Consider the following 288,358-nt stretch of genomic DNA (forward strand, 5'->3'; position numbering starts at 1 on the left):
ATTTACTGAACATACATTTCATTAGGCCAACATTTCGGATTTTAACCCCTTTCTGCCATTAGACGTACTATTCCGTCCATGTGGGGTGGGCTTTACTTCCCAAGGACGGAATAGTACGTCATAGGCGATCGGCCGCGTTCACGGGGGGAGCGCGGCCGGGTGTCAGCTGCTTATCGCAGCTGACATCCGGCACTATGTGCCAGGTGCGGTCACGGACCGCCCCTGGCACATTAGCCCCCGGCACACCGCGATCAAACATGATCGTGATGTGCCGGCGGTGCAGGGAAGCATCGCGCAGGGAGGGGGGCTTCCCTGAGACCCCCGCAGCAACGCGATGTGATCGCGTTGCTCCGGGGGTCTCCTACCTCCTTCCTGCAGCAAGTCCCGGATCCAAAATGGCCGCGGATCCGGGTCCTGCAGGGAGGGAGGTGGCTTACCAAGTGCCTGCTCAGAGCAGGCACTTGGTAACGCTGCAGCGCTCTGAGACAGATCGGTGATCTGTCAGAGTGCTGTGCAAACTGGCAGATCACCAATCTGTATTGTCCCCCCCTGGGACAAAGTAAAAGGGTTAACAAAAATTTTTACAAATGTGTAAAAAAAAAAAAAAAATCCTAAATAATGAAAAAAAATATATATATATTATTCCCATAAATACATTTCTTTAAATAAAAAAAAAAAAAACAATAAAAGTACACATATTTAGTATCGCCGCGTCCGTAACGACCCGACCTATAAAACTGTCCCACTAGTTAACCCCTTCAGTAAACACCGTAAGAAAAAAAGAGACAAAAAACAACGCTTTATTATCATACCGCCGAACAAAAAGTGGAATAACACGCGATCAAAAAGACGGATATAAATAACCATGGTACCGCTGAAAGCGTCATCTTGTCCCGCAAAAACATTAAAAAAATGATATAAATGAGGTATCGCTGTAATCGTACTGACCCGAAGAATAAAACTGCTTTATCAATTTTACCAAACGCGGTATAAACGCCTCCCCCAAAAGAAATTCATGAATAGCTGGTTTTTGGTAATTCTGCCTCACAAAAATCGGAATAAAAAGCGATCAAAAAATGTCACGTGCCCGAAAATGTTACCAATAAAAACGTCAACTCGTCCCGCAAAAAACAAGACCTCACATGACTCTGTGGACTCAAATATGGAAAAATTATAGCTCTCAAAATGTGGTAACGCAAAAAATATTTTTTGCAATAAAAAGCGTCTTTCAGTGTGTGACGGCTGCCAATCATAAAAATCCGCTAAAAAACTCGCTATAAAAGTAAATCAAACCCCCCTTCATCACCCCCTTAGTTAGAGAAAAATAAAAAAATTAAAAAAATGTATTTATTTCCATTTTCCCATTAGGGTTAGGGCTAGGGTTATGGTTAGGGTTAGGGCTACGGTTAGGGTTAAGGCTACAGTTAGGGTTGGGGCTAAAGTTAGGGGTAGGGTTTGGATTACATTTGCGGTTGGGAATAGGGTTGGGATTAGGGTTAGGGGTGTGTCTGGGTTAGAGGTGTGGTTAGGGTTACCGTTTGGATTAGGGTTAGGGGTGTGTTTGGATTAGGGTTTCAGTTATAATTGGGGGGTTTCCACTGTTTAGGCACATCAGGTGCTCTCCAAACGCGACATGGCGTCCGATCTCAATTCCAGCCAATTCTGCGTTGAAAAAGTAAAACAGTGATCCTTCCCTTCCGAGCTCTCCCGTGTGTCCAAACAGGAGTTTACCCCAACATATGGGGTATCAGCGTACTCAGGACAAATTGGACAACAACTTTTGGGGTCCAATTTCTCCTGTTACCCTTGGGAAAATACAAAACTGGGGGCTAAAAAATAATTTTTGTGGGGAAAAATTTTTGTTTTATTTTCACGGCTCTGCGTTATAAACTGTAGTGAAACACTTGGGGGCTCAAAGTTCTCACAACACATCTAGATAAGTTCCTTGGGGGGTCTAGTTTCCAATATGGGGTCACTTGTGGGGGGTTTCTACTGTTTAGGTACATTAGGGGTTCTGCAAACGCAATGTGACGCCTGCAGACCATTCCATCTAAGTCTGTATTCCAAATGGCACTCCTTCCCTTCCGAGCCCTCCCATGCGCCCAAACGGTGGTTCCCCCCCACATATGGGGTATCAGCGCACTCAGGACAAATTGCACAACAACTTTTGGGGTCCAATTTCTCCTGTTACCCTCGGGAAAATACAAAACTGGGGACTAAAAAATAATTTTTGTGGGAAAAAATTTTTGTTTTATTTTTACGGCTCTGCATTATAAACTTCTGTGAAGCTCTTGGTGGGTCAAAGTGCTCACCACACATCTAGATAAGTTCCTTAGGGGGTCTACTTTCCAAAATGGGGTCACTTGTGGGGGGTTTCAATGTTTAGGCACATCAGTGGCTCTTCAAACGCAACATGGCGTCCCATCTCAATTCCTGTCAATTTTGCATTGAAAGGTCAAACGGCGCTCCTTCCCTTCCGAGCTCTCCCATGTGCCCAAACAGTGGTTTACCCCCACATATGGGGTATCAGAGTACTCAGGACAAATTGTGCAACAACTTTTTGGTTCCAATTTCTTCTCTTACCATTGGGAAAATAAAAAATTGTGGGCGAAAAGATAATTTTTGTGAAAAAAAAATGATTTTTTATTTTTACGGTTCTGCATTATAAACTTCTGTGAAGCACTTGGTGGGTCAAAGTGCTCACCACACCTCTAGATAAGTTCCTTAGGGGGTCTACTTTCCAAAATGGTGTCACTTGTGGGGGGATTCAATGTTTAGGCACATCAGTGGCTCTCCAAACGCAACATGGCGTCCCATCTCAATTCCAGTCAATTTTGCATTGAGAAGTCAAATGGCGCTCCTTCGCTTCCAAGCTCTGTCATGCGCCCAAACAGTGGTTTACCTCCACTTATGGGGTATCGGCGTACTCAGGACAAATTGTACAACAAGGTTTGGGGTCCATTTTCTCCTGTAACCCTTGGTAACATAAAACAAATTGGAGCTGAAGTAAATTTTTTGTGAAAAAAAGTTAAATGTTAATTTTTATTTAAACATTGCAAAAATTCCTGTGAAACACCTGAAGGGTTAATAAACTTCTTGAATGTGGTTTTGAGAACCTTGAGGGGTGCAGTTTTTAGAATGGTGTCACACTTGGGTATTTTCTATCATATAGACCCCTCAAAATGACTTCAAATGAGATGTGGTCCCTAAAATAAAATGGTGTTGTAAAAATGAGAAATTGCTGGTCAACCTTTAACCCTTATAACTCCCTAACAAAAAAAAATTTGGTTCCAAAATTGTGCTGATGTAAAGTAGACATGTGGGAAATGTTACTTATTAAGTATTTTGTGTGACATATCTCTGTGATTTAATTGCATAAAAATTCAAAGTTGGAAAATTGCGAAATTTTCAAAATTTTCGCCATATTTCCGTTTTTTTCACAAATAAACGCAGGTAATATCAAAGAAATTTTACCACTATCATGAAGTACAATATGTCACGAGAAAACAGTGTCAGAATCACCGGGATCCGTTGAAGCGTTCCAGAGTTATAACCTCATAAAGGGACAGTGGTAAAAATTGGCCCGGTCCATAACGTGCAAACCACCCTTGGGGGTAAAGGGGTTAAAATCATTTTTCAAGCTGGTGTTATAAAGTATTCTAATTTACTGAGATAATGACTTTGGGTTTTCATTGGCTGCAAGCCATAACCATCAACATTAACAGAAATAAACACTTGAAATAGATCACTCTGTTTGTAATGACTCTATAATGAGTTTCGCTTTTTGTATTGAAGAACTGAAATAAATGGAGTTGATGATATTCTAATTTTGTGAGAAGCACCTGTATGTCGTACGTTTGCGTCTGTATATTATGTAGTTTTTGATGCATAGTGGACTTTTTGGTTCTGAATGTTGTCATCAATGCCACACTTTAAACACTCTGACCCCAGAAATGTAATGACCCGACCAGGGCAATCTCTCATTCCATCCACCCGTGTTAATTAATATTAGAGAACAACACTATAAATGTACGAATAATTGATAAAGCCTTAAAGGGGTTGTCCCATGAACAAAAGTTAATTTTATTCATTAGATCTTGAAATACAAATTTCCACAATTGAATGTGATTAAAAAAAATTGTTCCTCTGCTAAGATAATCTTATAAATGTACCTCTGCTGTGTACTGTGTAATGTCTGTTTCTTACCGTGCAGGGGCATGGTCTGATCATACTACATCTCCAGGGCATGGGAGGACACAAGAGAGTATACAGTTAATGGGACAGCACGGGATCACAGATTATTCTGTGAGGTAAAACATATTTTAAAAATAGGCAGAGAAATGTTTTACATCACAAAAAGAATCAGCTGTGATCCTGTGTTGTCCCGTCTGTATACTCTCTGTTGCATATTCCCCCGCCCAGGAGCTGTGGTATGATCCGACCATGTCCCTGTACGGTCAGACACAGCTATTACACAGCACACAGCAGGGGCACATTTATAAGATTATCTCGGCATAGGAACATTTTATTTAATCACTTCCTATTGTGGAACTTATTAATATTCCAAGATCTAGTGAATAAAATGTACTTTTGTTCATGAGAAAACCCTTTTAATGAATGCATGATCCTTCATAAGGAGAGCTCTAGATATATTGGCTTTAAATTCACCATGTGCAGTTACATTTTTCATTTTTACTGGGGGGTCACTTATACAGACCCAGTACGACAGTGATGAGATGTTTGTCTCCATTCTTTACTTGTACTAACCCGGTACCTTACAGTATTGGAGACGCGCCCACCCTATCATGTTTTATGACCTATTTTATTGATTTCAGGAATGAAAAAAGCAGTCAGCAGCACTCTTATCAACAGGTGCAAATTGCCTGCTTTAGGGGTGCTAAAGGTACTTTGTGTCAGGGTCCTTAAAGGTCCAAACTCTAATTTCACCATCCTATCCTTTAAATTTCGACCACGCCTATACGATAACAAGGGTCAGGGTATAAAATCATTAATAGAGAGGTGTTCACTATGTAGCAGGGGCCAATAATTAATCAGTATGCCCAATATTTGTCTACTAATAGGGCAGAAAGTGGACTCAAAAGGGATCCTCTTAGGGTTCTTTCACACTTCCATCGGCTGGCGGCCGTCAGAATGCGTCATTGCGACGTATTGATGGATGTTGGAAAAATAGTGGAAAATGGATGTAACGCATCCAGTTTTTTGACGGAAGCGTTACATGTGTTGAATTAGGCGCTGCCTGAATTTGGAGAGAGAGATAAAGAGATAAAAGATGGAAGTGTGAAAGAGGCCTGGTGTCTGTGAGGGATATATACTCCTGGTGAGATCCTCTTTTCAATTCTAGTGCTCTCCAGCTACGTCTACATACCGCAGAAGTACGATAACTCCTCTGCTAAATTTAGCACACACACAGTGCCTTGCAAAAGTATTCGGCCCCCTGAAACTTTACAACCTTTTCCCACATATCATGCTTCAAACATAAAGATACCAAATGTAAATTTTTGGTGAAGAATCAACAACAAGTGGAACACAATTGTGAAGTTGAATGAAATTTATTGGTTATTTTAAATTTTTTCATCAACATACTAGCCAACCATATAGTAATTAAACTAAGCCGACTCAAAGAAGTGTAATTATTCTTTTTGATAAAAAGTTATAATTTTATTAAACCAGACGTACAACATATAATAAAATAGTGCCTCTGAACCACAGAAATCATAATAATGACAGGTAGATACATACAACACGCAAAAAATAGAAAAATTCCAGATATGTGAGTTTCAAAATAGTTATAAGTATATTCTGTATTGCCATCAAAATTAGCCCCCAGGAGGAAGCTGTCGCGAAACGCGCGTCGGGGTTTGTGACAGGTGGAGTACGCCACGCCGCTACACACAGAGTGCATCACGCTCGTCAGGTAATATGTGTTGTTGAGTTTCGGTAGTTTTTACTTGTACATTTCAGCAATGTCTAGCGCCAGTAACACTGGGCTGTAAGAGCTGTGCTGAGGGAATGTAGGTGTCATTAGACTTGAACAATTGATGGTAATAAGGACATACATGGATCAGGTGCCTTAAATTGAGTGTGCATTGTAGGTATTCTCCGGTTAGCTGGCACAGTTTGTTATGCATTTGGGCTAATTTTGATGGCTATTGATGCCAGGTACAATAAAGGTGCGTTTGCATAATAGTGAGTATTTTTGGACTATTTCTTAGCACTAAACGCATTACATGCTATATTGACATAATTAAAATCCACACATGATGATGCTGGTCTGAATTGGCAGCTACGGTATTTGGGCTGACACAGAACCCTGGGACGTACCATCAACCTTTGAGTATTTATCCCCATGAGATTGTATAGGATTATTCCAAGTGAGATATTATTATGGTTTAAAATTTGCACAAATGTGTGCTATTTTTTGACTAGTTTCGGTTACCAGGTGGTGATATATGTGTTAGTAATTAGTGATAGCCCAATTTTCGCTCTAGCTGTGAAATGTTAGGATTTAAGTATTTTCTCAGCATGCTCTCCGCACAAAGCGCAGTATATTATGGGGATTTTTTTGTTTGGAAATTCTTCCTAGCCTAAATTAGGTCTAAGGCTTCTATGGGCTCTTAAGGAGTCCACTATGCAATGATGTTTTCTACCTAATATATTTGCCTATAAACAGAATATACTTATAACTATTTTGAAACTCACATATCTGGAATTTTTCTATTTTTTGCGTGTTGTATGTATCTACCTGTCATTATGATTTCTGTGGTTCAGAGGCACTATTTTATTATATGTTGTACATCTGGTTTAATAAAATTATAACTTTTTATCAAAAAGAATAATTCTTTGAATCGGCTTAGTATAATTACTATATGGTTGGCTAGTATGTTGATACAGTTATAAGAGTGTTACCCTTTCCAGTGTAGAGGAAATGGGTTTGGGTTATATGTTTACATATTTTACACTTTTGTGGTAATTCAAAAACTGAAAAGTGGGGCGTGCAATATTATTTGGCCCCTTTAACTTAATACTTTGTTGCACCACCTTTTGCTGCGCTTACAGCTGCAAGTCACTTGGGATATGTCTCTATCAGTTTTGTACATCAAGAGACTGAAATTCTTGCCCGTTCTTCCTTGGCAAACAGCTCGAGCTCAGTGAGGTTTGATGGAGATCGTTTGTGAACAGCAGTTTTCAGCTCTTTCCACAGATTCTCGATTGGATTGAGGTCTGGACTTTGACTTGGCCATTCTAACACCTGGATACGTTTATTTGTGAACCATTCCATTGTAGATTTTGCTTTATGTTTGGGATCATTGTTTTGTTGGAAAACAAATCTCTGTCCCAGTCTCAGGTCTTTTGCAGATTCCAACAGGTTTTCTTCAAGAATGGTGTCCTGTATTTGGCTCCATCTATCTTCCCAGCAATTTTAACCATCTTCCCTGTCCCTGCTGAAGAAAAGCAGGCCCAAACCATGATGCTGTCACCACCATGTTTGATAGTGGGGATGGTGTGTTCAGGCTGGATGAGCTGTGCTGCCTTTACACCAAACATATCGTTTGGGATTGTTCCCAAAAAGTTCGATTTTGGTTTCATCTGGCCAGAGCACCTTCTTCCTCATGTTTGGTGGGTCTCCCAGGTGGCTTGTTGCAACCTTTAAACAACACGTTTTATGGATATCTTTAAGAAATGGCTTTCTTCTTGCCACTCTTCCATAAAAGCCAGATTTGTGCGGTGTACTACTGATTGTTGTCCTATGGACAGACTGTCCCACCTCAGCTGTAGATCTCTGCAGTTCATCCAGAGTGATCATGGGCCTCTTGGCTGCATCTATGATCAGTCTTCTTGTTTGAGATGAAAGTTTAGAGGGATGGCCGGGTCTTGGTAGATTTGCAGTGGTATGATACTCCTTCCATTTCAATATGATCGGATGTTAAAGTTTTGGAAATCATTTTGTATCCAAATCCGGCTTTAAACTTTTCCACAACAGTATCACGGACCTGCCTGTTGTGTTCCTTGGTTTTCACGATGCTCTCTGTGCTTCAAACAACCCTGAGACTACCACAGAGCAGGTGCATTTATACGGAGACTTGATTACACACAGGTGGATTATATTTCTCCTACGCCTCATTGGGGGACACAGGACCATGGGTGTTATGCTGCTGCCACTAAGAGGACACTAAGTTAACACAGAAAGAATAGCTCCTCCCCTGCAATATACACCCTCCTGCTGGCTCTAAGTGAACCAGTTCTTGCTTAGTGTCTGTAGGAGGCACTTGGGTCTGCTTTCAGACCCCACCGTTTTTATTTTCATTTTTTATTTTGATTCTATTTTTTTCCTTAACGGAGCGAATGGGGGCGACGGACCCTTTCTAGGTTCCGATCTCCCCCAAACCATCAACAGGAAAGTACACGGAGCGTCCCTTCCGTATCCTTTCCTGCAACGTTGGATGCCAGCCCTGAGCTCGCCTTACGGGCGACGGTTCCTTCGCGTTCCGATCTCCCCCCTCCATAGCAGGCGACTACATGGAGTAGCGCTCCATCTACCTCTCCTGGAGCCAGGTGGATAGCCGGACATTATATGAATGGCATCCGTGCAGCCCCCCACTGCATCACCACTGATATAGCGGCTGATGGAAGGCGGCAGAAGCTCTCCACCCTCCCTGACTATGGCGACGTGGATTGAGCACTGGCCCACCGCACCTACTGTGAGTACATCAGCGGGGGCCGAGGCGTAGGGGGTCCTGGTCCCTGGGATAGGGGAGGTCCGCACACATACCGCAGAAGCCCCTGGTCGATGGGTCATGTTGGTCCGCAAACGGTGGTCGCGATCAGAGCGGCGGGCATCCGTGCGTGCATACAGCAGTCGCAGTGCTGCAGGCTGCAACCGGCTGTTATAAATTTAGTCCCCGGCTTTTTCAGGTATACAAGCCGCAAAGTTGGCTTCGCCCGCCATCAGTTAGCGCCGCCAACCTCTTTCTGGCACATCTCAATCCATGAGAAGCGCCTTTACTTCCTGATCTCGGTGGCCATGTTTATCCACCTGCAGGGCTGATACCGCAGCGCCTACTCCAGCAATTGGTCACAGCCTTCACATGCCCTGGCGATTTTCTGTGGACATATTGCGGCACCTCCCCTGGGGACTCAAGACACAGAACCTGGGTAAGCTGCAGAAATATAGCTTAACCCTTCTCCTGCTACTACGCTATCTTTTCAAGGCGACACTATGTCTCAATCTAAGCCTTCCAAAAAGACTGGCAAAACGCACAGTGTTTTTTGCTGCTTGTACCACTTGTAAGGTTACTTTACCCTGGGGTGACAATAGTGCGTTCTGCACAGCTTGTGAACCGGTGACCACTCAGGAACTACCTATTACTGATACTGTACCCAGTGAGCCTAGTCCCCCTGAGTGGGCTACCTCCCTTTCCTGGCTATGGCATCCCTGGTCAAAGCGATAGACTCTCTCCGGGACCCCTCCTCTATCCGGGGCGCTCACCTATCATTTACGGATGACGCTTCCGATGGACAGAACCCGCTGTCCATTAGGGGTCGTACCTTACCATAGGGTTCTCGTGCTTCCAGGAAAAGGACCCATGCCATTTCCCCAGATCATCACCGGGATTCGGGTTCTGGGAGTTCAATTTCTCGTTCCCCCCTCTCCTGGGGCTAGTAGAGAACCTGTTTCAGAGGACAATTCTGACACGTCCTTAGAGCAGGAATTCCAACACGATCAGGAGACACTCGACTCCCTCATTGACTCAGTGAATAAAGCCCTGAAACTAGATGAGGAACCCTCATCTAAAACGGATCATGCTGTGTCCTTTAAGAGGACCAAGCGAGCTCACAGAGTGTTCGCGAATCATCCCGAATTTACCGAAATTGTTGACTCACAGGATCCGTCCAGATAAACGTTTCACAGGGCAGAAGCTCATGGAGTCCAAATATCCCTTTGCCCCTGATCTAAGGAAAGATTGGTCACAGTCTCCCACGGTAGATCCTCCGGTATCGTGGAGCACCCCCAGACACAGGGCCATGAGTTCTCGATACCGGGCCCCTCAGTCTCTGTATTAGGGTCGTCATGGTGGCTAGACCCGGTCCGTGACCCTGCTAAGGGGCGCCCAATGAAAGGTGATGGTGTGATGCGTGGTGCGAGGCGCGATGAATAACAAGGACACAGGGTTGCAGTCTCTTTACCTCTTTACTGAAGGCTTTGGGATCCGCAATCCAGAGCACTGCTAACAGGGCTGGCTGAGACCGGCTGGTCCGAAGGCACATCCAGAGTTTCCTTTGCAGGTGGAAATCAGTGCCTACCCACTAGCGCCTGTGTGTTGTAGTCCTTCCCTGCTGAGCACCACGGGATAGTCCTCACAACTATTGTCTGTGTTCGTTGTTCTTTCTCTCTCTCTTCGTCCCCCAGATGATATGGTTAGGACGCACCCATATGACGGGTAGGCCTGGAGTTATTCTGGGACCCTAGAGATGCCCCTCTCCCACAGTTGCCTCCCTTGTCTGCTTAGGTGATTTAGGTGAGACAGCCAACCTATAATTAATTAACTGTCCTGCCGTGCTGAAGTAATGCGTAAAGTCTCTTACTTTCTCGGTGCTCCGGCCACCGCTATGCACCTCAGAAGGATGTTGCCTCGGTCTCACGGCACGACTCCTACTGCCTCTATCTCCTTTACACTGTGATCCCGCTTCTCACTTCTCCACAATCAACTTCGTGTCCTTTCTTAGAATACCGCCGCAAGGTTGTGCAGGCGCGGCTCCGTTACGATCTGTTCTCTTTCTAGACCGCTGTCAGGATCCCACCCCTGACAGGTCCTCTCCCAAACTCTCCCGGGCTCTTTCTGTCTAACTTCCTGTCCAACCCCCAGTTTTACCAGAGTGTGAGGAGTGGCCTACTAGATAGAACCACTCCCCCTGGTGGCCGGAGTGTGAAGTGTCATGTGTGTTTGTGATACCTGGTCAGAACTCCTTTAGCGCCATCAGACGTACCATCACTCCCCTTAGCGGCAGAGTGTCATACTGCAGCGACCAGATTTCTGGGGCGCTTCAATCGCATTTAGCTACTAAATCTATTTTGTCGTCTTCCGAGGGCGCCTCAGTTAAAAATCCCACTGATCGTCTATCTCGCTCAGCCTTTGAAGCTTCAGCAGCCACACTCTTTCCATCTTTCGCCGCTACTTGGGTGGCTATGGCTATTGCTCATTGGGCTGAAGTCTTATCTTCAGCTGTTCTAGACACCAATCTTCCCCCCGAGGTAGCAGACCCCGCTACTCAGCCAGAGTCGGGGATTTTGTGGTGTCTGCTTCCTTGGATGCTGCTAACTGCGCTTCACAAGCAGCAGCAAACGCTATCACCATTAGGAGGTCTCTATGGCTCAGAGACTGGCGTGCGGATTCGGCTTCCAAAAAGTCGTTAACCTCCTTACCATATCAGAGTGGTTGCCTTTTCATCGAAAAGCTCGATCAGCTTATCTCCGACGCCACTGGAGGGAAGAGCAAATTTCTACCACAGCAGAGACTCTCTCGGCCCTTTCGGAACCAGCAACAGCAGGCTCGGTCCTGATTTTTTTTCATTACAACACAAACTGGTCCTCTACTTCCACATCTTCCGGACCCGGCCGGGCACAATGCAGGGACAGAGGCCCACAGGCCTCATATAAACCTTCCCCTTCATGGAGAGGCAGGCCTAGGCAGACGGGATCCAGAGGGTCCAGACCAGGCAGATCTTCCACACAATGACACCCTGTGGTATCTGGGGGACACCCTCAAAGTAGGCGGCCGCCTGCTTTCCTTCAGCCATGCATGGCTCTCGGTCATTCACGACGAGTGGGTCCGAGACCTAGTGTCCTCTGGATACAAGATAGAATTTTCATCTCGCCCTCCAAATCATTTTTTCCTGTCCTCTCCTCCCAGAGCAAAAGCATCAGCGTTCTTCCACGCCATAAGCACTCTAAAAGAGGACAGGGTTATTACCCCGTTTCCTCAAAGTGAAAGGTTTCAAGGTTTTTATTCAAACCTGTTCATTGTTCCAAAGGACGGTTCGGTACGGCCCATACTGGACCTAAAGCTGTTGAACAAGTCCGTCAGGGTGCGACTGTTCCGAATGGAATCGCTTCGCTCTGTCATCGCTTCAATGGAAAAAGGCGAGTTCCTGGCGTCTATAGACATCCAGGACGCGTACCTTCATATTCCGATTTTTCCATCTCCCCAAAGGTTTCTTCGTTTCGCAGTTCAGGAAGAACATTTTCAATTAGTTGCTCTGCCCTTCGGCCTCGCCACCGCCCCCATCCCGGGAGTGGAAAATTGGGAGGCAGATGTCCTCAGCCGTCAAGGTCTCGACTCCGGGGAGTGGTCTCCATCCAGAGATCTTCTACCAGATCTGCTGTCGCTGGGGAACCCCAGACGTGGATCTGATGGCCTCACGGCTAAATTCCAAGGTTCCCGACTTCATAGCTCGATCCCACAACCCGGCTGCCATCGGGGCAGATGCACTCGTTCACTCGTGGCATCAATTCTGGCTTCCGTACATATTTCCCCCGCTTCCCTTACTGCCGATAGTCATCAAGAAGATCAGAGCGGAGGGGATACCAGTAATCCTGATTGTGCCCGATTGGCCGCGCAGGGCCTGGTACGCCGAACTAGTTCAACTAGTCGCCGATGTCCCCTGACGATTACCGAATCGCGCAGACCTGTTGTCTCAGGGCCCCATTTACCACCAGAACTCCGAAGCCCTGTGCTAGAAAGCCTACATTTATGCGTATTTTATCATCGCATTTGGAAGACCTCATGGTGCGAAGACCGGGGACGTTCTCTTGAATTTTCCATTCCTTCCATCCTCGAATTCCTTCAGTCGGGATTGGACTTAGGTCTCGCCCTTAGTTCTCTCAAGGGGCAGATTTCAACCTTGTCCGTTCTGTTCCAACGCAAGATTGCCAACAGATTACAGGTAAAGACGTTCATTCAGGGAGTCTCCCATGTGGTGCCACCCCATAAGATGCCGTTGGAACCATGGGACCTTAATTTGGTCCTCGGAGTTTTACAGGAGGTTTCCCTATTTTTTCTTGGAAAGTTGCCTTCCTGGTTGCGGTCATGTCCATCAGACGAGTCTCAGCTGGCGGCTTTGTCTTGTCAAGTTCCTTTCCTCATTTTTCATCAAGATCAGGTGGTTTTGAGAACATCCCCGTCTTTTCTACCGAAAGTTGTCTCATCTTTCCACCTTAATGAGGAAATTGTCTTGCCTTCACTCTGTCCGGCACCAGTACATCGCACCGAGAGGGCTCTTCACAAACTGAATTTAGTGAGAGCTCTTAGAAGATACGTCTCGCGGACGGCGTCTTTCCGCAGGTCAGATGCCCTGTTTGTGCTCCCGGAAGGGCCAAGGAAAGGTCTAGCCGCTTCCAAGGCTACGATAGCCAAGTGGATTCGTTCAGTTATCCAGGAGTCGTACCGAGTTAGAGGTCATCCCGCCCCAGCAGGGATTAAGGCTCATTCTACTTGGTCAGTGGGTGGCGTCTTGGGCCATCCAGAACCAGGCATCGGCAGCACAAGTCTGCAGAGCTGCGACTTGGTCCAGCCTGCATACATTTACAAAACATTACCATATCCATTCTCCGGCCTCGGCAGATGCGTCCGTCGGCAGACGAATTTTGCAGGCGGCAGTGCCGCATCTGTAACTTGTTGGTACAAGGAGCAATTCCAGTTGGTTGTTCCCCACCCAGGGACTGCTTTAGGACGTCCCATGGTTCTGTGTCCCCCAATGAGGCGTAGGAGAAATAGGGATTTTTGTGTACTCACCTTTTCTCCGAGCCAATCATTGGGGGACACAGCACCCACCCTGTTAGGCTAACGGCTTTGGTTTTTTCTGTGTTGGCTTGGTTTTGACATAGTTCATCCTTGTTAAATGTTTAAGCTCCTACTGCTTGTTACCAAACTGGTTCACTTAGAGCCAGCAGGAGGGTGTATACTGCAGGGGAGGAGCTATTCTTTCTGTGTTAACTTAGTGTCCTCCTAGTGGCAGCAGCATAACACCCATGGTCCTGTGTCCCCCAATGATTGGCTCGGAGAAAAGGATTTTACGGTGAGTACACAAAAATCACTATTTATCATCATTAGGCATTTAGGACAACATTGGATCATTCAGAGATCCACAATTAACTTCTGGAGTGAGTTTGCTGCACTGAAAGTAAAGGGGCCGAATAATATTGCACGCCCCACTTTTCAGTTTTTGAATTTCCACAAAAATTTAACTTCACAATTGTGTTCCACTTGTTGTTAACACATGATCGCTATTCACATTGCGATCCCGTGACTGAAGTTCTCATGACAACATGTAGCTGTGACCAGGATTGGTCATCGCCAAGTTGCAGTCATGTGACTGCTTATATGATGATGTCATGAACATCTGCCCTGTGATCTGCCCAATAGTTTTGTCCATATCGTTAATGTGTAATTGAGTTACTTTCTGGCTAAGTGATTGGAATCAGGTCACTGTTAACAATGGGGTACAACAGAGATATTAAATAATGACCTTGTGGGTGTATAAAGCAGAATTTCAGTATTTGCAGATTATGCTAAACTCGGGCTGGGTCATTAGTGTCACACAGATCAGTAGGCCTCTGACATCCACTACCCAATTGATCAGCTGTTACCAACCACAGCGGTGGTCAGTCGTAAACTATTGAGCTGGACACCTCAGCTCTTTACATTATTTAGTGGAGATTCATTCATATTTATTTACAGAGTCAACTCCAAAAATAAAGTACAGTGTGCACATGGCCTTCAAACATTTTTTAAATTATATTTTCAATGAATGAAATGTTTTTGAAAAACCACTATACTAGATTTTCTTGCATACATTCAAAATTTTATTCCAAATATTGCTATAAAGGTAACAAAAAAAAGCGAACATAATTCTTTTGCATCAACTAAAATCAATGGTAAATATGCTTTACGGATCATGGCACCTTAAAAATAACCACATGGAATTACTACCAAGACTACCTGAACCCATGTATATGTATATAATAAGGCAGGAGGGAATGCCTTTACTGAAGTTTGACACGCAAGTAAAGCTCCCAGGAATAGGAGAGGATTGCTCAGTCTATGCACAATCAATAGCATCTCAGGACTCGTACATTATGCTATATTTTAATTCACGTGTCATCTCTAACACGGTGGTAGAGAAGAGAGTGCAGTTGCATGATACGATCTTGTGTATTGTGTTATTCTGGCAGTAGTGTGTTCCCCCTGTATGTGTTGTGCTCTAAAACACACAGATGGTCTTTGGTAATTCCCGGGACATCATGGTCGTGCAGGATGGAGGGAAGTTTAGAACAGTCCAAGCTTCTTTTTTATATTCAGTTGTTTCCATGAAGGTAATGCAGAAAATTCTCCTCTGGTCATCCCAAAAACGGAGATAAAATCCCGATCGGAGAGATAAGTCTGTGATAGAAGCAGAAATGAGCTGTTATAGGGATCTATAATATTTGAAGCTGGGTACACTGGTGAGAAAACGCCTGTATGGGGAATTAACAAGAGTAGGGTGGGAGGCATCTTATGTCACAGGCTAAAAAGAAGCCTCAAGCACACTGTCGCAAAATGGCTCCAAATTACTTTGTGTGTTCACATCAAGATGTTCCCTTCTCCCGATAGGAAAAAATAAAGGAAGTACTGCACTCCAGTATTGGTAGGTGCACGGATAGGGTCCCAAACCTTGAAAACATGTACAAAAATGGAATCAGTTACTCAATTAATTGCGATTTATTCACTCCAAGAATTGTGTATAAACAGATTTTTTTTTTTACGTTTCGATATCACTGACCTTCATCAGATATACACATCTATGTATGCTTGTGCAGGAACCCAGGAGTAGAGAAGCAGTAAGACACCACCAGGAGTAATAAGCTGGTAAGCCTAATACTCCTGGTGACGGATGTCGCGATTAGCTTACTACCGCTTATCTACACCTAGGGTTCCCGCACTTGGAAACTTAGATGTGTATATCCGATAAAGGTCAGTGATACCGAAATGTTAAAAAAATTGCAATTAGCTGAGTATCGGATTCCATTTTTTCTATGTTTTCAAGGCTTGGGACCCTATCCGTGCACCTTCCAATACTGGAGTGCACTACTTCATTATATTTTTTCCTATCGGGAGAAGGGAACAGCTGCATGTGAACACACATGCCTTTATACGACAGTGTGCTTGAGGCTTCTTTTAGTCTGACCTAAGGCCGGGCATTGCCGTCTGTATACGGACTGTGAAACGTGGAGTCTTGCCAATATAAACATGCCTACTTGGCCTTTTTAACAATTCTGGCCCAGATAATAAGTACGGTAATACTATCGACTCTCCAGTGTCAGTTTACCAGGCAGTAGCAATTACATATCTTGTCAACACGCTACCACTGAAGCCAATCATTGATTGTAGCAGTGACAGGGTTGATGGAACTACTCAGGTCCCCACACAGCCAGTGACATTGCTGGAGCTCGTAGACCATAGACTGATGGGGTACAGGAAAGAGACGGGACTGGTTAAGTATTACTCTTTTTATTGCCATATTTTAAACTATTAAAAATCATGAGGTATTTTAATCACTACATTAAACATAATTATACCAGCAGCAAAAGTGATAAAGATCTCAGTATTTCAGAATAGTTTATTAGGCAGAAGTAGTCAATCTGTCAATAAATAATTTCGTACTATGGTTAGTAACCATAGTGTCCACTTAATTGTGATCTCACCCCTTTACCGAGCCTTCTCACCTCTTTCCTGGTGGGATCTACTCCCTCTGGTAGTTCATGCTTCTGCTTTCCTTTTAGGTCCTCAAATGGGAAGCATTGGAAGGTATTGCTTGGGCTTGGTGTACTGGGAGATACGGCCATTCCATTGACATCCTGCAAGAGAAAGTGCAATGAACTGCAGTGCCAGACTGAGAAATGCGAGACTTATGTTTTATAGTTTAGTTGCTATAAAAAGCAACCAAGGTTCATGATGGAAATACTGGATACACTGTACAATCATGAGGGAAAGCCACTCGATTGTTCAGAAATGTAATACTTTAAAATATTTTCTAAAGTTATTATGCAAGAAAAAAAGATACCCGAGTAATTCTCTGGATGGCTGTGGCGTCACCGAGCTCCTTCTTCATCTCCTCATAGGACTTTCCATTCTAGAAAGGGATTAGAGATGGAAATAAATGAGTTCTTCTAATGTTACATTATTCCTAGAGTTGACGATGATGACAAAAAGTTTACAGCAAATCTCTAGAAGTGGTCTACTATCTACAATCTAATTGCCATGACATTATTCTATTAGCTCTGATGTCTAAATTTGACTGTCTACGAAGCAGATGTTTTGAGAAATATTCCCCAGAAACAGGCAACGTGTTTTTTGCCATAGTATTTAGAAATAAAAAATGGATGGGCACTGTTATAATTAACAGAGAGACTGGGTGCAGCTAATGTGCAACAAGACCACATGAAATTAATCAAAGAACCAAACATACACTCCTCAATATTGAAATTGAAACACCAAAAAGGAAAAGTTGTGGAATTATGGAATTCGCAGGATGGATAGACATGTTAGTGATATGCAAATGATGAAAAATGGAAATCAATTTTTCAAAACATCTTGATGTATCCAGTATAAATGAGTACGAGTGCCACATGCAGAAATACACACACTTCCCTCGGCTGCTATGAATCAGGTTATATTAATGGTTGTCTGCACTTGGACAAATCATCAAGATCTGCTGTTGGCACCTCCCTTTTGCAATTGCCGACAGAGGATGTCCAGATGTGCCTGATGGGAGACAAGTCCGGAGAAGCTGTAGACTTTGGTAGTTCGATTGAGCCATGCAGGCTGCCCACAGTAGCACAAGCAACATGCAGCCTGCAAACGTCATGTTGAAAAAAAGAAAAGGCTCTTGTGACGTTTGGAGAAATGGCTGTACCACCGGTTCTATGACCATATGACCAAAGGTAACACCGAGATGATAGTGTTGGTGAAATGAAAACTAAAGGTGTCCAGCTGTAATCCTGGGAGTAGGACCAGAGTGACACTGCCTGTTGAACGCCTCTTCATGGTGTTGCCCACTTTGTCATAAGACCAATTACCAGCTATCACTGCATCCAAGACAAAAGCGGGATTCATTCCTGAAGAGGATAGATCTCCATTGATGTCTTGATCTGTACCATAATAGCCTTTGAGAGAGGTGGCGTGAGGTAATGAAACATCTGTAGCTGGACGTCTGGCTTCTCATTATTGTGCAAATACCTTCTGATGTGTTGTGTAGATGCTGTTTGACTCCTTAAGCTTAATTTTTGACGATTAATTTCTTTTGCAGTACTGAATGGATCACTTCCTATTATTATTACTCTGACGATCTGTCCGCTTAGAACTTCACTTCTGTTCCCCTCTTTCTGTCATTTTTCTCCCAACCACTGGGAATCGTACCATTGAACAGTGCTGACAGCTCGGCTTATGCACATAGTGATCTGGCCGAGTGATAAACCAAGGTGTCCAAGTTCAAGGATTTTGTTCCTCTTCGTTTCAGACAAGTAGTTGACAAACTGGAGGCATCACATAATCATACCAGAAGACTTGATCAGATTTTTGAGTCTTCATGTGGCTAAAAAATTTGCTTTCAGCCTGTCTTTTAGGCCACATCAACATGCGAGAGAGTGGAGCGAAGTGCTTAAAAATGTGATTATTTGCAAATCTTAAGGACACCTGCCACTTTGATTTGCAATGTCAATGTTGAGGAGAGTGTATATAGTCAAAAGTAATGTAAAAAAGCTACAATTACGAATCTGTACAGCATACTGTATTTCAATCTTTTTTTGTAAGCAAAAAATGTTAGTAGGTAATTTATGTATTTTTGGGAAGGGAGAGTCATGAGGTTTTATTGCTTTTTTTGTGATTTTTTTTTTTCCTCTGCATTTTTATAGGAAAAAACCATAGTATACGTTCAAACAAAAAATATTAAATTCATTACAATTATTACAACCACCCAAAAAGCCAATAAAATTGGGATATGTGTCAAAAAAGACTAGGGTAAATTGTGTGTTCTGTTATAAAATGACTCATGAAGCAGGAGCTTAGAATTGTATGATATCTCACACTCCATTTCTGTGGATCCCAAGCCAAGAACCATCCGGTGAAGTTTGGTGGCTCATATCCTTGTTTGATGACGAGTATTGGAGTATCTGGATCTCGGGCGCTGGGATGAGTCTTTAGGTAATCTATAGCAGTTGCCACCGCTTCCTTCTTTTCTACATCATTGGCCTCCACTCCAATCCACAGGAATATCTTGATGAGGAAAGGAAATAAAAATTAGTGACTAACATAACTATAGTTTCTTTGGTTAATTAAAGAAATGATGAATCAAGTTTATTACAGAAACACAACACAAAATATACTAAAATTTGTATTACTTTGCTAAGGGGAATGTCGAATACTTTCATACTGATGTCCCATACCCGGCACCCCCAATGATCAGCTTTATTACCTCCGGCAATAGCCAAATATAAACAGTTTATGGAGCGCAACCTCACTTCTCCATAGTGGTTTAGTGGCTTCTTCAGGGTACTGCAGGTCAGCTCATTTTCTATACCCCTGACGAAGGATTCCTTCTGAAACACGTCGGGGCGCGTTCCTGGATCCACTCACCAGACCGCCCAGGTAACCCCTCCATTAAGCCTTGTTACGCTAGCTATTTATTATTGTGCCTGTCACTGTATATACCTCTCTTTTATCCCACAGTCTGGGACAGGTGGTCTATACTCGGATAACCTGCTTTTTTTATACTTTCGCACTGTGCATATTACACCCATAGTGGATTTATACTTATACAAGTTTTTACTTCTAACTACCTCTCGGCCATATACTATCTGTATCTCAGTACTGTTTGCCTAATTACTACTTAATTACTTTTGTGCACAGGCACATTTTCATTCAGTGGCTTCCTCCTTTTTTCTATTGATCTCCTTGTTTACATGAGTGTACTATACAGCTCTGGCAAAAATTAAGAGACCACTGCAAACTGTTCAGTTTGTCTGATTTTTCTCTTTATAGATATATTTTTGAGTAAAATATATTTTTTCATTTATTCTATAAACTTCTGACAACATGTCTCCGAATTTCCAAGCAATACGTTTTGTTTTTGTTTTTTTTTCTGAAAAGTAGAAATGGTCAAAATTACAAAAAAAAACCCAGTGCTTTCAGACCTCCAATAATGCAAAGAAAACAAGTTCATAATCATTTAGAAACAACAATACTAATGTTTTAACTCCGGAAGAGTCCAGAAATCAATATTTTGTGGAATAACCATGATTTGTAATCACAGCTTTCCTGCGTCTTGGCATGCTTTCCTCCAGTCTTTCACACTGCTCCTGGCGCAAAAATGTAAGCAGTTCTTCTATGGCTGATGACTTGTGACTATCCATCATCCTCCTGATTACATTCCAGAGGTTTTCGATGGAGCTCAAGTCTGGAGATTGGGCTGCCCATGACCGGGTTTTGATGTGGTGGTCTCTTAATTTTTGCCATAGCTGTATAAGCACTTGGACTTATTTCTATGATGGACCTAACTGTGACTGTCTGCACAAAGATTTGTTTGATATTTAATTGGCTTTTTGCCCTTTAGCTTCCCGTCTCGCATATCTCATGTAATTTTCACTTTTCATGTTTGTGGTCTCACCTGTGGTTGCAGGTGTTTTTTTTGTGTGTTGTAAGTTCCATTACTTGCCCATTTTTATTTTTTGTCTCAATAAAAATTAAATTTTATATTTTCGACCTTTGTTTTACTATTTTTTATGACCTTTTTGTTCGGTTTTTCCTCCTCATTATCATATTCTATTCAGTAGATGCTGAGCCACAGTACCTGGCAGTGAGCACTACACGGTGAATGGAGCTGCGCTTTCTGCTCTATACACTGTATTTGGCCACTGCTGGACGTCTGTGGATACTGGGTGTCGGATGCTCACCTATCTGTCTGCTGAGGATAGATCTTCAATATCAAAGTAGAGGAAATCCCTTTCATTTTTTTACTACTTTTAACAGCATTTCACTTTATGAATGTGTGAAGCTGCCAAATGCCAACAGCTCTTCCTCTCTGGTCTTATCCTGGTATTCCCAATATCCACTGCAGGGAAAATGTAGCATTACATGGCTGCCAACACAATGAATGGCCATTCATGTAATGCGTAGATGGGTAGGTCTCTAGGGCAGGAGGCTTTCTTCTGCATTTCATCTCCGCTCTGGTTCATAAAGAAGAATCCTGTTGCTTGTTTTGTTCATTATCCCTACTGTTTCCTATAATGATTGCCTTGTGATGTATTTCTATATTTGTTTCCATCTGACCTGATCCCATGTGTCCAAGAGCATGACATCAGATGGATCAAGGTCATCTTGGTTGAAGTCGGTGACTTCGGTAACCACAAAGCGCCCAGTCTTGTTGGAGCACTCAAATAGCCGGGGATGGACATCTGCTACGACTTGCTGAAGCCTGAAATGAACATCGGACAAAATTGCATGACAAGCCAAGGGCAGTATTGATACAGGGATTTATTTATTTACACATTTTCACAGTTAGAATTTGAATATAATTGATTATTATTGAAGATAATGGTGATTATTAAAGGGATTCTGTCACCAGGTTTTTGCTACCCCTTCTGAGAGCAGCATGATGTAGGGGCAGATAGTCCAATTCCAGTCATGTATCACTTACTGGGTTACTTGCTGCAGTTTTCATAAAATCTCTGTTTTGCCTGCTGCAGATCTATCAGTTCTCTGAATGCTGAGCTCTGTATAACCCCGCCCACAACATTGCTTGGCTGCTTTATGTGTACACTGTGCATAGGCAGAAATCTGAAACCAGTGTTAGAGTCATGGTTATACAGAGCTCATGGATATGGAGGACTAACTGGCATCAGGTTTACTAGTCCTCTAGTTATAGTCTACTGCTGATAAAACTGTAATTGTACCAAAACAATTACAGCAAGCAGCTCAGTAAGTGATACAGCACTGGAATCAGAGTCTCTGGCCCTACATTATGTTGCTCTGAAATGGGATAGAAAAACCCGGTGACAGATCCAGTTTAAGCTAAATGTGCCAGAATCGTAGCGCAATTTGCGGCAAAACTGCCTTTCATGACTGGCACCATATACAATGCGCTCCCAAGAAATATAATCTTTTGCTCTTTTGTGTGATCGGCAGCCTGTTTACACTGGAAGATTATCGGAGTACGAGTGTTTTTAAGAATGGTTGTTCACAGTTATCTTTCAGTGTAAAGGCCGCTTTAGTTTGCAGTGTCTAAATTATTATTATTTATTATTATAGCGCCATTTATTCCATGGCGCTTTACATGTGAGGAGGGGTGTCAGATAATATTAATGAATATGTCCCAGTGCTTTATTAGCTTTCTCAAATATGTTTCAGAATCTGTTGTGCAGCCAGACTATTTCCTTGTTTTTTCGTAATGATTGCACATCTCGCACATCTAGACATTCACAGACTCTCAAACTCTCTCCTACCCCTGTCCTTCACTCCACGACACGGACAGCGCCACCGCTTTTTATAACTCCACCCTCACATCAGCCATAGACTCAGTCGCCCCTCTCATGCATGGCACAGTGCGACGAACCAATAGGCAACCTTGGCATAACAATCTCACAAAAAAACTTCGACAAGCATCCAGGGTTGCGGAGCGGCGTTGGAAGAAAACACGCCTGCCAGACGACTTCACTGCTTTCAAACAAGCTACATTTGACTTCAAATTAGCCCTCACCTCCGCTAAACAGACCTATTTCACAAACCTTGTATCTTCACTATCCTACAACCCAAAACAACTATTCAGCACATTTACCTCCCTCCTCCGCCCACCACTGCCACCTCCAACTCCCCTCATCTCTTCCAAGGACTTTGCCACCTACTTCAAAAACAAGATCGACCAAACAAGGCAAACCCTAACTGTTCCACGACCCCAACCACTCCATATACCAGACCTCTGCCCTTCCCTAATAACCTCCCTCTCCAACATCACTGAAGGAGAGCTTTCTCGCCTCTTTTCCAAATCGCACCTCACCACCTGTGCACTTGACCCCATCCCTTCCCACCTGCTCCACAACCTTACTAACATGCTCATTCCAGCCCTAACCCATCTCTTCAACCTATCGCTATCTTCTGGTACCTTCCCCTCTGCCTTCAAACATGCCACCATCACACCCATCCTCAAAAAAACTAACCTTGACCCAACTGCTATGCCCAGATACCGCCCCATATCACTGCTCCCGTTTGCTTCAAAACTCCTTGAGCAGCATGTCCATGCTCAAATTTCCTCCCACCTCTCATCTAACTCTCTCCTTGACAACCTCCAATCTGGCTTTTGCCCCCACCACTCCACTGAAACTGCCCTGACAAAAATTACTAATGACTTACAGCCAAAGCTGACAGTTCTCCATCCTCCTCCTTCTTGACCTGTCCTCTGCTTTCGACACAGTCGATCACTGCCTACTGCTACAGATTCTTACTTCCCTTGGCATCAAAGACCTTGCCCTTTCCTGGATTGCCTCATACCTTTCTGACCGCATATTTAGCGTTTCCCACTCCCACACCACCTCCTCATCCCGCCCCCTCTCTGTCGGAGTCCCTCAAGGCTCTGTCCTAGGGCCCCTACTTTTTTCCATCTATACTCTTGGCCTAGGACAACTCAAAGTCCCACGGCTTCCAGTACCACCTGTATGCGGACGACACTCAGATCTACTTCTCTGCTGTCCAGAATCCCGAAGTGTCTGTCAGCCATATCCTCCTTCTTCACCTCTCGCTTCCTAAAACTCAATGTAGACAAAACCGAACTCATCATCTTTCCCCCATCTCACATATCCCCCCTACCTGACCTATCTATTATGGTAAACGGCATCACGCTCTCTCCCGCAACTGAAATCCGCTGCCTCGGGGTAACTCTCGATTCTGCCCTGTCCTTCAAATCGCACGTCCAAACTCTTGCCACCTCCTGTCGCCTCCAACTCAAAAATATTGCCAGAATCCGTTCCTTCCTCAGGCCACAATCTACCAAAATTCTTGTGCATGCCCTCATCATCTCCCGCCTCGACTACTGCAACACCCTCCTCTGTGGCCTCCCCGCTAACTCTCTTGCATCACTCCAGTCTGTCATCAACTCTGCTGCCCGGCTAATCCACCCCTCTCCTCGCTACTCCCCTGCTTCTTCCCTCTGCAAATCCCTCCAATGGCTCCCAATTCCCCAACGAATCCAGTGCAAACTACTAACACTGATCTACAAAGCCATTCACAACCTGTCCCCTCCCTATATCTCTGAACTAATCTCCCAATATCTTCCCTCACGTAATCTTCGATCCTCCCAAGACCTCCTACGCTCCTCCACACTTATTCGTTCCTCACACAACCGCCTCCAAGATTTCTCCCGAATATCCCCCATCCTCTGGAATTCCACGCCTCAACACGTCCGATTATCCACCACCCTCGGATCCTTCAGACGGAACCTGAAAACCCATCTCTTCAAGAAAGCCTACAGCCTGCAATAACCATTCTGATGCCTCGCTATCGCCAGAGCCGCCGTCTCGCCGTCGCCAGAGCCGCCGCCTCGCCATCGCCAGAGCCGCCGCCTCGCCCCTACCTTCTGTCTCTTCCCCACTATCCCATAGAACAGTGGTCCCCAACTCCAGGCCTCGAGGACCGCCAACAGTGCAGGTTTTCAGGATTTCCTTAGTATTGCATAGGGTTTGGAATCATTACCTGTGCAGATGATCACATTACCACCGATGCAATACTAAAGAAATCCTGAAAACCTGCACTGTTGGCGGCCCTCGAGGCCTGGAGTTGAGGACCCCTGCCATAGAATGTAAGTCCGCAAGGACAGGGTCCTCTCCTCTTTGTACCAGTCTGTCACTGTAAACTTGTTTACTCTAAAAGATATCTATAAGGCTACGTTCACATTGGCGTTGCGCCGCCCTGAGTCGGTGACGCAACGCGCGACGCATGTTAAAACGCGCGCAAACGCGCGCGTTTTGCGACGCATGCGCCGTTTTTGACGAAAATCGGACGCACAGAAAATGCAACTTGTTGCATTTTCTTGCGTCCGACGCTAGCGTCGGAAACGACGCACGTGGCGAAAAACGCCACCCAAAAAACGCATGCGTCCCCTATGTTAAACATTATTGTCTCAAATTTTCTCTTCTCTGTGGGCGTGTGGTAGTTCAGCGGCGCAACGCTAATGTGAACGTAGCCTAACTCTGTATGTAACCCCTTTCTCATGTACAGCACCATGGAATTAATGGTGCTATATAAATAAATAATAATAATAATAAAAACATGGATCTTTGTGAAGCCCAAATTAAAAATACAGAGAGAGATTTACTGAAGTAAATGTGGCTGAATTCTGACTTAATTTTAGCTACAGATTTGGTGCGTGTGCCTGACACCAGATTTTGTTAAGTGTTTTCGATACTCTTTGCTTCTCAATAAACAGTTTCAAAAAGTGTTTAGAAAAAGGGGAGTCGTGAACTGAATCGGATACAATGTATGACACCCGATCAACAGGCAGCGTGTATCAGATCATTGGCTCCACGATTTCATCCATATACGTTTATCTCTGAAACGCTGCAGCATTTCAGAGCACAACATAGTTTATTAGCTGCCGTGGACCGAGCCGAGCAGGAGAGTAGTCACATAGGCAGGTTCCCGGCAGCTTCTCCCCGCCCAGCGCCCAGGAGTGATCGCTCTCTGCCTATTCACGTGTGCAGGGAGAGACTTGTCACTCCAGGGCTGTGGGGAGGAACCGCAAGGGGACCCGCCTGTCCGACAAGTCTATCCTGCGCCCATTAAACGTTTTTTCTCTGAAATGGCGCAGTGTTACAGAGTTAGACAAATATGGGTGAAATCTTACAGCCAGCGTCTGATGCTGCCTGTGGATCGGTCAGCATGTATTCGATTATATCACAGCCACGCATGACAATATTTGCTCTAAGTTTGAGATGTTACATTGATGGACTGAGCGTGCATTATTATACATTGATCAGGACCAGCAATGTCTAATATTGCACTAAATCATGCACATAATGACAACTGGCATATTTTAGTTTTGCAATAGTTATTACAAAATGGAAATATTTAATGAAAAGATCATCAACTTTTGATTAGTTATAAAGAGATCCTCAGTCTACAAATATTTATAGTAAAATCTGATTGGTGACACAAAAGGAAGGAGCATGAGTTGACTTTTGTGCTTTTCCCCTGTTATGTAATACATGTAGGTAGAGAACATTTAGACCCTAAGTACCATTTTAAGTAGCATTCATGTGTCATGTAAGTTCTTTTTATATTTGGCCCTTTATACTCATAAGTGAAAAGGTTAGTGGAGGAAAAAAATGCTAAATGGTTTTGTACCAAGCACAGAACTGTTTCTTAGCATTGCTTTAAAATAACGTAATACCTCTTGTCATTAGCATATGGTGCTTTTCCACCTAGAATCTCCCAAAACTGCAATGTCTCCTGTCCTTCCGCTAAGGTCTCTTCGTTGCCATCAACTAAAATGATTGCCAGCTGCTTGGCCATTTCTCGTTCATCTCCACTTGATCCCTGTTACATAAAGTGAAATGAATGGTAATATCTGAATATACTGATATAAATATAGGAATGGTGTAGACCTGGTTCACTCACCTTGCCATACCACAAGAAATAATCTGCCTGTGTCTTCAAGAGAAACACATCATTGGAGTTGAGAGAAGAAGCGTATGCAGGAACTTCCACAGCTTTGGTATTGGAAGGTTCTGTCCCATGAATCTGGAACAGTCTGACTGGCGGCTCAGGCGCCTCATTGTCCTTCCGGGATGTACCACCCTGCACAACCAAGCAGCTGACAACAGTAAAGCTGATAAAATGCAGATCACATTCTGTGTTTCTTAGGTGACTTTTTAATTGCTTTTTTTCTCGCGTTAGATACAAAAATATAGTACTGGTTAAGAGTTAGGACACAACTGTTCATGAAATTGTTTTCTTTCTTCTTATTGGAACGTGCATATTGTAGGTTCAGTCTGGAGGCAGCAAAACCATGAAGGAACATATGAAAACAAGTAGTGAAGAGACAAGTGTAAAACAAACCAGAATAATGTGTTACACCTTAGACTCCTCACAATCCCCCCTTTTATTCTTATGACCGCTTTTTACCACCTTAACACTCTCTGCAACAGCTTCATCAGGTAGTCAAGTCAAATGGCTTCCAATGAACAGGTATGCCTCGCTAAAGATTGCCTTGTGCAGGCATGTACTACGGAGAGAGAGAATGAACTTCAATCCAATATTGCAGCCAGCGGGTAAGGAAAGGGTGAATCAAACACCCAAAAACCCCGCCCCTATGGCTGAAGATTATTCCCTTCCAAATTAAGGTGACAGAGTCCCTTTAACCCTGTCATGACTTTTTTCAGTTTTACGTTTTCGTTTTTCTCTCCCCTCCTTCCCAGAGCCATAACTTTTTTATTTTTCCGTCAATATGGCCATGTGAGGGCTTATTTACATTAGGCATAGAAGAGACCAGAGTATTCTCGAAAGCTTGCAATTTGTTACCATCTTTTCAGTTAGCCATTAAAAGGTATGAACCACTGAGGACTCAATTCTAAATATTTTTCTATCCACTGGCTAACACGGTACAAGATATATATCTTTCCTGCATTGCTATGAGCGCCGACCACAGGGTGGCGCTCAGAGCAATCTGGCATCAACAACCATAGAGGTCTGAAGGAGACCTCTGGTTGTCATGCCAATGCACTGCTGACCCTCGATCACGTGACGGGGGTCAGCAGTGCGTGTATTTCCAGACCGAAATCGCTTGTTAAATGCCGCTGTCAGAGATTGACAGCGGCATTTAACTAGTTAAAAACAACTAGTTAACTAGTTGAAAACAGCTGACATGTCGCAGCTTTGAGGTGGGCTCACCGCCGGAGCCCACCTCAAAGCGGTACTTCTGGTGTCGGATGTACTATCCCGTCCAACGTCAGAAAGGGGTTAAAGGTATCCTCAAGTGAAGTCATGAAAACATCAATTGCTATCATAAAACTAATTCTCATGAGGGCTGCTTCAGGAAAGGAATACCAAGAATTGCCTCTGCTGCATAGGATAAGGTCATAAGATTTACAAACTGGCAGTGCCGCAGATAACAGACCTCATAAAATATGCACAGACGTCAAGTAGCAGACACATCTTAACATCAACTGTCCAGAAAAGACTGTGACAAGCAGTCTTTATGCTCAAATTGCAGCAATAAAGCCAGTACTGATGACTGCACACAAGAAGAAACTTATTTGGGTCAAGCAAAAAGAGGACTAAATATTAGATCAGTGGGAATCTATACTATAGTCTGATAAGGCACAGAAAAGGTGAGCGAATGGTTTCTACTTTCCAAGACTTCTCCTGTGCTGCTCCAATCCCTGGAATGCTCTACCCCAAGATAATAGGACCATTCACAATTTGCATAGTTTTAGACGCTCGCTCAAAACACATTTGTTCAGAGCGGCCTATCACGTTCCCTAATCAAAGTAATTTTATGTTTGTGTGTGTGTAGCCCATTCACTATCTCCATCTATCCCCCACCCCCTGAAGATGGCTGGACCATCATTGTAAATACATCATTGTAAATACACACCTGTACTTTGTATCTCCCCCACCTCATTGTAGATTGTAAGTTCTCACGAGCAGGGTTGTCTTATTTTGCTTATTGTATTGTTAACATTGTTACTTATGTTATGACTGTTGTTTTGAAACTGTTAAACTGTAAAGCGCTGCGGAATATGTTGGCGCGCCGCTATATAAATAAAGATTATTATTATTATTATTACTATGTTACTATGTATATGTAAAGCAGTTAATACAAGAGAAGATAGTATTCTGCTACAGATGGATCTGGATAAGTTGGAAACTTGGGCTGAAAGGTGGCAGATGAGGTTTAACAATGATAAATGTAAGGTTATACACATGGGAAGAAGGAATCAATGTCACCATTACACACTGAATGGGAAACCACTGGGTAAATCTGACAGGGAGAAGGACTTGGGGATCCTAGTTAATGATAAACTTACCTGGGGGATGGGAGAACTACAATACCCAGATAGATTAGCGAAATTAGGATTATTTAGTCTAGAAAAAAGACGACTGAGGGGCGATCTAATAACCATGTATAAGTATATAAGGGGACAATACAAATATCTCGCTGAGGATCTGTTTATACCAAGGAAGGTGACGGGCACAAGGGGGCATTCTTTGCGTCTGGAGGAGAGAAGGTTTTTCCACCAACATAGAAGAGGATTCTTTACTGTTAGGGCAGTGAGAATCTGGAATTGCTTGCCTGAGGAGGTGGTGATGGCGAACTCAGTCGAGGGGTTCAAGAGAGGCCTGGATGTCTTCCTGGAGCAGAACAATATTGTATCATACAATTATTAGGTTCTGTAGAAGGACGTAGATCTGGGTATTTATTATGATGGAATATAGGCTGAACTGGATGGACAAATGTCTTTTTTCGGCCTTACTAACTATGTTACTATGTTACTATGTTACTATGTTACCTGGAGCAGCCAGTGCCAGGCAGCAGCTGCCAAGGCAAACAGGATCATGGGGTGCATTAAAAGAGGTCTGGATACACATGATGAGAGCATTATACTGCCTCTGTACAAATCCCTAGTTAGACCGCACATGGAGTACTGTGTCCAGTTTTGGGCACCGGTGCTCAGGAAGGATATAATGGAACTAGAGAGAGTACAAAGGAGGGCAACAAAATTAATAAAGGGGATGGGAGAACTACAATACCCAGATAGATTAGCGAAATTAGGATTATTTAGTCTAGAAAAAAGACGACTGAGGGGCGATCTAATAACCATGTATAAGTATATAAGGGGACAATACAAATATCTCGCTGAGGATCTGTTTATACCAAGGAAGGTGACGGGCACAAGGGGGCGTTCTTTGCGTCTGGAGGAGAGAAGGTTTTTCCACCAACATAGAAGAGGATTCTTTACTGTCAGGGCAGTGAGAATCTGGAATTGCTTGCCTGAGGAGGTGGTGATGGCGAACTCAGTCGAGGGGTTCAAGAGAGGCCTGGATGTCTTCCTGGAGCAGAACAATATTGTATCATACAATTATTAGGTTCTGTAGAAGGACGTAGATCTGGGGATTTATTATGATGGAATATAGGCTGAACTGGATGGACAAATGTCTTTTTTCGGCCTTACTAACTATGTTACTATGTTACTATGTTGTGTGGTGCTGACGTGAAGCATGAATGGAGAGCTTTTATGGTGTGGGTGAACTTTATTGGTGACACTATTAGTGATTTATTCCAAACTAAAGTTTACACAGCATGGCTACCACAGCATTGTGCAACCACATGCCATCCTATCTGGTTTGCTTTTAGTGGGCCAATCATTTGCCTTGCAACAGTACCATGACCCAAAACACACCTCCAGGCTATGGGCTATGTAATGGATGTGTGACCAAAGAGAAGAGGGAGGGATGGAGTCCTGCATCAGGTGACATGGTGTCATGGGGTTACCGCAATGGAGCAGAGCCAGAAGACCGCAGCGTCTGGTTGCTCCTACTCCGCCGCTTAGAAGAAGCACTTCTCCGGTTTATTAAATGTGTTTATTTCTTCCAGCAGAACAGGGGTTAATCGGCCATGTTGGAAATCCCCATGCTCTGTTAGCCACTCCTTTTCCCTATAAAATCTGGGCTCTATTACCTAGTCCTTGTCAGAGTTAGCTCTTGCTGCATGACAAAAAGAGGGAGAGAAGTTGGTATGAGAAGGAATGCTGGAGGAATTATAAGCGACTGTTTGTTTTGTACACTTGATAATCCCTTATCCTTCCCCGATTAGCTTTCTTCCCCATCCTGCACACCCTTCACCATCTGAAGTATCACAGAGAACAGGGCGAACTAGGGCGACCCCTAGTGTTAGGGCCAGGAAAGGAGCCCCTGGTCCCAGGTCACTCGGCAGCTGCTTTGTGACACATGGCCTCCACAATTAACCAAAATCAACCCAACTGAGATGGTTTGGGATGATTTGGACTGCAGAGTGAAGGCAAAAGACTTTAAGTGCTCAGCAACTCTAGGAACTACTTGAAGACTCTTGGAAAACCACTTCAGGTGACCACCAGATGAAGCTGCTGAGAGAATGGCAAGGAGGTGTAAAGCTGTTATCAGCGTAAAAGGGGGCAATATGAGGGATCTAAGGTTTAACACATATTCTAGCTTTGTTTCACATGTGTTTCTTTACTTTCCATATTGCTCCTTGGTGGATTTGCGGCCTTCAGTATGAATCTACAATGTGCATATTCCAATAAGAACAAGTAAAAACATTGCATGAACAGGTGTCCAAAGGTTCGACTGTACTGTAGGTGTTGATGAGACTTTTCTTTTTGCTTTTTTTTTGCATTTTTCTCATTACATTTCATGTGGTTGTATGGAAAATCAGTAAATGACCTTATTGCAGAAAAAAGGTCACAGTGTTTTTTAAATAAATTTTTCAGAAAAAGAGAACATAAACTTGTGTATGAAGATAACCCATTGCAAGTATATTATAAAACATACAGCTCCAGGAAAGGTAAGGGCACCTTCAATGTTCCTCCTTAGCGTAAAATAAAGATCCTAGAACAGGAAAGATTTGCCTGGTCCCAAATTCGAAAACAATGGAAGGCTTACCTCAAATAGGACAAGCTTTCCTTTAAATATGGCCATAAAGTGTCGAGGTTCCTTTCCCATGCAAACTCGCACTTGCACAGGTTCACCATTAAAATCTTGATCAAGCTGAACAGCCAAGAAAGCAGAGGCTGCTAGCTCATCCTGCGATGCATGGCGCCCCTGGAGGGAAGATGTCAGTATTAGTTTATCAGGGCAATACACAGTAAAGTCTGCTTAATATTTTCATAAATTATTTTTTTTTCTAAATTCATGGTGCCTATAGAGAAACATGGTGGTGGCAGTGTCCTTATGTGGAGCAGCATGGGTGCTCCTGCTGTCTTGGAGATTAATTTCATGAATTCACAGATGTACTGCTTTATATTGAAAGAGAATATTCTCCATCACTCCATGCCCTTGGTAGACGTGCAGTTTTCCAACATGACACTGATCCAAAATACACATTTGTTGAATTTCTGCAGAAGCACAGGATGAAAGAGATTCAGTGGCCAAGTATGTCTTCTGACCTGAACTCAACTGAACACCTATGGGGAATTCTGAAGCGTCAAGATGAGCATCACTCTCCTTCCAGCATCCAGGCTCTAAAAGAGGTCGCTCATGAAGAATGGAAAAAGACACATATTGCAATATGTCGTCAACTTGTTCATTTCATGGCTAGAAGACTTGGTGCGGCCCTTAAAAATCATGGAGGTCATACAAAATACTAGAATAAGTGTTTTCATTTTTGCATCAACTAATTTGAGTAAAACTGAAGATTTTGTAATGAAAATTATTGTCACATACGGATAAAGGGATTAAGGAAGACTTAATACCCAGAGAAGTCACACCTACGCACAACTGGTGCCTGTACAAAAAAAGAAGAGAATGTCCAGCTTCACCAAATCCGTAAAAAAAAAGTTTTCTGGTCATGATTAAGGGAGCCTAGTCTCCAGAAACGTGTTGAGATTCTTACCCATATGGTTTGTGCTGAAGTCTGTATCCTCTATGTTTAAAGTTTGTGAATAAAGAAAACTCTTTTTTACGGATTCGGTGAAGCTGGACATTCTCTTCTTTTTTGGACTTTATACGCCTGGACACAGCGGGTCCGTGCTCCCGAGGTTTGGTTTATGCATCACGGGTGAGCTGGTTTATATTCTTGGTCCCTGTACAGACTAGTAAATCCCTAGCCATATAACTAAAAACACCACCTTGGACCTGACTCCCAAAAAGGCCGTCGAGGAGTTTCTCTTGCCTCCTGATGAACCAGAGGGGAGGCAGCAACACACTGACAACAAGGGGAGCGGAAGGTGTGCAGGTGGACACGAAGACCCAGGGTAAAGCACTTTCATAAAAAGAGAGAGAGGGAATGGAAAGGAGAACCAAAAAATAAATGAAACTACAACTCTGGCAAAAATTAAGAGACCACCACATCAAAACCCTGTCATGGACAGCCCAATCTCCAGATCTGAACCCCATTGAAAACCTTTGGAATGTAATCAAGAGGATGATGGATAGTCACAAGCCATCAAACGAACAACTGCCTAAATTTTTGCTCCAGAATCAGTGTGAAAGACTGGTGGAAAGCATGCCAAGACGCATGAAAGATGTGATTAAAATCATGGTTATTCCACAAAATATTGATTTCTGAACTCTTCCGGAGTTAAAACATTAGTATTGTTGTTTCTAAATGATTATGAACTTGTTTTCTTTGCATTATTTGAGGTCTGAAAGCACTGTTTTGTTTTGTTTTTATTCCGACCATTTTTCTTTGTCAGAAAAAAAATACCAAAACTATTGCTTGGAAATTCAAAGACATGTTGTTAGGGCTAGCGGAACGCACCAAATTATAAGAGAGATGGTATAAGGTGTGTTCGCAGCCCGGGGTCCACCGTGCAGAGATGGAACCTGCTGCTGAGTAATGACGGAATATATGGCGGTACAATGTGGATGCACACACGGGTTAACTTCACCCTGTGTGAAGGAAGCAAACTCTGTTGTGTCACAGGGCCGCAGTACCGCAACAAGAGCGCAAGCAAGGAGTCTCAGGACTCTATCCCAAGACAACAGATTAGAGAACGTTCAGACCACTTGCGCTCGACACTGCAACTGGGGTGTCAGAGTAACTGAAAATATAATTTAGATGCACAAGAGTGTGTGCTGTGCCGCTTTGGCGGACGCCACTAACCATCCAGACTTGGGATAGGAAAGCGCTCCAATAGCGCACGGCACCGCACTGGCCGTCACAGCAATTGATGCTGTATCGTGTGTTTAGTACTGATGGCTCTGTGGGGCGCTAGATAGCAAACATCTACCTTACACGAGCAGTCATACACAAGAGAGGGGATGAATAATGAGCGACTTTCACACATCAACACACACATGATTTCAAGTATACACTAGTGCATGGCCGTGCGGTTATGTGAACCTTTTATAGCTGCAGCAAGTACAGGACCTTCCCAGAAGGACCAATGGGAGGCTGCCACAAAAGTTGAGCACCTTCAGGACCTTTCTAGAGGACCAATGGGATTTGCTGCAGTATCTAAGCATGTGACCCTTGATCTCCAACGAGAGATCTTACCCTGAGTCCCAGAAAGACCTGCTCGCTGCTGAACATTGCTGGCTACAAGGACAGAGGCTGGAAGGGCAGTAGTAACCAGTCGTCCAGTATCAGCCCGAGCTAGATGCTGGGACCGACGTCTCCGCTGAGCAGACTCCACTGCGGCTAGAGAAGAATGGGAGACCGCAGCGGAGATGGTTCGAGATTTCCCCTGTGTAGAGGTGGGAACTCGACACCTAACACATGTTGTCAGGAGTTTATAGACAAAAAAACATTTACATTTTACTCAAAAATATACCTATAAAGAGAAAAATCAGACAAACTGAACATTTTGCTTGCAGTCTCTTAATTTTTGCCAGAGTTGTAGAATAACCTCCCAGAAATCTTACATTGGTAAAAGGAAAAGGTTCTGGGAAGGAAGACAAACAGTCACAGCATGAATATAAGCAGTGTTAGCCTAGTAGGGTAAATCCCTTAGCTAAAGGGCTGATCCTCTTTAGCACAAATCCACCTTGGAAGTATAGCCAGCAAGTAAGTGCAGTGAAGGGATTATATATATATATATATATAAATAAAGCCCCACCCAGAACATGATAGGGCAAACCAAAATGGGAAAGTGGAAACCACCTGGAGAGGACCACACCAACAAGGGAGAATGAAGACAATAGGAAAAATCAACATTTGAACCAGGGAAGAAAGCAATAGCTCAACAGACAGAAGAACCAACTATGAAGCAACATGTCACCAAATCAAATCCCCAAACTGAGCCATGACAGTTATGTTATTAACCTTAAAGGGAACCTGTCACCCGCAAAATTGAGGGTGAGTTAAGCCCACCAACATCAGAGGCTTAGCTACAGCATTCTGGAATGCTGTAGCTAAGCCTCCGATGTATCCTAAAAGATGAGAAAAACAAGTTATATTATAATCACCAAGGGGCGTTCTGTTGTGAATTCTGCTCTTGGGCTCCCTCCGGTGGTTATGAGTGGTAGTGCTGCTGTCTTTGGATCGCAGCATTTATCAGGTGTGTTCACTTATTGCAATTTGGGCTGGGCTATTTAGTCTTCCTTGATCCTTTAGTCAGTGCCAGTTGTCCATTGTTTTTGGAGGATTCACATCCATACCTGGTCTCTCCTGTTTTGCTGTTCATTTCTTCAAAGATAAGTTCTGGCTTTGTTTTTGCTGTCCACATGCTGTGGACCTTATAGTTCAGTGCATTTTCATGTATTGTCTTGTCCAGCTTTGTCTGTGAAGGATTTTTTGCAGCCTAGCTGTGTCTCTGGAGATGCAGATATACCCTCCATGTCTTTAGTCAGATGTGGAGATTTGTATTTTCTGTGGTGGATATTTTCTAGTGTTTTAATACTGACCGCATAGTATTCTGTCCTATTCTTTCTTTTTAGCTAGAATGGCCTCCTTTGCTAATTCCTGATTTCAGTCTGCGTATGTCATTTCCCTCTCCTCTCACAGTCAATATTTGTGGGGGGCTGTCTATCCTTTGGGGATTTTCTCTGAGGCAAGATAGTTTTCCCGTTTCTATCTTTAGGGGAAGTTAATTCTCAGGCTGTGTCGAGGTGTCTAGGGAGCGTTAGGTACATCCCACGGCTACTTCTAGTTGCGGTGCTAAGTTCAGGTTTGCGGTCAGTACAGGTACCACCTTCTCCAGAGTACGTCTCATGCTGCTCCTCGGCCACCAGATCATAACAGCGTTCCCGCTGCTGGTCCGGTCCGATGGGTGTCACGGTTCGGTCCGGCGCCTCCTATCTTCATCAGATGACGTCCTCTTCTGGTCTTCACGCTGCGGTGCCGGCGCAGGCGTACTTTGTCTGCCCTGTTGAGGGCAGAGCAAAGTACTGCATTGCGCAGGTGCTGGGCCTCTCAGACCTTTCCCGGCGCCTGCGCATTGCAGTACTTTGCTCTGCCCAGAACAGGGCAAACAAAGTACACCTGCGCCAGAGCCGCAGCATGAAGACCAGAAGAGGACATCATCCTATGAAGATGGGAGGCCCCGATCCGGACCGCGACGCCCATCAGATGGGACCGCCCGCCCAGGTGAGTATAATCTAACCTGTTTTTCTCATCTTTTAGGATACATCGGGGGCTTATCTACAGCATTCCAAAATGCGGTAGATAAGCCCCTGATGCCGGTGGGCTTAGCTCACTGTCGATTTTGGGGGTGACAGGTTCCCTTTAATTTCATGTTATTGGTTAAAAATTGTTCTATGAATCAAAGCCTTATCAAAATTTTGGAAATTGCCCCTGTGTTCAGTGAGATAATTATTTAAATCTTATTTTTCAAAGGGTGTGCAATATACATACACATATATATAATTATATATGTATAGTGTATGTATGTATGTATACATTAATAGATTTACATACACACACATATATATATACATGAACGTTAGATACATTTATGACTATTATCTATTGTATGTAGCGAACATTATCTGAATATCTGACGTCCTCCATGTATTTGGGTCACACTTACTTGCCAGATATAGAGAATATAATGTGGCTTCTTGTTGACGTGGTATGTATAAAGCACCAGATAACAGTCGCCACCATAGAAGAATCCATACCACTCGGCCTCCACTGGTACTAACTCCAGATTCTCAATCCTCCAAACCTGAGAAGACATCCATGTTACTGGTAGTAAAATAACTATAAAATTATTTTTTATTATTATTATTATTATACATTTTTATAGCGCCATTTATTCCATGGCGCTTTACATGTGAATACGAGGCAAATATAGACAAATACATTAAACATGAGCAGATAACAGGCACATGGGTACATAAGGAGGGAGGACCCTGCCCGCGAGGGCTCACAGTCTGTAGGGGATGGGTGATGAAACACTAGGAGAGGGTAGGGCAGGTTGCGCGGCGGTTCTGTCTATCCTTTGGGGATTTTCTCTGAGGCAAGATAGTTTTCCCGTTTCTATCTTTAGGGGAAGTTAATTCTCAGGCTGTGTCGAGGTGTCTAGGGAGCGTTAGGTACATCCCACGGCTACTTCTAGTTGCGGTGCTAAGTTCAGGTTTGCGGTCAGTACAGGTACCATAAAATTGACAATATTGCAAAAAAAAAAAATCTGTGGGTTCCAAGTTTGCTGAACAAAGTCACACCACAAATGTGTATATAAAAAGATAGTAATCATGGCACATGAGTTTTTTGGCCCTGTAAGAGCTAGAATTCTGGTGCCCAGCAGTAATAAATCTGTTCCGCCGTGTATAATACTACGGCCTACAGTAGATTTTGTGTTGATGCCATTTTGTGCCCTCTTCAATAGACAGTTGGGTGCAGATCCACATAAATACAATGGTGGGTGTACTGAGGAAAAAGGAGAGTACAATAACATATGGTGGTGGTAATTTTGGTAAAACAGTAGTCTATTACCTCAACACTGCCGCTTCCATCATCTACCATGCGCTCCTGGGCAGCCATCGCCGGCTTAGCATGGAGTAATGAGGCATCAAATTTCTCTTGACTGACTTTCGCTGTAATACACAGTGACATTATATTCAGAATATATTCACTTTCCAATCCTTTGTAAATAACACAAGTTTTCTAAGTTTGCAGTATCAGATAGAAGTTCACAGAAGAATCAGACTAAGTGCTAACAAAAAGTATATATTATGGTAATGATGCAAAAGGCTTTATATGACGTCAGTCACAAAAGAGTTTTACAAATGTCCAATAATAGAGAAAATGTTATGTCCCTCTGCTCCAAAGCCTTTCTAAAATTAAGATGAAAACTGAGCTAGTTGTCAAATAGTCCTGGGTAATAAAGAATCTAATGATTTGTGTACACAGCTCCTATGTAGACATGTGTGTTTCCAAGGTTACCGACTAACATGCAACAAAATATGCTGCTGACGGATAACAGTCACCGACAAATGAGCATATTTTTGTTTCATTACTTTTCAGTACGTAATAAAAATGCCTTAAAACATTCTCTCTCTCTTATTATTCTGGCATTTGGCAAATATTAATAACTAGATGGTGGCCTGATTCTAACGCATCGGGTATTCAAGAATATGTATGTATGTATGTATGTATATAGCAGCCACATAGTATATAGCACAGGCCACGTAGTATATAGGAGCCATGTAGTATATAGCAGACAAATACGACGTGGCCTGTGCTATATATTATGTGGCTGCTTTATACAAACATACATACATATTGTAGAATACCTGATGCGTTAATACAGGCCACGCAATATATAACAGTGGCCACGCAGTATATAACACAGCCCAAACAGTATATAACACAGCCCACGTACTATATAACACAGCCCACGCAGTATATAGCAGACACGTAGTATATAACCCAGGCGACGTAGTATATAACACAGGCCACGCAGTATATAACACTGGCCACGTAATATATAACACAGCCCACTCAGTATATAACACTGGCCACATAATATATAACACAGCACACATAGCATCTAACACTAGCCAGGTAGTATATAGCAGCCACATGGTATATTACACAGCCCACGCAGTATATAATACTGGCCACGTAATATATAGCACAGCACACGCAGTATATAACACCGGCCAGGTAGTATATAGCAGCCACGCGGTATATTACACAGCCCACGCAGTATATAACACTGGCCATGTAATATATAACACAGCCCACGCAGTATATAACACTGGCCACGTAATATATAGCACAGCACACGCAGTATATAACACTGGCCAGGTAGTATATAGCAGCCACGCGGTATATTACACAGCCCACGCAGTATATAACACTGGCCACGTAATATATAGCACAGCCCACGCAGTATATAACACTGGCCAGGTAGTATATAGCAGCCACGCGTATTACACAGCCCACGCAGTATATAACACTGGCCACGTAATATACAGCACAGCACACACAGTATATAACACTGGCTAGGTAGTATATAGCAGCCACGCGGTATATTACACAGCCCACGCAGTATATAACACTGGCCACGTAATATATAGCACAGCACACGCAGTATCTAACACTGGCCAGGTAGTATATAGCAGCCACACGGTATATTACACAGCCCACGCAGTATATAACACTGGCCATGTAATATATAACACAGCCCACGCAGTATATAACACTGGCCACGTAATATATAGCACAGCACACGCAGTATATAACACTGGCCACGTAATATATAGCACAGCACACACAGTATATAACACTGGCTAGGTAGTATATAGCAGCCACGCGGTATATTACACAGCCCACGCAGTATATAACACTGGCCATGTAATATATAACACAGCCCACGCAGTATATAACACTGGCCACGTAATATATAGCACAGCACACACAGTATATAACACTGGCTAGGTAGTATATAGCAGCCACGCGGTATATTACACAGCCCACGCAGTATATAACACTGGCCATGTAATATATAACACAGCCCACGCAGTATATAACACTGGCCACGTAATATATAGCACAGCACACGCAGTATATAACACTGGCCAGGTAGTATATAGCAGCCACGCGGTATATTACACAGCCCACGCAGTATATAACACTGTCCACGTAATATATAGCAGCCACGTGGTAGATAACACAGCCCACATAGCATCTAACACTGGCCAGGTAGTATATAGCAACCATGCAGTATATTACACAGCCCACATAGTATACAGCAGTGTGGGCATCATATCCCTGTTAAAAAACATAATTAAAATAAAAAATAGTTATATACTCACCTGCCGGGATCCAATCCAGCGAGGCTCTGGCGCAGGCAATGAGCGCGCGGCTGCCGCCATCTTCTGTTCCCGGGATGCATTGCGAAATTACCCACATGATTTAGCGGTCTCACGAGACTGCTAAGTCTTCTGGGTAATTTTGCAATGCATCTATGGAAACGGAAGATGGCGGCAGCCGCGAGCGGCTCGGCGGACTACGGAGGGCGAGTATAGCAGGTTTTTTGTGTTTTTTTAATTATTTTTAACATTACATTTTTTTACTACTGATGCTGCGTAGGCAGCATCAATAGTAAAAAGTTGGGGACACACAGGGTTAATAGCAGCGATAACGGAGTGCGTTACCCGTGGCATAACGCGGTCCGTTAGCGCTGGCATTAACCCTGTGTTAGCGGCGACCGGAGGGGAGTATGCGGGCGCCGGGCACTGACTGCGGGGAGTAAGGAGGGACTAATCGGACTGTGCCCGTCGCTGATTGGTCACGGCAGCCATGACAGGCAGATGGCGAGACCAATTAGCGACGCGGGATTTCCGGGACAGAAAGACGGAAGTACCCCTTAGACAAATATATATATAGATTATGGTAATCCTAATTGACCTAAAACAGGAAAGATTTATTCTTATTTCATGTCAGATATTGAGAAAAACATGCAGATGTGTATGTAAACTTCTGGTTTCATCTGTAGGTGTGCCTGGGAGCTGTATACACAAAACAGCTGAAATGTGGCAGTGAAGCTTGTTAGCAAAATAGCTGTTTTTTTTCTACTTTAGATATATTAGCGCCAGTTAAAAAACCTGGTTGCAAAAGTTGACAAAGCCAGACCAAGAGATAACCCAAGTTGTAATGTTAGCTGACAGATATTCGCCTGAATACTTCTAGGTCTTCCATTGATAGATTAATATATAGGAGTGAACGATTTGCACAATATCACATCATTAAAACATAAATGGAATGTCAATGGTGAAAACCAGGAAGCTTATACGCACCAATCTTACTGGCACTGTAGGCCTTTCCCATTCCCACAGCTTGGTCTTTCACCGACCATTTCTGGAAGAGTTGTTTGAACATGGCAGACTCGGCCCCATCATTAACAGTTTCCACGTTGGTGCTGTGCGGGTAGGATTTCATCTTAATGAACTCCTGTTATATGCAGCACCAAAACAGTTAGTATTTTAGACATTTGTCACATTTCTTCACCAAGTCCAAGTCATGCTTAAATAGTATCCATTGTGAAACTAAGAAATGTTGTAATATATCTTATTAGGGAAATCTGCGTCTTCCTCCTTCTGGACTGTACATTCATATTCAAAATTCTTAATTTGGGGGTAAAATGTTTCTTCGGTGAATACAGATTTCAGCTTTACTGAGATAGGAGATGGCAGTTAGTGCTCATGTTCTATGGAAAGCTGTAACTGTTATTTCAGTAGAACTTGTGCAGAATGTCTGTGGATGTCTCGAGTTCTTCATCCTTACTTTGTAATATTAAACAATTACAGCAGATGGAGGGCACACTGACGTCAGCCGTGTGCTGTACGTGTTTCACATGGACCCAGAGACTTGTATTGGCCCTTTTAATCCGTGCTGGCGGTAAAAAACAGACATGTCTCTATGTAGTTTACACGGACATATGGTCTGTGTAAAAACATGGAGATGTGACCAGCCCCATAGGTTATAATGGGTACGTGTGCGATCCGTGAAAAGAATGGATACTACATGTACCAGAAACACGGACGCGTGAAGGAGGCCTAATGCAAATGTTACCCACGAATTAAGAGTGAAAGATCAATTTATTTTTGTAACGTCGCTGATTAGCAAGAGGGAGTCAAATTTATGATAGTATGATAGTAAACACATAAGCCCTATAAAAACTAATATTTTATTGATTATATTAAAAACATCAAAATATTGTGCAACAAAGACAAAATTAAATAACACAGGATATTCAGTCTGGTGGACCTATATTAGAATATTGTAGTTCAAGAAATAATAGATATAACTAGGTCCACTTACAAAAGTACATAGATATACTATCTCGGTCAATACCCTAATCTGATACCTTAGACTGGTACTGCGTAGCTGCGGAGGTTGGCATACTATATGAAATGAGTTGTGGTGCCCCGCTCATCGGTGGCTCTCCCTAGCTCTCCCTAACCATCACTGCTACAACCAAGTCATTAAAGCGAACCTGTCGCCAGATTTGGCCGATATAAGATACAGCCTCACCTTTCAGGGCTGATATACAGTATTCTATAATGCTGTGGATAAGCACCCGATCCCAGATGAAAGATAAGAAAAATACGTTTTATTATACTCACACGGTGGAGGTCCGGTCTGATGGGTGTCGCAGGTCTTATTACGATGCCACCCTCCTGCTTGCTTCATGGCTCCCTGTTATCACGCTACTGCGCAGGCGTACTTATGTGCCCTGTTGAGGGCAGTCCAAAGTACTGCAGTGTGCAGGCACCGAGAAAGGTCAGAGAGGCCCAGCGCCTGCGCACTGCAGTACTTTACTCTGCCCTCAACAGGGCAGATAAGTACACCTGCGCAGGAGCGCAATGGCGGCGAGCCTGTGAAGCAAGCAGGAGGGCGGTATCACAAGAAGATGGGAGGCACCGGACCCGAACCTGCGACACCCATTGGACAGGACCACCTCCAGGTGAGTATAATAAAAGTTATTTTTCTTCTCTTACAGGTCGGGTTGGGGCTTTTCTACAACATTATAGAATGCTGTATATACAGTAAGCCCTGAAAGGCGGTAGCCATATCTTATACTGGCCAAACCTGGTGGCAGGTTCCCTTTAAACATGAATTAGATAATGGATATTTATAGCAGTGTTGTGGGATATGTATGTAGATAACTGGGAGATCACAGTAATAAACTACAGCAGTGTTCCCAACTCCAAACCTCAAGACAAACCAACAGATCATGTTTTCAGGATTTCCTTACTATGGCATAGATAATGGACTTATAACCACAACAATATTATGGAAATCCTAAAAACATTATACACTGCTCGAAAAATAAAGGGAACACTTAAACAACAGAATATAACTCCAAGTAAATCAAACTTCTGTGAAATCAAACTGTCCACTTAGGAAGCAACACTGTTAGACAATCAATTTCACATGCTGTTGTGCAAATGGAATAGACAACAGAGTGAAATTATTGGCAATTATCAAGACACGCTTATTAAAGGAGTGGTTCTGCAGGTGGGGACCACAGACCACATCTCAGTACCAATGCTCTCTGGATGATGTTTTGGTCACTTTTGAATGTTGGTTGTGCTTTCACACTCGTGGTAGAATGAGACGGACTCTACAACCCACACAAGAAGCTCAGGTAGTGCAGCTCATCCAGGATGGCACATCAATGCAAACTGTGGCAAGAAGGTTTGCTGTGTCTGTCAGTGTAGTGTTCAGAGGCTGGAGGCACTACCAGGACACAGGCCAGTACACCAGGAGACGTGGAGGGGACCGTAGGAGGGCAACAACCCAGCAGCAGGACTGCTACCTCAGCCTTTGTGCTAGGAGGAACAGAAGGAGCACGGCCAGAGCCCTGCTAAATGACCTCCAGCAGTCCACAAATGTGCATGTGTCTGCACAAGCGGTTAGAAACCGACTCCATGAGGATAGTCTGAGTGCCCGACGTCCACAGATGGGGGTTGTGCTCACAGCCCAACACCATGCAGAACATTTGGCATTTGCCACAGAACACCAGGATTGGCAAATTCGTCACTGGTGCCCTGTGCTCTTCACAGATGAAAGCAGGTTCACACTGAGGACATGTGACAGACATGACAGAGTCTGGAGACGCCATGGAGAGTGATCTGCTGCCTGCAACATCCTTCAGAATGACCAGTTTGGCAGTGGTCAGTAATGGTGTGGGGTGGAATTTCCTTGGAGGGCCGTAGAACCCTCCATGTGCTCGCTAGAGGTAGCCTGACTGCCATTAGGTACCAATATGAGATCCTCAGACCCCTTGTGAGACCATATGCTGGTGCGGTTGGTGCTGGGTTCCTCCTAATGCAGAACAATGCCAGACCTCAGGTAGCTGGAGTGTGACAGCAGTTCCTGCAAGATGAAGGCATTGAAGCTATGGACTGTCCCACCCGTTCCCCAGACCTGAATCCGATTGTACACATCTGGGACATCATGTCTCATGCTTTAGTCCAGGTCTGGGAGGAGATCCCTCAGGAGACCATCTGCCGCCTTATCAGGAGCATGCCCAGGTATTGTAGGGAGGTCATACAGGCACGTGGTGGCCACACACACTACTGAGCATCATTTCCTTAACTTGAGGCATTTCCACTGAAGTTGGATCAGGCTATAACTTCATTTTCCACGTTGATTTTGAGCATCATTACAACTCCAGACCTCCGTGGGATATTAGTTGTGATTTACGTTGATAATTTTTAGGTTTTATTGTTCTCAACACATTCCACTATGTAATGAAAAAAGATTTACAACTGGAATATTTCATTCAGTGATATCTAGGATGTGGGATTTTAGTGTTCCCTTTATTTTTTTTGAGCAGTGTATATTGGTGGCTCTTGAGGACTGGAGTTGGGGAACACTGTGCTACAGAAGAAACATGTCATGACACCTTAGTCAAAGATACAGGAACAGTTCTTAGTAACATGCAATGCTACTTACCAAAGCTCTAGACATTGCAGTCTGCCGTTCCGCTTTTGTGGCCCCTTTTCCTTTCCAAACATATATTTTGGTCCCACCCTGATCCAAGATGTAACAGTCCTAGAGAAGGAGTATGGAAATGATACATACTGTAATCTTTCACTAATATTGATCAAGCAACAAAATGTATACATTTAAAAAGCAAACTGCCTATAAAAAAATATCCATTTTCCTTCCCTCTTCATAGTTTCTGTGATTGTTATTTTTTCTATATAACTGCATGGAGGTCCTACGCTCAATGCATTCTTAGGAACGGAGGCTGCCGCTTGCAACGATGAGAGCCAGGGGCTGTCAGAGCGTGAGTATATCCATATTTTTTTATTTTTATTCTTTATTTTTTACATGAATATGGATCCCAGGGCCTGAAGGAGAGTCTCCTCTCCTTCAGACCCTGGGAACCATCCAGGATCGCTCCCTGCACACGCAGTACCTGGCGTATAAGACGACCCCCGACTTTTGAGACGATTTTCAGGGGTTAAAAAGTCATTTTATACGCCGAAAAATACGGTACTTTTAGCAAAAATATTCTATAATAATAATAATAATAATAATAATTTTTATTTATATAGCGCCAACATATTCCGCAGCGCTTTACAAATTCTAGAGGGGACTTGTACAGACAATAGACATTACAGAATAACAGAAATACAGTTCAAAACAGATACCAGGAGGAATGAGGGCCCTGCTCGCAAGCTTACAAACTATGAGGAAAAGGGGAGACACGAGAGGTGGATGGTAACAATTGCTTTAGTTATTTGGACCAGCCATAGTGTAAGGCTCGGGTGTTCATGTAAAGCTGCATGAACCAGTTAACTGCCTAAGTATGTAGCAGTACAGACACAGAGGGCTAATACTGCATAAAGTGAATGAGAACATAATGCGAGGAACCTGATTTTTTTTTTTTTTTTAAATAGGCCACACAGGGATCGTTAGGTTAATGCATTGAGGCGGTAGGCCAGTCTGAACAAATGCGTTTTTAGGGTACGCTTAAAGCTGTGGGGATTGGGGATTAATCGTATTAACCTAGGTAGTGCATTCCAAAGAATCGGCGCAGCACGTGTAAAGTCTTGGAGACGGGAGTGGGAGGTTCTGATTATTGAGGATGCTAACCTGAGGTCATTAGCGGAGCGGAGGGCACGGGTAGGGTGGTAGACTGAGACCAGAGAGGAGATGTAGGGTGGTGCTGAGCCATGGAGTGCTTTGTGGATGAGGGTAGTAGTTTTGTACTGGATTCTGGAGTGGATGGGTAGCCAGTGTAATGACTGGCACAAGGTAGAGGCATCGGTGTAACGGTTGGTGAGGAATATGATCCCGGCAGCAGCATTCAGGACAGATTGGAGCGGGGAAAGTTTGGTAAGAGGGAGGCCGATTAGTAGAGAGTTACAATAGTCCAGACGAGAATGAATAAGTGAAACAGTAAGAGTTTTTGCAGAGTCGAAAGTAAGAAAAGGGCGAATTCTAGAAATGTTTTTGAGATGCAGGTAAGAAGAGTGAGCCAGTGATCGGATGTGGGGGGTGAATGAAAGGTCAGAATCAAGGATAACCCCAAGGCAGCGGGCATGTTGCTTTGGAGTAATGGTGGAACCGCACACGGAGATGGCAATGTCAGGCAAAGGTAGGTTAATAGAGGGAGAGAACACGAGGAGTTCAGTTTTTGACAGGTTTAGTTTCAGATAGAGGGAGGACATGATGTTAGAGACAGCAGTAAGACAATCACTGGTGTTTTCTAAAAAGGTCGGCGTGACAACAGGAGAAGAGGTGTATAATTGGGTGTCGTCAGCATAGAGATGGTACTGGAAACCAAATCTACTGATTGTTTGTCCAATAGGAGCATGATACAACGAGAAGAGGAGGGGGCCTAGGACTGATCCTTGAGGAACCCCAACAGTAAGGGGAAGGTGAGAGGAGGAGGAACCAGCAAAACATACAGTGAAGGATCGGTCAGAGAGATAGGACACGTATAAACGACACGTGACATTTCCAGCAAGGCAATATGAAGTATCATTTAGCATCTGCTATTACCTGGTGATTCAACATTTCTTGAACTAATGGACGTGCTGCAATTTCTTTCACCTCCATTTGTCCAGCAGCATCTGAAACACTAGCACAAGAGTAAATTGCATGTTATTAGGTGCACTGAGAAGTTGGATAATATAGTTTTCTTTATTGTCCAATGAGTGTGTGCCTCGACAAAAAAAATCACATACAATAGATATAGTGACAGTAGGTGTGAGTCAATTACAAGGTAATAGTAGGGCCTCATTCAGACATCCGATTTTTGCATACGAGTGCTATCAATGATTTTATTATATAGCACTCGTACCTGTGAACGTCTATGGGGCCATACACTTGTGCAGAAAATGTTGGATCAAAATCAGAAATGCAAATCTATTGGTCCATGATAAAATTGGACCGCACTCTGATAACATTCAAGTGAGGTCCAATTTTCACAGACTGTTAGGACACATTTACACATAGTATTTGGTCAGTATTTTAAATCAGTATTTCTAAGCAAAAATCAGGGGAGGGTGAAGTGGTGACGTGTTTCTATTATAGTTTTCCTCTGATTTCCACTGATTTTGGTTTACAAATACTGATGTAAAATACTAACCAAATACTGAATGTGTGAATATGGCCTTAGAAAGGTGTAGAAACTTTTTTTTCTCCAAAAAACTGGTGACGTTAGGACCGCACTCTGATCAAACTCTGATCAGAGTCTGATCAAAATAATCGGTCTGTTTTTGTCACATATGAGACTCAAACGTTTGAATGAGTCTAACTTAGGCCACATTCGCATGTTTGGTCAGTATTTTACCTCAATATGTGAAAGCCAAAACCAGTAGTGGAACAATCAGAGAAAAAGTACAATAGAAACACGTCATCACTTCTGTATTTATCATCTACTTTTGGCTTACAAATACTGATGTAAAATACTGACTTAGGTCGGTTTCACATGTCAGTGCCTCCGGTACGTGTAGTGACAGTTTTCACACATACCGGAGACACTGACACACGTAGACCCATTCGAATGAATGAGTCTATACAGATGTCAGCGTATTTTGATGGACCAATGCGACCGCTCCTAGCTGTAAACTACTGGGGAATGAATGAAATGCTGGGAGCGGAGCTGCAGTGACTAGCGGTGACGTCACCGAAGCTGCGCTCCCTGCTGGCCTGAACTAAAATGAACTCTTCAGCATGCCAGCTGATTTTCCCACGCTGAAGCATTCATTTTAGTTCAGGCTGGCAGGGAGCGCAGCTTCGGTGATGTCACCGCTAGCCACTGAAGCTCCGCTCCCAGCATTTAATTAATTCCCCTGCAGTTTACAGCTGGGAGAGGTCGCATTGGCAGCGCTCCCGGTTGTAAACTGTACATTCCCCTAGAAATGGATTACTGCGTGGGACTGACTGTACGCCGGACAGGTATGGGTATATTGTTGGTTTATTATTTTGACATTTTTTCCAAGAGATCGAGGGCTTCGCTTGGAATGGCAGACTAATAAAGATGGAAAAACTGTGTATATTGTTTATTTCATTAAAAGACTTTTTTTCTTACTGTGTGGTGTTTGATTAACCCTTTAACTACTATAGGATTAGTAATGGATAGGTGTCTTACTGACACCTCTCCATTACTAAGCTGGCTTAATGTCACCTTACAATAGGAAGGTGACATTAACCCCTCATTACCCCACTTGCCACCGCAACGGGGCAAGTGGGAAGAACCTAGCAAAGCTCTAGAATTGGGGCATCTAATAGCTGCGGGCTGCTTTTTTTAGGCTGGGGTGCCCATATCCATGGCCCCTTACCAGCCTGAGAATAGCAGCCTACACCTGTGAGTTTTGACAGGTTGGTTTCTAAATATAGGGGGACCCCACTTCGTTTTTCTCTTTCATTCATTCTCCCCTCAAGTTTTCACAGAAAATCTGCAAAAAAATAGCAAAAGCCAAATGAGCAGCATTGCTACAGACTCTTTGTGAGAGAGGCCCTTGGAGATTCCCACACATTACCTTTTGTGTTTTGGAATATTTTTATCATTTCTAATATCACACTTGCTGTACAAATAATTAAATACATACATATTGTATGTGTGCTTAAATGGAACCACTCACTCAATTCATACTGCCCAAACCATAGGCAGCATTAATCAGAGCCTGGCTGCATATTTTCAGCCAAGTATGTTTTTCCCTGAAGCATTCTAGAGAAAACATAGTGTGAGAAGCCGGCTGGCGACCATAGAATAGATGTGACTAGTCTGGTGCGACCCCCAGCGTGCTACCACCACTCTAGTTGATTGACAGGTCTCACCCATTGTGGAGACACGGGGGCAGTGGGTTCTCTTGTCCTCTGGCCCAAGAACGCATGGACCAAGGCTCATGCCACTGAATGCCCGTAGGCCTAATACTACTCAGACAACACAGGGTGAGGGTATGTTGCAATAATGTGTGGAAATAATTTATTGAACCACGTCAATAATAGAACAGTCCCAGTAAATTCCCAAGATGGTGCAAATTACAGAGTCTAACCCTTCTGTTGTCTCGACGTGATTAGAGAGGCTGCACCTTTGGGGCTTCCAGGGCCGACTACCCCTACCAGTGGCACCCTGCTTTTGGTGAGCACTCACAGAGAGGAGTTAACGACAAGTTTAGGAAGCTGACAGTCCATTGAGGTACATGGCCTGGTGACTGGAGGGTCCCAACCTGGCTTCTCAGAAAATCTCATGGAGCCAGGTGACCAGAGGGTCCCAACCTGGCTTCTCTGAACATCTACACGGAGCCCGATGACCGGTAAGTCCCAATCCTGGCTTCCCCAAACTTATCCATGGGGCCAGGTGACCAGATGGTCCCAATCCTGGCTTTCTCAAATGTATCCATGGGCTCAGTGATGTTCAATCGAGCAGATCTGTATTACTCCAGCTAGGGCTGAAGTTCCTTAAGCTGCCATCCTGTAGAATTTTGAAATCTGTGTTCCCCTTGATGGTGCCATGGTACCTTGGCTGTAGTTCTGTAGAGTCTCTCCTCTGATTCCATCTTGCAGAATGATAGAAATCTTTTTTTTATATATATCCACATCTGTGGTTCAGATCATCATCAAATCATCCACAGGTCAGGGGGGAGGTGGGATGAGTTTAGCCATCATTGTTTGAGTATTTAATCAATCTGCATACTTTTTCTCTTCACTGCTCTTCAGGTCAACAAGCCACACAGACCCACACAATGGTCAATCAACATATTAACAAACATTAATTGTTCAATGACCATGGGTTCCTGCCCTCCAAAGATAGTAAAACTGTAGGAGCTGATATAAGAGGTAAACAGCAGCCATTCATCAATATCAACTTTAAGACTCATATGACAACAGTCTATGATTCTTGACCTACTGAAAATAGACATCTGGCATAACTAATAGTAAATGCTCTGTCATCACACCCATGTTTCTACTTTAGGAGATACCTGTCAATTAACTGGAGGAGGGGAAATCAGTCGGGGGCCACACCAGACTAGTCACGTCTATTTTTTGTTCCACACTTGGCTTTTCACGCTGACCATGTTTTGGCATGGTTTGACCATGCATCCAATGTCAGGTTCCCTTTGATAATAGTGAGATAAGCACTTACTGGTATAACATGATGTTAGCTTTTTGTGTTTGGTCAGCAACCTCATCAGCACACCCAGGGACAATTCTCTGGGTTCTCTCTCCAAGTGTACTTATAAGAAGTTTCATTAAGTCTTGTGAGGCTTGTTCATTATCTCCTTCAATGACGCCTATTTCCATCCGACCTCCTCTTTCTCGGTCACGTATGTCTTTGGCCAATAACATTCCCTTTTGACAATGCACAGAGATAATCATATTAGTATATGGGTTTATGAAGAATCGGCCCTGTCCTTACTAATCTGGTCCACACAGGGAAGGTGTTGGCTTTATACAGCAGCAATCAGTCTAAGCTCCTATCATTGCTGTGTAATCAATTAAATGCTACAATCCTTTAAAGTGAACCTATCAGGTCCCCCATGCCATTCAACCCAGCAGCATTCACTTATTTATGAGTAAATTCACTGTTTAACAAATCCTGTATAACATTTCTCTCTAAAAATGAGGTCCCCGTTTCTTATGCAATTAGGGCTTTGACTAGTCGATGGGGCGTTACTTGCCTCGTTAGTTGCCCCAGGCCAATCAACCTTCTTTCCATGTTATCACGCCTCAGAACCTGTATAAATAAAAATTATTATTATTATTATTATGGTCATGCGCAGTGCACCTCTGAAGCCGGATAGCGTACACCCGCCAGAAGAGGTGCAGTGATGCTGCCGAATTGTGAGGTGCAGAAGCGCGAGATTTGCAGTAGCTGGCGATGAAGACAACTCCTGCAAATTACGTTATCGGGGACAGTATAAATGATTTCTCTAAATAAGTGAATGCTGCTGGGTTGGAGGGCATGGTGGACCTGACACAATCCCTTTAAGTAACATGATCCTAGTGAGGTGTCCATTTTGGCACTAATCAACCCCCTGCTAATATTTTATTGTGTATTAGCTAAGTCGGAGGATTGCTTCCCTTAAACTGGCAGTTTAAGAAGCTAGCAGTTACCTCATTTCTATTGAGCTGTTATACTTTTATGGCTTACAATTACTGGTAGACTGTAAAGATAGACATAGGGAGCTGTTTTATACTGTTTTGGCAAAAGAACCCTCCTCTATCTGTGACTGTCCATGGCACTGGTCATTGGACACATTGAACAAATTTACCAGGTGCAAGAAAAAGACTGAACCGGATAGATACAGTGGGGCAAAAAAGTATTTAGTCAGTCAGCAATAGTGCAAGTTCCACCACTTAAAAAGATGAGAGGCGTCTGTAATTTACATAATAGGTAGACCTCAACTATGGGAGACAAACTGAAAAAAAAAATCCAGAAAATCACATTGTCTGTTTTTTTTAACATTTTATTTGCATATTATGGTGGAAAATAAGTATTTGGTCAGAAACAAAATTTCATCTCAATACTTTGTAATATATCCTTTGTTGGCAATGACAGAGGTCAAACGTTTTCTGTAAGTCTTCACAAGGTTGCCACACACTGTTGTTGGTATGTTGGCCCATTCCTCCATGCAGATCTCCTCTAGAGCAGTGATGTTTTTGGCTTTTCGCTTGGCAACACGGACTTTCAACTCCCTCCAAAGGTTTTCTATAGGGTTGAGATCTGGAGACTGGCTAGGCCACTCCAGGACCTTGAAATGCTTCTTACGAAGCCACTCCTTCGTTGCCCTGGCGGTGTGCTTTGGATCATTGTCATGTTGAAAGACCCAGCCACGTTTCATCTTCAATGCCCTTGCTGATGGAAGGAGGTTTGCACTCAAAATCTCACGATACATGGCCCCATTCATTCTTTCATGTACCCGGATCAGTCGTCCTGGCCCCTTTGCAGAGAAACAGCTCCAAAGCATGATGTTTCCACCACCAAGCTTTACAGTAGGTATGGTGTTTGATGGATGCAACTCAGTATTCTTTTTCCTCCAAACACGACAAGTTGTGCTTCTACCAAACAGTTCCAGTTTGGTTTCATCAGACCATAGGACATTCTCCCAAAACTCCTCTGGATCATCCAAATGCTCTCTAGCAAACTTCAGATGGGCCCGGACATGTACTGGCTTAAGCAGTGGGACACGTCTGGCACTGCAGGATCTGAGTCCATGGTGGCGTAGTGTGTTACTTATGGTAGGCCTTGTTACATTGGTCCCAGCTCTCTGCAGTTCATTCACTAGGTCCCCCCGCGTGGTTCTGGGATTTTTGCTCACCGTTCTTGTGATCATTCTGACCCCACGGGGTGGGATTTTGCGTGGAGCCCCAGATCGAGGGAGATTATCAGTGGTCTTGTATGTCTTCCATTTTCTAATTATTGCTCCCACTGTTGATTTCTTCACGCCAAGCTGGTTGGCTATTGCAGATTCAGTCTTCCCAGCCTGGAGCAGGGCTACAATTTTGTTTCTGGTGTCCTTTGACAGCTCTTTGGTCTTCACCATAGTGGAGTTTGGAGTCAGACTGTTTGAGGGTGTGCACAGGTGTCTTTTTATACTGATAACAAGTTTAAACAGGTGCCATTACTACAGGTAATGAGTGGAGGAAAGAGGAGACTCTTAAAGAAGAAGTTACAGGTCTGTGAGAGCCAGAAATCTTGATTGTTTGTTTCTGACCAAATACTTATTTTCCACCATAATATGCAAAAAAAATGATAAAAAAACAGACAATGTGATTTTCTGGATTTTTTTTTCTCAGTTTGTCTCCCATAGTTGAGGTCTACCTATGATGTAAATTACAGACGCCTCTCATCTTTTTAAGTGGTGGAACTTGCACTATTGCTGACTGACTAAATACTTTTTGGCCCCACTGTATATCTCTGTCTTCCTTCAATTTTACCATATGGTCAAATACCTTCATTCTCTCTGCTTTGTTGCTGTCAGGCCCATTCCATTGAATAATAACTTTGCCAAGGTCCAATAAGAACACATCACCGAGGTTAAAACTGCTCCAGTTCAGCTCCACCTATGTATAGAGCAGATTTTATGATGTTATAGATGGAGAAAGCCAATGATCCTAGTGTGGAAGAAACATTGCTGGATATTTATTAGATGCATTTGAAATTATCAACTCCTAAATAACTAAATTGCAACACCAAGAAACAAAATTTATGGAAATCACAGAATTGATTGACATGTTAATGATGATATGCAATGCATTAAACAATGGAAACAAATGTTTCAAAACATCTCGATTATTCCGTATTGAGTATATGGGTTTTTGTTTCCTGAAGAAGTGGGCTACACTTCAAAACGTGTAGAAAAATTAAAAAAAATTTTTTTACATTATCTCTTGCATTTGATGTTTCTTCATCACCTGGCAGTGCAGATACAGACCACAAACTTTCCATCTTTTACATATTTCTCTGGTGAAATCACCTGTGGATCTGCAGCAGCCATACAACCTGGGATTAGGTCACTATATATTGATACCATTTTTAGTCATTACTATCGGATAAGACCCTATTTTGCGCTATTCTATCTCCTCAGCTGTTTGTATCCCTTACTACACGCAGAAATACTCACACTTACACACCTTGGCTCCTAACAATGAGGTTATTACTAGTTGTCTGAGGAATGCACTTAGGCAAATCATCAAGATTTTGGCCCACGTAGGCTGCTGATGGTAGCATGGGCCTGGTTTTGCAAAGTAAAAAAAAGGCCCTACTTGGAGAACTGGCCATACCACTAGTTCCACGTCCAAATCAATGTAACGCTAAATTATTAAGGTACCTGCAATGCGGACAAGAGGGGTCTATCTACTGATCATTATGCCACCTTACACCATAATCACGGGATTAGGACTCTTGTGACGTTCCCTCTGAAGGCATAGCATTGCTCACGTAGCCATTAGATCAATATTCGGCCATCATTGTGTCCAAGATGAAAGCATCACTGAAGAGTACAGGCATTCATTCCAGCCTCTAATGTCTTCTTGCTATGCACTATCATAGCCTTTGAGATTGGTGGTCAGATTTACTTGGACGTCTGTCTCAAGGCCCCATGTAATAAAACGCCTTCTGATGGTTTGTGGAGGAACTGTTTGATGCCTTAAGGTACCGTTACACTTAACGATTTACCAACGATCACGACCAGCGATACGACCTGGCCGTGATCGTTGGTAAGTCGTTGTGTGGTCGCTGGAGAGCTGTCACACAGACAGCTCTCCAGAGACCAATGATGCCGAAGTCCCCAGGTAACCGGGGTAAACATCGGGTTACTAAGCGCAGGGCCGCACTTAGTAACCCAATGTTTACCCTGGTTACCATTGTAAATGTAAAAAAAAAAACCAGTACATACTCACATTCCGGTGTCTGTCATGTCCCCCGGCGTCAGCTTCCCGCACTCACTGTGTCAGCGCCGGCCGGCCGTAAAGCAGAGCACAGCGGTGATGTCACTGCTGTGCTTTACGGCCGGCGCTCACAGTCAGTGCGGGAAGCTGAAGGCGGGGGACGTGACAGACACCGGTATGTGAGTACGTACTGTTTTTTTTTACTTTTACAATGGTAACCAGGGTAAATATTGGGTTACTAAGCACAGCCCTGCGCTTAGTAACCCAATATTTACCCTGGTTACCAGTGAAAACATCGCTGGAGCGGCGTCACACATGCCGATTCAGCGATGACAGCGGGTGATCAGCGACCAAAAAAAAGGTCCTGATCATTCCCAGCGACCAACGATCTCCCAGCAAGGGCCTGATCGTTGGTCACTGTCACACAGAACGATTTTGTTAACGATATCGTTGCTACGTCACAAAAAGCAACTATATCATTAAAGAAATCGTTATGTGTGACGGTACCTTTAGGCATAATACCTAAAGGTACCGTTACACTAAACGATTTACCAACGATCACGACCAGTGATACGACCTGGCCGTGATCGTTGGTAAGTCGTTGTGTGGTTGCTGGAGAGCTGTCACACAGACAGCTCTCCAGCGACCAACGATGCCGAAGTCCCCGGGTAACCAGGGTAAACATCGGGTTACTAAGCGCAGGGCCGCGCTTAGTAACCCGATGTTTACCCTGGTTACCATTGTAAATGTAAAAATTCAAACAGTACATACTCACATTCCGATGTCTGTCACGTCCCCTGGCGTCAGCTTCCCGCACTGACTGTGTCAGCGCCGGCCGGCTGTAAAGCAGAGCACAGTGGTGACGTCACCGCTGTGCTTTACGGCCGGCGCTCACAGTTAGTGCGGGAAGCTGAAGGCGGGGGACGTGACAGACACCGGAATGTGAGTATGTACTGTTTTTTTTTTACTTTTACAATGGTAACCAGGGTAAATATCGGGTTACTAAGCGCGGCCCTGCGCTTAGTAACCCGATATTTACCCTGGTTACCAGTGAACACATTGCTGGATCAGCGTCACACACGCCGATTCAGTGATGACAGCGGGTGATTAGCGACCAAAAAAAAGGTCCTGATCATTCCCAGCGACCAACTATCTCCCAGCAAGGGCCTGATTGTTGGTCGCTGTCACACATAACGATTTTGTTAACTATATCATTGCTACGTCACAAAAAGCAACAATATCGTTAAAGAAATCGTTATGTGTGACGGTACCTTAAGACTTGATCAAATTTTTGAGGTTTCATGTGGCTAAAAAAATGTTCTTTCAATCTAATATTAATGCCCCTTCCACATGTCACAGATTGGAGCTAGGTACTTGAATATTTGATCATTTGCAGATCTTAGCGACACCGTCTGCTAGCTCAATGCTCATAATCTTACAGCCTGTACTTCCTGGTATTGCAGACAGATAAATAATAGATAAAATATAGATAAATACCTGATTCTTCCTTAGATACAGGCATCTGCTCTCCACAATGCACCAAGGATGATAATTACTACATTCAAATAATGCTATGCCCACATAAAAGTGCTCAAATATTAGTTTCCAAGTTTACGGATGATTATAAAAGAATTGGTAGTTAGTTTAAAAGGGCAGCAGAGACCAAACATTATTTGCCTCAGTAATATCTAAGTAATAATAATAATAATCTTTATTTATATAGCGCCAACATATTCTGCAGCGCATTACAGTTTAACAGTTTCAAACACAACAGCATAAGTAACAACGTTAACAATACAATAATTAAAGCGACATAAGACGACCCTGCTCGTGAGAGCTTCCAATCTATAAAGTAACACTTTGGCATTATTTTAGTAAAATGCTTTATGTTAAAGGAAGTATCTATTATTTATCTATATTTACCTCAGTAGCAGTGACATTTCTTTTCCCTTTTACATGAAGCAGTCTCTTTACGTCATATGTGTTGGTGGCTACATGTTTCATCCCAGATGCTACTCCTCCTTTCTTATAGCTAAGGGAGACAGAAAGGAAAATTCTGTACATGGACACATTATGGTAAATGGTAAAAATATAGTGAAGTGGTACTTAACAGAGCCTGACAACATGTAGGAACTTGCCTATAATCACAAAATGATCCCACAAAGATGGCATATCTTAAATACACCATACATAAAAATGATATTACCCAAACACACCAATTTTGGCATGACCAGTCTACCATCTGTTAATGGGGATCTCCTGAAAATACCCCGACAGATGATGCTGGCAGAGACAAGGATCTCATAGCTTGAACTTAAGGAGGACCTATCACCAAAAATCTAGTTTTATGAAAAAATATATTTATTTACATGTGTGTGTTTAAAGGCAGAGAGGCAGGAAGAACGCTGCTCGCAAGGCCACAGTGCTGCTTTATTAGAAGACTTTTCCCTGCCTTTCTGACGTCACTACCTGTCATTGTCACACTGGTCTGTGCTGTGATCAGTGTGAAAAAGCTCCAGTAGGAGCAAGACTGGTGTGGTAGAGATAGATAATGAAGCTGATGATAGGCATTGACAAGTGTGATAATAGACCTATGGCTGCTGGAGCGGCGGTGATCGGTCATCTGAATAAGTGCAGCGGTGTCCCCGGGAGCTGTGCGTATTGGAACACGTATTGGTCTCTGTCCTCACTAATGGGTGAGATCTCACAAGTTATTACTGTTTAGTGAAGAGATAGACTAAGAAGTGTTATCGTGGATGTCCCGAGGACATTGCTGCACTTTCTTAGGATACCGATCACCGCTACTGAAGCAGCGATAATTATATTACAGTGGTCCCTGCCTGGGCAGCTTCTCTATCACCATCACACTGGTCTTTGCTCTGAGAAGAGCGGTTTCCCTCCAATCACAGACTAGTGTGACAATGACAGATAGTGAAGCTGCAGACAGGCAGGGAAAAGTCTAAAGGTACCGTCACACTCAGCGACGCTGCAGCGATATAGACAACGAGCCGATCGCTGGAGCGTCGCTGTTTAGGTCGCTGTAGAGACGTCAAACACCGGCAACTCCAGAACGATGCAGGAGCGATCCAGTGACGTAACGGCGACTCACATCGTTCTCGCCGGTTGTTAGCTCCATGTAAAAACATTGCTGGCATCGTTGCTTTTGCTGTCAAACATGACGATAAACGCCGACCTGACGACCAAATAAAGTTCTGGACTTCTAGCTCCGACCAGCGATGGCACAGCGGGATCCAGATCGCTGCTGCGTGTCAAACACAACGAGATCGCTATCCAGGACGCTGCAACGTCACGGATCGTTGTCATTCTCGTTGCAAAGTTGCTGAGTGTGAAGGTACCTTTAGAATAAAGCAGCAGTGTGTTCCTGGGCGCTCACTCCACAACACTGAACACGGTATCTGCTCTGAGCAGTCAGACCACACTATCAGGGCACATACGTCACTTCCCTGCTGTGCAGTGCTAGATATGTCCGAAAATGGGGGTAACTTAACTGACTGTCGGACTTACGTATCATCTGCATATTTTGCCAATCAATAAAAGGCCTTTCCTCCCTGGTTTTTTTTTTAATTAATTTAGAATTCAGTTTATTTATTAGTAACATATTAACATAAAAAAAGGCAGGGGAATTGTTGGTGATAGGTCCTCTTTAAACCCCTTATCCTTTTTTCCCTAGAGTTAAGCCTCGGCCAAAGTGTTCATCAGCAGCTTTCTCCTCTATTTTGCTATTGAAACAAGCGTTCATGTATATGGGGGAGATGGGAAAGACTGTTGTCAGCCGTACAATTGTTGGATCTGCAGCTATCTAAGATTTATGGGCACCTTAAAAGTGCAGAACCCTTTAATTGTTTTACAAAACCAATTCAATGAGTTGCAATGGAGTGAAGGAGAATAATGCTGAAATCATACAAGTGAACAGCTAAGTAATGGAATTGTAAAGATACAATAAAAACGTAGTAAATAATTAATATAAATATGTCACATAAATAGAATGTAAACCTTGAAGCTCCGTTACATATGGCGGCCTACCATAGAACTTAACCAAGATTCGTCCAGCTCATCAATGTCTGGTTCTGCCACTACTCACATGATCCCCTGTTTAAAGTATCCCTTGAATGCCTCTGACTCATGTCCTTGTACCTCCCGGTGTTGGACTGGGCTACCACCCAAAAAGTCATCCAGCTGAATAGTGTATATGGCTGCTGAGCCCTGCTCATCTTGAGACGAGTCGTTTCCAATCCAGTAATGGATATCGTAGAACAAGGAATTGCCAGATTTTCTTGTCTGGAAGTTAAGGATGAACAATCAATGACAGTTTTCACGTGTGACCTTGAAGGTCACATCATTCATGAATCATTTTTAAAGTCAGTAGAGAGGACGTCGGAGTTGACAAAAGCTTGGTATAGTCAGTTTCAGCTCTACATTTACGGGATTCTGTGCCCTGGTAATAGCTTTGCTGGCAGCGTCCTCTGTTTGCTTACCTTGAGGCTCGCCAATTGTCCGTACTGACATCCTATTCGTTTTCTGTTTACATATTGATTATATTGTTTTTACTTCCCTTAGCTACTCAGCATATTGTGTAATGTGTTCCTGATGAAGGCTTAAGCCAAAGGCTAAGTTTTATGGACAGACTGTCTTTATTGAGCCACTTACAGAGAGCAGGAGGTAGCAGTCTCCTTCATAAAAGTTTCCGTAGGCTTTCTGTGGCACCAGCACAAGGTCCATTTTCTAAGGAAATGGGAAATAAAAATGACACTGAATGGAATAAAAGAGGATTTGTCATCATAGTTCACAATAATGAACTGCATACCTTATAGAATAGACTTCTTAGACCTGGCGAGGCCAATGTACTTACTTTGAAAAGATATATCAAATCCTTTTTTAAAGATTTATTTCCCAATTTTAAAATTAAGATCTGGTGACAGACAAGGCCCCAAGGATGAATGTGGGCCCCTCTCTTATGATGTTAAGTTTTGCCTTAGAGGACAGAAGAGCCTTGCGTCTATTTCCACCAAATGGCAAACCATGTAAAATTGCAAAACTCCTCTAGTATTAACACAGTACAAAACTTATGCCCAGGGGATGTCATGGTATGAGTTTCCATGGCCGAGAACCTGCATGCAAAAGCTCCTTTATGTGTAAGGTGTAGGTGCCCCATTACTTTTGGACGGATAAATAATTTTGCTACAGCAAATGTCACTGAGATTTGCATGAAAAGTTGAATTGTAAATTGTAACTTTAGTTTGATTCCTAAAATTAATATTCAAACCACTAACTCATAAGTGATAAGTGGTTGTGGCATTGCACTCGGGCAGCAATGTAGTATAGGCTGCCTATGAAGCCCTAGGTAAAAAAAAACAAGAAAAATACCAAAAGAATACTCACTTATCCACTCTTGTGGTATCAGTAGAGAGAGAGAAGAAAGCTGCTGCCAGGCTCTTCTGGCAGCAGCTTATCTCCGCTGATAACAAAAGGATCGGCCATTGAAATTGCAAGTAGCAGGGAGAATGCATTACTTTCATGGCTGATTTATCTCAAAACCTAGAACCAATTTCAGAGAAGTAATGGGATTTTTTAATTCAGCACCCTCAAATTACCCTAAATCCATTCAAAAACCTAGGAACCTGAAAAATATATATTTTTTGTAAACCTGTGTTATTCAATAAAAGGATTGCCTGACCTTAGGCTACAAGTCTGCAGTCACTTTATATGACTGCAGACTTGTGAATCCTCACATCCGAAGTCGGGGCTGGGTGGTCATGTGACCACAAGTATGTAATTTGCATACTATTGGCCACATTCTCACTAGACTTGCCCTTCCTTGTTCAATACACTTGCACTGAGTGAGACTGCGCCTATCTAGTTGATATGTAACTGTATGCATGCAAATCACATACAAGTCCCGGGCGCTGGCACCACGTAATGCGCTCTATGCGAGGATTCACAAGTATACAGTAACAGAGTGACTACAGACTTGTGGCATAAGGCTGGACAACCCCTTTAAATGCCACAGTAAACTGAGCCAAACGATGTGCCTCATAAAGTGGAAAGTCTGGAGGTTCTCTTTACCTATTTCGAGACAGCCTACCGACTAAATATCCGGGCATATTCTCTATATTCTCTGTCATCATTACCTATTGCTCCATGTTTGACAGGGTATTTTGTAACCCTGTCATCATTATTTAAATTTATCTGGTATATATTGATTTGTATATTATCTAATTTTAAAATATTGTAATAAAACTTTATATATTTTTTAAAATTTGATCCTGTTGGTACTTCAATGTTGCTGTTGGTTACATGTTGTTAAAATTGAAGAGGATCTTTATACCATTAGGTGAGGACTATTTTTGGTTATGTAAATATCCGGGCAGTCCTCACTTTACTTTGCATTCACATTCTAAAATGTCAATGCAGTGTAAAGGTACTGTCACACTAGACGATATCGCTAGCGATCCGTGACGTTGCAGCGTCCTCGCTAGCGATATCGTCCAGTGTGACAGGCAGCAGCGATCAGGCCCCTGCTGGGAGATCGCTGGTCGGGGAAGAAAGTCCAGAACTTTATTTCGTCGCTGGACTCCCCGCAGACATCGCTGAATCGGCGTGTGTGACACCGATTCAGCGATGTCTTTGCTGGTAACCAGGGTAAACATCGGGTAACTAAGCGCAGGGCCGCGCTTAGTAACCCGATGTTTACCCTGGTTACCATCCTAAAAGTAAAAAAACAAACACTACATACTTACCTACCGCTGTCTGTCCTCCAGCGCTGTGCTCTGCTCTCCTCCTGCTCTGGCTGTGAGCGTCGGTCAGCCGGAAAGCAGAGCGGTGACGTCACCGCTCTGCTTTCTGGCTGCCCAGCGCTCACAGCCAGACCAGAGAAGCAGAGCGCCGAGGACAGACAGCGGTAGGTAAGTATGTAGCGTTTGTTTTTTTACTTTTTAGGATGGTAACCAGGGTAAACATCGGGTTACTAAGCGCGGCCCTGCGCTTAGTTACCCGATGTTTACCCTGGTTACCGGGGACCTCGGGATCGTTGGTCGCTGGAGAGCTGTCTGTGTGACAGCTCTCCAGCGACCAAACAGCGACGCTGCAGCGATCCGGATCGTTGTCGGTATCGCTGCAGCGTCGCTATGTGTGACGGTACCTTTAGAAGCTTGCACAACTTCCCACAGAGAAGATAAACACGTTTGTCACCATTTTTATCTTTTCTATTGCTGTATATACAGGGCTGAACCAGCTGATAGTGTTGGGAAAAAAAAAAAAGAGCTGCTGGGTCCTAGGAGAAACACTGCAAGTCCGAATCGCTGTTTCTACCCCTGCCCTTGTAAAAACTAAAGTGAAAAATGAACAGTCATATTTTTCTTTACATCTCTCCCAATATCAGAAACAAATTACAAAAAACTGCACAAACCCATGTATTAAGAAAAAAAAAGACAAAAATTATTGGAATATCCAAATTAGAATTTTTTTTAGAGCTGCAAAAAGCACATATAAGGCTACTTTCACACTAGCGTTAACTGCAATACGTTAAAATGCGTCGTTTTGCACAAAAAACGCATCCTGCAAAAGTGCTTGCAGGATGCGTTTTTTCCCCATAGACTTGTATTGGCGACGCATTGCGATGTATTGTCATCCGCCGTGTACGTCATACGACGTATGCGTCGAAATTTGGCGACACGTCGTCTGGAAAAAATGTAGATTGTAACGTTTTTTGTCTCCGACAAAAAAAGTGTTGTGACGCATCCTGCGGCATGCGTCGTTGGCTACAATGGAAGCCTATGAGCGACGGATCCGTTGAGACACGTCGTACGACGCAATGCAGCGCTGCAATACGTTTTTTTATACTGAGCATGCTCAGAAGCAGGATTTTGTAGCCAATTGGCCAGACACCCCCAAATCTATATAAACCTGGCCTGGGCCTTCAACCCCACATATGCCAACAAGAAGACAGAGAGAGAAGAAGCGTGCCAGCAAGACCCCAGCCTTCCAGCAAGACCCCAGCCTGCCAGCAAGACCCCAGCCTGCCAGCAAGAGCCTAGCCTGCCAGCTACACTCCAACCTGCAAGCTACACTCTTGCCACACCAGACTCTAGCCACCATAGAAACAGTGTGAGTATTGCCATTTTTGTGTGCGTCTGTGTGCATGTGTCTGCATGTCTGTGCGTGTGTGCATTTGTGTCTGTATATGACGTACTGACTACAGCAAGAGCTTAAAACCTGAATACAACCTGAGGCCTGCCGTCGTCCTGCAAGAGCCAGTGCCCTGCTAGAGTCCAGATCCACCCTGAGGCCTGACCTTTTGTGTGTGTGTGTGTGTGTTTGTGCGTGCGTATGCGTTTCGTGTTTGGGTCCGCCTGTGTGCTTTTGTGCATCTGTGTGTATTTGCATAAGCCCTATGTGCTCTTGTGTGTATGTGTGTATTTTCGTACGGCTGTGTGCTTTTGTATGTATGTCTTCACGTGGCTGCACCTTATTAGGCCTTCGCCAATCTTATGCCTGTTCATGTGTTATGCTTGTGTTATGACTGCACCTGTGTGCTTGCAGGCATGTTTGTGTGCGTCTTGTTGATTGCATGTGCATTTGTCCATGCCATATTGGTTAATGGCCTTTTTCTGATGTATTTACTAAGCATAGTGGTCGGTGCAGCCTTTGTTTTAAATGTGTTTTGTTTTTTTTTCTTCTTAAATTTTTTTTTTTTTTTTTTAAATCGGATGTATTTTTGCAAAGTCTAGTGGTCTGCAGCTTGTGGTTAGAATGTGTGAGTGTTTTTTTTTTTAAAGTGTTGATTTTTTCATTGTTGAAACCATTCCCAGTTGATGTACTTGTATTTAAAATAAAGAGCATTTCAGCTCCTAATTGTGATGTAAAAAAAAAAGCGAAAAAAAAAATAAAATAAAATGTTTATTAAAAAAATGTCTGTAGTATAATTTCAGAAAGGTAAATTTAAAACTGGTGTATGTACCAATGGTTACACATGCAATACAGAGTTGGTTGAGGGCTCATTTTTTAATAAAGGTTATCTTTAAAGGTTTTTGGGGGAGGTTATTTTAGAAAATAAAATGTGGTAAAAATATTTTTACATGGTGGGTTCACATTTCAAAATATATTTTTTTGGACATGGAAATGAATGGTATAACGTGCACCTGTTTTTGGGTTTTGGTGTTCACCTTAATGAACATTTCTCACATCATTTTAGCAGGGTGTTTATCGTTAAACGTTACCTAGTTCGGGGGGTGGTCTAACTATAAATACATTATAGTTATTACAGATACACTAGGGACCACATCCACGGACCAGCCCACCATGACCACATCCTCACATCTTTAAAAGTAAGTTTTGAAGACCCCAAATCTGCTACTGCAATGTGTAGAGCAGATTTCAAGTGTCTTTTAACTTACAGAGCCACCAAGACCACAGCCAAAGGCCTTCCCACCAGGACCACAGCCACCGGCCTTCCCACCAGGACCACAGCCACCGGCTATCCCACCAGGACCACAGCCACCGGCTATCCCACCAGGACCACATATTAAAATCTTTAAAAGTAAGTTTTGAAGACCCCAAATCTGCTACTTCAATGTGTAGAGCAGATTTCAAGTGTCTTTTAACTTACAGAGCCACCAGGACCACAGCCACAGGCTATCCCACCAGGACCACAGCCACCGGCTATCCCACCAGGACCACATATTAAAATCTTTAAAAGTAAGTTTTGAAGACCCCAAATCTGCTACTTCAATGTGTAGAGCAGATTGCAAGTGTCTTTTAACTTACAGAGCCACCAGGACCACAGCCAACGGCCTTCCCACCAGAACCACAGCCACCGGCCTTCCCACCAGGACCACAGCCAACGGCCTTCCCACCAGGACCACAGCCAACGGCCATCCCACAGCCACAATGTCCTCTTCTGACAGCCCTCCTCCACAGCAACAGCGTGTATTGATAAGTAAACAAAAAAAATTGTATTTTTTTCTTTAAATTTACATCATTTTTATTCACTACATGCATTTATTATGTTTAAACAGGAATCAGAATCAGATGAGGAGCTGTCAGAAGAGGCCGAGATGGGTGGAGAGATGCAAGTGGAGGAGGAACCAAGTGTAAGTAGTGGCGAAACACTTGCTTCACACATCACACTGCACCATACACAAAACAGATTTTCATATATAACTCAACACAGAAAACATATGCCTACATTAAAGATAATTTTTTTTCCTTTTTTTTCCTTTATTTCAGTCTCCTGCTGCTGCTGCTGAACATTCAGCAAACCGTAACCGTATATTCCTAATAGGTATATACTCACCCTCGGACGCGCCCTGGTTCTAACCCGCAGCCTTCCTTCCTAAGAATCAGCGCTTGAAGGACCTTTCGATGACGTCGCGGCTTGTGATTGGTCGCGTGACGCACATGTGACCGCTCACGCGACCAATCACAAGCCGCGACGTCATCGAAAGGTCCTTCAGGCGCTCATTCTTAGGAAGGAAGGCTCCCGGTTACAACCAGGGCACGTCCGATGGTGAGTATAGCAATATTTTTTTTTTTTATTCTTTATTTTACACTTAAATCTGAATTCCGATACCGATTCCCGATATCTTAAACATATCGGAAATCGGTATCGGAATTCCGATTCCAGTTCAGAAGATCGCCGACCTCATGGCCGACCCCACACAGGGGTCGGGTCGGGTTTCATGAAACCCGACTTTGCCAAAAGTCGGTGACTTCTGAATCTGGCCGACCCATTTCGCTCAACCCTAGTGGCAAGGTTAGGAAGCGGTGGCGGTCACTGACAGATCGCTTTAAGAGGGAATTTAACGAGGAGATGCAGGCCCTGAGTGGCTCAGCAGGAAGGAAGAAGAAGAGCTATCGATACGCCCCTGCCCTCTCCTTCCTGAGGCGAACCATGCTGAGTAGAGTGTAAGTATTCTACAGCCCACTAATAACCATGTTAACCTGTCTAACTAAAGTTTGGTTTCAGTCAGGGCTTTTTTATATCAATATATTAATTGTTTTTGTTTTTTCTTTCACAGCACCTTCTCCAGCCACCGTGCGCCTGCATCTTGCTCTGCGCCCTCTGGAGCGATCCCTCCTGAGTCCGCCACCGAGGGCCATGTCGGTAGGCCTCACACCTCTGACCCCTCTGTCGCCTCCACTTCATCCACCTCAAGCACTGGAGCATTATTGCAGCCTTCGTTACTCGAATGTGATGCTCAACAGATAGCGTTCCCTTTACCCAACCCCTCTGAACCTGCCACCTCTAGACCACCATTAGGTTCGTGGCGGCAGCGACAGAGGGGTCAGGAAAGGAGCTATGCTTACATCTAAATGCATCCTTCCAAAGCTCTTTCAAAATTTTGGGAGAGCAAGTGACTGCTGGTTTCAACATGGTGCAATCACGCATCAGTGAAACAAGCCATGAAACCAGCAGTCGCTTGGATAGGCTGCATTTAGATGTAAGTCAATCTCCGGCCAATCTTTTTTTCCAATCCATGCTCAGGAGCATGGAGAAGCTTTCTTTTGAGCAACAGATGCGGGTAATGAATACCTGCCATAATGCTCTACTTAAGGCCCTCCACGAACCCCAATCTACCCCCACACCTCCCCACACATCCCAGGCCCCATTTCCACACCAGGTCCCACCCCAGGCCCCATTTCCACACCATGCCCCCCATTACCCAACCCAGTCCCAATATCCACGCCAGTCCCAATACCCAACCCAGTCCCAATACCCAACCCAGTCCCAATACCCAACCCAGTCCCAATACCCATCCCGGCCCACAAACCAAATGTCTTCCCCACTGTTTTCTTCCTTGCCCAGCTTTCCTTCCCCATTAAGTTTTCCACCTACCCCAACACCACCCCCTTCTGGTCAGCCTCCTGCTTTTAACCACCCTTCCACTGCACCCCAAACAAGTAGGGTTTCCCCACCTATCGACGTGGTCCAACCTTCCAGCCCCTCCTCCCCTCGTATCTCCACCCCACACTTTGAAGATTTGTAACATTGTACATAAAGTTTCTAAATTTAAAAAAAAAAATGTGAAAAGTTAAGAGAAAAACTATATATGTTTTTTGCAAAGAAAATTTTTTTTAAAAAGAGTTCAAATATAATTCGGTCTGATTAAAATTCTACTCTTTGTGTGTGTGGATTCATTAAGGTAATATAACTATTAAAAAAGGTAAAATAAAAATAAACACCAGACGTTTGAAAGGTATAACATATTGGTTTTATTACCAAGAAAACCACGCTTTTGGAACTTTTTTTTTTTTGGGGAGAAACAAACTTTTTACATAAACAAAACCCATGAAAAACATGTCACACAATGATGTCTTGCCATGGAATCCGCCCAACAGGTGACACAAAATAATCCGTAAACTGGTCCCTCATCCTGGTAACAGAACCTGTGGAGCGAGCAGAGGTACTGCGGTAATCCCACAAGGATGTCTCCAATTCTTCGTCATCCAAGGAAACGGGCTCCTTTGAAAGGACAAAGTTATGGAGCACCACACATGCCTTAACAACATCGTCTACAGTTTTGGTTTGCAGTTTTCTTGCCGTCAGCAGAACTCTCCACTTTGCCGTCAAAATACCAAAAGAACACTCTACTACTCTTCTTGCTCTAGTAAGGCGGTAATTAAATACCCGTTTGGTACGGTTTAAGTCACGGCTACTATATGGTTTAAGTAGGTGCGGCGAGAGTTGAAACGCTTCATCACCTACACAAACATATTGCATGGCTGGTTCACTTGTTCCTGGGAGTGGTCTGGCTGGCAGGAAATCATATGTCTCTCCATACAGGCAACGACCCATTGGAGAGTTTTTAAAAACTTGAGAATCGTTGGACCGGCCATAGGCTCCTATGTCCACAGCAAGGAATCGGCAGTTGGCGTCTGCAATAGCCATAAGTACAATAGAAAAGTATTTCTTATAATTGTAGTACTCAGAGCCTGTTCCTGCCGGTTTAGAAATCCTTATGTGTTTCCCGTCAACGGCACCAACACAATTTGGGAAATTGCAAATTTTCTCAAACTGTTCTGCACTTCTCAACCAGATGTCCATTGATGGTTGGGGGATATAATCCGGCTGAAAAGTGTCCCAAATAGCCCGACATGTGTCCTTCACTATTCCGCCAATAGTGGAAATCCCCAGCCGGAATTGGTAATGGAGCGAAGTCAGAGATTCACCCGTAGCTAGGAAGCTGTAGAAAAAAAAATAAATGTTAGAAAAAATTGCACAGACCAACAACATTTTGATTTTTTTGTTTCCTGGTAAAGTTTCAATAAATGGCACTGTGACAATTTTTTTATGACGGGGCGCACAATAAAACCTGCATGAAACAGGTGTAAAATAGTGGAATGGCCTCAAACAATAAAAAAATTACATGCTGCAGAAAATGGTGCGCAATGTGTCAGCGCAGTATTGTCTGCAGCATGTAATCTAACATTCAATATGAGCAATGACATAAAAAAAAGCAGTGGAATGGCCTCAAACAATAAAAAAATTACATGCTGCAGAAAATGGTACGCAATGTGTCAGCGCAGTATTGTCTGCAGCATGTAATCTAACATTCAATATGAGCAATGACATAAAAAAAAGATGCTTACCGCAGTGTCACCAGGAGCCGCTCCGCCGGTGTGATGGCAAGCCTCATCCTTGTGTCCTGCCTTTGTATGACATCCCCTAGTTTTTCAACCAAATAGTCAAAATGTTCCATCCTCATCCGTACGTAATTGAAGAATTTGTGTGGGTTGTGCCGCAACTCCAGGTAGAGAGTGGACTGGAGACCCCTGGTCATCCGCAGCTCATTGATCGGATGTATCCAGAGTCGTCTCAGTCTCTGTTGCTGCAGAAGCATCCTCCGTCTTTCTGCTGCCGCCTCCTTCTCCCGCACTATAATATCCAGGCGATTCGCCTCAAATATAACGTCAGTTACCAAACTCGCAATCCTACCAAGTACACCTTCCATCTCTGCTACTAAACTAAAACCCTCAAAGATGGGCTGTAAATACAGTCAGTATATAGTTTTCCTTATTTTCCAGTAGCCAATCAAATTTGGGTGCCTCCCATTTTAAAAATGGATCCGTCGTTAAAACGAATGCAACGGATGGTAAAAACGGATGCAACGGATGCAACGTATCCAGTATTTCGACGGAACCGTTTAGCGGATTTGCGACGGATCCGTCGAAATGCTGTATGCGTTGCATACGTTTTCCACTTTTTTTGACGCATCCTTTTTTTGGAAAAAAGACGATTTGTGACGGTTTGCAGTTAACGCTAGTGTGAAAGTAGCCTAAGATTAAAAAAACTGAAAATGTGTGTGGCACCCCTAGGGGTATTTGCCACAAAAATAGTTACTGACAGTAAATGCAAATACTAAAATAGCAAGACTGCACTACCACCTCCGGCCAGAAGGGGGAGCTCCAGAGACTCCCCTTGATCCATTCTGGTCTGAGAGAAGAACTGGCAGTTGGGCTAAGGAGCTGAAAGTGAGAGGTCATACAGTTGAATCTCTAACAGCCCTGTGACTGTTACCAGGCCTAAATCACCGGCCTGAGGAGAAGAGGGATAGAGAAAAAGGACATTGTGAGAACCGGGTAGCATTAATCACTACCCAGAACAGGCGCAAAGATGGATACCGGATCCGTGGCTGTATTCATTACATATAATACAGCAACCGGAAAAACGTGAGGTGATATCAGCTTCACTAGGGTCGGACGCAGCAACAGACACAGAGTTCAGCGGTACTCCTGGAGGGGGTAAGCCGATTAAAGGACTCGGGTTGCCCGTCGAACCAGGACCCGGAGGGGACAGATTGGGCCGGCAGCCAGTTCACATACAGCAGCAGGGCCACACAGATATTGCGTACAATAAGAGGCGAAGACCCCGGCAGGGTCAAAGTAACTCAGAGTTCCCATACAGACTCCGGTGACAGGACTAGTTGTAAATCCTTTTTTGTTAAAGTAAACTGGTTAAACGTTTCAGTGCCTCAGTCTTTCATTTGGACAATAGCCATCTATCCAGGATTGGGATCATCACCGCTGGGAGAACCTGCTGCTGATCAAGTAAGTGCCTGTTCCCTCACGATACCCTTTACACTGTGCATTGCCTGAGGCCACAGCACCGGGTCAAGCCACCCGTGACACCCCCCTCAAGAGACAGACCCCATTGGTCCGGTGCTGGGTACCCCGGTCTCTTGGGCGTCACAATTGGCGTCACGAACAGGATCTAGCCAGCCCGTATACCGGGTATTGTGTGCCGTGATTGGAGCCCAAAACTGTGAAAACTTGGATGAAAAATCTTGAAAATTGACTTTATTAAAGAAAAATCCATTCTCCATTGAAAACTATTGAAAGTGACTTTTCCCCATTGGTTATAATGGAGTAAAGATGGCCGCCATCCCCTGAGGTAATCACTTCATAACCGTTAGGCACGAGACTGTTAATTGAGCTACGCCATCACCTGAGCCCCAGTCTAACTGAAAAACTTCAGAATCCGCCATTACAGAGCGCGGTGGGTGGGAGCAGCAGGGGGCGTGTCATTGTGGGCGGCACCAAGCTGAGCGCTCTGACATCAGAGCAAGGGGAAAATCGATCCTGCTGCACAGCGGAACGAATCTACACTATCCCGACGGAAGCGGAGGACCGGAAGGGTCCGGATTAACTAAGGGGGCACAGTATGTCGCAGCACGGAGACGCCGCAGCACTCGGCGACGCTAATGCAGCTGAAAGACAGAGTGTCAATAGAGAGTCCGGTAGCGCAGCGGTGCAAGGAGTGGCGCCCATCATGCCGGTGCTGATGCCATATACCCCGGGTGGCCCATGGCTTCCAATGTATGAAGGTGAGCCTAATACCCTTGACGATTTCAGAGAAAAGATGCTGGCCCATTTTGACATGTTCCCTGTGGGTGAAGTTCAGCGTGTTAGTCTCCTGATGATGCAGTTAAGTGGCCATGCTAAGCGAGAAGTCACAGCATGGGCAGCTGATCTAAAAGGCACTGTTGAACGCATATTTGCTGGATTAAAAGCTACATTTGAAACCACTGCCAGCAGCAAAGCTAAAGTACGATTCTTTAATTGCAAACAAAAAGTTAATGAGGGCGTGAGAGACTTTGCCTTAAACCTGCAGGAAGCCCTTAAATCACTTACACTGGCTGAACCCATTTTTAACACCGGAGCGGATAAACTGCTAAGAGATCAATTTATTGAGGGATTCTACACCCCTTCTCACCGGGGGCATGTGAGCATGCTTGTTTTTAAGAACCCTGAATTGACATTTGCCCAATTAAAGGAGAGCGTTATACGTCTCCAGCTGGCAGAGGCACCTCGGGATCAGGATCCTGCGCAACTCATGGCAGAGGCTCCTCAACAACATGGAGTACCAGTGACATCAGCTATGTCCGGGGCCATTGCTAAGCCCCTGGGGCCCAGTACTAATGAGGCTCTTCAACAAAAGCTTGACTCTTTAACTGATGTTGCTTCAATGGCTAAAACCATGCAGGAGATGAGAGGACCCAAGATGGAGTTGTCAAACCGTAGAGAAGGTGTTCCATGGATGAGACCCCGGAGATACCCGACATGGAGAGGACGACCCCGCGACCGCTACCAACCGGATGGACAGCCCATTTGCCGCCGTTGCCAGCAGCCAGGCCACTTTGCACGAGATTGTGATTTAAACGGGAATCCCCTGGGAATGCGGGCCGCTTCGCAGGAATGAACTTTCAAGGCCCAACACCCTGGCACGACAGGTACATCGGAGGACGACCCATTATCCCTATCGTGCTGGACGGAATGCCCCTCAACGCTTTGCTGGACACAGGTTCCCAGATTTCATCTATACCGTGTATCCTTTATAAGAGGTACTGGGCTGATGCAGATATTGATAAAGGGCCCTCTGATGTTGAACTAGATATATGGGCCAGTAATGGTAAGTTGGTACCGAAACTAGGATTCAGGGAGATGACCATAAAGATTGGTAAAGTAGAATTGAAGAAACAGGGTATAATTGTTGTTGATGTTGACCGGTGGAACTGTGAACCAACTGTATTGATAGGAATGAATGTGTTAGAGAACTGCTTTTCCGAAGTCATTTCTGTCTTACAGCAAATTGCTGAAACTGCCCAATCCTGCCAGCAGAGAGTTCTCCGGAGGGAAATAAAAGTATTGATGTTAAGGCAACAGGTAGAAGTTGCAGGTAGAGAAATCGGCAGTGTGAGGGTAAGTGATCCAACATCTATTGTAATCCCACCAAAAACAGAAATGCTGGTATGGTGTAGAGCAGCCATTGGTACTAAGGGACGAGATTATCAAGCCTTAATAGAACCAGTGTACACCGACAGCAAGCCCACTATACTCACAGCACGAGGGATAGTCGAGGTACACCGGGGACGAGTGCCGGTACGACTTTTGAACTGTGGAGAGGAAGAGGTCACTTTGCCAAGGTATGCTACAATGGCAAAGCTATATACTGTTGACAACAATGCCATCACAACCATTGAGCCCTTAGAACCAACCTGTCAGGTGGAAGGCAATGGCTCAGATGGAGAAATGGAGGATTGGTGCCAACAGCTACACGTGGGCATAAATTCAACACCTACCCATCAAAAACAAGGGGTGTATAGGCTAGTGACGGAATATGAACAAGTCTTCAGTAAACACCCATTGGACTTCGGACGGATAGAAGGGGTAGAACACACAATCCCCACAGGTGACCATCCCCCAATAAAAGAAAGATATAGACCCATACCGCCCGCTCACTATCAATGTGCAAAAGATATGCTGAGGGAGATGAAACAGGCCGGGGTAATAAGAGACAGCTGTAGCCCCTGGGCGGCCCCTCTAGTGATTGTCAAAAAAAAGGACGGAACCATGAGAATGTGCGTAGACTACCGGAAGATTAATAACATCACCCATAAAGACGCCTACCCCTTGCCTAGGATAGAAGAGTCCTTAACTGCTTTGAAATCTGCTAATTATTTTTCCACCTTAGACTTAACAAGCGGGTATTGGCAAGTCCCTGTGGCTGAGCGAGATAAGGAAAAGACGGCATTCACCACACCAATGGGTCTATGTGAATTTAATCGCATGCCGTTCGGACTCTGCAACGCATCCGGTACCTTCCAGCGGCTGATGGAATGCTGCCTCGGACACAAGAACTTCGAGACCGTCCTCCTGTACCTTGATGATGTGATCGTCTACTCAAAGACTTACGAACAACACTTAATAGACCTGGCAGAAGTGTTCGAAGCCTTATCCAGGTATGGCATGAAAGTCAAGCCATCCAAATGTCACCTTCTCAAGCCAAAGGTACAGTACCTGGGACACATCGTGAGTTCGGAGGGAGTAGCACCAGATCCCGAGAAAATAAGCGCCATAAGGGATTGGCCAAGACCTACCAGCGCAAAAGAAGTGAGACAATTCCTGGGATTGGTGGGTTACTATCGCAGATTTATAAAAGGATTTACCAAGTTGGCAGCACCCTTGCAAGACACCTTGGTAGGGCAGACGAAGAAACCTTCAAACCGAAACCCTCCTTTTCAGTGGAACGACGAAAGGGAAGACTCCTTTGAACAACTAAAGAAGGCACTAACCGGAGAAGAGGTTCTGGCATACCCAGATTACCATCAACCTTTCATCCTCTACACCGATGCCAGTAATGTGGGACTAGGAGCGGTGCTGTCACAAAAGCAAGAAGGTCGGGAGAAAGTCATCGCCTTTGCAAGTAGAAAGCTCCGGCCTACTGAAAGAAATTCAGAAAATTACAGCTCCTTCAAATTGGAACTACTGGCAGTAGTTTGGGCTGTGACTGAACGTTTCAAACACTATCTGGCCGCTGCAGAATTTATTGTCTATACTGACAACAATCCGTTGACCCACCTGGACACAGCCAAATTAGGTGCGTTAGAACAGCGATGGATAGCCCGGTTATCTAATTACAACTTCAAGATCAAGTATCGAGCAGGTCGCAAGAATGGAAATGCCGATGCCCTATCCCGGATGCCACACTTGAGAGATGTAGAAGAAGAAATGGGGGAGCTTGAAGAAATTGAACTACCAGCCTTCCATCATCCCAAGGCAAAACATCATCAGTCAAGTACCTATCAGAAACAACAAGAGGTGAATTTAAATCTGTTAGCACACCATAGATGGGCTGACACCCAAGACAGCAATCCGGCTGTGAAGTTGGTGAAGGAACTGTTAACTGAGCAAAGTGCATATCCCGATGAGGATGCCCCAGAAGAGACGCATCAACTCTGGAAAGAGAGAGGCAAAATGTTCCTGTATCAAGGGAAGCTCTGTAGAAGGTACACCAATCCGAAAACACATGAATTGGTTTGGCAGATTATCGTGCCTAAACAAGATGTCAAGATGGTCCTCGAAGCTTACCATAATGGTGCTGGTCACTTCGGTTGGAAAAAGTTAGAAGTACTTCTAAGAGAAAGATTTTATTGGGTCGGGATGAGAAAATCAATCGAACAGTGGTGCAGAAATTGTGGCCCGTGCAACCTCAGAAGAAACGATCAAAAGAACCAAAGAGCACCACTGCAGCCCATAATCACCAAACAACCACTTGAACTTGTAGCCATGGACCACGTGAAGTTGACACCAAGCCGGTCCGGCTATGTCTATGCCTTGACCATCGTGGACCATTATTCACGCTTCTTGGTAGTAGTACCCGTAAAAGATCTGACAGCAAAAACAGCAGCCAAAGCGTTCCAAACGTACTTTTGTAGACCCCATGGATATCCGGAACAGGTTCTCACCGACCAAGGTACAGCCTTTGAATCAGAGATCTTCAGAGAATTCTGTAATATGTATGGTTGCAAAAAGATCCGGACGACGGCCTATCATCCACAAACAAACGGCTTATGCGAGAAGATGAACCATATTGTAATAGAACTACTAAAGACTTTACCTGAGGCAGAAAGGAATCAATGGCCAGAGAAATTGCCTGACTTGGTGGATCTGTATAATCATGTCCCGGTGAGTTCCACCAATTGCACCCCAGCTTACCTTATGCGTGCAAGACCCGGCCAATTACCAATCGATCTAGAAATGGGAATTCTGAAACCAGACGCAGAAGTCCAAGACTCCAATTGGGATATCATACGGCAAAAGCAGTATCGCCAAGTGCAAGAGAGTGTGGAAAGAAGCCTTCAGCAAACTAGAGAAAGACAAGAGCGAACTTTCAACCAGAATGCTCTAGCGACCCCATTAAGACCAGGTGACCAAGTGCTCAAGAGAAATCGTCGAACCAATAAACTGGACAATCAGTGGGAAGCCGTACTCTACACAGTTTTACCAACAAGAGTGGATAATCCTAAAATGTGTCTCATTAGCAAAAACGGAGGCTTAACATCTGTACTAGTGTCAAGAGACAATCTTAAATTATGTCCGGAAGCATTGAAAGAGCCAGACGTTGTCCAGCCAGAACCAGAAGTTATTCAACCCATACAGGTTCAACCAGTAAAGGAAAAAGAAGAGGAAGTGTATCACACCTGTATAGGAGACTTTCCCAAAACCCTACTAACATACCATGGTGCAGTAGTGGTTCCCATGGTGGCCTTTTACCCAACACCAAACCCAATACCAGAAGTCCCAAGACAGGAAGAGGCTGACCCCGTACTACAGGAGGTTCCAGGCCAGGAAGAACAGATTCCTGGTCAGAGTAATCCCATTCACGGTGGACTTGCCAACTCCATAGTCGTGGAATTATCTTTAGCAGAGCGGGCAGATACTACATCCGCAGTAGACAGTAGTACACCACATGAAGAGACACCGCTATTACGTAGATCACAGCGTAGTACCCAGGGTCAATTACCGGCCAGGTATGCAGATTACCAACTATAAAGCTCATAATGTGAATTGTATATATGTTATGCCGTATATAGTTAAACAGAAAATGTAGTATAGTCATTGTTATCAGTCTGCAACGTTTAAGCCCAGTGCCTACAGAGACTTGTCTGTATGAACTTCTTGCATATTCTTGAACTTTTTATCAGCCCGGAGGCACTAAATCAAAGCTCCGGAAAGACTGCTTTTTGAACTTTGCTCCTCGCTCTTTTTGAACTTTCTTTAGACTTTATATTGATAACTCCGTTGGAAAAATGGAACTAAATTCCTGGACACTAAGTACAGTGCCTTTCCTAATACCTTCAAGGATAGAACTGTATTAATGGAAGCTATTTGAAGTGACTTTGTACAGAACTATATTTTTGTTTCCTCGAGTGGTTTTTGTAACTTTTCATTTTTAAGACTCTGTACATATTAATTGTTATTTCAAAATCTTATTGTCCCACAGTCCCGGAGTACTGTTCTTAACTAAGGGGGAATGTGGCACCCCTAGGGGTATTTGCCACAAAAATAGTTACTGACAGTAAATGCAAATACTAAAATAGCAAGACTGCACTACCACCTCCGGCCAGAAGCTCCAGAGACTCCCCTTGATCCATTCTGGTCTGAGAGAAGAAATGGCAGTTGGGCTAAGGAGCTGAAAGTGAGAGGTCATACAGTTGAATCTCTAACAGCCCTGTGACAGTTTCCAGGCCTAAAGCACCGGCCTGAGGAGAAAAGGGATAGAGAAAAAGGACATTGTGAGAACCGGGTAGCATTAATCACTACCCAGAACAGGCGCAAAGACGGATACCGGATCCGTGGCTGTATTCATTACATATAATACAGCAACCGGAAAAACGTGAGGTGATATCAGCTTCACTAGGGTCGGACGCAGCAACAGACACAGAGTTCAGCGGTACTCCTGGAGGGGGTAAGCCGATAAAAGGACTCGGGTTGCCCGTCGAACCAGGACCCGGAGGGGACAGATTGGGCCGGCAGCCAGTTCACATACAGCAGCAGGGCCACACAGATATTGCGTACAATAAGAGGCGAAGACCCCGGCAGGGTCAAAGTAACTCAGAGTTCCCATACAGACTCCGGTGACAGGACTAGTTGTAAATCCTTTTTTGTTAAAGTAAACTGGTTAAACGTTTCAGTGCCTCAGTCTTTCATTTGGACAATAGCCATCTATCCAGGATTGGGATCATCACCGCTGGGAGAACCTGCTGCTGATCAAGTAAGTGCCTGTTCCCTCACGATACCCTTTACACTGTGCATTGCCTGAGGCCACAGCACCGGGTCAAGCCACCCGTGACACCCCCCTCAAGAGACAGACCCCATTGGTCCGGTGCTGGGTACCCCGGTCTCTTGGGCGTCACATGTGCCTGCTCAGGAATGGGAGAAAATGGCCTAAAAGGGTTACAGAAACTTTCCAAGTAAAGTGAATAATTTGCTTTCTCCCTGAAAAAGACCTTTATTTTTCCATGACCGTTGAATAAATAATAATAATCTTTATTTTTATATGGCGCTAACATATTCCGCAGCGCTTTACAGTTTGCACACATTTTCATTGCTGTCCCCGATGGGGCTCACAATCTAAATTCCCTATCAGTATGTCTTTGGAATGTGGGAGGAAACCAGAGTACCCGGAGGAAACCCACACAAACACGGAGAGAACATACAAACTCCTTGTAGATGTTGTCCTTTTTTGGGATTTGAACCCAGGACTGAGCCAGTCTATTCACTGAGCGACCGTGCTGCCCTATATAAGAAGTTAATACTTATGGACGGATCATAAGATGCATTTTGTAATTTCTGCTTGCAGCTATAAAGCTCATAAAATGTATTTGATCACAGATCACTGGGAATGAGAAAATATTTCAAAACCAATAGTCAAACTAGGGACAGACTAAATGCTATTTTATCAGAGAAATTCCACATTTGAAGTTAGAAATATTTATTTTCTGGACTAGAATATGAAAGCTGCCAAGAGTGGAATTTACAGTAGATGTCAGAACGTACAGTTGGGATTGTATCATCAGCATAAATATGGCACTGACATCTAAGGGTATGTTTCCACGTGCAGGAAACGCTGCGTGTCTGACGCTGCGTCGCCGCAAGATATAGCACAGGGCCCTATGCGATGGGTGCGATGATGCCGGATGTGTGCTGTGAACACATCCGGCATCATCGCGTCCCAGAAGGGGGTGGGGCTTACCGCAGAGCGGCAAAGCCGCTCCGACGATACCGCCGGCCATCCTGATCGTGGACACGCAGCCTTAGGCTGCTTTCACACATCAGTTTTTTGCCGTCAGGCACAATCCAGCAAATTTTGAAAAAAACGGATCCGACAAAAGTTGCTGCCGGATCCATTTTTTTCTCATAGACTTGTTTTAGCGACGGATGGCCTCACGTTTCATTTGTTTTTCGCTGGATCCGTTGAAAATTGGTTTTCCGGCAGCCAGAGAAAACAGACATAGTAACGTTTTTTGTGTCTGTTGAAAAAACGGACAGCGACGGATCCATCGCCGTCTGTCATTTGCTACAATGGAACCCTATGGCGCCGGATCTGTTAAATGATGGAAATCGGATTCCGTTTTTTTAACTGAGCATGCTCTGATTTTTTAGGATCCAATTAGCTGTATCAGCTAGTCGGATCCGTCGCATCAGTTTTTCACAATCTGCAACGGATCTGTTTTTTTCAACATTCGACGGATTGTGCCTGACGGCAAAAAACTGATGTGTGAAAGCAGCCTAAACCAGCTGCTAATATACTAAAACTAAGAAATTGTGTATATATTACAAAGTATCTAGTATATTTGCAATATAATATTATTGTGTGTATATATTTAAAGGGAGCCTGTCAGCAGGATTGTGCACAGTAACCTACATACAGTGTCAGGTCGGTGTTGTTATACTGATTAAAATGATACCTTGGTTGAAGAAATCTGTCTTGGGGTTGTTGTTTAATCTTTATTTTCAGTTTTGAGTTAATGAGATTCTCGTGTTCCGGGGCGGCCTGTGGGGGTCTTCCTGTGGTGCTCTGCTTACATATTCATCTGTATGGCTTATGACAAGTGTTTGATCCCTCAGTGACCTGCCCCTATTTTACATACTGAATCTTATGTAGTACAGACCAAAAGTTTGGACACACCTTCTAATTTAAAGATTTTTCTGTATTTTCATGACTATGAAAATTGTACATTCACACTGAAGGCATCAAAACTATGAATTAACACATGTGGAATTATATACTTAACAAAAAAGTGTGAAACAACCGAAATTATGTCTTATATTCTAGGTTCTTCAAAGTAGGCACCTTTTGCTTTGATGACTGCTTTGCACACTCTTGGCATTCTCTTGATGAGCTTCAAGAGGTAGTCACCGGGAATGGTCTTCCAGCAATCTTGAAGGAGATCCAAGAGATGCGTAGGACTTGTTGGCCCTTTTGCCTTCACTCTGCCGTCCAGCTCACCCCAAACCATCTCGATTGGGTTCAGGTCTGGTGACTGTGGAGGCCAGGTCATCTGGTGAAGCACCCCATCACTCTCCTTCTTGGTCAAATAGCCCTTACACAGCCTGGAGGTGTGTTTGGTGTCATTGACCTGTTGAAAAATAAATGATGGTCCAACTAAACGCAAACCGGATGGAATAGCATGCCGCTGCAAGATGCTGTGGTAGCCATGATGGTTCAGTATGCCTTCAATTTTGAATAAATCCCCAACAGTGTCACCAGCAAAGCACCATCACACCTCCTCCTCCATGCTTCACGGTGGGAACCAGGCATGTAGAGTCCATCCTTTCACCTTTTCTGCAACGCACAAAGACATGGTGGTTGGAACCAAATATCTCAAATTTGGACTCATCAGACCAAAGCACAGATTTCCACTGGTCTAATGTCCATTCCTTGTGTTTTTAGCCCAAACAAGTCTCTTCTGCTTGTTGCCTGTCCTTAGCAGTGGTTTCCTAGCAGCTATTTTACCATGAAGGCCTGCTGCACAAAGTCTCCTCTTAACAGTTGTTGTGGAGATGTGTCTGCTGCTAGAACTCTGTGTGGCATTGACCTGGTCTCTAATCTGAGCCGCTGTTAACCTGCGATTTCTGAGGCTGGTGACTCGGATAAACTTATCCTCAGAAGCAGAGGTGACTCTTGGTCTTCCTTTCCTGTGGCGGTCCTCATGTGAGCCAGTTTCTTTGTAGCACTTGATGGTTTTTGCCACTGCACTTGGGGACACTTTCAAAGATTTCCCAATTTTTCGGACTGACTGACCTTCATTTCTTAAGGTAATGATGGCCACTCGATTTTCTTTACTTAGCTGTTTTTTTCTTACCATAATACAAATTCTAACAGTCTATTCAGTAGGACTATCAGCTGTGTATCCACCAACTGGCACAACTCGATCGCCTCTGCTACATAGCAGCGATCATTAGATCGCTGCTATGCAACAGAAATACAGGTGTGCTATGAGAGCCGAACACAGGGTGGCGCTCACAGCTAGCCGGGATCAGTAACCATAGAGGTCTTAAAGACCTCTATGGTTACTATACAGAAGCATCGCTGACCCCCGATCATGTGATGGGGGTCAGCGATGCGCTCATTTCCGGCCACCCGGCCGGAAGCGCCGGTTAAATGCCGCTGTCAGCGTTTGACAGCGGCATTCAACTAGTTAATAGCGGCGGGTGAATCGCGATTTCACCCGCCACTATTGTGGGCACATGTCAGCTGTTCAAAACAGCTGACATGTCCCGGCTTTGATGCAGGCTCACCGCCAGAGCCCTGCATCAAAGAGGGGGATCTGACCTCGGACGTACTATCCCGTCCGAGGTCAGAAAGGGGTTAAACACACGTAATAATTAGTTTTCCAGGTGATTCTAATTAAAGGAAAACTACTTAAAAATGATGTTCCACATTATTAAGCAGGCCACAGTTTTCAAGTAACATGGGAAAGAAAAAGGATCTCTCTGCTGCCGAAAAGCATCAAATAGTGCAATGTCTTGGTCAAGGGATGAAGACATTAGATATTTCCTGAAAACAAAGCATGATCATCATACTGTTAAGAGATTTGTGGCTGAATCTGAGCGCAGACTTGTTCGTGCTGATAAAGGCATAATGAGGAAGGTTTCTATCAGGCACAGTACTCTATGCAGTGTAAGCAGAGCACCACATAAAGACCTCTCCCCACAGGCCGTCCCGGAACACGAGAATCTCATTAATTGAAAAGTACAAATAAAGATTAAACAACAACCACAAGACAGATTTCATCAACCAAGGTATCATTTTAATCAGTACAACGGCACCAAGCTGACACTGTCTGTAGGTTACTGTGCACAATCCTGCTGACAGGTTCCCTTTAAAATATATTAGGAAATATTGTGCATGAGAGGCCCCAAAATTTTGACTGCCTACGTGTCTCCATTGGGTTTAATCCAGGATCCTGTCTATAACCCAAATTCTTCTGTAAAGTGCTCTTGAAGGGTATTTGCTCACCAAAGTGTAACATCTCTGCTGATTTGTGCCTCTTCTGTTTCCGCTTTGGCAGCTGGGCAGCAGCATGCCTTTGTTGCTTCGGATGCGTGACAGCACCAGTCCTGTTTTGCTCCCTGGGACTTTTGGTGTTGCTTTTTAAAGGAGCTATGGGGTTCATTTGGTCTAGGTTTTGGTCACTCCTTCCTGAGATCCCTGTCGTGGGGCAGTCAGCTATTTAAACCACTGAAGCTGTGACTCTACTGCCGGTCAATGGTATCGCTGTCCTGGTGTTTACTGCTGTGCTCTTGTTTGTTGCTCTGATTTTTCCTGTTCTTTGACCTCAGCTTGACTTTTGACTGCCTACTTGTTTAACGATTTTGTCCCTGACGTGACTTCTTGGCTTTGATCCTGCTTGATGACCTTTCTTGCCTCTGGCCAAACCCATCAATTTTGGAAGGATAAGCCAAGGAGTGTGGGAACTACCCTGCCATTCCCTAACAGCAGCTATGGGAGAAAAGAAGAACTGGGCATGTTGAATTTACACATGATTGGTATGTAGTTCCTGTGGAGGCCTGACAGTAACTTATTTCCCTATCTACATTAACATAAATATGCAAGCTTGGCCAAGTGTCCATGTGTATAGGGAAGTCAGCTGAGATAGCTTTCCACCATGTGTATGCCATTCCTACTTTCCCAGTATGACTCAAAGCCTCATTTTCATTTCTGTGAAATACTTTGGACACAATCACCCACACTGTTTAGAGGATCTGTCCGCTAATTTGTATTTAGCTCACAGAGGATGAGCAGGAGTTAGATGTTCTTTATGTTTGATTTTCTATCAGATGTCAACTTGTTATTTAATGAAACAAATGTCTTAATTTGCACAGTCCAGTAATAGAGATCACGCAGGTTGTGCCACTGACTGTTGTGTAAACACTGTAGTATTGGCACAGGGTCACATTTCATTTGTTTCTCTACACTATCAATTAAAATTTGGCACCCTAGTATTTCATGGAGAAGAAAACCCTGCCTCAGCTGAGAAAAAGCACTGAGGCAAAACGTTATTCTTTGCTATTATCCTGCTGCCCTGAAGATGCAATGTAGGCATAAAAATACATAGTAGTCTGAAGCCCCAAATTAACAAAACCGGGAATCATCCTTCCTCTTCCATTGCTAACATGTATAAAATCTTAAAAAGTACCAATGTAGATATTATCTCTGATAATCCTTACAGTAATGTTACTAGGGCACTATATGTTTATTTTATTTGTGAATTATACACAGTAAGGCTCACTGTTCAATATCTAGCCTACAGCTATCCCTGTCCATTTATATTTTATATACAGTCATTGCCAAAAGTGTTGGCACCCTTGAAATTGTTCCAGAAAATGAAGCGCGTGTGTATGGGAACAACAACAAAAAAGAGGAAAAAAAGGCAAATTGGATGCAATTTCACATAAAAACCCCCAAAATGGGTCAGACAAAATTGTTAGTACCTTTCCAAAAATGTGGGTATGCAACTTTGTTTCAAGCATGTGATGCTCGTTCAAACGCGCCTGTGGCAAGTAACAGGTGTGAGCAATATGAAAATCACACCTGAAACCAGATTAAAAGGGGAGAAAATGACTCAATCTTTCAAGTGTGCGTCTATGTGTGCCACACTAAGCATGGAGAACAGGAAGAGGAGAAGATAACCAAAATTGTTGAAAAATATCAAAAATCGCAAGGTTACAAGTCCATCTCCAGTGCTCTTGATGTTCCTTTGTCCAAAGTGTGAAACATAATTAAGAAGTTTGCAATCCATGGCACTGTAACTAGTCTCCCTGGTCATCGACAGAAGAGAAAGTTGATGAAAAGTTGCTACACAGTGTAGTCCGGATGTTGGATAAACAGCCCCAATCAAGTTCCAAAAAAATTAAAGCTGTCTTGCAGGCACAGGGTGTTTCACTGTCAGCATGAACTCTACGTCGACATTTGAATGAAATGAAATGCTATTGCAGTATACCCAGGAGGACTCCACTGCTGACATACAGACTCAAAAAAGCTAGCAGTTTCCTAAAGTATACGAAAATAAGCCAAAATCCTTCTGCAAAAGCGTCTTGTGGATAGACGAGACCAACATAGAGCTTTTTGGGCAAGCACATCATTGTACTGTTTACAAAAAATGGAATGAGTCCTACAAAGAAAGAACAAAGTACCTACAGTCAAATATGGTGGAGTTTCAAAGATGTTTTCAGAAGAAAAAAAAATTGTTCCAGCTTCTTTAAAAAGTTTGCATTTTATTTGTCAAACTTTAAAAATAAATGATGGCAGACAATAATGCACACATCATGAGTGGCTGCGCGTTTTGAACACTCAAGTGTCCTTTTTCAAAGTTACCATTTGAGTGTTCGAAACGCGTAGCCATGCATGATGTGTGCATTATTGTCTGCCATGATTTATTTTTAAATTTTGACAATAAAATTTGGACTTTTTAAAGAAGCTGGAACAATTTTTTTTTCTTCTGATTGCTGCACGTGTGACTACATGGGTTCCATGCTTCTACCCCCCACATGTCGCTGCAGGTGAGCTGGTGGGTTTCTTTTTCTCTTTTTGCATATATTTCAAAGATGTTTTGTTTGTTTGTGTTTTGCCTCTGGCAATGGGTGACCTTGACATCAGGAGGGCATGACACAGTCATGGCTGAAAGTGTTGGCATCTTTGAAATTGTTCAAGAAAATGACACATAACACTGCAGGTTATAGTTAAATTAGTGACGAAATGTACAATTGGTGGAGAAAGGTTCAACTTGATGGACCTCCGTCTTTTTTCAACCTACTGTATGTAACAATGTATGTCTGACTGATCTGTAGGAATAGACATGCATCATTTTAACCCAATGGTCTATGCTTTGTAAACACCACTGAGGTTGAAACATTGCATGTCTGATGATGAATAAACAACTTGGATGTAGGTGAAGTGCTGCAGTTTACATCTATTTTAGGGCTCGCTCACATGAGCATATAACTTGGATTAATGCTATCTGATGTTTTATCCCGACTCTGGGGGTTATAGTTCCTTACAAATCATGGAATAAGCCCTATATTTCCTCTCCCAACTCTTTTACATCTTAGACTGGAAAAAGGGGCTTTTCATTTTATTTGGCACATGAGGCAGCATATAGGCAATAACAGCCCCCGATATCAAGAATTTAAAAGAAAAGCAGTCATCAGAATATGACTTATTGAGTAAATCAGGTGTCATGACTCTGGGCAGGATGGTTCCGCCTCCATCCTGGTCAGGTCAGGGTTAATTTTAGTTCGCCTCTCTTTGGTTCTGGAGCTGCTATGTAATGTTGGAAGTTCCTGGATTTGATGTCGGTGATACTTTCGTACCCTCGGTTTGTGGTTGCTGACCCAGGTTACTTGTCCGTAAACGTTGTGCCTCTGTGCTTGTATACTTTGCTGTGTATGACCCGGTTTGTCCCCTGACTTTTGCCTCTGTATCCTGCTTTGTACTGCCTTGGCCTTTCCTGTTATCTGACTCCTTGGCTTGTCTCCGTTTACTCTTTGTCAAATCCCTAGGTACTACGCTCTCGTCTCGCTTTTGATCCTCGGCTTTCATTGACTACGTTTACTGTCTGTGCTTTGCACTTTGTGCAGTCATTTGCCTTCCCTGCACTCACGCGCAGTGACTCCGCCCCCTGATCATGTGACTGCTCTGTGCCAGGTCCTGTGCTCACTGCATAGTCTCAGGTCCTTGCGCACAGCGTGCTGTGTTCCTGCACTCCCTGAGCTCGTTCCCATGCCCCCTGCCAGAGCCTCCTAGGTAGCGCCAGTGACACCATTGGTGTCATCACATCAGTTTTTTGTGTTAAATGTATTTTTACATTTAGCAATAGTTTTCTTTTTTAGCATAACCTGTACTGAAACTAAAATAAAGACATCTTGCAATTTTTACAATGGCCACTTGGGCTTCTTTGGACTTATACACTCTTTTGTTTCAGGAAACAACACATGTACATAGCCACAATGGTCAGATTCCAATACTATCTTTTTTCTATTGAAATGTCTAATGAGCCTATGCAAAGGTCATTGTAATGGGAGTGGGACCAGAGTCAGATGAGACATTGACTCTTAGGATAATGGGGCTGTGTTATCAGCTGAGTATATAGTGGTTATGTGCCTTTGATTATGGTGAGTCTGCTGCAAACTTCCTGAAAATATATGAAGTATGAGTCTAAAAAGCCCCAGTGTTTTGCATGAGAATTGCCAGATTACTGCTTTTACTTTTTTTAATGAAAATGTTGAAATGGAAAAAAAACTACCAATTTTTGTTAAAACAATACATGTAACACAAAAACCTGATTTAAACAATAAGTCTATGCAATTAAGAATTATCACACATTTTCCCTGTAGCAAACGCTGTTTAACATACCAGCTATACCAATAAATGATCTGTCATTCTGGTCTGCCAAAGTAAGTACAACTCTATGTTAGCCATATGTCACACTATCAGAACTGTTTATTTTATAAAACTTCTAAGATTTAAATAAAAAATGCAGTATTGCAGATGTTTGTTACTTATTGAGACACATTATCACATGAATGATGAACATTTTAGTCTGTTTGTAATGTAACACCCAAACCTACCTCAATTCTCCAAATTAAAAGGCCAGGGGATTTGGTGACTGCTTTAAAAGCACCACTGAGTGCCATGATTTCTCTGTTGTATTCTTTTGAGACCTAGAAAATATCAAGGAACATTTTTTGAATGAGTCTGCACATGCTGTAGAAATAACCAGGCCAAATTTGACAATTCTAAGGGGCAATAACTCTGGAACGTTTCAATGAATCCCATTGATTCTGAAATAGTTTTTTTTTTCATGACATATTGGTCCTCATGTTAGGGGACAAATTTGTTTGATATCACTTGCATTTATTTGTGAAAAAAAAAATCAGACATTTGGTGAAAATTTAGAAAATGTTGCAATTTTCAAACTTGTGATTTTTATGCCCTTAAATTAGAAGGGTTAAAAAAAATTCTTTTTTTTTTTTTTACTACAAAATCTTTTTCTTCTTTTGTGAAAGGGGGGGGGGGCTACATCACATTTGAAATTACTTTGGAATGACTATATGCAGAAAATATCCCAAAGTGGTAACATTCTAAAAACTGCACCCCTCAAGAAGCTCAAAAACCACATTCAAGAAGTTTATTAACTCTTCAGGTGCTTCATACGAATTAATGGAATGTGGAAGGAAAAAAATCAATATTTAACTTTTTTCACCAAAATTTTCATTTAGACTCAGTTTTTTTATTTTCACAAGGATAACCCAAAATTTGTTGTACAACTTCTCCTGAGCACGATGATACCCAATATGTGGTGGAAAACTACTGTTTGGGAACATGGCAGGGCTCAGAAAGAGCAAAATTTGACTTTTTGAATGCAAAATTTGCTGGAATCATTAGCGGACGCTATGTCACATTTGGAGAGCCCCTGATGTGCCTAAACACTGTAAATCCCCCACACACCCAAAGTAGTTCCATTTTGGAAGCTAGACCTCTCAAGAAACTTATCTAGATGTGAGATGAGCACTTTGAACCCAGAGGTGCTTCACAGAAGTTTAAAAGGTTGAGCCATGAAATCAAATTTTTCCCACAAAAATGTTCATTTAGCCCCATATTTTGCATTAACACAAGGGTAACAAGAGTAGTTGCACCACATAATTTGTTGTACAATTTCTCCTGAGTACACGGGTAGCTGTTATATGGAGTGAAACTACTGTTTGAGAGCACAGCAGGGCCCAAAAGAGAAGGATCGCAATTTGAATGCAGAATTTGTTGGAATCATTTGCTGACGCCATGTCACTTTTGGAGAGCCCCTTATGTGTCTAAACAGGGAACCCCCCAAGTAACCCTATTTTTGAAACTAGGCCCCTCAAGAAATGTATGTAGATGTGTGGTGAGCACAGTGAACCCCAAGGTGCGTTACAGAAGCTTATAACGTAGAGCCATGAAAAAAATGAAATTTTTCCCACAAAAATTTTCTTTTAGCTCCAATTTTTTTCTTTTCACATGGGTAACAGGAGAAAATTGACCCAAATTTGTTGTGCAGTTTCTCCTGAGTACGCAAATACTCTCCTTTTGGACACTCCTTCCCCTCTCCTTGATTGGTTGTTTTTAATATAAAGATTGTACTATTTGAACGAAATGCTTTATGTATACTGTTCTAAGGAAAAAATCCATATGAATACTAACTACCCCCTATGTGGGGAGCTTGTTTATGCACTAAATTTGTTTTACAGCTTTATTTTTTCTCTAAATAGATACTTTCAGTGAGAAAAAAAATTGAGACCATGAAGATGAAACCAGCACTTGTTGTCTAGTTGTCCAGGATTTTAATATAGTTGAATGAAAAAAAAGCACTATGAGTCCAGCTGATAAAAAAAACTTGTCTTTATTCCAAAAGCTTTGACAAAGAACACAGCTAGTGTTCGAAACGTGTAGCTGCACATATGGGTGCCATTTCACTATTTTATATGAATTTGGAATAAAGGCAAGCTTTTTTATTAGCTGGACTCATCCTGCTTTTTTTTCCAACACTCAATTGGTCTGCTTGGAGTCCATGCTGTTACACACTGAGGTGGTAAGCTTGCTATTTCTTTCTCTTCTATTTTAATATAGTTGGCCTATCCTTAGGATAGGTTATCGATTTTGGATCAGTGGGGGTACAACACCAGGCACCCTAACAGATCAACTGATCAGGATACCAGCAAAGACCGCATGTGCCGAGATGTGGAGCTGCACAGCACAGCTCCATAACTGGACAGTGGCCATCGCGGAGAACTGCACATCCACCCCCTTTTAAAATCAATAAGGGGCAGATGTGCCGTACCTGCCCGCAGTTGACAGAGCTGTGCTGTGCAGGTCCGAAACTCAGCACATCCATGTGCCGCTGGCACTGTGAACAGCTAATTGGCAGAGGTGTTATATTCCCACCGATCCGATATTGACCAATAATAAGGATAGCCCATCAGTAAAAGTCCTGGTCAACACCTTTAAATAGTAGAATTTATTATAGATCCTTGTTGGTTGTTGAGGTTGATTACAAGAACTTGAAACGCATGGGCGTTGAAATTATGAAAGCTTGGAGTACATTGGAACATGATTTAAAGGATGTAAAATAAACGTTCTACTGTTTAATCACAAGTGCTGGTTTCAAATTCATTGACTATTTTTTGCTGCCTACGAGCGTTTACATGCATTTGGAAATCAGGATTGATTGTTTCATGAACTATTTGTTTTAATATTTGCCCACAAATCTGAGGTTGACTCTTGTGTTTCTACTGCTACCAGTCACATGTAGTTTAGCCCCATTCTGCACGGATAATCCAAGTGTGGCTATCTGACATGGATTCTGGGTGTAAGTGACAAACTGGAATGCTGATTTCTTATTTTAAACAGTAGGAGACGATTGAAGGTGATTTCCATATAGATTTTGGCTTGAAATGAAATATGCCCCAATGTCCATGAGAAAAATTCCATATGAACATGCCTTAAATCTGTGGATCCCAATATGTCTAAACGTATCATATCAAAGACGTGTTTTCTTCTATTCACACATATTTGAAATGTAATGGTTGAAATTCAAGAGTTAACGGACCGAGCCTTCCATTTAGAAAATCACTATATTTCTGCAGAACAATGCTCATTATAGTCTCTACTGCGGGGAAAAGCAACGATACAGTATCCCACTAGACCGGGCTTTATGAGCAATTAACCTTATGTAACCTGACAGATGCATTTCCTCTGTTGGTCAGTAAGACTGTCTTGCAGTAATAATTCTATATAATGTAGGTTACAATCTTGTCTTTAGCCTCCTAACGTGACTGAAAGAAGATTTTATAATTTCTCATGATGATCTATGGCCTGAAGCTTTGTATAGTATAGTATTTTTTTACTGCACTTGACATGATTAACATAATGGTAAGGCTTCTGGTTTAGACTTTAAAGGTTGTCTCCATATTTGTGCACCATTTTAGAATTTATACATACATAAGATGCCATAGAAATACATGTTAGAGGCAATAGATCTCTTAAACATGTTGTTCCAGACTTATATATTGATGACCTATCCTTAGGACAGGTCATCAATTCCTGACTGGTGATGGTCCAACACTCACACCGCCACTGTAAGTTGTATGCTGTCACTAGTAAACGTTGGTGCACACCTGTTCATGCAATGATTTTACTTGTTTCATATTAGACTGTACACTTCGTAAACTCAGAATGAAGGCAGCAAAACCATAAACGAACACATGTCAACAATGGATTAAGAAACATGTGCAAAATAAAATAGCATGAGCTAAGGTATTGTGTGTTGAATTAGGTTACGGAGGGGAGATTGCCTCTGTCACAGAACTGGGCATGTGTGAGGGGTGCCAGGGTCATAGTCGTGGCCCGCAATGACAGCTGCTGGAGAACACCCTGGCCGCCCGACACATGAAACAATGTCCCTTTGTCAGCGTACCTGTCTCTCCATTCTCCGAACCATCAGGGTCACCTATGGTCTGTTGCAGGCTCACTCCCAATGTCAAGGTGAAAATATATATCTTTATACTCTTTTGTACTTTTATATATTCTTATGCTGTGAAACAATAAGTTTTTCCCCTTCGCTTGCTAATGCATATGTAATTGTATTTAACATGGCTGCCAGTATTCACCTTTGCCCCAGATTCACTTTGCTGAAGAAATAAGTTTCACATTCCAGAAGCCAAGTATCATTTCTCTGGAAATCGAAACGTAACGTGATGCCTTAGTTTTTGTTCTTGCCAAGAATCTACTTTCGTTTCTGAAGCTAAAGTATCGTCCCTGGAGAAATGGAAACTTAAAGTGACGTGGAGGAAGGAGGATCTATCAGATGACGTCAGAGCCAACCAGAAGGACTGAATACTAGATACATTGCTTAAACCCCGCCTAACCCCGCCCTCTGCACACCTTCCCCCAATAGATCATATAATGTTGTGTATTAGGAAATAAACCAGTTGCTGTGACGTTCCCACTACGTGTGGACACACGAGCATGCAATGAGTTTGAACCAGCATTGTGTCTGACTCATTCTTATCCGGTACCAACATGCTCTTAATCTGATTTGGAATGACTGGTGGATGAAGGGTATTGTCGTGACGACCCCGACAATTTGGCGCAACCAACGTGGGGCGTGGCCCGCGATCCGAGACCCCCTGGACCCATGCCTGGACGTCCGTGGACGACACCCGTAGTGGCTGACCTCGAGGACTGATCACCCTCCAAACACGGTAAGTGGAGATCGCATACTATGTATGTGTCACACTTGCTAGTGTTTCAGCCGTTATTGGTTAGTCTGTGGTCTCCTTGGGTCTGGGCAGTGACCGGTCGAGTGGTGAGACCGAGCGCGATCCCGTGCCACACTTCGAACCAGCAACTGAGAGACGTCGCACTCTGCGCGTCCTCGTGTACACCACACCTCCTCCACCGGTCATTGTACTCCATTCAACCACCCTACCTGTGACTATTGCCTAGTAGCGATAGAGTGAAAGATTGAGGAAGTTTGTGGATTGGGGGCGGCTTTGAGAAAGGGACAGGAGACGCAGCCTCTGTGATATTGTACCAACTAGGTAATTAAGACGTCCCGAGAGGGGACCACCTGTTTTTCTGTGGAGGGCTCTCACTAGGAGACCGCCTCCCGACTGTTTAGAATATCGTGACAGGGTAGACTGTTAATCACTGGTGTTCAGGTTAGGGAAAAATATTGAGCGCGAGGCTCTTTATTCATAGCACGTCGAACGTGAGGCTCCGTGTTAGAACACACGTGTTGTTACCGCTGTCAGCGATCCTGGGCTGCAGCAGAGCGTAGTATTCTGTGAGTCATGTTGCGTCTCTTGAAGCAGAAGAAGTCCATGCCCCACGAGTTAAGTGAGGATGCTGTGGAAGTGAAGACAATAGTAGGGTCACGGGAGGGCAAGAAGGCAGTCAAGAATGTTGAAAGATGAAGGACTGTTAGAACAAGCGCAAGCTCATCTGCGAGTTGCGCGAGGTTTAAAGAACGAGGAATGGAAAAAGGTTGATGGAGAGGAAAGATGAAAGGATGCAGAGCCCGTGTTTGGTTATAAAATATCTCAATCATTGGTTTTTCTAAGGTGTTTTGGTATATGAATTGTGTGAAGGTTTTGTAGAAATTAATTGAGTCTGAGAATTGCTGTATTCAGTTACTGTGGTTTTCCGAGACACCCGATGGGAGGGGTCAAACAGCTGCGCTGTGCCTTTCTTCTTTTGTGTTGAGGAATGCTGTAAATTCTTATTTCTGTGTTTATAGCTGATGGGAGGGGTGAACCCCTGCGCGAATTGTTTTTTTGATTTCTCCTCTTTGTGCTGCAGGCCAGAGAAAGGGGGGCCAGCTGCGCTGAAAAATATGGAGTTGTGTATATTCTGTCCTTGGTTCAGTACGCGCTGAGTCCAGAAGAACTTAACCTATTCTGTATCAGCAGCTGCGCTCTTGGCCCCCACCGCTCTCTAGCCCCCGCAGCTTCAAGGACACAGCTCGCAGCTCGCTTCCTTATCAGTGGCCCAAGAAACAGATTTCAGCTCCAGCCCCCCTCCCTTACACAAATCCAGTGTCATATTCCAATATCCATTTTAACCCTGTGTCTGGAAATCTCTCTCGCCATGTTAATTCTCAGACCAAGACAAGACAGATGGACTTGTAAATATTGCGGTCAGACAAACCCAGACTGGAGAAATGCTTGTATAATCTGTGCTGCAACCCAACCTAAGTGAATTCTGAATCCTGTCCAGATAAGATCACATGTAGTGATATAAGAAGCTGACACAGGATTGTGGTTAGTAGGTAGTGGGGACATTAACTTTTGGGAGTAGGCTGACAGTAATCCTTTTGGGAAGGAGCTGTAGACCAGCATGTCATGTCACCCCCAACCGGTCATCTAGTCACCCCCACCACCAGAGAACCAACCACATCAGGTAGTGTAAGACAGATACAGGAGTATTATCCCTAAAAGCCCTCTGACTAGCTAGCTACGCTAAAATAATTGGCTGACCCTGAGAACAAACCTTTCCCATTTTACAGACAAAGACAATATGATGGATGTATAAGTGCACCTGAGCAGACCTAGAGAGTTGGTGAGCCAAGATGATGGTCAGATGGTATTTATGTTATATAACCCCTATGTAGATGAGTATAATGAGATGTGTATCTTACATACCCTTTCCCAATCAGTTTGTTAAAAAAAAAAAAATAGGGGGGATAGTGTCTATAACCCTGGCAGTTAGAATATCCCTATGTCACGCTGCTTCAGTATGTGGGTAATTTTTTTTGTTTTTTGTTGTGTGCACAGACAGAGCAGGAAGCCATTGTTGCTTGCCACTGTTAGTTTTCGCAAGTATCTGGCAGATCGGAACTGTCGGGTTTCGGCCTCGAAACTTCGGTTCTGCCTTGGTCAAGTGATATTTTTGGGTCACTGTCTCCTTCAGGGTGCCAGACACCTCACAGAAGAAAGAAAAATAGCCGTCAGCTACAAAGGATGAGACTGAACTCCAACGTTTCCTTGGACTATGTACTTATTGTTGTCAATGGATACCGGACACATCCCGCATAATGCAACCTCTCTACAAGGCTCTGAAAGACTGTTCAAGATATGCTGATGATTTTGGCAGATTCCACACTGGATACGCTGTTACTACGGAAGACACTGTATTGCCCGGAGCTGCACTCCCTCCCTCACTGTCAGCACAAGAAGTAGAACTTCAGGCTCTGTCTACTGCATGTACTTTGGCCAAAGACAGGCGGGCTAATATACACGGACTCACAGTATGCATTTGGTATTGCTCATGATTTCGGAGCCCTATGGGCCAATCGAGGATTTGTTACTACCGCCGAGACTCCAGTGAAGAATGCTGAAGCTGTTAAAACCCTCATGGACTCAATCAGATTACCTACTCAGGTGGCCATTATCAAAGTTAAGGAGCACGGTACTATGGAACAGTCCACAGACTGGTGGTAACGCCTTTGCGGATATGCAAGCAAAAGCCGCTGCTCTTCTGCCCGTTGAACAGACCATACCAGCTATGGTGACCACACGCTCTCAGCGTAAACAGTTACAAGAAACACTGACTCTACAGGAACCTGATGATCTACGACAGACTGAGGTTTTCTGCCGGACCCCGCGAGACAGTTTAATGACAATGCAGAGAATGTCCCCAAAGGAAGAAGTGAAGCAGTGGAAGCTGATGGAGCACGTATGGACAATGGTCGCTGGAAAAAGGACCAACTTGTGTGTCTCCCTAAGCAGATGTACCCTGCTGTTGCCACGTGGGCGCATGGGCCCACACATCGAGGTATCTGTCAGACCTGCAATCCCGGTCAACTTCAACGTGTAACCCCGAAGCACCTTGCTAAGCCCGACTATCCTTTCCAAAGGCTCCAGGTGGACCTCATCACGTTGCCTAAGTCTGGAAGGTATGAATATTGTCTGGTGGTTGTCGATATGTTCTCCAGTTGGCCAGAAGTATTCCCCGTTACCAACGTGACTGCAAAGATCACAGCAAAGAAACTGGTGATGGAAGTTATATGCAGATATGGTGCTCCAGAAGTTGCTGAAAGTGACCAAGGCCCAGACTTTTCTTCTCATGTGTATCAGAAGGTTCTGACAATGCTTGGATCCACTGTAGCCCTCCATACTCTCCACAATCCAGTGGGAAAGTTAAGAGGCTGAACGGCACACTGAGGGGACAATTGACCAAAATGATGCAGGAGACTACGGCTCCATGACCAGGGCTCTTACACGTTCGTACTACCCCTAAGGCAAAACATGGCCTGTCCCCATATGAGATATTGTTTGGTGCTAGGTTCTCAGTTGTAAATTTTCAGTCTCAGTAGTTGTCAGAAGAAATTGACCGTGCTGTTCAATATGTTATTCAGCTTAGTAAAAATGTTGCTAACACCCATGTTTTAGTTTCTTCTTCCCTTCCAGATTCAGCAGAAACCGATATTGGTCACAATTTGAAGCCTGGTGATTTTATGGTCGTGAAAAGCTATGTCAGAAAACACGGACTAGAACCCTTGTATGACGGTCCCTACCAAGTCCTCATTACTCCTATGTCAGTAAAGCTGGAAGGAAGGCCGACATGGATCCACGTATCGCACTGCAAGCTGGTCAAACAGACTAGTAGCAAATAAGGGGACATGTTTTAGTTTTTCGTATTTCCATATAATAATAATATTGGTAACCGCATGGGACAGTCTAAATTCCTCAATATCCTTGAATAATAAGTTTGTACAATATCATAAAAGATTAGTAGTACAGATGGGTATAGCCAATCAGTTATACAAATGTGGGATAAATTGGTTAGGGCCACAGATTGTCCAGATGATCAAATTTGGGATATATTGGATATACTTAACCCCTCTGTGACCTTAGACGTACTATCCCGTCGAGGTGCCCTGGGCTTATCTGACCCTGGACGGGATAGTACGTCATAGCCGATCGGCCGCGCTCACGGGGGGAGCGCGGCCGATCGCGGCCGGGTGTCAGCTGCTTATCGCAGCTGACATCCGGCACTATGTGCCAGGAGCGGTCACGGACCGCCCCCGGCACATTAACCCCTGGCACACCGCGATCAAAGATGATCGCGATGTGCCGGCGGTGCAGGGAAGCACCGCGCAGGGAGGGGGCTCCCTGCGGGCTTCCCTGAGCCCCCCGCAGCAACGCGATGTGATCGCATTGCTGCGAGGGTCTCCTCACCTCCCTCCCTGCTCGAGCCCCGGATCCAAGATGGCCGCGGATCCGGGTCCTGCAGGGAGGGAGGTGGCTTCACAGAGCCTGCTTAGAGCAGGCACTGTGAAGGCTGCAGCGCTGCATGTCAGATCAGTGATCTGACAGAGTGCTGTGCAAACTGTCAGATCACTGATCTGTGATGTCCCCCCCTGGGACAAAGTAAAAAAGTAAAAAAAAAATTTTCCAAATGTGTAAAAAAAATAAAAAAAAATTTTCCAAAATAATGAAAAAAAAAAAATATATATTATTCCCATAAATACATTTCTTCATCTAAATAAAAAAAAAAAAACAATAAAAGTACACATATTTAGTATCACCGCGTCCGTAACGACCCGACCTATAAAACTGTCCCACTAGTTAACCCCTTCAGTAAACACCGTAAGAAAAAAAAAAAAAAAACGAGGCAAAAAACAACGCTTTATTATCATACCGCCGAACAAAAAGTGGAATAACACGCGATCAAAAGGACAGATATAAATAACCATGGTACCGCTGAAAGCGTCATATTGTCCCGCAAAAAAAGAGCTGCCATACAGCATCATCAGCAAAAAAATAAAAAAGTTATAGTCCTGAGAATAAAGCGATGCAAAAATAATTATTTTTTCTGCAAAATAGTTTTTATCGTATAAAAGCACCAAACCATAAAAAAATGATATAAATGAGGTATCGCTGTAATCGTACTGACCCGAAGAATAAAACTGATTTATCAATTTTACCAAACGCGGAACGGTATAAACGCCTCCCCCAATAGAAATTCATGAATAGCTGGCTTTTGGTCATTCTTCCTCACAAAAATCGGAATAAAAAGCGATAAAAAAATGTCACGTGCCCAAAAATGTTTTCAATAAAAACGTCAACTCGTCCCGCAAAAAACAAGACCTCACATGACTCTGTGGACCAAAATATGGAAAAATTATAGCTCTCAAAATGTGGTATTGCAAAAAATATTTTTTGCAATAAAAAGGGTCTTTCAGTGTGTGACGGCTGCCAATCATAAAAATCCGCTAAAAAACTCGCTATAAAAGTAAATCAAACCCCCCTTCATCACCCCCTTAGTTAGGGAAAAATAAAAAAAAATGTATTTATTTCCATTTTCCCATTAGGGCTAGGGTTAGGGCTAGGGTTAGGGCTAGGGCTAGGGTTAGGGCTAGGGTTAGGGCTAGGGTTAGGGCTAGGGCTAGGGTTAGGGCTAGGGTTAGGGCTAGGGCTAGGGTTAGGGTTAGGGCTAGGGTTAGGGCTAGGGTTAGGGTTAGGGCTAGGTTTAGGGCTAGGGTTAGGGCTAGGGTTAGGGCTAGGGTTAGGGTTAGGGCTAGGGTTAGGGCTAGGGTTAGGGTTAGGGTTGGGGCTACAGTTAGGGTTGGGGCTAAAGTTAGGGTTAGGGTTTAGATTACATTTACAGTTGGGAATAGGGTTGGGATTAGGGTTAGGGGTGTGTCAGGGTTAGAGGTGTGGTTAGGGTTACCGTTGGAATTAGGGTTAGGGGTGTGTTTAGATTAGGGTTTCAGTTATAATTGGGGGGTTTCCACTGTTTCGGCACATCAGGGGCTCTCCAAACACGACATGGCGTCCGATCTCAATTCCAGCCAATTCTGCGTTGAAAAAGTAAAACAGTGCTCCTTCCCTTCCGAGCTCTCCTGTGTGCCCAAACAGGGGTTTACCCCAACATATGGGGTATCAGCGTACTCAGGACAAATTGGACAACAACTTTTGTGGACCAATTTCTCCTGTTACCCTTGGGAAAATACAAAACTGGGGGCTAAAAAATAATTTTTGTGGGAAAACAAAAAGATTTTTTATTTTCACGGCTCTGCGTTATAAACTGTAGTGAAACACTTGGGGGTTCAAAGTTCTCACAACACATCTAGATAAGTTCATTGAGGGGTCTAGTTTCCAATATGGGGTCACTTGTGGGGGGTTTCTACTGTTTAGGTACATTAGGGGCTCTGCAAACGCAATGTGACGCCTGCAGACCAATCCATCTAAGTCTGCATTCCAAATGATGCTCCTTCCCTTCCGAGCCCTCCCATGCGCCCAAACGGTGGTTCCCCCCCACATATCGGGTATCAGCGTACTCAGGACAAATTGGACAACAACATTTAGGGTCCAATTTCTCCTGCTAACCTTGGAAAAATACAAAACTGGGGGCTAAAATATAATTTTTGTGGAAAAAAAAATATTTTTTATTTGCATGGCTCTGCGTTATAAACTGTAGTGAAATACTTGGGCGTTCAAAGCTCTCACAACACATCAAGATGAGTTCCTTAGGGGGTCTACTTTCCAAAATGGTGTCACTTGTGGGGGGTTTCTACTGTTTAGGTACATTAGGGGCTCTGCAAACGCAATGTGACGCCTGCAGACCATTCCATCTAAGTCTGCATTCCAAATGGCGCTCCTTCCCTTCCGAACCCTCCTATGCGCCCAAACGGTGGTTCCCCCCCACATATGGGGTATCAGCGTACTCAGGACAAATTGGACAACAACTTTTGGGGTCCAATTTCTCCTGTTACCCTAGGAAAAATACAAAACTGGGGGCTAAAAAATAATTTTTGTGGGAAAAAAATTTTGTTTTATTTTTATGGCTCTGCATTATAAACTTCTGTGAAGCCCTTGGTGGGTCAAAGTGCTCACCACACATCCAGATAAGTTCCTTAGGGGGTCTACTTTCCAAAATGATGTCACTTGTGGGGGGTTTCAATGTTTAGGCACATCAGTGGCTCTCCAAACGCAACATGGCGTCCCATCTCAATTCCTGTCAATTTTGCATTGAAAAGTCAAACGGCGCTCCTTCCCTTCCGAGCTCTCCCATGCGCCCAAACAGTGGTTTACTGCCACATATGGGGTATCAGCGTACTCGGGACAAATTGGACAACAACTTTTGAGGTCCAATTTCTTCTCTTACCCTTGGAAAAATAAAAAATTGGGGGCAAAAATATAATTTTTGTGAAAAAATATGATTTTTTATTTTTACGGTTCTGCATTATAAACTTCTGTGAAGCACTTGGTGGGTCAAAGTGCTCACCACACCTCTAGATAAGTTCCTTAGGGGGTCTACTTTCCAAAATGGTGTCACTTGTGGGGGGTTTCAATGTTTAGGCACATCAGTGGCTCTCCAAACGCAACATGGCGTCCCATCTCAATTTCTGTCAATTTTGCATTGAAAAGTCAAACTGCGCTCCTTCCCTTCCGAGCTCTCCCATGCGCCCAAACAGTGGTTTACTGCCACATATGGGCTATCAGCGTACTCAGGACAAATTGGACAACAACTTTTGAGGTCCAATTTCTTCTCTTACCCTTGGAAAAATAAAAAATTGGGGGCAAAAATATAATTTTTGTGAAAAAATATGATTTTTTATTTTTACGGTTCTGCATTATAAACTTCTGTGAAGCACTTGGTGGGTCAAAGTGCTCACCACACATCCAGATAAGTTCCTTAGGGGGTCTACTTTCCAAAATGGTGTCACTTGTGGGGGGTTTCAATGTTTAGGCACATCAGTGGCTCTCCAAACGCAACATGGCGTCCCATCTCAATTCCTGTCAATTTTGCATTGAAAAGTCAAATAGCGCTCCTTCCCTTCCGAGCTCTCCCATGCGCCCAAACAGTGGTTTACTGCCACATATGGGGTATCAGCGTACTCAGGACAAATTGGACAACAACTTTTTGGGTCCAATTTCTCCTGTTACCCTTGGTAAAATAAAACAAATTGGAGCTGAAGTAAATTTTTTGTGTAAAAAAGTTAAATGTTCATTTTTATTTAAACATTCCAAAAATTCCTATTAAACACCTGAAGGGTTAATAAACTTCTTGAATGTGGTTTTGAGCACCTTGAGGGGTGCAGTTTTTAGAATGGTGTCACACTTGGGCATTTTCTATCATATAGACCCCTCAAAATGACTTCAAATGAGACGTGGTCCCTAAAAAAAAATGGTGTTGTAAAAATGAGAAATTGCTGGTCAACTTTTAACCCTTATAACTCCCTAACAAAAAAAAAAATTGGTTCCAAAATTATGCTGATGTAAAGGAGACATGTGGGAAATGTTACTTATTAAGTATTTTGTGTGACATATCTCTGTGATTTAATTGCATAAAAATTCAAAGTTTGAAAATTGCGAAATTTTCAAAATTTTCGCCAAATTTCCGTTTTTTTCACAAATAAACGCAGGTACTATCAAATAAATTTTACCACTATCATGAAGTACAATATGTCACGATAAAACAATGTCAGAATCACCAGGATCCGTTGAAGCGTTTCGGAGTTATAACCTCATAAAGGGACAGTGGTCAGAATTGTAAAAATTGGCCTGGTCATTAACGTGCAAACCACCCTTGGGGGTAAAGGGGTTAATACCAGAGGTGTATCTAGCCTTTCCTGCACCCGGGGCAAAATATCAGTTCGGCACCCCCCCCACCCCCCCCCCCTAAAACCTCTCCCTCCACCTCCCCCATTTGAACATTAACTGTAGCTCTGCTACATCTGACATATCAGGACTACAAGAGCTGCTACATGTGAATGACAGGTTCAGGTTTGCTACATTTCACAAACTTAGATAGGTGGCACTTAACAAACTCAGCTCTACAATATCAGACAATCTCAGCTCTGCTACATCAGATCATCACATCTCTTCTGCATCAGACCATCTCAGCTCTGCTGCATCAGACTATCTCAGCTCTGCTACATCAGACCATCACAGCTCTGCTACATCAGACCATCACAGCTCTGCTTCATCAGACAATCTCAGCTCTGCTTCATCAGACCATCTCAGCTCTGCTACATCAGACCATCACAGCTCTGCTACATCAGACCATCACAGCTCTGCTACATCAGACCATCACAGCTCTGCTTCATCAGACAATCTCAGCTCTGCTTCATCAGACCATCTCAGCTCTGCTACATCAGACCATCACAGCTCTGCTACATCAGACCATCACAGCTCTGCTTCATCAGACAATCTCAGCTCTGCTTCATCAGACCATTTCAGCTCTGATGCAGCATAGCTGAGATGGTCTGATGAAGCAGAGCGGCGATGGTGTGATGCAGCAGAGCTGAGATGGTCTGATGAAGCAAAGTTGAGATGGTCTGATGCAGCAGAGTTGTGATGGTCTGATGAAGAAGAGCTGTGATGGTCTGATGTAGCAGAGCTGTGATGGTCTGCATCAGACCATCTCAGCTCTGCTGCATCATACCATATCAGCTCTGCTTCATCAAAACATAACAGCTGTGCTGCATCAGACCATCTCAGCTCTGCTGCATCAGAACATAACAGCTCTCTGCATCACACCATCTCAGCCCTGCTGCATCAATCTTGGCTCTGCTGCCTCACACAATCTCAGCTCGGCTGCCTCACACAATCTCAGCTCGGCTGCCTCACACAATCTCAGCTCGGCTGCCTCACACAATCTCAGCTCGGCTGCCTCACACAATCTCAGCTCGGCTGCCTCACACAATCTCAGCTCGGCTGCCTCACACAATCTCAGCACGGCTGCCTCACACAATCTCAGCTCGGCTGCCTCACACAATCTCAGCACGGCTGCCTGTGAAAAATCAAACACACCAACACAGTTCTGCTGTGCAGTGTATATTACAGTGTCTCTTGGGATGTGGGCTGTAGCTGCCTATGACAATCGGGGAACTTGGAGTCACCCGGTGGTCCCTGCGGCTGCGGTCTGGAGTAGTGGAGCACGACCCACCTGTCCTGACCCTGACCTGATCTACCACCGACGACGTCACCGTCCAACCACGCAACAACAGCACCTACACACTGTGAGTGACTACTGACTAAACACACAGGACACCCGCGGCCGCGAACGAACCTAGTCATCGGCGCTGCAGCACAACGACGAACGATGCAGCAGCAGCCTGTCACACGCTCCATGACGTCAGCCGCTGCTGGCGCTTCCCTGATGCGGAAGTGCCAGCGGCGGTCAGAGCGCCTCTCAGCGGTTGTCAAGGTCCGGCCCAGGGCGCAGGCAGCAGGCTTTAAACAGAGAAGGAAGGGACTCCTCTTGTCTCACAAGGCAAGAAAGCGAACCACAACCGCTGGGAACTAGCGCAGCAGCACGGGACTATTATCTCACTGGTCTGTGGGGCCGGCAGAATGCCGCCGACGAGGAGCCTGGCCTTTGACAGCTGCAATGCCGCATCACATCAGGCGGCCCGCTGGCGCCCCCCTGTCAGCTGCGCCCGGGGCACATGCCCCGGCTGCCCCCCCCTGGATACGCCACTGGTTAATACTACTGCCTGTGTTATGAATCTGTTGAAGGGTCTAAAGTCCACTGATTGCTCAGATTATGTCCCACTAATTCATGAAGAACCCACAATAAAGGTCCCAGGAGGGATAACTGTGTTAGCTGATAATTATACCTGCTATAATTCCCACGACACTACAGGTACACCAGTAGGGGTCTTCGAGACAGGTTTCTGCAAAGAGAACAGTTCCCTAGATACTGATTTGCTAGCTAATCATACACAGTACATGTACGACATTTATTGGTTATGTGGAGATGGTAAGCTCCGTCCTAGGTTGCCTAATGCCTGGACAGGTCAATGCACCCTTGTTAAACTAGCTATGCAGTTCAAGATTTTACCTTGGGATCCGGAGACACCTGATGAATATACCAGAAAGAGGAGAAGTCTCGATCAGCTCCACATGAGTTATGAAGAAGATCCATTGGTATATGTTGATGGCATTGGAGTGCCAAGGGGGGTGCCTGACCAATTTAAAGCCCAGAACCAGATCTATGCTAGCTTTGCTTCTATAATCCCACAGGTGCAGACTAATAAAAATGTTGATTGGATCAATTACATATATTACAGTGAACAAAGGTTTGTCAATTTTATCTGTGATGCTTTCCAATGTATAGTTGAGGAATTGGGCCCTAACACTAGAATGACCCTCCAAAACCAACTAGCCCTTGATATGATCTTAGCTGAGGAAGGAGGAGTCTGTGGGATGGTGGGAGAGGAATGCTGTATCTATATCCCTCAGAACTCTGGGGTAAATGGAAAGACCATGATAGCCCTTAAAAAGTTAAATGGGTTAGCAGCAGAATTAAAATCTAATGCTGGAGTAGACATATCTTTCTTTTCCGGTTGGTTGGGTGGGCTCAAAGGATTTCTTCAACAAGCTTGTCTAGTACTGATTGCTCTCTTTGTAGTTGGATCGATAATCCTCTGTTGTGTTATTCCCCTGTATAAAAAGGTTATCACTGAGGCAACTCCGACTGGCACCTTCCTCAACCAAGAAGTAGACCCACTAGAGTACAATGGCACTGATCCAGGGGAGATCCCCAAGTATGTCCCCCTCAAGAAGATAGACAAAACCCCTTATTCTCAGATGATGCTAAGAGATTTAGTTTAGGGACAGCGGGAGAACTCCATGTGAAGCTAGTGAAGGGTTCAGCTGCCTGGAGGCCTCTCACAAGGGGAGAGCTTCTGAGGTGTCTGGATGAAGAAATCCACCTCCCCTTTCCCCATCACATGGACAGTCTCGAAGGATCTTTCTTTTTAGGGAAAAACTTAGTGTTTAGGGGGGATTGTCAAGGTGAAAATATATATCTTTATACTCTTTTGTACTTTTATATATTCTTATGCTGTGAAACAATAAGTTTTTCCCCTTCGCTTGCTAATGCATATGTAATTGTATTTAACATGGCTGCCAGTATTCACCTTTGCCCCAGATTCACTTTGCTGAAGAAATAAGTTTCACATTCCAGAAGCCAAGTATCATTTCTCTGGAAATCGAAACGTAACGTGACGCCTTAGTTTTTGTTCTTGCCAAGAATCTACTTTCGTTTCTGAAGCTAAAGTATCGTCCCTGGAGAAATGGAAACTTAAAGTGACGTGGAGGAAGGAGGATCTATCAGATGACGTCAGAGCCAACCAGAAGGACTGAATACTAGATACATTGCTTAAACCCCGCCTAACCCCGCCCTCTGCACACCTTCCCCCAATAGATCATATAATGTTGTGTATTAGGAAATAAACCAGTTGCTGTGACGTTCCCACTACGTGTGGACACACGAGCATGCAATGAGTTTGAACCAGCATTGTGTCTGACTCATTCTTATCCGGTACCAACATGCTCTTAATCTGATTTGGAATGACTGGTGGATGAAGGGTATTGTCGTGACGACCCCGACACCAATGATTGCACACAAATAGAGACAGAGTCCGGTTCCAACTTTAAACGGGTAACTTTACTGCTTTCTTTTTTCAGCACATCCAAATCCACTAGAGCATTGACATAGGGTTCCACACAGTTTACATCCTTCATTTTCCCAGTGCTCTCCCTCATGTCCTTCAGCACGTTCTCAGATCGTACCGTCTTGACCGTCATGCCTGTTAGCCATTTCAAGATCAAGTGCAACAGTCCTGGGTATGGCGAGTTGACCCTAGAGGTGGGTAGCATGTTCTACTTTTAATTGTATCTGCATCTTTGGGACACAGATGGAGTTCAACATAATAGTGAAGCAAGGAGCCATCAGCTCTTAGCTCCACCTTTCACCTGTCCCATCAAAGCTTTGGTGTAGGAAGCATGGTGATATCACCATGCCGTGCCTGCTGTACCAGGAATAGACACAGTAGATCTGATCCACCTATCATGGAAATGGGGCTAGGTGATTTATTTTTAGAATCGCCAGTGGAGTTCAGGGGCATCATACTGTGTTGGGGCTTCTATAAGCATCATTTGTAGACATATATTTGTGATGGGGACAGTTAGGGCATCATACTGTGTGAGAGGCATCATTGTTGAGGAACACTTAGGTCATTCCCATGTGTGTGGGCACTGTAGGGGATTGGGGAATAATGCCGAGTGGGGGCCACTATGGGGAATCATACTGTGTATGTAAGGGAGCAATCTAGGAATATCAATGTGTATGGGAGAGGCATTCTTAGGTGTCAAACTTCGTGGAGGCCATAAATGTGGTATTAAACGGTGTGGAATGTTAAAGGGAATTTGCCACCCCCAAAATGGCCTATAAACTAAGGCCACCGGCATCAGGGGCTTATCTACAACATTCTGCAATGCTGTAGATAAGCCCCCGATGTATCCTGAAAGATGAGAAAAACAGGTTATATTATACTCACCCAGGGGCGGTCCCGCTGCGGTCCGGTCCGATGGGCATTGCGGTCCAAGTCCAGCGCCTCCCATCTTCTTACGATCACGTCCTCTTCTTGTCTTCTTGCCGTGGCTCCTGCGCAGGCGTACTTTGTCTTCCCTGTTGAGGGCAGAGCAAAGTACTGCAGTGCGCAGGCACCGGGCCTCTCTGAAGCTTCATTAGTGGCACCATTCTTGAGTCGGTTCAGATAAAAGGCCTGAGTAGGTTTTGCTATGGCTCAGCTATAAAAAAAATTGTTGAGGGGCATTAAAGATGCAGAATAAGCAAACTTACTAAGCCTATGCCAACAAAATCTCCAAAAGGAACACTACCAATTTAGGTTTGTCTTTACCACTCAATGCAACTGCTATCTTGCTCAATTATTGTTGGACTTTGTCGGTGCCACGGCTGCTGTTACTAATAAGGCTAGCTGTAACGTATTATTGCTTTGGACTAGTGAATAACTGACCAACCTGAGTTATGTTGTATTATATTTTGCTATGCAGAGAAGGAGGTAGGGGAGAGTGGGGAGGTAGAAGCTGTTCACACTGGTAGTATAGATGGACCTGTTGCTGTAATTAGAAACCAGTGGGTGGCGTACCTGCCGGTGATTGCAGCTGACAGGTAAAAAAATTGGGTTAAGGTTAGTGATGAGCGAACGTGCTCGCCACTACTCGGTATTCGCCCGAGTATCACTATGCTCGGTGTACTCGGCGAGCATCGAGTATTTCTGGGATTATTCGGCGGAAGCTCGAGTCTCCGTCCTGCAAATCTGGCGCTCTTTAGAGCACCAATGACAATGCAGGGATTCTCATCCATGCATTGTAATGCCGCAGCCATCTTTGTTGTGGTATTACAGTGATTGGCTGGCCGCACAGCATCATCAGGTCTATAAGAGAGCTGGCGCCGCCCTGCTCGCCGCATTCTGCTTCGGACTTAGCGAGTGTAGGTAGAACTGCTGCTGAGATAGGGTCAGAATCATCCTTTTAATAGTTAGTGCAGGTCTGCAACTGTTCAGTCCACAACACCTGAGAAACCAACAGTCCTTTTTAGGGCTAATTTGGGGTTCAGAGATTGCAGCGCTTGGTAGGCAGGGGAGTCTATGTGCACATATCCACATCAGTGCAAGGCCTGCAGGAACTGTATGTGAGTACATAGTTCTCACTGCATACCTCCAAAAGCTCCATTACTGTCTGCTGCAGCTTCTTATTTAATGCATACCTAGCTGCAGTTTTCTGTGGCATTTTTTTCCTCACCTTATACCTGCTTCTTTTATTCTAAAGCAATCCATAGCCCCCTTATTTCAACATTTAATTGCTCGTTCACGCTGCATACTACAGCCAGGTTCTTGTAATCAAAGAACGTCCAAATCTACTTTTTTTGTCCCAGGCACCAGATGTGAGTGCATCAAATTTTTTTTTGTGTGAGTGTCATAGTCAACTTGTTGACACAATTTTGTTGTGCCCAAAAAAATCAAGGCCACATTTAGATCAGTCTGTTATCTGAGGCTGACGGCCGGTGTATCTGTGGTGGCAAAATTGTAGCTTTGCAGGCATAAGTTTCATAGTTCTGTCTGCTAGCCTTGTTGTACTAATTTTTTATTTTTTGCCAAATTTCACATACAAGAGAAAATTTTTTATACAGTCTGTTATCTGTGGCTGCGGCCTGGTGTATCTGTGGTGTAAAAATAGTAGTTTCACAGGCATACGTATCATAGTTCATACTTATCATACGTATCCTAGTGACCTCCCAACGAAGCTGTGGCAGACAGCGAAACGCGCGTCGAGGTGATTGGTGCACGGACGTCTCTGATACCATGTCTACAGGTATAGTCTGCGATCAGCTCATGGGTATATAATTTTGTATATTTAGGCTTGGGATTAGCTAGCTACTGATGGTTCTGAAAATTAGCATTATGCGTGTGTAGCTTTGCACCCAGCCCACTATACCTAATTAACCATTACATTGGTGGATATAAATTGTATCTTTATGAGTTTAACAAACGGGTGGACAACTATTGATATTAGATCTTTATAGACATATGTCACCCATGGTTCTCAGGGAGTCATTATTTATTTCTATCCTTTTTTTGACATGGTGTCAGTGATGTCTTTAGTGTAACCATTGGTCTATGTACTATGTACCATATATAAGTTATCCATATTTTGTGTATTTATGTGATGATATGTGCTTAATTGAATAAAATCTGTAGAGTATATTTTTACATATTGGATCAGTGCTCCTTCTTTATTCTCTAGTAGTTTGTTGTCTATATTTTGAGGGGATCCCTGGATATATTGAGGAATTCTATTGGTGTAATAAATATGTATCATAGTTCTGTGTGCTAGCCTTGTTCTACTTTTTTCAAAAATTCAACAAAAACCCAAAAAATATTTTATTGTCTGTTATGTCTGGCTGAGGCCTGTTGTATCTGTGGTGGAAAAATTGTAGCTTTGCAGGCATAAGTTTCATAGTTCTGTCGTCTACTAGCCTTGTTGTACTCATTTTTAATGTTTTGCCAAATTTCACATACAAGAGAAGAAAAAATTATACAGTCTGTTATCTGTGGCTGCAGCCTGGTGTATCTGTGGTGGAAAAATCATAGTTTTGCAGGAATACTTATCATAGTTCTCTATGCTAGCCTTGTTCTACTCTTTAAAAAAAAAAAATTCTCCAAAACCCTCCCAAAAAATTATACAGTCTGTTATGTCAGGCTGAGGTCTGGTGTGTTAGGAATTGAGTTCCCGCCGCTGCACAGGTGGAATCTCGATCCATGTCTGCTGGGGTCAACCATTCTACAGCAGCCACAGTGGAGCCTGCTCAGCGGAGACATCGGTCCCAGCGTCTCACTCAGTCTGATACTGTGCAAAGGGTTACTGCTGCCTTTCCAGGCTCTGCTGTTGTAGCCTGCACTGGTCAGTGGCGAGCAGGCTTTTCTGGGACCAAGTCCTGCTTTGCACACACTGAGCATGCCCAGGGTAAGACCTCTCATTGGAGGTCAGGGGTCACATGCTCAAGTACTGCTGCAGCTCCCATTGATCCTCTAGGAAGGTCCTGAAGTTGCTCTGGAATTGCAGCAACTTCCATTGGTTCCCTAGGAAGGTCCTGAAGCTGCTGCAGCTATAAAAGGATTGCATGGCCGCACGGCCATGTGCTAGTATCACCTCATATCATGAGCTTGTTATTTGTGGTCATGCCTGTATGTATGTATTCAGGGACCCGGCTGAAATAAGCCCCTAGAATACCGGCACCTCCGGTGAGGAGTTTTGAATGTATGTATTTAGGGACCTGGCTGAAATAAGCCCCTAGAATACCGGCACCTCCGGTGAGGACTGTTTGTGTGCTTTTCTGGTGCGTGACCAGTGACTGCCATCAGCTCAGCAGTTAGCTGTGTTCCCCTGTGATGCTAACAGGGCCTAGTATCTTGTTTCTAGCGAATCTGTGGAGTTAACAGAGTTCGCTTATACCGCCGCCATTTGCCAGCAGCAGGTTCCTCTCCTGCACGGTGGACCCCGGGTTGCGAACGCACCTATTTATACATATATATATATATATATATATATATATATATATACACTCGGTGCGTTCCGCCAACCCTAAGGCCGGTATCACACATGCGAGAAACACGTCCGAGTCTCGCATGTGAAATCCAAGCTCTGGCGCCGGCACTCCAGAGCGGAGCGTGCAGCTCCATGTGTTGCTATGCGGCCGCCCGCTCCGCTCTGGAGTGCCGGCGCCAGAGCTTGGATTTCACATGCGAGACACAGACGTGTTTCTCGCATGTGTGATCCCGGCCTAACATGGTGTATCTGTGGTGGAAAAATTGTAGCTTTGCAGGCATACGTAGCATAGTTCTGTGTTCTGTGTGCTAGCCTTGTTCTACTTTTTTTTTTTTTTAAATTCACCAAAAAAGTATTTTATACCGTCTGTTATGTCAGGCAGAGGTCTTTTGTATCTGTGGTAGAAAAAATGTAGCTTCGCAGGCATAAGTTTCATAGTTCTGTCTGCTAGTCTTGTTGTACTCATTTTAAATTTTTTGCAAAATTTCACATACAAAAGAAAAAAAACATTTATATACAGTCTGTTATGTCAGGCTGAGGCCTGGTGTATCTGTGGTGGAAAATTCGTAGCTTTGCTGGCATATGTACCATAGTTCTGTGAGCTAGCCTTGTTCTACTCTTTTTATATTTTCAAAAATTCACCAGAAACCCAAAAAATGTTTTATACAGTCTGTTATGTAAGGCTGAGGCCTGGTGTATCTGTAGTGTAGTTATTATCATAAAAACCTCATTAAAGACAGATACAAATATAAACCTTTATTAATAAATCATAAAGAGGAGACAAACAACACATAAAAACACACACCATACAAAAAGTGCATACTAAGTCCACCCTTTCAATGATCCCTGCCAGCGGAGGTTGGCACCCTACTGAGAATTACAAGAATGGCGCCCCCGCTCAACGACGGCTGACCCTAATGTCCTGTGCGTCCCTCTTTATAAGTGATCAATATACACCCAGGATGTCCAAAGAGGACAACACAGTCACACTAATTGCTGAAGGGACAGCGAAAAAAAGGGGGGAAGAAGATGAATATATGGTAAGGGATAGTGACCTGTCATGCACAGTGATGAAGAAAGATTAATACCAAATGCAAAAGACCCTTTTGTACTGAACCTACGCTGTGCCCTATCTATACAGCGGAGGTTGGCACCCTACTTGTCAGCGGATATGGCGCCCCCGCTCCACGATGGCTATCCCTCAAAAGGCCCTAGTGAATCAGTGACCCCCCAAAAAAATACACAAACTGCAATATGTGGAGACAGAGGGCTTGTGGGTGCCAATATAATACAAATGATCAGATTTCAATCAATAAATAGAATATCAGACTCTCCACTGATTAAACATCTATAAGTATAACCAGATATTCCAATATGATGTTAGATAATATTCAAAAACCAAGTCCAAAAAATATAGACCATGCTTAGATGTATCAGTGAGATATAAAATAACACATGATAATCAAATCAGAGGGGTACTTATCCGATAGATGTCATGTGACCTATACGCGTTTCACCACAAGGCTCATCAGGAGGTTAGATAAATGGATGTAGCATGGTGTATGTGTAGTGGAAAAATTGTAGCTTCACAGGCATAAGTTGTATAGTTCTGTCTGCTAGCCTTGCTGTAATAATAATAATCTTTATTTTTATATAGCGCTAACATATTCCGCAGCGCTTTACAGTTTGCACACATCATCACTGTCCCCGATGGGGGCTCACAATCTAGATTCCCTATCAGTATGTCTTTGGAATGTGGGAGGAAACTGGAGTACCCAGAGGAAACCCACGCAAACACGGAGAGAACATACAAACTCTTTGCAGATGTTGTCGTGGGTGGGATTAGAACACAGGACCCCAGCGCTGCAAGGCTAACCACTGCGCCACCGTGCTTGCTGTACTCATTTTTAATTTTTTTCCAAATTTCCCATGCAACAGAAAAAATAATTATACAGTCTGTTATGTGTGGCTGCGGCCTGTTGTGTCTGTATTGGAAAAATCGTAGCTTTGAAGGCATAGTGATCAGATATAATTTTGCTCCAAACAAATATATTTGTGTTGAGCTTTTGAAATAGTTCAGTAGTCCATTTAAAATGGGCAAGACAAGGGGCAGGGGACATGGGAAGTGGACGTGATGTTGATGGTGAATGTAGAGAACGAGGCCGTGGACAAGCTGAAAGTGGGCCACAACAGAGACCCACATCTTCTCGCTCGATCTTCCTGTCCCAGTTTGTAGGGGATCGCAGCACACCACTATGGAAGCCAGAACAGTGTGAAACGGTTGTTGTTTGGATAGCGGATAATGCTTCCAGTCACTTAGCCACCACCACCACATCTTCCACATGGTCAAGTCTGAGTAGCCATGAGTGTGGACTGGATATTCCTCACCCTGTCCTCCTTCCTCCCACTATGCCGAGTGCCCTGAGACAACTGATCCCACATTTGGACACTCCAAAGAGCTGTTCAGTTTTCCCTTTCAAGATTCCGGACTCTCGGCCGGTCAACTTGAAATGGGGCCAGATGAGATCGCATGTAACGATGACCAAAGCTTTGACCAGCCACAGTCACATGAAGGCGATGGTGGGAAAGTGTCACATGAGGTGGATGATGAGACACAATTGCCAGAAAGTCAGGAGGAGGAGCACGATACAGATGTGGAGGACGAGGTGGTGGATGACATAGTGACTGACCCAACCTGGCTGGAGGACATGCAGAGCAAGGACAGCAGCACACATGGGGAAGGAGGCATATCACCCCAACAGGCAAGAAGAAGCAGCAGTGTGGTGGCCGGAGACAGAAGGCGTGTCTCTGTTCCCAGTAACACCAACATAAGGGAAGTTGCCATTCCAACTATTAGATCTTCCCAAGTCAGGTTATTTTTTAAAGACTTTGCCAACCCCAAACATGCCATTTGCAGCACCTACCATGCCAGCATCAGCAGGGGTAGCAAAACTACCAGCCTGACCACCACCAGCTTGATCAGGCACATAGCAGCAAAGCACCTGACTTTGTGGGCCGAACCCCAGGCTCCAGGAACACTGTCTGCAGGTGACACCACTGCTTCTTCCACTGTTTTGCGTAGAAGCCAATTCCCAGTCCACCGTGCATGTAAAGATGCCTCTAGCCCTGCACCTGTTGTTGCCCACAGTCAAGCAGCACCTTCATCAAGCTCATCCACATCCTTAACCCAGCACAGCCTTCAGTTGTCTATACCCCAGTCATTGGAGCACAGCGGAAATACCCAGCCAACGCCCCACAGGCCACAGTACTAAATTCTAACATTTCTCTTCTGCTTGCACTTGAAAAGTTGCCTTTTTGGTTCATTGAGACGGAGGTTTTCCGCAACCTGATGGCGGCAGCCATCCCAAGGTTCTCAGTCCCCAGTCACCACTATTTCTCCCGGTGTGCCGTACCGGCATTACACCAGCATGTGTCCCACAACATTACCCGTGCCCTCAACAATGCTGTTACTGGGAAAGTCCATCTAACCACAGACACGTGGACGAGTGCTTGTGGGCAGTGATGGTACATCTCACTGACGGCACACTGGGTTAACATAGTGGAAGCTGGGACCCAGTCAGACCTTGGCATGGAATACATCCTACCCATGCCAGGATTGCAGGCCCTATGTCAATCAGGGTTGCCCCCCCCCTCTGTTCAGAGGGGATGGTCTGAGGACAGGGAGAGGATGAGGAGGACAGCATGGTCAGTCATCCGGTTGATGAGGACATGGAAGTCTTGCCTGTTAGCAGTCTGGCACGCATGGCTGACTTAATGTTGCGCTGCGTTTCACGTGACCCTGGCATTATAAAAATTTTTGGTAACACCCATTACTGGCTGGTGAAACTTCTAGACCCACGCTACAAGGAGAACTTTCAATCTCTTCTGTCAGAGGCAGAGAGGTGTACTAAAATGTTGCAGTAACAGAGGGCCCTTGTAGCGGAATTACTTTGAAAATTCCCATGTGAGAACGCTGGCAGCAGACCTCAGAGTTTGTTGTACAACCAAGGAGTCCAAGCGAGAGAGACAGAAGTACAATCCAGCTCGGGCAGGGGAACAATGGCAAAGTTCTGGGACAGTTTTCTCAGACCCTCCCATCATGCTGGCACAGAGACAAGGGGTGCTATCACAAGAAGTCCAATGTTTGGGAAGATGGTGAGGGGGTACCTTGCAGATCGTACAAGTGTCCTCTGTGATTCATCTGTGCCTTTTAATTATTGGGTATCCAAGCTGGACACGTGACATGAACTGGCTCTCTACGCCTTGGAGGTCCTAGCCTGCCCTACTGCTAGCGTTCTGTCAGAGCGGGTTTTTTAGTGCCACTGGTGGAATTATAACAGATAAGCGCATCCACCTGTCAACTGAAAATGCTGACAGGCTGACTCTTATAAAAAATGAACAAGGGCTGGATTGGGCAAGATTTCTGTACACCACCAAGTGAAAACAGTGAAACGTAGCCTCTAATACATTGTCTTTTTTGTGGAGGCGTATTGTCATGCACCTCTCCCCAACCACACATGGGTTTCCGCTTCCTGATTTAGTCTGTATGGTGTTATCCTCCTCCTTATCCTCCTCCTCATCATCCACAACCAGTACAACACCAGGGTGAATGTATTCCGTGATGCAAAAATCACTCACTTTTTGTGCAACAGTGTTTATCTGATGCCCCTTACTAATTAGAAACCAAAATAAACTCCCCCAGGGGGAACCGTCATCAAAATGAGATGTACATATATTTTTCCCATTTATTCTTATATATTCCAGTTTTAATATCTCTGCACTGTCCTTTTATGACCTAGTGTACGAGGGGCGATCCAAAAGTATTGATAATCAATACTAAACACAATGAATATAGTCAAATTTTATTTTATTTTTTTACATAGTCTCCTAACAAGTCTATACATTTAGTCCATCTCTTTTCTAAACTTAGAATTCCCTTCGAAAAAAATTCTTGATCTTGACCCTCAAAAAAATCCCCAACAGCAGTTATCACGTCACTATTGTCATAAAATTTCTTGCCCCGGAGGTGTTCCTTGAGCCGAGGAAAGAGAAAGAAGTCACTGGGGGCTAGATCTGGCCAATAGGGGGGGTGTTCCACCAGTTGAAAGCCCGCTTCTTAAATGGTAGCCATGGCAACTGCAGCTTTGTGAGCCGGCGCGTTATCTTGGTGAAACAGCACACCAGCCCACAGTTTGCCGCGCCTTTTCTCCTTGATAGCCTCCCGCAATCTTCTTATTTGTTCTGCGTAGTAGGAGCCCGTAATAGTGGCTCCCTTCTCCAAATAGTCCACCATAATAATTCCTTCAGCGTCCCAAAAAACGGATGCCATAACCTTCCCTTGCTGAGCTTGACACTTTGAATTTCTTCGGCGTCGGTTCGTCGGCTCGTTTCAACGTCATCGATTGTTGTTTAGTTTCAGGATCAAAGTGGTGGATCCAGGTCTTGTCCATGGTCAAAAAACGTGACAAAAAATTTTCCTTGTCTGCTTGGAACTTTTCGAGATTTGCTATTGAAATGTCAACTGGTTTCTTCTTTTGCTTGTCGGTTAACATTTTTGGCACCCAACACACGGAGACCTTTCTCATATGCAATTATTTTGCAAGGATTCTTTGAATACTACCATATGAGATCCCTGTGACCTCAGCTACATGCCTGATAGTCACTCTTCGATCTGCCAATACAACTTCTTCAACTTTTTTCACGTTTTCTTCATTGAGGGACGTGGATGGGCGTCCTTCACGATGTTCAACTTCCGTCGATGTTCTTAACAGCTTAAATTCCTTGGCCCAGCATGCAACTGTGGAATATGGAGGAGAAGAGTCCCCCAATGTTTCCACCAAGTCACTGTGCATGTCTTTGGTAGTCATTTTTTTCAAGCAGAGGTATTTGATGACAGCTCTGAGCTCGTTTTTTTCCATTTTGATGTTCACTCCTCGGCAGTTCATATTCAAATGAATGTAGCTCCCGGGAATCGTGGTCTATTTAAGTGATTTTTTTTTCATGGATTAGTGGTTACCTAAGAGAAGAAAACATTTTATTTTAATTTCTGTGTGCAATAGAAATAACCGATTATCATTACTTTTGGATCGCCCCTCGTATATCTCTACAATATGAAAATATTGAAATACAATTTTTTTTTTAATATATCCCTGTCTCTGAGCTGTTGCTAGAGACAAACATATCTCGCTGGACACAATCTGGCATCATATATATGAACCTGTGTTCGCCCCTCCCTTTTGTTATTTACTTTCATTGGTGGATTCACATCCTTTATTTTTTTTTATTTCAGTATGATTTATCTTTATGTCTCCTCATTCTCCACCACTAGATCACCACGCTTAACATGTTCTGTGCTGCTATAGGCAGTCCAATTTTTGGCAAGGGTGTCTATGATGCCCATAGTATATTTTTAAAAAATGTATGCCCCTTGGGAAAATGTTTGTCAGCCCATGCACTGCGTGTGTGGGCTTTACAAGTCTAGGAGACACACTCCTTTACATTAGGCCTATTTTTTAATGAGGCCTTCAGCAATGTCTCCTCATTCATCACCACTAGATCACTACACTTAACGTGTCCTGTGCTGCTATAGACAGTCCAATTTTTGGCAAGGGTGTCTATGATGCCCTTAGTATATTTTTTAAAAATGTATCCCCCTTGGGGAAATGTTTGTCAGCTCATGCACTGCTGCTGCGTATTTTATATATACCTAGCTGCAGTTATCCGTGGCAATTTTTTGGGGGGATTTTTTTTATAAAGCAATCCATAGCCCCCTTTTTTCAACATTTATTTGCTTGGTCACGCTGCAGACTACAGTCAGGTCATTGCAATACAAGAGCGTGAAAATATAATTTTTTACCTATTTTTGGGGGGGGGAAACCAGGCATCAGATGTGAGTGGGCCTAAAAATCTGTCCTTTTTTGGGGGCTGCTATCTAATATTTTGTAGTGTCCTACAACCTTTTTGGACACCATTTTGTTGCCCCAAAATTTTTTATCTGGCCCCCAAAAATTTAGCTACAGTTGTTATATTTATCACTGTGAGTTGTACACCACATGCATCACATATCATTGCGCTAAATATCTTAAAATTTTAGTACTCCAATTTTATTTTTGGGAGTCATAGCCAACATTTTGACAAAATTTTGGTGTGCCAAAAAAACCAAAAAAATATTTTGATCAGTCTGTTATCTCTGGCTGACGCTTTGTGTACCAGTGGTGTCAAAATCCGTGCTTTGCAGGCATACGTTGCTTTCTTCTGTCTGCTACCTTTGGTCTACTTAGTATTTATTGTTTAAAAAAAAATAAAAATAAAAAATAAAATGTATACAGTCTGTTATCTCCGTCACACGCCTAGTGTATCTGTGGTGTCAAAATCTTCTGTTCGCAGGCATACGTTGCATTGTTCTGTCTGCTAGCCTTGGTGTACTCAGTATTTATTGTTTAAAAAAAAAAATTTAAGAAAATTTTTGTCATGTCTGTTATGTCACGCTGAGGCCTGGTGTATCTGTGGTGGAAAAATCGTAGCTTCGCAGGCATAAGATGCATAGTTCTGTCTGCTAGCCTTGTTCTATTCTTTTTATCTTTTTTTTTCAAACATTCACCAAAAGCCCCCCCAAAAAGTACTCGACTTCAACCAACACCGCCCGGTTCATCTTGATGCGCATTTGCTGTGTGATCTTGAACATGTTCTGCAAAAGAGCGTTCGCCGCGTACTAATTTCTCCGGGCGTAAAAGAGCAGCCAATTATTCCTATTTCGGGGGCTGATCAGGATGGGACCCCTCAGCTCTCGCAACCAATCAGCAAACTGTGGATTATATTCAGCAGATTTGTCTTTTTGCAGGATTTATTTCTGGATGTGCGATTCTCCCTTCGAACTGTAGCAGTTCGGTATCAAAATTCAGCCCTCCGTCACGTAGCTCTTTCTGAACGCTCTCATCCTTGTGTATGTAGTTCATGAACTTCCCAACTTGCCGCTCCCTCTGTTCTGGTTGTAAGCGGGTGTGAACGGCCAGGTCTTTCATGATATTGAAGTAGTTTCTCATTCTGTTTGTCAGACCTGTTAGGTTACAGAACTCTGGCACCAGTACGATGGCTCTCTCTGTGGCTCCCGGCTTGGGCCTTCGGGGGATGTTCACGATGAGCGGCTGGATCATGTTTTTCCCTTGTTCATTGTATTGGTTCTTATAGTAGTCCACAAAGCTGATCTCGCTTCTGTCTGCCTTCTTGAAGGTGGACACTGTAATCATGTTCTAGGCGATCTCATCTATACGGTAGGTTTTAGAGTTGCACTTGGTGAGGACGATCAGCTCCTTGCAGCAGGCATCCTGGAACCTCTGAGGGCCACACAAGGAGTAGAGGCTGCTCATGATGTCGTGCACAGCCTCATTCCTGAGGACTTTATGGCTGACATTAATGCTCAACGCTGGACTCGTATTGGAGGATGGAGGTGTAAAACCCCGGGCAGATGGCAAGTCGTGGGCTCTGACTTTGGTGGCGTCACTCGCGTTGTAATAGTTGCATCCTATCTGCTTCATATCCATTATCTTCAGGAGTCTTCTGAAAATGATGCTATAGAAATGGAAGCAGGTTGGCGAGGTCGGTGGAAAATCGTTGGTCAGGGTGATTGTTATCCGCACGTTCTCTCCATTTCGAGTTTGACTGAACAAATCGGTGACCTTATTCAGTCTTTTTGGTAAAAACAACACAGTTTCATCAAACGCCCAAGCCTTCCCGATGGCTTCTTCATGCTGGTACAGGAGGCCATACTGCAAACACTTGGACTCAATGGCGGGGTTGAAGTCAATGTGATACTGGTACAGGGCCCACTGTGGTCGGGACTCCAGCTTTATGTGGTTGGTCACATGAGGAATCTTGGTGCCAGCTTTCGATTTTTGGACGTGTTCGATAGTCTGCTGGGTGTTCACCCCAATGTCATGGAAGTGACACTTCCCCGATAGACACTTCTGCAAGTCCAGCTGACACCTGCAGAACCTCGGGTAATGGTCTCTCTGCTGCTGCTGCCAGCGGTCCTCTCTGGCGCCCTCTTCCGACGAGCAAAGGCTCAGGCGCTGGCTGCCGAGATCTGACTGCTAGTAAAGAAAAATAGGAGACAAAAAAAGCTCAAATAGGGTCTTATCCCCAGGATTGTTTCTAATCAATTGTGAGAGAACTGCTCACCTGGTGGTACACAGTACAGGCGTGTAGTTTTGTCAGCTGCTGCAGATCCACAGGTCGGCGCTGCGACCTCTCAGAACCGTTATAATAGATGAAATGTGGATTACATCCGCGCTGCTGCGACAAATAATAGATCCAGATATACTTGTAAGATGTTCGGGTGGTTTATTCAACGCGTTTCAAAGCTCATGGCTTCTTTTTCAGGAAGTTTCCACACAAAGAAAGTTTTCCTGTGGAAACTTCCTGAAGAAGAAGCCATGAGCTTTGAAACGCGTTGAATAAACCACCCGAAAATCTTACAAGTATATCTGGATCTATTATTTGTCGCAGCAGCGCGGATGTAATCCACATTTCATCTATTATAAGAGATCTGACTGCTGGCTGGGGTCCCTGGGGCTGCTGTACCTGTCCAGGTGGTCTTTGTGGGGCCTGCTCCTGCACACGAGCTCGACTGTGGGCCCGGGATCTTGCTCATCAGCTCATCTTTTACTTTGTACACAAACCACGCACTAGTGTGTTATGTGCCTAGTTTTTAATGAAGCCTTCATCAATGTTTCCTCATTCTCCACCACTAGATCACCTGTTGTGAATTCTGTGGCAGAGTTCACTCCTGTGGTCACAAGTGGTACTTCGGCTGATTCTCTCTGGGAGCTTCCGTTTGTGGAGGAAAGTGGTACTGCAGCTTCTGAGTTTCCTCCCTCAGGTGATCTGGTGAGGTCGTTAGCTGCTTCTCTACTTAACTCCACCTGATGCTTTGATCCATGCTTCCTGTCAATGTTCCAGTGTTGGACTTGTGTTTCTCTGGATCATTCCTGTGGCCTGCTGCTCTGCATAGCTAAGTGCTTCTTTGCTATTTGTTGCTATTTTTTCTGTCCAGCTTGTCTATTTGTTTTGCTGGAAGCTCTGGGACGCAAAGGGTGTACCTCCGTGCCGTTAGTTCGGTACGGAGGGTCTTTTTGCCCCCTTTGCGTGGTTTTCTTTAGGGTTTTGTGTAGACCGCAAAGTTATCTTTCCTATCCTCGTTCTGTCTAGAATATCGGGCCTCACTTTGCTGAATCTATTTCATCCCTACGTTTGTCTTTTCATCTTACTCACAGTCATTATATGTGGGGGGCTGCCTTTTCCTTTGGGGTATTTCTCTGAGGCAAGGTAGGCTTATTTTTCTATCTTCAGGCTAGTTAGTTTCTCAGGCTGTGCTGAGTTGCATAGGGAGCGTTAGGCGCAATCCACAGCTGCCTCTAGTTGTGTTTGGAGAGGATCAGGAATTGCGGTCTACAGAGTTTCCACGTCTCAGAGCTCGTTCTATTATTTTGGGTTATTGTCAGATCACTGTATGTGCTCTGATCGCTATGTACATTGTGTTACTGAATTGCCTATCACAATAGTACAGGAAGCCAAAAGTACTAATGATTCTCAATAGAGGGAAAAAAGAAGTTCTGAGACCATTTTTTTTCCTTTGCACTGTGATTTGTCTTTTTTTTCCCCTAGACATTTGGGTGGTTCAGGACACAGGTGTTACAATGGACATTAAAGGTCTGTCTTCATGTGTAGATCAGCTCACGGCAAGAGTTCAAGATATTCAAAATTTTGTGGTTCAGAATTCTTTGTTAGAACCGAGAATTCCTATTCCAGATTTGTTTTTTGGAGATAGAACTAAATTTCTGAGTTTCAAGAATAATTGTAACATAGTAACATAGTAACATAGTTAGTAAGGCCGAAAAAAGACATTTGTCCATCCAGTTCAGCCTATATTCCATCATAATAAATACCCAGATCTACGTCCTTCTACAGAACCTAATAATTGTATGATACAATATTGTTCTGCTCCAGGAAGACATCCAGGCCTCTCTTGAACCCCTCGACTGAGTTCGCCATCACCACCTCCTCAGGCAAGCAATTCCAGATTCTCACTGCCCTAACAGTAAAGAATCCTCTTCTATGTTGGTGGAAAAACCTTCTCTCCTCCACACGCAAAGAATGCCCCCTTGTGCCCGTCACCTTCCTTGGTATAAACAGATCCTCAGCGAGATATTTGTATTGTCCCCTTATATACTTATACATGGTTATTAGATCGCCCCTCAGTCGTCTTTTTTCTAGACTAAATAATCCTAATTTCGCTAATCTATCTGGGTATTGTAGTTCTCCCATCCCCTTTATTAATTTTGTTGCCCTCCTTTGTACTCTCTCTAGTTCCATTATATCCTTCCTGAGCACCGGTGCCCAAAACTGGACACAGTACTCCATGTGCGGTCTAACTAGGGATTTGTACAGAGGCAGTATAATGCTCTCATCATGTGTATCCAGACCTCTTTTAATGCACCCCATGATCCTGTTTGCCTTGGCAGCTGCTGCCTGGCACTGGCTGCTCCAGGTAAGTTTATCATTAACTAGGATCCCCAAGTCCTTCTCCCTGTCAGATTTACCCAGTGGTTTCCCGTTCAGTGTGTAATGGTGATATTGATTCCCTCTTCCCATGTGTATAACCTTACATTTATCATTGTTAAACCTCATCTGCCACCTTTCAGCCCAAGTTTCCAACTTATCCAGATCCATCTGTAGCAGAATACTATCTTCTCTTGTATTAACTGCTTTACATAGTTTTGTATCATCTGCAAATATCGATATTTTACTGTGTAAACCTTCTACCAGATCATTAATGAATATGTTGAAGAGAACAGGTCCCAATACTGACCCCTGCGGTACCCCACTGGTCACAGCGACCCAGTTAGAGACTATACCATTTATAACCACCCTCTGCTTTCTATCACTAAGCCAGTTACTAACCCATTTACACACATTTTCCCCCAGACCAAGCATTCTCATTTTGTGTACCAACCTCTTGTGCGGCACGGTATCAAACGCTTTGGAAAAATCGAGATATACCACGTCCAATGACTCACCGTGGTCCAGTCTACAGCTTACCTCTTCATAAAAACTGATTAGATTGGTTTGACAGGAGCGATTTCTCATAAACCCATGCTGATATGGAGTTAAACAGTTATTCTCATTGAGATAATCCAGAATAACATCCCTCAGAAACCCTTCAAATATTTTACCAACAATAGAGGTTAGACTTACTGGCCTATAATTTCCAGGTTCACTTTTAGAGCCCTTTTTGAATATTGGCACCACATTTGCTATGCGCCAGTCCTGCGGAACAGACCCTGTCGCTATAGAGTCACTAAAAATAAGAAATAATGGTTTATCTATTACATTACTTAGTTCTCTTAGTACTCGTGGGTGTATGCCATCCGGACCCGGAGATTTATCTATTTTAATCTTATTTAGCCGGTTTCGCACCTCTTCTTGGGTTAGATTGGTGACCCTTAATATAGGGTTTTCATTGTTTCTTGGGATTTCACCTAGCATTTCATTTTCCACCGTGAATACCGTGGAGAAGAAGGTGTTTAATATGTTAGCTTTTTCCTCGTCATCTACAACCATTCTTTCCTCACTATTTTTTAAGGGGCCTACATTTTCAGTTTTTATTCTTTTACTATTGATATAGTTGAAGAACAGTTTGGGATTAGTTTTACTCTCCTTAGCAATGTGCTTCTCTGTTTCCTTTTTGGCAGCTTTAATTAGTTTTTTAGATAAAGTATTTTTCTCCCTATAGTTTTTTAGAGCTTCAATGGTGCCATCCTGCTTTAGTAGTGCAAATGCTTTCTTTTTACTGTTAATTGCCTGTCTTACTTCTTTGTTTAGCCACATTGGGTTTTTCCTATTTCTAGTCCTTTTATTCCCACAAGGTATAAACCGCTTACACTGCCTATTTAGGATGTTCTTAAACATTTCCCATTTATTATCTGTATTCTCATTTCTGAGGATATTGTCCCAGTCTACCAGATTAAGGGCATCTCTAAGCTGTTCAAACTTTGCCTTCCTAAAGTTCAATGTTTTTGTGACTCCCTGACAAGTCCCCCTAGTGAAAGACAGGTGAAACTGCACAATATTGTGGTCGCTATTTCCTAAATGCCCAACCACCTGCAGATTTGTTATTCTGTCAGGTCTATTAGATAGTATTAGGTCTAAAAGTGCTGCTCCTCTGGTTGGATTCTGCACCAATTGTGAAAGATAATTTTTCTTGGTTATTAGCAGAAACCTGTTGCCTTTATGGGTTTCACAGGTTTCTGTTTCCCAGTTAATATCCGGGTAGTTAAAGTCCCCCATAACCAGGACCTCATTATGGGTTGCAGCTTCATCTATCTGCTTTAGAAGTAGACTTTCCATGCTTTCTGTTATATTTGGGGGTTTGTAACAGACCCCAATGAGAATTTTGTTACCATTTTTCCCTCCATGAATTTCAACCCATATGGACTCGACATCCTCATTCCCTTCGCTAATATCCTCCCTTAAAGTGGACTTTAGACAAGACTTTACATAGAGACAAACCCCTCCTCCTCTCCGATTTTTACGATCCTTTCTAAACAGACTGTAACCCTGTAAGTTAACTGCCCAGTCATAGCTTTCATCTAACCATGTCTCGGTTATTCCCACTATGTCAAAGTTACCTGTAGATATTTCTGCTTCTAGTTCTTCCATCTTGTTTGTCAGGCTTCTGGCGTTTGCGAGCATGCAGTTTAGAGGATTTTGTTTTGTTCCAATCTCCTCACTGTGGATTGTTTTAGAAATGTTCTTACCTCCCTTCTGAGTATGTTTTCCTGGGTCGTCTTTGTTCGAGTCTAATGTTTTTCTTCCCGTCCCCTCTTCTTCTAGTTTAACGCCCTCCTGATGAGTGTAGCGAGTCTTCTGGCGAATGTGTGTTTCCCAGGTTTGTTGAGTTGTAGTCCGTCTCTGGCGAGGAGTCCATCATACCAGTAATTCACACCGTGGTCCAGGAATCCAAATCCTTGTTGTCTGCACCATCGTCTTAGCCAGTTGTTTGCATCAAGGATCCTGTTCCATCTCCTGGTGCCATGCCCGTCTACTGGAAGGATAGAAGAAAAAACTACCTGTGCATCCAGTTCCTTACTTTCTTCCCCAACTCTTCAAAGTCCTTGCAGATTGTCGGTAGGTCCTTCCTTGCCGTGTCATTGGTGCCAACATGTATCAGAAGAAATGGGTGGACGTCCTTGGAGCTGAAGAGCTTTGGTATCCTATCGGTCACATCCTTGATCATCGCACCTGGAAGGCAGCATACTTCTCTTGCAGTTATGTCCGGTCTGCAGATGGCTGCTTCGGTGCCTCTCAGTAGTGAGTCTCCCACCACCACCACTCTTCGTTGCTTCTTGGCTGTACTTTTTGCTGTCACTTGTTGCTGTGTGCCCTTTTCTTTTTTGCTTGCTGGTATTGCTTCATTCTTAGGTGTGCCATCTTCATCCTCTACAAAGATTTGATATCGGTTCTTCAGTTGTGTGGTTGGTGATTTCTCCATGGTCTTCTTGCTTCTTTTGGTCACATGCTTCCACTCATCTGCTTTTGGAGGTTCTCTGACACTTTTTGCACCTTCTGTGACCAGTAGAGATGCTTCTGTTCTGTCTAGAAAGTCTTCATTCTCTTTGATGAGTTTCAAAGTTGCTATTCTTTCTTCCAGACCCCGCACCTTTTCTTCTAAAAGGGCCACTAGTCTACACTTCTGACAGGTGAAATTGGATTCTTCTTCTGGTCGATCTGTGAACATGTAGCACATGCTGCAGCTCACCATGTAGGTTGTCACATCTGCCATGTTGCTCCTAGATCCTGCTGACTTGCTGTGTGTTTTCCTTCTTGTGTAATCTACTCAGCCAAGCTCTCTTGCAATAATGTCCTACAGGCAAAAATTCGCGCGCCGTAAGGTGATGCTTTCGAAGCAGCTGGTCCCGGCTGTACCCAACGATCTTCTAGCTTAGGGAGACTTCGCTTCTCCCAGAAGGCACCTGGAATATGCAAATTAGCCTCCTGAAGCTTGAATCCCTGGTTTGGTGATGCTTTCGAAGCAGCTGGTCCCGGCTGTACCCAACGATCTTCTAGCTTAGGGAGACTTCGCTTCTCCCAGAAGGCACCTGGAATATGCAAATTAGCCTCCTGAAGCTTGAATCCCTGGTTTGGTGATGCTTTCGAAGCAGCTGGTCCCGGCTGTACCCAACGATCTTCTAGCTTAGGGAGACTTCGCTTCTCCCAGAAGGCACCTGGAATATGCAAATTAGCCTCCTGAAGCTTGAATCCCTGGTTTGGTGATGCTTTCGAAGCAGCTGGTCCCGGCTGTACCCAACGATCTTCTAGCTTAGGGAGACTTCGCTTCTCCCAGAAGGCACCTGGAATATGCAAATTAGCCTCCTGAAGCTTGAATCCCTGGTTTGGTGATGCTTTCGAAGCAGCTGGTCCCGGCTGTACCCAACGATCTTCTAGCTTAGGGAGACTTTGCTTCTCCCAGAAGGCACCTGGAATATGCAAATTAGCCTCCTGAAGCTTGAATCCCTGGTTTGGTGATGCTTTCGAAGCAGCTGGTCCCGGCTGTACCCAACGATCTTCTAGCTTAGGGAGACTTCGCTTCTCCCAGAAGGCACCTGGAATATGCAAATTAGCCTCCTGAAGCTTGAATCCCTGGTTTGGTGATGCTTTCGAAGCAGCTGGTCCCGGCTGTACCCAACGATCTTCTAGCTTAGGGAGACTTTGCTTCTCCCAGAAGGCACCTGGAATATGCAAATTAGCCTCCTGAAGCTTGAATCCCTGGTTTCAATTGTAAACTATTTCTGGCTTTGAAACCTCGCTCCTCTGGTGACCCAGCGCAACAGGTTAGGATCGTCATTTCTTTTTTGCGTGGCGACCCTCAGGACTGGGCATTTTCTCTTGCGTCAGGAGATCCTGCATTGAGTGATATCGATGCGTTTTTCCTGGCGCTTGGATTGCTGTACGATGAGCCTAATTCAGTAGATCAGGCAGAAAAAAATTTGCTGGCTCTTTGTCAGGCTCAGGATGAGATAGAGCTATATTGCCAGAAATTTAGAAAATGGTCCGTGCTCACTCAATGGAATGAATCTGCGCTTGCAGCCATTTTCAGAAAGGGTCTCTCTGAATCCATTAAGGATGTCATGGTGGGATTTCCTATGCCCGCTGGTTTGAATGAGTCTATGTCTTTGGCCATTCAGATCGGTCGACGCTTGCGTGAGCGTAAATCTGTGCACCATTTGGCGGTATTACCTGAGATTAAACCTGAGCCTATGCAGTGCGATAGGACTATGACCAGAGTTGAACGGCAAGAACACAGACGTCTGAATGGGCTGTGTTTCTACTGTGGTGATTCCACTCATGCTATCTCTGATTGTCCTAAGCGCACTAAGCGGTTCGCTAGGTCTGCCACCATTGGTACTGTACAGTCAAAATTTCTTCTGTCCGTTACCTTGATATGCTCCTTGTCGTCGTATTCTGTCATGGCGTTTGTGGATTCAGGCGCTGCCCTGAATTTGATGGACTTGGATTATGCTAAACGTTGTGGGTTTTTATTGGAGCCCTTGCAGTGTCCTATTCCATTGAGAGGAATTGATGCTACACCTTTGGCCAAGAATAAGCCTCAATACTGGACCCAGCTGACCATGTGCATGGCTCCTGCACATCAGGAGGTTATTCGCTTTCTGGTGTTGCATAATCTGCATGATGTGGTCGTGTTGGGGTTGCCATGGCTACAGGCCCATAATCCAGTGTTGGATTGGAATTCCATGTTGGTGTCCAGCTGCGGTTGTCAGGGGGTACATGGTGATGTTCCATTTCTGTCAATTTCGTCATCCACCCCTTCTGAGGTTCCAGAGTTCTTGTCTGATTACCGGGATGTATTTGATGAGCCCAAGTCCGATGCCCTGCCTCCGCATAGGGATTGTGATTGTGCTATCAATTTGATTCCTGGTAGTAAGTTCCCAAAAGGTCGACTGTTTAATTTATCCGTGCCTGAGCACACCGCTATGCGCAGTTATGTGAAGGAATCCCTGGAGAAGGGGCATATTCGCCCGTCATCGTCGCCATTAGGAGCAGGGTTCTTTTTTGTAGCCAAGAAGGATGGTTCGCTGAGACCGTGTATAGATTACCGCCTTCTTAATAAGATCACTGTTAAATTTCAGTACCCCCTTGCCATTGTTATCTGATTTGTTTGCTCGGATTAAGGGGGCTAGTTGGTTCACTAAGATAGATCTTCGTGGTGCGTATAATCTGGTGAGAATCAGGCAAGGCAATGAATGGAAAACTGCATTTAATACGCCCGAGGGTCATTTTGAGTATCTAGTGATGCCGTTCGGACTTGCCAATGCTCCATCAGTGTTTCAATCCTTTATGCATGACATCTTCCGTGAGTTCCTAGATAAATTCCTGATTGTGTACTTGGATGACATTTTGATCTTCTCGGATGATTGGGAGTCTCATGTGAAGCAGGTCAGAACGGTTTTTCAGGTCCTGCGTGCTAATTCTTTGTTTGTGAAGGGATCAAAGTGTCTCTTTGGTGTGCAGAAGGTTTCATTTTTGGGGTTCATCTTTTCCCCTTCTACTATCGAGATGGATCCGGTTAAGGTCCAAGCCATCCATGATTGGACTCAGCCGACATCTCTGAAAAGTCTGCAAAAGTTCCTGGGCTTTGCTAATTTTTATCGTCGCTTCATCTGCAATTTTTCTAGTGTTGCCAAACCATTGACCGATTTGACCAAGAACGGTGCTGATTTGGTCAATTGGTCTTCTGCTGCTGTGGAAGCTTTTCAAGAGTTGAAGCGTCGTTTTTCTTCTGCCCCTGTGTTGTGTCAACCAGATGTTTCTCTTCCGTTCCAGGTCGAGGTTGATGCTTCTGAGATTGGAGCAGGGGCTGTTTTGTCACAGAGAGGTTCTGGTTGCTCAGTGATGAAACCATGCGCTTTCTTTTCCAGGAAGTTTTCGCCTGCTGAGCGAAATTATGATGTAGGCAACCGAGAGCTGCTGGCCATGAAGTGGGCATTCGAGGAGTGGCGTCATTGGCTTGAAGGAGCTAAGCATCGCGTGGTGGTATTGACTGATCATAAGAACTTGACTTATCTCGAGTCTGCCAAGCGCTTGAATCCTAGACAAGCTCGTTGGTCGTTGTTTTTTGCCCGTTTTGACTTTGTGATTTCGTACCTTCCGGGCTCTAAAAATGTGAAGGCGGATGCTCTGTCTAGGAGTTTTGTGCCCGACTCTCCGGGTTTATCTGAGCCGGCGGGTATCCTCAAGGAAGGAGTAATTGTGTCTGCCATCTCCCCTGATTTGCGGCGGGTGCTGCAAAAATTTCAGGCTAATAAACCTGATCGTTGCCCAGCGGAGAAACTGTTTGTCCCTGATAGGTGGACGAATAGAGTTATCTCTGAACTTCATTGTTCGGTGTTGGCTGGTCATCCTGGAATCTTTGGTACCAGAGAGTTAGTGGCTAGATCATTTTGGTGGCCCTCTCTGTCGTGGGATGTGCGTACTTTTGTGCAGTCCTGTGGGATTTGTGCTCGGGCTAAGCCCTGCTGTTCTCGTGCCATTGGGTTGCTTTTGCCCTTGCCGGTCCCGAAGAGGCCTTGGACACATATCTCTATGGATTTTATTTCTGACCTTCCCGTTTCTCAAAAGATGTCAGTCATTTGGGTGGTCTGTGATCGCTTTTCTAAGATGGTCCATCTGGTACCCTTGTCTAAATTGCCTTCCTCCTCTGATTTGGTGCCTTTGTTCTTCCAGCATGTGGTTCGTTTGCATGGCATTCCAGAGAATATTGTTTCTGACAGAGGTTCCCAGTTTGTTTCGAGGTTTTGGCGAGCCTTTTGTGGTAGGATGGGCATTGACTTGTCTTTTTGCTCGGCTTTCCATCCTCAGACTAATGGCCAGACCGAACGAACCAATCAGACCTTGGAAACATATCTGAGATGCTTTGTTTCTGCTGATCAGGATGACTGGGTGTCCTTTTTGCCTTTGGCTGAGTTCGCCCTTAATAATCGGGCCAGCTCGGCTACCTTGGTTTCGCCGTTTTTCTGCAATTCTGGGTTCCATCCTCGTTTCTCTTCAGGACAGGTTGAGTCTTCGGACTGTCCTGGTGTGGATACTGTGGTGGACAGGTTGCAGCAGATTTGGACTCATGTAGTGGACAATTTGACCTTGTCCCAGGAGAAGGCTCAACTTTTCGCTAATCGCAGATGCCGTGTGGGTCCCCGACTTCGTGTTGGGGATCTGGTTTGGTTATCTTCTCGTCATATTCCTATGAAGGTTTCCTCTCCTAAGTTTAAACCTCGTTTTATTGGTCCGTATAGGATTTCTGAGGTTCTTAATCCTGTGACTTTTCGTCTGACCCTTCCAGATTCTTTTTCCACACATAACGTATTCCATAGGTCATTGTTGCGGAGATACGTGGCACCTATGGTACCATCTGTTGAGCCTCCTGCCCCGGTTTTGGTGGAGGGGGAATTGGAGTATATTGTGGAGAAGATTTTGGATTCTCGTGTTTCAAGATGGAAACTCCAGTATCTGGTTAAATGGAAGGGTTATGCTCAGGAAGATAATTCCTGGGTTTTTGCCTCTGATGTCCATGCTCCCGATCTTGTTCGTGCCTTTCATGTGGCTCATCCTGGTCGGCCTGGGGGCTCTGGTGAGGGTTCGGTGACCCCTCCTCAAGGGGGGGGTACTGTTGTGAATTCTGTGGCAGAGTTCACTCCTGTGGTCACAAGTGGTACTTCGGCTGATTCTCTCTGGGAGCTTCCGTTTGTGGAGGAAAGTGGTACTGCAGCTTCTGAGTTTCCTCCCTCAGGTGATCTGGTGAGGTCGTTAGCTGCTTCTCTACTTAACTCCACCTGATGCTTTGATCCATGCTTCCTGTCAATGTTCCAGTGTTGGACTTGTGTTTCTCTGGATCATTCCTGTGGCCTGCTGCTCTGCATAGCTAAGTGCTTCTTTGCTATTTGTTGCTATTTTTTCTGTCCAGCTTGTCTATTTGTTTTGCTGGAAGCTCTGGGACGCAAATGGTGTACCTCCGTGCCGTTAGTTCGGTACGGAGGGTCTTTTTGACCCCTTTTCGTGGATTTCTTTAGGGTTTTGTGTAGACCGCAAAGTTATCTTTCCTATCCTCGTTCTGTCTAGAATATCGGGCCTCACTTTGCTGAATCTATTTCATCCCTACGTTTGTCTTTTCATCTTACTCACAGTCATTATATGTGGGGGGCTGCCTTTTCCTTTGGGGTATTTCTCTGAGGCAAGGTAGGCTTATTTTTCTATCTTCAGGCTAGTTAGTTTCTCAGGCTGTGCCGAGTTGCATAGGGAGCGTTAGGCGCAATCCACAGCTGCCTCTAGTTGTGTTTGGAGAGGATCAGGAATTGCGGTACACAGAGTTTCCACGTCTCAGAGCTTGTTCTATTATTTTGGGTTATTGTCAGATCACTGAATGTGCTCTGATCGCTATGTACATTGTGTTACTGAATTGCCTATCATAACAATCACCATGGTGAAAATGTTGTATGCTGCTACAGCCATTCAATTTTTGGGCAAGGGTGTCTATGATACCCATAAATAATTTTTTAAAACTGTAACCCCCATGGGGAAATGTTTGTCAGCCCATGCACTTCGTGTATGGGCATTACAAGTCTAGGAGACACGCTCCTTTACATCGGGACTAGTGTTGAGCATTCCGATACCGCAAGTATCGGGTATCGGCCGATATTTGCGGTATCGGAATTCCGATACTGAATTCCGATACTTCCCGCGTATCGGATACCGGAATCGGAAGTTCCCAGAATTCAAATTGAACGCAGCAGCCAATGAGGAATGAATGAAAGTGTGGGCACATCCTGTTTAGCATGGTGGGCATGTAAGTACTGGCAAGGCTGGGATTGGCTGCTGAAATGATGTCACTCTGCACTATAAAAAAGCGCTGCCGCCATTTTGCGCTCACTCTGCTGTGATTTCAGTTAGGGACAGGACGCTGTGTTCTAACTGAGGGCCAGTTGAGCTTGCTAATTGCTTTATTTTCCTTTCCAAAGGCTAATTTAGCAAAACGCTGTGTGTTCTTCACTGTTCACCTTGCTCTTGCCTTGCAGCGCTGTTTTAACAGCGTTCTGCAAGGTCTCTGTGTGTGTGTGTGTGTGCAGCTCACTCTGTAGTCTGTGTGCAGCCATATACCCGGTTGTATTCAGCTCAGGGGGGGTTCACACTGCCTCACACAGTTGTTCTTTTTTGCTCTTAGTGCAGCCTGCTGCACATTTTTTCTCAAATTTCCTATTAGTGTTTTTCCACCAGTCTCCAGCTCTATTGTGGAAAAACACTACATAGGATAACCTAGAGGGGGGTTTTTGGGCCTTGCAGCGCCGTTTACGGCTGTCTGCACGGTCTCCGTGTGAGCCCAGCTCGCCCTGTAGTCTGTGTGCAGCCATAGCCGGTTGGATTCAGCTCAGGGTTCGTTACTGGCTCATACCTTGAGAAAAATTTTCCTTTTTTTCAAATAGTGCAGCCTGTTTAAAATTTGAAAAAAAAAATTCCTATTAGTGTCTTTCCACTCGTATCCAGCTAAATAGTGGAAAAACACTATATAGGATAACCTAGAGGAGGGTTTTTTGGCCTTGCAGCGCCGTTTACGGCTGTCTGCACGGTCTCCGTGTGAGCCCAGCTCGCCCTGTAGTCTGTGTGCAGCCATAGCCGGTTGGATTCAGCTCAGGGTTCGTTACTGGCTCATACCTTGAGAAAAATTTTCCTTTTTTTTCAAATAGTGCAGCCTGTTTAAAATTTGAAAAAAAAAAAAATTCCTATTAGTGTCTTTCCACCAGTCTCCAGCTCAATTGTGGAAAAACACTACATAGGATAACCTAGAGGTTTTTTTGGGGGCCTTGCAGCGCCGTTTACGGCTGTCTGCACGGTCTCTGTGTGAGCGCAGCTCGCCCTGTAGTCTGTGTGCAGCCATAGCCGGTTGGATTCAGCTCAGGGTGCGTTACTGCCTCATACCTTGAAAAACAATTTCCTTTTTTTCAAATAGTGCAGCCAGTTTAAAATTTGAAAAAAAAAATTCCTATTAGTGTCTTTCCACTTGTATCCAGCTAAATAGTGGAAAAACACTATATAGGATAACCTAGAGGAGGGTTTCTTGGCCTTGCAGCGCCGTTTACGGCTGTCTGCACGGTCTCCGTGTGATTTAAACTAGCTCTGTAGCCCGATCTGCACCAAAAAAAAGTTTAAGTTCACCAAACACAACTTACACTTGTGTAGGCCACATTTGAAAAATAATAAAGTTTAGTCCACAATTTACAACATTAGTGTTTCTTACACCTGTTAGGAGGAGCATTACAGGAATAAGCACACTAAGGCCTTAGTACTTTTCTGCTTATCTTTATCTGTCAACCAAGATGAAGAGGGCAGGGAGTAAGGCACGTGGGCGTGGGCGCGGAGCAGGGAGAGGAGCAGGGAGAGGACGTGGTGATTCTGTGCCTGCTGCGGGCGCCGGTGACTCGTCGTCACTCAGTTTCAGCAGGGAACAGTCCTTCATGCGCAGCTTTGTCGGAGAGCGCCGTGCACCGCTGCTGCGTGAAGACCAAATTGAAGCCGTTGTCGGGTGGATGGCAGCTAACGCCTCGGCATCGACTTCAGTTAGTGCCACATCCTCTCAGGCACAGAGCACTGGAGAGCAGCCATCTGTCTCTTCACCACCTGCCAAATTGGCCAGGCAGTCAGAGAGCCCAGGACAGGAGCCGTCTCTACTTCTGTTCTCTGAATCTCTTGGCTTGGAAACAGGGGGCCAGCCAAGCAGCATTGGAGAAATGGAAGAAGAGGCAGTGTGCAGTGATGCCCAACACCTTTTTCTCTCTGACTCTGAAGAGGCAGGTGGGCCAGTGCCTCCGGTGACCACAGCGCAGTACGCATCTGATGATGAAACTCAGGTGCCGCTTTCTCGTGCGTACTGTGCTGCTGAGACTACCCAGGAGGAGCAGTTGGTGGCAGAGGGTAGTGGAGATGATGAGGTCCTTGACCCATCGTGGCGTGAGGAACAGGAAGGTGGTGGGAGCAGCTCAGAGGAAGAGCTTCCTCTTACGGGCCAAAGAGGGAGAGGGAGGGGGAAGACTGCGGAGCCTGTAGCCTCCACTTTGGCACCCGTTAGGAGCCTGTCTCTTTCCAAAGCCAAAAAGGGCGCTCCCAAGACTTGCAGTGCCTGGTCCTTTTTTGACACAGTTGCAGATGACATTTGTTTTGTCAAATGCAAGCTGTGTCATCATAAAGTAAAAAGAGGGAAAAATGTCAGCAACCTCAATACCACAAATATGTGGAAACATGTGCGGACCAGGCACGCGGTGGAGTTACAGAAACACACTGAAGATGTAGGCCAACCAACAGCGGCAGCTACCACCTCTTCAGCTCGTGTTGCCTCTTCCTCCAGCTCACGCACAGCTGGTTTGGCTTCCTCCCAGAGACCTTGTGTAATTCCACCCACAGCACCACCTTCCCAGTCATCCTCACACTCCCAGTCTACTCTACAGCCATCGGTAGTACAGGCATGGGAGAAAAGGCGGGCATTCTCGGCCAACCACCCCCGAGCACAGGCTCTGAATGCAGGCATTGCCAAACTGTTGTCCCTGGAAATGCTCTCGTTCAGGCTGGTGGAGACTGACAGCTTCCGTGACTTGATGGCATTGGCAGTCCCACAGTACAAGGTGCCCAGCCGCTTTTACTTCAGCAGGCAGGCTGTCCCTGCCCTGCACAGGCATGTTGAGGCAAACATAAAACATGCGCTACTGAACGCCGTCAGTAGCAAGGTCCACCTCACCACCGATGCGTGGACCAGTCAGCATGGACAGGGGCGATATGTTTCCCTCACTGCCCATTGGGTTAATGTTGTTGAGCCAGGTACAGATCGTGCGAGTGGCGCAGGACGTGTCCTGCCCACTCCAAGGATTGCAGGAATCCAGTCTGTACGCATCGACTCCTCCTCTTACACCAGTTCCTCTGATTCCTCTCTGCAGGATCCGTCACAGTCCACCCCCACATGGACCCGTGAACGTTTACCTATGACCGACATGAGCACAGCCGTGGCCAAACGTCAGCAGGCCGTCTTGAAACTAGTTTCATTGGGGCATCGAAGCCACACAGCGCAGGAGCTCTGGAATGCCATAAAGCAGGAGAGCGATGTGTGGTTACTGCCAGCGAATCTCCAGCCAGGCATGGTAGTGTGTGACAATGGCCGAAATCTGGTGGCAGCTTTGGCCCTTGGCAACCTCACTCACATCCCATGTCTGGCACATGTGCTCAATTTGGTTGTGCAGAGTTTTCTGAGGGACTATCCGGATCTTGATGCCCTGCTGCACAAGGTCCGCCTAGAGTGTGCTCACTTGCGGCGTTCCAGCTTGGCCAGATCCCGCATTGCTGCTCTGCAGCGCCGATTCCGCCTTCCGGAACACCGCATCATATGTGACCTACCTACCCGGTGGAATTCCACGTTACATATGTTGGAGCGGTTGTGTGAGCAGCAGCAAGCAGTTATGGAGTACCAGCTGCATCAGGCGCAAAGAAGTCGCAGTCAGCGCCGATCAGACTTCACAACCACAGAGTGGGCCACTATGAAGGACGTCTGCCAGGTTTTGCGTCCTTTTGATTATTCCACGCGGATGGCAAGTGCAGATGATGCACTAGTCAGCATGACTGTCCCCCTTATCTGCCTGCTTCAGCAAACTTTGCAAGGGTTAAGGGATGATGTGGTGGAAGAGGTGGAGGATGAGGAGTCACCTTTTCCATCAGCTTCTGGAGAGTCAGCGCCACGTGGTTCCTCACAAAGGGGTACGCAGGGGCCAATTTGTGAGGAGGATGAGGAGGAGTCAATGGAGGAGGAAGAGCTCCGTCCAGAGGAGGGAGCGACACAATTGTCCAGTGGTCAGTGTGTACAGCGAGGGTGGGGTGATGACGAGCGGGCAGAGATCATGTCTCAAGCAGGGGACAGCGTTTCTGGGCCGGTTGGCACTCTGCAGCACATGGTGGATTTCATGCTGCAGTGCCTGAGAAACGACCGCCGCATCGACCACATTCTCAACATGCCTGATTATTGGGTGTTCACCCTCCTCGATCCTCGCTACCGGGACAACGTCCAAAACCTCATCCCTGCGTTGACCCGGGAGCGTAAATTGCGGGAGTACCACGACACACTGGTGAATTCCATCATCTTCTCCTGTCCAACTGAGAGGAGTGCTGCTAGTGCTTTACAAAGCAGCTCAGTGCGTCGAGGCAGTGGGGGAGGCTCTGCCCAAAGAGGGAGCAGAAGCAGTGCCTCTGCCCAAGGCAAGCCCAGTATGGCACAACTCTGGCACACTTTTGTGTGCCCGCCCCAAATGTCTACACCATCACCGGCGGCTCCAGTCAGCAGGAGGCAACGGTTCCGTCAGATGGTGACAGACTACATGGCTTGCCCTCTTACTGTACTCCCAGACGGCTCTTCCCCGTTCAAGTTTTGGGTCTCTAAGCTGGATACATGGCCAGAGCTAAGCCAGTATGCATTGGAGGTGCTGGCTTGCCCTGCGGCTAGTGTCTTATCGGAACGTGTCTTTAGTGCCGCAGGTGGTGTACTAACAGACCGTCGCATGCGACTATCCTCCGATAACGTTGACCGGCTTACTTTCCTGAAAATGAACCAGGCCTGGATCTCGCAGGAATTTGCCACTCCTCTGCCTGATTAAGTAATTGGGTGTCATCCAGGTCTCCTGCTGTGTTCATCTTTCTACCACCTGAACTGCTATTCCTGGGCTCCAACACCGCCAGTTGCGGCTCAGAAGTGCAGGCTGCACAGTAAAAACATACGACCCAGTGTTATTGGGTTTCAGTAACGTCAGCTGATCCCCAGCTGTGTAGCCGGCAATGTGTCCTGCGACCGCCACGCTGGCACAACAACCTAAATGTAAGGGAACCTGTCCCCCCCCCCCCCCCGTCGTTTGTTACTGAAAGAGCCATCTTGTGCAGCAGTAATGCTGCACAAGGAAAAGGTAGCTCTTTTTTTTTAGCTCTTTGCACACGCAGAACTTAACACTTATAAAATGTGTTCACTGATACCGTTATACCGTCCCGGAGCTGGGACTTTCCTTCGTAATGTGACGCAGCACAGCCGTCATTCCTACCCCCTTGGTGCCATGCGCTGCCTCCTCAGCGTTGTTTTAAGCTGTCACGGAGCCTGCGCTGTTCTGTTATCCCTTGGGCATGCCCTATTTGCGCTGCCTGTCTTCTGACATAATTTGGTGCCAGGCTGGCTGCGCCTGTGCGGCCGCGGTGCCCGAGATCCCGCCTCGCAGTGTCTTCTGATTGAGTCACACTGCGGGCCTGGGATCCATGGGCATGCGCAGTGCATATCTTCCCCTCGGGCTCTCGCTCATTTCCCTCCGCCTTCTTTAGACTGTGCGCCGTCAGCTGATCCCTAGCATGCCACGGCCGTGACACCGCACAGTCTGAAGAAGAGGGAAGGAGGGGAGTGAGAGTCGAGGTTATGCACTGTGCATGCCCATGGTTCCAAGGCCCGCAGTGGGATTACGTTAGATGAGACTGCGAGGTGGGATCTGGAGCAGCGTGGACGCACAGGCACTGACAGCCTGACACCAAATTATGTCAGAAGACAGGCAGCGCTAATTGGGCATGGCCAAGGGCTAACAGAACAGCGCAGGCTCCGTGGCAGCTTAAAACAACGCTGAGGAGGCAGCGCACGGCATCAAGGGGATAGGAATGACAGCTGTGCTGTGTCCCATTACGAAGGAAATTCGCACCTCCGGAACGGTTTAACGGTATAAAGGGACACATTTTTAGTGTTTACTTCGGTGTTTGCAAGGAGCATAATTAAAAGAGCAACCTTTTCCTTTTGCATCCTTAGTGCTGCACAACATGGCTCTTTCAGCTACAAACGTCTTGGGGGGGGGGGTTAAAGGTTTCCTTTCAACTTGCTCCAATCAGGCTTCGGCCTACACTCTGTTCCTCTGCTCCTCCTGCTGTCCCTGGGCTCTAACACCGCCAGTTGGTGCCTGGAAGTGCTGTGTGCACAGTCAACAGTCGCTCCTCTGTTATTGGGGTTCAGTAACGTCAGCTGATCCCCAGCTGTGTGTGCGGCAATACCTCCAATCTGCTCCTCCTGCTGTCCCTGGGCTCTAACACCGCCAGTTGGTGCCTGGAAGTGCTGTGTGCACAGTCAACAGTCGCTCCTCTGTTATTGGGGTTCAGTAACGTCAGCTGATCCCCAGCTGTGTGTGCGGCAATACCTCCAATCTGCTCCTCCTGCTGTCCCTGGGCTCTAACACCGCCAGTTGGTGCCTGGAAGTGCTGTGTGCACAGTCAACAGTCGCTCCTCTGTTATTGGGGTTCAGTAACGTCAGCTGATCCCCAGCTGTGTGTGCGGCAATACCTCCAATCTGCTCCTCCTGCTGTCCCTGGGCTCTAACACCGCCAGTTGGTGCCTGGAAGTGCTGTGTGCACAGTCAACAGTCGCTCCTCTGTTATTGGGGTTCAGTAACGTCAGCTGATCCCCAGCTGTGTATCCGGCAACGTGTCATGCGACCGCCACGCTGGCACAACTAAAATGTAAGGGGACCTGTCCCCCCCCCCCCTAGGCGTTTGTTACTGAAAGAGCCACCATGTGCAGCACTAATACTGCACAAGGGAAAGGTCGCTCTTGAAATTATGCTCCTTGCAAACGCTGAACTACACACTCATGTAATGTGTCCCCTCACACCGTCCAACCGTCCCGGAGGTGGGACTTTCCTTTGTAATGTGACGCAGCACAGCCGTCATTGCTACCCCCTTGGCACCGTGCGCTGCCTCCTTAGCGTTGTTTGATTCCGTCATGGACCCTGCGCTGTTATGTTATCCCTTGGCCATGCACAGTTTGCGCTGCCCGTCCTCTGACATCATTTGTTGTCGTCCTGGCTGCGCCTGTGCGTCCACGCTGCCCGAAATCACACCTCGCAGTGTCGTCTAATGTGATCCCACAGTGGGCCTGGTATCCATGGCCATGCGCAGTGCATATACTAGCCTCTCACTCCCCTTCTTCACGCTTCTTCAGACTAGGCGGCGTCAGCTGATCCCTAATAGCATGCCACGGCCGTGACGCCGCACAGTCTGAAGAAGCAGGAAGGAGGTGAGTGAGAGGCGATGATATGCACTGCGCATGCCCATGGATCCCTGGCCCGCAGTGGGACTACATTAGATGACACTGCAAGGTTGGATCTCGGGCAGCTTGGACGCACAGGCACTGCCAGCCTGACACCTACATGATGTCAGAAGACGGGCACCGCTAACTGTGCATGGCCAAGGGATAACATTACAGTGCGGGCTCCGTGACAGAACCAAACAACGTTGAGGAGGTGGTGCCCGGCACCAAGGGGGTTGGAATGGCGGCTGTGCTGTGTCACATTACAAAGGAAAGTCCCACTTCCGGGATGGTTTGACGGTGTGAGGGGACACATTATATGAGTGTGTACTTCAGCGTTTGCAAGGAGCATAATTTTCGGAGCCACCATTTTCCATGTGCAGTATTACTGCTGTACAAGATGGCTCTTTCAGCAACAAATGCCTGGGGGGGGGGGTTAAAGGTTCCCTTTCAACTTGCTCCACTGCAGGCTTCGGCCTACACTCTGCTCCTCTTTGATTCCCTGGGTTTCAACACTGTCAGTTGCCACCTGGAAGTGTTGTCTACACAGAAAAAAACACTAGGTGATGTGTCAGTGGGGTTCAGCACCGCCAGCTGTTCCCCTGCTGTGTAGTCGGCAACGTGTCCAGCACAAGCCACGCTGGCACAACAGAACAAAAGCTGCCACCAGTGCAGGCTTCGGCCTACACTCTGCTCCTCTCCTCCTCCTGCTGACCCTGGGCTCAAACACCGCTAGTTTTTGCCCGGAAGTGCTAGCTGCACAGAGAAAAACACCAGCCAATGTGTTAGTGGGGTTCAGCAACGCCAGCTGTTCCCCTGCTGTGTAGCTTGCAACGTGACCTGCAAACGCCACGCAGGCACATGAACTGAAATTGAAGGGAGCCTGCCCCCCACCCACAGGTGTTTCTATGTATATCAGCCACCTTGTACAGCAGTACTGCTGCATTTGTACGAGGTGGCTGACTTTTTCTCCTTGCCCACGTGGAACTCAACACGTACAAAATGTGTCTCATTAGAGACCATTACAATGTCCCTGAGGTGTGACTTTCCTTTGTAATGACACGCAGCACCACCCTTGTTAGCGCTGCCCGTCTTTTGACATCATTGGTTAGCTGGCTGCGCCTGTGCATCTCCCCTGCTCGAAACAACGGCCCTCGGTGTCTTATTTTTTTGGACAGCGAGGGTGTGATTGATGGGCATGTGCAGTGCATATGTTTGCCTGTGTTCACTCATCTCCTTCCGCCTTCTTCAGACTGGGTGTCCTCATGGCCGCGGCAGGCGATAAGGGATCAGATGAGGCCGCCCAGTCTGAAGCAGGTGTAAGGACATGTGTGAGCGGCAAACATATTTAGTGCACCAGGGCACAAATCCCAGCACCGCAGTGTGATTTTTTAAAAACACACTGTGGGTCTGGGATTCATGTCCATCGCTAACCGCAACGGCCGACATGAAATGAGGTCAGAAGACAGGAAGCGCTCACAGCGCATGGCCAAGGGATCACAATAGCGCAGACTCCTGTACAGCAAATAACAACGCTCAGGAATCTGCGCCCAGTACCTAGGTGCAAATTTTGACACCTGTGCTGCGTCTCGTTAAAAAGACAAGTCACGCCTCCACAACTGTTTGACAGTATAATGGGCTAAATAGTGTACGTGTTTAATTCAGCGTGTGCAAGGAGCAAAATTAAATAGAGCAACCTTTGACTTGTGCATCATTAATGCTGTTCAAGGTGTGGCTCTTGTACCTTGCAACACCTGAGGGGGGGGTTAAAGGTAACCTTTGAAATTGGTTCAACTAGGCTTCGGCCTACACTCTGCTCCTCTACTCCTCCTGCTGACCCTGGGCTCAAACACCGCTAGTTTTTGCCCGGAAATGCTAGCTGCACAGAGAAAAACACCAGCCAATGTGTTAGTGGGGTTCAGCACCGCCAGCTGTTCCCCTGCTGTGTAGCCGGCATCGTGTCCAGCACAAGCCACGCTGGCACAACCGACCAAAAGCTGCCACCAGTGCAGGCTTCGGCCTACACTTTGCTCCTCTCCTCCTCCTCCTGCTGACCCTGGGCTCTAACACCGCTAGTTTTTGCCCGGACATGCAATGTGCACAGAGAAAAACACCAGTCAATGTGTCAGTGGGGTTCAGCAACGCCAGCTGTTCCCCTGCTGTGTAGCTTGCAACGTGACCTGCAAACGCCACGCAGGCACATGAACTGAAATTGAAGGGAGCCTGCCCCCCACCCACAGGTGTTTCTATGTATATCAGCCACCTTGTACAGCAGTACTGCTGCATTTGTACGAGGTGGCTGACTTTTTCTCCTTGCCCACGTGGAACTCAACACGTACAAAATGTGTCTCATTAGAGACCATTACAATGTCCCTGAGGTGTGACTTTCCTTTGTAATGACACGCAGCACCACCCTTGTTAGCGCTGCCCGTCTTTTGACATCATTGGTTAGCTGGCTGCGCCTGTGCATCTCCCCTGCTCGAAACAACGGCCCTCGGTGTCTTATTTTTTTGGACAGCGAGGGTGTGATTGATGGGCATGTGCAGTGCATATGTTTGCCTGTGTTCACTCATCTCCTTCCGCCTTCTTCAGACTGGGTGTCCTCATGGCCGCGGCAGGCGATAAGGGATCAGATGAGGCCGCCCAGTCTGAAGCAGGTGTAAGGACATGTGTGAGCGGCAAACATATTTAGTGCACCAGGGCACAAATCCCAGCACCGCAGTGTGATTTTTTAAAAACACACTGTGGGTCTGGGATTCATGTCCATCGCTAACCGCAACGGCCGACATGAAATGAGGTCAGAAGACAGGAAGCGCTCACAGCGCATGGCCAAGGGATCACAATAGCGCAGACTCCTGTACAGCAAATAACAACGCTCAGGAATCTGCGCCCAGTACCTAGGTGCAAATTTTGACACCTGTGCTGCGTCTCGTTAAAAAGACAAGTCACGCCTCCACAACTGTTTGACAGTATAATGGGCTAAATAGTGTACGTGTTTAATTCAGCGTGTGCAAGGAGCAAAATTAAATAGAGCAACCTTTGACTTGTGCATCATTAATGCTGTTCAAGGTGTGGCTCTTGTACCTTGCAACACCTGAGGGGGGGGTTAAAGGTAACCTTTGAAATTGGTTCAACTAGGCTTCGGCCTACACTCTGCTCCTCTACTCCTCCTGCTGACCCTGGGCTCAAACACCGCTAGTTTTTGCCCGGAAATGCTAGCTGCACAGAGAAAAACACCAGCCAATGTGTTAGTGGGGTTCAGCACCGCCAGCTGTTCCCCTGCTGTGTAGTCGGCAACGTGTCCAGCACAAGCCACGCTGGCACAACAGAACAAAAGCTGCCACCAGTGCAGGCTTCGGCCTACACTTTGCTCCTCTCCTCCTCCTCCTGCTGACCCTGGGCTCAAACAACGCCAGTTTCTGCCCGGACATGCTAGCTGCACAGAGAAAAACACCAGCCAATGTGTTAGTGGGGTTCAGCACCGCCAGCTGTTCCCCCGCTGTGTAGCCGGCATCGTGTCCAGCACAAGCCACGCTGGCACAACCGACCAAAAGCTGCCACCAGTGCAGGCTTCGGCCTACACTTTGCTCCTCTCCTCCTCCTCCTGCTGACCCTGGGCTCTAACACCGCTAGTTTTTGCCCGGACATGCAATCTGCACAGAGAAAAACACCAGTCAATGTGTCAGTGGGGTTCAGCAACGCCAGCTGTTCCCCTGCTGTGTAGCTTGCAACGTGACCTGCAAACGCCACGCAGGCACATGAACTGAAATTGAAGGGAGCCTGCCCCCCACCCCCCCAGGTGTTTCTATGTATAACAGCCACCTTGTACAGCAGTACTGCTGCATTTGTACAAGGTGGCTGACTTTTTCTCCTTGCACACGTGGAACTCAACAAGTACAAAATGTGTCTCATTACAGACCATTACAATGTCCCTGAGGTGTGACTTTCCTTTTTAATGACACGCAGCACCCCCATTGTTAGCGCTGCCCGTCTCCTGACATCATTGGTTGGCTGGCTGTGCCTGTGCGTCCCCCCTGCCCGACACAACGCCCCCCGTTGTCTCATATATTTTGACTGCGAGGGTGTGATTGATGGGCACGAGCAGTGCATATGTTCCCCTGTTTTCACTCCCCTCCTTCCGCCTTCTTCTGACTGTGCGGCCTCATGGCCGCGGCATGCGATAAGGGATCAGCTGAGGCCGCCCAGTCTGAAGCAGGTGTAAGGACATGTGTGAGCGGCGAACATATTTACTGCACAAGGCCACGAATCCCAGCACCGCAGTGTGACTTTAGGAAAAGCCACTGTGGGTCTGGGATTTATGGCCATCGTTAACCGCACCGGCCAACATGAAATGAGGTCATGAGACGGCCTGCACTAACAGGGTATTGCCAAGGGATAACACAAGAGCGCAGTTTCCTGTACTGCAAATAACAACGGTAAGGAATCTGCGCACAGCACCTAGGTGTAAATTTGTACACCTGTGCTGCGTCTCCTTAAAAAGACTAGTAGTCACGCCTCCACTACTGTTTGACAGTATAATGGGCTAAATAGTGTACGTGTTTAATTCAGCGTGTGCAAGGAGCAAAATTAAATAGAGCAACCTTTGACTTGTGCATCAATAATGCTGTTCAAGGTGTGGCTCTTGTACCTTGCAACACCTGAGGGGGGGGTTAAAGGTAACCTTTGAAATTGGTTCAACTAGGCTTTGGCCAACACTCTGCTCCTCTACTCCTCCTGCTGACCCTGGGCTCAAACACCGCTAGTTTTTGCCCGGAAATGCTAGCTGCACAGAGAAAAACACCAGCCAATGTGTTAGTGGGGTTCAGCACCGCCAGCTGTTCCCCTGCTGTGTAGTCGGCAACGTGTCCAGCACAAGCCACGCTGGCACAACAGAACAAAAGCTGCCACCAGTGCAGGCTTCGGCCTACACTTTGCTCCTCTCCTCCTCCTCCTGCTGACCCTGGGCTCTAACACCGCTAGTTTTTGCCCGGACATGCAATGTGCACAGAGAAAAACACCAGTCAATGTGTCAGTGGGGTTCAGCAACGCCAGCTGTTCCCCTGCTGTGTAGCTTGCAACGTGACCTGCAAACGCCACGCAGGCACATGAACTGAAATTGAAGGGAGCCTGCCCCCCACCCACAGGTGTTTCTATGTATATCAGCCACCTTGTACAGCAGTACTGCTGCATTTGTACAAGGTGGCTGACGTTTTCTCCTTGCCCACGTGGAACTCAACACGTACAAAATGTGTCTCTTTGAGACCATTCCACTGTCCCTGAGGTGTGACTTTCCTTTCTAATGATACGCAGCACCCCCCTTGGTAGCGCTTCCCGTCTTCTGACATCATTGGTTGGCTACTTGCGCCTGTTCGTCCGCCCTGCCTGAATAAAATGCTCCTCGTTGTCTTAATTATTTTGACTGCGAGGGTGTGATTGATGGGCACGAGCAGTGCATATCTTCGCCTGTCTTAACTCATCTCCTTCCGCCTTCTTCAGACTGTGCAGCCTCATGGCCGCGGCATGCGAGAAGGGATCAGCAGAGGCCGCCCAGTCTGAAGCAGGTGTAAGGACGTGTGTGAGCGGCCAAAATATTTACTGCTCAAGGCCACGAATCCCAGCACCGCAGTGTGGCTTTATGAAAAGGCACTGTGGGTCTGGTATTAATGGCCATCGTTAACCGCACCGGCCAACATGAAATGAGGTCATAAGACGGGCAGCGCTAACAGGGCATTGCCAAGGGATAACACAAGAGCGCAGACTCCTGTACAGCAAATAACAACGCTCAGGAAGCTGCGCCAAGCACCAAGGCGTTATTTTGGACACCTGTGCTGCGTCTCATCAAAAAACCAAGTCACGCATCCACTACAGTTTGACTGTAGAATGGGGTAAATTGTGTATGTCTTTCATTCAGCGTGTGCAAGTAGACAAATTAATAGAGCAACCTTTCACTTGTGCAGCATTAATACTGCACAAGGTGTGTCTCTTGTACTTTGTAACACCTGAGGGGGGGGTTAAAGGTTTCCTTTGAAATTGGTTCAACTAGGCTTCGGCCTACACTCTGCTCCTCTCCTCCTCCTCCTGCTTCAACACGGGCTCTAACATCGCAAGTTTTTGCCCGCAAGTGCTAGCTGCACAGATAAAAACACACGCCATTGTGTTAGTGGGGTTCAGCAACGCCAGCTGTTCCCCCAGTGTGTAGCCGGCAAAGTGTCCTGCAAACGCAACGCAGACACAAAGCTGCCTCCAGTGCAGGCTTCGGCCTACACTCATCTCCCCCTGCTTACCCTTTGCTCCAACACCGCTAGTTGGGGCTCTAGGAAGACAATCTTTAATAGGCAAGGCAACGCATCCGGGTTCCAGCACCGCCAGCTGGTTCTCGGCAGTGTTCTTGTCACAGGTACTCCCTCGTGCCAAGCCTGGTTTCAGCACCGTCAGCTGTTTCCGGGTTGTGTCAACTTCACTGAGACGCCTATGCTTGCCCCGTCGTGGGGCGGTCGAGTTAGCCAACTCCAGGGTGCCTCCAGTTTAGGAGCTTCCTATGTGGGCTGCGTGAACTGGTAGTCAAGGCTGGTTCTGTAGTGCCAGTAGGCCCAGCTCCCCCTGTAGGACTGTTGGGGTTCGGTAACTGCGGCTGCCTCGCGGCCTAGCTGTTCTCTCCTCTCCTGTGGGCCTTGGGGTCCACCACCTGGTTCCAGCACCGTCAGCTGGTTCCGGGCCGAGCCTTTGGCTTAGGTGCCTCCTCCTGGGTAGCCGAGTTCCGCCAACGCCAGGCGGTCCTTGGTAGTGCTTTTAAGCGCGGGCACCTACAGCTTAGTAACCGGGTTCCAGCACCGTCAGCTGGTCCTCGGTCGTGCCATTGGCTCTTGCACACTGGGGCAACGCATCCGGGTTCCAGCACCGCCAGCTGGTTCTCGGCAGTGTTCTTGTCACAGGTACTCCCTCGTGCCAAGCCTGGTTTCAGCACCGTCAGCTGTTTCCGGGTTGTGTCAACTTCACTGAGACGCCTATGCTTGCCCCGTCGTGGGGCGGTCGAGTTAGCCAACTCCAGGGTGCCTCCAGTTTAGGAGCTTCCTATGTGGGCTGCGTGAACTGGTAGTCAAGGCTGGTTCTGTAGTGCCAGTAGGCCCAGCTCCCCCTGTAGGACTGTTGGGGTTCGGTAACTGCGGCTGCCTCGCGGCCTAGCTGTTCTCTCCTCTCCTGTGGGCCTTGGGGTCCACCACCTGGTTCCAGCACCGTCAGCTGGTTCCGGGCCGAGCCTTTGGCTTAGGTGCCTCCTCCTGGGTAGCCGAGTTCCGCCAACGCCAGGCGGTCCTTGGTAGTGCTTTTAAGCGCGGGCACCTACAGCTTAGTAACCGGGTTCCAGCACCATCAGCTGGTCCTCGGTCGTGCCATTGGCTCTTGCACACTGGGGCAACGCATCCGGGTTCCAGCACCGCCAGCTGGTTCTCGGCAGTGTTCTTGTCACAGGTACTCCCTCGTGCCAAGCCTGGTTTCAGCACCGTCAGCTGTTTCCGGGTTGTGTCAACTTCACTGAGACGCCTATGCTTGCCCCGTCGTGGGGCGGTCGAGTTAGCCAACTCCAGGGTGCCTCCAGTTTAGGAGCTTCCTATGTGGGCTGCGTGAACTGGTAGTCAAGGCTGGTTCTGTAGTGCCAGTAGGCCCAGCTCCCCCTGTAGGACTGTTGGGGTTCGGTAACTGCGGCTGCCTCGCGGCCTAGCTGTTCTCTCCTCTCCTGTGGGCCTTGGGGTCCACCACCTGGTTCCAGCACCGTCAGCTGGTTCCGGGCCGAGCCTTTGGCTTAGGTGCCTCCTCCTGGGTAGCCGAGTTCCGCCAACGCCAGGCGGTCCTTGGTAGTGCTTTTAAGCGCGGGCACCTACAGCTTAGTAACCGGGTTCCAGCACCGTCAGCTGGTCCTCGGTCGTGCCATTGGCTCTTGCACACTGGGGCAACGCATCCGGGTTCCAGCACCGCCAGCTGGTTCTCGGCAGTGTTCTTGTCACAGGTACTCCCTCGTGCCAAGCCTGGTTTCAGCACCGTCAGCTGTTTCCGGGTTGTGTCAACTTCACTGAGACGCCTATGCTTGCCCCGTCGTGGGGCGGTCGAGTTAGCCAACTCCAGGGTGCCTCCAGTTTAGGAGCTTCCTATGTGGGCTGCGTGAACTGGTAGTCAAGGCTGGTTCTGTAGTGCCAGTAGGCCCAGCTCCCCCTGTAGGACTGTTGGGGTTCGGTAACTGCGGCTGCCTCGCGGCCTAGCTGTTCTCTCCTCTCCTGTGGGCCTTGGGGTCCACCACCTGGTTCCAGCACCGTCAGCTGGTTCCGGGCCGAGCCTTTGGCTTAGGTGCCTCCTCCTGGGTAGCCGAGTTCCGCCAACGCCAGGCGGTCCTTGGTAGTGCTTTTAAGCGCGGGCACCTACAGCTTAGTAACCGGGTTCCAGCACCGTCAGCTGGTCCTCGGTCGTGCCATTGGCTCTTGCACACTGGGGCAACGCATCCGGGTTCCAGCACCGCCAGCTGGTTCTCGGCAGTGTTCTTGTCACAGGTACTCCCTCGTGCCAAGCCTGGTTTCAGCACCGTCAGCTGTTTCCGGGTTGTGTCAACTTCACTGAGACGCCTATGCTTGCCCCGTCGTGGGGCGGTCGAGTTAGCCAACTCCAGGGTGCCTCCAGTTTAGGAGCTTCCTATGTGGGCTGCGTGAACTGGTAGTCAAGGCTGGTTCTGTAGTGCCAGTAGGCCCAGCTCCCCCTGTAGGACTGTTGGGGTTCGGTAACTGCGGCTGCCTCGCGGCCTAGCTGTTCTCTCCTCTCCTGTGGGCCTTGGGGTCCACCACCTGGTTCCAGCACCGTCAGCTGGTTCCGGGCCGAGCCTTTGGCTTAGGTGCCTCCTCCTGGGTAGCCGAGTTCCGCCAACGCCAGGCGGTCCTTGGTAGTGCTTTTAAGCGCGGGCACCTACAGCTTAGTAACCGGGTTCCAGCACCGTCAGCTGGTCCTCGGTCGTGCCATTGGCTCTTGCACACTGGGGCAACGCATCCGGGTTCCAGCACCGCCAGCTGGTTCTGGGCAGTGTTCTTGTCACAGGTACTCCCTCGTGCCAAGCCTGGTTTCAGCACCGTCAGCTGTTTCCGGGTTGTGTCAACTTCACTGAGACGCCTATGCTTGCCCCGTCGTGGGGCGGTCGAGTTAGCCAACTCCAGGGTGCCTCCAGTTTAGGAGCTTCCTATGTGGGCTGCGTGAACTGGTAGTCAAGGCTGGTTCTGTAGTGCCAGTAGGCCCAGCTCCCCCTGTAGGACTGTTGGGGTTCGGTAACTGCGGCTGCCTCGCGGCCTAGCTGTTCTCTCCTCTCCTGTGGGCCTTGGGGTCCACCACCTGGTTCCAGCACCGTCAGCTGGTTCCGGGCCGAGCCTTTGGCTTAGGTGCCTCCTCCTGGGTAGCCGAGTTCCGCCAACGCCAGGCGGTCCTTGGTAGTGCTTTTAAGCGCGGGCACCTACAGCTTAGTAACCGGGTTCCAGCACCGTCAGCTGGTCCTCGGTCGTGCCATTGGCTCTTGCACACTGGGGCAACGCATCCGGGTTCCAGCACCGCCAGCTGGTTCTCGGCAGTGTTCTTGTCACAGGTACTCCCTCGTGCCAAGCCTGGTTTCAGCACCGTCAGCTGTTTCCGGGTTGTGTCAACTTCACTGAGACGCCTATGCTTGCCCCGTCGTGGGGCGGTCGAGTTAGCCAACTCCAGGGTGCCTCCAGTTTAGGAGCTTCCTATGTGGGCTGCGTGAACTGGTAGTCAAGGCTGGTTCTGTAGTGCCAGTAGGCCCAGCTCCCCCTGTAGGACTGTTGGGGTTCGGTAACTGCGGCTGCCTCGCGGCCTAGCTGTTCTCTCCTCTCCTGTGGGCCTTGGGGTCCACCACCTGGTTCCAGCACCGTCAGCTGGTTCTCGGCAGTGTCTTTTGCTCTTGTACCTTCTGCTCCCCATCCTGGTTCCAGTACCGTCAGCTGGTTCCGGGCAGAGCCTTTGGCTTAGGTGCCTCCTTCTGGGTATCCAAGTTCCACCAATGTCAGGTGGTCCTTGGTAGTGCTTTCAGGCACGGGTACCTCCTGCTTAGTAACCGGGTTCCAGTAACGTCAGCTGGTCCTTGGTAGTTCCATTGGCTCTTGGACATTCGGCTACCCATCCGGGTTCCAGTACCGTCAGCTGGTTCTCGGCAGTGTCTTTTGCTCTTGTACCTTCTGCTCCCCATCCTGGTTCCAGTAACGTCATCTGGTTCCGGGCAGAGCCTTTGGCTTAGGTGCCTCCTTCTGGGTATCCGAGTTCCGCCAACGTCAGGCGGTCCTTGGTAGTGCTTTTTAGCACGGGTACCTCCTGCTTAGTAACCGGGTTCCAGTAACGTCAGCTGGTCCTCGGTAGTTCCATAGGCTCTTGAACCTTCGGGTAGCCATCCGAGTTCCAGTTCCATCAGCTGGTTCTTGGCATTTTCTCAGCCTTCTTGTACCTTCTGCTACATTTCCAAGTTGAAGACCCTAACGTCGACAACCCGGAAGACCACCCCGATGACGACGACCCGGAAGACCACCCCGATGACGACGACGACGACGACGGCGGAGACGACGACGGCTGAGACGACGACGGCGGAGATGACGACACTGGAGACGAAGACCCTGGAGACGACAACATGGAAGACCGAGAAGCAGAAGAACAAGAGGCTGCAGAACAAAGAGCAGAAGAACATTAAGCATAAGACTTAATATCAGAGCAAAAGATATTATCTAAATTATATGCAGAAGAAGACTAAGCAGTGTATGGGGGTGAGTCCGTTCCTCCTCGTGGTGCCCCTGGATAAAGCCTGATGCTGCAGGCCAAACTGAACGCGGACAAATGTAACTTTTGTGACTGGCAGAACGGAAGGTGTAATCTTCCAACTTTTATAGATAACAATTACGGGAATGCCTGTCACAAATGAGAATATGATGAAGAAGTAGAATAGGAAGAATAATAACAGTGGAATAAAAAGAATATGTAGAATAGGAAGAATAATAATAGTTGAAGAAAATGAATATGAAGAATGTAATAAAAAAAAAAATAGGTAGAAGATGAAGAAGAAGATGAATAAGGTGAAGAAGTTGATGTCAAGGATGCTGATGATGATGAAGATGAAAGTGTGGGAAAAGAAAAAAAAAAAAAAAAGAAAAAAAAGAAGGGGAAGGGCGTGGAATAGTGAAACATCAATATCTGACAAAATAAAAAAAATTTACATACTCAATATCTTTTTCAATCCGAACTTCTTTAAAAAAAAAACAAAAACATGCTATTCTATTTGATTGGACTAATCCTCATTGCCTTTAATGTCTCCGCCACCTCCCCCATACATCCTACATTATTCTTAGTTGTTTTCCTTCAGGTAGAATGAACCTACAAGGAAAGAAAGGGTTTATTTTAATTCCGATATTTTGGTCCCATTGACTTGCATTGGGATCGGGTATCGGTATCGGCGATATCCGATATTTTTTGAATATCGGCCGATCCAAACCGATACCGATACTTTCCGATATCGGAAGGTATCGCTCAACACTAATCGGGACAAGTTTTTAATAAGGCCTTCATCAATGTTTCCTCATTCTCCACCACTAGATCACCAGTTTTAACGTGTTCTGTGCTGATACACCATTGCAATTTTTGGCAAAAGTGTCTATATGATGGCCGTTACCAATTTGAAACCAAAAGAAATGTTACTCCCCCAGGGAAAAATTTCGTAAAAAGGAGATGTACGTATCTTCTTCCCAGTTATTATTTTATTTTCCATTTTTCATAGCTCTGGACAGTCCTCTAATGAGGTAGTGTATACCTCTACAATATAAAATTATTCAAAGACTTTTATATTATATTTTTATTTAGGGCAGCACGGTGGCGCAGTGGTTAGCATTGCAGCACTGGAGTCCTAGGTTCAAACCCCACCAAGGACAACATCTGCAAAGAGTTTGTATGTTCTCTCCATGTTTGCATGGGTTTCTTCCGGGTACTTCGGTTTCCTCCCACATTCCAAAGACATACTGATAGGGAATTTAGATTGTGAGCCCCAACGGGGACAGCGATGATAATGTGTGCAAACTGTAAAGCGCTGCGGAATATGTTAGCGCTATATAAAAATAAATATTAATATTATTATTTATAGCCCTGTCTCTGAGCTGTTGCTAGGGACAAACATATCTCGTTGGACACAATCTGGTATCACATATACCGTTATATGAAAAAGTTTGGCCACCCCTATTAATCTTAAGCTTAATGTTTTATAAAAATTATTTTTTTTGCAACAGCTATTTCAGTTTCATATATCTAATAACTGTTGGACACAGTAATGTTTGTGCCTTGAAATGAGGTTTATTGTACTAACAGAAAATGTGCAATCTGCATCAAATAAAATTTGACAGGTGCATAAGTATGGGCACCCCACCAGAAAAGTGACATTAATATTTAGTAGGTCCTCCTTTTGCAAAAATAACAGCCTCTAGTCGCTTCCTCTAGCTTTTAACATTAAGCTTAAGATTAATATAGGTGCCCAAACTTTTTCATATAACTGTATGAATCTATGTTGACCCCTGCCTTTTGTTATTTTCTTTCATAGGTGGAGTCACATTTTTTATTTATTTTTTTTATTTCAGTATGATTTATCTTATGTCTCCTCATTCTCCAACACTAGATCAAAAGGGTTAACTGGTTTTGTGCTGCTACAGGCAGTCCAATTTTTGCCAAAGGTGTCTATGATGCCCATAAAAGATTTTTTTAAAATGTACCCCAATGATGAAATGTTTGGACAATTTTAGTACTCCAAATGTTTTTAGTGTCATAGCCTACTTATGGACACATTTTGGGTGGGCCAAAAAAAAAAAACAAGAACACATTTTCAAAGAGCGTATCGCTCCTTCTCCCATCAATGCGATCAGCTGTATCGGCTAAATGCCGGTACAGCTGACCTTCCGATGACGGGGCAAGCCTCCAGGGCCCAACAAAGCCCTGTCAACACTGTCCCTCTCGCCTCCGTCGCAACAGGACACAACTTTAACCAAGGTGTATTGCTTTAAAATAAAGGAGAGGGTCAGGGACTCCCAGTCCCCCAGAGGAGAAAGGCAGAGAAAGGAATTTATAAGGTAATCTAGCGGGTTTTGATTTCCAAATTAATTTAATTATTAATGATTTTAAGGATCCAAAAAAGGTCTGAGGTACCTGGATGGGGACCATACTCATAGTATATAAAATTATTGGCATTATAAAGGCTTTAAACACATTAATGCGTCCCATCCAAGAAAGTGTGGGTAGATTATAATTCATCAGATTTTCGACTTTTTTTAGCAGTGGGATATAATTGTTATGAAAGAGGTTATTAGGATCTCTAGTTATTGATATTCCCAAATATTTTATTGAGTTTATGGCCCACGGGAAAGGAATTTGGGTGCGAAAAGTAAGTATTTGGGAATTCGGTAGGGTAATATTTAACGCTTCGGATTTTGTTATATTTATTTTGAAATTGGACAGAAGGCCAAATTGATGGAATACCTGAAGAATGATTGGGAGGGACCTAGTTGGGTTGGAAAGAAGAAATAGCAGATCATCAGTAAAGGCTAGTGTTTTGAGTGTCATCGGGCCCACCTTTAACCCTTCTATGTGTATATCTTGCCTAATATTCTGTATCAGGGTTTCTATAACTAGAATGAAGAGGGACGGTGACAATGGGCATCCCTGCCTGGTTCTGTTGTTAATATGAAAGCTATCTGACAGAGTGCCGTTAACCCTGACTTTAGCTGTAGCATGAGAGTAGAGAGAAAGAATTGCAGTGATATATTGTGGGGGGAAACCGAATTTGAGCAACACTTGTTCCATATAACTCCAACTTACCCTGTTAAAGGCCTTCTCGGCATCCGTTGACAGGAGTATCAAGGGGGAGCTGCGGCTCTTGGCGAACATTATAGACTGTATAACTTTAGTTGAGTTGTTTTTGCCTTCCCTTCCCCTAACAAATCCCGCCTGGTCCTGGTGAATCCGTTTTAGTAGAAAGTTGCTCAATCTCCCCATTAATATTTTAGCCCATAGTTTAGTGTCAGAGTTTAGCAGTGAAATTGGTCTGTAGCTGGTGCAATAATTGGGATCATTTCCCTCCTTTGGGAAAACTGTGATGAAAGCTTCCAAGGATTGTTTAGGAATGGGTTGACCCTCAAGATAGGAATTAAATAGGACGACCAAGTGAGGGGGGTTTTATTAATTTTTTATAATATAAAATAGGAAGGCCATCTGGACCTGGGGCTTTACCGTTAGGAATTGTAGAGAGGGTGTCAAGGATTTGATGAAACAATGAAAACCCTATATTAAGGGTCACCAATCTAACCCAAGAAGAGGTGCGGAACCGGCTAAATAAGATTAAAATAGATAAATCTCCGGGTCCGGATGGCATACACCCACGAGTACTAAGAGAACTAAGTAATGTAATAGATAAACCATTATTTCTTATTTTTAGGGACTCTATAGCGACAGGGTCTGTTCCGAAGGACTGGCGCATAGCAAACGTGGTGCCAATATTCAAAAAGGGCTCTAAAAGTGAACCTGGAAATTATAGGCCAGTAAGTCTAACCTCTATTGTTGGTAAAATATTTGAAGGGTTTCTGAGGGATGTTATTCTGGATTATCTCAATGAGAATAACTGTTTAACTCCATATCAGCATGGGTTTATGAGAAATCGCTCCTGTCAAACCAATCTAATCAGTTTTTATGAAGAGGTAAGCTATAGGCTGGACCACGGTGAGTCATTGGACGTGGTATATCTCGATTTTTCCAAAGCGTTTGATACCGTGCCGCACAAGAGGTTGGTACACAAAATGAGAATGCTTGGTTTGGGGGAAAATGTGTGTAAATGGGTTAGTAACTGGCTTAGTGATAGAAAGCAGAGGGTGGTTATAAATGGTATAGTCTCTAACTGGGTCGCTGTGACCAGTGGGGTACCGCAGGGGTCGGTATTGGGACCTGTTCTCTTCAACATATTCATTAATGATCTGGTAGAAGGTTTACACAGTAAAATATCGATATTTGCAGATGATACAAAACTATGTAAAGCAGTTAATACAAAAGAAGATAGTATTCTGCTACAGATGGATCTGGACAAGTTGGAAACTTGGGCTGAAAGGTGGCAGATGAGGTTTAACAATGATAAATGTAAGGTTATACACATGGGAAGAAGGAATCAATATCACCATTACACATTGAATGGGAAACCACTGGGTAAATCTGACAGGGAGAAGGACTTGGGGATCCTAGTTAATGATAAACTTACCTGGAGCAGCCAGTGCCAGGCAGCAGCTGCCAAGGCAAACAGGATCATGGGGTGCATTAAAAGAGGTCTGGATACACATGATGAGAGCATTATACTGCCTCTGTACAAATCCCTAGTTAGACCGCACATGGAGTACTGTGTCCAGTTTTGGGCACCGGTGCTCAGGAAGGATATAATGGAACTAGAGAGAGTACAAAGGAGGGCAACAAAATTAATAAAGGGGATGGGAGAACTACAATACCCAGATAGATTAGCGAAATTAGGATTATTTAGTCTAGAAAAAAGACGACTGAGGGGCGATCTAATAACCATGTATAAGTATATAAGGGGACAATACAAATATCTCGCTGAGGATCTGTTTATACCAAGGAAGGTGACGGGCACAAGGGGGCATTCTTTGCGTCTGGAGGAGAGAAGGTTTTTCCACCAACATAGAAGAGGATTCTTTACTGTTAGGGCAGTGAGAATCTGGAATTGCTTGCCTGAGGAGGTGGTGATGGCGAACTCAGTCGAGGGGTTCAAGAGAGGCCTGGATGTCTTCCTGGAGCAGAACAATATTGTATCATACAATTATTAGGTTCTGTAGAAGGACGTAGATCTGGGGATTTATTATCATGGAATATAGGCTGAACTGGATGGACAAATGTGTTTTTTCGGCCCTACTAACTATGTTGCTATGTTACTATGATTTCTTTGGGAGTAACAGGAGCGACTAACATAGAACATGCTTCTAGTGAAATTTTAGGAAGGTTTAAAGGGGTCAGGAACTCTTTCATTCTTTCTATTGCAGTTATTGGGTCTTGCAAGCTATCAGGTGTGCTTAGGTTATATAAGTTTTCATAAAAGGATCTAAACTCCTCAGCAATTTCCACAGACATGAGGATTGGAGAGCCATCCGAGGCCGTACGTTGTCTGATAAATGTCTTGTCTTTCCTTTTTTTAAGCAAAGATGACATAAGTTTGCTGCTTCTATTGCCATGGAGATTGAACCTCTGTTTGCTTCTCATGTAGATCTTTGCTGATTGAACATTCAGAAGGTCCTTTAAGGAGTTTCTAAGTATCAATAACTCTTCTTGGAGCTTATTAGCTTGCGACCTCTTGTGCAATCTTTCTAAGGAGTTGATCTGACTTAATATAGAAATAGTCTGTTTCAGTCTATCTTTTTTAAGATCAAAGATAAAGCCGTGTGCACTACTACTAGTGGTGCCCAGGTAGGTTCCCACACCATGTGATACTAAAAGGAAGAACCTGGCACTCAACCCTTCCTTCCAGACAGAGCCGCGTCCTCCTGTGATGATCGGGCCTGTGCGCTGCCCAGCAGCCGTCTCTCCTCACTGAACGCGGATCGGTCCCAGGTCTGCACAGAGCTCCGTAACTGCCCATAAGTCCGGTCCTCTTGCGAGCTCCTACTAAGAAAGCCGGTGGCACTGGCAAGACAGGTCCGAGGGGCTGCACAGTAAAATGGTGCCAGTCAGCTAATGGCACCAAAACCCCCGACCAGAGCTCTCTCCGCCTTCATGTAGCAGCCTGGTTTTCCTCTCTACCCGCAGCCGTCGCAATATGACCCTGACTGTATAGGGTCTCTGTTGTGAGTCTGATATCGCTTATGCAGAGATTATAAAGGTGATCTTTGTGGAGTGGAAGTGGGAGCCACAGCAAGCTGCGTCCTCCCTGCTTGAGATCCAGGCCATGCCCCCTTTTTAAAATTTTAAAAATTATATCACTCATATTGAAACAGTCTGTTATCTCAGTCACACGTCTGATCTATCAGTGGTCTTCAAATATTGTCTTTTCAGACATACATTCCATTTTTTGGTCTGATACCTTTGGTGTATACAGTATTTTGTGGTTAGAAAATTTTTAAAAATACAGGCCACATATTGACACAGTCTGTTATCTCTGTCCGACAGCCATTTTATGTGTGGCCTAAAAATATCAGATGCGATTACATTTGAACACTTGGATGCCGGGACTGTGGCAGAGAAGCATTTATCAGCCCGGCCCCAACGTGCAGCAGTGTGATGAGGTCAGTATGCTTCTGACCTGATTACACTGCTGTTGTCGCCTGCACCACAGATGCAGTCGAGATGGGGAGCTGAGTTGAAGATTAAATGTGCCATTTTAGATGAAGTAGTGGGGAAGGAAGGGTTGGGGTTACTGGGAGGGCACATTATGGGGCAATGGAGGACATTATGGGGCCATTAGAGGGAATTTTGAAAGGGGGCATAATATAGCAAGGGGCAGATATTGAAAGGGGCACTTTGAGGTGATATTTTGGAGACTGGCAGTTTGGGGGGGAATATCATGGAGTGGAAAAGTGTGGGGCGACATTATGGAGATGGGCAGTGCAGGGGGGACATTATGAGAGGGGCAGTGCAGGGTGGACATTTTGGAGAGGGACAGTGCAAGGGGGACATTATCTAGAGGGGCAGTGCAGGGTGGACATTTTGGATTGGGGCAGTGCGGGGGGGGGGACATTATGGAGAGGGGCAGTGCAGGGTGGACATTATGGAGAGGGAAAGTCTAGGGGGATATTATGGAGATGGGCAGTGGTGGTGATGTATGTTTATATATTAAGAAAATACCCCAAAACCACATATTTATCACAGGATAAGGGACCAGAATCTAGTGTCCCCCCATAAGATAATAATACCTCAACATCAAGCCATGAAGTACTCTGAATTACATAGACACAGCAAAGACAAAACTGGAGTAACCATAAACCACTAGTGAAATTAAAACAAGAATATTTATTAGAAAAAAATCATTAAAAATAATTATCAAACAGTGTAACAAAATGTCAAAATAAGGAAGATTAACAGACAGAGGTCCACGAGACTAATCCAAAATACCAAACAGTATAACATATATACTAAACCTATACACCCAGTAACCATATATAATAAAGACCCAATGGACATAAGATGTGTATAGAGGTGATCTGATAGTTGCTACTGCATGCGGCGCCATCTTGCTAGAGAAGAAAAAAATTTCCTCCTTCAAGATGCCTGCGCAACAGCAGCAAACTGAAAAGCAGACTGCATTATGAACACCCAAGCAGAATGGGCAATGGGGAACTTGGTACCGGGTCCCTTGGTTCGGGGGAATGGGATGTCATGGTGGCCTGGCCCGGTCCGTGGCCCTTTGAGGGGTGTCCAATAAAGGGTGGACAGTAGTTTATAGGATAGTGTTCGAGACGCCACCTGTGGTATTCGGTCAGGGTGACTGACGCTGCTTAGGGGTCCACTGGGGTGATGTTATGGCAGCTAGATGGTATACCTTCCCACAGGTGAAGTATGTCCCCAGGGCTTCCCAGAGTGTAGATGATGGATGGTGTGAGTCGCAATGAATAACGAGGACACAGGGTTGCAGTCTCTTTAACTTTTACTGAAGGTTCGGCATCCACAGTCCAGAGTAGGGACCACAGGGTAGGCAGAGTCCAGACGGTCTGAAGGCAAATCCAGAGTCCCCTTATCCAGGAGGAATTCAATAGCCTTCCCCTTGCGCACAGTAACGTAGTGGGTCCCCACTTGCATAAGCTACCATAAGGTCCTCACTCTTGTTTCTTCTCTCTCTGTCCCCCAGATGGTATGGATAGGACAAAAGCCGTATGACTGATGGCATGAGGCTTATTTATAGGGACCCTAGAGATGTCCTGACTCCACAAGTTGCCACCCCGTGTCTTCTTAGGTATAAAGGTCGGACAGCCAACTTGGAATGAACTGCCCTGCCAGTCTCTGAAGTAATGGCATAGAGCTCTTTACTCCATCGGTATTCTGGCCCCCGGATCTGCGCTTCAGATGGAGGCAGCCTGCTTCTAGCTGGTCTCCCACTGATGTTTCACTCCTGTTGCTATGACTTCTTTTCTCACTCACTACAGCACAATTCCTTTTGTGTCCTTTCTTAGGATGCAGCTGCATGGCTTGCAGGCGCAGCTCTGTGTCCTTCTTTCCTTTCTCCTCAGACTTCAGTCTGGATCTGACCAGGGATCACCCCAGCCAGCTCGACCGGGAGACCTTTCCTCGTTGGTCCCCAGCCAGGAACTCTCCTCTCCTCCTTCTGATACTGACTAACTTCCTAACCAACCCTCCAGTTTTACCCTATGTGAGGAGTGGCCTAATAGAACCCTTAGCTCCCCCTAGTGGACTGGCATGTGAAGTGTGTGTGTGGTTGTGATACCTGGACAGCAGATCTCCTTCATTGCCTTCAGACGTAACATCACTCCCCCTGGTGGAAGAACAACATTACTGCAACGAACCAAGACTCTGGGGCGCTGTACGAGCACCACATGAAGCCGCGCCCCACAGGCCACCCTGGAGCACGAGCATATCATTAACTCAAAACTGAAAATAAACATTAAACAATAACCACAAGATGGATTTAATCAACCAAGGTATCATTTTAATCAGTATAACGGCGCCAACCTGACACTATGTGTAGGTTACTGTGCACAATCCTGCTGACATGTTCCCTTTAACCCCTTCCCGACCTTTGACGCCACGTAGGCGTCATGAAAGTCGGTGCCAATCCGACCCATGACGCCTATGTGGCGTCATGGAAAGATCGCGTCCCTGCAGATCGGGTGAAAGGGTTAACTCCCATTTCACCCGATCTGCAGGGACAGGGGGAGTGGTAGTTTAGCCCAGGGGGGGTGGCTTCACCCCCCCGTGGCTACGATCGCTCTGATTGGCTGTTGAAAGTGAAACTGCCAATCAGAGCGATTTGTAATACTTCACCTATTATAACGGGTGAAATATTACAATCCAGCCATGGCCGATGCTGCAATATCATCGACCATGGATGGAAACACTAATGTGCCCCCACCCCACCCCACCGATCGCCCCCCCAGCCCTCCGATCTGTCCGGTACACTGCCCCGCTCCCCTCCGTCCTGTGCTCTGCTCCCCCCCGTGCTCTTGTCCGTTCACCCCCGTGCTCCAATCACCCCCCCGTGCTCCAATCACCCCCCCCTGCACTCCGATCCACCCCCCCGTGCTCCATTCCACCCCCCCGTGCTCCGTTCCACCCCCCCTGTTGTGAATTCTGTGGCAGAGTTCCCTCCTGTGGTCACAAGTGGTACTTCGGCTGATATTCTCTCTATGAGCTTCCGTTGGTGGAGGAAAGTGGTACTGCGGCTTCTGAGTTTCCTTCCTCAGGTGATGTGGTGAAGTCGTTAGGTGCTGCTCTATTTAACTCCACCTAGTGCTTTGATCCTGGCCTCCAGTCAATGTTCTAGTATTGGACTTGCTTCCTCCTGGATCGTTCCTGTGGCCTGCTGCTCTGCATAGCTAAGTTCCGCTTTTGTTATTTTTGTTTGCTGTTTTTTTCTGTCCAGCTTGCTTATTTGTTTTTTCTTGCTTGCTGGAAGCTCGGGGACGCAGAGGGTGTACCTCCGTGCCGTTAGTCGGTACGGAGGGTCTTTTTGCCCCCTTTGTGTGGTTGTTTGTAGGGTTTTGTGTTGACCGCAAAGTTACCTTTCCTATCCTCGCTCTGTTCAGAAAGTCGGGCCTCACTTTGCTAAATCTATTTCATCTCTACGTTTGTCTTTTCATCTTACTCATAGTCATTATATGTGGGGGGCTGCCTTTTCCTTTGGGGTATTTCTCTGAGGCAAGGTAGGCTTATTTTCTATCTTCAGGCTAGCTAGTTTCTCAGGCTGTGCCGAGTTGCATAGGGAGCGTTAGGCGCAATCCACGGCTGCCTTTAGTGTGGTTGGAGAGGATTAGGGATTGCGGTCAGCAGAGTTCCCACGTCTCAGAGCTCGTTCTATGTTTTTGGGTTATTGTCAGGTCACTGTATGTGCTCTGACTTCTATGTCCATTGTGGTACTGAATTACCTAATCATAACAGTACTGGAGGCCCAAAGTACTAATGATTCTCGATAGAGGGAAAAAAGAAGTTCTGAGACCATTTTTTTTTCTCTGCACTGTGTTTTGCCTTTTTTTTCCCCTAGACATTTGGGTGGTTCAGGACACAGGTGTAGCGATGGACATTAAAGGTCTGTCTTCATGTGTGGATCAGCTCACGGCAAGAGTACAAAATATTCAAGACTTTGTGGTTCAGAATTCTATGTTGGAACCAAGAATTCCTATTCCTGATTTGTTTTTTGGAGATAGAACTAAATTTCTGAGTTTCAAAAATAATTGTAAACTATTTCTGGCTTTGAAACCTCGCTCCTCTGGTGACCCAGTTCAACAAGTTAGGATCATTATTTCTTTTTTACGTGGCGACCCTCAGGACTGGGCATTTTCTCCTGCGCCAGGAGATCCTGCATTGTGTAATATTGATGCGTTTTTCCTGGCGCTCGGATTGCTGTACGATGAACCTAATTCAGTGGATCAGGCAGAGAAAAATTTGCTGGCTCTGTGTCAGGGTCAGGATGAGGTAGAAATATATTGTCAGAAATTTAGAAAGTGGTCCGTACTCACTCAATGGAATGAAGGTGCGCTCGCAGCTATTTTCAGAAAGGGTCTCTCTGAAGCCCTTAAGGATGTCATGGTGGGATTTCCTATGCCTGCTGGTCTGAATGAGTCTATGTCTTTGGCCATTCAGATCGGTCGACGCTTGCGTGAGCGTAAATCTGTGCACCATTTGGCGGTATTATCTGAGCATAAACCTGAGCCTATGAAGTGCGATAGGACTTTGACCAGAGTTGAACGGCAAGAACACAGATGTCAGAATGGGCTGTGTTTCTACTGTGGTGATTCCACTCATGCTATCTCTGATTGTGCTAAGCGCACTAAGCGGTTCGCTAGGTCTGCCACCATTGGTACGGTACAGTCAAAATTTCTTTTGTCCGTTACCTTGATCTGCTCTTTGTCATCTTATTCTGTCATGGCATTTGTGGATTCAGGCGCTGCCCTGAATTTGATGGACTTGGAGTATGCTAGGCGATGTGGGTTTTTCTTGGAGCCGTTGCAGTGTCCTATTCCATTGAGAGGAATTGATGCTACGCCTTTGGCCAAGAATAAGCCTCAGTACTGGACCCAGCTGACCATGTGCATGGCTCCTGCACATCAGGAGGTTATTCGCTTTCTGGTGTTGCATAATCTGCATGATGTGGTCGTGTTGGGGTTGCCATGGCTACAAGTCCATAATCCAGTATTAGATTGGAAATCCATATCTGTGTCCAGCTGGGGTTGTCAGGGGGTACATGGTGATGTCCCATTTCTGTCTATTTCGTCATCCACCCCTTCTGAGGTCCCAGAGTTCTTGTCTGATTACCGGGATGTATTTGATGAGCCCAAGTCCGATACCCTACCTCCGCATAGGGATTGTGATTGTGCTATCGATTTGATTCCTGGTAGTAAATTCCCAAAAGGTCGACTGTTTAATTTATCTGTGCCTGAGCACGCAGCTATGCGGAGTTACGTGAAGGAGTCCTTAGAGAAGGGGCACATTCGCCCGTCATCGTCGCCATTAGGAGCGGGGTTCTTTTTTGTGGCCAAGAAGGATGGTTCGCTGAGACCTTGTATAGATTACCGCCTTCTAAATAAGATCACGGTTAAATTTCAGTACCCCTTGCCGCTGTTATCTGATTTGTTTGCTCGGATTAAGGGGGCTAGTTGGTTCACCAAGATAGATCTTCGTGGTGCGTATAATCTTGTGCATATTAAGGGAGGCGATGAATGGAAAACTGCATTTAATACGCCCGGGGGCCATTTTGAGTACCTAGTAATGCCATTCGGACTTGCCAATGCTCCATCAGTGTTTCAGTCCTTTGTGCATGACATCTTCCGAGAGTACCTGGATAAATTCCTGATTGTATACTTGGATGATGTTTTGGTCTTCTCGGATGATTGGGAATCTCATGTGAAGCAGGTCAGAACGGTGTTTCAGGTCCTGCGTGCTAATTCTTTGTTTGTGAAGGGATCAAAGTGTCTCTTTGGTGTTCAGAAGATTTCATTTTTGGGGTTCATTTTTTCCCCTTCTACTATCGAGATGGACCCTGTTAAGGTCCAAGCCATCCATGATTAGACTCAGCCGACATCTCTGAAAAGTCTGCAAAAGTTCCTGGGCTTTGCTAATTTTTATCGTCGCTTCATCTGCAATTTTTCTAGCATTGCTAAACCATTGACCGATTTGACCAAGAAGGGTGCTGATGTGGTCAATTGGTCTTCTGCTGCTGTGGAAGCTTTTCAAGAGTTGAAGCGTCATTTTTCTTCTGCCCCTGTGTTGTGTCAACCAGATGTTTCGCTTCCATTCCAGGTCGAGGTTGATGCTTCTGAGATTGGAGCGGGGGCTGTTTTGTCGCAGAGAAGTTCTGATTGCTCGGTGATGAAACCATGCGCCTTCTTTTCCAGGAAGTTTTCACCTGCTGAGCGAAATTATGATGTTGGCAATCGAGAGTTGCTGGCCATGAAGTGGGCATTCGAGGAGTGGCGTCATTGGCTTGAAGGAGCTAAGCATCGCGTGGTGGTCTTGACTGATCATAAGAACTTGACTTATCTCGAGTCTGCCAAGTGGTTGAATCCTAGACAGGCTTGTTGGTCGCTGTTTTTTGCCCGTTTTGACTTTGTGATTTCGTACCTTCCGGGCTCTAAAAATGTGAAGGCGGATGCCCTGTCCAGGAGTTTTGTGCCCGACTCTCCGGGTTTATCTGAGCCGGCGGGTATTCTCAAAGAGGGAGTAATTGTGTCTGCCATCTCCCCTGATTTGCGGCGGGTGCTGCAAAAATTTCAGGCTAATAAACCTGATCGTTGCCCAGCGGAGAAACTGTTTGTCCCTGATAGGTGGACGAATAGAGTTATCTCTGAACTTCATTGTTCGGTGTTGGCTGGTCATCCTGGAATCTTTGGTACCAGAGAGTTAGTGGCTAGATCCTTTTGGTGGCCATCTCTGTCGCGGGATGTGCGTTCTTTTGTGCAGTCCTGTGGGATTTGTGCTCGGGCTAAGCCCTGCTGTTCTCATGCCAGTGGGTTGCTTTTGCCCTTGCCGGTCCCGAAGAGGCCTTGGACACATATCTCTATGGATTTTATTTCAGATCTTCCCGTCTCTCAAAAAATGTCAGTCATTTGGGTGGTTTGTGATCGCTTCTCTAAGATGGTCCATTTGGTACCCTTGTCTAAATTACCTTCCTCCTCTGATTTGGTGCCATTGTACTTCCAGCATGTGGTTCGTTTACATGGCATTCCAGAGAATATCGTTTCTGACAGAGGTTCCCAGTTTGTTTCGAGGTTTTGGCGAGCTTTTTGTGCTAGGATGGGCATTGACTTGTCTTTTTCCTCGGCTTTCCATCCTCAGACCAATGGCCAGACCGAACGAACCAATCAGATCTTGTAAACATATCTGAGATGCTTTGTTTCTGCTGATCAGGATGACTGGGTGTCCTTTTTGCCTTTGGCTTAGTTCGCCCTTATTAATCGGGCCAGCTCGGCTACCTTGGTTTCGCTGTTTTTCTGCAACTCTGGGTTCCATCCTCGTTTCTCTTCAGGGCAGGTTGAGTCTTCGGACTGTCCTGGTGTGGATACTGTGGTGGACAGGTTGCAGCAGATTTGGACTCATGTAGTGGACAATTTGACCTTGTCCCAGGAGAAGGCTCAACGTTTCGCTAATCGCAGACGCTGTGTGGGTCCCCGACTTCGTGTTGGGGATTTGGTTTGGTTGTCTTCTCGTCATATTCCTATGAAGGTTTCCTCTCCTAAGTTTAAACCTCGTTTCATTGGTCCGTATAGGATTTCTGAGGTTTTTAATCCTGTGTCTTTTCGTTTGACCCTTCCAGATTCTTTTTCCATCCATAACGTATTCCATAGGTCATTGTTGCGGAGATACGTGGCACCTATGGTTCCATCTGTTGATCCTCCTGCTCCGGTTTTGGTGGAGGGGGAGTTGGAGTATATTGTGGAGAAGATTTTGGATTCTCGTGTTTCAAGACGGAAACTCCAGTATCTGGTTAAGTGGAAGGGTTATGCTCAGGAAGATAATTCCTGGGTCTTTGCCTCTGATGTCCATGCTCCCGATCTTGTTCGTGCCTTTCATATGGCTCATCCTGGTCGTCCTGGGGGCTCTGGTGAGGGTCCAGTGACCCCTCCTCAAGGGGGGGGTATTGTTGTGAATTCTGTGGCAGAGTTCCCTCCTGTGGTCACAAGTGGTACTTCGGCTGATTCTCTCTATGAGCTTCCGTTGGTGGAGGAAAGTGGTACTGCGGCTTCTGAGTTTCCTTCCTCAGATGATGTGGTGAAGTCGTTAGGTGCTGCTCTATTTAACTCCACCTAGTGCTTTGATCCTGGCCTCCAGTCAATGTTCTAGTATTGGACTTGCTTCCTCCTGGATCATTCCTGTGGCCTGCTGCTCTGCATAGCTAAGTTCCGCTTTTGTTATTTTTGTTTGCTGTTTTTTCTGTCCAGCTTGCTTATTTGGTTTTTCTTGCTTGCTGGAAGCTCTGGGACGCAGAGGGTGTACCTCCGTGCCGTTAGTCGGTACAGAGGGTCTTTTTGCCCCCTTTGCGTGGTTGTTTGTAGGGTTTTGTGTTGACCGCAAAGTTACCTTTCCTATCCTCGCTCTGTTCAGAAAGTCGGGCCTCACTTTGCTAAATCTATTTCATCTCTACGTTTGTCTTTTCATCTTACTCACAGTCATTATATGTGGGGGGCTGCCTTTTCCTTTGGGGTATTTCTCTGAGGCAAGGTAGGCTTATTTTCTATCTTCAGGCTAGCTAGTTTCTCAGGCTGTGCCGAGTTGCATAGGGAGCGTTAGGCGCAATCCACGGCTGCCTTTAGTGTGGTTGGAGAGGATTAGGGATTGCGGTCAGCAGAGTCCCCACGTCTCAGAGCTCGTTCTATGTTTTGGGTTATTGTCAGGTCACTGTATGTGCTCTGACTTCTATGTCCATTGTGGTACTGAATTACCTAATCATAACACCCCCCGTGCTCCGTTCCACCCCCTCGGTGCTCCGTTCCACCCCTCCCGCGTTCCGATCCACCCCCCCATGCTCCGATCCCCCCCCCGTGCTCCCCCCCCACTCCATCATACTTACCGATCCTGCCGGGGTCCGTCCGTCTTCTCCCTGGGCGCCGCCATCTTCCAAAATGGCGGGCGCATGCGCAGTGCGCCCGCCGAATCTGCCGGCCGGCAGATTCGTTCAAAGTGCATTTTGATCACTGAGATACAATCTATCACAGTGATCAAAATAAAAAAAAAAAAAAATGACCCCCCCCTTTGTCACCCCCATAGGTAGGGACAATAAAAAAATAAAGAATTTTTTTTTTCCACTAATGTTAGAATAGGGTTAGGGGTAGGGTTAGGGTTAGGGGTAGGGTTACGGTTAGGGGTAGGGTTAGGGGTAGGGCTAGGGTTAGGGGTAAGGTTAGGGGTAGGGTTAGGGTTAGGGGTAGGGTTAGGGCTAGGATTAGGGCTAGGGTTTCGGTATGTGCACACGTATTCTGGTCCTCTGCGGATTTTTCCGCTGCGGATTTGATAAATACGCAGTGCTAAACCGCTGCGGATTTATGGCGGATTTACCGTGTTTTTTCTGCGCATTTCACTGCGGTTTTACAACTGCGATTTTCTATTTGAGCAATTGTAAAACTGCAGCGGAATCCGCACAAAGAAGTGACATGCTGCGGAATGTAAACCGCTGCGTTTCCGTGCAGTTTTTCTGCAGCATGTGTACAGCGATTTTTGTTTCCCATAGGTTTACATTGAACTGTAAACTCATGGGAAACTGCTGCGGATCCGCAGCGTTTTCCGCAGCGTGTGCACATACCTTTAGAATTAGGCTATGTGCACACGGTGCGGATTTGGTCGCGGATCCGCAGCGGATTGGCCGCTGCGGATTCGTAGCAGTTTTCCATCAGCTTTACAGTACCATGTAAACCTATGGAAAACCAAATCCGCTGTGCCCATGGTGCGGAAAATACCGCGCGGAAATGCTGCGTTGTATTTTCCGCAGCATGTCAATTCTTTGTGCGGATTCCGCAGCGTTTTACACCTTTTCCTCAATAGGAATCCGCAGGTGAAATCCGCACAAAAAACACTGGACATCCATGGTAAATCCGCAGGTAAAACGCAGTGCCTTTTACCCGCGGATTTTTCAAAAATGATGCTGAAAAATCTCACACGAATCCGCAACGTGGGCACATAGCCTTAGGGTTAGGGTTGGAATTAGGGTTGTGGTTAGGGTTGTGATTAGGGTTATGGCTACAGTTGGGATTAGGGTTAGGGGTGTGGGGGGGTTAGTGTTGGAGGTAGAATTGAGGGGTTTCCACTGTTTAGGCACATCAGGGGTCTCCAAACGCAACATGGCGCCACCATTGATTTCAGCCAATCTTGTATTCAAAAAGTCAAATGGTGCTCCCTCACTTCCGAGCCCCGACGTGTGCCCAAACAGTGGTTTACCCCCACATATGGGGTACCAGCATACTCAGGACAAACTGCGCAACAATTACTGGGGTCCAATTTCTCCTGTTACCCTTGTGAAAATAAAAAAATGCTTGCTAAAACATCATTTTTGAGGAAAGAAAAATTATTTTTTATTTTCACGGCTCTGCGTTGTAAACGTCTGTGAAGCACTTGGGGGTTCAAAGTGCTCACCACATATCTAGATAAGTTCCTTGGGGGGGTCTAGTTTCTAAAATGGGGTCACTTGTGGGGGGTTTCTACTGTTTAGGCACACCAGGGGCTCTGCAAACGCAACGTGACGCCCGCAGACCATTCCATCAAAGTCTGCATTTCAAAAGTCACTACTTCCCTTCTGAGCCCCGATGTGTGCCCAAACAGTGGTTTACCCCCACACATGGGGTATCAGCGTACTCAGGAGAAACTGGACAACAACTTTTGGGGTCCAATTTCTCCTGTAACCCTTGGGAAAATAAAAAATTCTGGGTTAAATAATTATTTTTCAGGAAAGAAAACGTATTTATTATTTTCACGGCTCTGCATTATAAACTTCTGTGAAGCACTTGGGGGTTCAAAGTCCTCACCACACATCTAGATTAGTTCCTTTGGGGATCTAGTTTCCAAAATGGGGTCATTTGTGGGGGATCTCCAATGTTTAGGCATACAGGGGCTCTCCAAACGTGACATGGTGTCCGCTAATGATTGGAGCTAATTTTCCATTTAAAAAGCCAAATGGCGTGCCTTCCCTTCCGAGCCCTGCCGTGCGCCCAAACAGTGGTTTACCTCCACATATGGGGTATCAGCGTACTCAGGACAAACTGGACAAGAACATTTGCGGTCCAATTTCTCCTATTACCCTTGGCAAAATAGGAAATTCCAGGCTAAAAAAATCATTTTTGAGGAAAGAAAAATTATTTTTTATTTTCATGGCTCTGCGTTATAAACTTCTGTGAAGCACCTGGGGGTTTAAAGTGCTCAATATGCATCTAGATAAGTTCCTTGGGGGGAATAGTGTCCAAAATGGGGTCACTTGTGGGGGAGCTCCACAGTTTAGGCACACAGGGGCTCTCCAAACGCGACATGGTGTCCGCTAACAATTGGAGCTAATTTTCCATTCAAAAAGTCAAATGGCGCGCCTTCCTTTCCGAGCCTTACCATGTGCCCAAACAGTGGTTTACCCCCACATGTGAGGTATTGGTGTACTCAGGAGAAATTGCCCAACAAATTTTAGGATCCATTTTATCCTGTTGCCCATGTGAAAATGAAAAAATTGAGGCTAAAAGAATTTTTTTGTGAAAAAAAAGTACTTTTTCATTTTTACGGATCAATTTGTGAAGCACCTGGGTGTTCTAAGTGCTCACTATGCATCTAGATAAGTTCCTTGGGGCGTCTAGTTTCCAAAATGGGGTCACTTGTGGGGGAGCTCCAATTTTTAGGCATACGGGGGCTCTCCAAACGTGACATGGTGTCCGATAAAGAGTGGAGCCAATTTTTCATTCAAAAAGTCAAATGGCGCTCCTTCCCTTCCAAGCCCTGCCGTGCGCCCAAACAGTGGTTTACGCCCACATATGAGGCATCAGCGTACTCAGGACAAATTGGACAACAACTTTCATGGTTCAGTTTCTCCTTTTACCATTGGGAAAATAAAAAAATTGTTGCTAAAAGATAATTTTTGTGACTAAAAAGTTAAATGTTCATTTTTTCCTTCCATGTTGCTTCTGCTGCTGTGAAGTACCTGAGGTTAATAAACTTCTTGAATGTGGTTTTGAGCACCTTGAGGGGTGCAGTTTTTAGAATGGTGTCACTTTTGGGTATTTTCAGCCATATAGACCCCTCAAACTGACTTCAAATGTGAGGTGGTCCCTAAAAAAAATGGTTTTGTAAATGTCGTTGTAAAAATGAGAAATCGCTGGTCAAATTTTAACCCTTATATCTTCCTAGCAAAAAAAATTTTGTTTCCAAAATTGTGCTGATGTAAAGTATACATGTGGGAAATGTTATTTATTAACTATTTTGCGTCAAATAACTCTCTGGTTTAACAGAATAAAAATTCAAAATGTGAAAATTGCGAAATTTTCAAAATTTTCGCCAAATTTCCGTTTTTATCACAAATAAACGCAGAATTTATTGACCTAAATTTACCACTAACATGAAGCCCAATATGTCACGAAAAAACAATCTCAGAACCGCTAGGATCCGTTGAAGCGTTCCTGAGTTATTACCTCATAAAGGGACACTGGTCAGAATTGCAAAAAACGGCCAGGTCTTTAAGGTCAAAATAGGCTGGGTCATGAAGGGGTTAAAGGAAGTTTGCATGTCAGAGAGAGGGTCCAGATCTAATATATAATTGCCTAGAATACTACTTCCTGCAATTTCTGCCAACTTCCGTGGCTTTGTCCGGAGCTAATGTCCGGAGCTAATGTCCGGAGCTAATGTCCGGAGATAAGTGACGTCAACAGTGTCCAGTGTCTGATTGGTTGCCGCCTGCTGCGAGCGACCAATCAGAAACGTGCCGTACTGTGACACACTCCGCCCGCCATTTTGGTGTGATTTTTGAATTTTTACCTCACAGCAAGTTTCTACTGCGTGGAGGCGGGCCCAGTGACGTTGCTCTTCAAGCTCCTGCCGAATTTAGTCAAAAAAATGATAATACCATTTACCAAAACTATATATATTTAGTTGTGAAGTGGTTCAGTGACATTTTCACACCAATTTTGAACTTTTGTTTGGTGTTTTCTCCATATACTGCCTATTATTTTTGTTCTTTCTTACTATTATTTATTAATTGTATTATTCTTACATTTGAATAAATAAAGTATATATGGATTCTAGACTCCCGATTCTTTAGAATCGGGCTGCCATCTAGTTTAAAATAATAATATTGGAGAGTATACTAGAATACCAGTGCCATAGAGACTTAGAATTAAGAATCAATCTTTGAAAACCACGAGTTTTATCTTCCAGTACCCAACAATAAATACTGCCATTAAAACTTCCAGCAGCTCTTTCTAAATCACTTTTACGAGAAAGATCAACCCACAAGCTATGGAAAGCTTTTATACAATCCCCTCATATTTTTGTGCCTAAGTACAAATGAAAACCAGAGCTCTTCTCTGCCAAGTAGCTGGAAATCGGTGACTTCAGGATATTAACCATTTACACAATCCTGTAGAGCACAGATGTTATACAGAGCAATTATCACCACAATGTCTACATTACTATATGAAGGGTCGCTTAGGTAAACCTAAAGACATCAAAACCAAATTAAAGATTGAGAATGGGGTCTCAACAACTTGTGAACCAAAACAAAATAACCCCTAAAAAGATAACTTTGAATAATACATTACAATTCGAGAGACTCAAACACACATACAACGAATTTTACAAGTTTAAAGAAACCAAAAGAAGTGTAGTCAATATATGGTATATATAGGGGTGTAACTACAATAGGTGCAGGGGCTGCAATCGCACCGGGGCCCTGGAGCCTAGGGGGTCCTAAAAGTCCCTTTGGCCTATAGAAAAAGACTATTGCTTTTAAAGATTTAAAATATTTGGGGGCCTCGTTAAAGCTTTCGCATCAGGGCCCATGAGTTTCAAGTCACGCCACTGTATGGATGTATATATATATATATACTCAGGGCTAAACCAATGGCATTCTATACAAAGGACCAGGTAGGGTAAGGGGAAGAAACCATTTGCCTTGTGTTCCCTATTGTGATAATCAGACTGCACTCAGATGTCATCCGAGTGCAGTCCTATTGTGAGATCTTTCGGAATACCTGGGGTGGACCTGCAGATCCACGACAACAAACCTCCCAAGGGTGAGCTGACCAGGTAGACCACCCCCTATTCAGGGAGCGCTAGGGGCAGACCCAAGGGAGACTATTGCCGCAGAAGCTGGAACCCGGAGACAGGTAGTAGGAGGTACAAATTAGAGAAGCTAGGCGTAGGACGGACAGAGCGGGGAAAGATGAAGTACAGTTAGGTAAGAGCTGGGTACAGGCGAGACCAAAGGAGCACAGCGAAGGGGAAAACACAGAGGAAGCAGGACAGGACAGAGACACCAGACTCAACAGAGTATGGAGAGGACACTGGGAGGGCTGGAATAGACGAGGAGAGACAGAGAGCCTGGGAGAGACAGAGAAGCTGAACTGGCTGGACAGAGTGAGGACTCCAAACAGGCAGTGCAAAGACAAAGGTGGACCTGAGTCACAGAAACACAAATGACAGACAGGCAAGGAGCAGAGGAAGGAATCGCCTTATATACATGGAGTGCTGGAGGACTTCCGGGTCACAGTCCTCCAGGATCACAGAGAGGAGATACAGAGTGCCTGTTAGGCTATGTGCACACTTTGCAGATTCCACTGCGGATTTTTCCGTAGCAGAATTCCTAAATCCGCAGTGAAAACCCGTCGCGGTTTTTACTGCGGATTTCTCGCGGTTTTTACTGCGGTTTCTTCTGCGGATTTTCATCTGCAGTTTTCTATTGGAGCAGGTGAAAATCCGCAGAAACGAAGTGACATGCTGCGAAATGTAATCCGCAGCGTTTCCGCGCGTTTTTTTCCGCAGCATGTGCACTGCGTTTTTTGTTTTCCATAGGTTTACATTGTTCTGTAAACTCATGGGAAACTGCTGCGGATCCGCAGCGGTCAAATCCGCTGCGGATCCGCAGCAAAATCCGCAAAGTGTGAATATAGCCTAAATCAGAAAGAGGAACTGCTGGAGTGGGCGGTGCGCACGCACACCCGACGAGAACCAGGGAACGGAGAAGAATTAAGGAGAGGACTCGCGCCTGCAGGAGGAGCACACCGCAGCAGGTAAGTATGAGCGGAAGGAGTGGCCGTGACAGTACCCCTCCCCTTACCCCCCTCTTTTCTAAAAACAGACAGAAACCTGGATAAAATCTGAGGAGCTTGTATGTTCTCACGGGGCTCCCAAGACCTCTCCTCGGGACCAAAACCCTTCCAATCAACCAAAAAGAGTTTTACCTCGAGACTTTTTCATGGCAAGAATGTCCTTAACAATAGGTGTGTCACAGAATTTTATACTATTAGACAGTGAAGAAAATAATAATTACATTTTTACCACCCAAATTTTGTTTTAGCTCCAGATTTTACATTTTCACACTGAGAAATGGGTAAAAATGGCACCACATTTCTCAGTTTCTGCCGAATGTGTAAATACCCTATATATGGCTGTACAGCACTGTGTCACGGCTGCTCCTTCTGCGGCCGTACCTGCTGCCGGGGCCACCGCCGCTCTCTCCGCTCATACTTACCTGCCGCGGCGCACTCCTCCTGTCGCTCCTGCTGCCGGGTCCGCCGCCATCTCCGCTCATACTTACCTGCATTGGCGCGCTTCTCCTGCGGACGCGCATCCTCTCCTTCAGTCTTCTCCGCTCTCTGGTTATCGTCGGGTGCGCGTGCGAACCGCCCACTCCAGCGCCCCTCTGCGCACGCACACTTCCTCTTTCTGATTTACTGGCGCACTGTATCTCCTCTTTGTGATCCTGGAGGACCGTAACCCGGAAGTCCTTCTGCACGCCAAGTATTTAAGGTGATTCCTTCCTTTGCTCCTTGCCTCCCTGTCATTTGTTCTTCTGTGACTCAGGTCCACTTTTGTCTTTGCGCTGCCTGTTCTAAGTCTCTGCTCTGTTCAGTCAGTTCAGCTTCTCTGCCTTTGCAGGCCCAACGACTTCTGTAGAGGTGTAAGTCGATGAGCTGCGGGATGCGAATGGCGGAAGTGAGCACACAGCGACCATGCCCTCTGCAGAATCCCATCTAGTCCGGGATAGTGGGATAAAAATTGCTGGACAACCAGGTTCAAAACGTGAGCCATACAAGGCACGTGTGTGACATTGCCCCGGCGAAGGGCCGCACCAAGGTTTGCAGCATTGTCGCACACAGCCTTCCCTGGCTGCAGATTGAGTGGAGACAACCATTGATGGAACTCGGTCTCCAAAGCTGACCAGCCACAACTCCTCAGCTGGGTGACTCACATTTCAATGTAAACACTGCCTGATGCCATTGAGCCCTGGTGACAGCATAGTGAGGAGGTGTGCAGGATTCCTTCTGAGCAGTTACAACATGGGTGGCATTACCAGACAGGCTTTGGGTGCAGGTGGAGGACCGAGAGGAGGTTGAGGAGGCAGAAGCAGTGGAGGAACTTCTAGATACAGAGGATCGACGAGCAACTCGTGGGGACGGCAAGACTTGGACAGCAGCCCCTTCTCCTGATGTCACCATAATTACCCAGTGCCCAGTCACCAACATGTAACGCCCCTGTCCATGTCTACTCGTCCAAGTGTCTGTGGTGAAATGCACCCTGTCACACACAGAGTTTCTCAAAGAAGCGGTGATGTTGTGTGCGACATGCTGGTGTAGCGCAGGCACAGCTTTCTTTGAGAAGTAGTGGCGACTGGGCATCTGGTACTGGGGCACTGCGACGGCATAAGGTCTCGAAAGTGGTGTCCACCAGGCGGAAAGGCAGCATTTCTGTAGCCAACAGCTTGCAGATGGAGAAATTCCACCTCTTAGCTTTGTCATGGCTAGGAGGAAATGGTCTTTTACGTGTCCACATCTGAGGGACTGAGGGCTGGCTGCCGTGCTTAGACGGAGTTGGATAGGGTGTCCCCGGCAAACTGCTGGTCTGTGAGGAAGATGCAGGTGGAGATGTTTTGTTGCCTTGATCAAAATGTGGTGTTGATGTCGGAGAGCGCTCAGCAACAGCAGGTGTTTCCACTTGCAAATGTCCTGACAATCTGCCAATCACACTGGCTGTTGCAGGTAAAAAGGTGTAAGGTCTGCGTCCAAAACCATGTGCGACTGCTGTCCCCACAGTCACAGAGGATGAAGAGGACGCGGATGCACTTGATGGGGCAGATGGTGGTTGAGCCGACCCACTAGGCCACATTGTAGCACAGTGAGCTTCCCACTGCAACTTATGCCTCATATCCATGTGATGGTTCATGCATGAAGTGCTCAAGCTAGTAATTTTTGTCCTCTACTGAGATTTTGTTGACAAATCTTACAGACAACATGAGTTGGGTCATCCTTTGCAATGTCAAAAAATGCCCAGGCTATGCAAGGCTTAGAGCCCGTGCGACCTGAAGAGCCACCACGACTTCTGGTCTGAGGCACAGTTGGGGTTGAGGATGCAGTTGTTGACGTGCTTCCAGTACTCCGTCTCTGTCCAGGATAGCTCAACGTAACCTCATCGTCAGACTCGTCACTAGCATCCTCCTCCACCTCCTCTGCTGACCTCATGGACTGGTGGACTGGGGGTTGACAGTAAGTGGGGTCTACAACCTCGTCATCATCATCATCCTGTGTGTTCTCACACCCGTCGTCCTCAGAGCCAACCTCTTCCTGCCCTGACCGAAAAGTCAAGTTTTCGTTCCAATCAGGTATCTGTCTCATCATCTTCCTCATTGTCTTCACCAACAGGAGTTACAGTTTGGGAACTTAGGGTCTACATTATGCTCAGAACCTTCTTCATCTGGGCATGGATCCGACTCACAAAGATTCCGGGCATCAGTGCAGATCATTTCCTCGTCTGGATTCCCAGAAGCTCTGGAGCAGACCTCTGATTCCCAGGCTATAGTATGCGTAAACAGCTCTACAGACTCAACCATTTGTGTTACCCCATGCTCAGACGGGCGGCTGGAGACTTGGGAGCTGTGAGGAAGCAAGTGCGATTGGGGTGACAACTCTGAGGACTGGAGTAGTTGTGATGTTGAAGTTGATATGGAGGAGAGACCACTTGAACGAGCACTTGATATCCGTTCAAGCACCTGCTGTTTTTGTGCCTCATCTGGAATTTTTGGCGATGCTTGTAGCGATGGTCGTAAGAAAGGGATCATATCAGATTGTCCACGAAAAGAAGTAGACATCTTACTTTGGCTGGAAGATGGTCTTTCTTCTGCAGATGTCACTGTTGCTTTACCACCTACCCCACGGACACAACCTTTTTTTCCCTTTCCAACACGCCTATTCCCCTTTCCACCAGCAGCAGGCCTTTTGCCACTCATTTTAGTGCTTAACTAATTGGCAACTCTGTATCTGTAGTTGTTGGCACAACAACCGATGGATAAAAACCGAGCAGAACTGAGTGGCCAATCTGTGGTACTAGGCCCAAAACTATTAACTGGATTAGATGCAGTAAAAATTGAGATACACAGGCGGTGTAGCTAGCTTCACAGGCGGGCTACTCAGATGACTATCAGACAATGCTACTAGCCCAAAAGGATTGGCTGAGCTAGATTACACCAAATGCTGTGACAAACACTTGTACAGCACTGGCACAGACCTGCCTGGCAAACAGTGCTATGAACTGCTGTAACTTACCCCGAAAAAGGCTGATATTACAACTAGTCCCGACTCCTTCCGACTCCCTAAACCTATCTCTCTGAAAAATTGCTCCAAAAAAACACTCTTAGACTGTATAGCGCCCACAGCAACAGCGGTGCAGTCTAACACTAAGCTGCAGCATTGAGGAAATGGTGGCGACGGAGCAAATGGCTGGTTCTTATAGGGCAAGGACATGTGACATACACAGCCAATGACACATGCCCTTGCTTGTGTGCATCACATGCACATTGCTGTGTGTGTGTGTGCACTGCTGATAGGCTGAGGGACTGCACCGGCCCACTGTAAATGCGGGAAAGAAAAAAAAATGGAGATCGGCGTTATTTCAGCACAGATCTATCCCCCGCCCACTATACACTGAAACAGTCTATTAACAATGATAAACAGTTTTAATGTGCAAATCAAGTTAGGCTTTTGGAGAAAGTTATCGAACAGAAACTCGAACAGCTGAATTTTAAGCAAATTGTTCGAGTTCGTCGAACGACTCGAAAACCGCCCAAAACAGCTCGAATTTGAAATTGGCGAACAGTTTGACTCGAACACCGCTCATCTCTAGAAACCAGGGACCTCCTCACTGAACTCCAATTAAAGGCTTGCAAAAACATTTGAGAAAAGCTGGCTGAACCTGCTGAGTTTGGGTCAGAGGCTACATATAGTGTTTCTCAATCGAATGAATGACAGAAATTCCCACAAAAAAGTCTGTCCCAGCATCGCCCCACTCCTGAAGCCACCAGCTTACTACAGCAGCGACCCAGCCTCTTGGAACCCCGCTCCACCGCAGCTGCCCCTTCTGGTTAGCTATCGTAAAGCAGACTAAGACGCACTACCATTTTATAGAATTTTTTTTACTATTTTCCTCCAAAAAAATGCGTCTTATGGTCCGATGCATCTTATAGTCCACAAAATACACTAATACCATCCCTTTATGAGATGTCAGCCATTTCTGCACAGTGAATACAAGGGCAATGTGTGAGGCTGGTACATGATGTAGATAATGGGAGAGCACAATATCTAAGGTAAAACTTCCTTCTAGAAAAATAGAAAAAATTGGAGTCTGGCTCAATAGGCCTGATTTTCCTTTTCTTTTTCAAAAGAAAATATACTGCATACAAAAGAAAAATGTACATGGTTGACATGACCCAGTCAACACGTTTCAACTGCACTAAGCAGTCTTACTCATGAGTCATGAGGAACTGTGAGGACCTTATCAGAAGCCATAGGCAGTAAGGGACTACAACACCACCGCGCTTTGAGGAAGGCTTTCATCTCCACCTGGTAAAGGGGACTCTGGATTCGCCTCCAAGCTGGCCGGACCCTGCCTGTACCTGTGATCTGGTGCCCTGGACTGCGGCTGCCTGAAGCCTACAGTAAACCAGGTAAAAAAAAGACTGCAAACCTGTGTCCTCCGCTCTTCACTGCACCTCTTCACCTATACACCGGGAGCCCTGGGGACCTACTTCACCTGTGGGAAGTTATACCATCTAGCTGCCATAACACCACCACAGAGGACCCCTTTAAGCAGCATCGGTCCCCACTGACCGAATACCACAGGTGGCAACACAAACTGTATTCAATTTCCCTTTTACATCGGCTTCCAGGGCCATGTACCGGGTCGCCGCCGTGCCACATCCCTTTAAGTATCGGGCCCGGTACCGAGTATCCCCATTGCCCTGGTGAGCGACTCATATGCACTATATTTTCTTTCGAAAAAGAAAAGGAAAATCCAGTCCTGTTGAGCTAGAGTCCAATTTTTTCTATTTTCCTTGATGTGAGGCCAGGGTGAGGCCGGTGTCTGAGCCCCAGGTGGATGAGCATAGAGCAACTAGGTGAGCTGGAATCAAGTTTTTATAATACTTCCCTCTGTATGTGATGTAAATGACACTACAACAGTATATGAGGCAGATAATGGAGGAGCACAATGTCTGAGATAAGACTTCCCCTCTGTATGTGATGTAAAGTACGTAACAGTACACGAGGTAGATAATGGAGGTGCACACAATGTCTGAGGTAAAACGTCCCTCTGTATGTGGTGTACATGACAGTACATACCTCCCAACCGTCCCGGATCCAGCGGGACTGTCCTGATTTTGACAGTCAGCCCCGCGATCCCGGGCGGGACATTAATTGTCCCGCACTGGTTGGGAGGTGTGTGTATCAGCCGGTCAGCTGAGAGCTCCCTGAGTCCCTGCACCCGGCCCGCACAGCAGCACACCACATAATGGCTGCTCTGTGCACAGGACCTGTGATGAGCTCACAGGATGGGAGGAGTCAGGGGTCACATGATCGGGAGGAGGACCTCCGTGTACAGGACTTTGCTGGTTGCCATGGCGCCGGAGGAGGGTAAGGCAGCGTATGTGTGAGGTCAGGAGCCGAGGTGTTTATAGTGTGGATGTAGCGGAGCCGTGTGTGTACGAGGTGTATGGATCAGGGCAGCGTGTGAAAGGTGTATGGAGCGGAGTCGTGTGTGTAAGGCCGGAGTCACATGCGAGAAAAACGTCCGTGTCTCGCATGTGAACAGCAAGCTCTGGCACCGGCACTTCGGAGCGGAGCGTGCGGCTCCATGTGTTCCTATGCGGCCGCACGGTCCGCTCCGAAGTGCCGGCGCCAGAGCTTGCTGTTCACATGCGAGACACGGACGTGTTTCTCGCATGTATGACTCCGGCCTAAGAGGTGTACGGAGCCGTGTGCATGAGGTGTACGGAGCGCAGCCGCGTGTGTACGAGGTGTACGGAGCCGTGTGCATTGAGATGTACGGAGCGCAGCCGCGGGTGTACGAGGTGTACGGAGCCGTGTGCATGAGGTGTACGGAGCGCAGCCGCGGGTGTACGAGGTGTACGGAGCACAGCCGCGTGTGTACGAGGTGTACGGAGCGGAGTCGTGTGTAAGAGGTGTACGGAGCCGTGTGTACGAGGTGTACGGAGCACAGCCGCATGTGTACGAGGTGTACGGAGCGTAGTCGTGTGTACGAGGTGTACGTAGTGGAGTCGTGTGTAAGAGGTGTACGGAGCCGTGTGTACGAGGTGTACGGAGCACAGCCGCGTGTGTACGAGGTGTACGGAGCACAGCCGCATGTGTGCGAGGTGTACGGAGTACAGCCGCGTGTGTACGAGGTGTACGGAGCACAGCCGCGTGTGTACGAGGTGTACAGAGCGGAGCAGCATGTGAAAGGTGTACAGAGCGGAGTCGTGTGTACGAGGTATACGGAGCACAGCCGCGTGTGTACGAGGTGTTCGGAGCACAGCCGCGTGTGTACGAGGTGTGCGGATGAGAGCAGAGTGTGAAAGGTGTATGGAGTGGAGCCACGTGTGTACGAGGTGAACAGATCAGAGCCACGTGTGTACGAGGTGTACGGAGCAGAGCCATGTGTGTACAAGGTGTGCGGAGCAGCGTGTGCAATGTGTATAGAGCGGAGCCGTGTGTGTACGAGGTGTACGGAGTAGTGCCGTGTGTGTACGAGATGTATGGAGAGGAGCCGTATGTGTATGAGGTGTACGCAGCGGAGCTGTGTGTGTGCAAGGTATACAGAGCGGAGCAGTGTGTGCAATTTGTATAAAGCGGAGCCGTGTGTGTACGAGGTGTATGGAGAGGAGCCGTATGTGTATGAGGTGTACGCAGTGGAGCCGTGTGTGTGCAAGGTATACTGAGCGGAGCAGCTTGTGCAATGTGTATGGAGCGGAGTGGTGTGTGTATGAGGTGTACGGAGTAGTGCCGTGTGTACGAGATGTATGGAGCGGAGCCGTGTGTGTATGAGGTGTATGGAGCGGAGCCGTGTATGAGGTGTATGGAGCGGAGCTGAATGTGTACGAGGTGTACGGAGCGGAGCCGTGTGTGTATGAGATGTATGGAGTGGAGCCGTGTGAACGGAGTGGAGCCGTGTGTGCAAAGCGCAGCCGCGTGTGTAGGAGTAGCTATGTGTGGCCATTATACGGTACGAAGTATCATGTGCGGCCAATATACAGTATGGAGCATCATGTGCGGTCATTATACAGTATGGAGCATCATGTGCGGTCATTATACAGTATGGAGCATCATGTGCGGTCATTATACAGTATGGAGCATCATGTGTGGTCATTGTACAGTATGGAGCATCATGTGCGGTCATTATACAGTATGGAGCATCATGTGGGGCCATTATACAGTATGGAGCATCATGTGCAGTCGTTATACAGTATGGAGCATCATGTGGGGCCATTATACAGTATGGAGCATTATATGCGGTCATTATACAGTATGGAGCATTATGTGCGGTCATTATACACTATGGAGCATCATGTGCGGTCATTATACAGTATGGAGCATCATGTGTGGCCATTATACAGTATGCAGCATCATGTGCGGTCATTATACAGTATTGAGCATCATGTGGGGTCATTATACAGTATGCAGCATCATGTGCGGTCATTATACAGTATGGAGCATCATGTGCAGTCATTATACAGTATTGAGCATCATGTGTGGCCATTATACAGTATTGAGCATCATGTGGGGCCATTATACAGTATTGAGAATCATGTGGGGCCATTATACAGTATGCAGCATCATGTGCGGTCATTATACAGTATGGAGCATCATGTGTAGTCAATATACAGTATGGAGCATCATATGGGGCCATTATACAGTATGGAGCATCATGTGTGGCCATTATATAGTATGGAGCATCATGTGTGGCCATTATACAGTATTGAGCATCATGTGGGGCCATTATACAGTATTGAGAATCATGTGGGGCCATTATACAGTATGGAGCATCATGTGGGGCCATTATACAGTATGGAGCATCATGTGCGGCTATTATACAGTATGGAGCATCATATGTGGCCATTATACAGTATTGAGCATCATGTGGGGTCATTATACAGTATTGAGCATCATGTGGGGTCATTATACAGTATTGAGCATCATGTGGGGTCATTATACAGTATTGAGCATCATGTGGGGTCATTATACAGTGTTGAGCATCATGTGGGGTCATTATACAGTATTGAGCATCATGTGTGGCCATTATACAGTATTGAGCATCATGTGTGGCCATTATACAGTATGGAGCATCATGTGTGGCCATTATACAGTATTGAGCATCATGTGGGGTCATTATACAGTATTGAGCATCATGTGGGGTCATTATACAGTATTGAGCATCATGTGGGGTCATTATACAGTATTGAGCATCATGTGGGGTCATTATACAGTGTTGAGCATCATGTGGGGTCATTATACAGTGTTGAGCATCATGTGGGGTCATTATACAGTATTGAGCATCATGTGGGGTCATTATACAGTATTGAGCATCATGTGGGGTCATTATACAGTATGCAGCATCATGTGCGGTCATTATACAGTATGGAGCATCATGTGCAGTCATTATACAGTATTGAGCATCATGTGTGGCCATTATACAGTATTGAGCATCATGTGGGGCCATTATACAGTATTGAGAATCATGTGGGGCCATTATACAGTATGCAGCATCATGTGCGGTCATTATACAGTATGGAGCATCATGTGTAGTCAATATACAGTATGGAGCATCATATGGGGCCATTATACAGTATGGAGCATCATGTGTGGCCATTATATAGTATGGAGCATCATGTGTGGCCATTATACAGTATTGAGCATCATGTGGGGCCATTATACAGTATTGAGAATCATGTGGGGCCATTATACAGTATGGAGCATCATGTGGGGCCATTATACAGTATGGAGCATCATGTGCGGCTATTATACAGTATGGAGCATCATATGTGGCCATTATACAGTATTGAGCATCATGTGGGGTCATTATACAGTATTGAGCATCATGTGGGGTCATTATACAGTATTGAGCATCATGTGGGGTCATTATACAGTATTGAGCATCATGTGGGGTCATTATACAGTGTTGAGCATCATGTGGGGTCATTATACAGTGTTGAGCATCATGTGGGGTCATTATACAGTATTGAGCATCATGTGTGGCCATTATACAGTATTGAGCATCATGTGTGGCCATTATACAGTATGGAGCATCATGTGTGGCCATTATACAGTATTGAGCATCATGTGGGGTCATTATACAGTATTGAGCATCATGTGGGGTCATTATACAGTATTGAGCATCATGTGGGGTCATTATACAGTATTGAGCATCATGTGGGGTCATTATACAGTGTTGAGCATCATGTGGGGTCATTATACAGTGTTGAGCATCATGTGGGGGTCATTATACAGTATTGAGAATCATGTGGGGCCATTATACAGTATGCAGCATCATGTGCGGTCATTATACAGTATGGAGCATCATGTGTAGTCAATATACAGTATGGAGCATCATATGGGGCCATTATACAGTATGGAGCATCATGTGTGGCCATTATATAGTATGGAGCATCATGTGTGGCCATTATACAGTATTGAGCATCATGTGGGGCCATTATACAGTATTGAGAATCATGTGGGGCCATTATACAGTATGGAGCATCATGTGGGGCCATTATACAGTATGGAGCATCATGTGCGGCTATTATACAGTATGGAGCATCATATGTGGCCATTATACAGTATTGAGCATCATGTGGGGTCATTATACAGTATTGAGCATCATGTGGGGTCATTATACAGTATTGAGCATCATGTGGGGTCATTATACAGTATTGAGCATCATGTGGGGTCATTATACAGTGTTGAGCATCATGTGGGGTCATTATACAGTATTGAGCATCATGTGTGGCCATTATACAGTATTGAGCATCATGTGTGGCCATTATACAGTATGGAGCATCATGTGTGGCCATTATACAGTACTGAGCATCATGTGGGGTCATTATACAGTATTGAGCATCATGTGGGGTCATTATACAGTATTGAGCATCATGTGGGGTCATTATACAGTATTGAGCATCATGTGGGGTCATTATACAGTGTTGAGCATCATGTGGGGTCATTATACAGTGTTGAGCATCATGTGGGGGTCATTATACAGTATTGAGCATCATGTGGGGTCATTATACAGTATTGAGCATCATGTGGGGCCATTATACAGTATGGAGCATCATGTGGGGTCATTATACAGTATGGAGCATCATGTGGGGTCATTATACAGTGTTGAGCATCATGTGTGGCCATTATACAGTATGGAGCATCCTGTGTGGCCATTATACAGTATTGAGCATCATGTGGGGTCATTATACAGTGTTGAGCATCATGTGGGGTCAATATACAGTATGGAGCACTGTGTGGCCATATTTTTTTGTTTATAATTATTCTTTCTGAACAGTGTGATCAGCAGTGCTAAATGGGTGTGGTTGAGATGTGGATATGGGTGGGACTAGTGAATGGGGTGTGGTCAGAGGCGTGGCCTAAAATTTGTCCCTCTTTCCCAGCTTCAAAAGTTGGAAGGTATGTGACACTACAGCAGAACATGAGGTAGATAATGGAGGCGCACAAGGTCTGAGGTAAAACTTTCCTGTGTATATGATGCAGATGACAGTACAACAGTACATGAGGTAGATAATGGAGGAGCACAATGTCTGAGGTAAGACTTCCCCTCTGTATGTGATGTAAAGTACATAACAGTACATGAGGTAGATAATGGAGATGCACACAATGTCTGAGGTAAAACTTCACTCTGTATGTGGTGTAGATGACACTATAGCAGAACATGAGGTAGATAATGAATATAAATATAGACAATAAAAACTCCAGGATTTGAGGATGCCCTCCTTCCTACAGCTATGCATCCCCTTCGCCTAGTACTCCGGGGAGTTCATTAGCGGTCCATTAGCACGGACGTCTGCATGAACCCTAAAGAGCACCTCTTGTTGTTTTACGAGTCATTGATTTGTATGGCTATAACATCCCTGGGCTATGAACAGCCAGAAGCCGGGGGTTTCTAAAGCCTTGCCCGTTGATCGATGGAGAGGGATGCTTCCCAGACTAGGTCGTACCAGTATTTTGAACAAAATATGCCATCTGGTTACATTTATCACTGAACCAAAACATCAGAGAAAGAGATTTCTATTCCCAAATCACATCACGTTTCCGGCCCAGGACATCTGATTTCACTATAGCTGCCAATGACAATTAGGAACACGCTCACAAATAGACAAGTCATTACGGGGCCTCTGATGACTCTGCTTCTCTTCATGTAATTAGGCATATTACAAGATGGACTTATAGTCTTCCTTCAACCTTAATAACTATGTAACTATATTGCTGTCAGCTCGCTCGGACCTGGTCCAAGCAGGCAAAACATTGTCACTAGTCGTGTAAAAGCATCTTAAAAAATGAATTAACATCCATAATGGCAGACAGATAGCGCTTGAATATTAACGTCATTGTGGATGGAAAATGAATTACAAACTTACAACTTATTGTATATATATATATATATATATACACACACACTGTGTATATATATCCATAATACTACAGTAATGCTACAAGTTAGTTAATAATCAGTATATCTCGCTATACATGGGACTAGAGAACAGTGTACTTACTGGAGACGAATGCGAGTCGGTGCCACCTCCCGAGATGCAGCCCTGTCTGGGATCTGGTGTACAGCCCTAACAATGCCAGGAGATGCAGCCAACTCCGCTGTCCATTATATGTCACACCCAAAGCCACGTGGAAAGCACTGCATTTACTGCCAGACAGCTCTGTGGTGAACCTCGGACTATTCTGCTCCTGCCATATGAAATTATATAGCGAAGCTGTATAAAGAGGAGCAATATGGCTATAAGCACTCACCAAACCCCTTACGGCAGCACTTATACAGGGATGTATTTTTAGCCATCAGTCAGATTTTTTTTCTTTTAGCGCTTTGCATATGAACATTTACTTTATACTTACCTCTATTCTTTCTGATGTAGCAGCTCTGAAATTAAAATTTAATTTGTTAACGGTAGAAGATGTGTGGATCATTGTCCTGATTCTCAGTGCGTTTCTAAGTAACTTGTGTAAGGAACGGAACAGAGACCGCATTGTGATATGGGGACTTGGGCTCAATGATAAAGTCCGACCCGCAGAACATGATTATACGTCTGAAATAAGCCCATAAAAAAACACCAAGCTTCCTTCTTACACCCCAATGGGGGTGGGTCTTTTTTTGTGTGTATATATATATATATGTATATATATATATATATATATATATATATATATATACATATATATATATATATATATATATATATATATATATATATAGTATATGAAAAGTCAGGTCAATTTGACCTGTGACTAAGGATTTCTCTACCTGAAACATGTAAGTGTCGTTTTTTATATATATGTGTATGTATATATATATATATATATATATATATATATATATATATATATATATATATATATATATATATATATATACACACACACACACACATTCTGACAATTTTTATTTATTTTAAATGATTACAGTCAAAGCTTTACCTCCTTTCATTTGGTGCTGGAGAATATCCCCTTTTAGGATCATTGAGAACTATTTGGCCTGGAAACCAGACCAGTGCATGCTCTGTGCACCACACCCAGACCACAAACTGTCTACTATGGAGGTCTCCTGTGATACTTATCTCTACCACAGGAGTGGTGAGCTGAACTGACACTTTTTCTATTTTTTTGTACAATTTAGTTTAGGCAATGTTCAAACTTCCTTTCAGACTTTCTAATTTTCAGTTCTGTTTTGAGGAACAGTAAGACTATTTGCACATGTTGCGGATTCGTGTGCGGATTTTTCTGCACCGGTTTTGTAAAAATTCGCAGTTAAAACGCACTGCGTTTTACCTGCGGATTACCCGCAGATTTACTGCGGATTTCCTGTGTTTTTTTGCGGATTACACTTGCGGTTTTACACCTGCAGATTCCTATTGAGGAGCAGTTGTAAAACGCTGCGGAATCCGCACAAAGAATTGACATGCTGCGGAAAGTACAATGCAGCGTTTCCGCGCGGTATTTTCCGCACAATGGGCACTGCGGATTTTGGTTTTCCATAGGTTTACATGGTACTGTAAACCGCATGGGAAACTGCTGCGAATCCGCAGCAGCCAATCCACTGCAGATCCACAGCCAAATCCGCAACGTGTGCACATAGCCTGAAAGGGAAGTAATGTGCAAAATGGATTTGAGGCATAACTGATGGAAAAGGAATCACTAGGGCCCCATTAACTAAAATAGGGTCTGTTTAGTTTTGGCTATGTGCGAGTTTTTAAAATGAAAAACAAAAATTTGCCCAGTATTTTATTTTTTTCTGCTATAGAAGCAAACACATAAAGGAACCCAGACGGACCCAATAATAATTGATAGTTACCTACAAGGGACAAATACCGCCACACCATGACCAGATCACATATTACCACCACATAGTGACCGAATAATATGACATATTAGGGCAGCACGGTTCAGAGGTTAGCACTGCAGCCTTGCAGCGCTGGGGTCCTGGGTTCAAATCCCACCAAGGACAACATCTGCAATGAGTTTGTATGTTCTCCCCGTGTTTGCGTGAGTTTCCTCTGGGTACTCTGGTTTCCTCCCACATTTACAAAGACATACTGCCAGGGAATCTAGATTGTGAGCCCCATCGTGGACAGTGGCAATAATGTCTGTAAAGCGCTGTGAAATTAATAGCGCTATATAAATGACTAAAAATAAATAAAAATAAATATTACCAGCATATAGGGACCACATGATACCACACACAAGGAGAAATACTGCCACGCCATGACCAGACCACAAATTACCAACACATAGTGCCCGAATACTAAAATATTGATTATGAATACAAACCACAATACTAACAACACTGTTATTACCACCAGTGACAATGTACACAGTACCTCTGTATATAGTGTCAGTGTACAGGTAATACAGTGATCACCAGTGACATTATACACAGCAGCTCTGTATATATTGTATAGTGGTATAGTGTACAGGTAATACAGTGACCACCAGTGACATTACACACAGGAGCTCTGTATATAGTGTCAGTGTACACATAATACACACATAATACAGTGATCACCAGTGACATTATACAAAGGAGCTCTGTACACAGTATATAGTGTAAGTCTACAAGCAACACACTGACTTACCGGTGACATCTGTAGTTGAGGTCTTTTTCTTCATCCAGTGCAGACCGTCATTACTTCTTCCAGCAAAGACTCGTCTCTGCAGAAAATAACACAGTTAGCTATAGCTGATCGCTTCCAGAGCACATTCCCCACTATTTTCCTCAACTTCTATACTATGTCAGATGAAGAATAAAAAGACATAGTACCACCCTGCACAGTAGCAGGACCCTTTTGTTCTCCCCATGGAAGACAGTAAGATCAAAAGTAAATTACATCAGTAATAATGTCCCCTGATTGGCCCCTACACCAATTATGTCCCCATTTGCCACCATAAACCAATAATGTATGTTCCTCATCCTGACCTCAGTACAGTAATTATGTCACCCCTTTATTTAATAATGTGCCAGATCCTTGGTCCCTTTATTTAATGTCTCCATCTTGGACCCCAATGTCCACCTTAATAAGGTCCCTATCCTGGGCCCCTTCCAGTAATAATGTCCTCATCTGGGCCCCTTTATTTAATGTACCCTCCCTGGGCCCCTATGTCCGTCCCTATGGCCACTACCTTGCCCAAATACAGAGGGGGGATTCGTCTCACCTTCTTGCGCTCCCCAGCATCCTCTTTTGGCTTCATATTTGGCGTGGTCGTTACAATGGCTGCCGACTGCAGCTGTGACAGGGCGCTCTGCTCTGTGACAGGCCGCGCGCTGACGTCACATAGCAGTAACATTGAAAGGCCACCGGCCTATCAAAGGCTGTAGGAGTCATTTAACAAAACTGCTATGTGACTTCAACACATGGCCTGTCACAGAGCAGAGTGTCCTGTCATGGTTGCAGCTGGCATTCATCTTGATGTGCGTCGTCTCCAGGGTCAGCTCTAGGTTTTCATGGGCCCCTTTAACACATGCCACGATTCCTGATGCACAGATAAAAAAACAGATATAGTACAAAATATAGGCACCACACAGTGCGCCATATAGTATTACAAAGAAAAAATAATCTCCAGCATGGATCTTCTAAAAAGTCAATTTATTGAAAACACTTTAAAATGCAAACATTTGCAAAAAAGAAATGGGGGTCCCAGGTGGTCAACGCCGACGCGTTTCGACCATCAGGTCTTAGTCATGGCATGAAAATGGAACCACATATAATGGAACCTGTGAACCGCAAAAGAGAAAGACATGTCTATTTTATTTTTTTCCGTGTTTTTTTTTTTTTTCTCTCCATAAGAAGGTGATATTTAATATTGTACACACTGTGAATTGGTTCTATTACTCCGGCTAATGTAATTTTTTGATACACCGTTGTGGTTTTTTTTTTTCCATAGACATGTCTTTCTCTTTTGCGGTTCACAGGGGGTTAATCTAATGAATGTTCTGATTGCCCACCTGAGTTTTAATCTAAGCACTTGTTCTTTTAGTGTTCTGTGTTGTATAAAATGTTAATATGTGGTTCCATTTTCATGCCATGACTAAGACCTGATGGTCGAAACGCGTCGGCGTTGACCACCTGGGACCCCCATTTCTTTTTTGCAAATGTTTGCATTTTAAAGTGTTTTCAATAAATTGACTTTTTAGAAGATCCATGCTGGAGATTATTTTTTCTTTTTCATTGCTGGCTCTGGACTACGCCCTTGACCAAGGAGGCTCCGTGTATGGACATCATTGCACTGTTGAGGGATTGGTGAGCTGACTTATTTTCTTCCCATTTTTTCCTTTTTCCCTATTTTTATATAGTATTACAGGCACCTCATAGTCCTCCATACAGTATTATGGTCAACCACATAGTCCAAAAATAGATAAATCTGAGCACTCAAAAGGTAATCCAAGAAAAAAATATATTTATTATGTCACAACCAATCACACAGAATGCCAACGTTTCGGCTCATAAGGCCTTTATCAGGGCAAATTATCTGTAAAATATAAAGTAGATATATAACATATCATACACATAAATAAATCGACAGGTTGTGTACAGAAACAGAAATAATCCATAATAATCGGACGAAATGAGTCCCATCAGTGCAAAGTGACTGTGGAGTGGAGACATATCCTAAATAAAAATAAAAAGACAAAGGAGAACATCCATATGAGCCAAGTATATAAGGTAGAAAGTAAATGCAAATGTATCAAACCAAACACCTCAAGGTGTAAGTAGAACGAATTAAGAAAAAGGGGGGGGGAGGAAGGAAAAAACATGAAGTGGTACCAGGTGAAGCAAGAAAAGGAGAGGGAATAGGGGAAGGGGGAAGAGGGGGGGGGGGGAAAGGAAAAAAAGGAAGGTAATAAGAAAAAGGAAAGAAAGGAACGAAAGGGGGAAGAAGAAATAGGAGAAAAGAAAAGGGGAAAAAAGAAAAGGACCAAAAAACCACCATAAACCATGATACACACGAATCATCCAGGGATAGGACAAAAATACCAACAGCACTTCCCATCACCTGTGCAGTCTGCCAGCTGTGCCGTCTATACAATAAAGTGCGCACTGCTGTGCGCAAACTATGAGCATGCAGGGCACGCACAAATGAAGGAGGCAGGAGCTGGGGGCGGGGCCCACCGGAGGATTCTCCGGTGTCCCGGTGCCCCAGTCCGACCCTGCCAACACATAAACACCAGGGAGATTACCTGTATGAAGGTAGGACGGGACTATGAAAAAAATATAAGGAACAAAGATCCCAATTAGACACCCATAGAGAGAGCACGAACAAAACTGCAGGGGCTGCAGAGCCACCGATACATACCAGGAGGAGTGAACCGCTGCGGATACAGGCACAACCGCTACAGGAGGAAGGCATAGCGGAGAAGGAAAACGCTCCTAATAAAGGGGCGCTAATCTTCAAACCGGAAGAGAACGCGACGTATGAGCGCCGCAATGGGCATGCGCACATGAAAGACAGGACGGAAGTGGGGCAAAGGGCCACCGGAAGTGTGGCACAAAGCGGACCGCAACCGAATGCGCAGGTGCCAGGAGATAAAGGTGAGCGCACGCGCACTAGAAAGGAGAAGCGAAGGTTGTCAGAACACAGATGAGACAGAAATAAGCGGAGAAGATAGGTCTGACCGCTGGTGAAAGGATACCATCAGTGGAATAATAAGATATCAGGGTGAAAAGAGATCAAGAAACGAAAGTGGAAGAGGGGAAAAAAAGAAAAAACAAAGAAAACAAGGGGAGAATGAAAAAAAGAAGAGGGGGGAAAAAGGGGAAAGAGGAGGAAAAAAAGGGGAAAGAAAGATAAGAAAAGGTAGAGGGAAAAGTAAAAAAACACCACAAACCTGAGAAGATTGAATAACACCACAGGGTGATGGGTCACAACTTATGTCTAAAAGAAGAAAAAAGGCGGGGGGTGAAAAAAAGGGAGAGCAAATCAATAACCATAATATAGAGATAACACATAAAGGACATGAACTCCACAGACACAATCGAGGAAGAAAATAATACATATAAAAAATATAATAAGTAAAAGACAATACATATATAGAGGTCAACCTGGCCTCAAAACCAAGCATATAGAAATAAAGACCACTGGAATCAATAGAAAGTCTCATACTCTCTATTAAGACCATAAGGCTCGAGCGTCTGGAGCGCATGGATCCAATAGGCCTCCCTTTGTTTTAATTTCTGGATCCTATTGCCACCTCTCCTCATAATGGGAACAGTATCAATAATTTGGTAACGTAGCTGTGCTACAGTATGATTATGTGAAGCAAAGTGAGCTGGTACGGGTAGGAGTAATTTATTGCACCTTATAGTGGATTTGTGTTGTGAAATACGGTCTCGGATATGTTGGGTAGTCTCACCAACATATCCGAGACCGCACGGACACTTTATGAGATACACTACAAAAGTGGAATCGCAGCTAAAATAGCCACGAATAGGAAACCTTTTGCCAGATCTGGGATGGGTAAAAGTGTCGCCCCTAGTAATATTGGAACACTGCAGGCAATGTAGGCATGGGAATGTGCCTTTACGGGCTGTAGCCAAAAAAGTTTGTCTGGTCACCAATTTAGAGCTGCCAACATCAGCTGAAACTAACAAGTTACGGAGACTCGAGGGTTTCTTGTGACACATAAGAGGGGCCACCTGGAATTCAGGAACACTGGGATAGGACAGGCCTAGAAGAGACCAGTGTTTTCGAATGAGGCCATGGAACATAGGCATAAACGGATGATAGGTGTTGATGAATGCCATCCTACTGACACGTTGTTGTGAGCAATTCGAGGATATATCGTTTAGTGCAGTTTTTAACAATGAATCGGGATATCCCCGATTATGAAACTTTAATGCCATTTCGTTAAGTCTCACAGTGCGTAAAGATGGATCCGATACGATCCTATTTACCCTGCTATAGTGTGATATCGGCAGAGACCGCTTAATGTGTCGTGGATGGCAACTGGAAAATAAAAGTAAACTATTTTTATCAGTGGGCTTCACAAAAAGATCCGTCGATAGAGATCTATCGTCGTTTATAGTGACCAACGTATCTAAAAAGGAAATGGATTTACGGTCATGTTGTATCGAAAACGTGAGCCTGTCCACCGACCTGTTGATAGACTGATAGAAGGAGAGAAGTGAGTCAAGGTCGCCATTCCATATCAAGAAAACATCGTCTATGTATCTCTTCCAGAGTGGGCAGAACTGCTGGAAGAGTACATGTGTATAGACGAATTTACATTCAAAATCAGCCATAAAGATGTTAGCGTATGGGGGCGCTACGTTACTCCCCATCGCAGTACCATTCAATTGGATAAAGAAATCATCTTCAAATAAAAAGAAGTTTTTAGTGAGAATCACTGTCAATAATGTAATACAAATTTCCTTAAGATCTGGACTGAACTCAGTAGTATCATCCAGAAAAGATTTCACGGCCTTGATCCCATCAGTGTTATTGATGTTAGTATACAGGCTATTGACATCTAATGTCACAAGATAACATTCAGTAGGTACTATTCCCACACCGCGAATTGCGGACAGAAAATGTGAAGTATCACGTAAAAAGGAAGGGATGTGGCAAAGAAATGGAGATATCTTTTCTAGGACCATAGCAAGCGGAGAGAGCAGAGAGCCAGTGGAAGCCACTATGGGCCTACCTGGGGGACATGTGAGATTTTTGTGAATTTTGGGCAAAGTATAAAGGACAGGGCAAACAGGATGAGAATTCACAAGAAATTCACCCAATTTCTTATCAATAACACCAAGTGTACAAAATCTATGAGATAGAGTTCGAATCACTTTAGTGATATCAGATGTAGGATCATGAGAGATTTAGAGATAAGTATTAGAATCACTTAATTGGGAACGGATCTCATCAACATAGTATTGTCTATCCATAACCACCACCGCACCGCCTTTATCGGCGGGTTTAATCACCAATTTTTTATTAGAACGTAAGCTATCAATCGCTTCTCTCTCAGCCCTAGACATATTATTTCTAATGCGATGATGAACCTGTTGAATATCCATCAATTTCTGCCGTACCTCATTTTTAACCAGAGATATATATGTCTCCACCGGGTGGTAGACCCTAGGGGGAGAAAATACACTACGATGAACCAAGTTTAATTTTTTAAGAGTCAGAGTGGTGTCGCTAATGACACTGTCCGTAGCCAACAAAGGTAATATAGCACTACTAGAGAAATGAACCTTCAGACGAAGAGATCTAAAGAATCGATTGAGTTCTTGATCCAGGGTGAAATCGTTAAACGGAGGAGTAGGGCAAAAAGACAGACCTCTTTGCAGCACCTGAAGTTCCATTGAAGAAAGAACCTGTGAAGAAATATTATAAACCAGTAGATCAGTTGATACCTGGGACCGGGTCTGCATCCGTGTAGATGGAGGCTCAGCCGCAGAGGAATTCTGTCTGTTGCTCCTGTTCCTTGGGTTCCGTCCACGTCCCTGATATGAACGAAAAGAAGATCGATAACCATCGCTCTCAGAACCAGATGAATAAGAAGAATTCCACCGTCTATAGGGTCTCCTTTCTGTCGTCTCCGGATTCTTATTCGTACATCTGTATAATTCACCCCGTTGGTAATCATCCGAATCACGAATAAACTTAAGTCTCTTTCGTTCTTGTAGTTGTGTTTGAAATTCAATCATAGTTTTATCAATATGGGTTTTAATCTTGTTAAATTCTTCCTGTGACATCGTATTACGAAGTTGAGATTCAATGCTTGCAATTTCGTTTTCAATAATGGGAATTTCTTTATGAAGATAATCAACAGTCAAGAGAATCAAGTCCATAGAACATTTGTTCAAAATAGCTTCAAATTTCTCACAAAAATCTGCCTTTTCTGAAAAAAGAGTAGGCCTGAGAGACACACGAAGACCTCTTGGTATGCGCTGGACTTTATGATATTCGGTCCCGGATATGTTGGTGAGACTACCCAACATATCCGAGACCGTATTTCACAACACAAATCCACTATAAGGTGCAATAAATTACTCCTACCCGTACCAGCTCACTTTGCTTCACATAATCATACTGTAGCACAGCTACGTTACCAAATTATTGATACTGTTCCCATTATGAGGAGAGGTGGCAATAGGATCCAGAAATTAAAACAAAGGGAGGCCTATTGGATCCATGCGCTCCAGACGCTCGAGCCTTATGGTCTTAATAGAGAGTATGAGACTTTCTATTGATTCCAGTGGTCTTTATTTCTATATGCTTGGTTTTGAGGCCAGGTTGACCTCTATATATGTATTGTCTTTTACTTATTATATTTTTTATATGTATTATTTTCTTCCTCGATTGTGTCTGTGGAGTTCATGTCCTTTATGTGTTATCTCTATATTATGGTTATTGATTTGCTCTCCCTTTTTTTCACCCCCCGCCTTTTTTCTTCTTTTAGACATAAGTTGTGACCCATCACCCTGTGGTGTTATTCAATCTTCTCAGGTTTGTGGTGTTTTTTTACTTTTCCCTCTACCTTTTCTTATCTTTCTTTCCCCTTTTTTTCCTCCTCTTTCCCCTTTTTCCCCCCTCTTCTTTTTTTCATTCTCCCCTTGTTTTCTTTGTTTTTTCTTTTTTTCCCCTCTTCCACTTTCGTTTCTTGATCTCTTTTCACCCTGATATCTTATTATTCCACTGATGGTATCCTTTCACCAGCGGTCAGACCTATCTTCTCCGCTTATTTCTGTCTCATCTGTGTTCTGACAGCCTTCGCCTCTGCTTTCTAGTGCGCGTGCGCTCACCTTTATCTCCTGGCACCTGCGCATTCGGTTGCGGTCCGCTTTGTGCCACACTTCCGGTGGCCCTGTGCCCCACATCCGTCCTGTCTTTCATGTGCGCATGCGCCTTGCGGCGCTCATACGTCGCGTTCTCTTCCGGTTTGATGATTAGCGCCCCTTTATTAGGAGCGGTTTCCTTCTCCGCTATGCCTTCCTCCTGTAGCGGTTGTGCCTGTATCCGCAGCGGTTCACTCCTCCTGGTATGTATCGGTGGCTCTGCAGCCCCTGCAGTTTTGTTCGTGCTCTCTCTATGGGTGTCTAATTGGGATCTTTGTTCCTTATATTTTTTTCATAGTCCCGTCCTACCTTCATACAGGTAATCTCCCTGGTGTTTATGTGTTTTTTTTTTTTTTCCTATCCCTGGATGATTCGTGTGTATCATGGTTTATGGTGGTTTTTTGGTCCTTTTCTTTTTTCCGATTTCTTTTCTCCTACTTCTTCTTCCCCCTTTCGTTCCTTTCTTTCCTTCCTCTTATTACCTTCCTTTTTTTCCTTTCCCCCCCCCCCTCTTCCCCCTTCCCCTTTTCCCTCTCCTTTTCTTGCTTCACCTGGTACCACTTCATGTTTTTTCCTTCCTTCCCCCCCCTTTTTCTTAATTCGTTCTACTTACACCTTGAGGTGTTTGGTTTGATACATTTGCATTTACTTTCTACCTTATATACTTGGCTCATATGGATGTTCTCCTTTGTCTTTTTATTTTTATTTAGGATATGTCTCCACTCCACAGTCACTTTGCACTGATGGGACTCATTTCGTCCGATTATTATGGATTATTTCTGTTTCTCTACACAACCTGTCGATTTATTTACGGTATGTGTATGATATGTTATATATCTACTTTATATTTATTTTACAGATAATTTGCCCTGATAAAGGCCTTATGAGCCGAAACGTTGGCATTCTGTGTGATTGGTTGTGACATAATAAATATATTTTTTTCTTGGATTACCTTTTGAGTGCTCAGATTTATCTATTTTTGGATTTACTGATGCTATTTTTCTGAGAACTCTATATTTACCTATAGTAGATCCCCCTGATCGCTTTACAACCACATAGTCCTCCATACAGCATTATGGGCACCTCATAGTTCGCCATACAGTATTATGTTCAACACATAGTGCTCCATACAGTATTACAGGCACCTCATAGTCCTCCATACAGTATTATGGGCAACCACATAGTCCTCCATACAGTATTATTGGCCCCATATAATGCTCCTCCATACAGTATTATTGGCCCCATATAATGCACCTCCATACAGCACATGATGGGCCCCCTGCTCCTACAGACAGTATTGTGGGCCCCGTGCTTCTCCACACAGTATTATGCCCCCCAGCTCCTCCACACAGTATTATGGGACCCCCGCTCCTCCACACAGTATTACGCCCCCGCACAGTATTATGCCCACCCCCTGCACAGTATTATTGCCCCCCCTGCACAGTATTATGCCCCGCACAGTATTTCCCCCCCAGCTCTTCTACACAGTATTATGCCCCCGCAGAGTATTTCCCCCCAGCTCCTCCACACAGTATTATGCCCCCCGCACAGTATTATGCCCACCCCCTGCACAGTATTATTGCCCCTGCACAGTATTATTGCCCCCCCTGCACAGTATTATGCCCCGCACAGTATTTCCCCCCCAGCTCCTCCACACAGTATTATGCCCCTGCACAGTATTATGCCCACCCCCTGCACAGTATTATTGCCCCCTGCACAGTAGTATGCCCCGCACAGTATTTCCCCCCCAGCTCCTCCACACAGTATTATGCCCCGGCCCCGCACAGTATCCCCCCCAGCTCCTCCACACAGTATTATGCCCCCGCACAGTATTCCCCCCCCCCCACCTCCTCCACACAGTATTATGCCCTGGGCCACGCACAGTATTTCCCCCCCCAGCTCCTCCACACAGTATTATGCCCCGGGCCGCGCACAGTATTTCCCCCCCAGCTCCTCTACACAGTATTATGTCCCCACACAGTATTATGCCCCCCTCCCCCTGCACAGTATTATGCCCACCCCGCACAGTATTATTGCTCCCCGCACAGTATTATTGCCCCCTGCACAGTATTATTGCCCCCCTGCACAGTATTATTGCCCCCCTGCACAGTATTATGCCCCGTACAGTATTTTCCCCCCTTGCTCCTCCACATAGTAGTATGCCCCCACACAGTATTTCCCCTCCTCCCCCAGCTCCTCCACACAGTATTATGCCCCGGTCCCCGCACAGTATTCCCCACCCCCAGCTCCTCCACATAGTATTATGCCCCCGCACAGTATTTCCCCCCCAACTCCTCTACACAGTATTATGCCCACCCCGCACAGTATTATGCCCCCCCTGCTCCTTCATAAATTATTATGGGCCCCAGTCAGACATAAAGAAAAAAAAATCCTCGCCTCTCCCGTTCCCGTGTGTGACAGCAGCCAAACATAAAAACCCAATATAAAGCTTTTATCTCTGTAATTGCACCGACCCAAAGAAAAAAAAAGTCACCTAATCACTTATACTGCACAAGGAACGGCATAAAAAATAAATAAAACCAATTCTTCACATGCTGTTGATTTTTTTCATTCTGCCTCCCAAAGATCGCAGTAAGGCTCAGCGCACATTTATCCTGCATTCTGCGCTGATTGCTTACACCAGGGTTTCCGTGTAAATCTCTGAAATATGTGATTTAGACAGAATCTCTGACAGAAGATTCCCTATAATGAGGCAGATGGAGGCATTGTAGGTGCCATAGGACCTGCGATCCGGCGGTGTCCGTCTTTTTAGGATTGTATAAAAGTGCCGTCGCCACAGTTTTGTGCACTTCTGAAAAAAAGGACACTGTGGAAAAGAGGCCAGACGGAGTCCAGAGTAACTCTGCTGTCTCATTATAGTGAATGGATCCATCGGGGGGTTTATCTGAGTCATGTCACTCAGAGATTTAGATGGAGACCCCAAAGTATGTGGTCAGCGTAGAGCACCGGATAACTGTGTTCCCAAACGTTATATAAAATGTTCCCAATAAAAGCTTCCACTCAATCCACAAAAAAAGTCCCCACTCAGATCTGTTATCTGTTAACGGAAATATAGGGGGCTTCAAGGCTTTGGAAAAGCAAAATGGCTCCTCACTCGCCAAAAGAAATTTAGCAAATTTTCAACTCCCAAATCCAAATACTCCCCTCCCTTCTGAGCCCCAGTGTGCCTACATAACATTTAGCACCCACATGTTTGGCATTTTTGTAGTGATGAGAGCCTGACTAATTTACAGGTGCGTGTCCCCTGGTCACTACAACGGCAGTTTGCAATTTTCACTCAGCATCCACAGCTGCCTGTTTTTGGAAAACAAAACACCCATGGAGTCACTACTTCTCTAGATAAATTCCCAAAGGGTTATAATTTCCAAAATGGGGTCACTTTTGGGGGGTTCTGCTGTTCTGGCACCTCAGGGGCTCTGCCAATGCAACATGGCACCCTCAAACAAGTGCAGCAAAATCTGCACTGTAATATGGTGCTACTTCCCTTCTGAGCTTTGCACGTGCCTCAAAAGTAGTTTTCGGACACATATGAGGTGTCGATGAACTCAGGAGAAATTGCAAAACAAACTTTGGGGTCCATTTACTTCTTTTGCCTTTGTGAAAATACAAAATTTGTAGCTAAAAAAAGATTTTTGTGGGAAAAATGTGATTTTTTTTTTATTCTCACGGCTTAACGTTATAAACTTCTGTGAAGCACCTGGGGGTTCAAGGTGCTCAATACACATCTAGATAAGGTCCCAAAGGGGTCTAGTTTCCAAAATAATGTCACTTGTGGGGGGTTTCTACTGTTTAGGTACATCAGGGGCTCTTCAAACACAACATGGCGTCCGCTAAATATTTCATCAAATTTTGCATTCAAAAAGTCAAATGGCTCCCCTTCCCTTTCAAGCCCTGTCTTGCGCTCAAACAGTAGTATTCCCCCACATATGGGGTATCGGCGTACTCAGGAGAAATTACACAACAAATTGAATGGAACAATTTCTCCTGTTACCCTTATGAAAATGCAAAATATGGAGCTAAAAAACATTTATTTGGAAAAATGTGATTTTTTTTATTTCCACAGCTCTACGCTCCAAGCGCGACATGAAAACCACTAATTATTCCACCATATTTTACATTCTAAAACTCAAACGGCACTCCTTCTCTTCCAAGGCCTTCCGTGTGCCCAAACAGTAGATTTCCCCCACATATGGGGTATCACCATGCTCTGGACAAATTGCACAACAAAATGTATGGTCCATTTTCTCCTGTTACCTTTGCGAAAGTAAAAAAAAATTAGGTCTAAAGGAAAAAATTTTTGAAAGAAAAGTAAATATTTATTTTTTACTTCCACATTCCAAAACATCCTGTGAAGTACCTGAAGGGTTAATAAACTTCTTGGATGTGGTTTTGAGTACCTTGAGTAGTGCAGTTTTAACAATGTTGTCATTTTGGGGTATTTTCTGTATTTAGCCCTTCAAAGTCAATTCAAATGTAAGGTTGTCCCTAAAAAAATCGATGGTCAACTTTTAACCCTTATAACTTCCGAACAGAAAAAAAATGTTTCAAAAATTGTGCTGATGCAAAGTAGACGTGTGGGAAATGTTATTTATTAACTATTTTGTGCCATATGACTCTGATTTAAGGGTATACAAATTAAAAGTTTGAAAAGTACAATATGTCACAAGAAAACAGTCTCAGAATCACCGGGATCCGTTGAAGCGTTATTATCTCATAAAGTGACAGTAATCAGAATTGTAAAAATTGGCCAGGTCATTAAGGTGAAAACAGACTTCGTCTCAAAACGATTGAACCAAAGTAGGAGAAGAAAGGGAATTATCACACATTCAAAACCTAGCAACAGTCACAGATAAATCCACCAAGCACTTTCTCCAACAACAACCACCTCCCAGCCATGCAGCATAAGCCAACTCTGACAATGAGTCCTAGCCAGGACCCAGATTATATAGGAGATGGGAGTGGCTATCAGTGCACAGCTAAGAGCTTTACCACAGGAAAGCTTCCAGGAACTCTCAACTGAGCAGATCAACCTCTGCACTGCTAAAATAAATGTACACGGCTTAATATGAAGGTGAATTGCATCTATTCAGTGCAGGAGTAGGAGAAATCAGATGCTGCGATCTTCTGGCTCTTCTCTGTCACGGTAAACCCTTGTGACACTACCTGTGTGAGACATGTAATGACTGGCAGTCTGCTCTCTTCTTGTGTATGTCTCACACTGGTAACACCCATTTCCATTTAAAAAGCTCTTGAGGCAGATTCTAGGGAAGACCAGTGTTCAGCCCAGAGATCTTAACTTATTTACATATTAAGAAAAATGGGGATATTTCGTGAATAACACATTGGATCACAGGTATCAAGGTATCATTTTATTGAACTTCTCATGACCTACAAGCACATCTAGACGACTTAGGAAGGTTGATCAGTCCTACAGATTCCCTGTATCTAATACCTGTTTTTTTGAAGCGTACGTATCCAGTTTGAAAAAAAACACTGTGTGCACATTCCCTTAGACTTTGCAGTTGCTATTCTGAGGGCAAGTTTGGAAAATGAATGTAGACATGGAATTTTAGTATGAACACAATCCTTAAAGGGGCACTGTCACCTGAATTTGGAGGGAACAATCTTCAGCCATGGAGGCGGGGTTTTTGGGTTTTTGATTCACCCTTTCCTTACCCGCTGGCTGCATGCTGGCTGCAATATTGGATTGAAGTTCATTCTCTGTCCTCTGTAGTACATGCCTGCACAAGGCAATCTTGCCTTGTGCAGGTGTGTACTATGGAGGACAGAGAATGAACTTCAATCCAATATTGCAGCCAGCATGCAGCCAGCGGGTAAGGAAAGGGTGAATCAAACACCCAAAAACCCCGCCTCCATGGCTGAAGATTGTTCCCTCCAAATTCAGGTGACAGTGTCCCTTTAATGTTCATAAGGTGGAAAAACAAAAATGGTGAAAGTAGAGTTTATATGGTGCTTATCTTGTGAGGTGAGGCTTGTGATCTGATTATGTCAGTGGAGTTACTGACAAGACTAGAAAATAGGAAGAAACAGCCAACTGGGATTAGATCTTCCTATAATGGACACTTGACAGACACAACCAGACATGAATCTTGGTAAGAATACTTGACTGGATATAGACCACTAAACTTCCAGTACCATATGATCAGAAGATACACATGCACAGGAAAGTTTTCCGATATCTCGTGCAATTTTTTTGGAATAACTCATATATTGTTCAAGATATCATCATGGCTTCTACTCTTAGGAGAACAATGAAAACTATTGTATGACTGTTCGTTTTCCAAACTGATCCCAAAGAACCTCGACAGGACTCATTTTTTCAGGTTTATTCTTCTGATCCAAAAAATGCACCTGATCTAGATGTTAATTTCTAATTTTGCTAATATCAACATGCAGGACAAAATTACTCTTAATTCCTGTGTGAGGTTCATCCTGTACATACCGCTGAGCATATGTCTCAGTGTCTACCAATAAGCACAGATAGACCATTAATACTGTACTGTAATAAAAATGCTCAATTTATACAGTCATGGAGAACAACTAGAAGTAAAATATTATTAAATGTGAAAAGTCTAACATTAAAAGGTATCAAACTTAATAATGTAAACTGAAAAGAGAACACATCGTAACTTTTGAGACTACTCAAATCTCTTCAGGCATAGTGCTGGGTATAGCTATTATGCCTGATGAAGAGATGCAAGTAGTCTCAAAAGCTTGCTCTTTGTTACCATCTTGTTAGCCATTGAAAGCTATCAACAATTGAGGACTCTAAAATTTCAATATTTTTCTATCTAATGGCTAACACGGCACAAAGATATATTTTTTCTGTAGAAACAGTAATACACATGCCAAACCTTGTGATCAGAAGGCTTCCCCTGTAGAGCAGGATTCAGAGCTGAGATCCACCTTTACCATTCACTATAGAATCTCTTCACCAGAAAATAAAAAAGTGGAGAGGAAAGAAAATAGTAGTTTTTCTCAGGATTAAGCTGATTCAGTTTGTGCAAACAGAGCGGCTATTTTCTTCCAGCACCTCACATTTGCCTGTGTTTGCATTGTCGTATCTCTTCCCAAGTCTGGAGCCAATCACAGATGTGATGACCCATTCATCCACCGTATACAAATGAGATGGAAATCATCTGTTTGCCAGTATTCAAACCACCAGTATATGGAGGTCCAATGTCCTTTCACATTTAACTTGCTCCCAGGCCGCTCTCACTTTACCTTCTGTGATTGATTTTTTTTAAGTGCACTTTTTAGCTGATCAATAATTAATTGTGATGGACACTTTGTGGAAATGACCAGCATATTGTTTGGGGGAGAAACATTACATTTGTTGTGAGGACAATGTAGACAAGAACAAAGTTTTTTTATATTCTTCTTAAAAAGGAAATACCAATTTAGTTAGTGGGAATCTAATATTAAAATTTGTTTATCTAGAATGGATATTCGTCTATCTTCACCTTCTTCCATGGCTGGTGTCAAATCTAATCAGTATCAGACACTTGCAAAATTCTGATGTAAAAGTAATGTTTTGGTAAATATTTAATGCCAAGAAAAATATGTCCACTAGTTTATTTTTTTCCAATTGGTTCCCATTTGAGTTATAGACTGGTGATGAGCATTGTGCTCAGATAAAATGTTATCCAAGCATGCTTGGGTGCTAACCGAGAGGCTTCGGCACGCTCAAAAAATATATTCGAGTTTCATAAAGATTTCTTAATTTTATTCAACACGCTACATTTTCATATTTTCTACAAATGGTCTTCTAACTGTGGCCCTGCAGATCTCCTTGGGTGGAACTCATTGAGAAGGTGAGCTGATAGCTTCCTCTTTCCCACGCCTGCATGTCTTGCAGCTGTTCGACAGCTGCAACATATGCAGGGATTGCCTAACAGGCAGGCAAGTGTTGCGGCTGTCGATTAGCCACGAGACATGCAGCCACGGTGACTCAAACATATTCTTTGAGCAAGTCGAAGTCACTCGGTTAGAACCCCAGCATGCTCAGATAATACGTTATCGAAGCACGATTGCTCATCACTATTATAGATTAATTACATAGTTACTAACTTTTAGAATTGGCCATTGGGGAAAACATTTATAGCTCCTGCATTGCTGGTTTCCTGCCAGCTGAATTTACACTTGGACAGCAGGGTTTGCATCCAAGCATTACCCAACAAGTAATAATCTGAAAATGCTGCTTTCCAAGACCTTTTGGGAGGCTATACCTTCTGGAGCCTGGGAGATTTGCCATTTCTTATGGAAGTTCAGATGTCTCCCTTTATTTTAACGAGTTGACAGGTATGCTTAATCTTCTGTTATCTGATCCTATCTTCACTAGTTCTTAGCACTGACTGCCCTAGGCTGAGCTATAACAGGCATTCTGGAATAGGTTATTAATCCCTTTTCAATATGCGCTATATATATACAGCGCAGCGGAAGCTGTGTTCCCACAAAGTGCTGTATACAACTCTGGTAAAAATTCTGAGACCATCACATCAAAACCTTGTCATGGGCAGCCCAATCTCCAGACCTGAACCCCATTGAAAACCTCTGGAATGTAATCAAGAGGATGATGGATAGTCACAAGTCATCAAACAAAGAAGAACTGCTTAAATTTTTGGGCCAGAAGCCATGTGAAAGACTGGTGGAAAGCATGCCAAGACGCATGAAAGCTGTGATTAAAAATCATGGTTATTCCACAAGATATTGATTGTAGTTTCTAAATGATTATGAACTTGTTTTCTTTGCATTATTTGAGGTCTGAAAGCACTGGATTTTTTTCTGTAAGTTTGACCATTTCTCCTTTTCAGAAAAAATACAAAATGTATTGCTTGGAAATTCAGAGACATGTTGTCAGTAGTTTATGGTATAAATGAAAAATTTACATTTTACTCAAAAATATACCTATAAAGAGAAAAATCAAACAAACTGAACATTTTGCAGTGGTCTCTTATATTTTGCCAGAGCTGCATGTGCATATATATATATGGATCGCCCCCAAGGGCTAGGGGTTACTCGGTACTGGGCCCTTCTTCTGTTCTCAGTGGGGATTTCACGGTGGCTGACCCGGTCCGTGGCCCTAAGGGAACGTCTGTTGATAAATTGGGGGAAAGGTCTTTAAAGGGATAATGTTTGTGACGCCACCTGTGGTATTCGATCAGGGTGACCGACGCTGCTTAGGGGTCCGCTGGGGTGATGTTATGGCAGCTAGATGGTATACCTTCCCACAGGTGAAGTATGTCCCCAGGGCTTCCCAGAGTGTAGATGGTGGATGATGTAAGGCGCAGTAAATAACGAGGACACAAGGTTGCAGTCTCTTTACCTTTACTGAAGGCTTCAGCATCCACAGTCCAGGGTAGGGACCACAGGGTAGGCAGAGGCTGGCCAGTCTGAAGGCAATTCCATAGTCCCCTTATCCAGGTGGAATTCAATAGCCTTCCTCTAGTGCCTGAGTGTTGTAGTACCTCCCTGCTGAGCTCCTCGGTGAGGTCCTCACAACTATCGTAGGTGTTAAGTTTCTTTCTCTCTGTCCCCCTGACGGATAGGACAAACCCGTATGACTGATGGCCTGAGGCTTTTTATAGGGACCCTAGAGACGCCCCGACCCAAACAAGTTGCCACCGTGCCTCCTGGGTATATGGTCGGGCAGCCAATGTGGAATCAACTGTCCTGCCAGTCTCTGAAGTAAAGCATAGAGATCCTTACTCCCTCGATGTTCTGGCTACCGGTACTGTGCTTCAGAAGGAGGCAGCCTGCTTCTAATTGGTCTCCTGTTATGATACGGTGGTCTAGGAGCAACATGGAACGAGCTCTGAAAAAAGTGGTAACTGTACTGACCGCAGTCCCTAAGCTCAACACAACACTAGAAGTAGCCGTGGAATGCTCCTATCTCTCCCTAGGCATCTCGTCACAGCCTAAGAGCTAACTACCCCTAAAGATAGAAGCAGGAGAGCTATCTTGCCTCAGAGAAAATCCCCAAAGGATAGATTAGCCCCCCACAAATAATGACTGTGAGTGGAGAGGGAAAAGACATACACAGAATGAAACCAGGATGAGCACAGGAGGCCAGTCTAGCTAAATAGATAGGACAGGATGGAATACTGTGCGGTCAGTATAAAACACTACAAAAATCCACGCAGAGTTTACAAAAAAAATCTCCACACCTGACTAAAGGTGTGGAGGGCAAATCTGCCTCCCAGAGCTTCCAGCAAGACAGAATAAATTCACACTGATAAGCTGGACAAACATAAAAAGCACCGAATGGATAAGTCCACAATCTATGGACAGAAAAGAGCAAGCAAAAACTTAGCTTAGCTGAACTGGTCAGGATAACAGGGAACGCCAACGAGATGTGAATCCAACCAGGAACCATTTACAAGTGGCACTGGCTGAATAAAGAGCCAGACCTAAATAGCCGAGCAGAAGAGACGATAAGTGGAGGCAGCTGATGACAGCTAACTCCAAGGAGCAGCCATACCACTAGAAACCACAAGAGGGAGCCCAAGAGCAGAACTCACAAAAGTGCCACTTACAACCACCGGAGGGAGCCCAAGAGCGGAATTCACAACAGTCTCCCTCTGATATTCCTCTCCTCTTGCTATGGCTTCGTTTCTCACTCACTGCAACACAATTCCTTTCAATGTCTCTTTCTTTGGATGCTGCCGCACGTGGGGCAGGCGCAGCTCCGTGAACCCTCGTTCTCCCACAGACCTTCCGTCTGCTCTCCTCTCCTCCTAACTTTCTGCCAGACTACCCGTTTTACCTAATTACCTTTATTGCCTTCAGACGAAACATCACTCCCCCTGGTGGAAGAATAACATTACTGCAACGACCAGGACTCTGGGGCGCTGCATATATATATACAGCACCGACCAAACGTTTGGACACACCTTCTCATTTAAAGATTTTTCTGTATTTTCATGACTATGAAAATTGTACATTCACACTGAAGGCATCAAAACTATGTATTAACACATGTGGAATTATATACTTAACAAAACAGTGTGAAACAACTGAAAATATGTCTTATATTCTAGGTTCTTCAAACTAGCCACCTTTTGCTTTGATGACTGTTTTGCACACTCTTGGTATTTCTCTTGATGAGCTTCAAGAGGTAGTCACCGGAAATAGTTTTCACTTCACAGGTGTGCCCTGTCAGGTTTAATAAGTGGTATTTCTTGCCTTATAAATGGGGTTGGGACTATCAGTTGTGTTGAGCAGAAGTCTGGTGGATACACAGGTGATAGTCCTACTGAATAAACTGTTAGAATTTGTATTATGGCTAGAAAAAAGCAGCAAAGAAAAACGAGTGGCCATCATTACTTTAAGAAATGAAGGTCAGTCAGTCCGAAACAATTGGGAAAACTTTGAAAGTGTCCCCAAGTGCAGTTGCAAAAACCATCAAGCGCTACAAAGAAACTGGCTCACGAGGACCGCCCCTGGAAAAGAAGACCAAGAGTCACCTCTGCTTCTGAGGATAAGTTTATCTGAGTTACCAACTTCAGAAATCGCAGGTTAACAGCAGCTCAGATTAGAGACCAGGTCAATGCCACACAGAGTTCTAGCAGCAGACACATCTCTACAACAACTGTTAATAGGAGACTTTCTGCAACAGGCCTTCATGGTAAAATAGCTGCTGGAAACCACTGCTAAGGACAGGCAACAAGCAAAAGAGACTTGTTTGGGCTAAAGAACACATGGAATGGACATTAGACCAGTACTTTGGTCTGATGACTCAAAATTTGAGATTTTTGGTTCCATCCACCATGTCTTTGTGCGACGCAGAAAAGGTGAACGGATGGACTCTACATGCCTGGTTCCCACCGTGAAGCATGGAGGAGGAGGTGTGGGGGTGCTTTGCTGGTGACACTGTTGGGGATTTATTCAAAATTGAAGGCATACTGACAGCGTCGGACTGGAGTACCTTGGGCCCACCAGAGAAATATCATTCTTGGGGCCCACCATGCCGTTTAAAAATACCACACAGGATAGATCCTATATACCACACCACACACGAGAGCTGACAGATCCTCTATATACTACACCACACAGGAGAGCTGACAGATCCTCTATATACTACACCACACAGGAGAGCTGACAGATACTCTATATACTACACCACACAGGAGAGCTGACAGATCCTCTATATACTACACCACCCAGGAGAGCTGACAGATCCTCTATATACTACACCACAAGGGAGAGCTGACAGATCCTATATATACTACACCACACGGGAGAGCTGACAGATCCTCTATATACTACACCACACGGGAGAGCTGACAGATCCTCCAAATACTACACCACACAGGAGAGCTGACAGATCCTCTATATACTACACCACACAGGAGAGCTGACAGATCCTCTATATACTACACCACATGGGAGAGCTGACAGATCCTCTAAATACTACACCACATGGGAGAGCTGACAGATCCTCTATATACTACACCACACGGGAGAGCTGACAGATCCTCTATATACTACACCACACAGGAGAGCTGACAGATCCTCTATATGCTACACCACACACGAGAGCTGACAGATCCTCTATATACTACACCACACAGGAGAGCTGACAGACCCTATATTAAGGGTCACCAATCTAACCCAAGAAGAGGTGCGAAACCGGCTAAATAAGATTAAAATAGATAAATCTCCGGGTCCGGATGGCATACACCCACGAGTACTAAGAGAACTAAGTAATGTAATAGATAAACCATTATTTCTTATTTTTAGTGACTCTATAGCGACAGGGTCTGTTCCGCAGGACTGGCGCATAGCAAATGTGGTGCCAATATTCAAAAAGGGCTCTAAAAGTGAACCTGGAAATTATAGGCCAGTAAGTCTAACCTCTATTGTTGGTAAAATATTTGAAGGGTTTCTGAGGGATGTTATTCTGGATTATCTCAATGAGAATAACTGTTTAACTCCATATCAGCATGGGTTTATGAGAAATCGCTCCTGTCAAACCAATCTAATCAGTTTTTATGAAGAGGTAAGCTATAGGCTGGACCACGGTGAGTCATTGGACGTGGTATATCTCGATTTTTCCAAAGCGTTTGATACCGTGCCGCACAAGAGGTTGGTACACAAAATGAGAATGCTTGGTCTGGGGGAAAATGTGTGTAAATGGGTTAGTAACTGGCTTAGTGATAGAAAGCAGAGGGTGGTTATAAATGGTATAGTCTCTAACTGGGTCGCTGTGACCAGTGGGGTACCGCAGGGGTCAGTATTGGGACCTGTTCTCTTCAACATATTCATTAATGATCTGGTAGAAGGTTTACACAGTAAAATATCGATATTTGCAGATGATACAAAACTATGTAAAGCAGTTAATACAAGAGAAGATAGTATTCTGCTACAGATGGATCTGGATAAGTTGGAAACTTGGGCTGAAAGGTGGCAGATGAGGTTTAACAATGATAAATGTAAGGTTATACACATGGGAAGAGGGAATCAATATCACCATTACACACTGAACGGGAAACCACTGGGTAAATCTGACAGGGAGAAGGACTTGGGGATCCTAGTTAATGATAAACTTACCTGGAGCAGCCAGTGCCAGGCAGCAGCTGCCAAGGCAAACAGGATCATGGGGTGCATTAAAAGAGGTCTGGATACACATGATGAGAGCATTATACTGCCTCTGTACAAATCCCTAGTTAGACCGCACATGGAGTACTGTGTCCAGTTTTGGGCACCGGTGCTCAGGAAGGATATAATGGAACTAGAGAGAGTACAAAGGAGGGCAACAAAATTAATAAAGGGGATGGGAGAACTACAATACCCAGATAGATTAGCGAAATTAGGATTATTTAGTCTAGAAAAAAGACGACTGAGGGGCGATCTAATAACCATGTATAAGTATATAAGGGGACAATACAAATATCTCGCTGAGGATCTGTTTATACCAAGGAAGGTGACGGGCACAAGGGGGCATTCTTTGCGTCTGGAGGAGAGAAGGTTTTTCCACCAACATAGAAGAGGATTCTTTACTGTTAGGGCAGTGAGAATCTGGAATTGCTTGCCTGAGGAGGTGGTGATGGCGAACTCAGTCGAGGGGTTCAAGAGAGGCCTGGATGTCTTCCTGGAGCAGAACAATATTGTATCATACAATTATTAGGTTCTGTAGAAGGACGTAGATCTGGGTATTTATTATAATGGAATATAGGCTGAACTGGATGGACAAATGTCTTTTTTCGGCCTTACTAACTATGTTACTATGTTACTATGTTAGATCCTCTATATACTACACCACACAGGAGAGCCGACAGATCCTCTATATACTACACCACCCAGAAGAGCTGACAGATCCTCTATATACTACACCACACGGGAGAGCTGACAGATCCTCTATATACCACACCACACAGGAGACCTGACAGATCCTCTATATACTACACCACACGGGAGAGCTGACAGATCCTCCAAATACTACACCACACAGGAGAGCTGACAGATCCTCTATATACTACACCACACGGGAGAGCTGACAGATCCTCTATATACTACACCACACAGGAGAGCTGACAGATCCTCTAAATACTACACCACACAGGAGAGCTGACAGATCATCTATATACTACACCACACAGGAGAGCTGACAGATCCTCTATATACTACACCACACAGGAGAGCTGACAGATCCTCTAAATACTACACCACACAGGAGAGCTGACAGATCATCTATATACTACACCACACAGGAGAGCTGACAGATCCTCTATATACTACACCACACGGGAGAGCTGACAGATCCTCTATATACTACACCACACAGGAGAGCTGACAGATCCTCTATATACTACACCACACAGGAGAGCTGACAGATCCTCTATATACTACACCACACGGGAGAGCTGACAGATCCTCTATATACTACACCACACAGGAGAGCTGACAGATCCTCTATATACTACACCACACAGGAGAGCTGACAGATCCTCTAAATACTACACCACACAGGAGAGCTGACAGATCATCTATATACTACACCACACAGGAGAGCTGACAGATCCTCTATATACTACACCACACGGGAGAGCTGACAGATCCTCTATATACTACACCACACAGGAGAGCTGACAGATCCTCTATATACTACACCACACAGGAGAGCTGACAGATCCTCTATATACTACACCACACGGGAGAGCTGACAGATCCTCTATATACTACACCACACAGGAGAGCTGACAGATCCTCTATATACTACACCACACAGGAGAGCTGACAGATCCTATATATACTATACCACACAGGAGAGCTGACAGATACTCTATATACTACACCACACGGGAGAGCTGACAGATCCTCTAAATACTACACCACACAGGAGAGCTGACAGATCATCTATATACTACACCACACGGGAGAGCAGTAATGTAAGTCCAGTGTGTGTAGTAAAATACTTACCGGTGTCCACTGCAATGAAGACACAAGCAACGACACAGCGGCAGAAGACGGCGACTGCTGCGTATTTTATTACACACAGGGAAGCTTTCTGTTCGGGGCGAGACATTGTTTTTATTAGTACGATTTTGGGATAGATGTAATGTTTTCATCATTTGTTATAGCTTTTTTTGTGAAATTGTGGCGAACAGAAAAAAGGACATTTGGCATTTGTACCTTTTTACAGTGTTTTCTGATCAAGTTAATTGTTTTTATAGTTTGATCGATTGGACTTTTCTGAACCCAGCAATACCAAATATTTGTTGTTTTTTATTTTTAAAATATATTTATTTTCAATGGGATAAAAAGGGTGATTTGAACTTTTAGGAATTTTTTTATTTTCTTTTTACCTGTCACTGGTACAGTTAGCCCCCTTAGACTATGTGCACACGTTGCGGATTCTCTGCGGATCCGCAGCATTTTATGCAGTGCAGAAATGCTGCAGATCCGCAATTGCTGTGCACAATTTGCGGAAAATCCGCTGCGGAAATGCTGCGGTTTAAAAGAAGTAGCATGTCACTTCTTTTTTGTGAACCTGCAGCGTTTTTGTACCCATTCCATTATAGAAAACCGCAGGGGTAAAAACCGCAGCAAATCCGCAAGAAAACCGCAGCAAAAACGCACAAAAAAACACTGCGGTACCGCACAAAAAAATGCGACAAATCCGCAGGTGCGTTTTCTTCCAGGAGAGGCAGAATCCGTACCAGAAATTCCCAAGCCTAATCCGTAACATGTGCACATAGCCTTAGAGGACATGAAGATGCGATCATCCGATCGCATGTGCTATTATATACAGTGATGCCACAGCATCCCTGCATATAGAAGAAATTATGGTCTCCTTTAAAGCTCGGCTACAGGAAGAAGACCCGTGGCTGTCATTAAAACCCATTGGCGACCCACGATCACCTCATGGGCACCAATGGGTGAGAGAATGATACGCACGCATGCTGGCGTGTGTTATATGCTGCAGTCAGAGATTGACACTGGCATTTAACACGCGCCATACATGTAAGGCAGATGTTGTAAAGGTGTTAATCACCTGAGGACCCCCTTCACCACTGTGTCACCCAATATCCTATGGGCCCCCTCCCCCACTGTTTCATCTCTATTTTCCGGTGGCCCCCTCCCCCACTATTTCACCTCTAATTTTTTATGGGCCTGCTCAGAGAGTGAAAGGGGGGCCACAGTAAGGGTATGTGCACACGATGCGGATTTTGCAGCGGATCCGCAGCGTTTCCGCAGCTGCGGGTCAGCAGGAGTTTCCCATGCATTTACAGTACCATGTAAACCTATGGGAAACAGAAAACGTTGTGCACATGCTGCGGAAAAAAACGCGCAGAAACGCAGCGGTTTACATTCGGCAGCATGTCACTTTTTTCTCCGTTTTCCGCAGCGGTTTTACAACTGCCCTTATGGAAAACCGCAGTTGTAAAACCGCAGTGGAAAACGAAGAAAAACCGCGGTGAATCCGCAGCGGTTTTCCACTGCGGATTTATCAAATCCGCTGCAGAAAAATCCGCAGTGGACCCAGAATACGTGTGCACATAACCTAAAATAGAGGTGGTTGTCACAATAGGGGAGGGGGCCCATAAGAATATGAGAATATCACTGTGGGCCCCCTCCCCTGTGTCACCTATAGGATGCATGGGGCCCCCCCCTCCCCTAACTGCCTCTGTGGCCGGAGATCTACTCAGGGTGCAGGCATCATATAGTTATTTACTTACAGTCACACTGACTGTAGCCATCAGACTCACTCTGCTCCACTGCTGCTTGGGTAGGACTGCTGACCAATCACAGCACAGCTCCTTGCCTGAGCTGTGCTGTGAGCTCACACACAGAAAACTAACGCTGATTGGCTGAATTGCAGCCAATCAGCGTTTACACTGCTGCCCAGGGCTTTGTAGAAGAGGAGCAGAGATACGCAGCACAGGAAACAGGTGGCAGCGGGTCAGCTGCTGTGTGCGGGTCTCCTCTCAGCCTCACAGTCAGCTGTTCCTCTGACTGTGCTGGCTGTATTGAGGGTCGGCACTCTGCACACACAGCTCTCCTGGCAGAGGAATGGCAGCAGCAGCAGGTGATGTGAAGGAGCTGCTCCTGCACTTCCCATCACCTGTGCAGTCTGCCAGCTGTGCCGACTATACAATAACATGCGCACTGCTGGGTGCACGCTATGAGCATGATGCAGGGCAGGCACAAATGAGGGAGGCAAGGGCTGGGGGCGGGGCCCACCGGAGGATTCTCCGGTGTCCCGGTGCCCCAGTCCGACCCTGCATACTGAACCAGCATGGCTACCACAGCATCTTGCAGCAGCATGCTATTCCATCCGGTTTGCATTTAGTTGGACCATCATTTATTTTTCAACAGGACAATGACCCCAAACACACCTCCAGGCTGTGTAAGGGCTATTTGACCAAGAAGGAGAGTGATGGGGTGCTACGCCAGATGACCTGGCCTCCACAGTCACCAGACCTGAACCCAATCGAGATGGTTTTGGGTGAGCTGGACCGCAGAGTGAAGGCAAAAGGGCCAACAAGTGCTAAGCATCTCTGGGAACGCCTTCAAGATTGTTGGAAGACCATTTCCAGTGTTTTGAAGAATATTTCGTTTTAAAACAATGTGTCAATGAAGAGAAATGATGTATGTAAAATCTCATGTTAAAATCGCATTGCATACAGATGTCATACGGATACTAGATGCGAAGACATTGCAAAGAAATTGCATTATCACGTTGCAAATGGATTTCACACGGATCACCATACAGAGAGCATTGGTGCGATTCTCAGCCGTCAAAATCGGACCGATTTTTTTTTATACATTGAGTGTGACTCCGGCTTAGGTATGTTATTGGTATGCTATTCAGCTATCTCCAATATTCCCAGAGACTTTAGTGGAGAGAGCTATGTACAGTGGGTACGGAAAGTATTCAAAACCCTTTAACCCCTTCCCGACCCATCACACCACGTAGGCGTCATGAAAGTCGGTGCCATTCCGACCCATGACGCCTATGCGGCGTCATGGAAAGATCGCGTCCCTGCAGATCGGGTCCCATAGGTAGGGACAATAAAAAAATAAAGACATTTTTTTTTTTCCACTAATGTTAGAATAGGGTTAGGGGTAGGGTTAGGGTTAGGGGTAGGGTTAGGGGTAGGGTTAGGGTTAGGGGTAGGGTTAGGGTTAGGGGTAGGGTTAGGGGTAGGGGTAGGGTTAGGGGTAGGGTTAGGGGTAGGGGTAGGGGTAGGGTTAGGGGTAGGGTTAGGGCTAGGGTTAGGGCTAGGAATGTGCACACGTATTCTGGTCCTCTCCGGATTTTTCCGCTGCGGATTTGATAAATCCGCAGTGCTAAACCGCTGCGGATTTATGGCGGATTTACCGCGTTTTTTTCTGCGCATTTCACTGCGGTTTTACAATTGCGATTTTCTATTGGAGCAGTTGTAAAACCGCTGCGGAATCCGCACAAAGAAGTGACATGCTGCGGAATGTAAACCGCTGCGTTTCCGTGCAGTTTTTCCGCAGCATGTGTACAGCGATTTTTGTTTCCCATAGGTTTACATTGAACTGTACACTCATGGGAAACTGCTGCGGATCCGCAGCGTTTTCCGCAGCGTGTGCACATACCTTTAGAATTAGGCTATGTGCACACGGTGCGGATTTGGCTGCGGATTCGCAGCAGTGTTCCATCAGGTTTACAGTACCATGTAAACATATGAAAAACCAAATCCGCTGTGCCCATGGTGCGGAAAATACCGCGCGGGAACGCTGCGTTGTATTTTCCGCAGCATGTCAATTCTTTGTGCGGATTCCGCAGCGTTTTACACCTGTTCCTCAATAGGAATCCGCAGGTGAAATCCGCACAAAAAACACTGGAAATCCGCGGAAAATCCGCAGGTAAAACACAGTGCCTTTTACCCGCAGATTTTTCAAAAATGGTGCGGAAATATCTCACACGAATCCGCAAAGTGGGCACATAGCCTTAGGGTTAGGGTTGGAATTAGGGTTGTGGTTAGGGTTAGGGGTGTGTTGGGGTTAGTGTTGTGGTTAGGGGTGTGTTGGGGTTAGGGTTGTGATTAGGGTTATGGCTACAGTTGGGATTAGGGTTAGGGGTGTGGGGGGGTTAGTGTTGGAGGTAGAATTGAGGGGTTTCCACTGTTTAGGCACATCAGGGGTCTCCAAACGCAACATGGCGCCACCATTGATTCCAGCCAATCTCGTATTCAAAAAGTCAAATGGTGCTCCCTCACTTCCGAGCCCTGACGTGTGCCCAAACAGTGGTTTACCCCCACATATGGGGTACCAGCATACTCAGGACAAACTGCGCAACAATTACTGGGGTCCAATTTCTCCTGTTACCCTTGTGAATCTAAAAAAATGCTTGCTAAAACATAATTTTTGAGGAAAGAAAAATGATTTTTTATTTTCACGGCTCTGCGTTGTAAACGTCTGTGAAGCACTTGGGGGTTCAAAGTGCTCACCACATATCTAGATAAGTTCCTTGGGGGGTCTAGTTTCTAAAATGGGGTCACTTGTGGGGGGTTTCTACTGTTTAGGCACACCAGGGGCTCTGCAAACGCAACGTGACACCCGCAGACCATTCCATCAAAGTCTGCATTTCAAAAGTCACTACTTCCCTTCTGAGCCCCGACGTGTGCCCAAACAGTGGTTTACCCCCACATATGGGGTATCAGCGTACTCAGGAGAAACTGGACAACAACTTTTGGGGTCCAATTTCTCCTGTAACCCTTGGGAAAATAAAAAATTCTGGGCTAAAGAATTATTTTTGAGGAAAGAAAACGTATTTATTATTTTCACGGCTCTGCATTATAAACTTCTATGAAGCACTTGGGGGTTCAAAGTGCTCACCACACATCTAGATAAGTTCCTTTCAGGGTCTAGTTTCCAAAATGGGGTCACTTGTGGGGGGTTTCTACTGTTTAGGCACATCAGGGGCTCTGCAAACGCAACGTGACGCCCGCAGAGCATTCCATCAAAGTCTGCATTTCAAAATGTCACTACTTCAATTCCAAGCCCCGGCATGTGCCCAAACAGTAGTTTACCCCCACATATGGGGTATCACCGTACTCAGGAGAAACTGGACAACAAATATTGGGGTCAAATTTCTCCTGTTACCCTTGGGAAAATAAAAAATTGCAGGCTAAAAGATCATTTTTGAGAAAATAATTTTTTTTTTTATTTTCATGGCTCTGCGTTATAAACTTCTGTGAAGCACTTGGGGGTTCAAAGTCCTCACCACACATCTAGATTAGTTCCTTTGGGGGTCTAGTTTCTAAAATGGTGTCATTTCTGGGGGATCTCCAATGTTTAGGCACACAGGGGCTCTCCAAACGTGACATGGTGTCCGCTAATGATTGGAGCTAATTTTCCATTTAAAAAGCCAAATGGCGTGCCATCCCTTCCGAGCCCTGCCGTGCGCCCAAACAGTGGTTTACCCCCACATATGGGGTATCAGCGTACTCAAGACAAACTGGACAACAATATTTGGGGTCCAATTTCTCCTATTATCCTTGGCAAAATAGGAAATTCCAGGCTAAAAAATCATTTTTGAGGAAAGAAAAATTATTTTTTATTTTCATGGCTCTGCGTTATAAACTTCTGTGAAGCACCTGGGGGTTTAAAGTGCTCAATATGCATCTAGATAAGTTCCTTGGGGGGTCTAGTTTCCAAAATGGGGTCACTTGTGCGGGAGCTCCAATGTTTAGGCACACAGGGGCTCTCCAAACGCGACATGGTGTCCGCTAACAATTGGAGCTAATTTTCCATTCAAAAAGTCAAATGGCGCGCCTTCTCTTCCGAGCCCTGCCGAGTGCCCAAACAGTGGTTTACCCCCACATATGAGGTATCGGCGTACTCGGGAGAAATTGCCCAACAAATTTTATGATCCATTTTATCCTACTGCCCATGTGAAAATGAAAAAATTGAGGCGAAAAGAATTTTTTTGTGAAAAAAAATTACTTTTTCATTTTTACAGATCAATTTGTGAAGCACCTGAGGGTTTAAAGTGCTCACTAGGCATCTAAATTAGTTCCTTGGGGGGTCTAGTTTCCAAAATGGGGTCACTTGTGGGGGAGCGCCAATGTTTAGGCACACAGGAGCTATCCAAACGCGACATGGTGTCCGCTAACGATGGAAATAATTTTTCATTCAAAAAGTCAAATGGCGCTCCTTCCCTTCCGAGCCTTACCATGTGCCCAAACAGTGGTTTACCTCCACATGTGAGGTATTGGTGTACTCAGGAGAAATTGCCCAACACATTTTAGGATCCATTTTATCCTGTTGCCCATGTGAAAATGAAAAAATTGAGGCTAAAAGAATTTTTTTGTGAAAAAAAAGTACTTTTTCATTTTTACGGATCAATTTGTGAAGCACCTGGGGGTTCAAAGTGCTCACTATGCATCTAGATAAGTTCCTTGGGGCGTCTAGTTTCCAAAATGGGGTCACTTGTGGGGGAGCTCCAATTTTTAGGCACACGGGGGCTCTCCAAACGTGACATGGTGTCCGCTAAAGAGTGGAGCCAATTTTTGATTCAAAAAGTCAAATGGCGCTCCTTCCCTTCCAAGCCCTGCCGTGCGCCAAAACAGTGGTTTACCCCCACATATGAGGTATCAGCGTACTCAGGACAAATTGGACAACAACTTTCGTGGTTCAGTTTCTCCTTTTACCATTGGGAAAATAAAAAAATTGTTGCTAAAAGATAATTTTTGTGACTAAAAAGTTAAATGTTCATTTTTTCCTTCCATGTTGCTTCTGCTGCTGTGAAGCACCTGAAGGGTTAATAAACTTCTTGAATGTGGTTTTGAGTACCTTGAGGGGTGCAGTTTTTAGAATGGTGTCACTTTTGGGTATTTTCAGCCATATAGACCCCTCAAACTGACTTCAAATGTGAGGTGGTCCCTAAAAAAAATGGTTTTGTAAATTTCGTTGTAAAAATGACAAATCGCTGGTCGAATTTTAACCCTTATAACTTCCTAACAAAAAAAATTTTGTTTCCAAAATTGTGCTGATGTAAAGTAAACATGTGGGAAATGTTATTTATTAACTATTTTGTGTCACATATCTCTCTGGTTTAACAGAATAAAAATTCAAAATGTGAAAATTGCGAAATTTTCAAAATTTTCGCCAAATTTCCGTGTTTATCACAAATAAATGCAGAATTTATTGACCTAAATTTACCACTAACATGAAGCCCAATATGTCACGAAAAAACAATCTCAGAACCGCTAGGATCCGTTGAAGCGTTCCTGAGTTATTACCTCATAAAGGGACACTGGTCAGAATTGCAAAAAACGGCAAGGTCTTTAAGGTCAAAATAGGCTGGGTCTTGAAGGGGTTAAATAAATTTTTTACTCTTTGTTTCATTGCAGCCATTTGGTGAATTCAAAAAAGTTATTTTTTTCTCATTAATGTACACTCTGCACCCCATCTTGACTGAAAAAATTTTGCAAATTTATTAAAAAAGAAAAACTGAAATGTCACATTGTGTTAAGTATTCAAACATTTTGCTCAGTATTGAGTAGATGTACCTTTTGAGCTAGTACAGCCTTGAGTCTTCTTAGGAACGATGCAACAAGACTTTCACACCTGGATTTAGGGATCCTCTGCCTTTCTTCCTTGCAGATCCTCTCCAGTTCTGTCAGGTTGGTTGGTGAAGGTTGGTGGACAGCCATTTTCAGTTGTGTGCAGAGATGCTCAATTGGGTTTAGGTCAGGGTTCTGGCTGGGCCTGTCAAGAATGGTCACAGAGTTGTTCTGAAGCCACTCCTTTGTTATTTTAGCTGTGTGCTTAGGGTCATTGTCTTGTTGGAAGGTGAACCTTCGGTCAAATCTGAGGCCCAGAGCACTCTGGAAGATGTTTTCATCCAGGATATCGTTGTACTTGGCCGCATTCATGTTTCCTTCAATGGCAACCAGTCGTCCTGTCCCTGTGCAAAATGTAAAGCGCTGCAGAATATGTTAGCGCTATATAAAAATAAAGATTATTATTATAAAACAATACCTCCATAGCATGATCCTGCCACCACCATGCTTCACTGTTGGGATTATATTGGGCAGGTGATGAGCAGTGCCTAGTTTTCTCCACACATACGGCTTAGAACTATCACGAAAAAGGTCTATCTTCGTCTCATCAGACCAGAGAATCTTATTTCTCATAGTTTGGGAGTTCTTGATGTGTTTTATTAGCAAACTCTATGAGGGCTTTCATTTGTCTTGCACTGAGGAGAGGCTTCCGTTGGGCCACTCTGCCATAAAGACAAACCCTATACAGAAAAGAAATACCACTATTATAAGGATGCAAGATATTTTGAATACTAAAAACCAATATATTTAACCAAAAGAAGTATTCAAAAGATTAAAAATATATATAAAAATGAATTTTATTTTATTGACTATCCAATCACGATTATACACAAAACCATAACATGATAAACTTATAAAAACCGCACAATGCACAAAAAGTTTTTATTAAAAATAATTAAAACAATTGATGTCCAATGATCAAATTTTAATATTTAAAAAATATAATAAATAAATCCATAAATAAAAAAATAATATATTATATGTATAACATATGGGAAAAAGATGTGTCAAGCGGGGGACAGGGCGCAACAGACCATGTATCAGTAAATGTATAGCACACTATACTGTTAGTCATGTGACCGACTGTGACCTACGTCGCACTCGGTAAGATGCTTCCGGGTTACCGCGGTGCGGTGATGGTGGCCGCATGGCTCAGTATGCGGCATCAGGTAACATAGCGCCGCTGATTGTTATCATCTTCAGCTGTCTCCCTGCTATATATACTTGCTCCGGACCCCTGCCACATCACTCCCTGACGAAGCAGCAGTGAAACGTACGTTGGAGTGGTGTGTGCAGGGGACGGTGTGGGCTCCAGACTGGTGAGCATTGTGGCATTATGTGATTTTTTCTAATCTATTTTTTCCAAGACCATTGCTTTTCTGATCACTTGATCATCAATTGTGGCTTTATTTTTATTAATTGCCTTTATTCTTACATTATTCACTTGTTTTGCAAGTTCTTTTATTTATTCATTCATTCACTTTATGCACTTTTGTGGATCACATCATATGAATTTCATCAGTATTAATTTTTTATTTATTATCACTTATTTATATATTTTTAAATAATAATTTTTTCACAATGTGTTACACATATTGATTGATTAATCTACTCACCTATTATAAAAATTCATGTTCTCAGTTTATATATATATATATGTATATATATATATATATATATATATATATATATATACATATATATATATATATATATATATATATATATTAATTAGTGATGGCTCTTGGATAAAAATAACAATAATAATTATAGTGTACTATACATTGACTGATACATGGTCTGTTGCTCCCTGTCCCCCGCTTGACACATCTTTTTCCCATATTTTATACATATAATATATTATTTTTTTTATTTATGGATTTATTTTTTAAATATTAAAATTTGATCATTGAACATCAATTGTTTTAATTATTTTTAATAAAAACTTTTTGTGCATTGTGCGGTTTTTATAAGTTTATCATGTTATGGTTTTGTGTATAATCATGATTGGATTGTCAATAAAATAAAATTCATTTTTATATATAATTTTAATCTTTTGAATACTTCTTTTGGGTATATACACTCTGCCATAAAGGCCTGGCTGGGGAGAGCTGCAGTGATAGTTGACTTTGTGGAACTTTCTCCCATCTCCCTACTGCATCTCTGGAGCTCAGCCACAGTGATCTTGGGTTTCTTCTTTACCTCTTTTACCAAGGTTCTTCTCCCATGATTGCTCTGTTTGGCTGTATGGCCAGGTCTAGGAAGACGTCTGATGGTCCCACACTTCTTCAATTTAAGGATTATGGAGGCCACTGTGCTCTTAGGAACCTTGAGTACTGCAGAAATTCTTTTGTAACCTTGGTTAGATCTGTGCCTTGCCACAATTCTATCTCTGAACCCCTTAGCAAGTTCCTTTGACCTCATGATACTCATTTGGTTTGACATGCACTGTGAGCTGTGAGGTCTTATACAGACAGGTGTGTGCCTTTCCAAATCAAGTCCTATCAGTTTAATTAAACACAGCTGGCCTCCAATGAAGGAGTAGAACCATCTCTAGGAGGATCACAAGGAAATGGACAGCATGTGACTTAAATATGAGTGTCTGAGCAAAGAGTCTGAATACTTATGACCATGTGATATTTCAGTTCTTTTTTAATAAATAAGCAAAAATGTCTACAATTCTGTTTTTTTTTTCAGTCAAGATGGGGTGCAGAGTGTACATTAATGAGAAAAAAATTAACTTTTTTGAATTTACCAAATGTTTGCAATGAAACAAAGAGTGAAAAATGTAAAGGGGTCTGAATACTTTCCGTACCCACTGTATGCATAACCATCTCTCCTGGGAGTGAGGTATGTGAAATTGGCCTTCAGGAACCCTAGCCTGGTCTTGAAGGCAAAAACTGTTCACAGTAAAACAGGCATACATATTTTACACTTCGGTGAATGAGTAGAGGGTACAATGTACTGTAAAATGTTTTATTAGTGGTGGCCAGTAGTCGCATCAATGGTAGGGAAGAGCAGATCGATCAGTGGAGGATTGAGTTCGAGTTGAATTTCCTGAACTTTCACAAGAATTCAAGAATTCTGAGATTCGATTTGCAGTTCACAAAAAAAGAAAACATATCCGACAGCATTTCCCACATTGCTGAAGCATCAGAGAAAAGAGTGGGCTAATGTCTTATTGTGCTGCCACGCAGGCCTCCACGTAATGCCCTGCATCTTACGGATTATCGTACCTTGAACAGTGGGGGTCAGTACCTGGGTCATTACTAGTGTTGAGCGATACCTTCCGATATCGGAAAGTATCGGTATCGGTTGGGATCGGCCGATATTCAAAAAATATCGGATATCGCCGATACCGATACCCGATCCCAATGCAAGTCAATGGGACCAAAATATCGGAATTAAAATAAACCCTTTCTTTCCTTGTAGGTTCATTCTACATCAAGGAAAACAACTAAGAATAATGTAGGATGTATTGTGGGAGGTGGCGGAGACATTAAAGGCAATGAGGTTTAGCCCAATCAAATAGAATAGCATGAATTTTTTTTTTTTAAAGACGTTCGGAGTGAAAAAGATATTGAGTATGTAAATTTTTTTTTATTTTGTCAGATATTGATGTTTCACTATTCCACGCCCTTCCCCTTCTTTTTTTTCTTTTTTTTTTTTTACTTTTCCCACACTTTCATCTTCATCATCATCAGCATCTTTGACATCAACTTCTTCTTCACCTTATTCATCTTCTTCTTCATCTTCTACCTATTTTTTTTTTTTATTACATTCTTCATATTCATTTTATTCAACTATTATTATTCTTCCTATTCTACATATTCTTTTTATTCCACTGTTATTATTCTTCCTATTCTACTTCTTCATCATATTCTCATTTGTGACAGGCATTCCCGTAGTTGTTATCTATAAAAGTTGGAAGATTACACCTTCCGTTCTGCCAGTCACAAAAGTTACATTTGTCCGCGTTCAGTTTGGCCTGCAGCATCAGGCTTTATCCAGGGGCACCACGAGGAGGAACGGACTCACCCCCATACACTGCTTAGTCTTCTTCTGCATATAATTTAGATAATATCTTTTGCTCTGATATTAAGTCTTATGCTTAATGTTCTTCTGCTCTTTGTTCTGCAGCCTCTTGTTCTTCTGCTTCTCGGTCTTCCATGTCGTCGTCTCCAGGGTCGTCGTCTTCAGTGTCGTCATCTCCGCCGTCGTCGTCTCCGCCGTCGTCGTCTCCGCCGTCGTCGTCGTCATCGGGGTGGTCTTCCGGGTCGTCGTCATCGGGGTGGTCTTCCGGGTCGTCAACTTTAGGGTCTTAAACTTGGAAATGTAGCAGAAGGTACAAGAAGGCTGAGAAAATGCCAAGAACCAGCTGATGGAACTGGAACTCGGATGGCTACCCGAAGGTTCAAGAGCCTATGGAACTACCGAGGACCAGCTGACGTTACTGGAACCCGGTTACTAAGCAGGAGGTACCCGTGCTAAAAAGCACTACGAAGGACCGCCTGGCGTTGGCGGAACTCGGATACCCAGAAGGAGGCACCTAAGCCAAAGGCTCTGCCCGGAACCAGCTGACGTTACTGGAACCAGGATGGGGAGCAGAAGGTACAAGAGCAAAAGACACTGCCGAGAACCAGCTGACGGTACTGGAACCCGGATGGGTAGCCGAAGGTCCAAGAGCCAATGGAACTACCGAGGACCAGCTGACGTTACTGGAACCCGGTTACTAAGCAGGAGGTACCCGTGCCTGAAAGCACTACCAAGGACCACCTGACGTTGGTGGAACTTGGATACCCAGAAGGAGGCACCTAAGCCAAAGGCTCTGCCCGGAACCAGCTGACGGTACTGGAACTAGGATGGGGAGCAGAAGGTACAAGAGCAAAAGACACTGCCGAGAACCAGCTGACGGTGCTGGAACCAGGTGGTGGACCCGAAGGTCCACAGGAGAGGAGAGAACAGCTAGGCCGCGAGGCAGCCGCAGTTACCGAACCCCAACAGTCCTACAGGGGGAGCTGGGCCTACTGGCACTACAGAACCAGCCTTGACTACCAGTTCAAGCAGCCCACATAGGAAGCTCCTAAACTGGAGGCACCCTGGAGTTGGCTAACCCGACCGCACCACGACGGGGCAAGCATAGGCGTCTCAGTGAGCTTGACACAACCCGGAAACAGCTGACGGTGCTGAAACCAGGCTTGGCACGAGGGAGTACCTGTGACAAGAACACTGCCGAGAACCAGCTGGCGGTGATGGAACCCAGATGCGTTGCCCCAGTGTGCAAGAGCCAATGGCACGACCGAGGACCAGCTGGCGGTGCTGGAACCCGGTTACTAAGCTGTAGGTGCCCGCGCTTAAAAGCACTACCAAGGACCGCCTGACGTTGGCGGAACTCGGATACCCAGGAGGAGGCACCTAAGCCAAAGGCTCGGCCCGGAACCAGCTGACGGTGCTGGAACCAGGTGGTGGACCCCAAGGTCCACAGGAGAGGAGAGAACAGCTAGGCCGCGAGGCAGCCGCAGTTACCGAACCCCAACAGTCCTACAGGGGGAGCTGGGCCTACTGGCACTACAGAACCAGCCTTGACTACCAGTTCACGCAGCCCACATAGGAAGCTCCTAAACTGGAGGCACCCTGGAGTTGGCTAACCCGACCGCACCACGACGGGGCAAGCATAGGCGTCTCAGTGAGCTTGACACAACCCGGAAACAGCTGACGGTGCTGAAACCAGGCTTGGCACGAGGGAGTACCTGTGACAAGAACACTGCCGAGAACCAGCTGGCGGTGATGGAACCCAGATGCGTTGCCCCAGTGTGCAAGAGCCAATGGCACGACCGAGGACCAGCTGGCGGTGCTGGAACCCGGTTACTAAGCTGTAGGTGCCCGCGCTTAAAAGCACTACCAAGGACCGCCTGACGTTGGCGGAACTCGGATACCCAGGAGGAGGCACCTAAGCCAAAGGCTCGGCCCGGAACCAGCTGACGGTGCTGGAACCAGGTGGTGGACCCCAAGGTCCACAGGAGAGGAGAGAACAGCTAGGCCGCGAGGCAGCCGCAGTTACCGAACCCCAACAGTCCTACAGGGGGAGCTGGGCCTACTGGCACTACAGAACCAGCCTTGACTACCAGTTCACGCAGCCCACATAGGAAGCTCCTAAACTGGAGGCACCCTGGAGTTGGCTAACCCGACCGCACCACGACGGGGCAAGCATAGGCGTCTCAGTGAGCTTGACACAACCCGGAAACAGCTGACGGTGCTGAAACCAGGCTTGGCACGAGGGAGTACCTGTGACAAGAACACTGCCGAGAACCAGCTGGCGGTGATGGAACCCAGATGCGTTGCCCCAGTGTGCAAGAGCCAATGGCACGACCGAGGACCAGCTGGCGGTGCTGGAACCCGGTTACTAAGCTGTAGGTGCCCGCGCTTAAAAGCACTACCAAGGACCGCCTGACGTTGGCGGAACTCGGATACCCAGGAGGAGGCACCTAAGCCAAAGGCTCGGCCCGGAACCAGCTGACGGTGCTGGAACCAGGTGGTGGACCCCAAGGTCCACAGGAGAGGAGAGAACAGCTAGGCCGCGAGGCAGCCGCAGTTACCGAACCCCAACAGTCCTACAGGGGGAGCTGGGCCTACTGGCACTACAGAACCAGCCTTGACTACCAGTTCACGCAGCCCACATAGGAAGCTCCTAAACTGGAGGCACCCTGGAGTTGGCTAACCCGACCGCACCACGACGGGGCAAGCATAGGCGTCTCAGTGAGCTTGACACAACCCGGAAACAGCTGACGGTGCTGAAACCAGGCTTGGCACGAGGGAGTACCTGTGACAAGAACACTGCCGAGAACCAGCTGGCGGTGATGGAACCCAGATGCGTTGCCCCAGTGTGCAAGAGCCAATGGCACGACCGAGGACCAGCTGGCGGTGCTGGAACCCGGTTACTAAGCTGTAGGTGCCCGCGCTTAAAAGCACTACCAAGGACCGCCTGACGTTGGCGGAACTCGGATACCCAGGAGGAGGCACCTAAGCCAAAGGCTCGGCCCGGAACCAGCTGACGGTGCTGGAACCAGGTGGTGGACCCCAAGGTCCACAGGAGAGGAGAGAACAGCTAGGCCGCGAGGCAGCCGCAGTTACCGAACCCCAACAGTCCTACAGGGGGAGCTGGGCCTACTGGCACTACAGAACCAGCCTTGACTACCAGTTCACGCAGCCCACATAGGAAGCTCCTAAACTGGAGGCACCCTGGAGTTGGCTAACCCGACCGCACCACGACGGGGCAAGCATAGGCGTCTCAGTGAGCTTGACACAACCCGGAAACAGCTGACGGTGCTGAAACCAGGCTTGGCACGAGGGAGTACCTGTGACAAGAACACTGCCGAGAACCAGCTGGCGGTGCTGGAACCCAGATGCGTTGCCCCAGTGTGCAAGAGCCAATGGCACGACTGAGGACCAGCTGGCGGTGCTGGAACCCGGTTACTAAGCTGTAGGTGCCCGCGCTTAAAAGCACTACCAAGGACCGCCTGACGTTGGCGGAACTCGGATACCCAGGAGGAGGCACCTAAGCCAAAGGCTCGGCCCGGAACCAGCTGACGGTGCTGGAACCAGGTGGTGGACCCCAAGGTCCACAGGAGAGGAGAGAACAGCTAGGCCGCGAGGCAGCCGCAGTTACCGAACCCCAACAGTCCTACAGGGGGAGCTGGGCCTACTGGCACTACAGAACCAGCCTTGACTACCAGTTCACGCAGCCCACATAGGAAGCTCCTAAACTGGAGGCACCCTGGAGTTGGCTAACCCGACCGCACCACGACGGGGCAAGCATAGGCGTTTCAGTGAGCTTGACACAACCCGGAAACAGCTGACGGTGCTGAAACCAGGCTTGGCACGAGGGAGTACCTGTGACAAGAACACTGCCGAGAACCAGCTGGCGGTGATGGAACCCAGATGCGTTGCCCCAGTGTGCAAGAGCCAATGGCACGACCGAGGACCAGCTGGCGGTGCTGGAACCCGGTTACTAAGCTGTAGGTGCCCGCGCTTAAAAGCACTACCAAGGACCGCCTGACGTTGGCGGAACTCGGATACCCAGGAGGAGGCACCTAAGCCAAAGGCTCAGCCCGGAACCAGCTGACGGTGCTGGAACCAGGTGGTGGACCCCAAGGTCCACAGGAGAGGAGAGAACAGCTAGGCCGCGAGGCAGCCGCAGTTACCGAACCCCAACAGTCCTACAGGGGGAGCTGGGCCTACTGGCACTACAGAACCAGCCTTGACTACCAGTTCACGCAGCCCACATAGGAAGCTCCTAAACTGGAGGCACCCTGGAGTTGGCTAACCCGACCGCACCACGACGGGGCAAGCATAGGCGTCTCAGTGAGCTTGACACAACCCGGAAACAGCTGACGGTGCTGAAACCAGGCTTGGCACGAGGGAGTACCTGTGACAAGAACACTGCCGAGAACCAGCTGGCGGTGCTGGAACCCAGATGCGTTGCCCCAGTGTGCAAGAGCCAATGGCACGACCGAGGACCAGCTGGCGGTGCTGGAACCCGGTTACTAAGCTGTAGGTGCCCGCGCTTAAAAGCACTACCAAGGACCGCCTGACGTTGGCGGAACTCGGATACCCAGGAGGAGGCACCTAAGCCAAAGGCTCGGCCCGGAACCAGCTGACGGTGCTGGAACCAGGTGGTGGACCCCAAGGTCCACAGGAGAGGAGAGAACAGCTAGGCTGCGAGGCAGCCGCAGTTACCGAACCCCAACAGTCCTACAGGGGGAGCTGGGCCTACTGGCACTACAGAACCAGCCTTGACTACCAGTTCACGCAGCCCACATAGGAAGCTCCTAAACTGGAGGCACCCTGGAGTTGGCTAACCCGACCGCACCACGACGGGGCAAGCATAGGCGTCTCAGTGAGCTTGACACAACCCGGAAACAGCTGACGGTGCTGAAACCAGGCTTGGCACGAGGGAGTACCTGTGACAAGAACACTGCCGAGAACCAGCTGGCGGTGATGGAACCCAGATGCGTTGCCCCAGTGTGCAAGAGCCAATGGCACGACCGAGGACCAGCTGGCGGTGCTGGAACCCGGTTACTAAGCTGTAGGTGCCCGCGCTTAAAAGCACTACCAAGGACCGCCTGACGTTGGCGGAACTCGGATACCCAGGAGGAGGCACCTAAGCCAAAGGCTCGGCCCGGAACCAGCTGACGGTGCTGGAACCAGGTGGTGGACCCCAAGGTCCACAGGAGAGGAGAGAACAGCTAGGCCGCGAGGCAGCCGCAGTTACCGAACCCCAACAGTCCTACAGGGGGAGCTGGGCCTACTGGCACTACAGAACCAGCCTTGACTACCAGTTCACGCAGCCCACATAGGAAGCTCCTAAACTGGAGGCACCCTGGAGTTGGCTAACCCGACCGCACCACGACGGGGCAAGCATAGGCGTCTCAGTGAGCTTGACACAACCCGGAAACAGCTGACGGTGCTGAAACCAGGCTTGGCACGAGGGAGTACCTGTGACAAGAACACTGCCGAGAACCAGCTGGCGGTGATGGAACCCAGATGCGTTGCCTATTAAAGATTGTCTTCCTAGAGCCCCAACTAGCGGTGTTGGAGCTAAGGGTAAGCAGGGGGAGCAGAGTGTAGGCCGAAGCCTGCACTGGAGGCAGCTTTGTGTCTGCGTTGCGTTTGCAGGACACTTTGCCGGCTACACAGTGGGGGAACAGCTGGCGTTGCTGAACCCCACTAACACAATGGCGTGTGTTTTTCTCTGTGCAGCTAGCACTTGCGGGCAAAAACTAGCGATGTTAGAGCCCGTGTTGAAGCAGGAGGAGGAGGAGAGGAGCAGAGTGTAGGCTGAAGCCTATTTGAACCAATTTCAAAGGAAACCTTTAACCCCCCCTCAGGTGTTACAAAGTACAAGAGACACACATTGTGCAGTATTAATGCTGCACAAGTGAAAGGTTGCTCTATTAATTTGTCTACTTACACACGCTGAATGAAAGACGTACACAATTTAGCCCATTCTACAGTCAAACTGTAGTGGATGCGTGACTTGGCTTTTTAAGGAGACGCAGCACAGGTGTCCCAAATAACGCCTTGGTGCTTGGTGCAGCTTCCTGACCGTTGTTATTTGCTGTACAGGAGTCTGCGCTCTTGTGTTATCCCTTGGCAATGCCCTGTTAGAGCTGCCCGTCTTATGACCTCATTTCATGTTGGCCGGTGCGGTTAACGATGGCCATAAATCCCAGACCCACAGTGCCTTTTCATAAAGTCACACTGCGGTGCTGTGATTCGTGGCCTTGAGCAGTAAATATTTTGGCCGCTCACACACGTCCTTACACCTGCTTCAGACTGGGCGGCCTCTGCTGATCCCTTCTAACATGTCGCGGCCATGAGGCTGCACAGTCTGAAGAAGGCGGAAGGAGATGAGTTAAGACAGGTGAAGATATGCACTGCTCGTGCCCATCAATCACACCCTCGCAGTCAAAATAAGACAACGAGGAGCATTGTTTCAGGCAGGGCGGACGCACAGGCGCAACAAGCCAACCAATGATGTCAGAAGACGGGAAGCGCTACCAAGGGGGATGCTGCGTATCATTATAAAGGAAAGTCACACCTCAGGGACAGTGGAATGGTCTCAATGAGACACATTTTGTACGTTTTGAGTTCCACGTGGGCAAGGACAAAAAGTCAGCCACCTTGTACAAATTCAGCAGTACTGCTGTACAAGGTGGCTGTTATACATAGAAACACCTGGGGGTGGGGGGCAGGCTCCCTTCAATTTCAGTTCATGTGCCTGCGTGGCGTTTGCAGGACACGTTGCCAGCTACACAGCAGGGGAACAGCTGGCGGTGCTGAACCCCACTAACACGTTGGCTGGTGTTTTTCTCAGTGCAGCTAGCAGTTCCGGGCAAAAACTAGCGGTGTTAGAGCCCAGGGTCAGCAGGAGGAGGAGAGGAGCAAAGTGTAAGCCGAAGCCTGCACTGGTGGCAGCTTTTGGTCAGTTGTGCCAGCGTGGCTTGTGCTGGACACGATGCCGACTACACAGCAGGGGAACAGCTGGCGGTGCTGAACCCCACTAACACATTGGCTGGTGTTTTTCTCTGTGCAGCTAGCATGTCCGGGCAGAAACTGGCGTTGTTTGAGCCCAGGGTCAGCAGGAGGAGGAGAGGAGCAGAGTGTAGGCCGAAGCCTGCACTGGTGGCAGCTTTTGGTCGGTTGTGCCAGCGTGGCTTGTGCTGGACACGATGCCAACTACACAGCAGGGGAACAGCTGGCGGTGCTGAACCCCACTAACACATTGACTGGTGTTTTTCTCTGTGCAGCTAGCATGTCCGGGCAGAAACTGGCGGTGTTTGAGCCCGGGGTCAGCAGGAGGAGGAGAGGAGCCGAGTGTAGGCCGAAGCCTGCACTGGTGGCAGCTTTTGGTCGGTTGTGCCAGCGTGGCTTGTGCTGGACACGATGCCAACTACACAGCAGGGGAACAGCTGGCGGTGCTGAACCCCACTAACACATTGACTGTTGTTTTTCTCTGTGCAGCTAGCAGTTCCGGGCAAAAACTAGCGGTGTTTGAGCCCAGGGTCAGCAGGAGGAGGAGAGGAGCAGAGTGTAGGCCGAAGCCTAGTTGAACCAATTTCAAAGGTTACCTTTAACCCCCCCCCTCAGGTGTTGCAAGGTACAAGAGCCACACCTTGAACAGCATTAATGATGCACAAGTCAAAGGTTGCTCTATTTAATTTTGCTCCTTGCACACGCTGAATAAAACACGTACACTATTTAGCCCATTATACTGTCAAACAGTAGTGGAGGCGTGACTACTAGTCTTTTTAAGGAAACGCAGCACAGGTGTACAAATTTACACCTAGGTGCTGGGTGCAGATTCCTTACCGTTGTTATTTGCAGTACAGGAAACTGCGCTCTTGTGTTATCCCTTGGCAATACCCTGTTAGTGCAGGCCGTCTCATGACCTCATTTCATGTTGGCCGGTGCGGTTAACGATGGCCATAAATCCCAGACCCACAGTGGCTTTTCCTAAAGTCACACTGCGGTGCTGGGATTCGTGGCCTTGTGCAGTAAATATGTTCGCCGCTGACACATGTCCTTACACCTGCTTCAGACTGGGCGGCCTCAGCTGATCCCTTATCGCATGCCGCGGCCATGAGGCCGCACAGTCAGAAGAAGGCGGAAGGAGGGGAGTGAAGACAGGGGAACATATGCACTGCTCGTGCCCATCAATCACACCCTCGCAGTCAAAATATATGAGACAACGGGGGGCGTTGTGTCGGGCAGGGGGGACGCACAGGCACAGCCAGCCAACCAATGATGTCAGGAGACGGGCAGCGCTAACAATAGGGGTGCTGCGTGTCATTAAAAAGGAAAGTCACACCTCAGGGACATTGTAATGGTCTGTAATGAGACACATTTTGTACTTGTTGAGTTCCACGTGTGCAAGGAGAAAAAGTCAGCCACCTTGTACAAATGCAGCAGTACTGCTGTACAAGGTGGCTGTTATACATAGAAACACCTGGGGGGGTGGGGGGCAGGCTCCCTTCAATTTCAGTTCATGTTCCTGCGTGGCGTTTGCAGGACACGTTGCCAGCTACACAGCAGGGGAACAGCTGGCGGTGCTGAACCCCACTAACACATTGGCTGGTGTTTTTCTCTGTGCAGCTAGCATGTCCGGGCAGAAACTGGCGTTCTTTGAGCCCAGGGTCAGCAGGAGGAGGAGAGGAGCAAAGTGTAGGCCGAAGCCTGCACTGGTGGCAGCTTTTGGTCGGTTGTGCCAGCGTGGCTTGTGCTGGACACGATGCCAACTACACAGCAGGGGAACAGCTGGCGGTGCTGAACCCCACTAACACATTGACTGGTGTTTTTCTCTGTGCAGCTAGCATGTCCAGGCAGAAACTGGCGGTGTTTGAGCCCGGGGTCAGCAGGAGGAGGAGAGGAGCAGAGTGTAGGCCGAAGGCTGCACTGGTGGCAGCTTTTGGTCGGTTGTGCCAGCGTGGCTTGTGCTGGACACGATGCCAACTACACAGCAGGGGAACAGCTGGCGGTGCTGAACCCCACTAACACATTGACTGGTGTTTTTCTCTGTGCAGCTAGCAGTTCCGGGCAAAAACTAGCGGTGTTTGAGCCCAGGGTCAGCAGGAGGAGGAGAGGAGCAGAGTGTAGGCCGAAGCCTAGTTGAACCAATTTCAAAGGTTACCTTTAACCCCCCCCTCAGGTGTTGCAAGGTACAAGAGCCACACCTTGAACAGCATTAATGATGCACAAGTCAAAGGTTGCTCTATTTAATTTTGCTCCTTGCACACGCTGAATAAAACACGTACACTATTTAGCCCATTATACTGTCAAACAGTAGTGGAGGCGTGACTACTAGTCTTTTTAAGGAGACGCAGCACAGGTGTACAAATTTACACCTAGGTGCCGGGCGCAGATTCCTTACCGTTGTTATTTGCAGTACAGGAAACTGCGCTCTTGTGTTATCCCTTGGCAATACCCTGTTAGTGCAGGCCGTCTCATGACCTCATTTCATGTTGGCCGGTGCGGTTAACGATGGCCATAAATCCCAGACCCACAGTGGCTTTTCCTAAAGTCACACTGCGGTGCTGGGATTCGTGGCCTTGTGCAGTAAATATGTTCGCCGCTCACACATGTCCTTACACCTGCTTCAGACTGGGCGGCCTCAGCTGATCCCTTATCGCATGCCGCGGCCATGAGGCCGCACAGTCAGAAGAAGGCGGAAGGAGGGGAGTGAAGACAGGGGAACATATGCACTGCTCGTGCCCATCAATCACACCCTCGCAGTCAAAATATATGAGACAACGGGGGGCGTTGTGTCGGGCAGGGGGGACGCACAGGCACAGCCAGCCAACCAATGATGTCAGGAGACGGGCAGCGCTAACAATGGGGGTGCTGCGTGTCATTAAAAAGGAAAGTCACACCTCAGGGACATTGTAATGGTCTGTAATGAGACACATTTTGTACTTGTTGAGTTCCACGTGTGCAAGGAGAAAAAGTCAGCCACCTTGTACAAATGCAGCAGTACTGCTGTACAAGGTGGCTGTTATACATAGAAACACCTGGGGGGAGGTGGGGGGCAGGCTCCCTTCAATTTCAGTTCATGTGCCTGCGTGGCGTTTGCAGGACACGTTGCCAGCTACACAGCAGGGGAACAGCTGGCGGTGCTGAACCCCACTAACACATTGGCTGGTGTTTTTCTCTGTGCAGCTAGCATGTCCGGGCAGAAACTGGCGTTGTTTGAGCCCAGGGTCAGCAGGAGGAGGAGAGGAGCAAAGTGTAGGCCGAAGCCTGCACTGGTGGCAGCTTTTGTTCTCTTGTGCCAGCGTGGCTTGTGCTGGACACGATGCCAACTACACAGCAGGGGAACAGCTGGCGGTGCTGAACCCCACTAACACATTGACTGGTGTTTTTCTCTGTGCAGCTAGCACTTCCGGGCAAAAACTAGCGGTGTTTGAGCCCAGGGTCAGCAGGAGGAGGAGAGGAGCAGAGTGTAGGCCGAAGCCTAGTTGAACCAATTTCAAAGGTTACCTTTAACCCCCCCCCCTCAGGTGTTGCAAGGTACAAGAGCCACACCTTGAACAGCATTAATGATGCACAAGTCAAAGGTTGCTCTATTTAATTTTGCTCCTTGCACACGCTGAATAAAACACGTACACTATTTAGCCCATTATACTGTCAAACAGTAGTGGAGGCGTGACTTGTCTTTTTAAGGAGATGCAGCACAGGTGTAAAAATTTACACCTAGCTGCTGTGCGCAGATTCCTGAGCGTTGTTATTTGCTGTACAGGAGTCTGCGCTATTGTGATCCCTTGGCCATGCGCTGTGAGCGCTTCCTGTCTTCTGACCTCATTTCATGTCGGCCGTTGCGGTTAGCGATGGACATGAATCCCAGACCCACAGTGTGTTTTCAAAAAATCACACTGCGTGGCTGGGATTCGTGGCCTTGTTCAGTAAATATGTTTGACGCTCACACATGTCCTTACACCTGCTTCAGACTGGGCGGCCTCAGCTGATCCCTTATCGCCTGCCGCGGCCATGAGGACACCCAGTCTGAAGAAGGCGGAAGAAGATGAGTGAACACAGGCAAACATATGCACTGCACATGCCCATCAATCACACCCTCGCTGTCCAAAAAAATAAGACACCGAGGGGCGTTGTTTCGAGCAGGGCAGACGCACAGGCGCACAGGCGCAGCCAGCTAACCAATGATGTCAAAAGACGGGCAGCGCTAACAAGGGTGGTGCTGCGTATCATTAGAAAGGAAAGTCACACCTCAGGGACAGTGGAATGGTCTCAATGAGACACATTTAGTACGTGTTTAATTAAACGTGGGCAAGGAGAAAAAGTCAGCCACCTTGTACAAATGCAGCAGTACTGCTGTACAAGGTGGCTATTATACATAGAAACACCTGGGGGTGGGGGGCAGGCTCCCTTCAATTTCAGTTCATGTGCCTGCATGGCGTTTGCAGGTCACGTTGCCGGCTACACAGCAGGGGAACAGCTGGCGGTGCTGAACCCCACTAACACATTGGCTGGTGTTTTTCTCTGTGCAGCTAGCACTTCCGGGCAGAAACTGGCGGTGTTTGAGCCCAGGGTCAGCAGGGGAGGAGAGGAGCAGAGTGTAGGCCGAAGCCTGCACTGGTGGCAGCTTTTGTTCTCTTGTGCCAGCGTGGCTTGTGCTGGACACGTTGCCGACTACACAGCAGGGGAACAGCTGGCGGTGCTGAACCCCACTGACACATCACCTAGTGTTTTTTCTGTGTAGACAACACTTCCAGGTGGCAACTGACAGTGTTGAAACCCAGGGAATCAAAGAGGAGCAGAGTGTAGGCCGAAGCCTGCAGTGGAGCAAGTTGAAAGGGAACCTTTAACCCCCCCCCCCAGGCATTTGTTGCTGAAAGAGCCATCTTGTACAGCAGTAATACTGCACATGGAAAATGGTGGCTCCGAAAATTATGCTCCTTGCAAACGCTGAAGTACACACTCATATAATGTGTCCCCTCACACCGTCAAACCATCCCGGAAGTTGGACTTTCCTTTGCAATGTGACACAGCACAGCCGTCATTCCAACCCCCTTGGTGCCAGGCACCACCTCCTCAACGTTGTTTGGTTCTGTCACGGAGCCCGCGCTGTAATGTTATCCCTTGGCCATGCACAGTTAGCGGTGCCCGTCTTCTGACATCATGTAGGTGTCAGGCTGGCAGTGCCTGTGCGTCCAAGCTGCCCGAGATCCAACCTTGCAGTGTCATCTAATGTAGTCCCACTGCGGGCCAGGGATCCATGGGCATGCGCAGTGCATATCATCGCCTCTCACTCACCTCCTTCCTGCTTCTTCAGACTGTGCGGCGTCACGGCCGTGGCATGCTATTAGGGATCAGCTGACGCCGCCTAGTCTGAAGAAGCGTGAAGAAGGGGAGTGAGAGGCTAGTATATGCACTGCGCATGGCCATGGATACCAGGCCCACTGTGGGATCACATTAGACGACACTGCGAGGTGTGATTTCGGGCAGCGTGGACGCACAGGCGCAGCCAGGACGACAACAAATGATGTCAGAAGATGGGCAGCGCAAACTGTGCATGGCCAAGGGATAACATAACAGCGCAGGGTCCATGACGGAATCAAACAACGCTAAGGAGGCAGCGCACGGTGCCAAGGGGGTAGCAATGACGGCTGTGCTGCGTCACATTACAAAGGAAAGTCCCACCTCCGGGACGGTTGGACGGTGTGAGGGGACACATTACATGAGTGTGTAGTTCAGCGTTTGCAAGGAGCATAATTTCAAGAGCGACCTTTCCCTTGTGCAGTATTAGTGCTGCACATGGTGGCTCTTTCAGTAACAAACGCCTAGGGGGGGGGACAGGTCCCCTTACATTTTAGTTGTGCCAGCGTGGCGGTCGCATGACACGTTGCCGGATACACAGCTGGGGATCAGCTGACGTTACTGAACCCCAATAACAGAGGAGCGACTGTTGACTGTGCACACAGCACTTCCAGGCACCAACTGGCGGTGTTAGAGCCCAGGGACAGCAGGAGGAGCAGATTGGAGGTATTGCCGCACACACAGCTGGGGATCAGCTGACGTTACTGAACCCCAATAACAGAGGAGCGACTGTTGACTGTGCACACAGCACTTCCAGGCACAAACTGGCGTTGTTAGAGCCCAGGGACAGCAGGAGGAGCAGATTGGAGGTATTGCCGCACACACAGCTGGGGATCAACTGACGTTACTGAACCCCAATAACAGAGGAGCGACTGTTGACTGTGCACACAGCACTTCCAGGCACAAACTTGCGTTGTTAGAGCCCAGGGACAGCAGGAGGAGCAGATTGGAGGTATTGCCGCACACACAGCTGGGGATCAGCTGACGTTACTGAACCCCAATAACAGAGGAGCGACTGTTGACTGTGCACACAGCACTTCCAGGCACAAACTGGCGGTGTTAGAGCCCAGGGACAGCAGGAGGAGCAGATTGGAGGTATTGCCGCACACACAGCTGGGGATCAGCTGACGTTACTGAACCCCAATAACAGAGGAGCGACTGTTGACTGTGCACACAGCACTTCCAGGCACTAACTGGCGGTGTTAGAGCCCAGGGACAGCAGGAGGAGCAGAGGAACAGAGTGTAGGCCGAAGCCTGATTGGAGCAAGTTGAAAGGGAACCTTTAACCCCCCCCCCCAAGACGTTTGTAGCTGAAAGAGCCATCTTGTGCAGCACTAAGGATGCAAAAGGAAAAGGTTGCTCTTTTAATTATGCTCCTTGCAAACACCGAAGTAAACACTAAAAATGTGTCCCTTTATACCGTTAAACCGTTCCGGAGGTGCGAATTTCCTTCGTAATGGGACACAGCACAGCTGTCATTCCTATCCCCTTGATGCCGTGCGCTGCCTCCTCAGCGTTGTTTTAAGCTGTCACGGAGCCTGCGCTGTTCTGTTAGCCCTTGGCCATGCCCAATTAGCGCTGCCTGTCTTCTGACATAATTTGGTGTCAGGCTGTCAGTGCCTGTGCGTCCACGCTGCTCCAGATCCCACCTCGCAGTCTCGTCTAACGTAATCCCACTGCGGGCCTTGGAACCATGGGCATGCACAGTGCATAACCTCGACTCTCACTCCCCTCCTTCCCTCTTCTTCAGACTGTGCGGTGTCACGGCCGTGGCATGCTAGGGATCAGCTGACGGCGCACAGTCTAAAGAAGGCGGAGGGAAATGAGCGAGAGCCCGAGGGGAAGATATGCACTGCGCATGCCCATGGATCCCAGGCCCGCAGTGTGACTCAATCAGAAGACACTGCGAGGCGGGATCTCGGGCAGCGCGGCCGCACAGGCGCAGCCAGCCTGACACCAAATTATGTCAGAAGACAGGCAGCGCAAATAGGGCATGCCCAAGGGATAACAGAACAGCGCAGGCTCCGTGACAGCTTAAAACAACGCTGAGGAGGCAGCGCATGGCACCAAGGGGGTAGGAATGACGGCTGTGCTGCGTCACATTACGAAGGAAAGTCCCAGCTCCGGGACGGTATAACGGTATCAGTGAACACATTTTATAAGTGTTAAGTTCTGCGTGTGCAAGGAGCTAAAAAAAAAGAGCTACCTTTTCCTTGTGCAGCATTACTGCTGCACAAGATTGCTCTTTCAGTAACAAACACCGGGTGGGGGGGGGGTTTTCAGGTTCCCTTACATTTAGGTTGTTGTGCCAGCGTGGCGGTCGCAGGACACATTGCCGGCTACACAGCTGGGGATCAGCTGACGTTACTGAAACCCAATTACACTGGGTCGTATGTTTTTACTGTGCAGCCTGCACTTCTGAGCCGCAACTGGCGGTGTTGGAGCCCAGGAATAGCAGTTCAGGTGGTAGAAAGATGAACACAGCAGGAGACCTGGATGACACCCAATTACTTAATCAGGCAGAGGAGTGGCAAATTCCTGCGAGATCCAGGCCTGGTTCATTTTCAGGAAAGTAAGCCGGTCAACGTTATCGGAGGATAGTCGCATGCGACGGTCTGTTAGTACACCACCTGCGGCACTAAAGACACGTTCCGATAAGACACTAGCCGCAGGGCAAGCCAGCACCTCCAATGCATACTGGCTTAGCTCTGGCTATGTATCCAGCTTAGAGACCCAAAACTTGAACGGGGAAGAGCCGTCTGGGAGTACAGTAAGAGGGCAAGCCATGTAGTCTGTCACCATCTGACGGAACCGTTGCCTCCTGCTGACTGGAGCCGCCGGTGATGGTGTAGACATTTGGGGTGGGCACACAAAAGTGTGCCAGAGTTGTGCCATACTGGGCTTGCCTTGGGCAGAGGCACTGCTTCTGCTCCCTCTTTGGGCAGAGCCTCCCCCACTGCCTCGACGCACTGAGCTGCTTTGTAAAGCACTAGCAGCACTCCTCTCAGTTGGACAGGAGAAGATGATGGAATTCACCAGTGTGTCGTGGTACTCCCGCAATTTACGCTCCCGGGTCAACGCAGGGATGAGGTTTTGGACGTTGTCCCGGTAGCGAGGATCGAGGAGGGTGAACACCCAATAATCAGGCATGTTGAGAATGTGGTCGATGCGGCGGTCGTTTCTCAGGCACTGCAGCATGAAATCCACCATGTGCTGCAGAGTGCCAACTGGCCCAGAAACGCTGTCCCCTGCTTGAGACATGATCTCTGCCCACTCGTCATCACCCCACCCTCGCTGTACACACTGACCACTGGACAATTGTGTCGCTCCCTCCTCTGGACGGAGCTCTTCCTCCTCCATTGACTCCTCCTCATCCTCCTCACAAATTGGCCCCTGCGTACCCCTTTGTGAGGAACCACGTGGCGCTGACTCTCCAGAAGCTGATGGAAAAGGTGACTCCTCATCCTCCACCTCTTCCACCACATCATCCCTTAACCCTTGCAAAGTTTGCTGAAGCAGGCAGATAAGGGGGACAGTCATGCTGACTAGTGCATCATCTGCACTTGCCATCCGCGTGGAATAATCAAAAGGACGCAAAACCTGGCAGACGTCCTTCATAGTGGCCCACTCTGTGGTTGTGAAGTCTGATCGGCGCTGACTGCGACTTCTTTGCGCCTGATGCAGCTGGTACTCCATAACTGCTTGCTGCTGCTCTCACAACCGCTCCAACATATGTAACGTGGAATTCCACCGGGTAGGTAGGTCACATATGATGCGGTGTTCCGGAAGGCGGAATCGGCGCTGCAGAGCAGCAATGCGGGATCTGGCCAAGCTGGAACGCCGCAAGTGAGCACACTCTAGGCGGACCTTGTGCAGCAGGGCATCAAGATCCGGATAGTCCCTCAGAAAACTCTGCACAACCAAATTGAGCACATGTGCCAGACATGGGATGTGAGTGAGGTTGCCAAGGGACAAAGCTGCCACCAGATTTTGGCCATTGTCACACACTACCATGCCTGGCTGGAGATTCGCTGGCAGTAACCACACATCGCTCTCCTGCTTGATGGCATTCCAGAGCTCCTGCGCTGTGTGGCTTCGATGCCCCAATGAAACTAGTTTCAAGACGGCCTGCTGACGTTTGGCCACGGCTGTGCTCATGTCGGTCATAGGTAAACGTTCACGGGTCCATGTGGAGGTGGACTGTGACGGATCCTGCAGAGAGGAATCAGAGGAACTGGTGTAAGAGGAGGAGTCGATGCGTACAGACTGGATTCCTGCAATCCTTGGAGTGGGCAGGACACGTCCTGCGCCACTCGCACGATCTGTACCTGGCTCAACAACATTAACCCAATGGGCAGTGAGGGAAACATATCGCCCCTGTCCATGCTGACTGGTCCACGCATCGGTGGTGAGGTGGACCTTGCTACTGACGGCGTTCAGTAGCGCATGTTTTATGTTTGCCTCAACATGCCTGTGCAGGGCAGGGACAGCCTGCCTGCTGAAGTAAAAGCGGCTGGGCACCTTGTACTGTGGGACTGCCAATGCCATCAAGTCACGGAAGCTGTCAGTCTCCACCAGCCTGAACGAGAGCATTTCCAGGGACAACAGTTTGGCAATGCCTGCATTCAGAGCCTGTGCTCGGGGGTGGTTGGCCGAGAATGCCCGCCTTTTCTCCCATGCCTGGACTACCGATGGCTGTAGAGTAGACTGGGAGTGTGAGGATGACTGGGAAGGTGGTGCTGTGGGTGGAATTACACTAGGTCTCTGGACAACAGTGGAGGAAGAGGCAACACGAGATGAAGAGGTGGTAGCTGCCGCTGTTGGTTGGCCTACATCTTCACTGTGTTTCTGTAACTCCACCGCGTGCCTGTTCCGCACATGTTTCCACATATTTGTGGTATTGAGGTTGCTGACACTTTTACCTCTTTTTACTTTCTGATGACACAGCTTGCATTTGACAAAACAAATGTCATCTGCAACTGTGTCAAAAAAGGACCAGGCACTGCAAGTCTTGGGAGCGCCCTTTTTGGCTTTGGAAAGAGACAGGCTCCTAACGGGTGCCAAAGTGGAGGCTACAGGCTCCGCAGTCTTCCCCCTCCCTCTCCCTCTTTGGCCCGTAAGGGGAAGCTCTTCCTCAGAGCTGCTCCCACCACCTTCCTGTTCCTCACGCCACGATGGGTCAAGGACCTCATCATCTCCACTACCCTCTGCCACCAACTGCTCCTCCTGGGTAGTCTCGGCAGCACAGTACGCATCAGAAAGCGGCACCTGAGTTTCATCATCAGATGCGTACTGCGCTGTGGTCACCGGAGGCACTGGCCCACCTGCCTCTTCAGAGTCAGAGAGAAAAAGCTGTTGGGCATCACTGCACACTGCCTCTTCTTCCATTTCTCCAATGCTGCTTGGCTGGCCCCCTGTTTCCAAGCCAAGAGATTCAGAGAACAGAAGTAGAGACGGCTCCTGTCCTGGGCTCTCTGACTGCCTGGCCAATTTGGCAGGTGGTGAAGAGACAGATGGCTGCTCTCCAGTGCTCTGTGCCTGAGAGGATGTGGCACTAACTGAAGTCGATGCCGAGGCGTTAGCTGCCATCCACCCGACAACGGCTTCAATTTGGTCTTCACGCAGCAGCGGTGCACGGCGCTCTCCGACAAAGCTGCGCATGAAGGACTGTTCCCTGCTGAAACTGAGTGACGACGAGTCACCGGCGCCCGCAGCAGGCACAGAATCACCACGTCCTCTCCCTGTTCCTCTCCCTGCTCCGCGCCCACGCCCACGTGCCTTACTCCCTGCCCTCTTCATCTTGGTTGACAGATAAAGATAAGCAGAAAAGTACTAAGGCCTTAGTGTGCTTATTCCTGAAATGCTCCTCCTAACAGGTGTAAGAAACACTAATGTTGTAAATTGTGGACTAAACTTTATTATTTTTCAAATGTGGCCTACACAAGTGTTAAGTTGTGTTTGGTGAACTTAACTTTTTTTTTGGTGCAGATCGGGCTACAGAGCTAGTTTAAATCACACGGAGACCGTGCAGACAGCCGTAAACGGCGCTGCAAGGCCAAAAAACCCTCCTCTCGGTTATCCTATATAGTGTTTTTCCACTATTTAGCTGGATACGAGTGGAAAGACACTAATAGGAATTTTTTTTTTCAAATTTTAAACTGGCTGCACTATTTGAAAAAAAGGAAATTGTTTTTCAAGGTATGAGGCAGTAATGCACCCTGAGCTGAATCCAACCGGCTATGGCTGCACACAGACTACAGGGCGAGCTGCGCTCACACAGAGACCGTGCAGACAGCCGTAAACGGCGCTGCAAGGCCAAAAAACCCTCCTCTAGGTTATCCTATATAGTGTTTTTCCACTATTTAGCTGGATACGAGTGGAAAGACACTAATAGGAATTTTTTTTTTCAAATTTTAAACAGGCTGCACTATTTGAAAAAACGGAAATTGTTTTTCAAGGTATGAGGCAGTAACGCACCCTGAGCTGAATCCAACCGGCTATGGCTGCACACAGACTACAGGGCGAGCTGCGCTCACACAGAGACCGTGCAGACAGCCGTAAACGGCGCTGCAAGGCCAAAAAACCCTCCTCTAGGTTATCCTATATAGTGTTTTTCCACTATTTAGCTGGATACGAGTGGAAAGACACTAATAGGAATTTTTTTTTTTCAAATTTTAAACAGGCTGCACTATTTGAAAAAAAGTAAAATTTTTCTCTAGGTATGAGCCAGTAACGAACCCTGAGCTGAATCCAACCGGCTATGGCTGCACACAGACTACAGGGCGAGCTGGGCTCACACGGAGACCGTGCAGACAGCCGTAAACGGCGCTGCAAGGCCAAAAAACCCTCCTCTAGGTTATCCTATGTAGTGTTTTTCCACTATTTAGCTGGATACGAGTGGAAAGACACTAATAGGAATTTTTTTTTTTCAAATTTTAAACAGGCTGCACTATTTGAAAAAAAGGAAAATTTTTCTCAAGGTATGAGCCAGTAACGAACCCTGAGCTGAATCCAACTGGCTATGGCTGCACACAGACTACAGGGCGAGCTGGGCTCACACGGAGACCGTGCAGACAGCCGTAAACGGCGCTGCAAGGCCCAAAAACCCCCCTCTAGGTTATCCTATGTAGTGTTTTTCCACAATAGAGCTGGAGACTGGTGGAAAAACACTAATAGGAAATTTGAGAAAAAATGTGCAGCAGGCTGCACTAAGAGCAAAAAAGGACAACTGTGTGAGGCAGTGTGAACCCCCCCTGAGCTGAATACAACCGGGTATATGGCTGCACACAGACTACAGAGTGAGCTGCACACACACACACACACACACACACAGAGACCTTGCAGAACGCTGTTAAAACAGCGCTGCAAGGCAAGAGCAAGGTGAACAGTGAAGAACACACAGCGTTTTGCTAAATTAGCCTTTGGAAAGGAAAATAAAGCAATTAGCTAGCTCGACTGGCCCTCAGTTAGAACACAGCGTCCTGTCCCTAACTGAAATCACAGCAGAGTGAGCGCAAAATGGCGGCAGCGTTTTTTATAGTGCAGAGTGACATCATTTCAGCAGCCAATCCCAGCCTTGCCAGTACTTACATGCCCACCATGCTAAACAGGATGTGCCCACACTTCCAATCATTCCTCATTGGCTGCTGCGTTCAGTTTGAATTCTGGGAACTTCCGATTCCGGTATCCGATACGCGGGAAGTATCGGAATTCGGTATCGGAATTCCGATACCGCAAATATCGGCCGATACCCGATACTTGCGGTATCGGAATGCTCAACACTAGTCATTACAGATCAGCGGTTCCTAGTGGAGCATAGTTTGTACTGCAGATACATTTTACATCTCCAGAGTCATTGAATAGATCTCTCTTCTGTAGAGTGTAAGCTCTTCCAGTCTTCTGTAGAATTATCGTCAGTGGGGTCTTCTCTTTCTCTCCCCTGCAAAATATAAGCTATTATGATCAACAGGATTTTCTCTTTCTCTTGCCTAACACACGTGCATTTTCCAAGCAATTACTATTTAATTAGTGAATTAATCTTTCCAGTATTGAGATTTGTGAAAATGTCTTTACCGTGAATTGAATTTTTGAGAAAAACGCAGTGAATAAGAATTTCAAAATATTCACTCATCTCTAGTCAATGGCTATTGCCAGGGTGCAACATTCTCATAGTCCAGTTTCTCTTCCAGATTTACAATCATGTAAATGGAAAGGTCTTGACAGCTTCCAATATTGTGACTTTACTTTTTTTAACCTCATTTGCAATATTTACTTCTCCCTGTTCCTGCACAGCGCCGCCTCCAAACTCTGCTATGTGCGCCCCTCTGCTCTGAGCAGTGACAGTGCAGAGAGAAGAAGATGGCGACGCTGAGGAGTCCGGACCATCGGCCAGCGAGGAGAGTATGGGGCCCATACTGTATGGAGCATTATATGAGGCTCATTCTGTATGGATGTCACGCGCAGTGTAGGCAAGACTAAGGTGTAGGAAAGACTAAGTGCAACACGAAGAGATAAGAGGAAGGGAATCAAACACTAGGGAATGGGGGAGTGGAGACCCCTAGGCAGATCTAACATCAATTTGCCTGCCCTAAACATCCCTATATAGGTTCTGCACCTATCGCCGAGCTGGAAGCTAATCCCTGCCTTATCCTGGCGATAAGCCCTGCATAGGGAAGGATAGGAGCACAAGACAATCATCACTACCAGTAAAGAAAGCTGGGGTAGACAAACAAGGGGAACACTTATCTTGAGAAGACTCAGAGATGTAACACAGACGTCCTCCAGCAACACCAAAAGAGGAAGATAGCTGACTGCTATAGCTCAAAGCCTCAACAGGGAAAATGGAAATATCACCGGCAACTCCCAGCAGCAGGCTGGGAGTCTATAACACATGGGTCCAGGTGTGTCAATTAGAGACAGAGAACGGTTGCCACTGGGTCAAAGAGTCAGAAGATGTCTGCAAAAGAGAACTTCTGCAGCCAGATGCAGTGTGACTGTCTGCAGCCTCTGACACACCCCTAATCTGTATGGAGCAATATATGGGGTCCATTGTTCTGTATGGAGCATTATATGAGGCACATTATTCTGTTTGAAGCAAAATATGGGGCCCATCCTTCTGTATGAAGCAATATATGGGGCTCATTATACTGTATGGAGGACTATACTGTCTGGTTTCTGAGCTATTGTAGAATTTTCAATAGATATCACTTATGTAATGGAAGAAGTAAGTGAATTCTTTGACATTGCACTACACCTATATTTCTTCTCTGTGCATCTTGAAACATTGTATGTGTTAAAGGGGCTCACGAAAACCTGGAGCCAGTCCTGATAACTACCATCATGTTACTGAGTGAAACCCACTGTACCAAGACTAATTTACAAATAATACCACATATAAGCGAGAAATACCGGCACACCATGACAGGACCACATATTGCCAGCACTACACAGTCATTGCAAGATACCACTGTACCGATTATTAATAAAAACCACAGTGACAGTGCCTACACTGTATGGAGCATTCTTGCATTTGAGGAGTCAGCATAGATCTCATGTGTATGCATACATTAAACAGAAAAAAAAGCAGGCTCAATGGTGACCACTGACATTCAGATGTCTGAGAAACTACATTAACCATGTGTCAGCCTGGGTTTTATAACTTACTAATGGAAAATTTTATATTTCCATTACAAGATTTAGTTTACTAGGCACAATACATGATTTTTTTTGTAGTCTGTAATATCTTGACCTGAAGAGTTATAATTACCTTATGTTTGCAGCTTCTAATAATTTAGAAGGTAAATACATTATATAGCAGGGAGAGGATTTTGCATGTAGTTTGTACATAGAAATATGTAAATAATTTTTTTCAGCAGTCATGAGTCACATGTAGGGCCACTATTAGACAAAGTAGTGCCCTGGGCAAAAAGTTAAAAGTAGGGCCCCAAATGCTAACTTGTTGAACCTTCACAGAAACATTTAGGCTGCATGTACATGAGCAGACTTCAGGACATTAAATGAAAAAATTCAAGTTGTTTGGCATTTGTTTTCCGGCCTCTAGTCTGTATACAGACTGACGAAAAATGATAGGCACGGAACGATTACTAATAGATTAATATGTCCCAAATAGTATCATGTTATCGGCACCACATCTGCAGATTGCATTGGGCGATGTGCTGCTAAGAACAATGATTTTTGTTCTGGAATGAACAATCCAATCATGAATATTTATGAATATGGATACTACATACACACATTGTGTCTAACACAAACACTGTATATTACGCACACATATGCACACTGCATGTTACTCACATATATGTATATGCACATAGCACGCGCATGTATACACAAAACAAATAGATACACGTACAAATATGTATACAGAAAGCACATACACACATACATACATGTATGCACAGAGCACAAACACATACAGTACATATACACTGAGCACATACATACACACTAGAGATGAGCAAATAAATTTGAGTGAAACTGAATTCTACTAGAATGTTACAAAACTCTGCATTCGCCAAAATGCAGGTTTTTTGTCATTCGCTATTGCACCAATTCAGCAAGATCCATAAATTGGATTCCGCAAAAGCTGTAAATTGAACCATAAAAGGCCATTCAAATGTTAATAAAAGACCTTATATTTTATTATGACATCACAGCATGCACCGTGATCTTTGCGGGTGCATGTACAGAAGTCCCCACGGCCGCATCAAACCCGGTAGTCTGGGCCTAATGTGAGTGGCAGGGATCTGAAAATGTGACGAGGGTCAGATGGGTGATGGTGAAAAGCAGAGAGGCAAGAGAGATGAGCGGTAAGTATAAACTTTTCTTCTATTGTTTCCATTTAACACTTATTTTGCTCTCGGGTATGGAGTGAGAACCCAGCCCATAATAAGGAACTTTCAATTTGTGGAGAACATCTTCACTGTGAATATGTGTGTTAGCAACAACTGTTAGCACAATTATTGGAAAATGAAGAAACACAAAATGACTGTAAATCTTCCTCAGTCTGGGACTCCATGCAAGATCTCACATCGTGGGGTAAGGATGACTCTGAGGAAGGTCAGGAATCAGCTCAGAACTACAACGGAGGACCTGGTCAATGATCTGAAGAAGGCTGGGGCCGCAGTCTCAAACATTACCATTACTAACACACTACACCGTCATGGATTAAAATCCTGCAGGGTACGCAAGGTCCACCTGCTCCCTCTAGCACATGTCCAGGCACATTTCAAATTCACTAGTGACCATCTGGATGATCCAGAGGAGGCATAGGAGAAGGTCATATGATCAGATGAGACTAAAATATAACTTTTTGGTAACAACTCCACTCACAGTGTTTGGAGAAAGAAATAGGATGAGTTGAACCCCAAGAACAGTGTCCCAACTGTGAAGTATGGTGGGGAAAACATTTTCTGCAAAGGGACAGGACAACTGCACCATATTGAAGGGAGGATGGACGGGGTCATGTATCGCAAGATTTTAGCCAACGACTTCTTAGAGCATTAAAGATTGGTCGTGGCTGCATCTTCCAGCATGCAAATGACCCGAAAAACACCGCCACGACAACTAAAGAGTGGCTCCGTAAGAAGCATTTCAAGGTCCTGGAGTGGCCTAGCCAGTCTCCAGACCTGATCCCAATAGGAACTCTTTCGAAGGAACTAAAACCCAATGTTGCCCAGAGACAGCCCCGAAACCTGAAAGAGCTGGAGGAGATCTGTATGGAGGAGTGGGCCAAAATTCCTACTGCAGAGTGTGCAAACTTGGTCAAGAACTAGAGGAAACGTCTGACCTCTGTAATTGCAAACAAAGGTTTCTATACCAAATATTAAGTTCTTTTATCCACAGCTTTGTGGTATATGGGTTCCTACACGACATTCATATTCATCAAAATTCCATTAGCGTCCACTTGTATTATATTGTCAATGGACCCTTATATTTGTCAAGAAACCACTCATGTGTTACATATGGAATCAGGAACACATGGGCTACTTGCACAGTGAACAAGTCTGTATGATCATGTTCACACACCACCAAGAAACCTGAAGACACAAAAGAGAATAGTAAAACCAAAAACACTCAGTTTGAAAAAATGTTGCAGTAATCCGCAAGTGCTAGTAAAAGATGTAAAAAACAGGGTATTTGGTTGATACGTTTTTTGCAAAAAATGTATACTAAGCTGCTCTACCAATCTTCACGGTATACCCTTATCAGAGCAGTCCTAACTAATGTATGCAATCCCTATCTGATGTATTTAAAAACCTGATCATCTGTATATAACCTGTGTGAACAGGGTTCAGAGAGGAAAAATCCATGTGTGCATACAGGGTAGAACAGCTTTTGTGCAGATAGCCCAAGAGGAGTGGTGGAACTCCCCAGTCTTGTAGACACAAGAGAACAATTATGGAAACAGGAACACATGGGCTACTTGCACAGTGAACAAGTCTGTATGATCATGTTCACACACCACCAAGAAACCTGAAGACACAAAAGAGAATAGTAAAACCAAAAACACTCAGTTTGAAAAAATGTTGCAGTAATCCGCAAGTGCTAGTAAAAGATGTAAAAAACAGGGTATTTGGTTGATACGTTTTTTGCAAAAAATGTATACTAAGCTGCTCTACCAATCTTCACGGTATACCCTTATCAGAGCAGTCCTAACTAATGTATGCAATCCCTATCTGATGTATTTAAAAACCTGATCATCTGTATATAACCTGTGTGAACAGGGTTCAGAGAGGAAAAATCCATGTGTGCATACAGGGTAGAACAGCTTTTGTGCAGATAGCCCAAGAGGAGTGGTGGAACTCCCCAGTCTTGTAGACACAAGAGAACAATTATGGAAACAGGAACACATGGGCTACTTGCACAGTGAACAAGTCTGTATGATCATGTTCACACACCACCAAGAAACCTGAAGACACAAAAGAGAATAGTAAAACCAAAAACACTCAGTTTGAAAAAATGTTGCAGTAATCCGCAAGTGCTAGTAAAAGATGTAAAAAACAGGGTATTTGGTTGATACGTTTTTTGCAAAAAATGTATACTAAGCTGCTCTACCAATCTTCACGGTATACCCTTATCAGAGCAGTCCTAACTAATGTATGCAATCCCTATCTGATGTATTTAAAAACCTGATCATCTGTATATAACCTGTGTGAACAGGGTTCAGAGAGGAAAAATCCATGTGTGCATACAGGGTAGAACAGCTTTTGTGCAGATAGCCCAAGAGGAGTGGTGGAACTCCCCAGTCTTGTAGACACAAGAGAACAATTATGGAAACAGGAACACATGGGCTACTTGCACAGTGAACAAGTCTGTATGATCATGTTCACACACCACCAAGAAACCTGAAGACACAAAAGAGAATAGTAAAACCAAAAACACTCAGTTTGAAAAAATGTTGCAGTAATCCGCAAGTGCTAGTAAAAGATGTAAAAAACAGGGTATTTGGTTGATACGTTTTTTGCAAAAAATGTATACTAAGCTGCTCTACCAATCTTCACGGTATACCCTTATCAGAGCAGTCCTAACTAATGTATGCAATCCCTATCTGATGTATTTAAAAACCTGATCATCTGTATATAACCTGTGTGAACAGGGTTCAGAGAGGAAAAAGAGGGTTCAGAGAGGTTTTTAAATACAGATTAAATACGGATTACTGCAACATTTTTTCAAACTGAGTGTTTTTGGTTTTACTATTCTCTTTTGTGTCTTCAGGTTTCTTGGTGGTGTGTGAACATGATCATACAGACTTGTTCACTGTGCAAGTAGCCCATGTGTTCCTGTTTCCATAATTGTTCTCTTGTGTCTACAAGACTGGGGAGTTCCACCACTCCTCTTGGGCTATCTGCACAAAAGCTGTTCTACCCTGTATGCACACATGGATTTTTCCTCTCTGAACCCTGTTCACACAGGTTATATACAGATGATCAGGTTTTTAAATACATCAGATAGGGATTGCATACATTAGTTAGGACTGCTCTGATAAGGGTATACCGTGAAGATTGGTAGAGCAGCTTAGTATACATTTTTTGCAAAAAACGTATCAACCAAATACCCTGTTTTTTACATCTTTTACTAGCACTTGCGGATTACTGCAACATTTTTTCAAACTGAGTGTTTTTGGTTTTACTATTCTCTTTTGTGTCTTCAGGTTTCTTGGTGGTGTGTGAACATGATCATACAGACTTGTTCACTGTGCAAGTAGCCCATGTGTTCCTGTTTCCATAATTGTTTTCTTGTGTCTACAAGACTGGGGAGTTCCACCACTCCTCTTGGGCTATCTGCACAAAAGCTGTTCTACCCTGTATGCACACATGGATTTTTCCTCTCTGAACCCTGTTCACACAGGTTATATACAGATGATCAGGTTTTTAAATACATCAGATAGGGATTGCATACATTAGTTAGGACTGCTCTGATAAGGGTATACCGTGAAGATTGGTAGAGCAGCTTAGTATACATTTTTTGCAAAAAACGTATCAACCAAATACCCTGTTTTTTACATCTTTTACTAGCACTTGCGGATTACTGCAACATTTTTTCAAACTGAGTGTTTTTGGTTTTACTATTCTCTTTTGTGTCTTCAGGTTTCTTGGTGGTGTGTGAACATGATCATACAGACTTGTTCACTGTGCAAGTAGCCCATGTGTTCCTGTTTCCATAATTGTTCTCTTGTGTCTACAAGACTGGGGAGTTCCACCACTCCTCTTGGGCTATCTGCACAAAAGCTGTTCTACCCTGTATGCACACATGGATTTTTCCTCTCTGAACCCTGTTCACACAGGTTATATACAGATGATCAGGTTTTTAAATACATCAGATAGGGATTGCATACATTAGTTAGGACTGCTCTGATAAGGGTATACCGTGAAGATTGGTAGAGCAGCTTAGTATACATTTTTTGCAAAAAACGTATCAACCAAATACCCTGTTTTTTACATCTTTAACTAGCACTTGCGGATTACTGCAACATTTTTTCAAACTGAGTGTTTTTGGTTTTACTATTCTCTTTTGTGTCTTCAGGTTTCTTGGTGGTGTGTGAACATGATCATACAGACTTGTTCACTGTGCAAGTAGCCCATGTGTTCCTGTTTCCATAATTGTTCTCTTGTGTCTACAAGACTGGGGAGTTCCACCACTCCTCTTGGGCTATCTGCACAAAAGCTGTTCTACCCTGTATGCACACATGGATTTTTCCTCTCTGAACCCTGTTCACACAGGTTATATACAGATGATCAGGTTTTTAAATACATCAGATAGGGATTGCATACATTAGTTAGGACTGCTCTGATAAGGGTATACCGTGAAGATTGGTAGAGCAGCTTAGTATACATTTTTTGCAAAAAACGTATCAACCAAATACCCTGTTTTTTACATCTTTTACTAGCACTTGCGGATTACTGCAACATTTTTTCAAACTGAGTGTTTTTGGTTTTACTATTCTCTTTTGTGTCTTCAGGTTTCTTGGTGGTGTGTGAACATGATCATACAGACTTGTTCACTGTGCAAGTAGCCCATGTGTTCCTGTTTCCATAATTGTTCTCTTGTGTCTACAAGACTGGGGAGTTCCACCACTCCTCTTGGGCTATCTGCACAAAAGCTGTTCTACCCTGTATGCACACATGGATTTTTCCTCTCTGAACCCTGTTCACACAGGTTATATACAGATGATCAGGTTTTTAAATACATCAGATAGGGATTGCATACATTAGTTAGGACTGCTCTGATAAGGGTATACCGTGAAGATTGGTAGAGCAGCTTAGTATACATTTTTTGCAAAAAACGTATCAACCAAATACCCTGTTTTTTACATCTTTTACTAGCACTTGCGGATTACTGCAACATTTTTTCAAACTGAGTGTTTTTGGTTTTACTATTCTCTTTTGTGTCTTCAGGTTTCTTGGTGGTGTGTGAACATGATCATACAGACTTGTTCACTGTGCAAGTAGCCCATGTGTTCCTGTTTCCATAATTGTTCTCTTGTGTCTACAAGACTGGGGAGTTCCACCACTCCTCTTGGGCTATCTGCACAAAAGCTGTTCTACCCTGTATGCACACATGGATTTTTCCTCTCTGAACCCTGTTCACACAGGTTATATACAGATGATCAGGTTTTTAAATACATCAGATAGGGATTGCATACATTAGTTAGGACTGCTCTGATAAGGGTATACCGTGAAGATTGGTAGAGCAGCTTAGTATACATTTTTTGCAAAAAACGTATCAACCAAATACCCTGTTTTTTACATCTTTTACTAGCACTTGCGGATTACTGCAACATTTTTTCAAACTGAGTGTTTTTGGTTTTACTATTCTCTTTTGTGTCTTCAGGTTTCTTGGTGGTGTGTGAACATGATCATACAGACTTGTTCACTGTGCAAGTAGCCCATGTGTTCCTGTTTCCATAATTGTTCTCTTGTGTCTACAAGACTGGGGAGTTCCACCACTCCTCTTGGGCTATCTGCACAAAAGCTGTTCTACCCTGTATGCACACATGGATTTTTCCTCTCTGAACCCTGTTCACACAGGTTATATACAGATGATCAGGTTTTTAAATACATCAGATAGGGATTGCATACATTAGTTAGGACTGCTCTGATAAGGGTATACCGTGAAGATTGGTAGAGCAGCTTAGTATACATTTTTTGCAAAAAACGTATCAACCAAATACCCTGTTTTTTACATCTTTAACTAGCACTTGCAGATTACTGCAACATTTTTTCAAACTGAGTGTTTTTGGTTTTACTATTCTCTTTTGTGTCTTCAGGTTTCTTGGTGGTGTGTGAACATGATCATACAGACTTGTTCACTGTGCAAGTAGCCCATGTGTTCCTGTTTCCATAATTGTTCTCTTGTGTCTACAAGACTGGGGAGTTCCACCACTCCTCTTGGGCTATCTGCACAAAAGCTGTTCTACCCTGTATGCACACATGGATTTTTCCTCTCTGAACCCTGTTCACACAGGTTATATACAGATGATCAGGTTTTTAAATACATCAGATAGGGATTGCATACATTAGTTAGGACTGCTCTGATAAGGGTATACCGTGAAGATTGGTAGAGCAGCTTAGTATACATTTTTTGCAAAAAACGTATCAACCAAATACCCTGTTTTTTACATCTTTTACTAGCACTTGCGGATTACTGCAACATTTTTTCAAACTGAGTGTTTTTGGTTTTACTATTCTCTTTTGTGTCTTCAGGTTTCTTGGTGGTGTGTGAACATGATCATACAGACTTGTTCACTGTGCAAGTAGCCCATGTGTTCCTGTTTCCATAATTGTTCTCTTGTGTCTACAAGACTGGGGAGTTCCACCACTCCTCTTGGGCTATCTGCACAAAAGCTGTTCTACCCTGTATGCACACATGGATTTTTCCTCTCTGAACCCTGTTCACACAGGTTATATACAGATGATCAGGTTTTTAAATACATCAGATAGGGATTGCATACATTAGTTAGGACTGCTCTGATAAGGGTATACCGTGAAGATTGGTAGAGCAGCTTAGTATACATTTTTTGCAAAAAACGTATCAACCAAATACCCTGTTTTTTACATCTTTTACTAGCACTTGCGGATTACTGCAACATTTTTTCAAACTGAGTGTTTTTGGTTTTACTATTCTCTTTTGTGTCTTCAGGTTTCTTGGTGGTGTGTGAACATGATCATACAGACTTGTTCACTGTGCAAGTAGCCCATGTGTTCCTGTTTCCATAATTGTTCTCTTGTGTCTACAAGACTGGGGAGTTCCACCATTCCTCTTGGGCTATCTGCACAAAAGCTGTTCTACCCTGTATGCACACATGGATTTTTCCTCTCTGAACCCTGTTCACACAGGTTATATACAGATGATCAGGTTTTTAAATACATCAGATAGGGATTGCATACATTAGTTAGGACTGCTCTGATACGGGTATACCATGAAGATTGGTAGAGCAGCTTAGTATACATTTTTTGCAAAAAACGTATCAACCAAATACCCTGTTTTTTACATCTTTTACTAGCACTTGCGGATTACTGCAACATTTTTTCAAACTGAGTGTTTTTGGTTTTACTATTCTCTTTTGTGTCTTCAGGTTTCTTGGTGGTGTGTGAACATGATCATACAGACTTGTTCACTGTGCAAGTAGCCCATGTGTTCCTGTTTCCATAATTGTTCTCTTGTGTCTACAAGACTGGGGAGTTCCACCACTCCTCTTGGGCTATCTGCACAAAAGCTGTTCTACCCTGTATGCACACATGGATTTTTCCTCTCTGAACCCTGTTCACACAGGTTATATACAGATGATCAGGTTTTTAAATACATCAGATAGGGATTGCATACATTAGTTAGGACTGCTCTGATAAGGGTATACCGTGAAGATTGGTAGAGCAGCTTAGTATACATTTTTTGCAAAAAACGTATCAACCAAATACCCTGTTTTTTACATCTTTTACTAGCACTTGCGGATTACTGCAACATTTTTTCAAACTGAGTGTTTTTGGTTTTACTATTCTCTTTTGTGTCTTCATGTGTTACATATGTTGCTCTTGACTTAATTTGTACAGCGTGATTACTGTATGTCCAAGAATAATGCATGCACTGAACAAGGATGTGATCCTCCATGAGTGGGTAATAGTGTTCCTTTATTTTCTTAGGGTTTTCCACCAACCTCTGTACACCATGCTTCATGTATGAAAAATGACGGCATTTTGGTCAGTCAGTGAGCACCCCGGCCCCTTGCACATGAAAAGACAGTTCTAGTCCCAGCCCTAGGTTAAAGTTGGTTTCCTCTGTCACACGGCTGCTCTCCATGCAGGAACGGCATCCTCTGGATGCACCACAAGTCACACTAGCCCAACAATGGCAACTTGTTTAATGAAGATGAAGTGGAGATGAAGGTAATAATTCCTGAGCTATCCCTATTCAAAATGCTGTTCCATTGGCAACAGCAGCAGCTGAAGCATCAGCTCCCACTCGGCTCCTGGGAGCCATCAGTCTCTGAGAGGGCACTCTCACAGTCCTTGTGCCAGTTCTTGCCGTCTCACAGTCCATTGGTATCTCTGTTCCCCTACTGGGGTATAGCACGCTCCCAACATGGGAGCACCTCCTGCTGTGGGCAAACTGGGCTCTACTCCCAGAAACAGGAGCTTCCTGCTTCTTTGCTGCTAGTCCAGCCCCCTTTTATTAACCACTTCTGTCCCTAATCTGCACATAGGCAACAGATAACATATTGCAGTACACTACAAAGACATAGAATTAAAGGGAACTTCACACAATACACATGCAGCCATAACACAGTAAACAGTAGTACCATAATAATAATTTTTGTTTATATAGCACCAGCATATTCCGCAGCACTTTACATTATAGGGGGGACTTGTACAGACAATAGATATTACAGCATAACAATAAACACAGATAAAAACAGATACCAAGAGGAGTGAGGGCCCTGCTCGCAAGCTTACAAAGTATGAGGAAAAAGGGGAGACAGGAGAGGTGGATGGTAACAATTGCATAGTAGACATATAGACACATAGCTAACTATTAGAGCACCACAGGGGGAACACATGTTTGGTATATACGGAAGGAGGGGGCAGCGGAGGGTCCCCGCCACCTCCTTACAGTCACACCAATATTAGTGATGGGAGAGCACTAAAATGCTCGGGTGCTTGTTGCTCGAGTCTAGCAAACTGGAATGCTCGGGTGCTCGACTCGAGCAACGAGCCCAATGTAAGTCTATGGGAAACTTGAGCATTTTTCTGGGGCGGTCTGCAGAGTGACTAAAAATTACAGAAATCGATGTGAACAGTGCTCAAATTACATTGGAACAGCATGGGGAAGACCCCTGGAAGCATTTCTGACTTCCAGGTCACTGCTGTGAACAATGTTGTCAGAGTCTTATGCCACTTTTACAGACTCACAGTAAAACATACAAAATGAAACCAAAATGGATGTTCCTGGGAAATATGTTAAGGAACATCCTTTCCAGGGTAATGACTTGTATATAAGGTAAAATAAATAACCAAAAACAAAAATTCTCCTCCACACCTTGGGTTATGTTCACACGTAGCGTTTTTGATGCATTTTTTGAACTTTAGCATTGCTTTCAACCAAGACAAATGCATTCACTGGGAAATGTAATTTTTAACATTTTACAACCTTATCTGGCCATGTGGTGTGTGACACATCATCAGACATCCTGTTTAATTTATGAAGGAGGGATTCTGAAAGTCACAAAGCCTATTTTTATAGGGCCACCAGGTGGCCTTTACTATTCTTAAAGGGCCAGCAGTCGGCCCTCACTATTCTTAGAGAGCCATCAGCCGACTATGCTTTGTTGTTCCCATTAATAAACAGTGGTCTCCTATACTGTTATTGCGTATGCAGTGAGTGGCAAGGCTGCCCAAAATTTAGACACACCCCAATACCCCTTTGAAGAGACGTACAGGAGGACCTCCTGAAAACAATGTTCCCATTATTAGGAAGTGGGTCTTCTATACTGTTTGCCTATGCAGTGAATGCAAGGGCTGCCAACAATTTGGAGGCACTCCAATGCCCCTTGGAAGAGACATAGAGGAGGGCCTCATGAAAAAATGTTCCCATTATTAGAAAGTGGGTTTCCCATAGTGTTTGCCTATGTAGTGAAGCAATGGATGCCAAAAAATTGGAGGAACTCCAATGTCCCTTGGAAAAGACGTGGAGGAGGGCCTCATAAATAATGTTCCCATTAAAAAGGAGCGGGTCTCCTATACTTGTAATGCCCATGCACTAACTGTATGGGCTGACAAACATTTACCCCTGGGGGTATACATGAACACACTGTATAACTATTTTTTTACAGGCATCACAAACACTCTTTTAAAAAAATTACATGGGTGTTGCATCCTGGACAACGGTCACCCTGGTGATATGGTGATGGAGGATGAGGAGGAGGAGGACAACAGCAAATAGCCAAAATCAAGAAGCGTATACCCAGGTGTGGGTGTGAAGAGGTGCATGGGAATTGACCTCCCAAAAAAGAGACACTCGATTTGAGTTTATGTTACGTTGCTATCATTTGGTGGTGTTGAGAAGTCTGGCCCAATCCAGCCCTTATTCATTTTTTAAAAGAGTCAGCCTGTCAGCATTTTCAGTTGACAGGCAAATGCGCTTATCTACTATATAATTGTCTAAGGGTCACTTCCGTCTTACTGTCCTTCTGTCTGTCTGTCTGTCACGGATATTCATTGGTCGCAGCCTCTGTCTGTCATGAAGTCCAAGTCGCTGATTGGTCTCGCCAGCTACCTGTCATGGCTGCCGCGACCAATTAGCGACGGCCACAGTCCGATTAGTCCCTCCCCTGCAGTCAGCGCCCGGCGCCCGCTCCATACTCCTCGCAGTCACCGCTCACATAGGGTTAATGCCAGCGGTAACGGACCGCGTTATGCCACAGGTAACTCACTCCGTTACCGCCGCTATTAACCCTGTGTGACCAAGTTTTTACTATTGATGCAGCCTATGCAGCATCAATAGTAAAAACATCTAATGTTAAAAATAATATAAAAATAACAAATCATTATATATTCACCATTCGCGACGCTCTGGTGACCTCCGTCAGCTTCCGGTGCCAAGGATGGTATGGTAGAAGGACCTGCCATGACGTCACGGTCATGTGACTATGCCGTCATCACAGGACCTGCGCGAGAACGACCTGCCGTGACGTCATGGTCATGTGACTGCGACGTCATCACAGGTCCTGCGCGAGAAGGACCTGCCATGATATCACGGTAATGTGACCGCGACGTCATCACAAGCCCTGCTCGCCTGCTCGAGAAGGACCTGCCATGACGTCACGGTCATGTGACCACAACATCATCACAGGGCCTGCGCGCCTGCGTGGGAACGACCTGCCATTGTGTCACGGTCATGTGACTGCGACGTCATCACAGGTCCTGCGTGCCTGCACGAGAAGGACCTGCCATGACGTCACGGTCATGTGACCGAACTGCAAGGGGCCCTCGGAAGGCAAGTATATGTTTATTTTTTAACCTGTGACATACGTGGCTGGGCAATATACTACGTAGCTGGGCAATATACTACGTGACTGGCCAATATACTATGTAGCTGGGCAATATACTACGTGACTGGCCAATATACCACGTAGCTGGGCAATATACTACGTGACTGGCCAATATACTACATGGCTCTGTGCTGTATACTACGTCGCTGTGCAATATACTACGTAGCTCTGTGCTGTATACTATGTCACTGGGCAATATACTACGTCACTGGGCAATATACTACGTAACTGGGCAATATACTACGTGGCTGGGCAATATACTACGTGGCTGGGCAATATACTACGTGGCTGGGCAATATACTACGTGGCTGGGCAATATACTACGTGGCTGGGAAATACACTACGTGGCTGGGCAATATACTACGTGGCTAGGCAATATATTACGTAACTGGGCAATATACTACGTGGTTGGGCAATATACGTGGCTGGGCAATATACTACGTAACTGGGCAATATACTACGTGGCTGGGCAATATACTAAGTGGCTGGGCAATATACTATGTGGCTGGGCAATATACTACGTGGACTGAGCAATAAACTACGTGGACATGCATATTTTAGAATACCCGATGCGTTAGAATCGGGCCACCATCTAGTGAGTTATAATTCCACAAGCAGCACTAAAAACCCGCTCTGACAAAATGCTAGAGGCAGGGCAGGCCAGCGCCTCCAAGGCATAGAGAGCCAGTTCATGCCACGTGTCCAGCTTGGATACCCAATAATTATAAGGCACATAGGAATCACGGAGGACGTTGATACGGTTAGCAAGGTACTCCCTCAGCATCTTCCCAAACCTTACACTTCTTATGAGAGTATCCCACGCTTCATGGCCTGTGTGATGGGAGGGTCTGAGAAAACTCTCCCAGAACTTTGACAGTGTTCCTCTGCCTCTGCTGAATTGCAGATGTGTCTCTCTCGCCTGTACTCCTTGGTTGTCCAATGAACTGAGACCTCTGCCGACAGCGTTTTCCAATGGGAATTTTATAAATAATTCCTCAACAAGGGCCTTCTGGTACTGCCCCATTTTAGTAGACCTGTCCACCTCGGGAAAAAAATATAGAAAGTTTTTTTTATAGCGTGGGTCTAGAAGTGTCATCAACCAGTAATGACTGTCACCCAAAATTTTGAGAACTCGAGGGTCACAGGAAAGGCAGCATAACAAACTCAGCCATGCATGCCAGACTGCTAACAGGCAAGACTTGTGTCCTCACCAAGAGGACGACTGACCATGTTCTCCTCCTCCTCCTCCCTGTCCTCAAGCCATCCACGCTGAACAAACGGTATGACAGTTGTGCAGGTAGCACTGTCTATAGCACATGAAACTAGCTCCTGTTTTCCTCCTCCTCTTCCTCATTGTCACCCAATCCACTTTGGGATGAGATGAGGCTGGGCTGTGTGTAATCACCCAGTATGGTTTCTTGCTCCTCCTGCAATGCATCCTCCTTGATTGTAAGCAAAGAGCATTTCAGAACACAGAAGCGGGATGGTGATCACCACTCACCATCCTGGTGGAGTCCTCAAAGTTTGGAGGATGGTACACACAGCTCTGGCAAAAATTAAGAGACCACTGCAAAATGTTCAGTTTGATTTTTCTCTTTATAGATATATTTTTGAGTAAAATATAAATTGTTCATTTATTTAAATAAACTTCTGACAACATGTCTCCGAATTTCCAAGCAATAAATTTTGTATTTTTTTCTGAAAAGGAGAAATGGTCAAAAAAATACAAAACAAAACCCCCAGTGCTTTCAGACCTCAAATAATGCAAAGAAAACAAGTTCATAATCATTTAGAAATAGCAATACTAATGTTTTAACTCAGGAAGAGTTCAGAAATCAATATTTTGTGGAATAACAATTTTTAATCACAGCTTTCTTGCGTCTTGGCATGCTTTCCACCAGTCTTTCACACTGCTTCTGGTGCAAAGATTTAAGCAGTTCTTTGTTTGATGGTTTGTAACTATTCATCATCCTCTTGATTACATTCCAGAGGTTTTCAATGGGGTTCAGGTCTGGAGATTGGGCTGCCCATGACAGGGTTTTGACGTGATGGTCTTTAATTTTTGCCAGAGCTGTATGTCTGACATCTATGTCCACTCCTGAGGTCTTATGTATGGAGTCTGAACTGAATACTGATGGCCTTGTTGATGCTGGTAGTCACCAACTGCCCTCTTCTGCTCAAAAATCCTTCCCAACATCTTCAGTGTAGAGTTCCAACATGTGGGCACATCACACACCAGTCAGTGAGCCAGAAGCTGCAAACATTGCTGAAACACGGCGGCGGAAGCTGTAGTGGACTTTCTTAAATGGGCACACAGGCAGAGTATTTTGACAAGCAGATCCAGCAGCTCCAGGTAGGTTTTTAGAAACTGCTGAACCACAAAGTTAAGCACACGGGCCAGGCATGGTACGTGTGTGAGCTCGCCTCACCTCAGAGCCGCCACGAGGTTCCGGCCATTGTCACACACAACCATGCCTGGCTGTAGGTTCAGTGGTGTCAGCCACAGATCTGCCTGCTCTTTCAGAGCTGTCCACAACTCTTCAACATTGTGCGGTTTGTCACCTAAGCTTCAGCACAGCCTGTTGCCGCCTGGCTGAGGCAGACCACTTGATGTGGTCGTTTCGGAGATGTAGGCTGAAGAGGAGGAGGAAAAGGAGGTACAGGAGCTGTAGACTGTAGGGGCAACCCTGCTTGACCTAGGGCCCGCAATCCTCGGCGTCAGGAGGACGTGAACCATCCCAAGATCCGACTGGATCCCGGCTTCCAATATGTTAATCCAGTGTGCCATCAGTGAGATGTACCGTGCCTGTCCACAAGCCTTTGTCCACGTGTCAGTTGTTAGGGGGACTATTCCAGTAACTCCATTGTTGAGAGCACAGCTCATGTTGTGGGATACGTGCTTGTGTAATGCAGGGATGGCACACTGGGAGAAATCGTGGTGGCTGGGGACCGAGTACCAAGGGACGGCCACCGCCATCAGGTTGCGGAAAGGCAACATTTCGAGAGCAAGCAGTTGTGAAATGTGTGAATTTAGTATTGCGGCCTGTGGGGCGTTGGCTGTGTATTTGTGCTTGCATTCCAGGGACAGGGGTATGGACAACTGAACACCGCTTATTATTTTGGCACGTACGCATCGGATACTATGGGCAGAGACGTCTGCCCACAGGTTATGCCCGGCTTAGTCATTTCCGGTTCCGGTTCTCCGCACACCCGCATCCACTAATTATCTAATACAGAAAGGTATTTATATGCTGGCTGACGACGTACCTGATACTTCCCCTGATGAAGCCGTCCTTGCAATGGCGATACACATTGGGCGTCCCCACGCTGATTCTTGCTTTCTTTCCTCCCCGGCCTCCATCCATGGGAGTTTTAACTCTTTTCGGGTTGGTCATGTGAGCTGTCTCGTATTTTCCTCCATCTTGCACAGCCTATTTGTTGCCTTGTCCTTATTTTAGGATACATGCGCTGGAGTTTATTCATTTGGTGGCCCATGCGTCACTGTGTGGCTGGTAGGCATTACTTTTATTTAAATCTTCACTACGGGTATCATCCCAAATACTCCAGTGCCACGAGGCACTTTGGTACTTATGTGCAATTGTTTTTGGTGTATTTATGTTGCTCCACGGCCACCTGTTTTGTTGATAATTGTCATTTTCCTATAGCCGGGGTATGTTAAATGTGTATTGTGTCCAGGCATTGGGCTATTTCTAATTTCATTGATATTTGATGCTATATGGATCCATACACTTCTTTATTTGCGGGATCTTTGTGGGTAAAACTGCTCAGGTTGGCGCGATCACATCGATCGTGCCAATTGCAGGGCACAGCCACGGTATTAACCCGCTGTGCCCTGCCAGTACCTGCCTGGATCGGTGCTGAAATAGCACCAATCCTAGACAGGTTTAGCAAGGCCTGCAGCTGCTGATTGGCGCGATTGATGTAATCGTCGATCGCGCCAATCACAGGGCACAGCAGCGGTGACCGAGCTGTGCCCTGCTGGTAACCTGCCTAGGATCAGGGCTGTGAGCTCCGATCCTAGGCCAGTGTCTAGCAACATCGGTGTCACCAGGACCACCTCTGATTGGTGAGATCAATGTGATCATCGATCCCATCAATGACAGGTCACAGTAGCGGTATGACCACTCTGTGACCTGTCTCTGACCTGTCTGTGACCGCACTGCAGGAATCCTCACACTAGCTGAGGATTCCTGCAGAGCGGTCACACTGCCAGATCTCCTCTTGTGCTGGGCCTTGTGGTACCACAGAAGCCTGTGACACCTCAATTCCTGCTGAAGAAAGAGGACAGAAGAAAGAAGACAAAAGAAAGAAGAGAGACCACAACCGTGTCGATCCCTGATCTCTGCCGATCTCTCTTCATCCACCCCAATCCCCCATCACCCCCTTCTCTTTCCCCCTTTTTACCCACCTATACCCCCCTTTGCGCCGCCTCTGTGCGCACATTTAGCATTCGCCGAGCGTTGATTGGTGACGCAGTTCACCCATCAACACTCGTGCTCGCTTTTCTTTTTCACCCCCTCCGTGCGCACATCCGGCAGCCGAACTTTGCTAAGTGACACAGTTCACTTATCAGAGCTCGTGCCTGCTGTTTTCCTTTTTTCTTCACCCCCCTTGCACCACCCCCGTGTACACATCTAGCAGCCGCCAAACTTTGATAAGTGACACAGTTAACTTATCAGAGCTCGTGCCTGCAGTTTTCCATTTTTTTATTTCACCTCCCCGTGCTCACATCCAGCAGCTGCTGAACTTTGATAAGTGACGCAGTTCACTTATCAGAGCACGTGCCTGCTGTTTTACACTTTTCTTTTCACAGGCAACTTTTTCTCCCTATTTGTTTTTTTCTTTTAGCTTTTTCTTTTCAGACAAGTTTGCACCAATCACTATCCCCCCCACACAAACATCCAGTTATAAATAAAGTACACACAAAGCACCATATTCACAAAAAAAGTCCGTCACAGTGCTATTCAGTGGAGGAGGCATATGCTTTCCTTGCCTCCAACACTGATAGCGAAGAAGAGTATCCCACATTTCTTTACTTTTCGGATTCTTCATCCTCATCCTCTTCCTCCTCCTCATCTTCCTCCTTGAGTTCTGCAGTCTTCAGGACTGAAGATGAGGCAGCGCCCATTCCTGAAGAAGAACCAGTGCACCCCACTGCGGACCCCATATGGACCTGACCCCACCACCCCCCAAAATTATGAGCCACCGATTCCTGATTTTGTGGCAGCATCAGGAATCAAGTTTTACACCACTGGCCTCACAGAAATAGACTTTTCAAAGTCTTTTTCTCTGAGGATTTTATTAACATCATGGTGTGCCAAACTAATTTATATGCTCATCAATTTTTGATGCAAAACCCCAGTTCATCATTTTCTAACTGGTCTCCTGTAGACGCAGTTGAAATGATGCAGTTTTGGGGCCTGGTCCTTCATATAGGGTTCCTGAAGAAGCCAGAACTTCGGGCATATTGGAGGGTTGATATTTTATACAACACTCCAGTGTTCCGAATGGTCATGGCCCGGAGACGTTTTGAGACCATCCACAAATTCCTGCATTATACCGATAATGCACAGTGTGCCGCACGACATGACCCCAACTTTGACCGTCTGTTCAAAGTTCGACTGGTCATCGAACACTTCAACAAAACGTTTGCTGAAGTGTACGTGCCTCAAGGGGACATCTGCGTGGATGAGTCCTTAGTTCATTTTAAGGGAAGTCTCAGATTCCATCAGTACCTGCCCAGCAAGAGGGACAGGCACGGAATCAAACTCTAAAAGCTATGTAAGAGTACCTCGGGTACACCCACAGCTTTAGAGTTTATGAAGGAAAGTACACCAGGAATGAACCCCCTGAGTGTTGCCCTGTCCTGGGAGTGAGTGAGAAAATTGTGTGGGATTTGGTGCACCCACTGCTGGATAAAGGTTATCACCTCTACACCGATAACTTTTATTCCAGCATCCCACTTTTCAAATCCCTCTCTGCGCGAGGTACCGCAGCCTGCGGTACTGTCCACAAAATCAGAGAGGCCTCCTGAAAACGCTACTTGGGCAGATGTTCAGAAAGGGTGATAGAAGGGCCCAATGTAGCGACCAACTGCTGGTGGTCAAGAACAAGGACAAGAGGGATGTCCTTCTCTTGACCACCATACACGGTGATGGCAGTACCGTCAGCACTGTACGAGGTACCTCTACACATGTCTGCAAACTGGACTGTGTACTGGGGTACAACAAAAACAAGGGGGGCGTTGATCTCTCCGATCAACTCCTCCAACCGTACAGTGCTTGAGAAAGGCCAAGGTGTGGTACAAAAAGCTGGCCATGCAAATGGCAATGCTCAACGCTTTCCTGCTGTCACAATGTGCACGCCACACCAATACGTCATACCTTCAGTTCCAGGAGGTTGTGGTTAGGGCCCTGATATATGGCACTCAGGAAGGAGCGGGCCCCAGGACTTTCGGAACTCAAGGTGCTCGTATCGTACCAGGTCAGCATTTCCCAGTGGTGGTCCCGCCAACTGACAGAAAAGGTAAGCCGCAAAAAAAGGTGCCGAGTGCGTTTACAAAAGGGAATACACAAGGACACCATTTATCAATGCGACACCTGCCCCGACAAACTTGGCCTGTGTATGAAAGATTGCTTGAAATTGTACCACACCTCCATGAACTACTAATTTACTTAAATTTACAGGAAACAATAGATTAGTTCTAAAAAGGGGGTACATCTAGATAAGTTCCTTGGGGGTCTCAGCGTACTCAGGACAAATTGGACAACAACTTTTGGGGTCCAATTTCTCCTGCTACCCTTGACAAAATAAAAAATAGGGGACTAAAAGATCATTTTTTTGGGCAAAATATAGGATTTTTTATTTTAATGCCCGGGCATTATAAACTTTAGTGAAACACTTGGGGGTTCAAAGTTCTCCCCACACATCCAGATAAGTTCCTTAGGTAGTCTAGTTTCCAAAATGGGGTCACTTGTGGGGGTTTCCACTGTTTAGGCACATCAAGGGCTTGTAAAATGCGATATGGCATCCAATCTCAATTCCAGTCAATTTTAGTTTGAAAAAGTCAAACGGCGCTCCTTCCCTTCCAAGCTCTGCCGTGCGCCCAAACACTGGTTTCCCTCCACATATGGGGTATCAGCGTACACAGGACAAATTGGACAACAACGTTTGGGGTCCAATTTCTCCTGTTACCTTTGGGAAAATAAAAAATTGGGGACTAAATTATCATGTTTGTGGAAAAAATATGATTTTTTATTTTCACGCATGGGCGTTATAAACTTTAATGAAACACTTGGGGGTTCAGAATGCTCACCACACATCTAGACAAATTTCCTAGGGGGTCTAGTTTCCAAAAAGGGGGCATTTGTGGGGGGTTCCCACCGTTTAGGCACATCAGGGGCTCGCCAAATGCGACATGGCGTCCGATCTCAATTCCAGTCAATTTTGGTTTGAAAAGTCAAACGGCGCTCCTTCACTTCCGAGCCCTGCCATGCGCCCAAACAATGGTTTTCCCCCACATATGGGATATTGGCGTACTCAGGAGAAATTGCACAACAACTTTATTTGTTCATTTTCTTTTTTATCCTTGAGAAAATAAAAAAATTGTTGCTAAATGATCATTTTTTTGACTAAAAAGTTAAATGTTAATTTTTTCCTTCCACATTGCTTCTGCTCCTGTGAAACACCTGAAGGGTTAATAAACTTCTTGAACTTTGGTTTTGATCAGCTTGAGGGGTGCAGTTTTTAGAATGGTGTCAATTTTGGGTATTTTCTGCCATATAGACCCTTCAAAGTGACTTCAAATGTGAAGTGGTCCCTAAAAAAAAATGGTTTTGTAAATTTTTTTGTAAAAATGAGAAATTGCGGTCAACTTTTAACCCTTATGACTTCCTATCGAAAAAAATTTTGGTTCTAAAATTGTGCTGATGTAAAGTATACATGTGGGAAATTTTATTTAATAACTATTTGTGTGACATATTTCTCTGTTTTTAGAGGACATAAAAATTCAAAGTTTGAAAACTTTCCAAATTTTTGCCAAATTTCCATTTTTTACACAAATAAATGCAAGCTATATCGAAGAAATTTTACCACTAACGTGAAGTACAATATGTCACAAGAAAACAATCTCATAATCGCCATTTTCATATATAAGCTTCGGCACCTCCATCAGGGGTTTATCTACAGCATTTTGTAATGCTATAGTTAAGCCCCGGATGTAACCTGAATGATAAGAAAAACAAGTTAGATTATACTCACCTGGAGGGGCAGTCTGGTGCGGTCCGGTCTGAAAGATGTCGCGGTCCGGGTCCGGCGCCTCCCATCTTCAGGCAATGACGTGCAGCGCCCCAGAGACCTGGTCGTTGCAGTAATGTCGCTCTGCCACTAAGGGGAATGATGGTACGTCTGATGGCACTAAAGGAGTTCATCTGACCAGGTATCACAAGCACACATTACACTTCACACTCCGGCCACTAGGGGGAGCAAAAGGTTCTATTTATTAGGCCACTCCTCACACTGGTAAAACTAGGGGTTGGATAGGAAGTTAGGGAAGAAGCTGACTGGGTTTTGCCCAGGCAACATCCCGTGGCAGGGGGTGTTGCGGGGGAGACTACAGTGGGGTCCCTGTCAGGTGTGGGAACCTGGCAGAGACTTAGCGACAAGGACAGATCGTTACAGAGCCGCGCCTGCACTACCTTGCGGCGGCATCTAAAGAAAGGACACGAAGCGAAAGATATTGTGGACAGTGAGAAACGAGATCAAGCATAAAGGAGAGCCAGTAGGAGTCGTGCCCCGAGAACGGCAACATCCTACTGAGGCGCGTAGCTGGTGACCGGAACACCGAGGAAGTAACTGACTTTATGCCTTACTTCAAATACCGCAGGACAGTTAATTATAGGTTGGCTGTCTACCATGCATCACCTAAGCAGACATAGGGGGCAAGCGTGGAGAGGGGCGTCTCTAGGGTCCCAGAATAGCTCTGAGCCTTCCCGTCAAACGGGTGCGTCCTATCCAGATAAACTTGGGGGACGGAGAGAAAGAACGAGAAAGAACGAGAACAGAAGTTGTGAGGACTATCCCGAATGCTCAGCAGGGAAGAACTACAACACACAGGCGCTAGTGGTAGGCACTGATTTCCACCTGCAAAGGGAACTCTGGATGTGCCTTCGGACCGGCCGGTCTCACCCAGCCCTGTTAACAGTGCTCCGGATTGAGGATCCCGAAGCCACCAGTAAAGAGGTAAAGAGACTGCAACCCTGTGTCCTCGTTATTGACTGCACCCCACACCATCGCCATCTACATTACTGGGAAGCCCTGGGGACATACTTCACCTGTGGGAAGGTATACCATCTAGCTGCCATCACATCAACCAGCGGACCCCAAGCAGCGTCGGTCACCCTGACCGAACACCACAGGTGGCGTCACAAACACCTAACAACTTCCTTCACCCATTCATTGGGTGCCCCTTAGCAGGGTCACGGACCGGGTCCAGCCACCGTAACAACCCTAGAACTGAGACAGAGAGGACTGGTACCGAGTAACCCGCGGCCCTGCGTCTGGGGGCGCTCCAGACGTCCTCTTCCTTGCTTTCTGTCACGGCTCCTGCGCAGGCGTACTTTATCTGTCCTGTTGAGGGCAGCGCAAAGTACTGCAGTGATGGGAAATGTCCGAGAAGCCCAGCGCCTGTGCACTGCAGTACTTTGTAGTACTCCTTCAAGATTGTTGGAAGACCATTTCCGGTGACTACCTCTTGAAGCTCATCAAGAGAATGCCAAGAGCGTGCAAAGCAGTCATCAAAGCAAAAGATGTCTACTTTGAAGAACCTAGAATATAAGACATTTTCAGTTTCACACTTTTTTGTTAAGTATATACTGTAATTCCACATGCGTTAATTCATAGTTTTGATGCTTTCATTGTGAATTTACAATTTTCATAGTCATGAAAATACAGAAAAATCTTTAAATGAGGTGTCCAAACTTTTGCTCTGTACTGCATATATATATATATATATATATATATATACATATACTATGTGTAGACATTTATTCTATTGTAACCTGTCAGTGTCATTTTACTGTACACCGCACTGAATTACCGGCTTTTCTATAGAACACCGATGCGTATTTCTCGCAAGTCACACTTATGGTCCGTGTGGTGTGCAAATTTTTCTCGCACCGATAGACTCATCATTCAAAAATAGAAAGATTATGGCACAACTGCAAACCTATATCAGTATTCACGCTAATATAATCCTGGTGAAAAAAACAACAAAATCAGCAGTGATTCGCAGTGTGCGGAATAGGAGATCCCGCAATGTTAGGATAAGTACATTGGTGTCCTGTAATAATGAGTACCACTACTAAGCCATAAGTGGTGGCAAATCTTAAGTGATCAGCATAGTAAAGGAAAGAGCAATGGGAAAAACACCCCCAAATACTGTTATAGTTCTTACCCAAGCTGCTGCTTGATAGAAGGTAATAGTCCGAAATTTCAGCTGGTGCTCTTTCTCCAGAGAGTGCAATCCTAAGAGTTCTGCTCGCAGGGAACAGCTGCCCCGGCCGGTGGCGGCGTTCAACCTTGCTGAGCTATCCACTGTAGCAGTATACCCACGTGCAGGCAGACCGGCGTCCTTGCTGGTGCGCCGTTCTCACTTCTAGCCTCTAGATGTGCAAAGTTGTTAGAGACTTACCCCAAAAAACTTGCAGGAGTAATTGATAAAGCTTTGATAAAGATCTGTTCCAGATCGAAACGCGTAGCTTTAATCCCAGAGATTCACCTTCTCTAAAGGGTTTTATTGCTGTATTTCCATGTTGAATCAATAAAGTATGAAGGTTTTTAAGGAGCTGGAACGTCATCACCATTTTTTCGTAATATATTATTCAGTCTACGACAAGGAGAGCACAGTGCATTTAGGCCATCTACATAAAGAATTTTTATTTGTTCACTGATACCAAAAATCACTTTCACCTTCTGTAAGTTTTCATGTACTATGCATGCATTACATCAGCAGTTTGTATTTCATAAAAGCTACCAACATTTTATTAGGTGCAGTACACAATCTGACGCCTGCTATGCAAAGAGAATATCTACTACTTTACACATTTGCATATGGATGGCATAGTTACAGTTGTTGTAATCAAAAGTTTACATACACCGGCAGAATTTTTGCTTTCTTGGCCTTTTTTCAGAGAATATGAATGATAACACCAAAACTTTTCCTCCGCTCCTTGTTAGTGGTTGGGTGAAGCCATTTATTTTATCTTTTTAAATCATAATGACAACCAAAAAGATCCAAATTACCCTGATCAAAAGTTCACATACCTCATTTCTTAATATCATGTATTGCCCCCTCTAACATTAATGACAGCTTGAAGTCTTTTTTTGGGGAAAAAAGGCCAAGACAGCAAAAATTCTACCAGGGTATGTAAACTTTTGAGCACAACTGTATGCAAGGAACCACTTTTAAGTTATTTTAGTGGGTTGTGCACAATTATGCACCATGTACAATAATGCAAACAGTTAAATTACATATTAAATGTGTTATCCCTTAAAGGGATTCTACACCTGTGAAGTTAAGGGTTTTTTTTTAACTTAAATACATGCATAAGGTTAAAAATATTTTTTGCCCTTGGGTTCCAGTAAAATTTTTCCTCAGTTTGCCTTCTATAGCCTCTGTGTTGCTTTGTCTATTGCTTGCTACATAGTATGTTAACTCAGAATCCATCGGTGACCTTATACTGACGGTCTGATGGAAGAGATTGTATATATCTTTTTCTTAGTTGATTTATGACTACAGATCATATCAAAGTTGAATGTGTAGGGAAACATAAAATGTAAAAGGCAAATTGTGCAAAATTTTTATTAAATCAATTTCTAATATAAATATATATATTTGAGGCTAAAGAATTTAAGTAAAAAAAGAAAATGTGGACAACCCCTTTGAAAGTGTTTTCTCATCATAAACATTTATTTGCATATCAGCAGTATATAGCATGAATGCTTGATAGGTGGGACCTTCACTGTCCCATCACATGGCATAATTCGGTTACTCAGGCCAGCTAGTATTTACATGAATTAATGTCAATGGAGCGGTGGAATGACTTTGTTTAATTGCATCTCTTTCCTTTGAAGATTATTAGAATAATAGAATAAAGTTAACATTAATTTTCTGATAAATGAGTTGCTCTTTTTTATACTGTATTAAATAGAAGCTTAAATAATACAGCATAATTTTGGTAAATGAAAATACAATGGCTTGCAAAAGTATTCAAAGCATTTGTAGAACCTTCTTTTGCAGCAATTACAGCTGCAAATCCCTTTGGATAAGTCTTTATGAGCTTTCCACATCTTGTTACTGGGGTTTTTACCTATTCTTCAAGGCAATACTGCTCCAGCATCTTCAAGTTAGACGTTTCCTCTGGTGAACAGCAATCTTCAAGTCTGACCACAGATTCTAAACTTGGATTAAGGTTTGGCCTTTGACCAGGTCACTCCAAAACATTTACACGTTTCCACTTAAACCACTCAAGCGTTGCTTTAGCAGTATTCTTTGGGTCATTTGTCTTCTTGGAAGGTGAACCTCCATCCCACTCTCAAATTACTGACTGACAAACAGGTTTTGCTTAACAATATTTTGCACCGTCCACCTTCCACTCGACTCGGACCATTTTTCCTACCCTGCTGCCGAAAAACATCCCCACAGCATGATGCTGCCACCACCATATTTCACTGTGTGGATGGAGTTCTTGGAGAGATGAGCTGTGTTGATTTGGCCCCAAACATAGAGTTTACCTTGGTGGCTAAAATATTCAATTTTGGTCTCCTCTGATCACAGCACCTTTTTCCAAACATTTTGGAAATCTCCCATATGTCTTTTGGTAAGCTCAAAACAAGCCTTACAATTTTTGTATGTAAGTAAAGGCTTTTTTTCTGCCCACTCGTCCATAAGAGCCACCTCTGTGGAGAGTACGGCTTATTGTGTTCATCTGGACAAATATTCCAGTCTCTACTTGGGAACTCTGCAGCTCCTTCAGGATTACCCTTGGTCTCTGTGATGCCGCTCTGTTTAATGCCTCCCTGGCCTGGCCTGAGTTTTGGTGTGTGGTCCTTTCTTAGCAGGTTTGCTGTGGTACCATATTCCTTCCATTTGTTGATAATGGCTTTGATGGTGCTCTGTGTGATCAGAGATTGGGCTTTTTTTTATATAACCCAACCCTGACTTATTCTTCTCAGCAACATTGTCCAACATGCTTGGAGATCACTTTGGTCTTCATTATGTTATTTGGTTAGTGGTGCCTCTTGCCTCATGGTTTTGCAGTCTCGGTGGCCTTTCAGATAAGGTGTGTATATACTGACAGGCCATTTGACACTGAGATTGCACACAGGTGGACTTCCATTCACTAAGCATGTGACTTATGAAGGTAATTGCTTGCAGCAGAAATTTTTAGGGGCCTCATGGCAAAATGGGTGAGCACATTTGCACATAACAATTTTTAGTTATTTAATCCCATCAATTTAATTTATGCCTAGATTTTCCTCACTTTACCAACTTAGATCATTTAGTGCTGATGCATCACACACCAATTGGATTACAAAAATATTTAAACACAAACTGTAATGTAGCAAAATAGGTAAAACAACAAGGGGGGGGGGGGTGAATGCTTTGGCAAGCCACTGTAATTGAAACAACATCAATACAATTTCCAAAGCTATGTAATAAATAACTGATGAGACAGAAAACTCAAGTAACTGTTATACAGTAGGCTCATCTGGCGAGTTAGAGTCTGGTTAGAGTAAGCAACACAGACGGAAGACGTTTGCACAGTTGGCAGGAGTTGATGGATGGAAAGTGGATCAATGAGGATCAGAACAGCAGCATATGCAGGACTGCAGGCAGACAAATGGAGCAAGAAACTAGAAGACAGAGCCAGGAGTGTAGAGATTTACATGAACTGTAGATGTGTAGTCAGTCCAGGGTTTGCAGCAAACAATTGGTTAAAAATAGAGTTGCAGGGAAGAAGGCAGCAGTGATGAACAGGCAAGTTTCTACAGGGTGTTACGATTCTCATTCTCTTTGCTGGCATCAGGATTCTTTTCAGATTTTTGTGACAAATTTGCATGGTTAAAACGCTGCAAAAACACGAGGTGTGCACATGGCCTTACAGTCCACAGGATAATGCGGAAGGAGACAGTAGATTGGGGAACTTGCAGCATCTCCAGTGGTGGGGAGATGGTAATAATAATAATAATCTTTATTTATATAGCGCCAACATATTCCGCAGCGCTTTACATTTTAACAGCTTCAAACACAACAGTCATAAGTAACAATGTTAACAATACAATAATTAAAGCAACACAAGACGACCCTGCTCGTGAGAGCTTACAATCTACAATGAGGTGGGGAAATACAAAGTACAGGTGTGTATTTACAATGATGTATTTACAATGATGGTTCAGCCATCTTCAGGGGGTGGGGGATAGATGGAAGTAGTGAATGGGCTACACACACACAAAATAACTGATTAGGGAACATTATAGGCTGCTCTGAACAAATGTGTTTTGAGGGAGCGCCTAAAACTATGCAAATTGTGGATGGTCCTAATTTCTTGGGGTAGAGCATTCCAGAGGATTGGTGCAGCACAGAAGAAGTCTTGTAGTCGGGAGTGGGAGGTACAGATTAGTGCAGAGGTTAGTCGAAAGTCATTTGCAGAGCGCAGAGGTCTGTTAGGCCCATAGACAGAAATGAGGGAGGATCTGTATGCCAGGAACCACTTTTATGTTATTTTAGTGGGTTGTGCACAATTATGCACCATGTACAATAATGCAAACAGTTAAATTACATATTAAATGTCTTATCACTTAAAGGGATTCTACATCTGTGAAGTTAAGTTTTTTTTTTAACTTAAATACATGCATAAGGTTAAAAATATTTTTTGCCCTCGGGTTCCAGTAAAATTTTTCCTCAGTTTGCCTTCTATAGCCTCTGTGTTGCATTGTGCTGCACTGTGAAGAGCTTTGTGGGTGAGAACAAGTACTTTGAATTGTATCCTGTAATGAATGGGCAGCCAGTGTAATGACTGGTGAAGAGCGGACACGTTTGAGTAACGATTAGCTAGATAGACGACCCTGGCTGCTGCATTAAGGATAGACTGGAGAGGGGAAAGTCGAGTGAGGGGGAGGCCAATTAATAGAGCGTTGCAGTAGTCCAGGCGGGAGTGGATCAGGGCGACAGTGAGGATTTTTGTTGTTTCCATGCTGAGAAAAGGGCGGATTCTAGAGATGTTCTTTAGGTTTAAGCGGCATGAGCGGGCAAGAGATTGTATATGGGATGTGAAGGAGAAATCGGAGTCAAACATAACACCTAGACAGCGCGCCTGGTGCCGGGGTGATATTATGGTGCCACCCACGGAGAGGGAAACGTCAGGTTTAGGGAGGTTAGTAGATGGTGGGAGCAGAAGAAGTTCAGTTTTGGAAAGGTTGAGTTTCAGATAGAGAGCGGACATGATGTCAGAGACTGCGGACAGACAGTCAGTGGTGTTCTGTAGTACAGCAGGAGTAAGGCCAGGGGATGACGTATATAGTTGTGTGTCGTCGGCATAAAGATGGTACTGAAAGCCAAATCTGCTGATGGTCTGTCCAATTGGGGCTGTGTAGAGGGAGAAGAGAAGGGGGCCAAGGACTGGAGTACCCCGACAGTGAGAGAAAGAGGAGATGAAGTGGAGCCAGAGAACAGAACACTGAAGGAGCGGTCAGAAAGATAGGAGAAGAACCAGGAGAGAGCAGTGCCCCTAATGCCTAGTGACTGGAGCCTAGAGAGTAAGAGGGTGGTCAACAGTGTTGAAAGCTGCAGAAAGATCGAGAAGAATGAGCAGAGAGTGGTCACCGTTACATTTTGCTGTCAGAAGGTCGTTGGTCACTTTGATGAGTGCAGTTTCTGTCGAGTGTAGGGGGTGGAAGCCGGACTGTGAAGGGTCTAGGAGGGAGTGAATGGAGAGGTAACGGGTAAGGTGGGAGTAGACTAGGCGCTCCAAGAGTTTAGAGATGAAGGGGAGATTGGAGATCGGTCTGTAGTTGTTTGTGCAGGATGGGTCAAGGGTGGGTTTCTTTAGTAACGGAGTAATGATAGAGTGTTTGAAGGAGGACGGGAAAATGCCTGAGGAAAGTGAGAGATTAAAGATTGTAGTTAGGTGAGTAGTGATGACTGGAGAGAGAGACTGGAGGAGATGAGAGGGAATGGGGTCGGTAGAGCATGTAGTCGGACGAGAAGAGAGAGGAGCCTGAAGACGACTTCTTCTGTGATGGGATCAAATGAGGAGAGTGAGCCAGGGGAGATGCAGGGAGGGATGGGAGTCACTGAACTTGGTGTCTGGGAGCGGATTTCCTGACGGATATTGTCTATTTTCTCTATAAAGTGGGAGGCCAGGTCATCAGCACAAATGTCTGTGATAGGGGCTTGAGCTTTTGGCCTGAGGAGGGAGTGAAAGGTGTCAAAAAGTTTCTTGGGGTTGTTGGATAGTGAGGAGATCAGAGTGGTTAAGTAGGTCTGTTTGGCAATGTGAAGGGCAGAGTTATAGGTTTTTAACATAAATTTGAAGTGTATGAAGTCTTCTGGTGTGCGAGTTTTCCTCCATAAGCGTTCAGCACTCCTAGAGCATCACTGGAGAAATCGGGTTTGTGATGTGAGCCAGGGCTGTTTTATTCTGTGTTTGGAGGTTCTGAGGGTGAGGGGAGATACTTGGTCCAGGGTGCTTCTAAGAGTGTCATTGTAGTGATGTACCGCCAGATCAGGACAGGAAAAAGAGGAGATTGGGGACAGTGATGAGTGTAAGGAGTCTGAAAGTGTATGAGGGTTAATGGCTTGTAGATTTCTGACTGAATGGTAGGTAGGAGGGTGCTGGAGTGAGCAAGGATTTGTGAGCATGAAGGAGAGAATTAATACCACAAAATCCAGATTCATGGTGTGACCCTAACAAAAGTGTCAAGTCACTACGTACACCTCCATTAATATCTACATGAATACATGAGAAACAAAAGGAGTTTGTTTAAAAGAGTACAAAACAATCTTTATTGGATAACAATACAGACAAAAAAACATAAATACAACTACACACTATAGACAAATGTGAATAAAGACACCAAAACTTTGGCTAGTGCTGCGGGAAAATACAACATAATGTCCCTGCCGTGAAGATAAATGCTGGTGAGGAAATCCCTGTCTCTGTCATGGGTAAAACCAAACCCTTCCTCCAACTATACTATAAGTCCCTTAAGGTCAATTAGGCATTGCCCAGGAAACATGCTGTATACCCACGTGCAACAGTGCACTGTAAACCATTAAGGCAATGTCCAAAGGGCGATGCTATAAGGAGGAAAGGGGGATAAGGCAAGGGTAACCCATGACAGAGACAGGGATTTCCTCACCAGCATTTATCTTCACGGCAGGGACATTATGTTGTATTTTCCCGCAGCACTAGCCAAAGTTTTGGTGTCTTTATTTACATTTGTCTATAGTGTGTAGTTATATTTATGTTTTTTGTCTGCATTGTTATCCAATAAAGATTGTTTTGTACTCTTTTAAACAAACTCTGTTATGATAAGGTAATTCAGTACCACAATGGACATAGAGGTCAGAGCACATACAGTGACCTGACAATAACCCAAAAACATAGAACGAGCTCTGAGACGTGGGAACTCTGCTGACCGCAATCCCTAATCCTCTCCAACCACACTAGAGGCAGCCGTGGATTGCGCCTAACGCTCCCTATGCAACTCGGCACAGCCTGAGAAACTAGCTAGCCTGAAGATAGAAAATAAGCCTACCTTGCCTCAGAGAAATACCCCAAAGGAAAAGGCAGCCCCCACATGTAATGACTGTGAGTTAAGATGAAAAGACAAACGTAGAGATGAAATAGATTTAGCAAAGTGAGGCCTGACTTTCTGAACAGAGCGAGGATAGGAAAGGTAACTTTGCGGTCAACACAAAACCCTACAAAAACCACGCAAAGGGGGCAAAAAGACCCTCCGTACCGAACTAACGGCACGGAGGTACACCCTCTGCGTCCCAGAGCTTCCAGCAAGCAGAAAAAAACAAATAGACAAGCTGGACAGAAAAAAACAGCAAACAAAATAGCAAAGCAGAACTTAGCTATGCAGAGCAGCAGGCCACAGGAACGATCCAGGAGGAAACAGGTCCAATACTAGAACATTGACTGGAGGCCAGGATCAAGGCACTAGGTGGAGTTAAATAGAGCAGCACCTAACGACTTCACCACATCACCTGAGGAAGGAAACTCAGAAGCCGCAGTACCACTTGTGACCACAGGAGGGAGCTCTGCCACAGAATTCACAACAAAACTCCTTTTGTTTCTCATGTATTCATGAAGGAGAGAATGTTGTGGTCAGAGAGGGGAAGCGGTGAGTTATTTAGGTAGGAGATTGGACACAGCCGGACAAAGACCAGGTTAAGGGTGTTACCGTACTTGTGTGTCTCAGAGGTTGAGAGCTGTGAGAGGCCGAGCAAAGTGGTTAGTGATAGAAGCTGGGATGCAGATGTAGAAGTGGGGTTGTTTATGGGGATGTTGAAGTCTCCCAGGATAAGGGTTGAGAGTTCTGAGGACATGAAGTGCGGCAGCCAGGCAGAGAAATGGTCCAGGAAGTGGGTGGGTGAGCCTGGGGGCTGGTATATGACCGCTATTCTGAGGGAGAGGGGACGGAAGAGCCTGATGGTGTGGACCTCAAAAGAAGGGAATGAGAGTGATGGAGTTGGTGGGACGACCTGGAAGGTGCATTGTGGGGAGAGGAGTATGCCAACTCCACCACCAGGTCTGTTTGTGGGTCTCGGGGAATGGGAGAATTGAAGGCCACTATGGGAAATGGCAGCAGGGGAGACCGTGTCAGAATCCTGGATCCAGGTTTCAGTGAGGGCCAATAGATTTAGAGAGTTGTTCAGAAAGTAGTTGTGCAGGAAAGGAAGCTTGTTACAGACAGACCGTGGATTCCAAAGGGCACAATTAAAAGAAGGAGATGAGGGAGTGCAAGTAATATTAATAAGGTTAGAATGGTTAGTATGGTAACAGGATCATTGGAGGCTTTCTTGAAGAGATGGGTTTGAAAGTTCCGTGTGAAGGTTGCCAATGTGGGGCATAATCAAATGTGTTGGGGCACAGAATTCCAGAGGATGGAGGATACTCAGTAGTAGTCTTAAAGGCAATTGGCTGAGAAACGTACAAGTATGGAGAATAGAAGGAGGACAGGAGAGTACGTGTGAGTAGATATCGAGAGATTAGTTCAGTGATATATGGAGGGGACAGATTTTGTACGGCCCTGTAGGTCAATTTTAATAGTTTGACCTGTATTCATTGGGGAATTGGAAGCTAATTAAGGTATTTGTAGAGGGGAGAAGCAGATGAGTAGTGAGTGAGTAGTGTGACAGGGTCACTGGCGCCGTAAGTGAGGAGATATATGTTGCGAAGCTTGTTATCCTGTGTGATTTGAAACCCATAATTTTCCCTCCAGCATAATATGTGCTGAAAGTAAACCAGTCATTACCAGGGTCTGGTGTTGTGAATTCTGTTGTTGGGCTCCCTCCTGTGGTCATGAATGGTACTTCGGCTGGTTCTGTCCATGGACTTCCTCTGGTGGGTGTTTCTGAGTTTCCTTCCACAGGTGACGAGGTTAATTAAATTAAAGCTGGCTGCTCTATTTAACTCCACTTAGATCTTTGCTCCATGCCACCTGTCAATGTTCCAGTATTGGTCTAGTTCACTCCTGGATCGTTCTTGTGACCTGTCTTCCCAGCAGAAGCTAAGTTCCTGCTTGTATTTTCTTTGGTTTGCTATTTTTCTGTCCAGCTTGCTATTTTTATTGTTGTCTTGCTTGCTGGAAGCTCTGGGACGCAGAGGGAGCGCCTCCGCACCGTGAGTCGGTGCGGAGGGTCTTTTTGCGCCCTCTGCGTGGTCTTTTTGTAGGTTTTTGTGCTGACCGCAAAGCTACCTTTCCTATCCTCAGTCTGTTCAGTAAGTCGGGCATCACTTTGCTAAATCTATTTCATCTCTGTGTTTGTATTTTCATCTTTACTCACAGTCATTATATGTGGGGGGCTGCCTTTTCCTTTGGGGAATTTATCTGAGGCAAGGTAGGCTTTATTTTTCTATCTTCAGGGCTAGCTAGTTCCTTAGGCTGTGCCGAGTTGCATAGGGAGCGTTAGGAGCAATCCACGGCTATTTCTAGTGTGTGTGATAGGATTAGGGATTGCGGTCAGCAGAGTTCCCACGTCCCAGAGCTCGTCCTTTATTATCAGTAACTATCAGGTCATTCCGTGTGCTCTTAACCACCAGGTCCATTATTGTCCTGACCACCAGGTCATAACAGTACAGACGGCCCAAAGTACTAATGCATCTCAATAGAGGGATAAGAGAAGTTCTGAGACCATTTTTTTTTCTTTGCAGTGTGTTTTGTCTCTCTTTTCCCCTTTACCTCTGGGTGGTTCAGGACACAGGTGTAAACATGGACATTCAAGGTCTGTCCTCTTGGATGGATAATCTGACTACAAGGGTACAAAACATTCAAGATTTTGTGGTTCAGAATCCGACGTCAGAGCCTAGGATTCCAATTCCTGATTTGTTTTTTGGTGATAGATCTAAGTTCTTGAATTTCAAAAATAATTGTAAATTGTTTCTTGCCTTGAAACCTTGCTCCTCAGGTGACCCTGTTCAACAAGTAAAGATCATTATTTCTTTGTTACGTGGTGACCCTCAAGACTGGGCATTTTCCCTTGCGCCAGGAGATCCGGCATTGCGTGATATTGATGCGTTTTTCCTGGCGCTTGGATTGCTTTATGACAAACCTAATTCAGTGGATCAGGCAGAGAAAATCTTGCTGGCTCTGTGTCAGGGTCAGGATGAAGCGGAGATATATTGTCAGAAGTTTAGAAAGTGGTCTGTGCTCACTCAGTGGAATGAATGTGCCCTGGCAGCAATCTTCAGAAAGGGTCTCTCTGAAGCCCTTAAGGATGTCATGGTGGGATTTCCCATGCCTGCTGGTCTGAATGAGTCTATGTCCTTGGCCATTCAGATCGATCGACGCTTGCGTGAGCGTAAAGCTGTGCACCATTTGGCGGTACTATCTGAGCATGGGCCTGAGCCTATGCAATGTGATAGGACTTTGACCAGAGCTGAACGGCAAGAACACAGACGTCGGAATGGGCTATGATTTTACTGTGGTGATTCCACTCATGTTATCTCCGATTGTCCTAAGCGCACTAAGCGGTTCGCTAGGTCTGCCACCATTGGTACGGTACAGTCTAAATTTCTATTGTCCGTTACTCTGATTTGCTCTTTGTCATCCTATTCTGTTATGGCATTTGTGGATTCAGGCGCTGCCCTGGATTTGATGGACTTGGAGTATGCTAGGCGCTGTGGTTTTTTCTTGGAGCCCTTGCAGTATCCTATTCCATTGAGAGGAATTGATGCTACGCCTTTGGCCAAGAATAAGCCTCAGTACTGGACCCAATTGACCATGTGCATGGCTCCTGCACATCAGGAGGATATCCGCTTTCTGGTGTTGCATAATCTGCATGATGTGGTCGTGTTGGGGTTGCCATGGCTACAGGTTCATAATCCAGTATTGGACTGGAAATCTATATCTGTGTCCAGCTGGGGTTGCCAGGGGGTACATGGTGATGTTCCATTTTTGTCTATTTCGTCTTCCACTCCTTCTGAAGTTCCAGAGTTTTTGTCGGATTATCGGGATGTATTTGATGAGCCCAAAGCCAGTGCCCTACCTCCTCATAGGGATTGCGATTGTGCTATTAATTTGATTCCTGGTAGTAAGTTTCCTAAGGGCCGATTGTTCAATTTATCTGTGCCAGAACACGCCGCTATGCGGAGTTATATAAAGGAATCCTTGGAGAAAGGCCATATTCGCCCGTCGTCATCACCGTTAGGAGCAGGGTTCTTTTTTGTGGCCAAGAAGGATGGTTCTTTGAGACCTTGTATTGATTACCGCCTTCTTAATAAAATTACAGTCAAATTTCAGTATCCTTTGCCGTTGCTGTCTGATTTGTTTGCTCGTATTAAAGGGGCTAGTTGGTTCACCAAGATAGATCTTCGAGGGGCGTATAATCTTGTGCGTATTAAACAAGGCGATGAATGGAAAACAGCATTTAATACGCCCGAGGGCCATTTTGAGTACCTGGTTATGCCATTCGGGCTTTCCAATGCTCCATCAGTATTTCAGTCCTTTATGCATGACATCTTCCGAGAGTACCTGGATAAATTCCTGATTGTGTATTTGGATGATATTTTGGTCTTTTCGGATGATTGGGAGTCTCATGTGAAGCAGGTCATAATGGTGTTCCAGGTCCTTCGTGCAAATTCCTTGTTTGTGAAGGGGTCAAAGTGTCTCTTTGGAGTTCAGAAGGTTTCATTTTTGGGGTTCATTTTTTCCCCTTCTACTATCGAGATGGACCCTGTTAAAGTCCAGGCCATTTACAATTGGACTCAGCCGACATCTGTGAAGAGCCTGCAAAAGTTCCTGGGCTTTGCTAATTTTTATCGGCGCTTCATCGCTAATTTTTCTACTGTTGCTAAACAGTTGACTGATTTGACCAAGAAGGGTGCTGATGTGGTCAATTGGTCTTCTGCAGCTGTAGAGGCTTTTTAGGAGTTGAAGCGTCGTTTTTCTTCTGCCCCTGTGTTGTGCCAGCCAGATGTTTCGCTGCCGTTTCAGGTTGAGGTTGATGCTTCTGAGATTGGAGCAGGGGCTGTTTTGTCGCAAAGAAGTTCTGATGGCTCGGTGATGAAGCCATGTGCTTTCTTTTCTAGAAAGTTTTCGCCTGCTGAGCGTAATTATGATGTTGGTAATCGAGAGTTGTTGGCCATGAAGTGGGCATTCGAGGATTGGCGTCATTGGCTTGAAGGAGCCAAGCATCGCGTGGTGGTCTTGACAGATCACAAGAATTTGACTTATCTTGAGTCTGCCAAACGGTTGAATCCGAGACAGGCTCGATGGTCGTTATTTTTCTCCCGTTTTGATTTTGTGGTTTTGTACCTTCCGGGCTCTAAGAATGTGAAGGCTGATGCCCTGTCAAGGAGTTTTGTGCCTGACTCTCCGGGTGTTCCTGAGCCGGTGGGTATTCTCAAAGAGGGGGTAATTCTGTCTGCCATCTCCCCTGATTTGCGGCGAGTGCTGCAAAAATTTCAGGCTGATATACCTGACCGTTGCCCAGCGGAGAAACTATTTGTCCCTGATAGATGGACTAGTAGAGTTATCTCTGAGATTCATTGTTCAGTGTTGGCTGGGCATCCTGGAATCTTTGGTACCAGAGATTTGGTGGCTAGATCCTTTTGGTGGCCGTCTTTGTCACGGGATGTGCGTTCTTTTGTGCAGTCCTGTGGAACTTGTGCTCGGGCTAAGCCCTGCTGTTCTCGTGCCAGTGGGTTGCTTTTGCCCTTGCCGGTCCCGAAGAGGCCCTGGACGCATATTTCTATGGATTTTATTTCGGATCTCCCCGTCTCTCAAAAGATGTCGGTCATTTGGGTGGTTTGTGATCACTTTTCTAAGATGGTCCATTTGGTACCTTTGTCTAAATTGCCTTCCTCCTCTGATTTGGTGCCATTCTTTTTCCAGCATGTGGTTCGTTTACATGGTATCCCGGAGAACATAGTTTCTGACAGAGGTTCCCAGTTTGTTTCGAGGTTTTGGCGATCCTTTTGTGCTAGGATGGGCATTGATTTGTCTTTTTCCTCGGCTTTCCATCCTCAGACAAATGGCCAAACCGAACGAACTAATCAAACTTTGGAAACATATCTGAGATGCTTTGTTTCTGCTGATCAGGATGATTGGGTGTCCTTTTTGCCATTGGCTGAGTTCGCCCTTAATAATCGGGCCAGTTCGGCTACTTTGGTTTCGCCTTTTTTCTGCAATTCTGGTTTCCATCCTTGTTTCTCTTCAGGGCAGGTTGAGTCTTCGGACTGTCCTGGTGTAGATACTGTGGTGGATAGGTTGCAGCAGATTTGGACTCATGTGGTGGACAATTTGACATTGTCCCAGGAGAAGGCTCAACGTTTCGCTAACCGCCGGCGCTGTGTGGGTCCCCGACTTCGTGTTGGGGATTTGGTTTGGTTGTCGTCTCGTTATGTTCCTATGAAGGTTTCCTCTCCTAAGTTTAAGCCTCGTTTCATTGGTCCGTATAAGATTTCTGAGGTTATCAATCCTGTGTCATTTCGTTTGGCCCTTCCTGCTTCTTTTGCCATCCATAATGTGTTGCATAGGTCATTATTGCGGAGATACGTGGCGCCTGTGGTTCCATCCATTGATCCTTCTGCCCCGGTGTTGGTTGAGGGGGAGTTGGAGTATGTGGTGGAGAAGATTTTGGATTCTCGTATTTCGAGACGGAAACTCCAGTACCTGGTCAAGTGGAAGGGTTATGGTCAGGAAGATAATTCCTGGGTTTTTGCCTCTGATGTTCATGCTGCCGATCTGGTTCGTGCCTTTCATTTGGCTCATCCTGGTCGGCCTGGGGGCTCTGGTAAGGGTTCGGTGACCCCTCCTCAAGGGGGGGGTACTGTTGTGAATTCTGTTGTCGGGCTCCCTCCTGTGGTCATGAATGGTACTTCGGCTGGTTCTGTCCATGGACTTCCTCTGGTGGGTGTTTCTGAGTTTCCTTCCACAGGTGACGAGGTTAATTCGTTAGCTGGCTGCTCTATTTAACTCCACTTAGATCTTTGCTCCATGCCACCTGTCAATGTTCCAGTATTGGTCTAGTTCACTCCTGGATCGTTCTTGTGACCTGTCTTCCCAGCAGAAGCTAAGTTCCTGCTTGTATTTTCTTTGGTTTGCTATTTTTCTGTGCAGCTTGCTAATTTTATTGTTGTCTTGCTTGCTGGAAGCTCTGGGACGCAGAGGGAGTGCCTCCGCACTGTGAGTCGGTGTGGAGGGTCTTTTTGCGCCCTCTGCGTGGTCTTTTTGTAGGTTTTTGTGCTGAACGCAAAGCTACCTTTCCTATCCTCAGTCTGTTCAGTAAGTCGGGCCTCACTTTGCTAAATCTATTTCATCTCTGTGTTTGTATTTTCATCTTTACTCACAGTCATTATATGTGGGGGGCTGCCTTTTCCTTTGGGGAATTTCTCTGAGGCAAGGTAGGCTTTATTTTTCTATCTTCAGGGCTAGCTAGTTCCTTAGACTGCGCCGAGTTGCATAGGGAGCGTTAGGAGCAATCCACGGCTATTTCTAGTGTGTGTGATAGGATTAGGGATTGCGGTCAGCAGAGTTCCCACGTCCCAGAGCTCGTCCTTTATTATCAGTAACTATCAGGTCATTCCGTGTGCTCTTAACCACCAGGTCCATTAATGTCCTGACCACCAGGTCATAACAGTCTGGGTTTCATGGTGAGTAGGTGTAAGAGATGGGCGGTCACCTACTCACCATATCTCCACCTCAAGGGTGTGGTTGGAGGGAGTTAAATGTCCAGCCACTGTTCGAAGGAAGGAAGCCTCCAGGCTGAAGCTTCGGTGAGTGCTGCCATGTGTGTTTGTCCCAGAAGGCTGGAGCCATACTGGGAAGGACTTTGTATAAACTTTTTATTTTGATTTGTGCCAAAAAGGTTGTTTTTGTGTTACTATTTTGGCTTTATGATTTATGAAGCAATAAACCACCCAGAGACTTTAATATAAAGTGTTCCTGTGTCTACCTTGGGGAGCAGTGGAGTGAGCCAACCTTCCACAGTAGAGAGTGGATTATTCAGGCAGCAGAGTTATGGATGGACTGGAGAGGTGAAAGAGTATTAGGCCCCTTTCACACATCAGTTTTTTGCCATCAGTCGCAATCTGTCGAATGTTGAAAAAAAGGGATCTGTCGCAGATTGTGAAAAACTGATGCAACGGATCCGTTTTTTCAACGGATCCAACTGTGGGGCTGGCTAAAGGATCCTAAAAAAAAATGGAGCATGCTCAGTAAAAAAAAAAAACAGAATCCGTCGTCGGATTCCGTCATTTGACGGTCTGGCGTCCATAGGCTTCCATTCTAATAAACGACGGATTTTCGACGGAGACAAAAAGCGTTACTTTGACCATTGTCTCCAGCCGCCGGACAGCCAATTTTCTATGGATCCGGTGAATGACGGATGAATCGTGATGAGTCTATGAGAAAAAAATGGATGCGGCGGCATCAGTCGCTGGATCCATTTTTTTCAAAATTTGATGGATGTGACGATTTTGACGATGGCAAAAAACTGATGTGTGAAAGGGGCCTTAGGATTGGTTCACATTGCGTTCAGGGGCATCGTTAAACGGAGTACGTTACATCGCAGCATAACGCGGTGTAACGTACTCCGTTAACACCGCCATTGAATGCAATGCCGGACGCATCGCCTAGCGCACGCCCAGAATGGGCGTGCGCTAGTGATGCGCCGTCATTGAATGACGGACCCGAGACGCGGGTCCGTCACTGCTAGCGCAGATGGAGCTAGCAGAAGCTCCATCTGCACTAGCGTGATGTAGCGCCTGCACTTGCGTTAGCAGCAGTCCGTTAGCATATGTGCTGAACGGGCTGCTGCTAACACAATGTGACCCTAGCCTTAATTGGGAGACAACTGAAGGATTTGCAGTAGTCGAGAAGGGAGATGATGAGGGAATGCACTAACATTTTATTAGATTCAGGTTTTAGAAATTACGGATTCTGGAAATATTTTTGAGTTGGAGAAGGCAAGAGGTGGTAAAGGCTTGAATGTGCGGTTTGAAGGACAGGACAGAGTTCAGGGTTACTCCGAGGCAGTTGACTTCCAGTATAGGGGAAAAGCGTGATGTCATTTATTATAATAATTGTGGGGAGTTGAGTGGGATGGATGAAAGATGATGAATTCAGTTTTGTTCACATTAAGCTTTAGAAAGGTAGATTTAATTTTCATCAGCGTGTAGGTCGTACTCAAATCCAATGCCATCATAGGGTTACTGCCCTTAATGGTATATGGAGACCGATGAGCATAAGCAAAAAGGGAGGTCCTGGATCCACCCCGCCCCCCCTTTTTTTGCTTCTGCTCACCAGGCCGCAGGGTATAGTAAATAATTGTGCGCCAGTGTGGTGTATATCTCAGCGCAGAGAGCTTTCCTGGAGCTCCACGGCTGTCAAAATAGAATGGCTGTGCAGTTCAAGGGAAGCTGCCTCTGCCTTTTGTGTGCTGTGCTGCTGTGTTGGTGACAGCACCTACGTGATGACATCATCGAGTACATGCCAGCATGTACAAGCGCTAATCAACAGGATAGCTGAAGTCGAGATACGCCTGCAGGGGAACATGAGAGGTAATTCTTAAAAACGTTTTTTTTTTACTAAAAATTAATTAAATGGGTACGGGGGACCAAATGATGAATTGAGGGTGTGGGGCAGGGGACAGTGAACGATGTTGCATTCATACAATCATAGAATGTTAGAGTTGGAAGGGACTTCCAGGGTCATCATAACAGATGTCTGTCCAGCCTCTGTTTGAAGACTTCCATTGAAGGAGAACTTACACCTTTCATGGCAGTCTGTTCCACTCATTGATCACCCTCACTGTCGAAGCGTTTTTTCTAATATCTAATCTGTATCTTCTCCCTTTCAGTTTCATTCCATTGCGTCTCGCGTTTTCATGTGCAAATGACAATAAGGATGATCCCTCTACACTGTGACATGCCTTTAGATACCACATGCCACAGTTAGTAAGTCTCCCCTTGGCATTTTTTGGCAAGTTAAACATCCTCACATCCTTTAACTGTTCATCGTAGGACATACTTTGCAGTCTGCTCACCATTCTGGTACCTCTTCTCTGAACTGGCTCCAGTTTTTCAATTTATTTTTGAAAATGTGCCCAGAACTGGACCCAGTATTCCAGATGAGGCCTGACCAAGGAGGAGTAGAGGGGGATAATTACTGAACGTGATCTAGACTCTATGCCTCTCTTAATACATCTTACACATACATCCATGTTTGCCTTTTTTTGCTGCTGCATCACACTGTTGACTCATGTGCAGTCTGTGATATATTAATATACCCAAGTCTTTTTCACATGTGCTGTTGCTTTGTTCTATTCCTCCCATTCTGTTGATGTCATTTTCATTTTTCTTGCCCTGATGTAGAATCTTGCATTTTTCCCTGTTAGCTACCATTCTATTAGTCGCTACCCATTGCTTAAGCTTATCTAGAGCCTTCTGAATCCTCTCTCTGTCTTCTCTAGTGTTAGCTATCTCTACTAGTTTTGCATTGTCGGCAAATTTGTTTAATTTACCTTCAGTTCCCTTATCTAAATCATTTATTAAAATGTTGAACAACACTGGGGCCGGGACAGAGCCTTGTGGTACTCCACATGAACACTCTTCCAATTGGATGTGCAACCATTTATCACCACTCTTTGAGAACGATCACTGAGCCAGTTATGAATCCACCTAACCGTAGCCTTGTCAATCCCATACTTGGTCATTTTTTCAATAAGGATATGATATACTTTATTAAATGCTTTGCTGAAGACGAGATATACTATATATACCACATTTCCCTAATCCACCAGTCAGCGATTCCATCATAGAAAGAAATTAAATTAGTCTGGCATTACTTGTTTGCTACAAACCCTTGCTGGCTCTGATTAATTACTGTATTCTTATCAAAGTACTTACATACATGCTGTTTAATAATTTGTTCAAAGCTCTTTCCTGGTATAGAAGCAAGGCTCACTGGTCTGTAATTTCCTGTCTCCATCTTCTTTCCTTTTTTGAAGATAGGGACAACATTTGCCCTTCTCCAATCTTCTGGGACATCTCCAAATTTCCAAGATTTTTCAAAGATTCTGGCTAGTGGTTCTGCTAACTCTTTCAGTACCCTAGGATGTAATTCATCTGGACCATGAGATTTATATTCACTTAAATTAGCTAAGTAGGGAAGTAGTTGAAGTATGGAAGTGCAAATAATGATGAATTGGGGGTGGCGGACAGCAAATGATGAATTGAGGGTGGGGGATGAGGGTCAGCAAATTATATTTTCATGTCATATTAATTGAAAAATTGAAATATCCTGAACAAGGTGGAAATCATAATCAGTTGTTATTTAGGAATAAGGGAAAGTGGATCCTTAAAACAGATGCACAAGGTCCTCTAGGACTTAATGATAGATTAGATATGTCCGTATTTCTCTGATTAAATATTTTTAACAGCTTTTAACAAATTGTTTTGTTGCATATATTAAATGCAGTGATGTATATTACATGTTCACCTTTAAAAAGGAAGTAGTATCACGTCAGTGCATGATGTGGACCCTTAGGCTGTGTGCACACGATGCAGATTTGGTGCAGAAAAATCTGCTGCAGTTCTGCACTAAATCTGCATCTCCTGGCAGAATCTGCAGGTGCGTTTTTTGTGCGTTTTTGATGCGTTTTTTATGCGTTTTTTACAGTGCAGTTTTGGTGCAGTTTTGGTGCAGATTTGAAGTGCGTTTTTTGTGCGTTTTTCATGCAGTTTTGTAAGCATTTTTAAAGCTAAATTAAGCCCTAACCCTAGCCCTAACCCTAGACCTAACCCTAACCCTAGCCCTAACCCTAACCCTAGCCCTAACCCTAGCCATAACCCTAGCCCTAACCCTAGCCCTAACCCTAGCCCTAACCCTAGCCCTAACCCTAGCCCTAACCCTAGACCTAACCCTAACCCTAGCCATAACCCTAACCCTAGACCTAACCCTAGCCCTAACCCTAGCCCTAGCCCTAACCCTAGACCTAACCCTAATCCTAGCCATAACCCTAACCCTAGACCTAAACCTAACCCTAACCCTAGCCCTAACCCTAGCCCTAACCCTAGCCCTAACCCTAACCCTATTTTAACCTTAGTGGGAAAAAAAAATTCTTTATTTTTTTATTGTTCCTACCTACCTATGGGGGTGACAAAGGGGGGGGGGGGTCATTTACTATTTTTTTTATTTTGATCACTGAGATGACATTTTGGAAGATGGCGGCGCCCAGGGAGAAGATGGACGGACCCCGGGAGGAACGGTAAGTATGATGAGGTGGGGGGGTGGCACGGGGGGGGGATCGGAGCATGGGGGGGTGGATCGGAGCGCGGGGGAGGGTGGATCGTGCACGGGGGGGTGGATCGGGCACCGGGGGGGTGGATCGGAGCACGGGGGGTGGATCAGAGCACGGGGGGGTGATTGGAGCACGGGGGTGAGCGGACAAGAGCACGGGGGGAGCAGAGCACAGGACGGAGGGGAGCCGGAGCAGTGTACCGGACAGATCGGTGGCTTGGGGGGATCGGTGGGGTGGGGGCACATGTTATATGTTGTATGTAATGTATGTTTTATGTGTGTTTGTGTTTTTAACCCATTGTAGCCAGTCGCCTGACGATGGGACAACTCTCCCATCATCACATTTCGATGGGAGAAGTAGTCCCACCCGACGAATAACTACAATGAGTCACTACTGACAGAGAGACAGACACACAGACCGACACACACACACAGACTGACACACACACACAGACACTACATACCATTTCCACCATACGCTTCACATCGATCATACACTAACTTCACTACACTCCGCCCACACACTTCCTCCACATCACTGACGTCACTTCCGTCTGCTGCGGTTTTGACACCCTAATCCGCATAAAATCTGCAGATGATTTTTACATCTGCAGTTTTTATGCGGATTTGACCCACAAAATGGGAGCCTATGGGTGCAGAAATGCTGCAGAACTGCACAAAAGAAGTGACATGCACTTCTTTGAAATCTGCAGCGTTTCTGCACGGATTTTTCTGCACCATGTGCACAGCTTTTTTTTTCTATTGATTTTCATTGAATTGTAACTCACAGTGCAGTTCTGCAGCGTTTCTGCTGCAGAAAAAAACGCTGCAGAACTGCACTAAATCTGCATCGTGTGCACATACCCTTAGAACCGCTTTTGAGAGCGTGTTACTGCTCTAGTCCAACATAGTCTCCCTGCTCACTTTCTGCCTGCCGATGTGTTTGCACTTCTTGTGGATTCTATAATTTTTTTCGCTGCAGAACCTGGTGAGTGCCATATTTCTATTTTCCTGCTTGAATGACTTTGATTGCACGAAATCAGCTTCTGTACTTGTCTCACCTGCTCCACACGTGATAAGAAAATTATGCTAGCACGTGAAGAGCTAGTGCCAAAAGACCTCCATTCCAATTTTGTATTAAGTTAATTTCTCCATTGTAGACATGATTTCAGTGCAGCATACAGGCAGGTTTAGAACGCTACTAATCCCATATTTGGAAGTAAATAGCATTTGGGGACATGACAGGTCCTTTAACCCTTTACCGACATCGGGCATAATAGTACGCCGATGTCGGTATCCCCCCCTTTGATGTGGGCTCCTGCGGTGAGCCCTCATTTTTTGCGGGACATGTCAGCTGTTTTGAACAGTTAACATGTGCCCACAGTAGCTGCGAGTGGAATGGCGATCCACCCGCGGCAACTAACTAGTTAAATGCCGCTGTCAAACTAGCAAAAAACAAAAACACAAAACAAAAAAAAGCTCCGGTCATGAATGGGTTAAAATCCTGTCATTAGATTCATGTTGCCTGAACCACACACTACATGAAACTGAACATGGCTGAGCAATTGCAGCCAGTTATGTATTACTCTGAAACACTAGGTAAATTGTCTGTTTAGAGAGGAAGAAGACTAGAACTCTAGTGCCATCCATAGGAAGTAACAATCCTAAAAGTCAATATCGACTCTCTAATGAGCCTTGTCGCATTACTTAGGATGAAAGCCCAAACTTAAATCTCTATTTGAAGATACCGTATTTTGGGGTACAACCCCTTGTCAGTGTAAAGTGTGAGATCTGGTTTGGCTGGGTGAGAGGCGCCTGACTGGGATCCAAGGGGGTAACGTTCCTCCTTGCAGAGAGCAACAAGTCAATCCTGATGTGACAGCATTTCAGAGAAAACAGTTTGAAAAGTAACTATAGTGAGAGGTGATGTCAAGTCAAGTGATGTCACCAATCAACTTCACTTCAACCTGCTCCAGTTGATTGATAGTTCTCTCACTATGTACATGTAAAGGAGTGGCGAAGCGATCGCCACTTCCCTTAAAGATCTTACAGTAATCTAATGCATTGCCATGGTTTAAATGTTGCTTTACCTGGTTTGTGGCCAACAACAGTTGGATAGCTGCAGATAGGGTTAACTAGTGAGGTCAGCCCATTGTAGGAGGAATTACTTGGGGAAAAGGAACTCAGTTCCTGCTGTTAGCCTAATAGGGAAAAGTATTGACGAAGAAAGGACCTATGGTCTTAATGTTAGCAGACCTGAATTTAAAGTGGTGTTGTGTACGAAAGAAGGGAGACACTATTTGGATAGCATGTTCTGAAGAAAACAAGTATCAAGTGCCAGAAGGAGTCCTTATCTCATGCAGTTGGGGCCTACAAATATTATCCATACTAGATAAGAGAAAGTGTAGCCAGACCTAAGGATCATAGAAGGAAACGATGGCCAGGCTGGGACTTGTGTTATCCTATGGGGAACTGAAGATACAGTGGCAAAGCAAAGGACTCTAGGAACACATGAACTGTAAGTTGAGAATGGATGTGATGGGTCGTAGTGAATCACGAAACAACCCATGCAACCCTCACAAGTGAAGATGGAGGCTCCCAATGTAATTTGTTTAATGCAACATGTACTGGAAGAAATGTACAGCCACTTGTAACCGTGAAGCTCCTGTCTCTGGATTGTGCAGATGATGCATTTTCTAAGTGTTATTGATATCTAATGTATATAAGTTTCACTAATTCATTTGACAAAGAAAAGTTTATTTTTCTTCTCGCTCATTCATCTTTACTTTCGTCAGGTCCTGGCCTGCCATGTCATGCAACAACATAAGGTCTGCAGTGGTGTTTCACTAGGGTAACAGCACACACACCCAGCCAAGATCCCCATTTTTCTGTAGGTTGGTGGGGCATGTTACGTACAAATATGGCAGAGACCTGTTAATGCACTGGAGAGTCTTGTCTCAGCTTATGGCCATCTCTTCAAACTATTGAGTGATTGCAGTCATTCATTTTTTACTCTGTAATGCTTTGTCATTTCAGAGAAAACATAGTTTGAAGAGCCAGCCAGGGAGGACTATGGGAAGTGCTTTATACTGTATTATGGAAGACTAGACAGTGCATTATACTAAATTGAAGACTATGGGGAGTGCATTATACTGTATGGACTGTGAAGGACTATGGGGGTACATTATACTGCATGGAGGACTATGTGGTGCTCATTAGACTATATGGATGACTATGGAAAGTGCATTATACTATATGGAGGACTATGGAAAGTGCATTATTCGGTATGGAGGACTATGGAGTGCATTATACTTTATGGAGGAAGTTGGGGAGGGCATTATACTATATGGAGAACTATGGGCAGTGCATTATACTATATGGAGGATTATGACATGCGATATTCTATATGGAGGATTATGGGGTGCAGTAAATAATATGGATGACTATGGAACCTACTATACTATATGGAGGCTACTATAATATTTGGTGTGGTGTCCATCATATCATGTGAAGGGCTGTGTGGGGGCCATTATAATGCATGGAGGGCTGTGTGAAGGTCACAGTTGGGGGATCATACTGTGTTGGTTACCATATTTTGCTCGGGGAGTTAAGGTGGTTTACTGTGTGTGTGGAGGATACTGTGGAGAAATTCACTGTGATGGTATCATACTGTGTTTGTGGGGCACCTTTTTTTTGCATCTGTGATGCAGTGACCCCTGTTACAGCTAGGGGGCACTGTGTGTGCTCCTCGGGATAGGCATCTGTGGTTATAATGATGATGAAACAGTGACTAGCAGAATTGTAAAAGGTTGATATGTGTCGCAGAGGGAATCTGCGCTGTAAGCCTGAAGTAATGTTGTTCTTGGATCTGTAGTTCCACAAGTGTTTGTATAGTTGTGAAGGGAGGCTTACAGAGCTAGTTATGAGAGCTGGGTGGGTCAAACTAGCCACACACACCTCCCATCTATGGAAGTGGTTACAACTACATAATGTGACCAGGGTGTGGGTCACATGGTTCCTGTGTATGGACCTGAATGTTCTCTGTAGAGAGTGTGAGATCCTGGACGGCTTGTGTGTTGGGAGGTCCTGTGTGTGGACTGGATCCCTGAATAGCACATTGTGAGGCCATGGATCTGAATACTTGTGTGTTGGGAGATCCTGGGAGTAGGATCGGATCCCTGATAAAGCGCACTGAGAGACTTGTGTGTTGAACGGTCCTAGGTGGGGATGGACATCCTGAACAGCACACGCAGTGGCCTGTGTTGGAAGTCCTGGTAGTAGGACTTCCTGAAGAGCACATGGGAAAGAGTTTATGCAGAGTATGCAACGGCACTGCATTGGGGGAGCTACAGCCAGTCTGAGGATCTGGACTAACTGAGGTGTGCCTGCCAGGCAAGTTGGTGATCCCAATTTGGCAGTTTCCCTGGAGGAGAGAGGACTGACAGGAGGTCAAGTGTGTGGAGCAGGAGCTCCAGAAAGGTAACACCTGGGAAGGGAGCCATCTGTTATGACCTGGTGGTTAGGAGCACCCGGAATGACCTGATAGTTAAACCTCATACAGGACGAGCTCTGGGATGTGGGAGCTCTGCTGACCGCAAGCCCTAATCCTATCACACACACTAAAAATAGCCGTGGAGCGCTCCTAACCAGACCTAGGCGCCTCGTCACAGCCTAAGAGCTATCTAGCCCTAGAGATCGAAAATAAAGCCTACCTTGCCTCAGAGAAATTCCCCAAAGGTAAAGGAAGCCCCCCACATATATTGACTGTGAGTAAAGATGGAAGTCACAAACGCAGAGATGAAACAGGTTTCAGCAAAGGGAGGCCAGACTTACTAAATAGACAGAGGATAGGAAATGTAACTTTGCGATCAGCACAAAAACCTACAAAAGACCACGCAGAGTGTGCAAAAAAGACCTCCGCACCGACTCACGGTGCGGAGGGGCCACTCTGCATCCCAGAGCTTCCAGCTAGCAAGACAAAATCATGATAACCAGCTGGACAAGAAAACAGTGAACAAATAATGACTATCAGGAACTTAGCTTCTGCAGGAGAAGGCAGGTCACCAGAGAGATCCAGGAGCGAACTGAACCAATGCAAAAACATTGACAGCTGGCATGGAGTAACGATCTGAGAGGAGTTAAATAGAACAGCCCACCAAAGGATAAACCACGTCACCTGTGTAAGGAACCTCAGAAGCAGCAGCTTCACTCATAGCCACCAGAGGGAGCCCATAGACAGAACTCGCCGAAGTACCATTCACGACCACAGGAGGGAGATCAACAACAGAATTCACAACAGTACCCCCCCCCTTGAGGAGGGGTCACCGAACCCTCACCAGAGCCCCCAGGCCGATCAGGATGAGCCAAATGAAAGGCACGAACAAGATCGGCAGCATGAACATCAGAGGCAAAAACCCAGGAATTATCTTCCTGACCATAACCCTTCCACTTGACCAGGTACTGGAGTTTCCATCTCGAAACACGAGAATCCAAAATCTTCTCCACCACATACTCCAACTCCCCCTCGACCAACACCGGGGCAGGAGTATCAACGGAGGGAACCATAGGCGCCACGTATCTCCGCAACAACGACCTATGGAACACATTATGGATGGCAAAAGAAGCTGGAAGGTCCAAACGAAATGACACAGGATTAAGAACTTCAGAAATCTTATATGGCCCAATGAAACGAGGCTTAAACTTAGGAGAGGAAACCTTCATAGGAACGTGACGAGATGACAACCAAACCAAATCCCCAACACGAAGTCGGGGACCAACACAACGCCGGCGGTTAGCGAAACGTTGAGCCTTCTCCTGGGACAATGTCAAATTGTCCACCACATGAGTCCAAATCTGCTGCAACCTGTCCACCACCGCATCCACACCAGGACAGTCCGAAGGCTCAACCTGCCCTGAAGAGAAACGAGGATGGAAACCAGAATTACAGAAAAAAGGAGAAACTAAAGTAGCCGAGCTGGCCCGATTATTAAGGGCGAACTCAGCCAAAGGCAAGAAGGACACCCAATCATCCTGATCAGCAGAAACAAAGCATCTCAGATATGTCTCCAAAGTCTGATTAGTTCGTTCGGTTTGGCCATTAGTCTGAGGATGGAAAGCCGAAGAAAAAGACAAATCAATGCCCATCTTAGCGCAAAAGGACCGCCAAAACCTCGAAACAAACTGGGAACCTCTGTCCGAGACGATGTTCTATGGAATGCCATGCAAACGAACCACATGCTGGAGAAACAATGGCACCAAATCAGAGGAGGAAGGCAATTTAGATAAAGGTACCAAATGGACCATCTTAGAGAAGCGATCACAAACCACCCAAATGACCGACATCTTTTGAGAAACAGGGAGATCAGAAATAAAATCCATGGAAATATGCGTCCAGGGCCTCTTCGGGATCGGCAAGGGCAAAAGCAACCCACTGGCACGAGAACAGCAGGGCTTAGCCCGAGCACAAGTCCCACAGGACTGCACAAAAGAACGCACATCCCGTGACAAAGAAGGCCACCAAAAGGATCTAGCCACCAAATCTCTGGCACCAAAGATTCCAGGATGACCAGCCAACACCGAACAATGAACCTCAGAGATAACTCTACTAGTCCATCTATCAGGGACAAACAGTTTCTCCGTAGGACAACGGTCAGGTCTATCAGCCTGAAACTTCTGCAGCACCCGTCGCAAATCAGGGGAGATGGCAGACAGACAAAATTACCCCCTCTTTAAGAATACCCGCCGGCTCCGGAACTCCCGGAGAGTCAGGCACAAAACTCCTTGACAGGGCGTCAGCCTTCACATTCTTAGATCCCGGAAGGTATGAAACCACAAAATCAAAACGGGAGAAAAAGAGCGACCATCGAGCCTGTCTAGGATTCAACCGTTTGGCAGACTCGAGATAAGTCAAATTCTTGTGATCCGTCAAGACCACCATGCGATGTTTAGCTCCTTCAAGCCAATGTCGCCACTCCTCGAATGCCCACTTC

At 45.4% G+C, this 288,358-nt stretch overlaps 1 protein-coding gene and 1 pseudogene across 2 annotated transcripts; both read right to left on the reverse strand.

Moving 5' to 3' along the window:
• Positions 1 to 14,858: 14,858 nt before the first annotated feature.
• On the reverse strand, positions 14,859 to 196,893 carry AVIL (advillin). 2 transcript variants are annotated; one of them, XM_069758610.1, is made up of 20 exons: positions 196,670 to 196,893; positions 85,483 to 85,575; positions 59,218 to 59,292; positions 58,652 to 58,848; positions 56,473 to 56,581; positions 53,113 to 53,223; positions 50,303 to 50,508; positions 46,711 to 46,789; positions 44,650 to 44,748; positions 40,983 to 41,136; positions 37,672 to 37,772; positions 36,764 to 36,901; positions 31,737 to 31,895; positions 26,715 to 26,894; positions 26,488 to 26,633; positions 21,381 to 21,525; positions 19,140 to 19,328; positions 17,119 to 17,187; positions 16,781 to 16,912; positions 14,859 to 15,458 (listed from the first exon to the last, which is right to left on the reverse strand). In XM_069758610.1, exons 2-20 carry the CDS (start codon positions 85,546 to 85,548, stop codon positions 15,345 to 15,347), a joined length of 2,469 nt encoding a protein of 822 aa, XP_069614711.1. In that variant the 5' UTR covers positions 85,549 to 85,575; positions 196,670 to 196,893; the 3' UTR covers positions 14,859 to 15,344. The 2 variants fall into 2 exon arrangements, with proteins under 2 accessions (XP_069614711.1, XP_069614710.1); XM_069758609.1 differs by lacking the exon at positions 196,670 to 196,893 and adding an exon at positions 179,985 to 180,099.
• On the reverse strand, positions 114,905 to 183,183 carry LOC138671727 (piwi-like protein 1 pseudogene; annotated as a pseudogene).
• Positions 196,894 to 288,358: the final 91,465 nt, after the last annotated feature.

The sequence above is a fragment of the Ranitomeya imitator genome, chromosome 3 (assembly GCF_032444005.1).
Source record: "Ranitomeya imitator isolate aRanImi1 chromosome 3, aRanImi1.pri, whole genome shotgun sequence".
NCBI lineage: Eukaryota > Metazoa > Chordata > Amphibia > Anura > Dendrobatidae > Ranitomeya > Ranitomeya imitator.

Bases quoted from the DNA above. Each gene is read 5' to 3' on its own strand.
- AVIL (XM_069758610.1), bottom strand. From the start codon at position 85,548: ATGGCACTCAGTGGTGCTTTTAAAGCAGTCACCAAATCCCCTGGCCTT. The intron at 59,293-85,482 runs GTAGGTTTGGGT...CCATTTCCTTAG, and splicing joins TTTTAATTTGGAGAATTGAG to AAAATGGACCTTGTGCTGGT. The intron at 37,773-40,982 runs GTGCGTATAAGC...TGTGTATTACAG, and splicing joins CTACAGTGCCAGTAAGATTG to CGAAAGTCAGTCAAGAGAAA.